The 259,076-nt window shown below is 44.6% G+C and overlaps 1 protein-coding gene and 1 long non-coding RNA gene across 2 annotated transcripts; one reads left to right on the top strand and one right to left on the bottom strand.

Annotated features, from left to right (window-relative positions):
- Positions 1 to 10,252: 10,252 nt before the first annotated feature.
- LOC146796381 (uncharacterized) lies at positions 10,253 to 10,688 on the bottom strand. Its single transcript, XR_014969929.1, has 3 exons — positions 10,649 to 10,688; positions 10,476 to 10,548; positions 10,253 to 10,357 (listed from the first exon to the last, which is right to left on the bottom strand). It is a non-coding gene; the product is annotated as an uncharacterized LOC146796381 (long non-coding RNA).
- Positions 10,689 to 131,970: 121,282 nt separating this feature from the next.
- On the top strand, positions 131,971 to 258,218 carry COPS3 (COP9 signalosome subunit 3). Its single transcript, XM_085628928.1, has 12 exons — positions 131,971 to 132,531; positions 193,072 to 193,201; positions 202,652 to 202,764; positions 202,852 to 202,901; positions 209,904 to 209,996; positions 212,491 to 212,670; positions 225,485 to 225,625; positions 228,616 to 228,789; positions 233,666 to 233,752; positions 252,206 to 252,319; positions 254,690 to 254,770; positions 257,916 to 258,218. Exons 1-12 carry the CDS (start codon positions 132,477 to 132,479, stop codon positions 257,967 to 257,969), a joined length of 1,272 nt encoding a protein of 423 aa, XP_085485054.1. The 5' UTR covers positions 131,971 to 132,476; the 3' UTR covers positions 257,970 to 258,218.
- The last annotated feature ends 858 nt before the right edge of the window (positions 258,219 to 259,076 follow it).

The raw sequence follows: 259,076 nt of genomic DNA, 5'->3' as shown, positions 1-259,076 counted from the left end.
CAGCCGCACAAGTGAAACATACCCTCTAATTCTTCTTTGGGCCATACCTAACCAACCCTTTCATCTTTACAATCTAACGTTCGCACCTACTTGGCAGACAAGGGAACATTAGCACCCCATCTCTACCTCACGTACATGTTTTTTTAACTAAGGCCATGTGCTATACTTTTGTGATTTAAAATAGGGTTCCCTTTTTTAAAAACTATTTCGGTACTTAAATGGAACAGAACAAGCTTTTGTAATTACTTCTTGATCCAATGCCATACCTAGACATCGCCAACTCTAAAAGTTTCACTACTTTCACTGCAAACAAACACGGTAAGTTTTTTAAATTACAGAGCTACATCTCCTATTTGTGCCGTTTTTAAGGTTGCCTAAGTACTTATCCGAATTGTGAAACAATACCTTTTAATATAATTCCTTAAACAGCTTTTTTTGCTTTGCTTTTATAATATGTTCTTTTTACAAAATGGTAGCTTATTGCTTATACATCGCGTTTGCTTATTTGTTCACCAGTAGAGCTAACAACTGGCAACGTATAGTCTTTTTACTAAAAACAAAGCTTTGTATGTATCATAATCACTTGCCTATGGACTGGATTTTAACTATACAGTTACGTTAACTAATAATCTTTTTGGGGAACGGAAACTGTAGGTAACATCTAACGCATTAAAATATATATAATACGCTTAGGTATAGTAATAGTAAAGTAGACACAAGCGTTAATGAGGCACAGAGTATTTGCAGCTACAACGTTCTAGAAGCGCGCCAGAATTAGCGCCCCTGATGCTCTTACTTATTTATTACATTAATTTAACGCAAAGCAAAAGGGAGTCTTTTACAGCCGCCTTCTCTGTATGTGCACTTTTTAGTATAATACAATCCTACGCACTACATACTCCTAATATACAAACTAGCTTTCGCGCTGTGCCTGTACATGCTACTACCATAGCTTGTATAAGCGCCAGCCTTCAACATGTTGCGGATTAAACATCGAAGTGGTGCCTTCCCTTATTTAGACATTTTGGCCCAGCAGCTACTTTAACCGCACTGCTGGCTTCTTTTATTTCTGAGGCCCATCTTCTTTCTTACAGTTCGCTAGGCTGCAGTGTAAGCTCGTACAGTTAGTGTTAATTTCTTTATATACAGGAATAAAATACTGCATGCATTTAAAATAGTGACTACACTTACAGGCTCATATACATCATTGTTTCACACACACACGCTACTTTGAAGAGCACTTTGCATTACTTTTTAATTTGCGCACAAAATGTCACTGCGCTTGCAAGTGTGAGATCGATATCACTGTAGATATAGGTGTGATATCACTATTACTGCAGATGTAAGTGTGGAATATCTATTATAGCAAATATTGGTGTGAGATTGCCATCACTGCAGATATTGGTGTGAGATCACTATTGCTGCAGATATAGGCCTGACATCACTATCACTGCAAATATAGGTGTCAAATCACAACAAGCATTGGCATAGCCAATAGCTCTCGCCTTTGGGACCTTATAAGTGTTTAGCCATGCAAAAGTTGCATAACTAAATACTTATAAGGTCCCAAAAGCGAGACCTATTGGCTATGCCAATGCTTGTTGTGGTTTGGTGTAAAAAAAGTTCAGTACTTTTTCATGTATTTCCTATTAAAAATTGGCACTCACATCCATAGTATATCTACACCGTTAAGTTCCTTAACCCATCCATGAACTAGGGTTCAGATAAACATTGATTAGAAAAGGATTTGAGCACGTAAACCACCCACACTAGTCTGATGGGTTAATAGGGCATCATTTTTTCTCTCTCCTCCCAACATTATTTGATTTGTGAACTGAATGTATGAATCATGCACTAAAAAACTTTAATGGTAGGCCCTGTCCCCATATCCGAGGACATGGCTGAAGGCTGTACATGGTAGTTTATGACGACACAGAACCAGGCACAGTGGTCATTTGGTTTTCCCAGGGGACCATGTACATTATTAAAAAACAGCTGTTAAAACACAGAAATTTGCTTACATTTGAAAACATAAACAATATCAAAATTGCAGTTAAGGAGAGGCCACTAATACACTTCTTATATCTTTAAGTGACATTAAAAATGACTTCATTGATGACATCACCAATGACATCACACATCGCCTCACGATTGACATCAATGATAATATTAGTATGGACGGCAGTGTCATCGTAAACTAAGATACAAAATAGCCTCGATAGGCATGGCAATTTTAATTTGTACAAGCTATACACAGAAGGTGAAACGTTTATTAGAGTAGACATCATTATAGCTGTATTGAATGGTCAAAGAAAGTAAAAACAGGCCCCTATAACCTGATGCTGCACAAAGGGAAAAGTAATGAAGATGTAAGAGCATACCTTGGTAATTCTGAATGATGCCTGTGTGTAGGGTGCTCCAAGCCTTCATTGGTTAAAATCTTTGCCTATGGTGAGAGCTCTCTGAAAGCTTGGGACAATCTTCAGGAAGCCTGTGCACATACGGTCTAGTATCAGCACCAGATCTTTCAAAACCTACTGCACATATCTTGCTAGTATGTCAACAGGTCTTGGCGTACTGAACAGCCTCCGGTAACAAATGCACTCCACTGCAGTAGCCCTAACAGCCTTAGAGATCTTTATGTTTGACTGCGGCCACTGAGTCCAATGCTGAACCAGTGTTTACTATCCCTTCACTATAGAGTGCTGGTCTTAACCTTAGAAAAGCTGCTCTTGTTTGCCTTTGAGCAATTGGGCATAGATATACTTTGTGCAACCACGTGTGCAAAGCTGAACCTGATGTTCACAGCCTATGCAATTGGCCTTGTACTTTGCTTGCATTTATAATGTTGTAAGAAACACTATCTTTCAGATAAGTTGAGCAAACACATTTGGTGTCTTTAAAGCAGCCACGGTGCATTTTCTATGTTATTGTTAATAATTTCATCACTGTTTATACATGGATGGAATCACGCTTTAGTTTCAATCTTTTTATTACTACACCAACAATAAAACTGTTAATATGGATATTGATTAATTCAACTATAAAAATGAAGTATCATCCTTAATAGAATCACCTGTTCTTAACTCCACATCTACCTCGACACGCAAGTATGTAGTCAGGCAGGCCCTATGACCTAGGCCTGGGATTACTGATTTATGGATCTCAGGTCAGAGGGTGCATAACGGGCAGGAAAACACTCGGACAAGAAACTCTTGATCAATTCCACAGATAGGCACAGCGACATTACAATGGTCAGAGGAGATTGCCCTAATAAAGCACACATGTCCAGAGGGCGTACGCATGCTCCAATAACACCATAAAGTTAGATATCACATGAGTTAGGAACACATAGCCAATCAGGGCCTAGCACACGTAGTGATCATTCGCTCCCTATGCCGACATCTGGACAAATTCACCACTGGACACACTGTCCATGCAGTTCAAGACCCCCCTGGAGTAACCATTGACCATTAATTTTGGGCTCTAAAGGCAGCAACCAACATTCCTCACCATATATGGTACACAACCACAAACTCAATATAAATGAAGACAGTCCTCAGACCCTGTGACTGTTCTCCCTGCCAAACTGCTTGATTAAACAAACTGTTCCTGTTTTTCCAAACACGTCTTGTCTTCTGTTTTTTAAGGAAATTTCGATTCGAGCAACAAAACAACATATAAGCAATAACTCTCAAATAAAGGCTATGTAGCAAAAACCAACATACCTCATATTGATTTACGATCAGTAAAGCTCTAAAACAATAACTGAAAAAATGGCACCTATGCCCCACCCTCCTAACAACATGGAATGTGACACACTGGTAGAGGGTACTGAGATTATAAAATGTACCAATACTTAAAACATACAAGTATCCAAGAAAAATCAAACACAGGTTTGTTTGGTGAATCTCCGCCGCACAGTACTGAATCCATACTGTAACACTTCTTTCACAAATTTATATGACCAAGTTTTCTGCAAATTAATTTGATCACTAGTCTTGTTCACAATTTATACCCATGTAGTACGATTTTTTCAGTGTTCTTGTTTCTTGCCTTTTGAGCAAATCGTTCAATTTTGTGATTCACACACACCAAGAAACACCCAAAGACCTCAGTTTCAAGAATGACAGCGATTTGAAGACATTTCACTGCCTGGGGAATCTAAATTGCTGCAATTGTCCACTATGCACTTCATGGACCAGGGCCAATCAGCATTGGAAAAATCACTCACAATATTTGGCGCAGGATCTGGCTGTAGACCAGATCCTGCAGACAACCCTCCCTGCGCACAGTCAAATGCCATGCAAAGTGTTTGTTGAACAAACCACAGCCTATTGGGCAGAGCCCCTGGCCAGGTTCTTTGACTTTGCACAACATACGTTGGTCACAAACTAAGGGTTGTATGGTTGCCACTGGCTAGTTAGGGTTAGGATAGTGTTTCCATAGGAAATGCATTTTTTGTTTTGCTAATAACTTGGGCCACGTTTAACAAATCTCCACAAAACTTTCCCATAAAGTGCTACTTTTTGACTAGTTGCAAAAACAACAGTTGATGGACAGAATGCAGCACAATGTCATACATTCACCCCAGTACAGAGATCTGGGCCTAAATCCATAGTTTTTTTGCTCACCATGCCCTTCCAGTTTGAACCCAGCCAAATGCAAATCAGTCTTCACCCTGTGCTTCATGGGTACAGTCCAGCCCGAACTGCCAAGCCAGGTCCTCCCTGGACTGGAAACAAGCATTCTAGGACCGGTTTCGGGGTTTCACCCCTCTTTAGCCCCTGTCCATTGGCTTGGCCACATGCTGTGCCCGGGAGCCCATCCCTGTAACACAGTGGCTTCTGTGCTCATACCGATGTGGGCAGACAAATCTGTGCTTGGTACTGCTTGGCAGGAGCATTTTCAAAACTACTACCACACAGGAGCAAACACAAAGCTGCTCCCAGCTGGTGGGAATGTTCAAAATGCTCCCGCCAGCTGGGAGCAGCCTGGAGAGCTGTTACTCTGTCTCCATTGATGCAGACAAAGAAACCAATCAAAATATTGCTCCGGCCTAGAGGAAGCAGCATAAGTAGCTGCTCCATGCGGGCAGGAGCAGTGCTTGCTTCGGCTGCATGCAGAAAGCCAGCTGGGGCCTTGGGTCTCCCATGCACGGCCCTCCAATGATGCGATACATTCTTTACCATACAGGCTATCCCCCAATATATTACCAGTCCTGAAGAAGACCCGTGGAGAAGTTTTCCACAAACACTTTTAACATAAGGGTCGAAATGTCAACATACTGAACAAGACATCCCGTACCAACATTTCACATAGTGATGCCTAACGTCAAGGCTACATGTGCTAAATAATGGGCCGAGTTACTGCGGATGCTTAGTGAAGATTCCTTTCCCTTTTTTTTCCCCCACTGTGTACTGTAAATGCTCAGTGTTAATTCTTGTGTATTGCACAGCACATGCTTATGTATGTAAATGTTTTTGTATGGTTTTCTGCTTGTTTACACTTGAACATATAATGTGAGACACAGTATATGACAAATAATATATCGGCCACTTTCTGGAGTTTATTTTGTCAGTCTCAGCTTGTCCGTTTGCATGTATGGTATGGTAACGATATACTATTGATTGGTCTCTCCTACTGATCAGGACCAACACAAATACTAAAGAAATTATGTCTTGCTCGACAGAACCAACCATTATTTTAAACTGTCAAAGGCGGTGGGCACCGTGGCGTTGGCTGCTTGCAGGGGGGTTGGCCACAGGGCCTGGCCCTGCAGCTAACCCTTACAGTACACACAGAGGGGGTTGTATTTATGTATGGTAATTAAATAATGCTTTACGTTAAAATAAAGAGAAATTCCCTGAAAAACCAAAGGTTAAAGTAACATTATAGTTAGGTGAAATGTTCAGTAACAACGTAACGTTTTAAACTCTAAAAACCTCTGAAATTCACCAGTTATAATTACAGTTATCTAAAGTAACTATAAGTGCCCACACTCGCCATGCACTTCTAATTACGTCACATATTACATCATTGATGACATCTTCTATGACATCATTGATAATATCACCTTATCATTTGGAGTGAAATTATTGAAGAAAAAACTTGGCCCCCCAACCTTTAAAAAAAAAAGGACCTTGGGGATGGGGTCTCCAAGGCCTAATAAGACTCAGGAGGTGCGCCACATAGCCCTCCTGCACTTGAAAAAACATAAGGCCCTGTGGCTAACCCCACACCGTGCACGGTCTATAGCCGTGAGCGGCAGGGGTTGGCTTTACGTGTGGTAATAAAAGATTACATTTAAAAAAAATGGAAATTCACAGAAGAAAACAATGGTTAAAGTAATGGTATAGTTAGCTGTGATAAATAAAATCTGTTTTTGTTTAAAGAACAACCTTAGAAATCCACTGAAAAAATTCAAAGGTTAAAAGTAACGTTAAAGTTCAGTGAATATCTCAGTGGCAACATTAACATTTTTCGAACTAAAAACACATACAAATTCACCAGTTATAGTTAGTAGAGCTAACTATAACTTGCACCCCCGCCATGCACTGCTTATGACCTCACATATTACATCACTCATGACATGTTCTATGACATCACTCATGAAATCTCAAATGGCATCACTGATGACATCATCCAAGTTTCTTTTGTACACATTGCTCTATTAACAGGTATAGCATTAAAGCTATGAAAGTAAGTGCAAAATAGCTCAGAATAATATGAAACATCATTACTGCTATCATACATTTAACCCCCATAGGTAAAACATGCTTGTGTTATGTGCAACATTGGCCCTATACCATTCACTTCATGGGTAGCCGAGTTCATGTTGACTGTGAACCACAGATGAAAGGGTAACCTATCCTGCACACGGTGTTCAATCTGTATACAACTGTTCAGAGAAAACCAAGTTCCAACAGATACTAAACCCCTGTTGCATAACTAATGTCCTACTATGGACAGTCTTTACCTGTATCAAACCCCTGACAGTCACGGAACCTACATTGAGAAATTAAGTGGATATAAGTAGAAATGTAGGTACTGTTAACACTGTTTACTCTATGGAGAGAGTTTACTCTGTACCACACTGTTTGTACAGTGTAATTCCCATGAGAAAGAGTATTAAAAAGTATCTACTTAGAACAGTGTACACTCTATGCAAAATATTTCCAAAGTGCGACTTAAAATAACCTGCAGCCTTCATACTGTGGTGAAAACTTTAGATAGCCCATCTTCTGAAGCAAAACAAGAACATTTACATTGATTATTACCTGGTGCACATGGTCTTCTATGTTAAGTAGAAAGTGTCATGCTGAGACGATTCTGTCTAATAACTCAAGGCTACTTACAATGCTTAGTATGTAGTACGTAGAATCTTTGCCCTGATGGAAACCTTTTCTGCAGTACCAAAAAACAAGTGTGGAACATAATGAACACAAGTCATCAACTGTTAGCTGCACACAGAGTTACACTTCAATACATGATTTATAATATGTTTAATACTTCCACACACCTATGGTGAATTAGGAGCACATGCGTTTTGTAAACACTTACATCGATTAGCTGGACACAGGCTGTAGATAATTAGGTACAAAAGTAATATGGTAGTTACCCGCCACTATGTAATCTATAAAAGCAAACTAACACACTCATTGAATGAGGTCATCAGTGATGTCATCAATGATGTCATTTGAGATGTCGTCAGTGATGTCATAAATGATGTCATAGAACATGTCATGGGTGATGTAATATGTGAGGTCTAAGCTGTGCATGGTGGGAGCGCAAGTTAGTTAGCTCTGCTAACTATAACTGGTGAAGGGGCGTGGCCAGCAGCCAATGGAGCACGAGCCTTACTCGAGAGGCTCCGAGAGGCCAATCCCTAATCAGTGCCATCCTGTGGACAGCGATACAGCTGGGGGACCCATCCACCCCCGCAACCTCCAGTGCACTAGGGACCGAGGCGGCAGATCTTTCGGGTCGCGTTGGGCAAATAAGCCTAGTTTTGACCAAATACGGCGGAGCGCAGCTGGGACCCATATGGCGCTGACCCAGAAGCGAATTGCTCTGGAGAAACCTGGCCCCTGAACTGTGTGGCCTGGAGTCTATGCAGAAGGGGATCGATACGAAGGAACAGATAGGAGGAGCGGATAACCTAGTGACCGATCTCCGGATGGGACCCCGATGAACATCTGCAAGCTTGGGGTGGTGCAGTGAGTTGCGGGGTCGCGCCCCAGTGGAGGAAGCAGAGCCGGCAGGGAAGGCGAGAGCAGTGAGCCAAGAGAGAAGATCAGGAGACAGCGGGCGGTGAGCAACTGCCGGACCGGGTCGCCCCGGGGCCTTGATAGTGGCAAGGGAAGTGAAGTTGGGTGATCGAGAGGCCCCGAGGAGCAGTCCAGCAGCAGACTGAGATACGTGACTCACGGACCCCCCCCCCCCCCCCCGCCACCCGAAGAAGCACCGAAACGAAGGGGGGCCTTGGGTGCAGCGACCCGGTCAAACGGCCGAGATACTCTGACACCCTGCATGCAGCAGATATGGAGAGGAGGCATGGCAGAGAGGGCCTAGCTAACCCCAGAGATCAGCACGAGGAGGCATGAGCTGCGACGCTGGGGGTTAGATACCAGACTGAAGAGCCTCTCATCAAGAGGGAAGAGCAGAGATGGAGGGGAGATACCTGGGGCCCCAGGGGCCCGGCGAGGCTGCAACGGCAAGACAAAAAGACGGAAGCACACACACCCTGGGGGACGGCCACTGAGGGATCAGGGCGCTACAGAGAAGACACTGGGGCTACCAAAGACCCAAGAGAAAGAGCCAGAGGTTGTAGCAGACGTAACCAGAATGGAGTAGAACAGCTAGAGGTAGCTGGGAGACTAAAGGACCCAAAACGAGCCTGGCGAGAGGCGCCTTCCTGACGGGGCTGAGCTTCACCACCCAGGACAGGGGGAGAAGAGCACCAGGAGGGGGCCAACAGAACTTTTGGAGCCATAACATAGCTAGGGCGCAATTGCAGGTAGCGGCACCGGCACCGAGGCAGAGGTGATGGAAAATGGCTGATATATCATAGGGCCTCAAATCTGGACAAACAAAGTTAGCACAGTTGAAAGGCCTGAAACAATAAGAGATCACGCTCACTCCCCAGACTAGGGGGGAATTAAGAAACATCAATCCAGGAAGCTGCGTTTGGATCCGCTGGAGAGGCGCTGGGAGCGTGGTGGACCATCAGGGGAGCAAACTTTAAGCGGGCGAACACGACCACCACCAACGAGAGCCCTTAAAGATAAGAAGGGAGCAGACTGACCAGACAGAGGTCTCCGGGGCATTTACTGGCTTGCTGAGCCAGGAGGAAAGATGGGGAAAACTAGCAGGAGGAGGGAGGTGGACCCCCGGCATCAAATCTAACGGACTCGGAGGACAATGCAGAGCAGGCCCCTTCCAATGCACCATGGGAGGATGCGCTGACGGCGCCAACGCTCCAAGGCATATTACAGGCCATAACAGCATCGAGACAGGCCGTGGAGAATAAACTACACACTGTTAGGGAGGAAACTGACCTTTTACGAGCTGATCACTGCCAATTAGCGGAGAGAGTGACGACGACAGAAATGGAATTTGAGGACCTGAAGCCAACTGTGAACGCAACCACAGATCTGTGGAGTTAAACAAAAACAATTGGTTCTGTTGGGGTTACAAGTACTTAGAAGTACTCAAGGAGCAGAAAGCTTACTTGTAGAACATGTCAATGATTTAAGGAAAAGAAAAGAAAAGAAAAAAGTATTTTCAAAACACACACAGAGATGTAAGAATTAAATGCTGTATTAACAATCAAATGTCAACTATGCAAGGCTGTCGCAATTTACAAATTCAATTGCAAAAGAAGATAGGTGACTGAAGTGAAAAAAGTGACATGTGGTGGTTGGTGACGTAGACAGTACACTATATACAAGATAATTACGTCTGTAATTGGGAAGGGAGAAGAATGTCTGTTTGTCTTTATAATTGTTGCACATATGCTACTAGATCAATGGGTAATCTAAACTGTGATCATGAGCGTTGTGCAGACATGTGTTGCGTCGACGTTTCGACCCGAATAGTTGCGCGATTATGTGGAAAGCGTCAAGATGGGTCTTCTTCAGGACAGGAGAGGGGGGTATGCAGCCTAATTAAAGAGCTCCATCAGGTGTGTGTTATGTGACAGAATAAATATATGTGTTATTTATGTGCATAAGGGCAAGAGACAAGCTTACCCAGAATGTAGAGTCTTTATTCTGTCTACAGTTGCAAAGGACTTCTCTTTCAGAAGGTGGCTTAAGGGTTAAAAGCTTTCAGTTCTCCTCCGAATGGTAGGAGCCTAAGGGAGAGTGATAATGACTAAATTTAGTTACCTTTTTAAATACTCTGACAATTTCATAATTTTTAAATATATCTGCTAGGTTAATCAGTCAATTAGCTGCGTGTATAAAACATACCTTAAAGGTATCCTTTGTAGGAGACATCCACCCGTCGGTTGGATTCTCTTGAAATTGCCATCCAAGTGATTTACTGTGGAAAATGAAAGGCAACGGCGCGTCAATTACTGTACTTATCAGAGCCTTAGAACGCGAAAACGCGCTGTCTGGAGTGTTACCAGGCAATAGCTCACCGTGATCTGGCAGGGAAGAAGGCGTCCGGTCGGCACTCGCTTCGGTTGAAGAATAAGGCCGGAGCGCGAAGCAGTTGATTTAAAAGGCTTTCAGTAACGTAAGCAAGACGTGCACGTTAGGTCGTGTCAGACTCAACTAAAATGACGTGGCAACCGCGATGTAATGTTCAGGGATCAGCTCAAAAGTGCAATTTGAATGCGCGAAAAGTGCAGAACATTTTTTTTAAAAACATCCTATTTTAACAAAGTGATTATACTTGTCAGGTTAATTCCTGATACGTGATGTGCAGCAGATTCAATATCGCTGTCCAGAGATCAATATCAAAGTACATGTCAAAAACAATAAAAAAGTACAGTACCTTTGTGAAATGTTCTCGTGAGTTACATATCGATTTTGGGATGTAGTCCTTGTTTTAAACAGAGCTGTGTAAGGTTAAATCATGAAACGTCAATTGGCATGTTTGTTAAATGCAAAACTCCAGTACATTTCTGTGTCCCGGTTGTAAATTTCAGTGGGAAACAGTCTTCATATTTAACAAAGCGGTAGCATGTTTAGGAAGGGCACAAAAGACACACATATGTGATGGCAGTCAACTGCTTAGACATGCATGTTTATATAATTACGTACATTTATAAACCGCTAAAATGACGAATAAATATAAGACATGGTATATTATGAGCATCTTTTCGCTGACAGTGATGACACTTAGGGAACAGATGGTTACATGGTTAAATCACATTAAACCAAACTTAATAACAAGGGTTCAAATGAACCCTTTTCCACAATGGTGCAAAAGCGTGTGAAGTTCAGAAAGTAGTGGTATGATGTATCAAGGTCAGTATCCCTCTGATTACAAAGTGTCAGCTACTATGTGGTAAAAAGTGGCCAGTGTATATCGCCGTGCAGATTGAGGTCATACACAGGCGCGCAACACCCATTGGACTCAAAGGGCTTCAGCCCCCCCCCCCCCCCGTCGTGTGTGGCAGCCCGGGCTGAGACAGCTTCCCGGCGCGCACACAGCCGCACCCGAGCACTTCACAGGTCTTTAAAAGACCATTTGCATGTTAATGAGGCCTTGCTGTTGTTTCACCCCTTCTAAGAGCCCCTGCAGCTCCACTCTGCCTATTGCTTAAAGTTCAGCCCCCCCCGAAATTTTTGCTCAGCCCCCCCCGAAATTTGGCTCTAGTTGCGCCTCTGGTCATACATATGACTAAATGTGGTCCTGGAAATTAAAGTCTGACCACTTGTTTGTATGTTTCTTCAAGTTCATTTAATCCTGTGTTGACTGAGTCAAAATGTAGCAATGTGAGTATACTGCCTCCTCTAGGGTGAAGAGTGGCTTTCTCCAACACCCACCATTGTATGTCATCCGCGGTGTGGTTGTTTGTAGAGAAATGTTCCACTAGAGGAGCACCATGGACCTTGCAGCGGATTCTACTGCGGTGTTGGAGAATCCTTGACTTGACCTTTTGAGTGGTTTGGCCCACGTAGATCCTATCACAGGGGCATTGTATGGCATAGATGACGTTATGACTGTTGCAATTAGTATGCTGCCTCAGATGATGTGTTTTTCCCATGTGTTGAAATGATGAGCCAATCCGTGCAAACTCACAGGCTGTGCAGTTACTGCATTTAAAATGACCAATTAATGGTGGTAGATTGAGTTGTTGTCTGATGTCCAGTGGTTTCTCCATTTCAAGATAAGAACTTACAACATAATCTTTGATGATTTTGGCTCTCTTAAAGGCAAATAGAGGTTTTTCTTGGATTCCAATCTCACTGCTTACCAGGTTCCAATATTTCAATAGTACTTTTTTTGATTTCGTGTATACGGGTGTTAAACGTGGTCACACAGACCAACTTCTCAATGTCTTCCGCTCTAGGTTGTATCTCGGGGAGGGTCTCTCTCGGGCGATACCAAGCCCTTTTTCTGGAACGGTTTAGCAGGCCTTTGGGATAACCCCGGTCTCTCAATTTAGTGATCAGAATATCTGTCTCTTTGTAGAAGTCACTTCTTTTGGAGCAGTTCCGTTGTAGTCTTAAAGATTGTCCATATGGAAAACTATCTCTAAGACTCCTTGGATGGTGTGAGTCATACTTCAGTGTGGTATTGCGCTCAGTTGGTTTTCTGTATAGTGTGGTAAAGAGTTTTCCGTTTTCGTTCTGTAATGTAATGTCCAAGAAGCTGATGGCCTCATTGTTGTAGGACATGGTGAATTGTATATCCGGAGGGCGTTCGTTTAACCATGTTTTGAATTCTATTAGGCTCTGTTCTGTGCCTGTCCACAGCATTAGCACATCATCAATATAGCGCTTCCATATTGATATGTTGTTCAGAAAGGGGTTGGTGAGGTCATAGAGGTAGGTGTCCTCGAGTCATCCATGTAAAGGTTAGCTAGGCTCGGAGCGAATCCTGCCCCCATGGCCAGGCCTTTGCACTGCAGGTAGTAGGTGTTTTGAAATATAAAGTAGTTCTTTTTCATGGCTATTTGTAATAACCCATTTCTAGTTTTACTAAACATTGCTGTGTGACACGTGCTAACGCTGACCTAAAAAATCTGATGACGAGCTGAACCAGGACCGCGTTCTTTGGCTTTTTTTGTGGAGACTTGCTTTGAGGATTGACAATGCAATCCTGGTCGTTCCCTTACACAGAAACAGCAGAGTTGTATTCTAGTTCATGTGTTCCTAAATTTGTTTGTTTTTAGGGAGTCAGACCAATGTGCTATTTCAGCTGCTCGTCAACAAGGAGAACTGAACTGCTTACACTGAAGCCGACCAGAAAATCCCATGTATTTCCTTGTGTATGATAAGCAACGTATACGATGTGCATGACTTATGACACGCCTGTTGAGTGCCATTTCCTCCCTTTTGTGAGCAGGTGCCTCTGATGAGGCCAGAGGAGCATAACCTGATAGGTGGTTGAAGGGTTGAATACCAGATCTGGCAGAACCACAATAGGCTTCTCATGGCCAAACCACAAGTTCACAAAAATAAATCTAGCACTTTGAAAAGACTAGAGTGCTAAAAATGATATAATTCACAGAAAAACCAATCCAGCAGCGGAGTATTCTCTTACAGACCACTTCTTGTCCCTACATGATATTTATATTCAAATTGTTTTGGTTTTCCCGATTACAATTGGATACAGCACCAGTGCTGTTCTTTCTTAAAGATAGATCTTTACAACCTGATGCTTCTATCTGCCAAGTAGATATTAACTCTTGAGAGATAGACCCCCTATGAGGATCCTCTTCCAAGCACTAAACTGGCTCCCAACAGAGCGTAAGAAACACTTTGCTGCTTCTCGGTGAACACTGCTCTACTGTTCTTCTCGATGGGCCACCACTTGCTGTCTGGAAAGGAATTAATACTTTTAGAGTTTTACAAGCTCATAGGGACAGGCCAAACGCCACTACAGAATGGTCATCCTCAGACCAGAAAAAAAGCTTAGTAGCCTCCATTTATGTGGGAGCTTTGATAAAAAATGCTGTTCATTCCATATATTTGCCCACAGGGATCACAGGTGTGCCCGGGTTCTAGCAGTAAGCTTAGGACACTTACATTTATGTCCTCAAATATTTAGAACGCACCTTGCCTATCGCCATTCTATATGAACTGAAAACAGAAGACTGGTCTACGGTTGTAGGTTTTATGAAGCCGCCGAGGCTTTGGTCGAATATGCTTGAACCCCCTCTGATGTGCACAAAGCCAGCCCTCTTTGGCCTTGCAGTCTTCAGAATTGAGGTACCATGAGTTAGCAGTCTAAGGAAGCAGGCAGAGCATGAGCTCCATGTGTTACACCTTTCTTTTTCTGCATCATGAGCTGAGATAATTAGTTTGTTGTTTTGTATCGCCCATTGGGGCTGTGAAAAGACTTGGTATGCTAAACTACACCTCCAAAGCTTGTGTAGAACATTGTAGGTTAAATACTGTGCCATAGTGCTGCTCTCTGGGCTTCTATTGTATATTCCACTCGTTACCTTGGATCCTGTGAACTTCTAGATTCACATCAAGATGTCTGCCCAGATTTTCTTACTCTGCATGGTCAACGACACAGTTATAGTCCAGACTATATAATCTAGGTAGATTCTGCCTACTAGTTTCTTGTTCAGTCTCTTGTTTATTAAAAACACTCTGATATCACTTTGCACTTACAATCAGAACCTCTACCCATCTCCCTAAAGACTCCGACTGTGCAAGGTGCATATCTTCCATTATGACTTACGTTCTATGCAGCTTATCGTTTTCCAAACCCTGAGATAGTGAAGATGACCACTGGCACCAGCACCCGGTGACGGGCGTAGACATACATGCCCGACACTAACTTATCTTCATGGAGAAGTGTAAAGAAGGTCTCCTCCACTCACCCCAATGTAGGAGTAGGCTCACTGGAGTCTGCAGCAGCCTAACCTTCAGTAGTGCACGCGGAAGAGAACCTCTTGCTAGCGTCTTTTGCTTTCTTCCTTCTTCCTCCTTCCCATACACCATCTGGTCATTCATATGAAATAATTGTATGTGATGGCCCTGCCCCATACACATTACTCCACCCACCCCATCATCCCATTGTATTCCCCATCGCTTCACTGGTTCATCTACTTATTTTGACAAAGGTATGTGTTTTTATTTATCTTCCTCCACTTCCACATTCAGTCATATGCTAAAAATATTCTCAAAAATGTTTATTTAGCTTTAACATGAAAACAAGTTTCGTAGCTGGCATATGCGCCTAATTACACACAATTCAGGCTTAGAAGTGGAGAAGACTTCAATTCATAGAACATATAAAAAATGTCAGCCATGGTTCTAGGTCCATCACATATCTTTAATAAGCAATAAGGAGGCTATCGTTTGAGTCGGAGGCAGCAGTTTCACTAATGTCGCAGTGGGGAGCTTGGTCAGTGGTAAAAGGGTTAGTGAGGGACATGTACAGCTTACCAGCACCTTAGTAGACTAGAGAGGAAGGGAGAGAAACTGGGAGACAGGAGAGAGAGAAACACGAGGTAGTGCCGGGCTCCCCAGCTCTGGGGAACATTCTAGAAGTGCATCCCTTGTATTATTTGATACACTATTGTTAGAAATGGAGGTCTCTAGTTGGCAAAGGTAGGTACCTTTGTCCAAATAGGGATCATTGCTTCTAGTCAGGGTAAGGGGGATACACACTTTAGATAACCCATGCTCACCCCTTTGGTAGTTTGGCACGAGCAGACAGACGTATCCCGAAGGCAATGTGTAAAGTAGTTGTACCAACACATACAGTAACACAGTAAAAACACCACAAATGGACACCACACCGGCTTAGAAAAATAAAGTATCTTAATCTAAACTTAACAAGACCAAAACGATAAAGATCCAAATATGCAAATATTAAGAAAAATGACTTTCAAAAGGATATTGCAAAAATTAAGTTTGTAGAAACAAATAGCACCAACTGAGGCTATTGCAACTTTGTGACAGCAATAAATCCAAAGTATGACGCAGACCGCAAAGAGCTCTGCGGCAGGCACGGAGAAACACAGACTCCAAACAAACAGTACCTTGGAAACAAAGTCTGTGATGATGCACGGCGTCGAGGAAGTGAGGCGTCGGTGCAGATGTCGAGGCCGGCTCCCGGGACCCCACGGGGGAGGCGACGTGTCTTCTCCAGGACAGGGTAAGACGGTTGCGTTGGCGGTGAGGCATCGATTCTGGGACAATGCAAAGCCAGCGAGTTCGTGGAGTCACCCTCAGCGGTTACCGGCGCCGCAATAACAGGATGCAGGCGCTGGCGATGACGGAGTCGGTGCGAGCGCTAGCGTCAGGCACGGCTGATAACTACAGGCATCGGCAGGCATCGTAGCTGCGGTGCATGCCGGGCAGTGCGTAGTTCACTTCACGAGCGGTTGCCCGGGCCTCGGTGCAAGTTGCGGCATCGGAAACAGGTTTTCTTACTTCTCTTAGGGTTCTTCCAGCTCCCAACAGCAGGACAACATCCAGAGGCCCAACACACTTACAGGCACCTCTTGTCAGGTCAGAACTCCCAGCAAGGAAGTTCAGGGGAGCTGGGGGTGAAGTCTTTGTGTCCCTGAGACTTCAAAACAGGAGGCAAGCTCTACTCAAGCCCTTGGAGACTTTCCTCAAGCAGGGTACACAGCACACAGCAAGGACCTTCTTCTTTCCTTGGCAGAAATAGCAACTGCAGGCCAACCCCAGACACACAGCAAGGGCAGTATTTCTCCTCAGTTTCTCGAGCCCGTCTCCTTGGCAAAGGTTCCTCTTGATTCCAGAAGTAGACTAAAGTCTGGGGTTTTGGGTCTGATACTTATACCCCAAAATGTATTTGTTCTCTTTGTTTGGGGGGCTCTGAGCCCAGTTCCACCAGTTTTGCCTTCACTGGTGCAGCATGACCACAGGAGGTGGAGACAGCATTGTGCAAGGGAGACAGGCTCCATTCAGTTGCAAGGTAAATCTCCTCCCACCACTCTATATGCAGCCAGGGTCTATTCAGCTCAGGGTCATCCAGGAAGGGCCAGGCACACCTCAACCCCCCCAGAGGCTGTCTACAGGGAATGCACATCCTCTGTCTCTGTCACACTGAAACCAGACCGTCAATCCACAAACAGGGAGAGGCACACAGGATGGTTGAACAAGAAAATTCAAACACACAATTTAAAAACCATCTTTACCAAAACATGTGTTATTAAATCCTGAGTTCAGGGATACCAAATTCCATTTTTCTATCTTATTGCTTTGGGAAGATATGCTTGTAAAATGTTACAAAGCATTCCCCATTCTGTCCTATGGGGCAAGATAGCCTTTCAATAGTGAAAAACAAAATTGGCAGTATTTCGCTATCAGGACATGTTACACACACCAGTACGTCGTACCTTTCACATACACTGCACCCTTCCCAGGGGGGTACCTTGGGCCTACCATAGGGGTGTCCGATGTGTAAGAAAAGGGAAGGGTAGGGCCTGGCCAAGTCGTCATGGCAGTTCACAAACTGCGCACAGGCATCGCGGTGGCAAGCCTGAGACTTCTTTTCAGGGCTATTCATGTGGGTGGCACAATCAGTGCTGCAAGCCCATTAGCAGCATTTGATTTACCAGCCCTAGCTCACTCAGTGCTCTTTACTATGGACCTACTGGTAAAACAAAAATGCCAATCGGGGAGAACTAATCAGGCCTTTGCACTGCAGGTAGTAGGTGTTTTGAAATATAAAGTAGTTCTTTTTCATGGCTATTTGTAATAACCCATTTCTAGTTTTACTAAACATTGCTGTGTGACACGTGCTAACGCTGACCTAAAAAATCTGATGACGAGCTGAACCAGGACCGCGTTCTTTGGCTTTTTTTGTGGAGACTTGCTTTGAGGATTGACAATGCAATCCTGGTCGTTCCCTTACACAGAAACAGCAGAGTTGTATTCTAGTTCATGTGTTCCTAAATTTGTTTGTTTTTAGGGAGTCAGACCAATGTGCTATTTCAGCTGCTCGTCAACAAGGAGAACTGAACTGCTTACACTGAAGCCGACCAGAAAATCCCATGTATTTCCTTGTGTATGATAAGCAACGTATACGATGTGCATGACTTATGACACGCCTGTTGAGTGCCATTTCCTCCCTTTTGTGAGCAGGTGCCTCTGATGAGGCCAGAGGAGCATAACCTGATAGGTGGTTGAAGGGTTGAATACCAGATCTGGCAGAACCACAATAGGCTTCTCATGGCCAAACCACAAGTTCACAAAAATAAATCTAGCACTTTGAAAAGACTAGAGTGCTAAAAATGATATAATTCACAGAAAAACCAATCCAGCAGCGGAGTATTCTCTTACAGACCACTTCTTGTCCCTACATGATATTTATATTCAAATTGTTTTGGTTTTCCCGATTACAATTGGATACAGCACCAGTGCTGTTCTTTCTTAAAGATAGATCTTTACAACCTGATGCTTCTATCTGCCAAGTAGATATTAACTCTTGAGAGATAGACCCCCTATGAGGATCCTCTTCCAAGCACTAAACTGGCTCCCAACAGAGCGTAAGAAACACTTTGCTGCTTCTCGGTGAACACTGCTCTACTGTTCTTCTCGATGGGCCACCACTTGCTGTCTGGAAAGGAATTAATACTTTTAGAGTTTTACAAGCTCATAGGGACAGGCCAAACGCCACTACAGAATGGTCATCCTCAGACCAGAAAAAAAGCTTAGTAGCCTCCATTTATGTGGGAGCTTTGATAAAAAATGCTGTTCATTCCATATATTTGCCCACAGGGATCACAGGTGTGCCCGGGTTCTAGCAGTAAGCTTAGGACACTTACATTTATGTCCTCAAATATTTAGAACGCACCTTGCCTATCGCCATTCTATATGAACTGAAAACAGAAGACTGGTCTACGGTTGTAGGTTTTATGAAGCCGCCGAGGCTTTGGTCGAATATGCTTGAACCCCATCTGATGTGCACAAAGCCAGCCCTCTTTGGCCTTGCAGTCTTCAGAATTGAGGTACCATGAGTTAGCAGTCTAAGGAAGCAGGCAGAGCATGAGCTCCATGTGTTACACCTTTCTTTTTCTGCATCATGAGCTGAGATAATTAGTTTGTTGTTTTGTATCGCCCATTGGGGCTGTGAAAAGACTTGGTATGCTAAACTACACCTCCAAAGCTTGTGTAGAACATTGTAGGTTAAATACTGTGCCATAGTGCTGCTCTCTGGGCTTCTATTGTATATTCCACTCGTTACCTTGGATCCTGTGAACTTCTAGATTCACATCAAGATGTCTGCCCAGATTTTCTTACTCTGCATGGTCAACGACACAGTTATAGTCCAGACTATATAATCTAGGTAGATTCTGCCTACTAGTTTCTTGTTCAGTCTCTTGTTTATTAAAAACACTCTGATATCACTTTGCACTTACAATCAGAACCTCTACCCATCTCCCTAAAGACTCCGACTGTGCAAGGTGCATATCTTCCATTATGACTTACGTTCTATGCAGCTTATCGTTTTCCAAACCCTGAGATAGTGAAGATGACCACTGGCACCAGCACCCGGTGACGGGCGTAGACATACATGCCCGACACTAACTTATCTTCATGGAGAAGTGTAAAGAAGGTCTCCTCCACTCACCCCAATGTAGGAGTAGGCTCACTGGAGTCTGCAGCAGCCTAACCTTCAGTAGTGCACGCGGAAGAGAACCTCTTGCTAGCGTCTTTTGCTTTCTTCCTTCTTCCTCCTTCCCATACACCATCTGGTCATTCATATGAAATAATTGTATGTGATGGCCCTGCCCCATACACATTACTCCACCCACCCCATCATCCCATTGTATTCCCCATCGCTTCACTGGTTCATCTACTTATTTTGACAAAGGTATGTGTTTTTATTTATCTTCCTCCACTTCCACATTCAGTCATATGCTAAAAATATTCTCAAAAATGTTTATTTAGCTTTAACATGAAAACAAGTTTCGTAGCTGGCATATGCGCCTAATTACACACAATTCAGGCTTAGAAGTGGAGAAGACTTCAATTCATAGAACATATAAAAAATGTCAGCCATGGTTCTAGGTCCATCACATATCTTTAATAAGCAATAAGGAGGCTATCGTTTGAGTCGGAGGCAGCAGTTTCACTAATGTCGCAGTGGGGAGCTTGGTCAGTGGTAAAAGGGTTAGTGAGGGACATGTACAGCTTACCAGCACCTTAGTAGACTAGAGAGGAAGGGAGAGAAACTGGGAGACAGGAGAGAGAGAAACACGAGGTAGTGCCAGGCTCCCCAGCTCTGGGGAACATTCTAGAAGTGCATCCCTTGTATTATTTGATACACTATTGTTAGAAATGGAGGTCTCTAGTTGGCAAAGGTAGGTACCTTTGTCCAAATAGGGATCATTGCTTCTAGTCAGGGTAAGGGGGATACACACTTTAGATAACCCATGCTCACCCCTTTGGTAGTTTGGCACGAGCAGACAGACGTATCCCGAAGGCAATGTGTAAAGTAGTTGTACCAACACATACAGTAACACAGTAAAAACACCACAAATGGACACCACACCGGCTTAGAAAAATAAAGTATCTTAATCTAAACTTAACAAGACCAAAACGATAAAGATCCAAATATGCAAATATTAAGAAAAATGACTTTCAAAAGGATATTGCAAAAATTAAGTTTGTAGAAACAAATAGCACCAACTGAGGCTATTGCAACTTTGTGACAGCAATAAATCCAAAGTATGACGCAGACCGCAAAGAGCTCTGCGGCAGGCACGGAGAAACACAGACTCCAAACAAACAGTACCTTGGAAACAAAGTCTGTGATGATGCACGGCGTCGAGGAAGTGAGGCGTCGGTGCAGATGTCGAGGCCGGCTCCCGGGACCCCACGGGGGAGGCGACGTGTCTTCTCCAGGACAGGGTAAGACGGTTGCGTTGGCGGTGAGGCATCGATTCTGGGACAATGCAAAGCCAGCGAGTTCGTGGAGTCACCCTCAGCGGTTACCGGCGCCGCAATAACAGGATGCAGGCGCTGGCGATGACGGAGTCGGTGCGAGCGCTAGCGTCAGGCACGGCTGATAACTACAGGCATCGGCAGGCATCGTAGCTGCGGTGCATGCCGGGCAGTGCGTAGTTCACTTCACGAGCGGTTGCCCGGGCCTCGGTGCAAGTTGCGGCATCGGAAACAGGTTTTCTTACTTCTCTTAGGGTTCTTCCAGCTCCCAACAGCAGGACAACATCCAGAGGCCCAACACACTTACAGGCACCTCTTGTCAGGTCAGAACTCCCAGCAAGGAAGTTCAGGGGAGCTGGGGGTGAAGTCTTTGTGTCCCTGAGACTTCAAAACAGGAGGCAAGCTCTACTCAAGCCCTTGGAGACTTTCCTCAAGCAGGGTACACAGCACACAGCAAGGACCTTCTTCTTTCCTTGGCAGAAATAGCAACTGCAGGCCAACCCCAGACACACAGCAAGGGCAGTATTTCTCCTCAGTTTCTCGAGCCCGTCTCCTTGGCAAAGGTTCCTCTTGATTCCAGAAGTAGACTAAAGTCTGGGGTTTTGGGTCTGATACTTATACCCCAAAATGTATTTGTTCTCTTTGTTTGGGGGGCTCTGAGCCCAGTTCCACCAGTTTTGCCTTCACTGGTGCAGCATGACCACAGGAGGTGGAGACAGCATTGTGCAAGGGAGACAGGCTCCATTCAGTTGCAAGGTAAATCTCCTCCCACCACTCTATATGCAGCCAGGGTCTATTCAGCTCAGGGTCATCCAGGAAGGGTCAGGCACACCTCAACCCCCCCAGAGGCTGTCTACAGGGAATGCACATCCTCTGTCTCTGTCACACTGAAACCAGACCGTCAATCCACAAACAGGGAGAGGCACACAGGATGGTTGAACAAGAAAATTCAAACACACAATTTAAAAACCATCTTTACCAAAACATGTGTTATTAAATCCTGAGTTCAGGGATACCAAATTCCATTTTTCTATCTTATTGCTTTGGGAAGATATGCTTGTAAAATGTTACAAAGCATTCCCCATTCTGTCCTATGGGGCAAGATAGCCTTTCAATAGTGAAAAACAAAATTGGCAGTATTTCGCTATCAGGACATGTTACACACACCAGTACGTCGTACCTTTCACATACACTGCACCCTTCCCAGGGGGGTACCTTGGGCCTACCATAGGGGTGTCCGATGTGTAAGAAAAGGGAAGGGTAGGGCCTGGCCAAGTCGTCATGGCAGTTCACAAACTGCGCACAGGCATCGCGGTGGCAAGCCTGAGACTTCTTTTCAGGGCTATTCATGTGGGTGGCACAATCAGTGCTGCAAGCCCATTAGCAGCATTTGATTTACCAGCCCTAGCTCACTCAGTGCTCTTTACTATGGACCTACTGGTAAAACAAAAATGCCAATCGGGGAGAACTAATCAGGCCTTTGCACTGCAGGTAGTAGGTGTTTTGAAATATAAAGTAGTTCTTTTTCATGGCTATTTGTAATAACCCATTTCTAGTTTTACTAAACATTGCTGTGTGACACGTGCTAACGCTGACCTAAAAAATCTGATGACGAGCTGAACCAGGACCGCGTTCTTTGGCTTTTTTTGTGGAGACTTGCTTTGAGGATTGACAATGCAATCCTGGTCGTTCCCTTACACAGAAACAGCAGAGTTGTATTCTAGTTCATGTGTTCCTAAATTTGTTTGTTTTTAGGGAGTCAGACCAATGTGCTATTTCAGCTGCTCGTCAACAAGGAGAACTGAACTGCTTACACTGAAGCCGACCAGAAAATCCCATGTATTTCCTTGTGTATGATAAGCAACGTATACGATGTGCATGACTTATGACACGCCTGTTGAGTGCCATTTCCTCCCTTTTGTGAGCAGGTGCCTCTGATGAGGCCAGAGGAGCATAACCTGATAGGTGGTTGAAGGGTTGAATACCAGATCTGGCAGAACCACAATAGGCTTCTCATGGCCAAACCACAAGTTCACAAAAATAAATCTAGCACTTTGAAAAGACTAGAGTGCTAAAAATGATATAATTCACAGAAAAACCAATCCAGCAGCGGAGTATTCTCTTACAGACCACTTCTTGTCCCTACATGATATTTATATTCAAATTGTTTTGGTTTTCCCGATTACAATTGGATACAGCACCAGTGCTGTTCTTTCTTAAAGATAGATCTTTACAACCTGATGCTTCTATCTGCCAAGTAGATATTAACTCTTGAGAGATAGACCCCCTATGAGGATCCTCTTCCAAGCACTAAACTGGCTCCCAACAGAGCGTAAGAAACACTTTGCTGCTTCTCGGTGAACACTGCTCTACTGTTCTTCTCGATGGGCCACCACTTGCTGTCTGGAAAGGAATTAATACTTTTAGAGTTTTACAAGCTCATAGGGACAGGCCAAACGCCACTACAGAATGGTCATCCTCAGACCAGAAAAAAAGCTTAGTAGCCTCCATTTATGTGGGAGCTTTGATAAAAAATGCTGTTCATTCCATATATTTGCCCACAGGGATCACAGGTGTGCCCGGGTTCTAGCAGTAAGCTTAGGACACTTACATTTATGTCCTCAAATATTTAGAACGCACCTTGCCTATCGCCATTCTATATGAACTGAAAACAGAAGACTGGTCTACGGTTGTAGGTTTTATGAAGCCGCCGAGGCTTTGGTCGAATATGCTTGAACCCCATCTGATGTGCACAAAGCCAGCCCTCTTTGGCCTTGCAGTCTTCAGAATTGAGGTACCATGAGTTAGCAGTCTAAGGAAGCAGGCAGAGCATGAGCTCCATGTGTTACACCTTTCTTTTTCTGCATCATGAGCTGAGATAATTAGTTTGTTGTTTTGTATCGCCCATTGGGGCTGTGAAAAGACTTGGTATGCTAAACTACACCTCCAAAGCTTGTGTAGAACATTGTAGGTTAAATACTGTGCCATAGTGCTGCTCTCTGGGCTTCTATTGTATATTCCACTCGTTACCTTGGATCCTGTGAACTTCTAGATTCACATCAAGATGTCTGCCCAGATTTTCTTACTCTGCATGGTCAACGACACAGTTATAGTCCAGACTATATAATCTAGGTAGATTCTGCCTACTAGTTTCTTGTTCAGTCTCTTGTTTATTAAAAACACTCTGATATCACTTTGCACTTACAATCAGAACCTCTACCCATCTCCCTAAAGACTCCGACTGTGCAAGGTGCATATCTTCCATTATGACTTACGTTCTATGCAGCTTATCGTTTTCCAAACCCTGAGATAGTGAAGATGACCACTGGCACCAGCACCCGGTGACGGGCGTAGACATACATGCCCGACACTAACTTATCTTCATGGAGAAGTGTAAAGAAGGTCTCCTCCACTCACCCCAATGTAGGAGTAGGCTCACTGGAGTCTGCAGCAGCCTAACCTTCAGTAGTGCACGCGGAAGAGAACCTCTTGCTAGCGTCTTTTGCTTTCTTCCTTCTTCCTCCTTCCCATACACCATCTGGTCATTCATATGAAATAATTGTATGTGATGGCCCTGCCCCATACACATTACTCCACCCACCCCATCATCCCATTGTATTCCCCATCGCTTCACTGGTTCATCTACTTATTTTGACAAAGGTATGTGTTTTTATTTATCTTCCTCCACTTCCACATTCAGTCATATGCTAAAAATATTCTCAAAAATGTTTATTTAGCTTTAACATGAAAACAAGTTTCGTAGCTGGCATATGCGCCTAATTACACACAATTCAGGCTTAGAAGTGGAGAAGACTTCAATTCATAGAACATATAAAAAATGTCAGCCATGGTTCTAGGTCCATCACATATCTTTAATAAGCAATAAGGAGGCTATCGTTTGAGTCGGAGGCAGCAGTTTCACTAATGTCGCAGTGGGGAGCTTGGTCAGTGGTAAAAGGGTTAGTGAGGGACATGTACAGCTTACCAGCACCTTAGTAGACTAGAGAGGAAGGGAGAGAAACTGGGAGACAGGAGAGAGAGAAACACGAGGTAGTGCCAGGCTCCCCAGCTCTGGGGAACATTCTAGAAGTGCATCCCTTGTATTATTTGATACACTATTGTTAGAAATGGAGGTCTCTAGTTGGCAAAGGTAGGTACCTTTGTCCAAATAGGGATCATTGCTTCTAGTCAGGGTAAGGGGGATACACACTTTAGATAACCCATGCTCACCCCTTTGGTAGTTTGGCACGAGCAGACAGACGTATCCCGAAGGCAATGTGTAAAGTAGTTGTACCAACACATACAGTAACACAGTAAAAACACCACAAATGGACACCACACCGGCTTAGAAAAATAAAGTATCTTAATCTAAACTTAACAAGACCAAAACGATAAAGATCCAAATATGCAAATATTAAGAAAAATGACTTTCAAAAGGATATTGCAAAAATTAAGTTTGTAGAAACAAATAGCACCAACTGAGGCTATTGCAACTTTGTGACAGCAATAAATCCAAAGTATGACGCAGACCGCAAAGAGCTCTGCGGCAGGCACGGAGAAACACAGACTCCAAACAAACAGTACCTTGGAAACAAAGTCTGTGATGATGCACGGCGTCGAGGAAGTGAGGCGTCGGTGCAGATGTCGAGGCCGGCTCCCGGGACCCCACGGGGGAGGCGACGTGTCTTCTCCAGGACAGGGTAAGACGGTTGCGTTGGCGGTGAGGCATCGATTCTGGGACAATGCAAAGCCAGCGAGTTCGTGGAGTCACCCTCAGCGGTTACCGGCGCCGCAATAACAGGATGCAGGCGCTGGCGATGACGGAGTCGGTGCGAGCGCTAGCGTCAGGCACGGCTGATAACTACAGGCATCGGCAGGCATCGTAGCTGCGGTGCATGCCGGGCAGTGCGTAGTTCACTTCACGAGCGGTTGCCCGGGCCTCGGTGCAAGTTGCGGCATCGGAAACAGGTTTTCTTACTTCTCTTAGGGTTCTTCCAGCTCCCAACAGCAGGACAACATCCAGAGGCCCAACACACTTACAGGCACCTCTTGTCAGGTCAGAACTCCCAGCAAGGAAGTTCAGGGGAGCTGGGGGTGAAGTCTTTGTGTCCCTGAGACTTCAAAACAGGAGGCAAGCTCTACTCAAGCCCTTGGAGACTTTCCTCAAGCAGGGTACACAGCACACAGCAAGGACCTTCTTCTTTCCTTGGCAGAAATAGCAACTGCAGGCCAACCCCAGACACACAGCAAGGGCAGTATTTCTCCTCAGTTTCTCGAGCCCGTCTCCTTGGCAAAGGTTCCTCTTGATTCCAGAAGTAGACTAAAGTCTGGGGTTTTGGGTCTGATACTTATACCCCAAAATGTATTTGTTCTCTTTGTTTGGGGGGCTCTGAGCCCAGTTCCACCAGTTTTGCCTTCACTGGTGCAGCATGACCACAGGAGGTGGAGACAGCATTGTGCAAGGGAGACAGGCTCCATTCAGTTGCAAGGTAAATCTCCTCCCACCACTCTATATGCAGCCAGGGTCTATTCAGCTCAGGGTCATCCAGGAAGGGTCAGGCACACCTCAACCCCCCCAGAGGCTGTCTACAGGGAATGCACATCCTCTGTCTCTGTCACACTGAAACCAGACCGTCAATCCACAAACAGGGAGAGGCACACAGGATGGTTGAACAAGAAAATTCAAACACACAATTTAAAAACCATCTTTACCAAAACATGTGTTATTAAATCCTGAGTTCAGGGATACCAAATTCCATTTTTCTATCTTATTGCTTTGGGAAGATATGCTTGTAAAATGTTACAAAGCATTCCCCATTCTGTCCTATGGGGCAAGATAGCCTTTCAATAGTGAAAAACAAAATTGGCAGTATTTCGCTATCAGGACATGTTACACACACCAGTACGTCGTACCTTTCACATACACTGCACCCTTCCCAGGGGGGTACCTTGGGCCTACCATAGGGGTGTCCGATGTGTAAGAAAAGGGAAGGGTAGGGCCTGGCCAAGTCGTCATGGCAGTTCACAAACTGCGCACAGGCATCGCGGTGGCAAGCCTGAGACTTCTTTTCAGGGCTATTCATGTGGGTGGCACAATCAGTGCTGCAAGCCCATTAGCAGCATTTGATTTACCAGCCCTAGCTCACTCAGTGCTCTTTACTATGGACCTACTGGTAAAACAAAAATGCCAATCGGGGAGAACTAATCAGGCCTTTGCACTGCAGGTAGTAGGTGTTTTGAAATATAAAGTAGTTCTTTTTCATGGCTATTTGTAATAACCCATTTCTAGTTTTACTAAACATTGCTGTGTGACACGTGCTAACGCTGACCTAAAAAATCTGATGACGAGCTGAACCAGGACCGCGTTCTTTGGCTTTTTTTGTGGAGACTTGCTTTGAGGATTGACAATGCAATCCTGGTCGTTCCCTTACACAGAAACAGCAGAGTTGTATTCTAGTTCATGTGTTCCTAAATTTGTTTGTTTTTAGGGAGTCAGACCAATGTGCTATTTCAGCTGCTCGTCAACAAGGAGAACTGAACTGCTTACACTGAAGCCGACCAGAAAATCCCATGTATTTCCTTGTGTATGATAAGCAACGTATACGATGTGCATGACTTATGACACGCCTGTTGAGTGCCATTTCCTCCCTTTTGTGAGCAGGTGCCTCTGATGAGGCCAGAGGAGCATAACCTGATAGGTGGTTGAAGGGTTGAATACCAGATCTGGCAGAACCACAATAGGCTTCTCATGGCCAAACCACAAGTTCACAAAAATAAATCTAGCACTTTGAAAAGACTAGAGTGCTAAAAATGATATAATTCACAGAAAAACCAATCCAGCAGCGGAGTATTCTCTTACAGACCACTTCTTGTCCCTACATGATATTTATATTCAAATTGTTTTGGTTTTCCCGATTACAATTGGATACAGCACCAGTGCTGTTCTTTCTTAAAGATAGATCTTTACAACCTGATGCTTCTATCTGCCAAGTAGATATTAACTCTTGAGAGATAGACCCCCTATGAGGATCCTCTTCCAAGCACTAAACTGGCTCCCAACAGAGCGTAAGAAACACTTTGCTGCTTCTCGGTGAACACTGCTCTACTGTTCTTCTCGATGGGCCACCACTTGCTGTCTGGAAAGGAATTAATACTTTTAGAGTTTTACAAGCTCATAGGGACAGGCCAAACGCCACTACAGAATGGTCATCCTCAGACCAGAAAAAAAGCTTAGTAGCCTCCATTTATGTGGGAGCTTTGATAAAAAATGCTGTTCATTCCATATATTTGCCCACAGGGATCACAGGTGTGCCCGGGTTCTAGCAGTAAGCTTAGGACACTTACATTTATGTCCTCAAATATTTAGAACGCACCTTGCCTATCGCCATTCTATATGAACTGAAAACAGAAGACTGGTCTACGGTTGTAGGTTTTATGAAGCCGCCGAGGCTTTGGTCGAATATGCTTGAACCCCATCTGATGTGCACAAAGCCAGCCCTCTTTGGCCTTGCAGTCTTCAGAATTGAGGTACCATGAGTTAGCAGTCTAAGGAAGCAGGCAGAGCATGAGCTCCATGTGTTACACCTTTCTTTTTCTGCATCATGAGCTGAGATAATTAGTTTGTTGTTTTGTATCGCCCATTGGGGCTGTGAAAAGACTTGGTATGCTAAACTACACCTCCAAAGCTTGTGTAGAACATTGTAGGTTAAATACTGTGCCATAGTGCTGCTCTCTGGGCTTCTATTGTATATTCCACTCGTTACCTTGGATCCTGTGAACTTCTAGATTCACATCAAGATGTCTGCCCAGATTTTCTTACTCTGCATGGTCAACGACACAGTTATAGTCCAGACTATATAATCTAGGTAGATTCTGCCTACTAGTTTCTTGTTCAGTCTCTTGTTTATTAAAAACACTCTGATATCACTTTGCACTTACAATCAGAACCTCTACCCATCTCCCTAAAGACTCCGACTGTGCAAGGTGCATATCTTCCATTATGACTTACGTTCTATGCAGCTTATCGTTTTCCAAACCCTGAGATAGTGAAGATGACCACTGGCACCAGCACCCGGTGACGGGCGTAGACATACATGCCCGACACTAACTTATCTTCATGGAGAAGTGTAAAGAAGGTCTCCTCCACTCACCCCAATGTAGGAGTAGGCTCACTGGAGTCTGCAGCAGCCTAACCTTCAGTAGTGCACGCGGAAGAGAACCTCTTGCTAGCGTCTTTTGCTTTCTTCCTTCTTCCTCCTTCCCATACACCATCTGGTCATTCATATGAAATAATTGTATGTGATGGCCCTGCCCCATACACATTACTCCACCCACCCCATCATCCCATTGTATTCCCCATCGCTTCACTGGTTCATCTACTTATTTTGACAAAGGTATGTGTTTTTATTTATCTTCCTCCACTTCCACATTCAGTCATATGCTAAAAATATTCTCAAAAATGTTTATTTAGCTTTAACATGAAAACAAGTTTCGTAGCTGGCATATGCGCCTAATTACACACAATTCAGGCTTAGAAGTGGAGAAGACTTCAATTCATAGAACATATAAAAAATGTCAGCCATGGTTCTAGGTCCATCACATATCTTTAATAAGCAATAAGGAGGCTATCGTTTGAGTCGGAGGCAGCAGTTTCACTAATGTCGCAGTGGGGAGCTTGGTCAGTGGTAAAAGGGTTAGTGAGGGACATGTACAGCTTACCAGCACCTTAGTAGACTAGAGAGGAAGGGAGAGAAACTGGGAGACAGGAGAGAGAGAAACACGAGGTAGTGCCAGGCTCCCCAGCTCTGGGGAACATTCTAGAAGTGCATCCCTTGTATTATTTGATACACTATTGTTAGAAATGGAGGTCTCTAGTTGGCAAAGGTAGGTACCTTTGTCCAAATAGGGATCATTGCTTCTAGTCAGGGTAAGGGGGATACACACTTTAGATAACCCATGCTCACCCCTTTGGTAGTTTGGCACGAGCAGACAGACGTATCCCGAAGGCAATGTGTAAAGTAGTTGTACCAACACATACAGTAACACAGTAAAAACACCACAAATGGACACCACACCGGCTTAGAAAAATAAAGTATCTTAATCTAAACTTAACAAGACCAAAACGATAAAGATCCAAATATGCAAATATTAAGAAAAATGACTTTCAAAAGGATATTGCAAAAATTAAGTTTGTAGAAACAAATAGCACCAACTGAGGCTATTGCAACTTTGTGACAGCAATAAATCCAAAGTATGACGCAGACCGCAAAGAGCTCTGCGGCAGGCACGGAGAAACACAGACTCCAAACAAACAGTACCTTGGAAACAAAGTCTGTGATGATGCACGGCGTCGAGGAAGTGAGGCGTCGGTGCAGATGTCGAGGCCGGCTCCCGGGACCCCACGGGGGAGGCGACGTGTCTTCTCCAGGACAGGGTAAGACGGTTGCGTTGGCGGTGAGGCATCGATTCTGGGACAATGCAAAGCCAGCGAGTTCGTGGAGTCACCCTCAGCGGTTACCGGCGCCGCAATAACAGGATGCAGGCGCTGGCGATGACGGAGTCGGTGCGAGCGCTAGCGTCAGGCACGGCTGATAACTACAGGCATCGGCAGGCATCGTAGCTGCGGTGCATGCCGGGCAGTGCGTAGTTCACTTCACGAGCGGTTGCCCGGGCCTCGGTGCAAGTTGCGGCATCGGAAACAGGTTTTCTTACTTCTCTTAGGGTTCTTCCAGCTCCCAACAGCAGGACAACATCCAGAGGCCCAACACACTTACAGGCACCTCTTGTCAGGTCAGAACTCCCAGCAAGGAAGTTCAGGGGAGCTGGGGGTGAAGTCTTTGTGTCCCTGAGACTTCAAAACAGGAGGCAAGCTCTACTCAAGCCCTTGGAGACTTTCCTCAAGCAGGGTACACAGCACACAGCAAGGACCTTCTTCTTTCCTTGGCAGAAATAGCAACTGCAGGCCAACCCCAGACACACAGCAAGGGCAGTATTTCTCCTCAGTTTCTCGAGCCCGTCTCCTTGGCAAAGGTTCCTCTTGATTCCAGAAGTAGACTAAAGTCTGGGGTTTTGGGTCTGATACTTATACCCCAAAATGTATTTGTTCTCTTTGTTTGGGGGGCTCTGAGCCCAGTTCCACCAGTTTTGCCTTCACTGGTGCAGCATGACCACAGGAGGTGGAGACAGCATTGTGCAAGGGAGACAGGCTCCATTCAGTTGCAAGGTAAATCTCCTCCCACCACTCTATATGCAGCCAGGGTCTATTCAGCTCAGGGTCATCCAGGAAGGGTCAGGCACACCTCAACCCCCCCAGAGGCTGTCTACAGGGAATGCACATCCTCTGTCTCTGTCACACTGAAACCAGACCGTCAATCCACAAACAGGGAGAGGCACACAGGATGGTTGAACAAGAAAATTCAAACACACAATTTAAAAACCATCTTTACCAAAACATGTGTTATTAAATCCTGAGTTCAGGGATACCAAATTCCATTTTTCTATCTTATTGCTTTGGGAAGATATGCTTGTAAAATGTTACAAAGCATTCCCCATTCTGTCCTATGGGGCAAGATAGCCTTTCAATAGTGAAAAACAAAATTGGCAGTATTTCGCTATCAGGACATGTTACACACACCAGTACGTCGTACCTTTCACATACACTGCACCCTTCCCAGGGGGGTACCTTGGGCCTACCATAGGGGTGTCCGATGTGTAAGAAAAGGGAAGGGTAGGGCCTGGCCAAGTCGTCATGGCAGTTCACAAACTGCGCACAGGCATCGCGGTGGCAAGCCTGAGACTTCTTTTCAGGGCTATTCATGTGGGTGGCACAATCAGTGCTGCAAGCCCATTAGCAGCATTTGATTTACCAGCCCTAGCTCACTCAGTGCTCTTTACTATGGACCTACTGGTAAAACAAAAATGCCAATCGGGGAGAACTAATCACATTATCAATTTACACAGGGAGCACTTGCACTTTGACACTGATCAGCAGTGTGTCTGTGTGCGCATCTGTGTGCGTGTGAGTGTGCTGTATCCTTGCCACGTACCTGCACTCGGCTCGCTCAGTTGTTCCAGAGTCCTGTGAGCGTTCGCCTCGTCTACCAGGAGGGTGCCTGCTCCTGTGTGCCTGCAGGCAGCATCTGCCTGCCTGCCCTGGACCACCCTGTGTATTAATGATCATGCTAGCTATATAGTAGGTAACGGTGTGTCCACAGTGTTCGTAGGTGGGTCTGTAATATTGTGGCATGTGGGTCTACAGTGATGTCATTTTGCTTCTCCTCACTCGGGGTCTCTAATATTTACCATAGCTGTCATGCAGCTTTCTACAACTGAAATTTCAGTTGGAAGTGAATGGGGGAGTGACACAAGGTCACATCTTGTGACATTATCACTCCATAACAACCAGTCTGCTGACATCCTGAGTGAGGAAATGAAAGCCAGAGCACACTAATCCATTTTAATGGGCAGTAAGTCACAAAATTGGCTTCTTAATGTGAAAACAGCACATGTGGTTCGACAGCCCCTGGGGCGCATGCGCAGAACGGGCTCTTTCACTTCTGCAGGGTGTAGATGGCACTTTCCTCTTCAAACAAGCATTTACAATGCAATAGGTCTCGCATTTGCTAGAGTTAAGCTATTGGCATTCTAAATGACAATGCCTTTTATTTATTTGTTTTAAAAACCAACACATAAATAAAAGGCATTGTCATTTACAATGCCAATAGCTCAAAGTCTCGCAAATGCGAGACCTATTGCATTGCAAATGCTTGTTATCAACGGGCAGAAGTGTCTCTCACTGGGCCGGCCCATTAATGTATTCAGATTGAGCAGGGACAGGGGGCCTGAGCAGAAGTGGCCTCACTCGTTTTCAGGTGTGTTTCACCTGCGTGAACTAATCGGTGTATTTTTTCTTTATCTATGTAAAGTGAAGAAAACATGCCTCTGTCAGAGACCCCCCTTCTTTTTTATAAAACTTCGCCGAAGGAGTGTTTTGCGGAAAGGCAATATGCGAATGTGGGCGACTTTTTTGTGTGTGCCCGGGCCGATTTTTAATTCTAATAAACCCTGGCTGTGCACCGGGACAGAAAAGCACAACCGAAGGCGAGGGTCCAGAGCCAGTTCCAGGCAGAGGAGCATGGCTGTAAGTCACACAGCAGTGGGGAACAGCTGCAGTTGCTTGTTCCTGGCACCGGAGGGCAGTCTATACCATATAATTTCACAACATACCTTGAATAACACCCAACCTCACAGTAGTATTTCTAACCTTTATACAAAACTTAATAAACAGAAAATATATTTATATACATATATCACTATCGTCAACTATTCATACATAAAGCCAGACAGGAACTTTCACGAGCCTCCAAAATACCAACACTGTAAAAATGGACGCCTCAGTCACTATCTAAAACAGGAATGAGTATGAATGAAGGCATGTTGTGAAATTGTATCTGGATGATGTTGTGTATAAAGAAAACATGTTTTATTGGAATTGTGACTTGGGTGTGAGTAAGGTCCGTTAATTATGTCGGTGGTGAAAAATGAATATGAGGACAAATCATAACTCTGGTATTGCTCACCTATTTAGTTGTTAGGGTATAACATCTGGAAATCTATGAGACAACCTGAACACCGGATTAACTTTAATTTTTGAGACGCTATAGGTCTCTCTCTCCTCTCTCTCTCTCTCTCGCTCTCTCTATATATATATAATCAACCCAAATATGCCCTTGCAATAGAGACGCACTCCTCCAGCCGGTGATTTATCACAAACCTTTTATTTCAGAACAGGCATTTTCATTCCAAATTCTTTCATCCCCCAGCCTGACGCGTTTCAGAGCTTCATGCTCTTTCTTCAGAGGCTTTTTTGACTGCAAGCAGTGATTTGGCTCCCACAGTTCCCTGCGTTGTCAACTTTTATTGGCCTCCGGTGTGCCTGCTTTGATGCTTCATACTGATGCATGCCGGAACTTGTGGTTTAGCTCAAAATTAATTATTAACCTCCAATGGTTTTCGTGCAGTTCAAAACAATTCAAGGATCATTAAAAACCCTCCAGTGGGCTTCAGAAAGAAAAGTCCTGTTCTATAATTAGAAACCAGCTGCGTCAATCAAGTTTCCCTAAACAGTTCAGGAAAATCAGACCCTTTTCAAATCCGAAGGGTGGTGCGTTTCTCTCACGGCTGGGCTCGCCGTGTATTCATTCAACCCAAAGATGCCCTTGCAATAGAGACGCACTCCTCCAGCCGGTGATTTATCACAAACCTTTTATTTCAGAACAGGCATTTTCATTCCAAAACTGAAGTACTAGAAAAGCTGCTCAGCCAATCAGAGACCCAAAGAAACAGACAAAATGGTTTGCGTTACTACATTTAACACCAGGAGCAATGAAATAAAAGGAATTGTGAAGAAATATTGGAATCTGGTTGCCAGCGAAATACAGACTACACAGAACCCTATCTTCGCCTTTAAGAGGGGGAAAAACATCAAAGATACGGTGGTCAGTGCATACTTTGAAGAACCTAAATCAGCTGACCTTAGAAGTCATTTGGGTCTTCCTCCAATAACCGGACATCAGAAATGTGGACAGTGCAAGGCTTGTGACCTATGTCATGTGGGCACCTCATTTGAACATGCCAATAAAACATATACACTTCCACACTTTACAAATTGCAATAGTACCAACGTTATATATGCCATCCGATGTCCTTGTGGTTTTATATACGTTGGACAAACCACCCAGAAAGCGAAAGTGAGGATCCTGCAGCACATGAGCAGGATAAGATGTAAGGTACAAGGGGCACCTTTAGTTGATCACTACACGACACACCAGCATGCCCCAAATAACCTCACATGGTGGGTGCTAGAGAGGATCATTCCTAGCGCAAGAGGAGGTTCAGTTACAAGGAGTATGAACTATAAAGAGTGTAGATGGATACATCTGCTTGACTCGATATATCATGGGTTAAATGAGATGGAGGAAACAACAAGACAGATGGGACAATTATAATCGTACCCATTTGTTCTTGCTGACTGCAGACAATGTGAGATCAATTGTATGAATTCTCTTTTTCATGTTATCTATTGTATCCTACCTGTTAGATATAATGACACTTTCCATAAGATATGAGCTCAAAGTTATGAAGTGTGTCTTAGTGTAATCCTTGTCAACGGATACAGAACACGTTTAATAATGTGAAGTAGTCTTTGACTACAGCGATGTACGAATTTGGCAGTACAGAATGATGCACTAAATGTCTTGCCTGAGGCGAGTCTATCGAAACTGAAAAGGGTCTATTTAGATACCAAATGCCATAGATCTAGATGAGGCCAAAAATGGTTGATGTTTTACAATGTCATGGCTGTTCCATAATATTGGAAACGCTGAATGTAATGTAACTGTGGATTTATCATTACCGTATTGTTTCAACATTTGAATCTGATGGGATTCTCTTAAATGTATGTGTTAATATGTGTTAGTTCCCATTGTTAAAATAACACGATATAATGTCGAAACCATAAGACATGCAATCAACAAGTGAGGTAGATTATATCGATGTATACATTAAATCACATTAGATTACTGGATGCTTTTAAGGAGACTTTCCCGCTGTACCAAGTAATGAGTCTTGACAAAAGATATTGACAGTTAATGTCCCTCATCTTTGGAAATGCGCTCGATTGATGCGTATATATTTAAGAGATTGAAACCGCTTTGCCTTCCATGCTCGGCGGTCCATATCGCGTTGACAAGCAGCGATTAACATAGGAAGACGTGTTTGGACGTCGTTGCTTAGCAACACCTAATTGACACATAGACGCATGCGCATCAGGATGTAAACTATGATGGTTACGTTCGGCCTTTCAACGACCATATGGCATTCCACGTTGACAGGCAACGATTACAAGACGTGTTTGGACGTCGTTGTGTAGCAACGCGTAACTGACGCATAGACACATGCGCATTGGATATATATGCTAGTTCATTTCGAACGCGTCTCTCCATAGACTCGGACGACCTGGGACTTTTGCATGCCGTTCTTTGTGATACTCGGACTAAGGTAACCATAGGATGTGGAACTCTGCTCTACATTACCTGTGATATACTGAAATAGCGTGTATTTCATTTTAAATTTCTTGTTTAACAGATCGAGTATAACAGCAGTTTGAGTGACGTTATATCGCCTCAACCGAGCCTTAAGAGGTGAGCATTTTGGCCACTTCTTTCACGGACACTATTTTAATTGAATTTGTCACATACAGACAAAATAATTGGATATAAATACGACTAATTATACCATTTATATCCTTAATTTAATGGGTTTTAGATTGGATCGCCCTGGACCATTCTTTTCCTAAGAATTAGTAGACATAGAGACATCTTCGTGACTGAGCAATAATCACGACGCCCAATATCGAGGTGAGCTGTAATTGCCACTAGAGTCATTTAAATGTAAATAGTGTAACTTTCATGAACACAACGAGTACTAGTCATGATTCTGTTCTACTCGTTCATAGATACACTCGATCCTAATAATAAATCATTAACTGCGGAAAGGATTGAAAACCCCGCCTATACTATAGGTGAGTGTGACACCACCTTAATTAATTGTGAGTGGTAGTCTTCCCGTGACACATCTGATTTGAGTTAATTTACTCTTCACAGGCCAGCATCACGTTGCTTTTGTCCTGATGAAGACCCGCACCGACTTGCTAGTAGTGCATTTAACAGGGTTGAAACGTCGACAATTTTCCCCGGACCAGCAATTAGAGTCTGCTTAAACTACTGAATTGTCTCAGTTCGCAAGACTACTTTAAATCTTTTGTTCGCTGGCCAATAATAACTGACACCTTTTTAAATTACACTGTATTTGTCTTGCACTCTATTCACTGAGCACTAAGATTCACTTTTGTCACTATTGTTATGATTTTGTATTGTGATGGCCTTTGCAAATAATCGTTGGAGGTAAAATGTATAAATGAATGAATTTATATAAAAACTGAAATATTTGGTTTTTGTTCCTCGTGTCACCTTTGACTCACTCAGAATTTTGCTGTGTATTTAGTAAGATATGGTTTTACCCGACAGAACCATTGTGTTTTTGACATAAGTTTGCCCAGGTTCTGAGGGATACTGGGTTACCCCATTGGTTGCTAAAATCAGGCGTAGAGTACCACAGCAGACCTTCCACCCTCGATCCCCCGAAAATACTCGTGTAGCACATCGTTGGCTGGCTTACCTGCAGGGACATTGATGAGGACGAGTGGTGCTCTTTGGAGCGCATTAGAGCCCTTCTCGTTTATCGGCCTTTCCTGGTTTCGGGCGGAGACGTTAATCGGCCCGCCAGTACAGGAAGCATCAGGGACGTGTCGCTCAGTGTTGGCAGCGTAACTTCGGTGTGAGTGGCGTCCCGGCCCCAGGACTTCTCCTATCATTGCGCTGTACTCTGCATGCCTGTGCAGGTCTGGCTACGGTTGCCAGTGGTGAACTTGTCCGGAGGGCACGCACATGAAACTCATTTGACGGATGTGATGTTGAAATTGGAGGATTTGAAAAATCGCCAGAGAAGGAATAATCTCCGATTTCTTGGGATTAAAGAAGGCCTGGAAGGGGATGACATTCGCTCTTTCATGCTGGACCTTCTTAAAGAATCCTTCTCAGAGCTCACGGGGTGGGATTGGGAACGGGAAATTCAGAGGGTCCACAGGTTTCCTTTTGTCCGTCATAAAATGCTTAGTCGAGATTTAGATCAGCCGAGGGTCATCTTTGTCTTTTTTGGTAATTTCTCGCTTAGGCAGGCCATTTTCGAGAAAGCTCGTCTTGAGGCCAAAAGGCAGTATAAGGGGGTGTCTTTTTTCATTCGCCCAGATTTCTGCTATTTAACTGTGGAGCGCAGATGCCGATTACGACAGTTAATCAAACCGTATCAAGATGCTGGCTTTGAGGCGTTTTTGTTGGCCAGGCAAAAAACTATTGTGAAAGGGTCTGTAAAATTCTTTACCTCTGAAATACAGGATAGAGAGTATTTGGAGCAAGCTCAGGGTGAGAAGAGAAAAGTATAATTAGTTTGCTAAGCAGGGCTAGTTGAAAATTCTACTGGAAAGCTACATCTGTTATGTAGATGTAACACTTTAAAAATTGATTTATGTCAGGCCTTTCTTGGAGTTTTTTTTTTAATCTCTTCTCGGCCATCTGAGCATAAAGTGGAGATACTCTTTTCTGGGGGACCTTCCTTTTCTGCCCCTAGGCTTTAGTACGGACAATCCGGATGGAACTGTGGTTTATTAGGGTGTGCTGGGGGGTTTGGGGTGGAGGTGTCACGGTGCCTCTTGCTTTTTTATCACACAGACCTGGTGGGTCTGGCTGCTTTCAAGGGTGGGGGGGAGAGAGAGGATGGGTTGGAGGGGTTGGTGGGGGGTCTGGGTTGTGGGGTTTTGTGGTGAAAAATTTGAATGCAAAATGCAGCGAAATAATTTTTTTTTTATTATTTGATTTTCGGGAAGAATTAAGAATTAAAAAACAATGTTTGTATAAGATTCAAACAGAGAGTTTCTATAGACATTATAGGATTTATGTTAATATGAGGGGAGGAAATGCGGCTGAAAAAGATGACTCAATGTATCATGGCTAAGGTGCGCATTGCCACTATAAATATTTGTGGTCTTAACAACGGGGCTAAAAGAAGAAGGATCCAAGAGGATCTTACATTTTTATAAGCAGATCTGCTCTGTCTTCAGGAGACTCACATAGCCCGCGATGATCATAATTTACTTGATACTTTAGGCTTTAAGTTTGTCGCCTACACAACTCAAGACGTGAGGACTAAGGGGGTGGCCATCTAAATGAAAGGTAGTGCTACTATGTGCGTGAGAAAGGCAGAGGACAAATATGGCAGATGGATAATTCTGGAGCTTAGAGGAGGGACAGGTACCTTTACTTTATGTTCAGTATACGCCCCGGTATTAGATTACCCTGGTGTATTGAACTTCTTAGCTACTGAGCTACCCTCCTGTCCGGCACAATATTTAATCTGTGGGGACTTAAACATTAACGGATCCAGAGCAGCTTCAGAGAGGGATGAGGTATCAAGTAAGTGGCGTAAACCTCAATCGTCCAGGGCAATGAAAAATCTGCTAACGGATGTTGGCTTTGTCGATGTGTGGCCTAGCCTGATGGGTAAGGAGCCAGGATATACTTATTACTCTGCCCCTCATCGCAAGTTTGCCAGGCTTGATTATTTTTTAACATCACCACCCCTCCTTAAGGAAGCTCGTGTGGAGCTATTTCCTAGAGTAATGTTGGATCACAACCCCCTAGTTTTTGAATTTTCTCTAGTTGGATTAAGAAGGGAATATAAGAGATGGACTTTTGAAAGAGCACTTCTCTCCGACCAGGAGTATGTTAATCATATGAAAGGGTGGATTAGGGAATTCTTTAGTAGTAATAAGGTTAGTGCCTTCCCAGGAATGATCTGGGATGCTTTTAAGGCGTCAGTGAGAGGCGAAACCCTGCAATTTAGTTTGATTAAACAAAAAAAAAGCGCAGGACAAATTAAAAGATTTTATAAAAAATTATGGGCACGCTGGAGGAGGAGGATTGGAGAGAGGCCTTGGCGGCCCCACGGGGAGCAGCCATAGCGATGCACCTTCGCCTCATCCAGTTTAAATACTTGCACAGGGTCTATTTTAGCCGGGTTCGACTGTAGCGGGCGGGATTGATTGCCTCCCCGGAGTGTCTTCGATTTGGTCGGGAGCAGGGCACGTTTATACATACTGTCTGGCAGTGTCTATCCCTCGACCGGTTTTGATGAGGGGTGTTTTCCTACCTCTCTGAGGTCTTGGGGTGGGAGCTCCCGCGTACGCTACGGCTAGCCCTGCTCCACGTCATGGAGGGAATAGGGGGTAATGTCTACAAACGACATCTCATGCAACTGGGCCCCACATTGGCGAAACTTGATATCGCCAAGGCGTGGAAGACTCCGCAGGCCCCCTCGGTGGCCGCATGGAAGAATGGTTTGGACTTTTGTATGGGGCTAGAACAGCCCATTTTTGTAGCTAGGGGATGCCCACGCAAGCATTACAAAATATGGAAACGATGGGCGGATTACCGGGGTCTGTGGCTGGAGCCACCAGTTGGTGTGGAGGTTCATCCATTGGGGTAATTTCTGGGGCATGTGGGTCTGTGCAGGTGCAGGGTGGGGGTGGGAACGGGGGGTGTGTGTAATCATGCTACGACTCTTCTGTTCTGTATAAAGGTTGTGGACAGGACTCTGCGGACGCTGTAAGACTTCAGGGGGGGCGAGAGAGGGGTGGTGTTGGGGGGGTTTTAGTATCATTTTGTATACTTTCGTTATGCATTTTGTTGTCACTTATAAAATTCGATTGCTCCCGTGGTAATATATGGTTTGATTCTGCAGTTGTCTCTGGGGTGCACAGCCCTGCAATGTATGCGCAATTTGACAAATAAAATATGTTTTAAAAAAAAAAAAATGGCTGGCAAGTATCTTGCCAAGAGGCAACAATGCTATGAATACAGCGAGAATGCTGGCCGATTATTAGGAATTAGGGCTAGGCAATAGGTGGAGACAGGGCATATAAGGCAGGTAAGGAATATGTAGGGAGAAGTAGTATCTGATGCAGCGGATATTAGGGATGCTTTTAGGGAGTATTATGAGGAATTATATACAGCCCTCAGCTGAAGAGGGTTTTATATACATGATGAATTGCCTGAATTTGTTTCAAATGTGAGGGTTTCCCAGGAGGAGGCTCTCTTATTGGGTGCTGATATTTCTCAGGAAGAGCTTCATATGGCTCTTCAAGCTCTCCCTTCAGATAAAGCCACAGTTACTGATTGTATACCACTAGAATTATATAAAACTTTTTTTTAGTGAGACCTGTAAAGAAATTATGGGATTATTTACGGAGGTTAGAAATGGGGTTGCACCACCGGATTCATGGGGCACCGCTAACATTATTATCTTTTTAAAGAAAGGTAAAGACCCTATTAACTTGGGTTCCTATAGGCCAATAACACTTTTAAATAGTGATACCAAGTTATATTCGAAGATATTTGCCACTTGACTTAATAAAGTAATGCAGCAGTTGGTAACAGCTTGGCAACATGGTTTTATTCAGGGGAGGGGGACGGCCGATCATGTCAGATGTGTAATCTCACTTTTTGATACCTCGGAGGCCCTTATGAAACCTATAGGGGTTGCCTTCTTAGACACCAAGAAGGCCTTCGATCGGGTGTCATGGAGCTATCTGTGGAGGTGTTTGGAAGCTAACGGCCTAGGAGATCTGTTTATTAGAGCTATACAGGTTTTGTATACTAAACCTACAGCCCGTTTGCAGATTATAGGAGAAGAGTACGGGGCATTCTCAATAGGCAGGGGAACCAGGCAGGGATGTCCTTCCTCTCCCCTGTTATTTGTGTTATACATAGACCCTTTTCTTAGATGTTTGGATGCCTCCCCGGACATTCCTCCATTAAGGTTACAGGGGTGGCATACGAAGTTATTGGCTTATGCCGACAACGTTGCAATAATTTCCTCTGACCCTGATAGAGCGATGACCGCAGTAGAAGTTGTGGCTGAAAACTTTGGCATGCAATCGGTTTTGCTTTGAATAGAGCAAAACCTCAGATTTTAATGAATAGATTTACTTTTGCTTCTGATAGTAGGATTGTGGAGGAAGCAACATATCTAGGCATACTTATTAGGGCAAAGGTGGAAGATATTGTTGATATAAATCTTACTCCTAAAATGGGGAAAATTTAGAATGATATGTGGCAATGGGACAATCTAAAGCTGTCTATAATTGGTAGATGTAATTTAATTGAATTACAATTCTGCCAAAACTACTATATATATTCTGCACGATCCCTCTCGAAATACATAATGATTGGTTTAGGAAAATTGAGAGGGAGGTTGCCAGATTCATCTGGTCTTATAAGCGGACTCGAAGATCCAATGCATTTTTATCTCTTCCAAGGGACAGGGGTGGTCTTGGGTTACCGAACTTTAAAGTATACTACCTTGCCGCAGCTCTACAATATTATTGGCCTCTTTTAGGAATCAGTACAAGGAAAGTAAGCGATCCTAGTTTTGTACCGTCAATTTTTGAGAATCGAATTGGCTCACGGGCCAATGGCTGCCTGTTAAAAATCTATGAACCAAATTACTTTAAAAAAACTCGGTTTAAGACTATAATAGCTGCGTTTCATAACTGAGCGGGGGTTCGGAAAAAACTTGGGCTTGGTAGGTTTAGCAGATACACCCCTTTGATTGACAATGATCAGCTCCCTAAGGTCCTGCAAGATGAGTGCAAGGCAAGGTGGGAAAAAGGTGGCTTTTACAGGATAGGGGATCTTTTGATGGGGGACTACATTGCATCTTTTGAGGTAGTTAGGACTAGATTTAACATTGGTCATCATGATTTTTAAAAAATTTTACAAATATGGGACTTCCTTCTTTAAAAAGCTGGGGATACAGCGGGTTTTGCACCTGTGCCTCTGATTGAGGTATTGATCAGTGCCTCTGGCTCTTCAATTTCACAACTGTATAGTTGTTTGTTGGGAGGGGTCACTGATGATCTTGAAATGGCAAGGCAGGCTAGGTGTCCCTGACTCTTGTTTTGTGAAATCAATGGAGATGGGCAACTCTGTATTATGTTCTGCCAATTTGCGGGCACTACATTTCAAAACTCTGTTTGATTTGTATATTACGCCCGCTAAAATTGTTAAGTGGGGTGGAGTGGAAGGGACTCACTGGGACATGCATCAACAATGCCATTTGCGATTCCTTATTAGCGAAAAATAAGGATTCGCTAATAAGGAATAGAAAAAGGCTATGCATGTAGAAATCGCTTAAAAAATAGCGATTTCTAAACATTCCTTAATTGCGACTCGCAAATTGCGAGTCGAAATTAAGGAATGCCTCCCCATTCATTCCTAAGGGCCTAGAGGCCCATAGGAATGAATGGGAAGACATTCTCAATTTGCGATTCTCAATTAGAGAATCGCAAATTGAGAATGCAATTTCAAGGGTGCCAGGGTGTCAATAGGACACCCTAATGCACCCCTGAAATCTGCATATGAGTACATCTTGCAAGGGCAAGGGCATGTGTGTGTGTAAAATGGAACTTTGAAAAATGCGCTTTAGTGCATTTTTCAAAGTTTTTGCAAATTACCATGAAGTTAAACTTCATGGTAATTTGCTCCCCCTATTAGCGAAATCGCTAGTTTTTTACTTTAATGCATTGCATTTAAGGAATCTCAATTTGCGATTCCTTAAATGCAATGGCAATTTAAGTAATCGCAATTTAGAGATTACTTAGATTGCGATTTTTGCATTTGGGATGATGCATCCCAAATGCAAAAATACCGGTCGCAAAGGGGAAGATTCTGAGAATCTGCCCGTTTGCGACTGGTTTTCACTTTGATGCATGTGGGCCTCAGTGCTTTAGGTGTAAGACATATGGTGTGGACTTGGTTAATATCTTCTCTACTTGCCCTAGTTTAGAACCAATTGACCGATAAATATTTGACTTTTCGCTGCATGTATTGAAGGAGGATGTTTCGCTTTCACCTCAGATCATATTACTAGGGGTAACCGAACATGATGGGAAATCTGGAGAAGAGCTTGTATTTATAGCAATGTCAGTTCTCAGACTATGCGTTGCTTCAGCCTGTTTAGATCCTGCTTCCCCGACTCTTCAGCAGTGGAAAGGCTGCTTTCTGCTCATATTTAATCTGGAAAAAGCACTCTATGACCGAAGAGGCAAAAAAGGGAGAATTAAAGGGAAGAAGATCTGGGGGTCCTTAACTGCTTGGGCTAATGTACTTGCCCAATATGATTCATTTGAATGCTGTGATTAATAATGCAGCTGGCTGGGGGCATGGCCTGCAGCCAAGGAAGATGGCCGCACACTAAGAGAGCTGCGCTAGCAGACCGCAGCAAATCACCCTAAATCCGGCATCATCCGTTATAATAAGGATACCTACCAGCTCGTATTATTGAGGAGTAGTGGCGGGCAGCAGTCGGCGTTGTCCAGAGCCGACCGCGAGAGTCCTGCAGCTGTTGTTTGGTGACCGGGACAGTGCATCCTGCAGTGGGGAAATGGCGCCCACCGCCTCGGAGCGCCGTTCCTGAGTGAGCGAGACTGGTGGCGCGGACAGAATTGCCATGCCGCTGTGGAGTGCCGAGAACGGCAGTCGGCCCAGGTGAAAGTGGAGCGTTGGCGCTCCTTGGCGGCGATCATCAGGAGCGGAGTGAACGTGTCGGCTGTCGCTTGATCGGACTGGCCGAGATTTCTGCGGGGAGAAAATGGCACCCGCCGCTGCGGAGCTCCACTGACTGCACAGACCGCGATCGGCAGCGGAGGCCGGTAAGCTGTGAGCGGGCAGCTGCGGAGCGGTACACCTGACGAATTGGAGTGCCATTGACGGGGGGGCTGAGGCTTGCCCTGAGGAGAGCCCCGTGGGCGCGAGACAATGGCTGTCCTGGTGGTGGCGGCCTGCCGAAGGACGGGGGCTTGCTGGCGCGCCTGAGGCCTGGGGCTCGTAGAAACAGTGAAGAGCCAGGGGCAACAGGGATAGGAGCGCCAGGTCTGGCCTATTGGATCTGAGTGTCACGACCGCCGTCGTTCTTGGAGATTCGAGTGATGCACAAGGGTTCCACCTCCCGACGTCTCCGGCTCTGGTTATGGTAACACAGAGTACCAGAACAGTCAGGCGAGGGAAAAGGAAGAGGATGGGTACCGCAGGGATTGGGAGTTCTGAAAGGAAAGGAAGAGAGAAAACAAAAGAAGATAAACCACAACAACAACCTACTCTCATTAGGTCTCACTAAATGTACTGTGGCACCTCAAACACACTGTTACATGCACAGCGTTACAACACAAACTGAGAGGACACTCCCCCTCTAATTCCAACCTTCTATTCAGTCTCTTCTCCCTCTACTGTCCCCGGTTTGCCCTTCGCCTATGTACAAAAACCCACTCAAGCGAATCCCTCCGTGATGCTCGATGGCCCCTTTCCCTATTAAGTACTCTAACACAAATGTCTTGAACATATTTCCAGAAGACGCTTAATCAGAAAATGAAAGAGAGCGCTAGAGGCACCAATGTTGAGCTCTCCTTCTTCCCTGCATACTGCGAGCATAAAGAACCAAAGTCTCGTATTTCCTATTACTACCGCTCCTACTTTTATGACCAACGATGGATAAGGAAATGTCTCGCAAACCCCCACGCCTAATGCGCTTACTTGCTAGTAGTTGAACAGCCTCCTTCTCGCTCTCGCTCTGGGGATACCTGAATCCAAGCGCTCCAAGGCGGCGCCCTCGCAGTCCGGTGGACAAAACGTTCTCCCCGAACTTTACGATTATCCTGAGGTCTTGGAACACGGCGACGCTTACAGCAGCGTCCCGCGTGGGAGTTCCGGGAGGTCGGAACCAAACAATCCTAAGCCGGGTGTCTCTCGGCGGTTTTCTCAGCACGGCAACGAACCCGCTCCCCTCCGATGCAGCAGATGCGAACACTTGCGCCTTCCTCGCTCGGTGACGGGCGTCGAAACCAACGTGCTCCACAATCCAGTATTACGCGCCTCGATTGGCTCCTGAGTCGCGTATTTACTCTGTTTTGGCCCCGCCTTCGTACAGCCGAGGATTCTGGTCGTTGTAGTTTTCTGACGGCTGTACGTCCGGTAGGCGCTCTTGATCAGCGCCTGACAGTATGCCCGCCTTCCATGCGCCTCCTAGGACCAGGCTTGGCCGGGAAGCGGGCGTGAAACGAACGCACCGCCTCCGGGGCGTGAACATCCGAGGCCAGTACCCAGGAGTCCTCCTCTGCCGAATAGCCCTTCCAGGCCAGAAGGTACCACAGGCCCCCTCTCCGGTACCTGGAATCCAACACCTTCCTTACTTCATACTCCACCTGGCCGTCGCGGAGTATCGGCGGGACCGCCCTCCTCCTAGCCCCGACCGCCGGCTTCAACAAGCCGCAATGGAACACCGGATGGATGCGCAATGACGCGGGCAAGGCCAATTTATACGCCACTGAGCCCACACGACGAACCACGGGATACGGACCTATGAACCGAGGATGGAAGATACTGCGTAGCTTGAACCGGAGGTATTTCGTAGACAGCCACACTCGGTCTCCGGGTTGATACGAAGGCCCGTCCTGCCTGTGGCGGTCCGCCCAGGCCTTGTAGACGCCCTTGGCTCGCTCCAGAGTTGACTTGAGGCGCTCATGGAGTTTACCCAGCTTTTGCAAATGGGCCGCCAGTGCGGGCTGCTCCCAGATTTCCGCGGGGAAGGCCAACGGCAGAACCTTGGCATGATAACCATAGTTCGCCCGGAAGGGTGCTTCTTTGATAGAACAATGCCACGCATTGTTATACGATAGTTCCGCCAGCCAAAGCAGCGACACCCACGATGTGCTGGCTTCCTTGGAGTAGCAACGGAGATAGGTTTTGAGTGTTTGGTTAAGACGCTCGGTCTGGCCATCCGTCTGCGGGTGGAAGCTGGTGGACGTAGCCACCTCCACTTGTAGCGCCTTAAACCATGCCTTCCAGAACTGTGCGATAAACTGTGGGCCTCTGTCTGACACGATCACTCTCGGGAATCCATGCAGGCGTACCACGTGCGACAACAACAGTTGAGCTGTTTGACTGGCCGAGGGAAGGTTCTTGCATGGTACGAAATGACCCATTTTTGTGAGGCTATCCACAACGACCATGATCGCATTGCATCCCTGGTCCATCGGCAGCCCCACCACGAACTCCATGCTGATGTTTTGCCAGGGCCCAGCGGGAGTCGGCATCGGTACCAACTTGCCTTTAGCTTTCGAGCGGTCTCCCTTGGCTTGGGCGCACACGTCGCACTATTGTATCCCTCTTCTAACGTCCTCTTTCATGTGTTCCCACCAAAAGTGTCGTTGTAGAAGCTGAAGAGTCTTAGCGCACCTGGGATGACCCACCAGCAGCGACTCATGACACCACACGAAAGCCTGGCGCTGGAGCGCCACTGACGGCACAAACAAACAGTCGTGAAAAAACGGCAATCCACCTTTCATACGCCGGTCCACTCCCTGTTCTTCCCAGTGAAGCCACTGCTCTATGGTATAGTGTGTTCGAACTGAGTTCAGAAACGTGTCCGCCCTGATCACACATATCACTTTCTCCGGGGCGATGATCGACTCAGTGACTTCCCTGTGAGGCAATTGCTCTCCGCCTTGCCGGGATAGTGAATCAGCTTTCTTGTTTTCCGACCCTGGACGAAAGGTGATGACAAAGTCATATCCTGCAAACAACAGCATCCAGCGCATCTGTCTTTGCGTAAGGTGTCTGGCCGTCTTTAGGTATTGTAAATTCCTGTGGTCGGTATAAACTGTTACCGGATGTTGGGCTCCCCACAGATAATGTATCCATTCCTGAAACGCCTTTCGGACTGCGAGCAACTCCTTTTCCGCAATCGTGTAGTTTGCTTCAGCCGGGGTCAATTTCCTAGAGAGGAAGGCTATGGGATGCAGTTGTCCTGACTGTGCCTCACGCTGCGAGAGTACAGCTCCCACCGCAATGTCGGAAGCGTCAGCTTCCACTATGAAAGGAGCGTCGGAGCGGGGATGCTGCAGGATCGGGGCTGTAGTGAATGCTTGTTTTAACTCACTGAACGCCTGCATCGCTTCTTGAGTCCATGTAAATGGGTGTCCTTTTCTTAGCAAACGAGTAAGAGGAGAGACAAGTTGTGAGAAGTGAGAGATAAATCTCCTGTAATAATTCGAGAATCCCAGAAAACATTGGACGTCTCTCACTGTCTTTGGGATGGGCCACTCCTGTACTGCCAACACTTTCCTCTCAGCCATACTCAAACCTGCACGACTTAGGACCACTCCCAGGAATTCCACCCTCTCTACATCAAATTCGCACTTGCACAACTTGCAAAACAAATTGTTCTTCCTCAGCTTCTGTAGGATTTGTGACACGTGTGTGTGGTGTGCGCTAGAATCTTTGGAGTAGATTAGGATATCGTCAATGTATACCACAGTGGTTTTATCTATATACTCCTTGAGCACATCATCTAGAAAGTATTGGAACGCCGCCGGGGCGTTACACAGGCCAAACGGCATTACCCTATACTCGAAAAGGCCATATCGCGTTTTGAACGCCGTCTTCCACTCATCTCCCTCTCTTATCCGAACAAGGTGATAGGCCCCTCTCAAGTCCAGTCGCGTGTAAATGGTTGCCTCCTTCACCTGGTCCAGCAAGACAGGGATGAGTGGAAGAGGGTATCTGTTCCGCACCGTGTTTTTATTTAAAACGCGATAATCGATGCATGTTCTCAAGTCGCCATTAGCCTTTTTGATAAAGAACAGGGGCGAAGCGGCAGGAGAACGGGAAGGCCTGATGAACCCTATGTCTACATAGTGGTCCAAATAGTGTCGCAGATGTTCTGTCTCCGGTTCAGACAAGGCATACACTCGACAAGAAGGCATAAGTGCCCCCGGGATCAAGTCTATCTGACAATCATACTCCCGGTGAGGGGGCAAGATTTCCGCCTTACTCTCGCTGAATACATCCGTATACTCGTCATAGGCTGCGGGGAGGACCGTTTCTTTCTCTGCCGCAGTGAGAATGTGATACCCTTGGGTGAGTGCCAGAAGGTGGGTTCTGTGAGCGTTGGCGCACTCCCTTTGGCAAAACTTGGTGTCAAATCCCACCGTTTTCCTTTTCCAATCTATTGTGGGATTATGGGTTGTTAACCAAGGCATGCCCAATATCAACTCATACTGGGGGGCCTCAATTATGTTGAAGGCTACCTCTTCCACATGATCCCACAGCGGTCCAGGTTTGGTCAGTGTCAACGGCTCCGTGACTTCCGTGATGGGTCCTGATACCAGAGGTTTCCCATCAACGGCCCATACCTTTTCTGGACTATTTCTCGGAAAACGCCTTAACCCAAGCCGCTTCACCAACCCATTATTCACAAAATTCCCGGTGGCCCCGGAATCAATCATCACTCTGACCTCATGTTCTGCTGGTCCCACTTATAAATGCATGATTAATACAACGTGGGATTCCGATGCTACCGAGTCTATGATCGCCAAAGATGGCAGCTGTAGCGTACGGGTCTTGCCTCCCTCTTCCGCAGTCATAGGTTCAGGGAGGGATGCCGGCAACGTGGTCACTGCCAATTTCTTCACCCCTGCATACCCTCCTTTTTTGGGTTTTACGGGACAATCCCTCACGTAGTGCCCTTTCTTTCCGCAGTACATGCATAAACCTGCACTCCTGCGGCTTTCTCTTTCGGCCCTAGACAAAGGGGCCCGGATCGCACCCACCTCCTTGGGCTCTGCCTGACCCTCCGAAGAGGCCCCGGGGTTTCTTGACCCTCTCTCGGTTTTATCAACATGGGCATACACCCGCTCCCCCTTACGTTCGGATAATCTATGGTCTAGTCTCAACGTGAGATTCATCAAATCCGTGTAAGTTGAGGGCTGAGGATCAATTTGGGCCAATACATCTTTCATGTCGTCTCTTAAACCCTGATAATAGAGGGACATCCTTTTCTCCTCTGGCCATGCTGTTTCAGCAACGAGACGGTTGAATTGAGTCAGATACGACACCAGGTCCTGTTTCCCCTGTCGAAGCTCCAACAGTTCTCGGTCCGCCGAGAAGGTGGTGGCCCTTCGATCAAACACCCGCTCGAACTCAGTTCGAAAGGCATTCCAGTCTGACAGTAAGGGATCGTCATAGTTGACCAAGGGCACTGCCCAATTGGCAGCGTCCCCTGTCATATACGAAATTGCAAAAGCCACCCTCGAATGGTTAGAAGGAAAGGAAGCGGGTTTGCATGAAAAGTGCAGGGCTATTTGTGTCAGAAAGGTTTGGATCTTGTGGGGATCCCCAGAAAACCTCTCTGGGCTAGCCAGAGGTATGGGAGACGACACATTCACCTGTATAGGGGACGAAGACTGCGTAGCATCAAAGGGATTCCTACCCTGACGATCCACCCTGTCTCTTAGAGCGGCCGTCTCTGCCTTTGATGCGGCCAATTCCTGTTGTACCAACAGGAGAGCCTGCAACACGTCGTCTAATGAGGCCATGTTTGTGTGTCACTCGAATCCCAAGAATATTCATTCGTGGGCGCGTAATTCTGTCACGACCGCCGTCGTTCCTGGAGATTCGAGTGATGCACAAGGGTTCCACCTCCCGACGTCTCCGGCTCTGGTTATGGTAACACAGAGTACCAGAACAGTCAGGCGAGGGAAAAGGAAGAGGATGGGTACCGCAGGGATTGGGAGTTCTGAAAGGAAAGGAAGAGAGAAAACAAAAGAAGATAAACCACAACAACAACCTACTCTCATTAGGTCTCACTAAATGTACTGTGGCACCTCAAACACACTGTTACATGCACAGCGTTACAACACAAACTGAGAGGACACTCCCCCTCTAATTCCAACCTTCTATTCAGTCTCTTCTCCCTCTACTGTCCCCGGTTTGCCCTTCGCCTATGTACAAAAACCCACTCAAGCGAATCCCTCCGTGATGCTCGATGGCCCCTTTCCCTATTAAGTACTCTAACACAAATGTCTTGAACAGATTTCCAGAAGACGCTTAATCAGAAAATGAAAGAGAGCGCTAGAGGCACCAATGTTGAGCTCTCCTTCCCTGCATACTGCGAGCATAAAGAACCAAAGTCTCGTATTTCCTATTCCTACCGCTCCTACTTTTATGACCAACGTTGGATAAGGAAATGTCTCGCAAACCCTCACGCCTAATGCGCTTACTTGCCAGTAGTTGAACAGCCTCCTTCTCGCTCTCGCTCTGGGGATACCTGAATCCAAGCGCTCCAAGGCGGCGCCCTCGCAGTCCGGTGGACAAAACGTTCTCCCCGAACTTTACGATTATCCTGAGGTCTTGGAACGCGGCGACGCTTACAGCAGCGTCCCGCGTGGGAGTTCCGGGAGGTCGGAACCAAACAATCCTAAGCCGGGTGTCTCTCGGCGGTTTTCTCAGCACGGCAACGAACCCGCTCCCCTCTGATGCAGCAGACGCGAACACTTGCGCCTTCCTCGCTCGGTGACGGGCGTCGAAACCAACGTGTTCCACAATCCAGTATTACGTGCCTCGATTGGCTCCTGAGTCGCATATATACTCTGTTTTGGCCCCGCCTTCGTACAGCCGAGGATTCTGGTCGTTGTAGTTCTCTGACGGCTGTACGTCCGGTAGGCGCTCTTGATCAGCGCCTGACACTGAGGCCCGACGGCGAGTGGTATCGGCTGGGAATGCGGCCAGACGGGGGCAGAGAGTGACAATAGTGACAGCGGGGCCCGGAGTGACGGGCCCAGTCGTGGCCTTGGCGCCCTCAGATCCGGTGAGTGTGAGGCCGGTTGTGATCGCCCATAGCCTGGGGTGAGTTGGGCACGGGAGGCGCCCCCCAGTATTGGATCCGTGTTGCCTTGAGCCCTATCCTGGTCGAGGGCACGCCCTGAGAGAGCAGTGGGGTTGTGCCGGGCGCCCCTGGAGTATCACAGAGAGAGCTGGGGCCTGTCCAATGGGCGTCACTGGGTCCCTATAGGCCCCATATTGGACTGGACTGAAATTGCGCCCAGGGGCACGGTGCAGGGCAGCATTGCCACTGGCGGATTGGATCAGAGAAGGAGCTCCGCTAGCGGTGTACACTGGGGTGCCGGGGGGCCCCAGAAGTGACTGGGCCGGACGGGCCATTCTGTCTGAGGAAAGTGAGAGCGATGCCCTGGACGCATCTAGGCCGGCGCTGCGGGCGGCTTGGACATTGCTTGACCTAGGGGCCTGTCGCAAGACTGGGGGTCTCCTCCTGACCTGGGAGCCTGACGCAGCCGGGGCTCCGGCCACATGACAAGAGGTTAGTGCAAACTCTGGGCGGCGGGGGAGTCCGGGCAGCCCGGACGTCTAGTGGACCGCCTCGACTGCTCCGGCGGGGCTTCAGTCATGGGTCGCAACAGGCTGACAGCGCAAACCCAAACAAATCAAATAAACAAGTACACCGTCGCAATGGGCAGAGAGGATGGCCATCATGGAGCGAGTCAGCACAGCGGGGCGGAGGATGACGGACCTGACCCATTGCTCAGAGACATCATGTTGGCAATAAAGGACATGCATGGCACTATGGAGCCCAAGTTGGACTCAGTCACGGAAGAGGTCAACTTGCTCCGCGCAGACTTCCGAAAGATGTCAGAAAAAGTGGCGGAGGCGGAGAGTGGAATTGGAAGTTTGCAGACCAAAATGAAAAGGCTGGAGGAGCCTGCCTCACTTACCAAAAATCAAACGAACATTGTGGCTCGTCTGGAGGATCAAGAAGGTCGGGCATGACACAATAACCTCCGCATCGTGGGGGTCCCGGAGGGTTTGGAGGGCCCGTCCGTAGACTGCTTCGTGGAGGACCTGATCCTCAATCATCTAAAGCCGACACGTCTCTCCAACTTCTTCTCAGTGGAAAGGGCCCACCGTGCGTTGGAGGGAGGCCCAAGCCTGGGGCACGCCCGTGCACCATTATTGCCCGGATCCTGAACTATAGGGATCGCGATGCCATCCTGCAGGCATCGCGAGTGTCCAGAGATCTGCAGTTGGAGAACGCCACCATTCGTTTCTTCCCAGACTTCACGCTGCACGTTCAACGGCTGCGCAGATCCTTTGAGGGGGTCAAGAGAGCCCTTCGTGACCATGGTATGAAATATATGATGCAATACCCGGCGCGACTCAAAATCATGGACGGCGAAAAGGCATATTTCTTTGATTCTTCGGCAGAGGCGAATGATTGGATGGAGGGCTGGCGAACCGTGGGATCGCCAGAGTGGTCCGCGACGCTCAGCTACTAATCGCATCTGCCAAGAAGTCCAAAATAAACGCACGCCGCCATGAGAAACCCAAGAGAGCGAGCAGACTCCAATAAAGTGACTATAGTAGCTGTGGGTTGCACGGGGTGCTTGCTTAGTGAAGAGTGGGGGTTGCCATGCTCCCTGGGTCTGGGTATTTCCTCTGGTGCTGGGCGGGTCGCTCTGAGGCAGTGAACTTGTTTATTGTTTAAAGTTGCAAGGTTGAGGCCTAATAGCTTTCACCTATGCCGGCAGGAGGGTTTTGCATCCAGGGTCGGGAGGGGGGTGGGCCTCAGGTGGAGAGGTGGGGTCCTTTGAGTTGTTCCGACATTGAGGTGTGCACTCCGGCAATCCAGTATGACTTTTTCTGCGGACTGCAGGTTCACGTTCTCTCGTTTGGTTGACACAGGGAAGATGGGGCGACAGGCACTCTGTGAGTTTTATTGGTGGGTGGTTGCGTGCCCACTTAGCAGGGAGGGGGGTTTGTTTTGGGGAGGGGAGGCTGGGTTTGAGGGGAAGTTTATGTTTAGCTCATGGCGGCTCACATTTAAATTCATGGTTGGGGCATCAGGGGGGCAGGCAAGGGATGAGGATAGATCCGAGGTACCGTGGGACCTTGTATGGGAATGGGTGATCAGGCGCAGATAAGGATCTGGACGTGGAACGTCAATGGTTTGGGCAATAAGATCAAGAGGACACTGGTGCTACAGCACGTGCAGCGCCACTCCCCAGACGTAGTGCTCCTCCAGGAGACGCATCTTCAGGGGAACAGGTGCAAGGCCTTAGACCGTTTTAGATACAGGATGGTGGCTCACTCGGGGTTCACGTCAGGATTCAGGGGAGTGGGGAATCTTGTCCGAAATACCCTGCCCGTAGTCATCACTGGCACATGGTCGGAGGACTCAGGGTGTATGGCATCGGTGGCAGCAAGATGGGAGGGGCGGCTAATAGTTCTTAGCTCGTGTTACATTCCACCTGGCCTACATGCCTCGACGTTTAAAAAGCTGGGTTCACACTTAACGGTCCTCCCCCAGAGAACGCTTGTGCTGGGGGAGACACAAACGCGGTCATGGATGCCGACTGCGATCGCTCAGGGGTGAGACTGGGTAATAGGGGGGAAATGTGCCGTAGGGGCTTCGTTACAGCAATGGGTCTTAGTGAGATTTGGCGCTCGCATCACCCCTCCCAAAGGCACTACACATTCTATTCAGCCAGTCATGGATCGTTTTCCAGATTAGATCACATTTTCACGCGGGAGGACCAGCTGGGGGATTTTGCGGAACCCTGCATTATGGCCCGGGGAATCTTGGACCACTCCCCGGTGGGTGTAGTCCTCAGGGGGGCAACAACCGTCAGGGCGGCCTTCCCTAGGCTAGATCCATGGCGCCTTAGGGATGACTCCATAACGGGCAAGTTAAGGGAATGTTCTCAACACTACTTTGCTGAGAACCGGGGCTCGGTTGACTCCCAGCTATCTTTGTGGGAAGCGTATAAAATGGTCCTGAGGGGCCAGGCCCAAGCGCTGATTGGGGCCCAGAAGAAGGAGGAATCGCTGCAGATTCGGCAATTGAAAAAGGAAATTGAGGATATGGAGCGAAGGGCCTGCGTGACTTCCTCGCCGAACCTAGCCCACACTCTAGCCCTCAAGCAGAAGGAACTTCGGTCGCTGGCTGAGGGCGAGGCCCGAGCCTACTCCCTTGCCACGCAGCGCCGGATTTACGACGCGGGAGACAAGAGCATGAAATTGCTGGTGTGGCTCGAACGCCGAGATAGGGAGGGATCCTGTGTGGCGGAAGTGAGGGATGGGTCGGGGTCCTTGGCGACTACCGGCATTGCCATAGCGGAGGCCTTTGCGTCATACTACGAGGGGGTATACTCCCCGGTCTGCACCAGGACTGAGCTGGACTGCGAGGAGTTCCTGCGCGACTTCATGCTTCCCACACTGTCTCAGGAACAAACAGACCGTCTGGAGTCCGATCTTACGGTGGCGGAGCTCGGTGAAGCCCTCAACTCCCTTCAGGCAGGGAAAGCGCAGGGTCCCAACGGGCTCCCTGTGGAACTATATAAGAGACAAGCTAGCATGATCATTGACCCCCTACGGAGGTCCTTGCCTCTCTACCGAATTGGGCGTGCTGCGCTGTTCAAAATGTTGGCACTGCCGAGGCTCCTGTACGTCTTGAAAAATACACCGTACCCGGTCACGAGCGGGGTGTTTAGGCATATATCTCAGTCTGTGCAAACGTTGCTATGGGAGGGTGGAAGCCCGAGGATAGCGATGCGAAAGCTCACGAGAGGAGTGTACGACCGGGGGCTGCCCTCCCGGACGTCCAGTTGTACTACTGGGCCTCCCAACTGAAAGTGGTCAATGACTGGGTCAATGCGCCGGGTTCAGAACCTGCTTATCGAGTGAATAGGTATGCTATGCCGGAAGGTAAATGCGAGCCACTCCTTTACTCGCAACGGTTGCGTGGGGACCAGCCCTCGCACACAGGGGTGGTACTCCAATGCTGGCGGGAAGGTTTGTAGGCTTCAAGGGCTGGAAATTAATTGGGATTGAATACCTGGGTGACGTATGGAAAAGAGATGCCCCTAGATCCTTCGAATATCTCAAACAAGAATACCAATTGCACGACTACCAGCATTTTCATTACCTTCACCTTATGCACGCCCTGCGCTCCCACATACGCCCCGACACTTCCATTCCAGAATATTCTCCCATGGAGGACAGGCTCCTTCTTGTGTGATTACAACATTGTACTGTTGCGATTGTACCATGCATGGGAGTTACCCGCTATGCATTGCGAATTTGGTTGTATACTGAATGAGAACATGAGCAAAGTTAATAAAAAGACGTTTAAAAAAAAATAATGCTGCTGGCTGCTGTATTTCAGGATATACTTGTGGCACATAGTCCCGGCCTGTTATTCTTCATTTTTCATCTATATTGTAATTGAAATGATATTGCTCTCTGTTCCAATTCTGGTTTACACCATATTTTAATTTTGAGATTGTGTCTGCTAGCCGTCATTGATTTATGAATTTCATTAGTTATATATTATAGAAATATTGGCTTTATGAATTGTATTTATGTATATAAAGACTTATGCTGCTTTTGCATTTTTTCTTCTTCTGTTTATGAATCATATAAAAAATAAAAAATAAATTTAAAAAAAGGAAAAAAGGGAAATAATATTGCCGGTGAGATCACATGCCACATTACCCTTAATACTATGATAGAGACAGCTGTGAACATTTTAACATTATTTATTGGTTTTAATATAAGTTATTTAATTGCATTCTGTTTGAGGTGTTGTTACTTATTGGTCTCAATACTTGTGAGGTCACAAGAATTGCTGTTGTGTGAGTTATGAATTGTGGTCCTAATTCATAACTTTCTAATTTTAGTGGTATTTTCTCAGTATATTTTGGATCTATAACTCCACTTTAACCTTGGGGTTTGCAGTGAATTTCTGAAGCACTTTAAACTTACGTTTAGATGTTATAACCAAAGCCAACCATAACTTCATTTTAGCCTTTGATTTTTTTATTGAATTATTTATTTTTTATTATTTACCAACAGTTTTCCAACCTGCTGGAGGAGGCCATCCCCAACTGCTCATGGTGGAAGGCAGTGCACAGTGGGATTTTGGTGTAAGGCCTGTACCCCATCCACCATTGGAGCTAATCCCCACTGTGCACAGCCCTGGGTTGGCAGCAGGACCCTGCCTTCAGGCAGGCCCTGTACCCAAAACGCCACATGTGGCCAAACCCTGCTGTGTATGGGCAAGCCCCGTGCCCACACCTGCAGGCTTCCAAACCCCGCTGCAAGCCAGGCTCTGTATCCAATCCATCTCTGGTGGCCAACCACCCACTACACACAACCAAATCTTATATGCAGCAGGGGGTGTATTTATTTATTAATTTTATTTATAAAGCTTTGTATGGCGCGAACATGATCCTAGAGGGTATCAGAGCGCTTCACATTACAGAGTAGGTAGGGGACAGTTGTAGGAAAAGACATTAGTTACATATATGGGAATAGCATGGTAAAGCTGGAGTTCACAGTTGAACAACAATATAGTGGTCAATCAGGGCATCGGAATAAAGGGCAGGGTTGGACACAGGAACCAACTTATTGGCTAGGCCATGTTCGAAACCGGCAATAGGCGGACAATACCCTTCGTCCACTAACTCTGATCTTTAGTAAGCATGGCGTGTTTATTTACACGTCCACACAAACAAAGTGCACTGTAGTATCTTTTCAGCCAGACATGTACATGTTCAGCAAGTCGTGAAGTTTTGTTTTCTTTAAATTCTTTGAGGGCTTCAACCAAGTAAATTTACAAGCATTTCCTGACTGCTTTCCCAATGTTCACACAGCGCTGTGTGTTTTATTAATACATTTGCTGCATTTGAATATTCGACCGGCTGTGAAAATGGGGCTGTCCTCTGTTGCTTCTCATTTAAGATGCGTTGTCATAGTTCCTACAAACCCTTGCAATGCCATAAGACCCTGTGTCAAGACTTCCTCTCTGAAGTCTGTTTCATTATCTTCATTAATCAGGCGGCCTGATTCATAGGGTTTGTGCAGCTTGCAGCCAAGGCTGCTGAGCCATCTCTCACATTTACAGATATTAGGACCTGCTGCAGTAAAACACTGCACTCTGAGGAGCAACAAGATCAAAGAGGCCCACAAGCACTGGTTCCAAAGTGATGATTGCCTTGGGCCCATGTTAAGAAGTCCTGAGCGTGCAAACGTTTTTGTTAGTGTAGTAAGATCCATTATTGTATTTGCCCTTGTTTGCATTACATGAGCGTAAGAAAATGGCAACAAACGTTTGCGTATGTTACACTTTAGAATAACCACACTCAGGTGATGTGCGAGTTTGCATTCAAAAGTAAAAAAAAACATACTGACTCCATTGTGTGATCCGAAAGTAGTTCTGAGTGTAAGTCACTGAAAGACTTGTTGTAGTAGAATATGCACTTGAAGCCCCGCCCACTCCCCACCCATATTTTTTCATTCGCTTGTATCATTGTCCTTCATAAGTACTAGCTTCTGATTCATCAACAGGCATGTTAGTCCCGCCTTAGAACCGTCTTCTCTTTATTTGTAACCTCCCATGGCGACAGTCCCTTTTACTTCTGCTGTTGCACGGTATGTGTTATTTAGTCTGGAAGCACTATTTTATTTATTGAGTTTCTCTTACTGCAGGCACGACGTGCGCTGCTTCAGCTCGTTTTGAAAGCAGCGGGCACGGCGCCTCCTTTCATATTACTAACTTTAATCACCCATAATGGAATTTCTTTTAATTTACAGTAGTAACGCCACCGCTTGACCAGGAAACCAAGCAAAATGGCGGCAGCACAGCTCCCCCAACTTTACTTCACATTTCCGCTTTTATATTCACAACACAGGTGCCGCGCTTTAGGTTGCACCACAGCACCCGCTTTTGTACTCCCTGCTTCTTTTAATGCCATTTCTGTGGGCGTGTTTTCTTTGAATATTGTCAGAGCTGGGTGTAAATTGCATTAGCTGTCCTCTCAACTCTCCGTTAATGAGGTGCCAAGGCGGCGGTGTCTGCCCATTGATTGCCTGCCTCGCACCCTGGCAATTAGCGGCAGGCGCCGTGTCCCTGCAGCGAGATGGCAGGGGTAGTCGCCCATTACACCCACACTTCTCTGGCACTTGAAGCCCTCCCTTACTTCCAACCCAGCCAGGCAATTAATAACCCGCTATTTTTATTTTCTTGATTTTTTAAATCAAATTAACTTGAATTGTTTTTTTTTTTTCAATGGGGGCTGGGGTATGCGCATGCGAAGTTGCTACTCTCTTCTTCCCAGAAAATGAGAACGCTCAGTTAGCGCCCAGTGTGAAGCGAGCAGCCTCTTGACGCTGTGCACTTAGGGACACTGCAGGTTTCGGACTGGCACTGTGTCATAATGTTGTGATAAGTAATGCTGTGCTGGTGCCTCTCACTTCGTTCCGGTCCATTCATTCATCTTTGCACCATTTAAGCTTTGCTTTTCTCTTTCATGCGGTGTTAAAAAGGGTGGAGGGGGATTCCCGCCTGAGGAAAAGGTGCATGACTGTTGAAACAAAATTTCATCTGCAAGGGGGTGGGTAGTCAAGGCTTCAGGAGGCAGCACTGAGGCAGCTGCCTACCAGCAGCATGCAAACTTTCGAACTGCAGCATTGCACTGTGTCATTTCTATAGCATGTCATACCTCTTATCAGGTCCCAGAAGCGCCTTGCAGAAGAGAGATCAGGGTTTTATTTCTAAAAAAAAGCTGGTAGCTGTGCAATCAAGACTTGGTGGTGGCGCGCATGTGATGCCCACAGAGTTCTCCAAGCTTGACGCAGTAGCGTTTGATCATGCATTTTACACATTTATGGTGGAAAGCAAAGAGGTGTGAGTTTAGCAGCGCAAGTAGCATATATCACCCAGTTAGGGCTGTACCCTTAGAGTTAGGCGAGTATTAAATTATAAGAAGAGACAGGACAGGACATTATATCACTTCTGATATACAAGTTATTCTGGATAGATCTTGTTTTCTATGGGAGTTTATTCAATAGTGTGCATGTCTGTATGTTATGTTATGTTATGTTAAAATGATTTCTATAGCGCTCTGTTACCCAGAGGTGTCCTGGCGCTGTGCACTACCCACCTGAGATTAACCAGTGATTATACTGAAAGAGGAGATTATATGAATAGCCACGTTTTCAATTCTTTCCTAAAAGGAAAAAGCTCTGTGATGTTTCTAAGCTGGAAAGGCAAACCATTCCATGCCTTAGCAGCACAATGGCAAAAACTCCTACCTCCCCAATTTGCTTTATTATGGCGGGGGAGGGTAACTAGTTTAGCCTGAGCCGAGCGTAGATCTCTTCCGGGGACATACCACTGAAAGGCATGTTTCAGAAAATCAGGACCAGCTCCACTGAGTGCCTTAAAGACAATACACAGTGCTTTGAACTGAATTCGTTGTTTGACGGGCAGCCAGTGGACTGTCCTGAGACCCAACCTTACAGAGACAAATCTAGGTGTCACTGTGATTAGCCTGGCTGCTGCATTCTGCACGATCTGGAGTCTGACCAGGTGTCTCTCCTGGATGTTAATATAGAGACTGTTACAGTAGTCCAGTCGAGACAGAATGAGTGCTGTGACTACTGTCTTCAGGCTGTCTTCAGGGAGGAGGAGTTTGATTTTCCTAAGGGTTCTTAGAATGAAAAAGCAGGAGGAAACAACCCTGCTAATTTGATCACCGAAGGAAAGTTTTGAGTCAATAATTACTCCCAAATTCTTAGCCCGAGCCACAGGTGCTGGGGGTGAGCCCATTGCTGTTGGCCACCAATCTGGAGTCCAGAGGTTAACGAGATTCCCAAAGACAATCACCTCTGTTTTGTCAGCATTAAGCTTTAAGCAGTTAGCTGCCATCCAGGCTGAAATCTCCTGCATACAGTTATGGCAACTGGATCCAATCTCAGCCCCAGACCCCTTTTTAATAGACAACACAATTTGTGTGTCGTCCGCATATGAAGTCAACTGGAATCCAAATGATCTAATCAGGACGGCCAGCGGGAACCTGATCGAATGTCAAGTAAAAGTTTAAAAACATCAGGTAAGTTTAGTGAAGAAAAACGATCTAGTATTGGAGTGTGCTTGTTACCATCAAATGGTTGTGTTGAAGCGGCCTCCGTGGCATCAGTGGGTGTGAAGGAAAAGGAGAAGATCTTTTCTACCTTTTGTAGGAAAAAAGCGGCCAGAGTCTCACACAATTCTGGACTACGTTCAGTTTTGGGGCTAGCGGGAGTAGTGAGTCTGGAAATTGTGGTAAACAGGACCTTTGATGAGGGTCCTGCCTTCCTAATTTGATCTCCAAGATATGTTTTCTTTGTTTCAAAAAGCAATTTTTTATATTTGGAGAGACATCATTTATAGATCTCTTTCTCATAAATATCATACCTTTTCCTCCACTTACGCTCAAGCTTTTTACATTCAAGTTTCTGTTTTTTTAGAGTTTCAGAATACCAAGGGGCAGATGGCACTGTCCGTTTAAGGATAAATTGTTTGCCTGGCGCTAGTTTCCAACAGGCAGAATCTATCCATTCCGTATAAAAGTTTGTATCTAACTCGACATTAAATGATGGAGCAGGCCGTGAAACTTTCAGCAAATTCATGAGCTATACTACCTCAAATGCAGGTTTTATGAACTGTAAAACTTATCAACAGGAGGACCAGGGTCGGACTGGCCGTGGCGGGCACCGGGAATTCTCCTGGTGGGCCGTAAGGGTGGGGGCTGGTTTTGGACCGGTGGCGACCGTTTTTAGGTCAAGCCTGGGCAGCGCATGCGCTGCTCTGCGAGACATGCTGTATTCGAGAATAGACATGAAGCTCCGCCCACTCTCCACCCACATTTTTCATTGGCTTGTGTCATTGTCCTTTGTAAAGGCTGGCTTCTGATTTGTTAATAGACTTGTTAATCTCTCCTTAGTACCGCCTTGTCTTCATTTGTAACCTCCCATGAGGGCTGGCCCTTTTACTTCTGTTGTTACACGGTATGTCTTATTTAGTCTGTAAACACTATTTTCTTTAATAAGTTTCTCTTACTGCAGGCACAACATGCTTTCCTGCAAAACTCAGCTTGCCATGCATGCTTTGTCTTTCCAAGCATCCCGGGACAATGGTGGCCGCTTCTTTAAAATGAAATAGGTCAGGCATTTACAAGAGTTTGAGCTATTGGCATTATAAATCACAATGCCATTTATTTATGTGTTAATTATCAAAACAGATAAATAAAAGAAATTGTCATTTACAATGCCAGTAGCTTAAACTCTTGCAAATGTGAGACCTATTACATATCAAATGCTTGTCTCTTTTTATTGTGATGACCTATATTGAAAGAATTATTTCCCATGGGCATTGCAGGAGTCTCCCAGAGGCCTCTCCTTCTACTTCCAAGCATATATCTCCAACTAAAACAAAAGCAAAATATGTGGATAGTCCACTATGTTCCTTCAAATATTCAAAGAAAACATATAGAATGTTATTTCCATTTTCACCTTGAAATTGGGTTTGTCATCTAAAAAAGACAGACGTTTTTGAAAGATATTCAATGTTCACATTAGTTATTCAATTATTTAAGGATATTTAGAAGTATAAACCTAGTCCTGGATGCTTTACACAGAGCATGAAATATGTTCGACTACTTTGCCTACCAACATATCATGATCCACACAGATGCGCACATAACTTGTTCACACAACTTCACACACCAAAACACACAAAATTACTCTAACACACCACTGCACACAACACTACACTAACACATATCAAATGTTTACACATACTGTAAAGCAAGCACTATAATACAAACCAGTACATTATTACAATTCATGCACCACTACATGCTCACACATGAAGCAGTCTCACACACTCACAAACACACTCTGACGGATGCTTTCAGTCTAGAGATCCTTATGCACTTATTGTTCTGCGAATGTGAAGGAAGTTTGCCCTGCCGTTGCATATCCAGTATGTGTTACCATGGGAAGGGGTTCACTGATGCAACCTGACTAAGGTGTATGTGGGTCTGTGTGCATGTTGGGGGGGCATTGCCCTTCTACTGCTGCCACAATCATGTACTGTTCTTTTTGTTAAGGAATCTTGTACTACTGCTGGCCAAGGTGTATACGTGTCATGTTTATTTAACACTTGGTAAAAACGAAAGTTTGAGGTTATCCAGGAAGTATAATTTCATATGGATTCCATATATTGCCTTTTGTAGCGCTAAGCATATGTTTGCTGGAGTGGGCATAAGACAGATTAATTCCAGTGACTTTGTTTTTTTTCATCATGATGTTTTTTTTGTTAAGAATAGAAACTGTTCCAGCTGGGATAATGCCGATGGCCGTCCCTGAATTCCCCCATATACTAGAGGGTGATATTCCTCGGAACAAGAACGATGGAGTTGGGGCATTAGCGGATATACTATTGGCCTTAAAGGAAGATATTGGAAGAAGATTTTCAATCTCTGAGACTAACCAAGCTGATATTAAATCCTCCTGTGAGGTCCTGGCGCAAAAGATTGAAGAGGTGTCCAAAAGGACCGATATTTTGGAGGGGGAGATTCCTAAATTAAGAGAGGCCGTACACAGCTCTACTGTCGAAATGGATAAATTAGCCCTCCAAAATAGAGAATTAAAGGATAATATCGAACGTCTCGAGAACCATGCCAGGAAGAACAACCTAAAAATGTTAAATGTCCCGGAGGACATGGAGGGAAGCGATATAAAAGAGTTTGTGATTGCACTCCTAAAAGGAACAATCCTTAAGGATGTTCCGGATCTAAATCTATCTTCTGATATTCAACGAGTTCATCGTGATCCTTACAGAAGGAATCCCACAAGGTCCAAACCGAGGAAAATCTTGGTGAACTTTCTCACATATACATCAAAAGAGAAAATTCTATCTCTTGCGCTGAAAGCAGGCCCTGTGAAGTGCAGCTCGTACTCCAGACCATTCTCCTACATCATCAGGTCTGACATTTCCCATATTACAGCCGCTAAACAATGGGAGTTAGGCAAAAGGATGACAACCTTAAATGCTCTTGGCGCTAAGGTTCAACTAAGATTCCCAGCCCTTCTACGAATAATGTGGAATAATCAAATGTATAATCTGCAGCAGATTGAGGAAGTTGACAACCTCATCGGGAAAATTAGAAGTGAAAAAGAGGGAGAGACTACCTTGTAATATCTGTTAACATTCTATTATACCCATAATTTTCTAGTGTTGACATATCACTGAAGGGTCCAGGAAATTAATATTTTTTTGTATTTTCCCTATCTACGTATAATGTCAGGGGGGTCTCGCACCAAGAGCGTATGCCCAGGGTAGTAAGGTAGGGGCATCGGGGCAGGATAGGGTTATAGGTGTAGGGGGGTGGAGGGGTGGGGAGCACAGTGGGGTTGCAAAGGGAAAAAATTCAAAAAAATATCCTCATTCTCAAAGAAACATGATTAATGTAGTACTAAGAAAGCAGTATATGAATTATCTGATTAAAAGTCTATTTAAAAGTCGGATTAAGGGGTAGATGCAATGAATAGATCTATTAAATTTATTTAGGCTTAGATTGGTAATGAAATATCTCGAACAAACAACAGCCCAGATTTTCCTCCTCCAGGAGTCTCATTTGAGCCTACTGGAGAGTAGGATCTTTTTTCGTAAATTCCATTGGGTCGAGTCATTCTACCCGTCTGAGCAAGTAGGCCATACCAAAGGGGTGGCTATCTTAATTAGAAAAGGTACTGGAGTGGGTTTTAAATCAATCTCCTCAGATCAGTCGGGCAGATGGATTACCGCACAGATTGAAATCGAGGGGAGAGAGTTATCTATAGCATCATTTTACAGACCAAATCTTGATGATCCAGCTTATATGTATAAACTACAGGCTAAGCTAACAGAAACCAACTCCCCAATTATTATAGGAGGTGATTTTAATGTTCTTCTTAACCCTAACAGAGATAGGTCCAATAATAGCCACTATGTTGGAAACCCCAATATTCGCCGTGGGATGATTAATATGATGCACGAGCTTGGTTTAGCCGATGTGTGGAGGGTAAAACATGGAGATAAGACAGGGTTTACCTTTCACAGTAAGAAATACGGTCATTCTTCAAGAATTGACTATCTCTTAGCTGATAGGTCTATCATGGAGAATATTCTTGATATCTCGATCCTCCCTTCCATTCTCTCCGACCACGCTCCTATATTCTTCTCTTTTTTTATATTCAGGGGGAAGGAGAACCCCCAATCCTAGATGGACACTAAAACGGGCAATGCTCTCTAACACTGATATAATCAATACACTTAAAGCCTCCACAGTAGACTACTTCCGACTTAATCTAGGCTCCACCTCTCTGGAATTTGTTTGGGATGCTTTTAAAGCAAACTTACGAGGCCAACTCCATAGTTTGATCTGTTCAAAAAACAGAGAAGAATTATCAATCTTTAAAAGTTTGGAAGATCATATAAGTAAATTGGAAGCTGAAAGGTTAAATAACCCCCAGTACCCACAAGGAAAAATGATACAAGTTAATAAAGATCTTGAATATCTACAACAGGTCTATAGAGGAAAATTAGAGGCAAAAATCAAGGCACAGTGGTCTGTCCAAAATATGCAGCATTTTGAATATGGTGAAAAAGCGGGGGCTATTTTAGCCTGGAAAGCAAGGGCAGACCGAGCTAAAAATAACATCAATTAATTAATAATTGACGAGAGTGGAGAGAGTTCAGGAAAATGGGAGGACATGCAGAGATGTCTTGTATCCTTGTTTTCAGATCTATATAGAGAGGAGACTATACCAAACTCAGATAATATTCAAAAGTGGTTGCAACTTAAAGAATTACCTATCTTAACTGAAAGCAGCCGTCTTACTATAGATGCCCCTATAACAGAGCCAGAAGTAAAACTATATATTAGCAAGGTCAAGCGCAATAAAGCCGCTGGGACAGATGCCCTCCCGGGTGAAATATATAAAATATTACTGAACGAACTACTCTCGGGGATGTGCGGACTATTCAACTCAATATACTGCCCAAATGGTAGAGTCCCAAACTCATGGAAAGAGGCCACGATCGTGCTCGTCCTAAAACCCGGGAAAGATCCCCGAAAAGTAGATTCATATAGACCGATCTCCCTCCTTAATGCTGATTATAAGATCTTTATGAGTATTTTGGCAGGGAGATTGGTCAAGGTAATTCCATTCTTGATAAATGGGGACCAAAAAGGTTTCATCCCCGGCAGATATATTCAAGATCAGACTTTGCAGTTAATTGGTAGCATTGATCTAGCAATAGCAAGGTTGGAGCCCTTGGCTGTCGCTGCATTTGATGCAGCCAAAGCCTTTGATCGCGTCTGCTGGATCTTCCTATGGGAACTTCTGAAAATAATGGGCCTGGGCTTAACTTTTATCCACACCTTGTCCAACTGCTATCAGGGAGCCTCTGCTACAATCTTGCTAAATGGCCTGTTAACATCCAGCTTTGTAATAACTAGGGGTACAAGGCAGGGATGTCCTATTTCACCCCTGCTATTCGACCTGTATATAGAACCGCTGGCCCAGGCCATAAGACTAGACGAGGTAATTATCCCCTTTACTGTTAATCTATATAGAAGTAAGATAGCCCTATATGCTGATGACCTGCTGGTTTATACCAGTAACCCAAATGAGGCCCTTCCTAGAGTAGATTTAATTATGGAGGAGTTTGGAGCTCTTTCAGGTTATCTCTCCAACTCCTCAAAAACGGAGGTGATGTGCTGGAACATCGAGAATTGGACAGGCCGTACCAGTAAGGAATTCAGATATCTCGGGGTTACTATAGTGGAAAGTATAGAAGATATCCCTAAGATTAACTTGAAAAAAGTGATAAATGAGATCGAACATCTATTTTTAAGATGGAAAAACCTGCCCTTAACCATCTATGGAAGGGTTAACCTGATAAAAATGGTAATTTTGCCAAAGATAACCTATCTATTCAGTACCATTCCCCTTGGTTTCTCAGATAGTGATATCAGTAAAATCCAAGGAAAAATTGGCAGTTTCATTTGGTCAAATAAATCATCAAGAATTTCCTGGAAGAAGTTAAGGCGGAAACTCTTGAAGGGAGGTTTGGCTCTTCCTGATCTTCTTTGGTATGCCCAATCGTTCCAATTCAAAAATTATCGGGCATTACTTACCTCTCCGGGTGATACTAGTTGGGGGATGATTTTGAAAGAAATGGCTATTCTTGAGGGAGGAGGAGGGGGCTTCCTATATAAGTTTGGGGCCCCAAGATATTTCAAAAAGGTACGGTTAAAGGTATTAAAAACAGCCTTAAATGGATGGTATAAGATCAGGAGACTGTGGGGGATTCGTTATTATTCAGAGTTTGCCCCTATTTGGGACTCCCCTGGGCTTCCTGCCTGTCTGAAAGATTGCTTGGCGAAACCTATAAAGGATGCTGGCCTTACGATCTGGTCTGATCTTATTTCCTCAAAAGGCGTTCATCCATGGGAGGTGTTAAAGCCCCGAATTGGCAGCTTATTTTCAAGATTCAAATATCTCCAATTGGTCTCCTGGTTTAATGCAGAGAAAGATCATATAGGCGGAAATTGGGAAATAGAGTCTCTTTTTCAAAATACAAATCTCATCAAAAAAGAGGCAGGCCATTGGTATAAATCACTGGTGGAAACCGATTTGGCCAAGTCTCCCCCACTGCAGTCGGTTTAGAACCTATCCGTATTGGACAGTGTGGCTGTAGAACTATATGAATCTTCTCTGCTTACATTGTATAAACTAATTAAACCTGTTTCATTAAAAAAGAACCATTTCTATGTTATCAACCGACTATATTACACCCCCAAGAAAATAGCCAAGTTCGCTCCATATGTATCTGCAAAATGCCCAAGGTGTGAATTTGCCCCGGCTGATGATCTACATATTTTTTTTGATTGTGGGAAATTAAGGTCCTTCTGGCAACAAGTGGAATATGCGCTTTATGCTATCTTTAAAGTTAAGATCATCCTGAACCTTCCGTTAGTAATTTTTGGCATTAGCAATGAACTGTCGGACTGGATGTCAGTAATGCAAAAAGGCCTGTTTATGTACTTAATACTTATTGCCAGAAGAGAGATATGTAGATTATGGAAAGATCCAGCACCCCCACTGTATGAAAAATGGCTGAGAGCCTCCTTTAGTGCTGCCCGATTAGATCTGGGACACTTGGATGGTATGGAAACCAGCATTTGGTCACCACTCTTAAGCTGGGGCAGAGACTTGAGATTGATTTAGTACACCCAGGTCCTATGATTACACCTAGCTTCAAAAGAAGTTGGCCTGGGCAGGCCTATAGCTAATGCAAAATGCAGACGCCAGTGGGAGTTCAGGATATTGGTTGGCTTACTGCTTCTCATTGCAGGTGCTATATGGTGAGATGAGGACAAAAAAGAAAAAAGAAAAAAAGAATAGAACATAGGGGCCAATTAAGATGTATGTGGAAACATTCTGCCTGACACCGTCTCGGGATCATGACAGACGGACTTGCGGTCGGCAGTTCTGCCCGACCGATAACGATGCGACTGAACACTGTGTCGGTCAGAGTCCCATTGTTCCCTATGGGAGCCTGTGTTCCGCCCGAGAACACAGACTCCTATGGGGAAATGGGGTGTGTGCACAAAACCCTGCACCCTGTCTAGGGCACCCCATTGTGCCTGTCACACAGTGCAGGGTTTTTACAGGGGGTCCCTTAGGTACTCCCTCGGCACCCAACGGGAGGCAGCAGGATGAAGGGGGCCCTGCTAGGTGCCCCCAAAGTCTCTTTCCGACAGCCTTTTCGTGTCGGACAGGCCGACTCGGAAAGGCTGTTGGAAATCAACATCGTAATCGGTCGATCGGAAATGCTGTCCATAGAGGTACACGATGAATACTCTAAGAGCCAGTCGGAACCGATTCGGAACGCCCGACCGGTTGATGTTCCTACCGTGAACATCATAAACGGTTGGAACTTAAATCGATCGAGTCAGTCGGAAGGGTTCCGACGCAGTCGAGGAGATTCTGACTGTCAGGAGGAGGCTTTCCGTCTGACATCGGAATCGACCCCGATAGTGTGTACATCTTAAAAGGTGGCATATTCAATCTATTGCTAAAATACTTTTAAATCTAACACTCAATTTGACATTTAGATCAGCTGCCTCATGACATATAATGTATGCATGTGTCATTGCATGCGTTGACGTATGAGCTATGCCATTACAGTGGACTAGCATATTGATGCATATGTGTCACCACACTTGTGAATGTATACGTAATGACCACAGGCCATGGTACCATCCCAACTCTTAAGTAATGACACATGCGTGCACATGCATTTCACTTTTTTTCGCTGCTGATCAGCAATAGCATTTTTTGCAGCAGCAGCAGCAGCAAAAATCATTGGCAAAGCCAATAGGATTCTTTTGTGAAGGCAAAAGGTGAGACCTATTGGCTTTGCTAATGCTTGTTTAGTCAGATGAGCTGTTGCAATGCTCTCTGGCATACTGGCACCATGGGGAATTCTTCAGCACCAAACAGTGTGGCAATGAAGAAAGGGGAGGCTGGCAGGTTAAGGAGAAGTGGGCAGGCAATGTATAGTGTAAAGGTTGGAACAATGGTCACTGACTAAGAACACGTGATACAGAGGCGGCAGTGAGACAAGCTGTGGGCTTAGAATAACCTTTCTCCTTTTCCTGCCAGTCATAAGCCAACTGACCTGCAGACATGTGACTGAAGGGAAATAAACTGGGGAATTAAAAACAGCACTTCCTCAGGTTCCTGTGGGTGATGACCCCGCTGAGTACTTTCCAAGGGGGAAACTAAGAGGTATTGATGAAACAAGGCATCGTCCCAGCTGATTGAGGTGAACATTACATCTGTGGAGGAGGTGATGAACTTCAAGGGATGTGTGGTGAAGAGTAAACAAGATATGAGGTATCTGGATAAGCAAGTTTCTATGTTGGAAACAGAGAGGAGGGACACCAAAAACATTCTGAATAATGCCCCTGATTTCTTCTCTATGTGAAGCCCTCACTGGCGTTTTCCTCCCTTTGGAATGGGATGTTATTCTGCTCTTTTAGAATGGTGTGAGTGTTAATGAGTTATTTCAATAAACTGAGGTGCTAATTGAACCTGTGTGCAATGCTATCCTGTTTTTATCTTCTGTGGTCTTAGTAATAACTGCAGAGCCTCAAACATCCCTCACTGTTCATATTCTGGGAAGTACTGTAGCTAAAGAGGTTTCGGCATCAACAGGAAACAGGATGGAATGTATGACGTTACAACGCAAACATTTACAACGCATGCCTTTACAACACAGTTTTTACATCGCAACATCCATTACAATGCATGATTTTACATTGCATGCCATCACAACGCATTTTTAGAAACTACATTTACAACGCATTCCATTACAACGCATGCCATTACAACGCATATTACTTTTAAGGCAACAGGAGGGTAAGTGTTGGATAGCGTAGGGGTAAAAATTACTATTCCCACTCCAGTGAGTGCAACAGTAGGGTAAGCGTTGGATAGTGTAGGGGTAAAAATTACTATTCCCACTCCAGTGAGTGCAACAGTAGGGTAAGCGTTGGATAGTGTAGGGGTAAAAATTACTATTCCCACTCCAGTGAGTGCAACAGTAGGGTAAGCGTTGGATAGTGTAGGGGTAAAAATTACTATTCTAACTCCAGTGAATGCAACAGGAGGGTAAGCGTTGGATAGTGTAGAGGCAAAAATTACTATTCCCACTCCAGTGAGTGCAACAGTAGGGTAAGTGTTGGATAGTGTAGGGGTAAAATATTTCCCATTACTTACCTTTTATTGCGTTGTAATGTCATGCGTTCTAGTGACATGCGTTGTAATGACATGCCTTGTAGTGACATGCGATGTAGTGGCTGCGTTGTAATAGCATGCGATGTAAAGGATGTTGTGTTGTAATGAATGCGTTGTAAAGGTAGAGCGATGTAATGACTGCGTTGTAAAGGTTGTTTCCTAACAGGACATGGTCATGACCTAGGAGCTCTCTTGGGAACAGCTTTGTGTCTATGTAATTAGTGAATAGCCACTGATAAATTTTACAAATGCGACCTTTTTAAAAGGAATTCGGAGTGTTCCAGTCCAGTGTTCTCTGACATTCAAACAATTGTCTCAGATGTTAAGGCTCAATTTCTGCAGAGTGATGTGGTGCTACATACGAAACTCCAAGCACCTATAACTCACAATGTACATATCAGGATACAGTGGGATTCATCTACACAGTGGGCCCGATTCACAAAGGGACTTACGACATGGAAAGCTCTTGTGGCATAAACTCCGCATTGGGGTGGAATCGCTGTACGGCGCATTGCAGAGAGTGCGCCGTACGGAGATTCCGCCCCAGTGCGGAGACTCCTAATTCGTAACTTTACGAGTCGTAAATCCCTTTGTGAATCGAGCTCAGTATATCTCAGCAAATCACCTAGATATGCTAGGTAGATAAGGATAAAAAAAAAAAAAAAAGCTTGCCATCCTTGTTCTCTTCTAACATCCCAGGTGCAATTCCCAATTTTAGGAGGAGGAGAAGGAAGAATAATGGGAGGCCATCGTCTTCCTCACAAATGTATGCAGTTAACTGAGCATGTCCTTGGGCAAGGAGACAGCCGAACTGATTAGTTCTGAGCAGGGAGCACAAAAGAAACTTCTTTTCCGCTTAAGCAGCTTTATTGGAGGGGCACGGAAGCCCATCGTGGTGGCGTGGAGTTTGTAGAATCAATAGCCAGACAGCACCTGTAACCGCACGGAGTAATGCAAAAAATATACAAGCGCTTCACGTGGTTTTATTTTTCACGCAACATGCTGACAGTTTCGGGCACTGCATGCTTCGATTTATACTGCGGAGAAAATCCAATTCACAAAATCTCTATAAGCTGGGGGGCGGAGGGGTCTGCCTAAAGAAATGCCTCTGAATCCCATACTTTTTTTGGCCCAGCTCGACGGATCTGCATGAAACGCACCATGCTGAACTCACAGTGGATGAACTTTTTTCCCGAACGTTTTGTGCAGATTCATTAAACCACAGCAAAAATCAATTTTTGTTGGAAACTCTGACCTAACCCTAACTACACATGCACCATCTCCACCTGTAGAATATATATTCACAACAAAAAAACAAAGGTTGCACATCAGTTATAGTTAGGAAAACTTTATTTAGGTTTGGTATAGAAACTCAAATTAAGCTCCACAAACATTAGATGTCAAACTTATAAATCACAGCGATATTAATCAGCAGCGGTTCCTCCATGGGAACAGAGGAGCGCTGCCCCCCTCCCCACACGGCTGCAGAAAGCTGGAAAAATAAAATGGTAATAAAAGGATTTTATCACCATTTTATTTTTCTAGTTTTCTGCCAAAAAGAGAGGGCCAGTACGTCATTGCTGCTGACTGGCAGCAATGACGAGTGGTCCCTTCAGTATGAATTGAGCATGTCGGTTTGGCCGGCTACCTTGCTACGGCCAAACTGACATGCGTAATTCAACCTGTCCAACCCATTCGGCTGCTGTGTTGGAGAGCAGGCACAGGCCTTCCGTGCTCTTTGGAGTGCTGAAGCAGCCTGCTCCAGCCAATCCAGACACTTCTCTCATGCAGCATGAGAGCAGTGTCTGGATTGGCTAAGGAACTGCGCGACCTCGCGCTGGAAGAGTTTGGAGCCGGCCCGAAGGTGGGGGGGAATTGGAAATAAAAAAAAATTAAAAACTTACCTCGAGGTTGGGTCCCCCCGTCTTCTCTGCTCCTGCTCTCCTGCTCTCCTGCCCCCAACAGGAACAGGAACAGGAAGCCAGGCTCCCTCCCCTAAGCTGAGTGCCGTGACACGGCGCCCAGCCAGGGGCTGGAGGAGTGGGCATGTTCTCCATGCAGGCTGTAATGCAGCCTGCATGGAGAACAGGGAAGAATAGGGAAGTGCGTATGACTAGTTTGGTTAGCCCGAGAGGACCGACCAAACAGTCACTGCGCACTCAGGAGTGGGCAAACCACTGTTCCCTGCCCTACTCGGAGAGCAGGGCAGCCCCGCCCACCCTCCTACCGCAATGCAGCAGGACACGAAACATAAAATGAAAATAACTCTAAGGTATTGTTATTTTATGTTTCTCACTGCTTATTTATTTTTTATTTATAAAGTTTTGTATAGCGCGAACAAGACCCCGAAGGGTATCAGAGCGCTTCACATAATGGAAGGGAAGAACATAGTAAAAAGGGGAAATTGCAGAGGGGGTAACAGAGAATAAAATAATAAACAATAGCAATGTACCAGGATGAGAACAAACATTACTTAGTAGGGTATGACAGACAACCCTGAGCATTACAGTTGTTAGGCCAAAAAAAGTGTAATTAGGAGTCATTTAGAAAGCAGACGAACCATGGCCATTTAAGGCAAAAACTTGTTCATTAGAATTATTTTTACTGCATGTTTGAAAGCAGCCATGTAGGGGATTCTGCGGATTTCCGGTGGAAGTGAGTTCCAGATCTTCAGTGCTGAGCCAGAGAAAGCTCAGAGTGTCGTTCTCTTTTTGCGAAAGGTCTGAGGTTTCAATAGAAGAGAATTTGCACTTCTTGATGGTCTACCCTCTCCTGATAGTTCTAGTTTTTGAGCCAGGTAACCAGGGGTTTTGAAATGGAGGGCTTTGTGCGTCAAATAAGCAATCTTTAGTTGTATTCTTGCTTCCTAGGGAACCAATTTAGAGATCTTAGGGCTGAGGATATGTGTTTTCTTTTTGTACCAGTAATCAGTCTGGCAGCGGCATTCAAGGAAGCTCTGAGTGGGGCCAAGGTATATTTGGGGAGCCCACAGAGCATAGCGCTACCATAGTCTAGCCTCGGCAGGACAAGTGCTTGAACCACCTGCTTTGAAGTCCTCTTGACGAAGGAATGGTTTTAGATTTGTAAGAATCCTCATTTGGTGGTTAGCACCCTTGCACATCTTACTAATATGATTCTACATGTTCAAGTGCGAGTCCAAGGTGATTCCGAGAGATTTAGCTGAATCAATGATATGAGGGGAGCAGTTGAAGGCAGTGAGGTGTTTCATCAAGAGGTCTATCTTGGGGGTGTGATTAGGAGGAGTTATGGAAAGGAATTCTGATTTGGCGGTGTTGAGCAGGAGGTGGTTCTCAGTTAGGCAGTTTTTCATCCGCTTACATATAAAAAAGAATGTTCATGGAGTTTAGAGCATTCGCTAACGGTTCCAGGAAAATATTAAAGAGTATGGGAGAAAGGGCAGACCCTTGAGGGACCCCCATGGAGACTGTAAAAGGCTGGGACAGGGACTGATTCACCTTGACTCATTGGGATCTATTGTGAAGGAAGGACGACAACCATTGGAATATCAGACCGGAAAGGCCCATCCTGTGTTCCAGAATGGCTAAGAGGTCATCGTGATTAACCATGTCGAATGCTGAGGAAAGGTCAAGGAGGATTAGGAGGCAGGATTCATTATGGTCTAACATTTTTAAAATGTCATCCATAATGTAAGTGAGCGCCGATTCAGTGCTATGACCGCTCCAAAAACCACATTGAAGTTGATCCAAGAGATTAAAATTCTCAATGTGCGTGCAGAGTTGCGATTGCACGCATTTTTCTAGGGAGCTTAGCCAGAGTGGGGATGTTGGAGATGGGACGTAAGTTGTTGAGATCAGTTCTGTCTACATCAGGTTTTTTAAGAATGGATGAAACCTGAGCTGCTTTTAGACATTCGGGGCTCTTGTCTTGAGATAAAGAAGAGTTGACAAACTTCGTCCAAAGGGGGATGAAGGCATCCTTGATTTCTTTGAAGACAGACGGTGGCAACGGGTTGCTGAAGTGATTAGAAGGGTTGATGCTAAGAAGGGTTTTGTAGATGTCATTTTCACTGAGGGGAGTGGAGGAGCCCCGAGTGGCCTTGTTCTTGGGGCTAATACTAAGAGGCTTTAGTCTCTCAGAGAGGGCAGGATTAACCGCACTCTCATATGATGTAAGAAGGGCCTTCTTAGATTCAATGTCAATACTGATGAGTTTAGTTTTCTCCATAAAGAAAACAGCCAGATCGTTGCATGAAGGAGAGTTGTCTCCTGAGTCAGAGTGGTTGGGTGCTTTCGCTGATTGTTGTTTGACTATTTCAAAAAGTTTCTTAGGGCGATTTGAGGCTTGAATAAGTTGGGCTCTAAAGTAATCAGCCTTAGTAGTCTTGATTTTTTTTTTATTGTAGTAGCTCCTAACCGATCTAAGGACCTTTAGATGATCCATGGAAGGTTTTGATCTCCATAAACATTCAGCTGCCCTTAAATTGCGGCGTTCAGAGTTTAGGTTGTCGTTAAAACCAGGGTTTGGAGATTGTGGAGGAGGCATTTTCTTTGTTGTAAAGGTGCTATTTAACCCATGATACCAGAGATAGTGGAGTTATAGAAGTCAGTGAGATCATGTACATCAGTCATGTCATCTTGGGTAGACAAGGCATATTTACATTAGATTGCTAGACATTCCGTGTTAATATTCCTGAGGTCTCTTTTCCACTGTTTAATTTTTATCAGTTGATCTCTTTTCCGTATCACCTCCCTGTTAATAAAGAAGAAGATGCTGTAATGGTTTGACCAATCACATGGGGTAATGTCCTCCAATGTGATGGTATTACCTTTTGAAATGATGAGGTCCAGAATTTCTCCTTTGTTGTGAGTTGGCCGGTCACAGAATTCGGTAAGGTCCAGATCAGATAAGAATGAGTTTAGGCAGATCACCGCTTGGTCAGTAGGATTAGACCAGTAAAGGTTGAAATCACTGAGGTAGATTTGGAATACTGAGGTGTCGTCATTGGAAGAGATGGTTTCCGTTAGTTGTTCAATGAAGAGGAAGTTATCGCCAGGAGGGTGGTAGAAAGTATGAAGTTTGCAAACCGGGAGGTGATTACTAGATATGTTGAGGCAAAGGTATTCAACTGCGGATGAGGTGAAGGTCTCCATGTGGGAAACAGATAGTGTGTTCCAGTGTATACAAGCTAGTCCACCGCCCTGCTTCTTAGATCTGTCTAGACGGATTATGTCATGACTAGGAGGCACTAAGAGGTCTAAGATAGCGGTGGAGAAAGGATTTAGCCATGTTTCCGTGAGGATGATGATACCTAGCACATTGTTTTGGATCAGGTCGAAGATATCTGAGGCATGTTTGCTTGCTGATCTACAATTGAGAATTGCACATTTCAGACGTATAGGCGTGTGTAATGTAGGAGTCTGAGTGATGTTCACTTACTTGAGGTTGTCTCTATTGACGACTCTGCGGTTGTTAAAGGGTTCCCTGTGTGGGTTGGCGTGAATGGTTTGAATTTGGGCCATAGGGATCTTCTCAGTGTCTAGAGAGATAGAGTAAGAGAGGAGTAGATCATCGATTTCCCTGGTCACAACTTAGCTCGACCATCATTCTTCTAGGGTGGGGTTAGGGAGGGATAAGGTTTTAGAGATAAGGTGCGAGGAGTGCTGGTCAAGGAAATGGGTGCGCTGGCGGGGACTGTGGGCAGCTTTCTTAGGGAAATAAGAGAACTGAGCAAGGGTAGATGGTCAAGTGAGAGGGCTATCAGTTCATGGAATTCATGAGAGAGAAGGTTCACTAGGAGTGATAACTTGTCCAGACGCTCAGCCAGGCCTGAGTGTTGGTTCAGGGATAGAAACTGAGGGGAGGGATCCGGTGGAGAGGAGGGACCTCGAGGGATCTCTGGATGAAGTGAGGTGGGAATGCGAAGGTTCCGGGGCGGGGCTGTGTCCTTAAAATCTTGCAGAAACCCTGCTCGATTGGAAGGAGTGGCAGGGGAGGGAAGGAGGGTGGAGGGCCAGTTGTGTTGTGTAATGGAGATGCTCATAGGGAGGTTGAGTGTGTAAGGATAAGTCGATACCATTGAGGGCGGCCTTTTGTGCTCCGTCGGTAGAGAAGGCGTAGATAGTGAGGCCCAGGATGGGAGATCATTGGCAGAGAGAAGAGGGAGTATGTCTTGAGAGGGCATCCCGATTAGGGAAACGCCCAGAATCGGGCTTGCTATCGGCAAGATGGGTGGAACATTAAGGCCGCCATCCAGTTGTGTTGATGGTTGATTGGAGTGCGAGACTACTACAGAGGATTGAGTCTCCCCAAAATCCGCAACGGGGTGAAAGGAATTATGAGAACTTGAAGTATCCCCTGAAGTGGAGGGAAGTGAGCTGGAAAGGTCCAATGAATTAGAAGGGTGTGTAAAGGAATCAGAGGAGTTAGTAGACACAGCTTTCTTGAGGGTACGGAAAATATAGTCCATCTTGGCTAAATTGGACTTAGAGGCTTGTATGAGATGATACCATTATTGTAGAGAGTGATGGTGGCATTAGCTTTGAGGAAAGGTGATGGTGAAGTTATTAATTTGAGACCATGTGGGGTTTTCCTTTATTCGAAGCATAGAATAAAGGACATTCCGCCAGCATGCCCGTTTTCTGGTATAGAAAATGATGTCATTAGAAAGAATCCCCTTTTTTGCATCAGATGTAGATCTAGCATATTAATATTTCAGGTCTAGATTTGAGTAAGTGATGTTTGTGCTTTTTAGCCACATAAACCGCTTAAAAGGAGTCGGGCGACGCTCCTCCGCCATAGCAGAGGAGCCACCCCTGGGAATAGCATAAATCGCGTAAGTGGAATAGTGTAGAGTTGTGAGCAGTACAGTTTAGGGGCGTCCACTAAACTGGCGTACACAAAAGTGTAACGTGTAATATAATACAGTGGGGAACAGTATAATAGCATAAAGTATAGTGGTGTACAGTCCTGCTGGGTAGAGTAGAGTGAAGTATAGTACAGTGGATTAGAGTTTACTGTAGTGTTGTTTATTGTAGTGTTGTAAAGTGTAGTAGCATACTGTAAATACCGCACATTGTAGTGGCTTAAAGTGGAGTGTGTAAATTAACAGAAATGTAGCATTAAAGTGTGTCTAAAGATCGATTTTTTTGCCAAACTATATACCATAATATGTAAATGCTATGGGGGTCCCAAACAGTGGTAAAAGCATGTTGCTTAATCTATTTAAAGGTGTATATTGCAAAATCAGTCATTCGGATATGGTTTAAACTTAGCAGGATTAGATATTATGGTGCGCAGATGCTTTTATACGGCAGTGCAGGTAATAGTGTAACTGTTTTAGAACTTTTAATGTATTTAAGGTTTTTGAGATCAGTTTATGCGGTAAATTTGCAAAATATGGGTGTATTTCGCTGTACTACCACGGTAGATAGTGATGCCAAATCATTAACTGATTGGCTAATGATTGCCTTTACAAAAGTTCAAGTCCAGCATGTTGTTTTTAAGTACACCTTCAAATGTAGGTGAGTAATTGGTTTAGTTTGCCCTACTTATTAATACTTTACTAAAGTGGTAATAGGTTTTGCATAATATTTATAAGTGTCTTTATAACTTTTTGTATAAATAGGGAGTTGCGCGGTACTACAACGGTACCATTTTTGTAGCATCCTATGGGGAACAGAGTTTTATTTTATGTAGCGCTGTAAGTTATAGTAATTAATGCACTACTCTGTACCCTTTTTTCAACATCTTTAAATATGTTAAAATTGGAAAATGCAATTTAGCACACATTCTGCCACATGCATCAACGTAGGCTTTTGAGATTCCTTAATTGCGATTATTAAGGAATCGCAATTAAGGAATTGTAAAAGCCTATGCATGTAGGAATCGCTATAAAAATAGCGATTCCTACACATTCCTTAATTGCGACTCGCAAATTGCGAGTCGCAATTAAGGAATGCTGTCCCATTCATTCCTATGGGCCTCCAGGCCCATAGGAATGAATTGGAGATTGCATGAGCAATTTGCGAGTACCAGTAGGTACTCGCAAATTGCTCATGCAATTTCAAGGGTGCAAGGGTGTCAAAATGACACCCTTTTGCACCCCTGAAATTGATCTGTGCAAATATGTTGCACACACACATGCCTTAAGGGCATGTGTGTGCGCAACATTAAACTTTGAAAAATGCACTTTTGTGCATTTTTCAAAGTTTTTGCAAATTACCATGAAGTTCAACTTCATGGTAATTTGCTCCCCCTATTAGCGAAATCGATAATTATTTTTACTTTAATGCATTGCATTTAAGGAATCTCAATTTGGGATTCCTTAAATGCAATCGCAATTTAAGTAATCGCAATTTAGAGATTCCTTAAATTGCGATTTTTGCATTTGGGATGATGCGTCCCAAATGCAAAAATACCGGTCGCAAAGGGGCAGATTCTGAGAATCTGCCCGTTTGCGACCGGCTTCTCCTTTGATGCGTGTGCCTGTATATTTACTAAATATAGCGTCATAGTGTTTTTTCTAAATTAAAATCTATTTTTATATATTTGTTTGGGTACTGCGGTACTCTGTAAAAAAAAAATATATATATATATATATATATAAACCTATAAAAAAAATTCCCTCTCTGTTACCACTTTAATAAAGTGGTAATAGGTATTAAAAAAAATACCATACCTAATACTTACCTGCATTACAAGGTGTAACACAGAACACAGGGAAACTCGTGGTGAAAACAAGCTGACTGACTTTAACTTTGGTAAAGGCAGTCATTTGTCAATCAGCAATGACTTATCATCACTATGTACCTCAGGAGTACCGCGTTACTACTGCACCACACATATAGTTTAAAAAAAAACCTTAAAACATATTAAAAACTTATCGCAGTACCCCACAGCATCATGTGCGCATCATAATATATAATCCTTCTAAATTTCATCAAAGTCCGACTGATTTTTTTCGCGTTAAGCGAAATGCAAAAGCCTAAGTAAAATGCATTAGCTTTTACGCCTGTTTTGTGACACCCCCCCCCCCCTTTTTTCTTTGAACTCCCTTGACCAAACGCTGCAAAACTTTCAATACTCCAAGAATGAAAATGGGGGCAGTAGGTCTGGAAAGTTTCGTGGACATTCGTCAGACGGGTGCAAAGTTACAACATAGTTATTTTATGACACCAGTTATAATTACTGGAGATAACAATAACTGGTGAATTTCCGTGTTTTTCCTCATTTAAAATTATGTTTTAACAGACATTGATTTTTTTTCAGTGAACATATATATTAGATTTAAATATAGATATATACACACATTCATATATGTGTGTGTAAGTATACATATATATTTACTAAACCATGGTTAAAAGATATGGTTATGGCCCAAACCCAGTAAACCAATGAAATTGTCGAGTTATGGTTAACAACGCATGCAGAATAGGCCATAGCTCATGCCGCCAGCCATATTAGTCTCTTGATAGCTCTTTTCCTTGTTTCAGTACCTTTGGAAAATTGTTGTTTTGAAGACGGTGCAAGGCTGTGTGCAGCAGGAGTTGATCAACATCTGCTTCGCAAAGCCATCGGCTGTGCACAGCAGAGGCTGTCCGTTGGGCCTGGTTCTTAGTCAACCATGTGCCCAACCCTGCAAGAGGTCAAGTGTTGGCCAATAGAGCTTTGGCTTTAGCCTGGCTTTTTTTGGATTCGCAGATCCTTGTTTGGAATTGCCAATGTAGAGTGAGCATCATGTCTGGGTACTGCAAACATTTCTTACCCATGTCACCTTTTTGGAAGATTGCAGTTACAAATCCATTTCATTTCTGCACCTCTGCAAAAACATTATGCTTGGATCAGAGAACATTTTCAGGATCCCCAAATTCTATAATGCCGATTGGGGTAAGCTGTACCTCTCTTTTTACAGCAGACACTGGTCAGCATTTTTGATGTCAGAGATTCACAAATTCTTTAAAAAGTACAGCAGATCCCATAACAAATAACTTTTTTTAATATTTACTGCATAGAAGATCCATTGGGTGTACCCCTCTATTCCCTGGAATGCATGGTATGCCTACCCTGTCCTCTTACACAACGTTTTACTTTTTTTCTGGACACAGGGACATTTCCCTGCATACTGAAAGGACACCACAAAATAAATGTTTCTCTTGCAGCAGCCAATCTGATCACTTTGATTTGCGGTACCAATTCTGGAACTGCGGATCTGAAAGGGACGATGGGAGAAGAGGCATCCTCATCCCATGAGAATTTGTTGAGAAATTCTGGATCCACAGAGCATCCATGAACCCCACATGTAATACTACAATGTTAACCTTTTCAAGCACAACTGGAAACTATGTTTTAACACTAATATCTCAAAAACTACTGAATGAATTTACACCTAACAAACAACATCACACTTTGTGATTAACATTCTACTTTCGTGCCAAGTGCAGAGTAAATTCAATTTGCGGTTTGGACTGTAGGCAAAAGTGCAATTTCCTATGGGAGCTAAAATGATAAAATACAGCTTTTTTTCACTTGCTTACCTTTTCACCCCTGCACAGATCTGCATGAAAATTTGCATGCTGCCCCTTATGACTATGTCAACTGAATGCTAAATTTGGTGCAAATCCATCCACCTGGACAAAAGGAAAAAAGTACATGCAATTTAAAACATGCTTGTTTAGTGGAAGTGTGGCTGAATCATAACATTCACACATGTATTTCAAAAGTGCAAAAGCCAAACATGTAAAAGTATCTTCCAAATGTAAAATTGTCATCCGTGGCCTTTAGCTGAATATGAGTATGGAAAGTCTACAAGAATCCACGTACTGCAGAGAAGGTGGGTCCACTCCTTTTCCTGTAATAAAGAACAGAACAGAAGATAAGAAGATAATAGATAATCTTAGTTGCCAATTTCGAGACCAGCAGAATCTTAGAACCAGAAACGCCGATTCTTGTCCATAAAGAGCTTGGTGAGAAATACTCACAATCACTACTCTTTGTGAAGTTAAATCTCTATTTCTTTTCTGGGTTTCCTAGAAATGGCTTGTCATTCTTCTCATTGGTTCCTTACTCCAGAATGATATGTTAACACCAAACCAGGAGGGCTCGAGAAATTCAGATAGGAAAAAACTCAAATTTCCAGAGGAAAAACAGAGTAGACTAAACCCTCTTGAAGTTCAGGCAAGCGGATGAAGACAGGCAACAGGAACAGCAGACGTAGCAAAAAAAGAGGTAGCAGAAGGAAGTAGATAGAGAGCCAACATGGAGAGTCATTGCTATGCACTCAATCACCTTCTAAAACTAGTTAAATAGGAAGACGATGGGGGGAGAAATCACAGGAAAGATCATCGCATTGTTGACTTGTGAAGGTTTCACAGAACTACCAACCTGGAATGGCTGTGACACACTAGGCATACTATTACAAAGAATTTCAGCAATCAATCTCCCAGAATCAGGTCAAACCATCAGCAGATATTGAGAATCACACATATGTAGAACCACTGAATGCTCTGAAAAAGTGCATCTGTTGTAAGCACATTCACTCAAAGAAAAGTAGTCTGTGTCCAGCACCTGCAGGTTAGGGAAAGAATGCTTCATATCATATCGATAACACCAGAAAGTGCCCTGCCAACTCCAGGAACAAACACCTCCCCACCACGGGTGCCTCTGAAATAAACATAAGAAGTGACAAGAGCAGAGACATGTGGGTTTGCGTTCCCATATCTCTCCAGCCATAACCACGCAGCATTTTTGCAGATTAAAAAGCATGTTTAATGGACGCCTCTCAAAGTATATACACAAGCTACAAATAATTAGAGAGTCCACGCTGATGCTCGTATTCTTAGTTGGTCTTTAATCTTGAAATGCTCAGACTTCAATACAGCCAAAGCGTTTCGCCCAAGCATGGGCTTCTTCAGGGCAAGGTAAGAAAGCCAATAAAGCGCTTATGAGCAGGTTAGGTGTAGGTGTAGGTTATTTGTACCTTGTGTATATACTGTAAAGAAAACGACAACGTATTGTCTCTCATACCCCTGTGAATGTAAATATAATCTATGGTCATTTGGCAGCTGGCCATCTGAGGTGGACAATACTCTAACTACCATTGAGTGACATGTCTAGGCAGTGCAGTCATCTATAACCCAGCTGCTCTCTTCCTTGTCTTAAAACGCCTCTCAAAGTGTTTAATGCGGTTAAAGCTACACCTTTCAGACAGCACTTCAAGTGGGATACCTCAACTAGGACACTAAGATTTTCCATCATGTGACCACAACCCTTCGGAGTCCTGCATTTTCTTCAGCTGCAACAGTTCTTTCAATTTCTCTGCAGTTAGCTCTACTCCTAGAAGTGAACATTCTAAAGCTCAGAATAGATCTAAAAATCTGGCTCTCCCAACAACTTGCCATAGCTTGTTAGCCCCTCAGTTTATCAGGTTTGTTATATCTGGGTTCTGCTTCATCACTATTCCTGTCTTCACAGTGGCACTATGCCCTTTGAGTGAAAGAGGTATACTCTATAAACATAAGAGGTGTGGCGCCGCGGCCAGGGCAACGGACTCCGGAATCTGGGGATCACGGTTTGATCCCCGGTGCCGGCGGCAGATTAGCCCAGCACCATGTGACTCTGGGCAATAGCTTGCTTAATCTTCCCGACGGCCCCCAGCGCCTAGAGACCCTTGCAGGTGATTGTTCGCGCTTTACAAATGTGGATTATTATTATTATTATAACCTAGTTTAAACTAACCTCTGACCAGGTCTCAGCACCACTAGTTGAAGGTCACAGGGCAGCGATGAAGGCCAAAGGCACATGGGCCATCACATTGTGTTCAAGAGAACTTAAGCCAGTGGAAGTTCTACTCAGAGCAAGTGCAGATGAAGTGACCGTACATAGGTACATGGGCTCTCACACAAGGAATGAATAACTCTCAGTGTACAGGTCCCAGGTTGAGCTGAGAAGCATCTCAGCTCTGAGCAGTCATCATCTGACCAATCTTCTCATGGCAATACTCTGGATCGTTGTGCTTGGTTCTGGTCTACACACTGAGCACTCAATCTCCTTTCTCTACCCTATGCCACAGCAAAATAGTCTACTTCTCAGTGATTGAGTATATATATATTTTTTTTCAGAGTTTTATATAGCGCAAACTTTGACCCAAAAGTATCAGAGTGCTTTACATGAGCACAAGTTGCGTTACAGACGGACACATTCCTGTTTTGTTAGGCACAGGGAAATTAAGTGATTTGTCCAGAATCACAGGATGTTAAGGTTCCCTGCCAAGACATGAACCCGGTTCCCCAGCTTCAAGGTCGACCGCTCTGACAGTTAGGCCACATCCTACCCATGCAAATACGATCACCAAAGTTTCTGCCTCTCATCCAAGTCTTCCTCTACAAGGTTGTGTAGAGATCTTTCAAGGATATGGTGAACAGTGGATAAACCAAAGAGGTAAGCATAAATTCAGTACAGTGATCATAGAACTTCGGCCAATGTACCACTCAGATTCAATGTTGGTCCAAAACCTTTAGGGAGAGCCATTCATATAGGGCATTTTAATCTTGTGTGCCATAGCTCTGAGGCAACCAGCTACCTCGCAAAATCCCACTCTTAGCTTGTGGATTAGAAAACTCCATAAGGTACTCACAAAAAGAGGCACTGTTCCCGGGTGAATCGGGTCAAGGAGCGACCAGGATCCACATGCGAAACCTGCCCGGTCCAGACGCTGGACCGGGCAGGTTTCCAGTGCCGTCACCTGAGCAACCCCCCTAGAAGGTGTGGGCATCCTACGCCATTAGACTCATGGAGTAACCCTAACTCCTCTGCTAGGTCAGTTTCAAAGGGGGCATAACCTACTCCTTTTTTCACACACTACTTGTGTAGGAGATATTTACCTTCCCCCCCCCCTTCTGATCAGCGAGAGGGCTAATACTACCCTACCCGCTGTATTTAGTTTGTGCACTTTTCACATTTCACCATCACCTCTGGTCCTGATGAAACGCCAAGGATCACCTTGACCACCCAAGGTGTGAAACACGTCGACCATTTTTTAAGTTATCCAGACACATTACGTCTCGACAGATAACTATCAACCTACGGGCTTTTTAATATACCAAGGATATTTCTTTATTAAATGACCATTTGTTTGGTATCCCTTAGGTATTTTTAACTCACCTTGCACACACTACCTTGCACTGACTACTCTGGTACTCCCCTCCCACATACCCGCATGCACCCATCGGCAGTTCTCTAAAAGATCTCCGCCAAAGAGACCCTTCGGGGGACCCGTAGGGCATTGCACCGCCGGCCCGACGAGGAGCAAACGCCCGATGATGAAGCATGACATCCTTCGGGGTGTGTGAGGGCAACAAGAGACAATATTGTGTCTCCCCTGCCATCCAAAGTACCTAATCCCTGACCTAATCTCCTCTATCCCTTCATTTTCGCATGTGGATCCTGGTCGCTCCTTGACCCGATTCACCCGGGAACAGTGCCTCTTTTTGTGAGTACCTTATCGAATTTTTGGAGCATAGGCACTGGACCATTATCAAGCTCCTGGTCCCCCCCTCTTTTTTTGACATATTAGAAAACTCCATCACATCTTGCTGCTAGGTCTGGGCTTCTTCACTAGTACAGAACACTGCATGAAGGAGGTGGGCGGGCACCCTGTCACCTTGTCCAAGGTGTGCAGATTGGTCAGAGTCTTTCTTCAAGTGTTGCTCCTCTTATACCTGTTGGAGCTGTCTTGGTCCAGAGGGAGTGAACAAAAAAGAATCTACCTGCTCCATTCAAGAACAATTTATTTCAATACAGACAAATGCACTTAGACTTACAATGGCGGTTGTAGGGAGGGAAGAAGGAAAGGAGCAGTGCAAAGAGATAAGCAGGGAAAAGAGAAATGGCAACCTTGTCTACCACTAAACACCACGTAAAGCCTTAAAACTTTAGAGTCTTCCCCAACATGTGTACCCAAACACTCATGTACCCTTTATACTTGTGTTGAAGAGTGAGGATGCCATGTTGTCATTATGAAAACAGTTTGTATGTACCACATTGATCCAGCAGGTTCAAACTTGTCATTCCCTTACCAGATAGGGACATTCATAAGGGTCATGCCACCAGGTTAACCAAACATTGTAGTGACGTTGGGTGTCTTCATGAGTCTTTTGTGCAGTGATCAAAGCCATGGTGTCAGGTGTTTAATGCTGGACAGGGATTCCTCAGAGTACTGTAGGTGGCCCATATGGGAGCTTTTGTGGGTTGCTTTTAAGTGTGAATATTCATGAGGCCATCCCTGCTACAGCAAGGCTATTGGAGACCTATAGAGAAATCTTTGCGTTTTTAGGAAAATACTTCAAAGCTTGTAAAACCAGACTCCTTGATCTTCAGGGTTAATCAGCATGTGGCTGCTGGCCAGTTGCCTCAATCATGCAATAAAATTGGCTATTTGCTTTGCATCTGCTCCACTTTGCATACTAATAATCTTTTATAGCCTACACTAGCCTGAAATATTGTGGTTACAATAGTCTTAACAGGCAAATCTGAATGCCAGTAGACTATAGGCCACTGAGCAAGCGGTGGGTGATCCAGCCCTTTTGAGGGAGTTTTTGAGATTCACATCACCCCCTCACCCATGCTAGCAGTTATGCATTTCTATTTAATTTCATTAAAAACACATACATTTGTGCACTGATTTGACTTCACCAGGTAAAGAATTGTATAAAAAAAAAAAAAGAAGGAATTTATCGAGTGGCTAAGTAGCAGGCATTGTGAAACCAGCATTTAAAACTAGGTCTCTCATCTACACTACATTGCATGATCTAATGGGCATGACCTACAAAGTCCCTGGTCGCAAAGAATACACTGTGTTTGCACAGTGACTGGAGTTTATTTAGAACTGTTATTGATGTAGGGATCCTTCTCAGTGAAAAAAGGACTTTTGGTAGTATTCGCCGAAGCATACCCTACTAACATGAAATGAGAATGGATTATGTCTGTGAATGCTACTCAAAGGGCTGGGAATGCAGTTATGGAGGCCTGTGAGAGACAAAAGACCTTCATCAAACCACTCCAAATCTCAAAATGTCATGAATAGGGCAGCAGGCTCTGAAACCCAACACACTACTGTTGGACCTGGCTGGCCCTTTTTGCAGGGTTATTCCCAAACTTTTTGCCTTCCTCCGCCTGTTTTTCTGACCTTCTTTTTGTTGGCTTTGGGACTCTGGGTACTTTACCACTGCTATAGCAGTGCTAAAATGCATGTGCTCTCTCCTCTAAACATGGTATGATTGGTTAAACCTGTTTGGCATATTTGATTTACTTGTAAGTCCCTTGGTAAAGTGGCATTCCATATACCCAGGGCCTGTAAATTAAATGCTACTACTGGACCTGCAGCACTGTTTGTGCAACCCACAGAAGTAGCCTTTCAAACATGTCTCAGGCCTGCCACCGCAGGGCCTGTGTGCGCAGTTTACTGTCACATTAACTTGCCAGTTAAAACTACTTGTCAAGAGTTAAACTCCCCTTTTATTACACATAGGTCACCCCTACGATAGGGCCAAGGTAGCCCTATGGACGGGGTGCTGTGTAGGTAAAAGGTAGGATATGTGCCTTTATGTGTGGCACGTCTTGGTAGTGACAAACAGCCTATTTTGTTTCTCACTGCTGTGAGGCCCACTCATCTCATATGCTAGTATTATGAATTCCCTTATATACTTTTAAGTGGTAACTCCGGATCAGAAAGGAGTGGCTTTGCAATGTTTGGTATGTTTAGAATAGTAGTGATAAATCCTACTTACTGGTGTAGTTGGATTTTACATTACTATTTAATGCCACTTTTAGAAAGTGCAAAAAGAACAGTTGATGGACAGAATACAGGACAATGCCATACATTCACCCCAGTACAGAGATCTGGGCCTAAATCCATCGTTTTTTTGCTCACCATGCCATTCCAGTTTGAACCCAGCCACATGCAAATCAGTCTTGACCCTGTGCCTCATGGGAACAGTCCAGCCCAAACTGCCAAGCCAGGTCTGCCACTTTGCATCTTGCCTTATGTGCTGGCCTGCTGCCTGCCTACTTGCTTTTGTGCCCTACCATTGGGCTCCAAGGGCTTGCTGGCTTGCTCCCTGTCCTTGCAATCTCAGGGCCATAAAAGATTGCACATTAGCACCTCTGCCATGCTACACTTTCTCTTTGGAGTCTGGCAGCAGTGTGCTAATTAAGGAGCTGTGAGTGACTGCTCCTTGTTCTGCGTCGTCCCTTTCCAAGTCGACGTGGGGAGCGCCTCGCATACAAATCAGCATGTTGCTGATCAACGTGTGGCTCGAGGAGCACTGCGTGTCCCTCAGGACCCAGCACCCATTGTGGGGAGAACAAGAGCTACAACACCAGGAATCAACGTGTCCTTTTTAAGTCTCGGCTAGCGAAGGCTGCGCTTGCGCAGTCTCGCTCGCGAGATTTAATGACTTGGAGTAGTGGGGCTTGAACCCGCCCCTCTTCTCTCCTCTTCTCCATTTGCTGTCCTCTTAAATGCTTGGCAGTCATTGGAGAAGAGCTTTGTCTCTCCAAACAAGCCCCGTCTCTTTCGGATTCGTGGGCGTGTTTTTTCCATTCTTTCTCTCCTCTGGAATGTAAACATTCCAGCCAATGGCAAGAGGAGAGAAAGAAAAACACGCCCCCGAATCCAAAAACGCCGCTGCGTTTCTCCGAGGCATTTCTGCTTGACCTCGGAGAAAGGCGGTGGTGTCTCCGTATGTTCTTGCTACCTGGATTGCTGGAGTGAACCCCCGTGACATTTTCTGCACCTATTCATTTTGGGGAACTAACCTTGAACTGTCCCTCCTTCAACTGTCTGGTAGCAGTGCTGTGGATGCTTAAACTACCGCTGTCCATTTGTGAAACACGGCAACAACTTTTTCACCCCAAGAGGCACCAGAGTGGGTCTGTCAGTCATTAGTTTTGCTGGACCTCTCACACATCTCTCTTCCTAGAAGAAAATGTTCGGAAAACGATATTTTCCAGAGACGCTTACTGCTCTGGTCGGCCGTCCAATCGGAATCAGCGCTAATACTCAGCGCCGCGATTGCCCGATGCAGACGTACCGAAGGCTACAAAAAGAACGGCGCGAAAATCCGCAAGGGTTGCATATTCTGTCTGTTTGACCGACCAATAAACGCGGAGGACCTTAACGCTGTAAGAGAGCGGGTAACGATTGTGGGCAGGGCTAACAGGTGTTGAGGGGGTAACATAGGTGAATGAATTCAGGAGCCGTGGATTTGGGAGGGTCAAGTTTTACGACCTAAAGCCAGTCCCGTGTGATAGGGTGCAGGGTACTGGCGATACAATATTTGCAGTCCAGGGGATGCTGTAAACGAGAACCCCAGACGGTTTATGGGTTAGAACGCGGGGAAGGTTGGGGACTAATGATGTTGTAGTACATGTCACAGGTTATTGTCGCTTGTCGGACACCTTTGGAGTGAGGCCCACTGCTCCGTCACATGAATTGCCTTCCTATAGCTCTGTCCAGGAGTAAAACGCGACTTTGCAAGCCACACATAGTTTTCAGCCCCAAGTCTTCAAGAGGGGCGGGTCCCTTCGTGCCCTGGACCGGCAGTAGTTAAAAGCTGGCGCGAAACGTGGCCTATGTTCTGCCTTTAGCTTTACAGAGAAAACCTGTATCAGTTTCTGAAAAATGGCTGTACAGTCCACTAAGACAACCCATGTCAGTGAGGGCTCATGTTTATATTTTGTTTAACTTAATTTATTTTCCCAAGTGTTGCTTTTTCGCGTTTTTTTATTTATTTCTCTTTTCACGCAGCAATTACACTCTAATATTATTTAGTATACTTTTTATTTATTTTATTTAATGCGATTTTATATAGCGCGAACATTACCCGACGGTGTCAGAGCACTTTACAGCGCTATATAATGCTAACTGGGTGGGCTTTAGGTGTCAGTCGTATAGGCTATATACTACTGTGACCCAGGTTGTTGATGGGTGTGTAATGCCGCGTTTGAGATCTCTGAAGCAAAGCGAAGTTCGATTTTCTCTCAATGCCGGTCAGTGGGGCCTAACGGTGTTCAGAATACAAGCTCTTGGTCCTAGGCCACTCTGCAGCTCGCACAGTGCAATGGTCTTCAAGTGCCAATTGCAAATGAGATTGTAAGCCGAAGTGGGTAAAGGAGGTACACAGCTGTCTATCCATTTACAGTGGATAAGTAAATGGAAACGTACTGCTTACAGCCAAATGGGTGCTTAGTGTGTGTATTGGGAGGGTGAAGAGGCGATGCAAGGAAGTGCATGCAGGAATGAACGAAAATGATGAAGAGGAAAGAGGAGGTGTGAAATGTGCAGATGGAGGATTTCAGAAAGATATGGGGAGAAAAGGAATGCATCTCAGAGAGGCTACAGAGGCAAAAACAGGAGAGATTTCAATATTCCTCCGGTCTCTGCCCTGTCAACAGACCTTAGTCATCTTTAATCCATACTTTTAGAATTGAAACCTTTTCAACTCGAATTATTTACAACAAAGTAAATTGTTCATTTGACTGATTCTGTGAACAAGCATTGGCAAAACCAATAGGTCTGACTTATTTTAGATGCGTGTATTATTGTGATATATATTTTGTTAGAGTATCGGAAAACTCAGGAGTCCAATTCACAAAGCTTCCGCAGTCATAGCAGGATCTCCGACCTAGTGGCGGGATCTCCATCATGAGAATCACCAGTGCGGGTATCCTGCAAGGGCTGCAGAGGATCCGAGTCAGGGCCCTCTGAGCGGCACCAAAATGCTGATAGGATGAATTGTATTCCTTTAAGGCCACACTCTTTATTACATATGCTTTCCTCTTGGATAGCATTCCTAAGATATATTTGTTCGGTGATGCCCCTTCTAGAACCCCCCTTCACTTTTTAAGCCTTTCCAAAGCTCCACTCACTGGATGGGTGAAATGGGGTAAATGTACCCCTTGCCCTCTCCTAGAGACATTTATAAAGGTTCCAGATGAAGGCTGAGAGCGATACACAACACACACCCTGAAGTCTTCTTTGCTAAAGTACAATTCAGAAGACTTGCATTTCTTAGGTTTGTGTGACTACCTCCTGCTGTCTCCATTCAGGTTTTTAGATGTGCTTCTTTATGCTTGTCCTTTTTTCTCCCATTATAAATTCATGTGGCCATGATTTACAGGAAATACCTGGCCTGTGGAAGACCACCTCACGCAGGAGACTCGGAAACGAGAGCTGTGGCGATGGTGGGGCCGATTCCATGCTTGGGTAGGCTTCAGGTTAATGTCTCATTCGAAAGTGTGTATTGGGTAATGCAGGAGAAGTTGTGATTCTGCAGTGCTTTCCACATGATTAAGGATTTATCGCACTAGCCACATCTGCAGCATAACTTTCAGATTTTAACAAAAATGTTTCTATATCAAAAATTTGTTTTTGCATTACGTAGATGGAAAGTTACTAAAAATATATTTACATGCAGTGGAGGAGTGGGTGTGTTTGCGAAGGTTAAGTGTTCACCTTTCTATTGCGGATAGTTGTGTTCGGGTGTTAAGCTGCTACTAAGGGGGTCAAGCATTTGGTTAGACAGCCGTGTTCTGTGTTAAAATGGAAAAAATTTTGCCAAATACAGTCACAGAAAATTTAGCATAATGTGCATTCTCTTGCTTCATGTCAGTCAAACCTGTAGCATAATTTGATCATCTATGTTGTGTACTTCAGTGGCCCTGCTGACATGTTAAGTAAGCCCTTCTGTCCCGTTATCCCCACACGAATGCACATAAAATTTACCCACCCAGGAATTCCCAGTAAATTGGGTGTTTTCTCTTATATTCCTTCCCTCTCGCATTTACTTATTCAGTGTCCTTAGAACTGCAGGTTATACTGCATAATCTGACATTTCCTAGTGCCTACTGAGTTCTGCTAGATTTCTCAATAACTATAGTTGTCTATGGTCCGTCAATAGCTGAAGTACTTGGTTACGTGAGTTGTGTGTGAGTTGTGTGTGAGCTGTGTGCGAGTTGTGTGTGAGTTGTGTGTGAGTTGCGTGTGAGTTGCGTGTGAGTTGGTGAAGGCTGTCAGACCGCCTTAGGTCTCAAATCAATTTGGAAGTCAAACAATCTACCAGCCATCACTTAGGGTCTTCCGTGGAGGGCAAATAAACCGCAAAATGCCCAGAGAGCAGGTGCACAAATCCTGCAGTTAGCAGTTTGGGAGCACTCCCGGGTTGTGACATTTGTGACATGTGACGTGTGCCTACCGTTGGGGTGCGTGTCTGTGCATATGCAGGTTTGTGTATACACGAAAAATCTCCAAAGAGAGAATTATCGCGCGTTTTACCAAAAAAAGAGGGGGCATATTATCAAGCATTCGGATGTAGTCATCGGATTCATGGCTGCTCAATCCGACGCATAAAAGCCGAGTGATTTCACAAATGCCCGCCACTGCCTGCCAGTTGTACATTTTGAACTCAGACTGCATATTGGCATCAGATGTTTGCTACCAAATCGAAACCATATGTCTTCGGACAAATACACATTCGGGTCTTGGGCAGTTCCAAAATGGGCTCTTTCTGCACATTTTTAGTTCAAGGGAGTGTCCATACTAATTTGAGAGTGATTAAGCTATTGGAATTGTAAATAACAATGCAGTTTCTTTAACCCCTTCGACGCGCATGACGGAACGGTTCCGTCATGCACGTCGGTTGCGCTGTGCGCATGACGGAACCGTTCCGTCATGGCCCCGCCCGCGCACGGAACCTTCAGCGTGGCGCGGAAATCCGCGCCGCGCTGAAGGGGTTAAATGTTTTAAAAACAAAAACATAAACAAAAATAATGTCATGAGCAATGCCAATAGCTCTAACTTTAACAATACCGAGACCGTTGCATTGTAAATGCTTGTTCTCCATTGCCTCAAGACTCCCCAGCAGTATGTGCCGATTCAGGAGCCGCATTCCACTCTCGACATACTGCCAAGGCAACGAGGGGGCTCCAGTCGACGTCTATATGTGTTAGCCCCACCCCAGGGATCGTCTGGAGTTGCCAACGCGGGCCCTGCTTCCGAGGCCTCTCCTATGGGCCTTGAGTTGTGTCCCCCATTTTTGCTTACATAATACCAAATTTGAGGGCAGTGTTTGTTTTTCTGCACTGTAGGGTGGAACCTCAGTGGACGACTCCCGGAACAGTATAGAGCTGCCAGTCGAGACCGAATGGCTTGAGGACTAGAGCCCACACCCGCAATTACTGTAAATTACATAAGAGAAGTGAAGGCATGGCTGGCAAAGTCTTCTTATGTGATTCCTATTGTTGGAGTTTCACCGCAATTACTGTATAAAGTGGTATAGGAGTGCAGGTGCCCTGTGCCCTATGTGTCCATTGCAATTTGTGTGGCTTACCCTAACACTTTTCCCCGCAATTGCACTAATAGGGCCATAAGGACTACCATATTAACAAATGCATTTAAAGTGATATCTATGCAATGTTTAGCCCTAACGTGATACGTTAAAACTGCATTCCTTAGGAAGTACTTATGTGTTACCTGCATTCGGGGTTATATCGTTTTAAGTATTTATGATTCATGTCACTTTGGTCTTGGTTTATGCACAACATAGTATCTATTTTTCAATAAGCCTATGTGGAGTCTCTTTTGTGGTGCATTTATTGTGCTGCTGTGTGAGTGTGTCGCACAAATACTTTGCACATTGCCTCTTATGATAAGTCTGCCTGCTCTGCGCCAAGCTACCAGAGGGTGAGCACAGGTTATCTTTGGTGTGTAACTGACTTGCCCTGACTAGAGTGGTGGTTTCTGCCTGGCTTAGGTGCATACACTAGACAACCAGAAACCCCATTTCTAACAACTACTTCGGGAACTATGACAGAACAAGAGGATGATATCTAGAAAAGAAATAGAGCTAAGATATAGACCACATGGTTAATCAAATTCAAATACAGCACACAAAGCACAGGAAAAACATAAACAACTGAAAGACAATCAAGCATGTTTGAAATCCCAGCAATTAAAATATTGCCGTATGACTGGGCCTCAATAGTCCTGGCCCCAAATTTAAGACAGTGGTAACCAGAGATGTATTTTCTCATTGTACAAAAGCAGAGTGCCAAAGTATCTGAAAGGCTTTTCAGATAACTTCCGAAAATCGATACCCCATCACATTCTCAAAAACATTTGGGGAGAGGATGTAGCCTTACGGCTAGAGCGGTCGACCACGAAGCTGAGGAACAGGGTTTGAGTCTCGGCAACGATGCTAAAACATCCTGTGATCTGGGCAGATCACTTAATCTCCCCATGCCTAATAAAAATGAATATGTCCTTCTGTAACAAAACTGGTGCTCGTGTAAAGCGCTGTAATACCCGATTTCCCGGGTCTAGTTCGCGCTTTATATAACTTAAAAAAGAAACACAAAAAAAACATTTGCTACGCTTAGTACTCACTTTGAACTTCCTGAACACTGGGTCAACCTAGATTATGAGAGATATCTGAGCAGAATGCAGAAGGAAAAAGGAATAATAAGATGCTTTCTACTCATGTTTAAGGGAATTTGCAGGCATCTACACAAGGGATAACATTGGACTCAGATCTGCTTATTGGGACTCTAGTGCTGTCAGCTGTTAATGATCTCCAACTGTGACATTTGGAATCGTTTAGTAATCATATCTTTCGGCCACAGGATTTCCATGTACACATCTTTAGCACATGATTCTCAAGGTAACCTGTGTGAGAATTCTAAGGCTTACTCAAGGTGGTGGAGTGGTGTTTGGCATTAAAAACACAGTAGAACAAGCCATTAACACTTAATAGCCCATTGTCCAGGGGATGATTTACTATATCAAGGAAAATTATTGTAATATGTATAAGGGGGATAAGGTATAAATAAATTGATGATCAACCAAGAAAAAACTGTCTTTGGCAACTTCACAGCCAGAGACACAACTCCACACATAATTAAATTGCTTACAAATTAAGCCCTCTGAGAACATTTAACATGGAAGGCTATGCTAATGATAACCAACAAATGATCAACAAATGAGAGAGATTTTGAGACTTCCTACAGAGTCCACAGTACATGGACCAAAGCTCACAATCCTTACAAAAGGGTTGCATAAACCAAAACTATAGCACCAACTTTCAGTTTTGCAATAATGCACTTCAGAGACTCACATTTTACAAGATACTTTGCAAATTGGAAATCCCAAAGGACATTAAAACTTTACCATTGCCTCTGGGCCACTGACCAATGGATGACATAGAGCCACCTCAAGCTGAATGCCTTGAAATCTGAGATAGTCACCTGTTGCAACTGAAAAACTTACAATCCTCTTTCTATGCCAGGTCTAATGACCTAGGACAACCTCCAACAATATTTAAGGAGGTAAAACACCTGGGAATTACAATGGACAACAAACTATGAATAAATCCACAAGTGGATAAGTGTGAGGATTCGGGTGTATTATATGATGTGGTTGTGCGACCTCACCGTGTAATACACTCACAAAATCATCTTGGGTCCAGTCAGGCTCATTTGTAAAACCTCTTGCACAACCCTGGGTAGCAGGGCTTCAAGCAGCAAGGCTTAAACAAAGGAACTAGTGTAAAGCATTTAGAAGCACCAAACAGAACAAGAAAGTCGCACAATGTAGGAAGCGTGCTCCGTATATACTATACCATAGTAAGGTATAGTGTGCACAGAGTCTAGTGGTTCCCCAGAGGTATAGCTGAGGCTAAATTAGGAAGTACTAATAGCTCTCTTTGTGGTAGTGTTGGTGAGCAGTTAGGCTTATTCAGTGGGTGTATTAAGCATTTATTATATTCACTCACTCAAGACTGATGTCACACTCTCAGAGACAGAATCCAGACCAATTAGGTAAGTATAAAAAAGGTATACTTATGTTTGACTTTCTAGTACCAAGCAGATCTTGGTACAGGTAGGTAAAATATACTTTCAATCCTAGAACATTTCAAGAAGTGCAATTGGGAATGGATTTTCAATCATTACAGGTTTGTATTGGTTCAAAAAGCAGTTTAAATTACACAGTTATTACTTTTGGAATACTTTTGGATTACATTGACTACTCGGGTTGGTTTGCCTAAATACCACGCAGGAGATCTCACAATACAAGGTAAGTAAGACTTTGTAAGATTTAAGAAACAGTTACTTTTCTTCAGAATATATTTGGAACTAAAACTCGTAGCATTAGTTCCTATGGGAGAAAAAAGGTTATCGGTTTTACAGGTAAGTATTGGACTTACAAGTGTGAGTTTTGGGGGTTAGGACCAAGGTTCCCAAGGTCTAGGTAGGCACTCAAACTGCACCACCAGCAGCACTGGGGCGACCTGGTGTAGAGTGCAGGGGCCCAATGTTAGGCAATGAGGCTAAGAGGGGCTTTCGGTCGGGGACTGCTTTCCAGCAGGCCACTCGGGTGTGGGAGCAAAGCTCCTGGGGTTAATGTCAGCACTGCAGGGGCCAACAATCAGCACAGGAGCTGCACCACCAGTGGCACAGAAGTGGCTGGGTGCAGTGTGACAAGGAGATGGTGGGGACCCTATGAATTCCAATGGGGACCTTCAGTTTGGAAAAGATGCTGCAGGCTCAAGTAGGGAGACTTCCTGGAGGTGACCACCGGCTGGAGAGGTAAGTTGGGTTTTAGGGGGATGCCTGGATACTATTGGTTGGCCACCCAAGGCCGTGGGGCATCGCATGCAGGGGTGCCTTTCGACGTCGGGTTTCTTTACCAGCTCCGATCGCGGTTCGGCTTGAGGGAGGTCAGGGATCACTGGATCCCAGGTCAGGATCTCTGGGGAGACCTCCTCATTGTGTTGGGCAACTCAAACTCGGGCCTTGGGCGTCGGGTGCAGAGTGGTGAAAAATCGCGGAGCCGCCTATGGGTGAGTCTTTGCTTGATCAAATCCGGTGCTCACAGAAGATAGAGTCTTAAAGATGGATGCAGGGCCGGTCATCCAAACTCTGTGGGCTGCTGAATTCGCCAGGGTTCTCGCTATATGCCGGGTGAAGGCGGGACAGGCTGGTAGGGCTGGGGACAAAGCAGTAGGTGTCCTCTTATTCCTTGGTCAGCACAGCTCTTCGGTTCTTCTTCTTTCTCCCTTGAATCTGAGGAAAGTTTCAGGGTTGCCCCAAAATACTAAATTTGGGGACGTTAAAAGGGGTGTACAGGTCGGGACCAATGGGTCCCTTCCTTGGGGTGGGTACACCCCCTATTACGCCACCCTCCAGTGGGAGGGGGGCATGAGCCTCTGCCTAATTGGCTGGTTCCCCTCATCTTCAAGATGGAGGGGACTGAGATGTGTGCTTCGCTTCGGCAAAGATGGGCACACCTCTCCTTCTAGCTTGGTTTTCCCGCCAATTCTTCCGCTCAAAATAGGAAGCAGAACCGGTGGGAGCCAGTTGCTGTGGGCAGCAACAGGCAAGGACAGCTTACAGTGGTGCCAGGCCTTTGAAGCTTCCCCTTTGTGGACCCAGCCCATCCTGGGGGATGAGGCATGACACCTCTGCCCAGGATGGGCTTTGTTTCTGGACCCAGAGAGCAGCAGGCTCTCTACACAGGGGTCCAGAAACCTGTCTGGTGGTGGCAAATGGCGGGCAGCCTTTCAGGGACCACACCAGGGCAGGTCGTTGTTCAGGGGGCATCTCTAAGATTCTCTCTGATTGCACTTTACATTAAATCTCACACTGGCATCAGTGTGGGTTTAATGTGCTGAGAGGTTTGCTACCAAACTTCTCAGGTTTTAGTAAAGCCATTATGGAGCTGTGGAGTTTGTAATGACCAACTCCCAGACCACATACTCTTTATGACTTTACTACACTTATAATGTCTAAGAATGGAGTTAGACACTGTAGGGGTACAGGGCTCATGCTCACCTGAGGGCTAGTGCACTCTGGTAGAGGGGTGACTTACCTAGGGCTCAGGCAGTGGGTTGCAGACATGGCATACAGGGATGTGTGCCATGTCGACTCTTCACTTTTCTCTGCACCAAAACACGCAGCCTGCCATGGCAGTGTGTGGGTGCTAAGGTACATGGTCTCTAAGGGTGGTAAAATAGGTGCTGCAGCCCTTAGAGTCCGTCCCTGGTCACAATGTCCCTGGTACCAATGGTACCTTTTACAAGAGGCCTACCTGTTGCCAGAGATGTACCGATTGTGGGTACAAAGGTACAGTTTTGGGGAAAGAACACAGGCCCTGGGAAACCGAATTGCAAGGACCCAGGGCACTTCAAGTCAAGTTGCATCAGATGCCTGGCATAAAGTGGGTAGTAAGCATTCAAAAAGGGGCACTTTCCTACACACAGCATGAAAAAAATTCAACACCAATTTATAAAAATAGATTATATTTTTACGAATTTTTAAACACCAAGATGAGCAAAATTCACCAGAAGGTTCCGTAGATATAGATTTTTCTAGAAAACGTGAATCTCAGCTTTTTAGTCCCATGTACAAACAAGCAGTGTTAACCATAAAGTTCGGAAACATTTGAAATGTTTGGAAGAGTTCTGTTTGGCTACTCCCACCCAGATTGGGCGACCAATTACAACAGGGAGAAGGTCAAGGAGGCCAATAAGGAATATTTTGTCAGTTTCATGGTCACTAGAGCAGTCTTAAGTGCTGTTACACACTTTACATCACAACCACCATGGACTTCAAGGGAGTGATTGTGATGCTGATGATTCAGGATGCTGAAAGATGCTCTGGATGCTGTGCTCTAGACAGTTGTCTCCTTGTGGTTATTCCTCAATCCACAGGTAAGCTGAAGTGGCTTTGGCCACAGGGGTTGTTGTCCCTCAAAGTCCCCTTTGGACCAGTAGAAGTCCAGCAACAGCTAGGCTACTGATCTTCCGTCACAGCTGGTCCAGTGGTTTTCTTTTGTAAGGGCTAGTGTCTATCTTTGGTGGCCAACGCACACTCTTGGGACTGTCCCGGGTCTGGCAGGTGCAACTTTTGAGTCCTCAGGGGAGGTCTTCTTGCTGCATGTCAGTGGCAATTCCTTGTGGGTGACTATTGACTAGCCAGGACGGGCTACTTCAGCTTTTGTGCCCTGGTGCTGGAACAGGGGGTCAGCCAACTGAACCTTGGAGTTCACCTTTTCGGTCTGGGACTCTGGAGCGACTTACCAAGAGCCAGGCATCACAGGGGTAGTCCTCTCTTCACTAACCCAAGGAGCAGCATGTGCAGTCAGCGGCTGGTGATGCCTCTTTTTGCCAGGTCCTGGGGTCAACAGGCCAGTCCTTTTTTTGTTCTTTCTGCAGCCCAGACGTTATCTGAGGTTCAGGGTGCCAGGGGTGGCCTACTTATGCCCAGTAAGTGCCCTGGGGGAATAAAGCGGTCACTAGCCAATCGGCTCCCAAGATCCCTCCCGCCTTTTGACGACTTGCAGCTGTTTGCGGCATTTAGCAATCCCAAACTGAACTACTCTGCCCACTCTCAAGATGTCTGAACCCTTTCTTGGTTGTCAGGAGATTGGTAGCCCACCCTGGAGCTGTGGCAACAGGTGGGCTACACGCCCACAGAAGAAATGGTTTGATAACTGGTTTCCTCTCTCTGTTCCCACTGCTATCCCATTTACCTGAACAAAGGAGCAGCCCTTCTCGAGTGTGGTCGCCATTTACCCAACAAAGGCAGCTTCTCCTTTGAAGCTCACCTTTTGGGCCAACACCCTTTGTGGCTTCCTGCAAAGAGGAGGTAACATTGCCCTCTGTGGCAAACCTCTATTGTTCCTATGCCTTGGAGTCATTTACACTATTCCCCAGGAGGGCAGAAGGCTGTTTGGCGGCCAGCAACTGCAAAAGACCACCAGGAGAACTGGGCAACAGAGCTGTAGCTTTCTAAAAGTTGATTTTCTTAAAAGTGATATTAAATTTAACTTGCACCCCAAGTCAGTTTAATGCAACATTTAACTTGGTGCCTTGAAGCACCCATTTTAGTATTCCCATTCAGAACTTAGCAGGATTGAGATGTCAGTCTGTAACTTTGTACAATGACTTTACCAAAAGCCAAGCATAGTCCTGTCTTCACTAACCCAAGAAGCAGCAGGTAGACGGTCCCCTCTCATCAGCAGTGGTGTCGTGACCTAGACAGTGCTATTGTTGCGGAAAAGGCAGTATTTATCCATTGAGGGTTTCCCCAGAAATGGATGCAAGTGTGGGGTAAATGGAACACGTTTCGGGGGAACATATGTGCCCCTCCACCCGAAGATTCTGTCCGGATCTGAGTGACTGATAAACTTAGATAACGCTTTACATGGGAGGATTTTTATGTAATGCACAGACGGATCTTATGGAAGAGATGTTGAAGCGAGAGTACTTATACTCTGTTCACATTGTGGCACTACCTTGTATATTATATGAACGAAACACTGTAAGCGATGGTAATCAGCTGTACTTGATGCACATAACATGAAATTTTTTTTAAAAAAGAAGCAGCAGGTGCAGTCAGCCTGAAACTCTGTATTAGCCAATGGGGCTACAACCTCTTCCACAGTAGATATATGATTTGGAAGCCTTACTCTTAGGCCATATTAAAGTTCATGTCCCATTTAATAATATACTACTCACTGCTGTAGGGCACGGCATGGGCGTCATATATTGTTAAGGGAAATGGTTGATTTGCCCCTGGTTTAAATGGCAAAGTCAAACTAGTAGTTTAAGTCAGTAGTGGCAGGCTGAGAACTGTTTTGTGCCTTGTCACACGCATGGTGGCAGTAAAAAAAAACAGCAGCATCAGTCCAAAACTTTGGGGTGATCATGCAAAAAAGAGGCATTTCTTACAATAAGGTAGCCAAATCAAGGCTTCTTAAGATGAAAATATAGAGATGCCTCTTCCCGCACCTAGAATTCTCACACAAGCTTCAAGTTACCATCTCGCTTGTCGTAGCAAAACTGGACTATGCTAATGGTCTGAATGACAGCTCACCTTTGTCAACTATGAAAAGACAACAAATAATTCAGAACACTGCAGCTAGACTCCTACATGTGAAGCCACTAGTACACATCTCTCCTGCCTTACGGGTGCTACACTGTTTGTCAATTGCAAGAAGATCCTCATTCATACTGCTTTGTATCACACACAAAGCAATACATTATTGTGATACATTTTTATAATAACATTTTTGATAAAACAAGAAATAGGGCTATTAAACATTTAGAAGAAGACTTGGACCACTTCAAGGAGATTATGTATTAATTTGGGCGGGTAATTTTAATTGTGAAAAATGTGATATTGAAGTGGGAGAACCATGTGGATAATGTGACCATTTTGGTGATCATACGCCCCATTTCCCACATTATTCTTATGGGGAAGCGATTAATAATGCAGTTGATAAATAGAACATAGTTGTTATGGATCCTATCATCCCTGTTGGAGAGACAACCACACAAACATATCCATGGGCTAGGTCATCTTCGAACATTGATAATTTTATCGTGTCTGCAAATTGTAGGGATCTGGTAGATAACCTTTTGATCCACGTGCGTCTCCTTAGCGACCATTACCCACTGATAATGACCTTGAGGCTTATTCTGACACGCCAGGAAAGGGGGAAGGCAGTGGACACAAACATTAAGACTCAAGGTAACAATGGAGTCTCCATAAGGTGGTCAGGTGTAGATCCCAACTCCTGTATGGAAAATCTAAAGGGGTAAAAGCAGAGAGATTTAGACATATGTTTGGATAGCTCCGCTATAAATTCGGCAATTATAACTGCATTTTGCAAAATCACTACTGAAATAGCAGGAGACCTAACCTCTAAGAGGAAAAAGAATGTCTGTGATTTTAACCCCAGATGGTTTAACCAGGAGTGCTCAAGGTTAAACGGGGAACTAAAAACAGCTTTGAAAGTAAAACCAAGAGACAGAGCTAGGATTACATCCTTGAGGAAATCTTATAAAAATACTCTGAAAGAAAGAAAATCGGAGATCCGTGAGTAGGCCTGGAAAACACTAATACAGGCCGCCGAGACACGGGATGCAGCCCTTTTTTGGAAAACGATCGATCATTCCTTTTTTAAGGAGAATACTGGAGTGAAAATGGATATTGTCGTCCCTCCAGAAGACTGGATATTGCATTTCGAGAGTATTCTTAATCCCAATGCTGTCAAAGCAACTAAGGAAAATAATGGAAATTATATACTAGCGGAGCCTGTAAAATTATCCCCAATAATGTCAGAGGAAAACCCAACTGCCTTACAAAAAAGTGCTAATGGCAAAGCCGCAGGACCTGATGGGGTACCCATCGATGTTTTTAAATATAACACTGATTTTTGGATCCCAATTTTATTAAATGTTTTTAATGCCACATTAGGGGGAGTGCTGCCTGTATCCTGGGTGGAAATTGTAATTGTACCAATTTTTAAAAAGGCGGACAGAGGGAAGGCCAATTTCTACCATCCCATATCCCTTCTCGACTCCTCCTCCAAACTGATGGGGCGAATAATGTTAGGGAGGTAAGAAATTGGGCCACTGAGAATAACATCTTACCAGAGGCCCAATATGGTTTTAGAAGGGGTATTGGGACGGTGGAACAATGTGTAAATCTGGAGCTATTGATAGGGAAGTACACATTAGCCAAGAAAGGGGTTTTACATCGTTGTTGACCTCACCAGCGCCTTCAATCTCGTGAATCATGCCAAATTATGGCAGACATTGAAAGGGCTAGGTGATCCTATTGATATAATTATATATGTATCCCAGATTTACAATTTTTTAACTTCTAGAGTACGGTTTGGTGCATTAGGGGAATGCACCCTGGACTTCAGAGTAATGCGTGGAATTCGACAAGGCTGCGTTTTAGCGCCCCTTTTATTTTTCCTATATATTAATAATGTAGACACTTTTTTACAAAACCAAGCCGCTGATGCCCCAAAAGTTAAAGTACGCCCCAACCCCGTACTTTTTTTTGCAGACGACGCTGTCCTGTTATCAAGGACAGCGAACGGTCTGCAATGCCTAATAGATAACTTCGCCCTGTATATGTCCTGAAAAGATCTTCAATTAGATCTTTAAAGAACTTTTGTTATGAAATGCGGGAGCAATAGACTGAAGAATAGACAACACCACAGGGAGGGGTAGTCATAAATAGAGTTTTAACTTTTTCATACTTGGGTCTGGTTTTTAATAGTGGCGGCATTTGGAACACACACTTAGAATCTTGTAACTTAAATTCTTTAAGGTCCACTGAAGGTATTTATAGATTTTCTGCAAAAATAGGTAATAAACCCATACGGGAAATTCTCGCCCTATATCGAAGTAAGTGTGTTACAGGTGTTTGTTATGGGGCTGCCATATGGGGGACAGCCAATACTGCTTCCCTACAAATCCAAGAAAATAAATTCCTGAAAAGACTGTTGGCAATCCCTAGTACTACAGCGAATTATATAGTACACAAATAATTATCTTTACCATACTTAAGTGATTTAATAAATATGTCAGGGATCACTTTTTGGCAAGGGATATGGGCCAAAGATGAGACCAAATTGTAGTGTTCTAGGTTGTAAGAGGGAGATGATGTAATGTTCTAGAGTGGGCTTAGGTCACTTGTCTATGTCATACTGTGTTGGCATATTCTAATGTGGAATGTACTTGAGGGAGAATGTTACTCCTTGAACGCTGTGTCAGTTATTCTTGGATGTTGAAGGATGGGGTCTCTTGGATTCTTTCTACATTAAAGAACCTGCAACAGATCACCTTTTCATTTCTACTTTATTTCTGATCTTCAATACCTCATTTTGGCGACGAGTGGAAATCGACAAGAGACCCCAACTCACCCATAATCGTCATCTCTTCGGATCTCAGGCTTTTCTTTTGTTCCAGTTCAAGTTCAGGCTCAGTTTTCACCGAGCTTGCTCCGCCGCTTTTCATCGCATTGCCGCTGTTTTCCTTCGATCTTTTGAAGGCGTCTGGCATGTTTCTGTTCTGCTGATCCCTGTTGGAAAGCGCCTGTTCTCCGTTGGAAACTGTGGCTCTTCACCGCTTCTCTGTGTCTCCTCGCAGATCTGGCCCGCTGGCTGGTGAAGGTCTCGCTGTCCCGACGCCTCATTTCAAATTTTGCAAGTCTTCCGAAATAAGCGCTGGGCATTTGCCGTCTTCGAGGGGTTGCCTAGCAACCTCCCGCGTCTTGGGCCCAGTCTGTTGCCTCGCATTGACTTTCTCACGTTTCTGTACGCTCCACGTCATCGGAAACTCTCCCAGTCAAAAGACATCTACTGCGCAGTCTCCGCTGCGTTGCCTGGCAACTCCTCAGCGTTAGGTACAAGGTTTGTTTTACTGCGTTCTGAGTACGAGCTGACTTGTGGATTATCCAAGAACTCCTAAGGTATTGTGGAGCGATTCTGTTACGTTGACAACGCTGATCTGCACAGCTTTACTGTTTTCTCAGCAGATCATTTCTGGTGTTTTAAACTGTTTCGTGATGTTTTTTTTTCTTTGGCCTACGCTAATCAAGTAATTCGGTTACGTTGACAACGCTGATCTGCACAGCTTTACTGTTTTCTCAGCAGATCATTTCTTAGGTTTAATACTGTTTCCTGACAGTTATCTGCACTGTATCTTTTTCAATTGCTTTATCAACGCTGATCTGCACAGCTTTATTGTTTTTACTGCAGTATAGGTTCACGACCTTTTTAGTTGTGTATGAAAGAGAGGTTGGGTTGCCCTAATATTTTATTGTATCTTTTCTTGGGTTATTTGCTCCTTGTTATTTCTGCTAGCAGCCATGCAAAATGTTACTGCTCCTCCTTTCTTTCTATCTTCTCCTGGGGATCCAACCATTCCTTGGATTAAATGGAAAAAAGTTTTTGCAAATTACGCCAGGGTTTGTGGCACTTCTCTGAGTGCTGAGAGGAAGTCAGCTCTATTTCTACATTGCCTGGGCTCTGAGGGCCAAGAAATTTTTGAACACCTTCCTGATCTACCTGATGCAGACTCCCTCAATGAGTATGAAATCTGCATTAAGAAAATGGATTTACATTATCTACCAAAAATGAGCATGGTTTTAGAAAGATATCATTTTGGTAAGAGGGTTCAAAGGCATGATGAGACTGTGGAACAATATGTTACATCGTTGCGCAAACTAGCTTCCACTTGCTCGTTTGCTGGTAGCTTGGAGGAAAGACTTAGAGACCAACTCATGTTGGGTTCCTCGATTGAGAAGGCGAAAGATGCACTTTGGCAGAAAGACAATCCACCGCTGGAAGATGTTATCACTACTTTGAAAATGCACGAACACTCTAAAGCTTGTTCTGAAGCCATAAAAAAGGGGTCGGTCTCTGAAAAAAGTGCTGACACGGATGTCAAAGAGATCAACATAAAACCTAATGTGAATTCTGATAGTTTGGTTAAGTCTTCGGTACAATCTGGACAAAGTTCTTCTAAAATTTTACGTCAGAACTGGAATCCAAAATTCTCAGTAAAGTGCTTTAGGTGTGGAAATTCAGGACATGTGGCTAACTTTAAAGACTGTCCTGGCTGGAAAGCTACATGTTCTATTTGTAAAAGAAAAGGACATTTTTCTAAATGTTGTAGGTCTAGCAAGAATACAAAAAAGGTGAATGAGGTAGACATCTATGAGCAAGATGAGGGCGATCTGATTGTATCACAAATTTACAGTCAGTCAGCAGATGGTCCTATAGAGAAGGTTTTGGTTAATGACAATCAGGTGGATATGTTGTTTGATTCCGGGGCCAAGATCACTTTGGTACCAAATATTTTCTATGAAAAATACTTAATCAACAAAGTGAAGCTTTTTAAGCCTGATATTATTCCTAGAGGTTATGGTGGTCAGGTCATAAGCCTGTTGGGATATTTTATGGGAACAATAGATTACAAAGGGAGGATCACAGCTGGGAAGATTTATGTCTCAATGAAAGGGGACTCATTAATCAGTTGGTCACACCAACGTGATCTTGGGGTTTATTTAGATCCCAACGAATCTCCTTCGGTGTGTTTGAGGGATCTTTCCACTGTTGCTTCCATCTCTGATAACAGTGTATGGATAAGTAAGTTCCCTAAAGTGTTCGAAAAAAAACTAGGGTGTCTTAAAAAGTACGTGCACCTGATTAAACTAAAAAAAGATTCTATTCCAGTGGTGGCTAAGGTCAGGAATGTTCCTTTATTGGTAAGAGATAAAATGAAAGAGGAATTGAAAAAGTTGTTGGATAGTGAGGTCATTCAAGAAATTGAAGCCACAGAGTGGGTTTCTCCGGTAGTTATGGCCCAAAAGGCCAACGGAGAGGCCAGGTTATGTATTGATTTGAGAGAACTGAATAAAGCGGTAGTTGTAGATCATTACCCTCTTCCGAACATCACCGAAATGTTGTCATCGTTAGGTGAAGCCACACACTTTTCTACACTAGATTTATCTTCGGCCTACCATCAGGTCAGACTCCATCCCTCGTGCCAAGATTTGACTGCTTTCATCACGCCATTTGGCACTTTCAAATTCCTTAGAATGCCCTTTGGCTTAATATCGGCTGCATCGGTATTTCAAAGGGTGATGGAAAATGCTTTACGGGGTGTTAGTGGGGTCAAAATCTATCAGGATGACATCCTTGTGTACGGGTCCAGTTTGGGAGAACACAATGAAAGGGTAAATCAAGTTCTCTCTAGGTTGGAAGATTCTGGTCTCACTCTCAGGTTGGATAAGTGCAAATTTGATGTGAAGCAGATTGAGTACCTGGGTCATATGATTTCTGGCTCAGGAATTAAGCCAAAACCGTCTTTGGTAGAGGCCATTTGTAAGTTGAATTATCCTGCAAGTAGAGATGAACTCACAAAGTTTTTAGGGATGGCAGAGTTCTATAATAAGTTTGTTCCTGGGTTTGCTCAAAATACAGAAAAGATCAAGGCCTTATTAAAGAAAGGTTGTGAATTCAAGTGGGATGAATCTTGTAGTTCTGAGTTTGACTTGATTAAGGATCATCTGAAAAAAGCTCCTAATCTTTCAAGTTTTGATCCAACTAAGGATTCATATGTTATGACTGATGCCAGCTCCAAAGGACTGGGTGCTGTGTTACTACAGTCCGGTGATGGAGGGGACAATACCATTCTGTTTATATCAAGGCCTCTCAGAGGGGCTGAGTGCAATTACTCGGTCGTTGAGAAAGAGGCTCTAGCCGTGTACTGGGCGATTCGTAAACTGCGAAAATTTTTGTGGGGTAAAGGGTTTGTTGTTGTCTCAGACCACAAACCGTTGAAGGAAGTTTTCGGGAAAAAAGGGATTGACCGTGTGTCACATAGGATAAGGAGATGGGTCGTTGCATTGCAAGAATTTGAATTTGTTGTCCAGTACTTGCCTGGTGCTAACAATATTCTTGCTGACTGTTTGTCAAGACTTGGTGGGACCACTATTTCGGATGAAGGTGATGATGAGGAAGATTATTTTCTGGGTGAAGCTTCTGGTGGAGAATGGAGTGTGTGTCTGGTCACCCAGGGGGTGGTCACTGAGGATGAATGGAATGCTGTGTTGAGAGATGATGCTGTTCTTCAGCGTGTTGTTTGTTTTGTTCGTGATGGGTGGTGTGAGAAGCATGTGTGTGATGAAGAGATTAAGGGTTTTTGGAATGTCAGAGACGAGTTGTCGTTTTCTAATGGGCTCCTCTTTAGAGGAAGTAGACTGGTTGTTCCTAGTGCTGTACGCCAAAAATTGGTTGAGAATGCTCATTCCAGTCACATGGGCATTGCAAAGACGAAAGAAAGACTGAGGGAAGCTTATTGGTGGCCTGCAATGGACACTATGATTGAAAGATTGGTGCGCTCGTGTCCTCAGTGTGCGGGTAGTGACAAGGTTCTCAAATGTAGGACTCAACCCATGGTTATCAGAAAGCAAGCAGATGGTCCCTGGACTGATATAGCTGTAGACATTCTCGGACCGGTTAAGGTGAAGTCTCGAGATCAGTATGTTTTGGTCTGCGTGGACATGTTTTCCAGGTGGCCAGTCATCAAAATTGTAAACAGTGTTGATTCTGCTGCAGTCATCAACTTTCTTGATGGTCTTTTTGCTGGTGAAGGGTTGCCAGCATCTGTGCTAACGGACAATGGAGTGCAGTTTGTGTCTAGCATGGTGGAGGAATTTTTCCGTGAAAGAGGGATTTCGCATAAAAGGGCTGCATTGTATCACCCTGAATGCAATGGTGTGGTTGAGAGGTTTGTGAGGGTGCTCAAGGAAGCTATGCAGTTGGCATTAGTGTCGGAATATGACTGGGAGGAAGCTGTTGTTAAAAAGGTTTACGAGTATAGAGTCACACCCCATTCCTCTACTGGTGTTTCCCCTTTTACTCTGTTTAGAGGAAGGGTCCCCAGCACGCAGGTGAATCCCCTTTGGGTTACTTCAAGAAGGTTGGAACTGGGTGGTCCTATTGACAAAACTGAAGGTTGGAGGGATCGTGAAATGGATAAAATGGTTAAGAGAAAGGAGTTGTATGACAATAAGAAGAGTGTTAAGAGAACGGTTATTCAGGTGGGTGATTGGGTCAGGGTAAAGCTACCTGAAAGGAGGTTCGGGAAGTCAAAATTTGGTCAACCAATTAAAGTAATAAAACTTCTAGGTAATGCTGTCAGAACTCAAGATCATAGAGTGTGGAATCTTAACAGGGTCGCAAAATGTCCTTCCAAATGTGTAGAGGGAGATGGGTCTCAAGCTGTACCTGTTCCCTCCATTTCTTCTCAAGCTGTACCTGTTCCCTCCATTTCTTCTCAACCTGAATCGTCGAGACCTATCAGGTTGAGGAGAATTCCTCAAAGATTTCAAGATTGAGGCTTATTGTTTGTCACAGTGTGGTTTTTATTCTTTTGTTTTTATTTTTATTTGTTCTTTGGGTTTGATGCTTTGGAAAAGAGGGAGGTGATGTAGTGTTCTAGGTTGTAAGAGGGAGATGATGTAATGTTCTAGAGTGGGCTTAGGTCACTTGTCTATGTCATACTGTGTTGGCATATTCTAATGTGGAATGTACTTGAGGGAGAATGTTACTCCTTGAACGCTGTGTCAGTTATTCTTGGATGTTGAAGGATGGGGTCTCTTGGATTCTTTCTACATTAAAGAACCTGCAACAGATCACCTTTTCATTTCTACTTTATTTCTGATCTTCAATACCTCACAAATGTACAAGGGATTTAATCCTGGACTGCCTGGCCCTCGACCACAGCACAAAAATACCCTGGTTAGAGCACATTTATACCCTTTTAACATGCTGTAAAGTAGACACTGATAGAAAGAAACCTGCATCTATCCAGGACTAAAACAAAAGTGACCTGAATTTAAGATGTATGAATGCTAGGAAATGCGTAAGGGAGGTTGAAGTTAGCCAAAAACACAGTGTTGTCTCTTAGTGCAAATGCCTATCTGTAAGAGGCACACTAATATATTTAACGCAGGTAAGAAATATTCAACACAGATTCTATTTAACAAGGCTTAGGTTTGGCATACTTCACTATATTATAGCATTCCCCAAAACGGAAAAGTGGTGTCATAAACTCCCAAATTTCCCTTGTGAGGGAAAGTCCCCCCATTCCACGCTGCATTTTATACTCTTTTGTAGCTTTTATAGGGATATCCGAAAATCAGTTTTAAAACCTCTATTTTTATCTAATATGCTTTTTCATTATAAACATGCTTTTATTTTGGTATGTGGTCTGGAAAATGAGAAAATTATGAACGCTGTCATCTTGTTTATATTATTGGCAATAAGAAGAAAGATTTATTCACATTTGGATGCACTGTTATATGAAAAGCCAGACGAGTGTATGTAGTTACATCATGTATCGTTTATTAGGACATACAATAGAAGTATGCACTTTATGTATCCATTCCATTCATTAGTCTTTATTATCGATGTATTTCATCATAAAAGACAGTTACAATACAAAGAAAAAATAAAACAGAATACATGATAATAACAAATCCAGGAAAACACACTAAAAAATAATCATATTGTCATATTTCGTTAACCTAATGCCTCTTGTTTCTAATGTACCAAACCCAAGCCAAAAATTTAGCAACAGCAATAGCAGCAAATTCACTAGGGTCAAAACGCAAAATTTCAAGTGCTTCTGACCCTTGTCTTGGTCCCAAGGTACGACATATTGGTTTGAGCCATATAGCTCGGGGTGCAGCATAGGCGGGGCAGACAAAAAAGATATGACCAACAGAATCAACACAGTCAGTACACCTTTTACAAGAATCACAGGAAACACCCTTCCATTTTTTTGTAAAAGAATTGGTCGGAAGAGTGCCCACTCTAAATTGATGGTAGAGTTTCCTGTCTCGAGGTCTAGTGATGATATCCCAGTAGGCTTCAAGATGAGGGATTTTTTTTTTAACTAAAAACCTGCCTGTCAGAGACTCTGCAGAAGCTGAGATTAGCTATTTTTGCTGCACCATTGTCCAATAAAGGCCCTTAAAATCTTTCTTGGAGGGAAAGGGGTTGTTGGCCGGGTCGGTCCAGAGAATACCCAAACCCATGGAATCCAGGAGTTGTTTAGTCTGTCTAAACCAAGGGATGTTACCAGCCCCCAAGATGGATCGAACGTCAAGAAATGCCTTGGCATAGAGGCCTAACTCGGGGACTGTCCATAATCGCCTCCAGAAGGCCAATGGCTTGAACCTAGCAATGTCATCAAAAGAGTGACAGCCAAGATCCAACAGGAGCGGTTTTACTGGGGTAGAACAAGGAAGGCCCGTAAGCATTCTGAGAAATTTATGTTGTGCCTTAACCAGGGGAGAAAGATCGGCAAAACCCCAAAGTTCGGCGCCGTAAAGGATCGCCGAGTTTATCCTAACATTAAAGATTTTAATGGGGGGGCCTATCATTCTCGACTGGGATTGCTTATGTTCTTTAACTAGGCAACCAGAAAGCTGGGCAAATTTAAGAGCTAGAACATCAATTTGCGGCCTCCAATCCAGCTTGTTTTCAAATACTACCCCCAAATAGGTCATGACATTAGTTCGTTCGAGCAGGACGTTGTCCATGGAGACATGGCCCTTCACACCTCTCCCTTTGTTGAAAACCATATATTTGGTTTTGGACACATTAACAGACAGGTCAAAATCAGAGCAAAAGTTGGTAAAAACGTTCAGAGCCACCTGTAATCCAGACAAAGTCTGGGAAAGGAGTAGGGTGTCATCGGCAAACATAAGGAGTGGAATTTATGTATCTATATGATACAGGTCACCTTGCTTATTCTGTACTGTGATTTACCGGGATATATAATAGCACTTTGCATATTTATATGACACAGGTCATCTTGCTTAATTGCCCTATGTATCATGCAAATGTGTACTGTATTTGATGTATTGATTGAGCATGAAGTTTTGCTGTTTTTGAATTTGATTGTATATTCGTAATTTCAAAAATTGTAACTGTTCCCTCTGTTTAGAATGCTTTTCTGGTGGTATGTTTTGCACCAAATAAAGCTTGTTTGATTTGATTAATTTGAGTCTGGCAGCCGTATTAAGGGAGGCTCTTAGAGGATCTGCTGTAGACCTGGGTAGGCCGCAAAGAAGTGCACTCCCATATTCTAGCCTAGGGATTACTAGGGTATGTACTGCCAATTTGAAGTCATTAGGGGGAGGAAGGGTTTTAATTTCCTCAGGATGCTTTTTTGTAGGTTCGCCGCTTTGGTGGCGGCACCGATATGTCTCTGCGTATTAAGGTTCTTGTTGAGTTTTATTCCCAGAGATCTTGCTGAGTCGATAACTTGGGGCCAGCAGTTAAGAGCGATTAGCTGTTTCAGCCATTCCTCAATTTGGGTGACTGGTTCGGTGGAATGATTAGAAGGAATTCCATCTTGAGGGTGTTTAGTTTGAGGTGGTTTTCTGCAACCAAGGATTGGGGTCTTGTAGAGCTGAGTTAAGAAATCTGATGTCTTCAGGGGAGGAGACTCTTAGGTACAGTTGGGTATCGTACGCATACATATGATAATGAATGTTGGGTGAGCTCAGAATTTTGGGAAGAGGATCCATGAACAGGTTAAAGATAGAGGGTGAAAGGAAGGAGCCCTGTGGGACTCCTAGAGTGACAGTAATGGACTTAGCTAGAGACTGGTTGACCTTGAACCTTTGACTTCTGCTTTGGAGAAATGAGGTGAAGCAGTTTAGGACAGATCCTGATAAGCCCGTTCTATGTCTCAAGAAATAAATTGTTGTGTTTAACCGTATTGAATGCCGAAGATAGGTCAAGAAGGATTAGGAGGCAAGATTAATTTTGGTCCAGAATTTTCAGCACACCATCCACTATGTGAGTCATAGCTGATTTGATACTGCGCCCTGGGCGGAAGTCAGATTGGAAATGGTCCAGAAGGCAGAATTATTCGATGTGGTTGCAGAATTGGATGTGTACACATTTTTCCAGGTGCTTCACCAGCGTTGGAATGTTAGAGATCGAGCAGAAATTGTCTAGATCCGTGCAGTCTGCTGAAGGTTTTTTAGGATGGGGTACACCTGCCCCGACTTTAGGCATTCCAGGATAATGCCTCGAAGTAGAGAGGCATTAACAATCTTGGTCCATAATGGCAGTGTTGATGATTTGATCTCATTGAAGAAGTTGGAGGGCAGAGGCCTCTTGAAGATGGAGGTACAGTAACACTGGACACAATATTTTAGGAAAAAAAATAAGAGATCATTTAGTTGACAGCAACAAATTTAAAAGTAGATTGCGATTAAGATTACCACCCGGCCAGATTCATAGCGGCCTGACCGGCATTTTAAATCCTCCGACTGGTACACAAATTTGAAAAATCACCTAAAGCAGATATTCTTTACCTAACTCATACACACTTTAAACAGTAAATGTAAGAAGAAAACACTTTAAATGTGTTTTACAGTTGCCCTAATGACCTTTGACGGATGATTAAAGTAAACAAAGACTGTAAGGCCATGTTAAAAATGAATATGGATAATTTCATCTAAAGTTCTAGTAACGAATTATGCCCAGGCCTTTGTAGAATGTTAAAACATGAAAAGATGGCCAGAATTTTCCTCTGGTAAGGTGGCAACCCCAACTGTCATCGACAAATGAATTCAAGAGGTTAATCTTCAGGAAACATTGGATAAAGATTCATAAGGATTTGGAAAATCTCCCAGCAAGACCACTTGTGTCAGCCAGAAATTATTTGCAATAGCATCTAGGAGAATTTATAAACACATTTGTGTAACAGATTATTGCCAATTCTATATTGTTCATAAGAGACCCAACAGACTTTCTGAATAAATTGTCTGAAGTATAAGTGAAAGATATTTTGCTTTGCACATTGGTTGTGACCTCTTAATATACATTGATTCTCCATGAAGAAGGCACAAGTGTAGTAGAATTTTTCTTTTGAGATCTGCAATTGATGATGCTATTCATGTGGTACCACACTACACTAGTTATGTTTAAGCTTTGATAACATACTTTCTACAACTATCTGGAACCTCCATAGGAATGTGCCCAGATCCAACATTTGGAAATATTTTTAAGATGAACTTTGAAGAGGACCAAATCCTCACACAAATTGTAAAGTTACAATTTAGTGATGGATGTAGGTTTTGTAGATTACATTTTTCTTATCTGGAAAGGCACAAAATATGTTTTAAATGTTCCACAGGAGGTAAAGCAATAAATCATCAATAGCTCATATATTCAGATGTACTCCTCTTTTGGTCTAAAATATTCAATATTTATTTATTGAGTCTTCATCAAGAGTAAAACTGGTTGGATGGATTTTCAACAGAACAGCCTGCCAATACGTTTTCGGGGAGCACCCCTTCATCAAGGCTGAATACTAACAAATAGAGAACAATTAAAAAATAATAACATGCCAGTATGCCCTTATACATTACTACATGCTCATCCCACCCATGGCAAAAACAAAACAAATATAATAGCTCAGCACTAGTAGTCATACTTAATCATTTCCCATTATTGTATAACAACCCAGGATTCCTATATTTCAATCAGTTTCGAAGTCTTCAATCTTCAATCTGCTCAATTTTCTTTCAGTGAAAACATCAGCAAATCGAGTTCATTGTACATTAATTAACATTGCCATTTGTCTCAGTATAAACTTGCTTGGTCAGAAAGCACTTCACCCAACCATACTTATAGACACATAGTCACCCGCTAAAGGAAATATGAAATGTCATCAAAATTATATCTAACCTCTCCCGGTATCGAACTTGGTTAGAGTTCCATCATGTCCAGTCTGTAGACCTATTGTGTTATGTGTAACTCTGCTCACAGTCTAACAATCATCAATCTGCTACGTTTTATTTCAGTGAAAATATTGGCAAATCGAGTTCAATGTACTTTCATTAAATCTGCCATTAATCTCAGTATCAAGTCTTATTGTCAGAAAGCACATGGCTCCTGTATTGGGCTTAAAAACTCATAATTACTCAACCATACTCCAAAACACATAGTCACCCGCTGAAGGAAATGGACATTTCATTACGTCACAATTCACAGAATTGTCTGTTCCTCCAAAATATATGAGTTTTTATTAATCTTGTTTCTGCACACAATCCCTACTCAGGAGTATATTTATAGGTAAGTCAGAGTGAAAAGATTTCGGGGTGAGTTGGTTATAATTATTTAACAATTAATTTGTGAAGGAATTCTTGTATCTAGTTCATTAGTTCATTAATGATTTCACTATATGTCATACTTGTAGTTTTGACATATTCAATCTAAAAACAAAAGTAATTATCTTTAACAGCAGAAACAAAATTAGACTGGCGAGCTGAGCAATTCACAATGTTTCTGCTTGTGAAACTTTTTCACTTATGCAGATGAGGCATGTAAACATTGCACTTAATCTTCCTTCAAACATAGGCATGTCCCATATTTCCATACAAAAAACATGGCTGCTATCCTGGTTTGCTGTGACAAACATTTATGAATAGGTCGGGCTGCTGTATTTGTAACTTTAGATGTATATTTTGTAGGGGGGTGAAATACCAGGTTTAACTAATTTCCCAAATGTTTACTGGCATTGAAATGAAAATAACAGCCGTGTCAGTGTAATATGGACCTACCCAGGCCCCTTAAGGTCTGTGAAGGGAACCCCAAGACAGCCACCTCCATTTTGTGAGCCACAGCTTCCCTGTGCCCAACATCCCAGTGAACAAAAGACCAGAAGGTGGTAAGAAGACAGACTTTGTGCTGTTTATTCCAGAAACTTTAAAAAGTGTTCTTTTCTATCTGTGACTGTTTAAATTTACCTGTTGCTTTATGGGCTTTGTAGTTTAAAATCTGCTGTTTTACTTGCCTGTGGCTGCTTAAATTTTCCTACTAATTTTCCCCTATACTGTGCTAAGATAAGTGTGAAAGAAATCCACCCCCAGTTCCCTTTTGGTCTTAGCAACGGAAAAAAGTCAAAATACACCTCAGGGACTAAGCAGAGTGTGCTCAGAAACTTCTGAAATCTGCTCTTAGGGTTTAACTTTAAACTGTGTTGGGAAGTGTACGTAGCACGCGTTTATAGCTAGGAGAGTGAGTTGTTCAAGTGTGGGAAAAACAGTATTGTTAGTGGTTTAGATTTGGCCCTTACCTTCAGAGGTTGCAGAAATTTGAACAGGAACTCAAGTGTGTGGATTGAGCCTGTCTGTCCAGCAGCCTGAGCTTAAGGCTGTATGCCCCTTATATAAGTTCCCTACTAGTTGTTACATCTGTGCTGTGATTGGCTCGCTCCTGTATCTGGTGTTTCTATTGGGCGTCGGGCTTAGGGTTAGGGTTCTTATAGGCTGATAGGTCTTGTGTTCTGATTGGTCCCTGGGGTTAGGGTTGCTATTGGACTTAGGGCTTAGGGTTTGATTTCTGATTGGCTGCTAGGACTAGGGCTATGATTGGTTGCAAGAGTTTGGTCTCCTATTGATCCTGGTTAGGGCTAGGGTTCCCATAGGTTGAAGGAGTCACCTGATCACTAGGGCTATTTAAGGTCAGGGCTCAGGTTGTCTCAGCCCGGACGTTGAGGCTAAAGGTGGAGAGGCTAAGGGCAGTTGCCCATTTAGGCCTGGTCGGGCCTAGAGCCAGAGATGCTGCCCTTTGTTCCATTTACCAACTCCTACCTTAACCTATCCACAAACACACTCACAGCAAATGCACTCCACACATTTACTACAAACAAACCCTACGCACATTTCAATGTCTCAACGCCCACTACAAAATCTCACAAACCACACCTATACACCCTTCTACCCAAACTACCACACAATGGCACCTTCACTCACACACAAAACAGCACTCTACCCTATACTACTAACCAATGCACTCATTGCCAACACAACCCAAATCCACACCATACGTAACTATATCCAATCCTGACACACACTCCCCTCTCATACAAAGCACCAGCCCTACCCTTGAATTACTCATAACAAACCCCTTTCTGTCACCACAAAACCGATACTCAACCATCCATCTTTTCATTCACCAACACCCTTCTCCTCCTCTGTTTACGAAACAAACACAGCCCTTACACTCCACTCCACCACACATATTGCCTCTTCCAGCAATCAAATCTAACATACTCTACTAACTCTTGTCCATAGCCTCTCACACACCACATACACTCTTTTCCAAAACACAGCACCTTGCCCCTTACCTTGCAGCTTCCACTCGCCAACAATACTTTACATAAAAATACTTCTCAGAAAACAAATACATCATCATCTCCTCTAACTACTTCTCAAAACATAACATACATACCAGCACAACAACATCTCACGCACACACTATCGCATAATACTTTCCATCACAAACCAGAAACATACACTCACTCCCAACCTCCTGACTATACAACTATTAAACACCCTAAACAACTCTACTGCCAAGCTTTCTCTCCACCCTCACATCTAACCTATATACAGCAACACAACAACTCTCTTTTAACAGCCTCTCATCCATTGAACAATTTAGAACCTTACAACATGACCCACATGCTGCACCACCAGCCTAACTCATACACCTTCCATCCTAAACAGCCTCACATCCTTACCTTTTCACTGACGCACAACCTGACTAACTCTTCATAACTGAATCATGGTTGGGAGATGACATGGCTCCAGTGTTGCATGAAGCCTTACCTCTAGGCTATCAAACTATCACACAAATTTGTATGGGCAAAAGACGAGGTGGCCTAGCTGTTGTGTTCAAGCAAACATGTTATGTTATGTTATGTTATGTTATACAGGTATTTTGTATAGCGTACGGCTACTCGAAAGAGTGTCCCGACGCTTTGAATTGCACACTAATCTCAAAACACAACAGGGAAAAAGAACAGAAACAGAAACAGAGGAAACCAGATAGGACCTGAAACTAAGAAGTGAAAAGCCAAGTTTTAAGCCCCTTCCTAAAGGCCAACAAGTTAGAGGTGCTGCGCAGGGACACAGGCAATTTGTTCCACAGCTGAGGCGCTAATAGTTTAAAGGAGCGGCCACCGATGCGAGCTCTCTTCACGCGGGGCACTACAGCAAGAAACAAGGCTTCAGACCTAAGCGATCTGGCAGGACGGTAAAATGACAGCCTTTTCTGAAGATATTTTGCTCCAGAAGTGTGCAAGGCTTTGTGTGCCAGGGTGAGAGTTTTAAAAACTATCCGCTTCCGGACAGGAAGCCAATGCAAAGCCTCCAGAAGGCCCGAGGCTCTGGCACGGCGAGATAGTCCAAAAATAGCACGTGCTGCCGAATTCTGAACGACCTGTAAACGTTGGAGCAGGTATTCCGGCAGGCCAAGATAGAGAACGTTGGAATAGTCTATTCTCGAGCCTATCATTGCCTGCACCGTGATCTTCCTGTGTTCCTCCGATAACAAGGGAAGGAACTTGCGGAGCATCCGGAGTAGGCCAAACATTAAATATCACTTAAGCGGACATGGTCGACATACAAGGCTGTGAAGTTCTCTTCACTTGATTCAACCCTACACCGTCTTCCTCATGTAACTTCCTACTCCTTTACAAACCTCCACCTAACAATACAACATTCTCAGACACACTTCTAGACACAGTTTCAAACTTGAGGACACTACATTTCAACCTATGCATTCTTGGTGAACTAAACATTTGGTTTGACTAAATATGCCCCATCCAAAAATAATCATCCCTGGCCTAGACGCACTGAACATACATAAGATCGTCCACAAACCCACACACATCGCTGGACACATCCTAGATGTCATTTTTACAAATCCAGAAATTGTTATCTTTCAAACAATTACTCCAGTCACATGGTGAGACCACCATTTGCTTGCTTTCCAACATAAAACACAACAAAGAAAGACACCTAAAACCACCTTACATGCAACCCTGCCAATTACCACGCATCGGGCATTAGACTAACACATTTTAGGTGTGATGTCCGCATCACCGTCTTAAAATGCATTGTCACGCATTTGCAGCACCCTGACCACCCATGCGAGGAGCGCTGGGCAAAGAGCTACATTCAAGCAGGCAACGCCACGCGGCTTGAGTGCCCTCTGTGCTGCCTGCCTGCTGTCTGTAATACACTGCAGCACACCTTTTTAATAAAATATTTCAATTACAAATGTACCGTGACACCAGTCAACACAGAGGTGTTTACTTTTTGGTGCTGCAGGCCCAATACCACGTGGTCTCATTTAGATTCGCCGTGTGGTGTTAATAAATGCAATGGGGACCCGGCGTTTAGTGGATCCGGGGGTGGCGACTTGCCTGGTGTTTTCTGGCAAAGCGCCACCCATTATATGACTGTGATGGCGTCTGATTGGAGCTTGAGGCGGCATGTCTGGTTTTCCTTACAGCACCTGTGTCAGCCAGAGTGGCGCACAGTGTGATTTACACGCGACCTCTGTGCTGACTAATGCTGCAGATGAGGACACGCTCTGGCTTTCAGGCAAAATTCCGGGTCTGCTGGGCATCCACGGTCCAGTTGGCAGTGGGAGGCCTGAAATACCTGGGGGTGTTTCTATCGGACGTACCGGCAATTTCCTGGGAGAGGAACCTAGTCCCAGTATGGGAGCATGTCCGGGCAGATATTAAATCCTGGTCGCGCATGCCTTTGACATTGTATGGCAGATCAGCAATATTCAAGATGGTGGCGCTTCCTCGACTGCTCTATCAGCTCCAGAATCACCTGTACTCGATCCAGCCCAGATGGTTCCGGCTGGTGAAATCTGTGCTTGAGCAATTTCTGTGGGAGGGGGGAAAGGTGCGTGTAGCCTTGCAAACTTGCTTTCTATCCACCTTCTGTGGAGGACTCGCGTCCTCTGATATACTCTCGTACTACCAAGCCTCACATCTCTTGGTTCTTAACGAGTGGTGGCATGGGGACGGGGGGACCTGGCATATGCGCTGAAGCGTCAGCTTATGGGGCCTCATACGCTGCATACAATTCTTCACTCGGCGCCGCTGCGAGGCACATTGCCGTCCGTCACACGGGTGGTATTTATGATTTGGAGGCAGGCGCTATGACGCATGGGGTGGTGGAATACCCTGACTCGGTAGACTCCTCTTTGGAACAATGGATGCTTGCCCCAATTGGCAGCCATGCGGGGCTTCCGGGGATGGGACGATATCGGTGTTTCGACTCTGGGAGATGTTATGAGGGGCACAACACTCAAGTCTTTCCAAGATCTGCAGAGGGATTTTTGCATGCCACAGATACAATTCTATCGATACTTACAATTTTCAGTATTTTTTATATGCTTTTGTTATGCCATATACGAAAGTCAATTGCCTTCTTGGTCCTATCTGGCTTGATTCTGCAGATGCCTCTGGTGTGCAGAGCCCTGCGATAACTGTGCAATTTGACAAATAAAATATGTTTTTAGAAAAAACAAAAAAAAATCCGGGTCTGCTGGATGCCATTGAGTAAACACAACTGAAATCACTTTCTGTCCTCTATGTTTGTTAAGGCTCAGACACACTTTTGTTTGGTGTTGGCGAGCACTGCGCCACTCATGGAAGTTCTCGAATTACGAGTAGGAAAATTAGTCTCCCCTCCCCCTGACTGTCCACCATTTGCATGTTTTCGTTTGCTTCTGTGCTATCACACAAAGCCATGACGTGCTGCTTAGCGTGACACTGATCTGACTTTGTGTGGATTCCTATGGTTTTGCACAATGTGCCTTTTACGCCCACGTTCATTAACTATTGAGATTGCACTCTTGTGAACTTCTAGCGCAAAACTCCTTTTGAATGTGAAGAGTGATCATCTGCACAGCTGTTAGTGCTGCCCCCCATTGCGCATGAGACAGCACTACTAAAGTAAACCTGGCCCAGAGAGTCATGCATGAATCTTGGAAATATCTCTCACAAGCACAGGACAGAGTCATAGGACCACACACAACAGCATTGCCTCCCCACTCACCGGTGGGGCACTCGTTGCTGCACACAGATTGCAGGGTCTCTACATCAGCACAGTTCTTTCCCAACAACGGATGCTGTTGCTGTCCAGTCATACCCATAGGGGCAGTGGGCACCTCCCTTCTCCAGGACCAGACGCTATAAGTAGCTGCTCTTATTTCCTTTACGAGCTCTAGCTCTACGTTGCTGTGTTGCCTTACACAGACACCCCTTTGCTCTTCGAGGAAATGAACCTGAAAGCATCTGTCAGTGAAAACAGAAAGCAATTCTTTTCCCAATGATGATAACTAGTTTTACAGGTTGCGTAGCCAAGTTCTGATATTTATGATTCCATCATCTTCATTGCTTGATTTTACTCACGAGAAAGTGTCACTCATAGTCGTTGAAATGTCACTCATAATTACACTGAAATTATAAAAAATGTCACACATAGCAATCTGAAACCTTGGCAGCTATGTGCATGCATCCACATATCGACCGTGGAACAAATTAAATTTTGAACACTTAGAAACACAACTAACATCCAATAAATATCTAGTCAGATAAATTCTGTTAAAAAAACGATACGAGTGGCAACAGGAAGCTTTTGATATCCTAATACCACTAAGAACAAACCAACAGAATGAAAGAACACAGGCACCTTGGAGAAATACATAGATAAAAAGCAAATTACAAATCTCTCTGACTCATCTCAAACCCCAATCTACTACTCTCTCAAATAATCTACTCTATTTCTTACCCTATACCTCACTCAATATATTCTCTAACACGATTCTATGACTCATCCCAAACCCACTTCTACTACTATGATCCCCAAAAGAACTCTTCCCTCCTCAACCACTCTTGCATCATCTCAACCTCTTTTCCTATCCACATCTCCCAAACAAGCCTCTCTAAACCCTTCCTTCTGACTCTTCTCCCTCCCCTCTACTCAGCCTAAACATCCTCCTGCTGCTATGATCTCCAAATTAACACTTTCTAGACCCTTCTTTCTTTTATCCCTCCACTATCCTTTTCAATCCAACTAACAGACTCACATGTCCACCGCTCAAATCAATGTAATATTTCCCTATACTAATTCACCACTAATCCTGTTTGGGTTCAGGAGTAGTGTGCCACTCCCCGAAAAGCGATTGACGCCTCATCAGGTGTACCAAACGCTACATAAATGCTAACCCTTCCCTCTCCTATCCCTCCACTATCCTTTTTCAATCCAAATCACATGCTCACATGTCCTACGCTCAAATTAATTTTCATATTTCCCTATACTAATTCACCAATAATCCTTTTTGGGTTCCGGAGTAGCGTACTACTTGGTGAAAAGGGCTTTGACGCCTCGTCAGGAGTAGTAAGCACTATACAAATGCAATTACAATTAAAAGCTTGCAAACAGACAATAATTTTCAATTCTATTTAGGACACAGAGGCGAGGATTATGCTTCTCTTTTCTTTACTTACTTTACAGCAGCCAATCATAATAAAGTTTTAACAAAACTACATTTCACATGAATGACATGTATCACACGACCAACCATAGAGCCACTGTCCATATAAACCCCTCAAAGCATCTCAGTGTCCTCTTTCTTTGTTCAAAATCCAGTAGAAACAGTTGAGTCAGTTCAAATACCACATAACTTGTAAAACATTCAAACATGAACTCTGCCATGGTAGGCCAAAACTTCTCCTCAGATCCATTACATGATACCCAACAGGGGTTTGGCTTGAAACGTCAAGCAACCGGATGCAAATAACCTTCAACTATTTTCTGGCCGTCCTCAGAGGGCCCACACCTCACCAAACAAGGTTTGCATAGACCACGAACATCCACTCCATAAACGATTATTTGCCTTCCTCACCTGGGGAGGCAAAGGAGATACTGTAACACTGGTCTCGTCACCCATGTCACAAATCAATAACATTACCCAAAAGGGGGAGGGGGAATACATAAGGAATTAGATCTATTACCTCAATGAACTGTATACATCTTAATATGGGTGGGATAATCCTCGCCTCTGTGTCCTTAATAGAATAGAAAATTCTTGTCATGACTGTTTGTAAAATTTTTATTCTATATCGGGACTGGAGGCTCCAAATATGCTTGTTTAAAGCCTAGCTACCACCACAGAAGCCACATCAACAATAGGTTTGTAATAAAATGTTTTGAAAGTAGACTCTGTTGACCAGTCATCTGATTTCATGATGTCAGTGATGCTGACGCGCAAAGCAAAGGATTTGGAAGCCATGGCTCCTCGTGCCAAATGAGGTTCAAATATGGACACATCAATTCCCGCTTCCCTCATAAGTCATCGCACCCATCTTGCCAGAGTGGCCGGAGTCACAGGCCAAAAGGGTTTCTGCAAAGTTATCAATAGTTGTCCTTTCATATCTGTATGAAAATCAACAGTACTCACCCCATACGCTTTTAAACATTGTACCACACAAAGTTTGGGATTTTCAGGGAAGGCCTGGTAAGAAACTGAGGCCGTATTGCATTTGGTCCGCCTGCAAATGGAGAATGTAACTCCATCAGGGGAAAAACTGCATCCCGCCAAATCTAAAGCGCAGACATCTGAAACGCTTATTCAAGAAACGAGACAGAGTAACATCGTCAATTTTGCAGACATTTGTTTCCTCGACAGATATTTATTGGCTGCCCATGATTTCCAAAAACGTAGGACAACGAATACGTCCCATAATGTTGAGTACTTTGGACATGGGGGCCGGACCATGCGGATGCCCCTAAGAAGTTTGCATACTATGGGGTGCTCTCCCACCAGCTTGCCATCCTCCGGATCTTGGCCTGGCGAAATGGCTGATTGGAAATGATTGACCGTCCTGTCAGCCATACCTGCAGAGGTGAGTGAAGACAGAAAATTGATTACCAGAGTGTAATGTGCTCTAACGGGATTGACATCCCGTTCACAGCACCAGCCACACCATTCTTTCCAGGCAGAAGAGTAGCGTTTGTGGGTTTTGGCCAACAAAGCTTCACTAATGAATTTGTTCACTTCTCGTGAAAGCCCAGGGACACTCCATCTGTCCCGGAAACCCGCCAAGACACTAGGAAGAAATGACCTAATAATATCATTGGATGAGGATAGCCCCCGGATCCAGAATGAGATTCCAACGGAATGGTAGAAGGATCAAGGATGCGCAAGACAGTTCCAGAAGGACTGGGAACCATGCTTGTGCTCTCCAAAGAGGCGTTGTCAACACTAATTCCGCTCGTTGGCGACGTAATTGCCCCAGTACCTTGGGAATCCTCAAGAAGGGGGGAAGCTCAAAACACAGATTGGAATTCCAGCGCCTCCGGGTCCGGACACCAACTGAAGAAGTTTGAGACTTGCCGGTTGAGGCGGGATGCAAACAAGTCTATCTGACATGGGTCCCAGAGATGATTCAATGCATGGAAAACTCTGGGGTAAAGTTTCCAATCGCTAAAGTCCCAGAGATGCCGGGACTGCCAATCCGCCACCGGGTTGTTGCGTTCCGGTAGATACTCCACCACTACCGATATCCGGTGTTGAAGGCAAAAATGCCAAAAATCCTTGGCAATCTCCGCCAACACCTGAGATCTTGTTTCCCCCAGCTTGTTCACATAGCAAATCGCTGAGACATTGTCCATATGGAGTAAAATGCAAAAATCCGTCTTCATTGGCGAGAGACTACGGATTGCAAAAGAGCCTGCCAGCAGCTCCAGACAATTGATGTGCAAGGTCAGTTCGTCTTGGGACCACCTGCCCCCTGTGGAGATTGGTCCTCACCTGGCTCCCCAGTCCCACCGGCTGGCATCCGACTCAATCACAATCTCTGGAGTGGAGCTAAAGATGGCCCTGCCGTTCCAGGCCTCCATGTGATCCAACCACCACGACATCTCCGACCTCGCCTCCTCCGAGAGGAGAATTTGTTCTGCATAAACGAGGCCTTTCTGGAGATGCTTAATCTTGAGTCTCTGGAGTGCTCGGTAGTACAGAGGGCCTGGAAAAAATTGCCTTTACCGAGGAAACCAGTTGGCCCACCACTCTGGCTACAGATCGTAAAGACACAGTCTGTCTGCTCAAAATCAAACTCAACTCTCTCTTGATGGTCCTGACCTTCTGTACTGGTAGAATCAGTTGGCAACTGCAAGAGTCTATCTGGAACCCTAGAAATTCAATCACTTGAGACGGTATCAGAATCGATTTCTGAGGGTTCATAATGAATCCCAAGTTCTGAAGGAGAGTGATTGACCACTCGAGATGAGTGACCACCAGCTGAGGACAATGTGAAATGATAATTATGTCAATACATTTCATTTTATGTACCCCTAGGGTGGGACTATCAAGAATAATTTATTAACAGACAACACTGATATTATAAACAAAAAGACAATCAACTTGAAAAACGTTAGTGTATTTGAAAAAATCCTATATTTTTAGATAATGACATAACAGGACATGTATCAAACCTACACAACAAACATAAGTGATTATCTACAATATTGACATAAAAAAGGGATAGACAGTGATTGTACACATATCAACAATACAAACTTTACAAAGAAAGCACAGTACATGGAACATCAATTTTTCATTTGATAGGGTTGTATAAACAGTAACAAAAACCCTAGGTAGACCTCCTTTATTGTATGGGTCTGGTCGGGCACCAACGCTTTATTGTGAACGTCGTGTGTATAATCACTGTCTATCCCTTTTTTATGTCACTATTGTAGATAATCACTTATGTTTGTTGTGTAGGTTTGATACGTGTCCTGTTATGTCATTATCTAAAAATATATTATTTTTTCATATGCACTAAAGGAACCTTCATCGTCCTCTTGGAAATTTTCAGGGGTCGTTGCCTCCACAGAGGCGCTATAATCGTGGTCTGAATTCAGGGTGGAAGCCAACCTGGCAAAATGTGCTGCATGGGGACCCTTGGCAGTCTTCCCACGGGCCCTGGCACACAATGCAGGGGTAGGCAGCCAACCCTGCTGTTCAGCGTAGCCACATACATGACGTTTTAAGGGTTCAAGGTCCGTACAAAGGCTCGGTTGACAGAATGCTGCAGCCCCACGTCCAATGCATTCACTAGGTCCTGCTCCAGGGACCTGAGGGTTCCTTGTAGATAATCCTCGTCGTAATACCCTGCCATATTATGAATCTCTGCAATGCAGGAGAAGTGCCCAGAGGAAAGACCAGGGACCAACACTTTCCGACAAGGGTGGGAACACCCTGAATCAGGAGCAATCCTGGGTGTTTAGAGATAACCCCAGACAAGTCAGTTCACAGCATGACTGAATCCAATAAATATATATCAATATAGGATGGAGGGAGGGCTTGCCTGTTACTCTAGGCAGTGCCTTTACAGAATTCTCCAACCCTGCTGAAATCTATAAATGTAGGGCGTCAGGTGAGAGCAGCCATGAGGGTCTAGGGCAAACAGAGCAGTTATACGCAGCTCCCTGCGTTCTATTCAACCCTTCCGACTGTGAAAGGCATAAAAATGTCCGCAGTGCATGCACAATGCTGACCCTGCATTGGCATGAAAAGAGGACCGTGCGTCAGGCAGATGCGCGGCCTCGCTCTCTTCTCCTGCACCACTTGTATGGAGATGCGGGTGCTGAGCTCACCGTCGGGATGCAAAGCCCTCCCCACACACAGCAACAACCACGCCTACTGTGCGCTGCTTTCCTTCACGCGTGCCGCGCCAATGATAAATGTTTAAGCAAAGTTCACAAATATGCATGCACAATGAGGCGAGTCACGCTAATAACTCAGCCAAATACGATCAATAAAATAGACCATTAACCATTTAAGGCAAATATAAGGCAAATTTTAGATGTACTTAATTGGCTGCGAAGCAGCAAAGAAAGAGGACACTGAGATGCTGTGAGGGGTTTATACAGGACAGTGGCTCTATGGTTGGTCACGTGATATGTCATGCATGGGAAATGTAGTTTTGTTAAAAACTTTATTGTGATTGGCTGCTGTAAAAGTAAGTAAAGAAAAGAGAAGCATAATCGGAGCCTCCGGTCCTGACATAGAATTACAATTCTATGTCAGGACCGGAGGCTCTGATTATGCTTCTCTATTCTTTACCACTTTATTTTTCAGCAGCCAATCACAATAAACGTTGAAAAAACACTACATATCCCATGATACTCTATAATCATGTGACCAACGATAGAGTAGGTGCCCTATATAACACCTTTCTCACATAAACGTATCCTCTTTCTTTGCTGCTTCACAGCCAGTTAAGTGCACTTCACCTTTATTATCTTTTTAGCGTTGTTATGTAATACCTTTATAGCGTTGTTGTTTAATGCTGTTCTTTATGGGATTGCTTAACTTTATGCAAATGTATGGTATTTTAAAATCTTCTGTGGTGTTGATTCGGCGCGAACATTCCGAGTTAATTTTGCATGGGGCTGCGTTGCGTGACTGGAAGGGAGCGATTAGCCTCCCAGCGGGGCGCTTGCTGGCCCCGCTTGACTGGAGTTTGGGAGCCAGGCCGCACGTCTGCCTGACGCATGGTCTTCTTTTATTACTACTGTCACACGCTGGGCAGCCCTGCGCATACACAGCAGCCATTTTAAATGCCTCAAGTGCTGAGAGGCTTAAACTTAACGGGTGCGGAGACACATATAGACTGCTCCTGGTCCCTGGCCCGCGTGATTACTCCCTGCTGACGCCCTGTTGCTAGAGCTGGCTCAGGGTTGGAAAACTATGACACAGGCTTGGCCAATAGCAGTGAAAGCAGGCACCCGCTCCACACTTATATTCTGATACATTATCCTTTCCTGCTTTGGGGTATATATTAAATGCTCCCGGTGTATTAACCTTAAGTGGGGCTGGTTTGCCTATATCTTCCACCTGGGACCGTGTTTCTCTGCTTTGCAGCACCAAGTATAATGGCAGAATATTACGAGGAAGATTTTTATTACGATGACCCTACTGAGTCATTGGAGCAAGACCGGGTTCAGGCCCTAGATATGGGGGTACAATACTCAGTAGACAAGGTACTGGTTAAAGCAATCAGGCCCCTAAAACGTTACCTCTGTGGCTACACAGAGCAACAAGGGTGGTTGCCAACCCCTCCGGTGAAGGCCAAGTCCAGTAGCAAGTCCCCCAAGGGCCTCCACGCTGCGGACTTTGCGAGACTGGCTGATGTACTGACCTCTGAACACACATATAGCATCCCTAGTGAACCATCAGTATTAAACCCCTTACAGGGGAAATTCCCAAAGGACCGGAAAAAGGGGATTGACAGGGCCTGGCCATCCTGCCAAGACAAGCTACTGGATATGTCTGGGCCTCTGACGAAAATCGTGGAGTTAGGATTCCGTATAAAGAAATCAGCCATGGCCATTGATCTTGACGAGCTCATAGGGTGGGCACAATGTGCAGTCTGTCATTTGGGCAATGTTAACTGTGCCATATCCAGTGAGAGATGAAGGTCCATTCTGCTGAAGCTGGACCCCAAGCTCACTGAGCTAGCATCCTCGGGCAGGTCCATTGTGCAGGGGTTGCTGTTCGGCCAGTCTTTTTTGAAGGAGCTCTCAAGGTTTGTTGCTACCTTCAGAAACCTAGGCAAAGCGCAGGGATCCCTTCGTACGGTGCTCAGATCAGTTTTTGGCAGGGCCAGACGATTTAGAGGGCGTCAGTTCGGTTGTGGGTACCAGCAGGGGCCCTTAGAGGGGTTATTATCAACAACAGCGTGGAGGGTATCAGGACCCAAACAACCGCACCTTCTACCCCTCCCGCAGGGTCAACCGAAACCGCATCAAGAAGGGTCGATATAGAGGATCCCAAGGAGCCATTCAGGATTAGGTAACACCAGGTGAGACTGATTCTGCATACAGAAGTGGGGTTGGGGAGCATGATTCAGTTTTTCCTGCAGGCTTGGCCAGCAATCACGCAGGATGCTTGGGTCCTAGAGACTGTGCAGGGCTACAAACTAGAACTGTACTGCTCTGCCAGACAGCTGTTCCCCCCACACACAATGTTTTTTTCTCATCACGAGCAAGATTTTATCTCCTCCGAGGTTCAGGCCCTCCTATAAAAAGGGGCATTGGTAAGTACAGACCCTTATCCTCATGGGTTTCTCAGTTGTGTCTTCCTCGTGGAGAAGAAAGAGGGCGGCTCACGACTGGTACTAAATCTAAAGGAATTCAACGGCTGGGTGGTATACCGACACTTCAAGATGGAGGGCAACGATCTGTTGCGGGATCTTCTCTGACAGGGAGATTGGATGTTCTGGCTGGATCTGAAGGATGCGTATCTTTCCGTCCCCATTTTCCTGCCCCACCGACGCTTTCTGCAGTTTATGTGGCAAGACGTTTGCTACGAATACAAAGTGCTGCCCTGTGGTCTGTCCTCCGCTCCGTGGTTCTTCACAAAGCTCCTACGCCTGGAAGTAGAGCCGTTGAGGGCTCAGGGTGTCCGGCTAATTGTTTACCTGGACGACATCATCATTGTGGCGCAATGACCTTGTCTAGTGGTCACTCACCTGGAATGGTCGATCTCCCTGCTCCAGGAATTGGGTTTCATTGTGAACGCACAGAAATTGGTTCTGACCCCAGCCCAAAGCATAGAGTTTCTGGGGTTTCAGATAGATTCCCTCGAATGCCACCTAATTCTTCCACCTCAGAAGGTTAAAAATAAGACGGAGTTGAGATGGATTCTGAGCAGGCTGTATCATTGCGATCGATTGCCCGGGTAGTGGGGTTGCTAGCCTCATTGATACAAGTTATTTTTCCTGGCCCCCTTTACTATCGTGCGCTGTAGAGACTTGAGATTCGGCATCTCCGGAAAGGCCTCAGCTATGCCGAACAGATTTTCCTCTCAGAGGAAGCGAGGTCAGAGATGTTGTGGTGGTTGGATCACATAGAGGCCTGGAATGACAGAGCGATCTTTGGCTCAACTCCGGAAATTGTGATTGAGTCAAATGCCAGCCGGTGGGGTTGGGGAGCCAGGTGCAGCCTAGTTTCCACAGGGGGCGCTGGTCTCAAGGCAAACTCTCTCTACACATCAATTATTTGAAGCCCCTGGCGGACTCCTTTGCCATTCGCAGTCTCTCGCCGGTGAAAATGTTTTGCTGCATCCTGCTGCGCATGGACAATGTCTCAGCGGTTTGCAATGTGAACAAGCTAGTGGGGACGAAATCTCACATTCTGGCGGAGATTGCGAAAGACTTTTGGCACTTTTGCCTTCAGCATCGGATCTCAGTGGTGGCACAATATCTTCCAGGGAGGGTGGTGGCCCGTTCAGTTTGGGTCACCGTCGAGTTGCACAGCCTTAATTCACACAGGTATTCAAGTAATACACTTTCACCATAGTATTTCACAATTTGTTTCCATTTTTATTTCAAGGTTTATCCAATTTATCCTTCACGTCAAAGGCACGAAATTCAATAGTCTTATGCATTTAAATAGATTCAGAATTGCCCATCCAGGCCTATTTTTGAACAGTGACAAATTTCGGGTTCTCCAAATCATCCCAATAACATCACCCAATGCATTTCGGTTTTTTTTAACCTTCGTCAGGGGTCTCTGTAGTTAAAGAGAATATACATCAGCCTCAACATTTACAGCCAAATCCAGTGAAAAGTAATGACACAAGTGTTCTCCCAAGACCATACCAGCACATCAAAAGTAATTTAAACCCATGTCAGACCAAATTGTAAATTATGCTTCCCCTTATGTGCACCTCATTTCATCAAAAGAAAACCCCAATTTTATCCCGCTCATCTACAATGTTCGATGTGACACCTACTGAATATTAATATATGTGAATTATCCTGTCCAAAAGAATACCTAACCACCCTCAGTTCCCACTACCTTCCTTGTTCAACACCCTTGTGCCTACCTGTTATCTTGCCAACAAACACCATTCCCATGCGCCATTCGGCGTGTGTTTCCCAACTGCATTTAAAGAAGCCCAAACTTTCCCCAGGTCTTCTGTTTTTGTCACAATATCTTCCAGGCCAGAGCAACACGGTGGAGGATTGGCAGTCCCGACATCTGAAGGATTTCAGTGACTGGAGACTCCATCCAATAGTTTTCCATGGATTGAATTGTCTCTGGAGTCCTTGCAAGATAGACCTGTTTGCCTCACGTCTGAATCGGCAGATCCCAGCCTTTTTCAGTTGGTACCCAGACACAGAAGCCCTGGCCATAGATGCCTTTCTTCAAGACTGGGCTCCCAAGCTGTGTTATGCATTTCTCCTGTTCTTGATGATTCCCAGAGTGTTAGCACAAGTGCGTCGTCAACAAGCGGAACTAGTGTTAGTAACGCCCTTTTGGAGAGCATAAGCCTGGTTCTCAGTTCTCCTGGAATTGACTTGTGCCTGCCCAATCCTGATTCCCTTACGTTGGAATCTCCTTCTGGATCCAGGGGGACTTCCACATCCATTGATCTTGTCACACCATCTGTTCCCAGTGGTTTGGAGGGTTTCCGGGACAGATGGAGTGTCCCAGGTCTTTCGCGAGAGGCTAATAAATTCATCAATCAGGCCTGGTCCGTAAACACCCACAAACTGTATTTCTCTGCTTGGAAACATTGGGGTAGCCATGAACTGGATGCTGATCCTGTTGGAGCACATTACTCTTTGGGGATTAATTTTCTGTCTTCCCTCACCTCGGCAGGAATGGCATACAGAACGATTAATAACTTTAGATTGGCCGTTTCAGCAGGACCAGCTCCAGTGGATGGTAACCCAATAGGGGAGCATCCTATAGTGTGCAAGCATGAGGGGCATCCGTATGGTTCGTCCGCCTTATCCTACGTACTTGATATTGTGGGATGTGTCCATTGTCCTACGACTCTTTGAGTCGTGACCGAGCAATGTGTCTGTCGCTGAAGCAGCTGTCAGCCAAGCTTACCATGCTGCTTTGTCTTGTTTCATTTAAGAGATTATCTGACATCCATGCATTGGATTTGGCAGGGCGCACCTTTTCCCCTGAAGGGGTCACTTTTGCCATTTCTAGACGGACCAAATGCAATACTGATTCAGTTTCTTATCCTGCATTTCCGGATAATCCTAAACTGTGAGTGGTATAATGTTTGAAGGCGTACGAGGTGAGTAATGCAGAGTTTCGTTCTGACATGAAAGGGCAATTGTTGATCACCTTGCAGAAACCCTTTTGCACCGTGATCCCTGGCTATGCTAGCAAGATGGGTACGTTGGCTTACGAGCGAAGCAGGCATTGATGTGTCCATGTTTGGGGCCCATTCAGCACATGGTGCAATGGCTTCAAAATCTTTTGCCTTGTGTTCTACTCTCTCTGATATTTTGAAAACGGCCGACTGGTCGGCAGAGTCTACGTTTAAAATCTTCTATTGTAAACCCATTGTTGATGTAGCTTCTGTGGTGGTGCCTAATCTTCAAACAAGCATAATCGGAGCCTCTGGTCCTGACATAGAATTCAAAGTTTGCAAACATTTGTGACAAGAATTTTTAATTCTATTAAGGACATGAGACGAGGATTATCCCACCCAATTTATAATGTGTTGTACAGCTATTATGTATGTATGTATGTATGTGTCTTGTAAAGCGCACTGCTGCCCTGAGGTGTCCTGGCGCTGTAGACCGCTGGGGAACCCGTCCTGGCTATCCCTGTGAGATGGTCCCTCCAGGGTATCTCCAAGGTGAAACCAGGCATCCCCGGCGAATATGTAATGGATCTGTTTCCTAATGTTCCCTCCCTAATTTGAATGCCCTGGTTTTGAGACATGTTGGTGAAATCAATTTTACGGCTTGCTTTTGCCTTTTTCAGGTTCTAATGGTAAATGAACGCTGGAGTGGCAGAGCTTCCTGGGCTATGGCCACCTGGTTTGGTGAAGACATGGTTCTCCATGGAGAGGTCAGATCGACTTCCGGATGTTCTTGTGTTCCCTCCTGTTGGTCGGAATTATGAAGCAGACTCACGTTGAGTCTTACCTTGACTGTACCTGAGAAAGGGCTTCCTGTTGTTACAGGATCCTGATTCTGGATGTTTCTGGCGTTGGATAATTTTTAATTGCACTAACTGTGTCACTGAGATCTTTACAAAGAAAGAGGATCCGTTTATGTGAGAAAGGTGTTATATAGGGCACGTACTCATGGTCGGTCATGTGATTATAGAGTATCATGGGATATGTAGTATTTTTTCAAAGTTTACTATGACTGGCTACTGAAAAATAAAGTGGTAAAGAATAGAGAAGCATAATCGGAGTCCCCGTGTCTTTAATAGAATTGAAAATTCTTGTCACAAATGTTTGCAAATTTTGAATTCTAGAGGGCCACTTGGCTTGGTGCAGGAACTACTGCTAAAATGCTTTTTCTCTAATCAACTTTTGAAGCAAGCACTGTAGTCTATCTTCCATTTCAATGCTGACTTCAATCAATGGGAGAGGGTGAGGTGTTAAGGCCAGCGCTGCCGTCTTTGAGACCGGGGAACCGGTTGGGTTCGACTATCGACCATGGCTCAAAATCCTATGATTCCAAATTACTAAACTTACCCTTGCGTAAAAAAAGTGAATGTGAAATTGTGTAATGTAAGTGCTCATGAGATGGGCCTCAATACCTTCAGGTAGAGATCGCGATATCTAAAATTACAACAACAAGAAAATCTTCCAATCGGTCCTCATCGGCTTCCGTGGGTCAGCTAGTCAACTCCCTTCACACAGACACAGCGCATGCGCAGTGAGGAAGGTTTTCACGCTTACCCAACGGCTGAAGCTTCGTGACTGCTGCCGCCGAGAGCTGAGCTCTCTCAGCGAAACTGGTGTGGCTCCCCTAACTCCTCTTCCCCCACTGGCTCCGGCAGCCAGTGGATCCCTTACCCCCTCAACAGGATAGAGAGCGAGGAGGAGGTGGTGGCTGCGAAGATGGCGTCTGCCCTGGAGCAGTTCGTGAATAGCGTACGGCAGTTATCTTCTCAAGGTAAAAGAAGAACTCCTTTCCCTATCCTTGTGCGCGACCCTTTCTGCATTCCTTTCCTTGTGTGCGCGTGAAGGAGTAAGATAACCTGGTCTGTTCGAGAGACCCAGGCAGCTAGAATACATGCTGCGCATGCCTTTCAACATGTTGTCCTGTTTCGCGGCCATTCCACAGTCAGGCGAAATGTCATTGCTATATAAATGTTTTGCAGACGAGCATGCCTGCTTGTTACATTTTGATGTGGTATTGACATTTCGCCTGACTCCAACATGGTTGCTTCATAGGACAAGACCCCGCCCATTCACGCTCTTAGGGGTTTCTGTGTTTGAGCTGTTGACAGTAAGCTTTGGCCAGGCCACCCTACTCTCTTGTTAACCACAGATTGCTGTAGTGATTGATAGCCGTAGTTTGTTTTTGATTGCCGATAGACAGACGTGTTCGTTTTATGGGTGGAATAGCCCTGGTCGGCATGTCTACGTCACAAAACATATACAAATCTTCAATAGTCAGATTTGTTTTTATTGTTGCCCAAACGTTTGCAGTGTTGGGGTGAATGGTCTTTTTGGTTAGGCAACTTACCCCATATAATTTATTATATTGATGTTTATATACCGTTTCCCTACATACGTCTTGCGAGGTCTAAAGTGTACCTGAGGTGAAACAGGAATCTTCGCTGTGTCATTTACATACTGCTTGCTTCGCCTTATGAGGCCGGGGTGTGTTCCGTTTTGTGCTAAATTACTGTTTTCCCCTCTTGGATGCAAGGGTGTTGTTTGTAGTTTAACCTAAATAGGACATGTTGGGGGAGCTTTGCAGGCGTTGTGTAAGTATGGTGCACCTAATGCATAGCGCATAATCATGGCTAGTTGCACAGTGTGCACCTTTACGCAGCTATATAGTTACCTTCCTTATTTATTTTAATAGACTGATCTGCATGATGGGTAGAGACTGCCATAGTTTTTCATTTGTGGGGTTCACCAGGGTAAGAATTTAATGGAATCCATCCAGGGGTGTCAGTGGAACAACCTTACCAGGACAGTGTTAAGCTACTAGGGCGAACCACATGCGTCCACACTATGGCAACATTGGAGGCGTTGTTAAACAATCGGGCAGTGCTATAGGGAGTCCGCCCAGGAAAAAACAACGACCAACTCCATTGGGAGCAGTGTCAAGCAACAGATAGTAATGCATGAAGTCCATCGGGGAGAGAAACAACCATATTTGAGGCACTGTTAAGTAACCAGGGAGAACTACATTGGTTCCGACAAGGAGCAGCAGTGAACCAAAACCATTTTATCGACTATTAAGACACAGAAACTACCATATAGAGCCTACGTAAGAGCTACACATGAATACATCGGGAAGATGTGCTGGTTATATGATTGCTTAACTTTTTGTTTTAATTTGGTTTTTTTAACACACATTATTGGGTTTTTCCATGTATACAATCACATATCTTGTATCATTGCCAATACACAATTTTACTCATGCGGCCCATATTTCAAGCATTCCAGTTTTCTGCCTGGTCATACGGATGCCCGTCCTCTATTACAGTGTACTCAGCCCTATATCTCCAAACTTTTGCTTTATGCGTGTTTACTTCCTTCAGGGGCTATACTCTGCAAGTGAGCTGTGCTTATACCCATTTACCACAATACAACTCCCCTAGGATGCTTAACTTTGGTTTAAAGCCCACATGGGAGCATTAGAGCGCGATGTAAGTTACTGACAGGCATTGCAGTCTATTGGGTCCTCCAGTAGTAAGTCTACACAAGTGGGCGTTAGGAGACGCAGACCATTTTCTCACTATCCATTGATTGATGCTCTTATGAGTCAGATGGGGTGTGGAATAGGAGGGAGGCGGCACAGGTCAAGCCAGAATATATAATGTAATCTCTTAAATTTGTCTTCCTGTTGACTGACAGTTACTCCAAAAGTGTGTGTGGTGAAGGAAGTATTACTTGAAGGATACTGGGCTTCAGCTACCATAGGGTATAAACTGGCTCTCTTGCTGCCTGGACCTTCTGCTACACAGACCTTTGCCTTTTGGAATTCTGTACTGGGCTGTTGTTTAGTTTGCTGCCCCACTGCTCGCCGGACCCGCTTCGCGGGTCCCGCATTGCAGAGGAAGTCGGCGGGGGACTTGTGCTTGTGCAGTGGCTGTGACGACTGGGGAGTCTTGGGGCATCGCTGCAGGGCTGCGAGCGTCTCTGCAGGGACTCCATCTCCCAGGAGTCCCTGCCTGGCCAATCTGCATCACCTGGTCCGCTCTCCCGGCTAGCCCCGCCCCCTGCGCACAGGTCGTTGTTAAAGAGCTTTCCTACCCCTACATTTGCGGGACCTCTTGCTGCCTGGACCTTCTGCTACACAGACCTTTGCCTTTTGGAATTCTGTACTGGGCTGTTGTTTAGTTTGCTGCCCCACTGCTCGCCGGACCCGCTTCGCGGGTCCCGCATCGCAGAGGAAGTCGGCGGGGGACTTGTGCTTGTGCAGTGGCTGTGACGACTGGGGAGTCTTGGGGCATCGCTGCAGGGCTGCGAGTGTCTCTGCAGGGACTCCATCTCCCCGGAGTCCCTGCCTGGCCAATCTGCATCACCTGGCCCGCTCTCCCGGCTAGCCCCGCCGTCTGCGCGTCACATACTTTCTATATTAGTGGCGTCTGCTTCCGCTGCGCGGGAGCGTCCCGGGAGAAGGGCGGGACCGTCTGTGGCCGGGTTGGCCCACCCCCCTCGATCTGTTTTGTTGTGTTTGTACCATAGCCTCATTTTGTCTATAGGGTGGTATTGTGGATTTTTGCTGGTTTTGTTAGTATTTTACCATCCTTGGGTGTTTTAGCCCCCCTATAAAACATGCCCTTACGTTCAGGGAAAGAACGTTCTGTGAATTTGCAGACATCTAGTGGGGTGGTATCTGGCCCTCTAGATGCCTTTCTAATTAGAGCAACGGGCATTTTGGAAAAGGAGATAGCCTTTGCGGAGAAACGGCTTTCTCTAGATCTTATTACTGGGAAACGCTCATCTCTAGGTCGCATTGCCTTAGCGCCAAGCCCCCAAGCACCCTCTATGAGCGCCACCCAGTTATCGGTTCTCGTTCTGGTGGATGTTCATCCCGTGGTGGAGGGGGAGTTTTTGAATTCATCAGTTAGCAACTCCCACACCAATATTTCGCCTGGTAGTGGGGGAGGGGATAGTGTGCTATCAGCAAGCCCAGCCTTACTGGACTCTACTACGGGGACTCACAGATGAACATACCTGGAAAGAGAAAGAGAAGGAAGGGCCGCCAGAGGGGGGGTGCAACAAAAAAAATCCCGAAGTAAATAGTACACTTCAGCCCACCAGTGCTCCGGAAACTATTACCTGTCATCAGTCCCCTATGATCATAAGCAATTCTCCTGTTTCCCCCTATGAATCACCTAGGAACTTGGCTACCAGTTCCAGTAACAATTGTAAAGATGATGGCCTTATAAGCAAAATAGAAATATTATTAAAAACACTTATGCTTCCACTATTAGAGCGCACTAGACATATGAACTCGAAACTGGACGCTCTTGAGAACCTGGTTAATGGTAATATGGGCATGTTAAACAAGCTAATAAATGCACAAAAGGTATCATCCACTTTATCTGATATTCTAAACCCCCAAGGAGCCGTAGGTACTATCAAGCAGTCCCTTCCAGCTACTGCTAAACAATCTAATACCCGAACTGTTTTAACGAACTTTGCAGGCGTGGCCCCTAGGGGAGGGAGCTCAAATACTAATATAACATCTAATAGCAAAGCAGGTGTTGCTGCACAAGTCTTGCCCACCACGAAGGTTAGCTCCTGTCAGACTGTAGACAGGCAACCCACTAACCTGTCACTCCGAATGCAGGAACGATGGATGATGCCAGATAACCCTGTCCCCCACCACGGAAACGCCCCCGAGGTTCCGAACACCCCTCAAGGAACGACTCCGCCCGGGGGAAAGGGATAAAAAGGGACAAATGAAAGAAGAAAAGGTGCAGCTACTAAGTCCCACTCCAGGATGGGGCGGATGAAGCGACCCTCAGTAGGTGTCGGGATCCCCTGCCAGCTAGCCCCGTGTTCCCTGCAGAGAAAGAAGCACAGTCACTCAAAAGACCTTATTCGGCAAGCATGGGTAATGACACATACACAAGTCTACTAGGTGGCAGGTCGCTTACGGGACAGGCAACTGCAGTCAACCCAGGTCTTAGACTCTTGCTCACTGGGGATGAATGTAGACACCTTAGAGACCAAACAGCTTATCATAGACACTTGTCCTGACTATGCTTACAGCAGCACGCCATTCTCTATGTTAGCATCAAATGAAAGAAAGCACTTAGCTGAAGAATGGCTGTCACGGAGTTCTCTGACACTGTGTCCTTGAAGAACGCTCTCCGTAGTCCAAAAGGCAACCCAGCGCCTTCACCAAAGCACAATGCCTCCGTGTCCAGCCTCGGAGAAAGAAAATGAAAGAAAAACGGGTCACGGGATCCGAGCCTTTCAAGCGGCTCGCCGACGAGCCGTTGCTCGTGAAGGAAGATAACGTTTCCGGTTCTCGGGGAGCACCACAGAGGACTCGCACCCGTAGACCGGGAAAGGAACAGCGTTCACTGTGCGCTTCAGCACAGTACGCGAGGGCTGCGCGGTAGCAGCAGCGGGTTTGGGTCCCTCGCGCGGTTCCGTGCGTTCAGAATGGCAGTCGGCAAAGTCCAGTGACGCCCATTCTCGGAGCGCGCCTCGGCACTTCAGGGAAAGTTCAGCCGCTCCAATTGCAAAGAATCGTTCGTTAGCCTGGAAACGGAGATGAGCTGTGCCTTAGGGGAATGCTCGGGAGCTTTGATTGACAAGCACCGTTCAAGGGGGAGGGAGGTGCTTATGTACACTTTCGATGCCTGTGTTACGTGAATGGCCGCTTGGCCTTATGGGAGATGTAGTCCGGATAAGGGCAGCATTCATACGGACACTCATACTTGTCTATTCCCCCCACTACCTATGCCGAAACGTGACAGCTCCAAACCTACCACATTGCCCAAACCAAGCACCTCCAAATCCACTGCTGCTGCCCCTGCTTTGAATTCAAGGGGTGGTCCCAAGTCGATCTCACATACTAAGTCAAGCAATAGAGTACAGGGGAGTCATCATAACAATCAAACTAATCCCGCTGTGGCCCCACAGAAGCTTAACAAACAGGGTCCCCCTTGCACTGATTTACCCCCTGAGGCCACTCCTTATACAATTGTTTTAACAGGCGTCTCAACCCTAAGGGAAGATACAACTGAATCCTATGGAGATCTTAAAAACAAGGTGGTCCTTTGGTTAAATAAAAACAGACCCCTTCCCCTGGCACAGAAATATTGAGTGTGAGGAGAGCACACTGGGTGGGGCACTGTCCGAAGGACCTGGAGGGGGATTGCATTGTGATAAATTTCAGGGAACCTTGGGTGGTGGACCATATACGTAGGGATGCTAGATTTGGGAGGATGGGCGATGTGCAGTCTTTAGGCCTCAGTTATTTTTATCCCAAAAGAAACACCGTGCCCTTTTTCAACCCCCTAATGTCCAGAAGAAATGTTGGGAGTGTACCGGTTGTTAGGCTTCCATACTCGCCTTTTCTCCCCCAATTACACAACCGTTTCGAACCACTCTCTGGCCTGGAGGGTATTGAGTGACTTAGTCCCGAACCTGTCAGAGGGAGTCATTGTAGCATCCCCACTATTGGGGTTGCATGCCTATCCAGTGAGGGTGATGGGCTTTATGAGCCGGTCAAGGTCCCCGAGCGAGTGCTAGGGGGTAGTTCATCGGTTGGTTTTCCACCACCCGAGGGTGGGGAGACAGTATCAGCGCATGGGGACATGAATCGAGCTGCTCCAACCATGCTGGACTCTTCACTTAAAATAGCCTCATGGAATATCGCTGGCCTGAAGGGACGAATTGGCTCAGAAGACTGGACAGATTTCATAGACAACTATGATATCTTATTATTTCAAGAGAGTTGGGCCCCTGAACCGATATTTCGGGAAGGCTTTCTTAATTTTTTTTAAACCAGCAATCAAGGGTACTAAGGGTAGAGCTTCCGGGGGCCTGGTAATCTGGGTTAAGCAGTCCATTAGTTATAGACCAGTGGAAATTTTGGTTAATAACCCCGATCTTCTGGGAATTAAGTTAATCAAGGAGAAACATCGGGAAATCATTGTTATTAATATATACGCTCGAGGACAACCCGGTGGGCGATGTCCGGTCATCTTAGAGGAACTGGATTCTTACCTTGAACTTATTGGGAGGGATACATTAATACTTATTGGGGGGGATCTAAACTGTACTTTCGAACCCCTGTTAAGCGATGATGAGGATTTGGGGTCTGAGGAGGATGCTGTGTGGAATATCCCATCCCTGTCATTAAATAATATCAAAAAGGCCACAGAAGCGGCTCTGCATTGGGCAGGGCTGTGTTTGGAGTGGGGTCGGAGAGCGGCTAATGGTCGCACGATATCTGACCAGGCTAGTAAATCCACATTTGATAATGGGGTTAGCCAAAGTAGAATTGATTACATTCTGGTTAAAATAGAGTACTGGTCTCTCTTGGAAGACATGGCTGTCATTGACTGTCCCAAGAGTAAGCATAACCCCTTGTCCTTAAGTATAAAGCTCCCTGATGGACTTGTTAGATCCCCTGTAGCCTCGTGCATCACTGCCGAGGCTATTCTAACCAATGATAGAAGAAGGGTTAAATGGAGCAGGGTTGTGGAGGACCCCACCCTGCTTAACGGCATATCATTGGAAGTATCATCTACCTTGAATGCCATAGCGAACCTATCTCCGAAAGAGGGTGTTATCCACCGGATTAGTGATTTGCACGAGCAGTGTTTTATTAAACTCAAGGCCCTCCTTACCTTACCACCTAAGCTAGGGAAACTAAAAACTCCCAGTTCTAGTAGAAAATGGTGTAATAAAAAATGCGGGGAAGCTCATAGTGGGCTAATAAAAGCCATCAAGTCTAGGGTGACCACTGATATTAAAATGGCTCGCCAACGGTATAAAAAGGTCCAGTGGGAGGCAAAGAGGGAGTGGGACGAAGCCCACTGGACAAACTTGCTTGAGGCTTGCCTTTCGTCTAACCAGACTAAGTTTTGGGAAGTCGTGAAATGGGGCAGGAACCCCGACTCCCAAACCCCTGCAAATCATGTACCTGTAGAAGCATGGGTGGACTTTTATTCAACCCAGTTTAGGGACCCAGACTATAAACCTCTTATTGACCCGGGGATCTGCGTGCCTTTGCCCCCCCCTGTCATCCCCTGGTGTTTACAAATGATGACTTCAAGACTGCACTTTGTTCGGTTCAAGCGGGAAAAGCCCCTGGGATGGATTGCATCCCGGCAGACTTACTTAAGATCGACCCCCACCTTTGGGTTCCCTACGTTACTCAGCTTGCAAATGCCATTGCTAAGGGGGCTAGGATCCCTGAGTCCTGGAAGGGGGCGGAAATTCTTCCTATATTTAAAAAGGGGGACCGTTCGGCTCCCGGAAACTACCGCCCCATCAGTCTCATTGACTCCCTCCAAAAAATTGTTGCCAGGATGGTCCTCGCCAGGGTTCAGGGGTGGATGGAGTCGGAGAGAAAACTTTCTCCGATGCAGGCTGGCTTTAGATCAGGTACCAGCACCATTGACCAGGTCTTCAGATTTATTCTGATATACTGGAAGGTGGTGCTGTTGGGCGGCGGGTCTATCTACGCCGCCTTTGTGGACCTAAATTCCGCCTTCGATCTGGTGCCCAGGGCTAAATTGTGGGCTGTTCTGGGCACCTTAGGAATGCCACAAGAACTCCTTGAACTCCTGGTAAGATTACACGTGGGCAATTTTGCTAAGGTGAGGTGGGGAGGTCAAGGGCAGGTGACGGATAGCTTCCCCGTAACACGGGGTGTCCGCCAGGGGTGCGTTTTAGCACCTACCCTCTTTTTACTGCTTATTAACCAGGTGGTGAAGTTCTTTGCAGACACTCCTACTGATGCACCGACCCTGGGTGGGACTAAATTTCCCTTGCTCATCTTTGCAGATGACACTTTAATCCTATCAAAGACGCGTAAGGGCCTCCAAACGGCCCTAAACAGATTTGAGGATTTTTGTAAATTAAACGATCTGCAAATAAATGTGAGCAAGACTAAATTTATGGTTCTAACAAAAAATCACCCCATAAAGAGTTGTGTAAGCATGAATGGTGTGGGTCTGGAACAGGTGGAGGTTATGACTTATTTAGGAGTAACTCTAGACTCTCGGCTACGTTGGAAGCCCCAGGTTGATGTTCTTCGCTTTAAATTTGCACGCCTCACGGGCTGTTTGATCCAGGAGCAAAAAATGTCTCTTACCAAAAGAGTAATACCGGCACTTAAGATCTATGACACAAAAATTAGTTCAGCTATACTGTATGGGGCTGACCTGTGTTTTTTTTTTTGGACCTATCCCCTTTGGTAACAGTCCAAAACAAATTTTTGCGTAATTTGGTAGGACTACCCCAATCAAACCTCTCTGGTTGGACATGGGTTGTAAGTCTATCAAAGAGATGGCACGATATCGGTTGGTTGCGTTGTGGAGACGGATTTGGATATCGCCGGATCTAAGTCTCTTTGCTACTGAACTTGCGGAAGTAAGATCTATCCTGGGTTCTAGCAACATCCCTTGGTTCCGTGAAGTGAAAAAAATCCTGGATGAAATGGGTCTTATCCAACTGTGGGATTCCCCGGGGAGTTCTGTTTTCCCTTCCAAGCAAGCCTTCAAGTCACTGTACTGGGCATCAGTTAGACATCAATCCGTTGTGTGTTCCGATGGCGCTTCCCTTTCTGGCAGATTTTTGGTGCATAAATTAGATCCCTCTCTGGAGAATTACTGGGATGTTATCACCAAGGGTCTGGACAAAAAATTATACCACCAGTTTAGAGTAGGTTGTTTGCCAGTAAGGTCTTTTTCCCAAAAATGGGCTGGTAGTTCGAATGAGTACTGCCCCTGGTGTAACGATCAACAGGAGAGTGTGGGCCACTTCTTCTTTGCTTGTCCCGCTTATCATGCCCCAAGGTACAAATGGATTAGGCCCATCTTCCAACGGATGAACATCAGTAGATGCATGGAGGCATTGTGGGCCTTAAGAACTAACACCTCAGAATTGGTTGTAATTGGGGTAGCAAAGTACCTAGGGTGGGCTTGGGTTATTAGAGCCAGACATTCTTAATTATCCTGGTTTTTCAATTTTAACATTGGGTTTTACTCCACTTTATACTGCGTCTTGAAATACTGTTTAATTCTTTCTTAAATTGTGCATTGCTATGCACTAATATGGTGTTTTAAATAATTTGCTTGTATGATTGATTGATCTTAATATCTTTTTATGTAATTGTCTTTTATGATATAACAATCGAAATAAAGACGTATGAAACTTGATCTGGCTCACTTAATAAGTCAGCATTTTTTTTGTGGGGAAATTAAGTGATGTGATTACCAGTTAAGTGTTAAATGAGGCCCTTTAGAACGGTGACATAATTTCTAAGAGCACTCTATCTCTAACCTTGATACTCCAGGGAATGTGCAGAGATCAAAATTTAAAGGGAACTAAAATTACCTCATTGTAGACCAAGTCATTGATTTATTTGGGTCACATGAAGGTAACTTAAAGCAGGGAATCTATTCACCCCATGTAGTCTCTTAAAGTAGTGTAAAATTAAAAAATATTGTATATCAGCAGAATGTGAATTTCCCTAGCTAGAGTGAAAAGAAGTTTAATTCTATCATGTATAAGGAGATGAGGATTATTTTGGCTTTTCAACTTTCTTTTCTACTGATGTACAAGGAGCTGAGGATTGTTTGCTTTTTAACTTTCTTTTTTACTGATGGCAATCAGCTTCACAAATGTTATGAAAAAAACATGTCTGGGTATGTCCTAGTAAAAATACTTAATCACTGATTTCTTTCAGTTCACTTTCTGTATTAGATCCATCCTTCCATCCATCCCTCTTTTTTCAATCTAGTTGTTTTTTTTGCACAACCAGTGCCAGAAAAACTCTAAATTGCCCGCTTTGTTGAAGCAGACGTGTGTATACTTAAATTCCAAACCTACAAGATCAAATATTGTAATAATTCATTTGCAGGGCTTCAAAGCTGTATTTAATAACTAGGTTATAGCATTAAAATATCAAATTGGCTAGAAGAGAACCTTAACTTGCTATATATTTTTCATATGGTTAATGCAGCATTACTAAACATTTTTGCTGTGGTTAGCGCAGCATGTGCAGATTAGCAAATCAATTTTCACCTCAGATAGGATGTAACTCTTGCTTCTTTGTCATTATTAGAATTGAAACTGTCCTAAACCTAAGTAAATCCATGATCTGTCTGGACAGGAACTGCATGATATGCTTGTTTACAGTAACTCTCCGCATATATGAAGTTTTGTAAAAATAAGTTTACAATAAAATCTCTTGAATGTCAATGTCCACAATTAATATTCTTCCGTAGGATATCTCCCAGATTATACCCTTGTGGGAAAGCTTTGAAGGCCATTTTCCCCCTCAGCGAATTAAGACTTATATTAAAAGGTATCTAACCTGATGAGCTGTATAATACACTGAATCCATCTGGCCTGCACGAGGAAGTACTTTTGTTTCTTGTGGAAAAAGATGTTTGTGGTAAAGATCAATAACTGTCGCGCTGACTGGGGTCTAACTACACTTCATATGCTTTCATCCCCTGAACCATACAAAGATTTGGATGGGCCAGAGAATTTGGACGGAGTATTGGACTTGGTGCTCCTGGAGATTTTGAATATTAGCCCTGCTAATAAAAGTAATGTTGGCCCTTGGCCCTAGTTTGAGCGTCTGATACCAGTGCTGCTCTGTCGCATTCTCAACATGTGAGTAAATTCTATTAGGTAAAACAGAGAACTCAAGGGGAGAGCTGAGCAAGAGGTTTGGCTTCGGTCTAAAGGCCAAAGCAGAAGTCGAGTTGACAAATAAAGTTAAACGACCCTTGAAAAGAATAATTTCCTCCAGAAAGAGGGAGCCACAGTCCCCTCCAGGCACACCACTGACTGTTTTAAAAAGGTCCAGAGCTTCCCTGTGGAGCCCAGCAGGAAGTAACCCTATATATAATATACTTTAAGCCCATGACTTCTAACATCTCAACATTAGAAGAAGGTAGACTTCTATGGGAGAAAAAGCATATGTTGCATTCAGTTATTTTCAGTCTGTTTCTGGGAGTCTCCTTCGGGACTTGGGTTATAGGGGACCAAGGTCCAAAGTACCACCATCAGTTACTTGTTACCTTCCCTGGGGCGTCTGGGTGCAGAGGTGCTGGTTGGGTTGGTAGTTGTGCGCACTACGCCAGTGGAAAGAAAAGGGGGAGGGACCTAGAAACAGGCTGCAGAGGGGCACTGAGGACAAGTCCGGGAGCTCCCAACAAGGGGCTTGGGTTACAAGGGTCCTGGGAACAAAGGGGTACAGCTGGTTTGCCGGTACTCTCGCTGGAGCACTCGGGTGCAGAGTGGAAAGGTGGGCTGGGCTTAGTGCATCAGAGTGCCTTGCGGTTGAGGGTGCAAAATCGGGACAGCTGGGCCACCCTGGAGGTGAGTCTCTGTGGTGCTGACGTCCCTTATCAGCTTCTCGGTGTAGTGGGAGCCCAGATTGGACTCCCACGGGCTCTGTTTGCTGCAAGGGTTCTGGTACCCCAGGTATTGGTCCTGTGTGGCTCTGGTCGGTCCTGGTGTCCTCTCACTCGGTGCATCTTAGTGGAAACTAAATTTAAAAGGCTGCCACCTACGCATATTCAGGGGTTAAAATAGATGCAAATGGCACATTTGCATCCCAGAAATAGGTGGTCAAGGGAAAAGCGCAGGCTATCAACTATGTATTTTCATCATTGATGAGATCCATCAGAGGTCATAACCTGAAACCCATGGGAGCAGTAATGAAAGCTAAATTGATACTAACCCTCGCGTACAGATCAGAGATAATGCTACGTGCTGAGGCTGCTCTACTTGATAAATTATTGATAAGATCCTTCAAACAAACCTTCTGGCTACCCAGATTGGCCTCACCTGCGCAACTTCGGCTGGAATTTTCATTAACAAAACAGTCACTTGCCAGATCGGCGGCATTTGTAAAGCTCTGTTACAAACTGCGTGCAGCTACCGATAACACCTTGGCTAATCGAGTTTGGTCTGAAATCAATCTACAACAGGGGAATAGCGCTTACCAGAAATATCTTGAACAGCATTGGGATGCTAGAACTGAACTCTAAAATATACGGGCAAGTCTTCAAGAAAACGTTAATAAGTGCAAAGTTTAACTGCAGATAAGGAATCGTTGTCCAAACGTCACCATGGGCGGCTGTTGCTGAAATAGTATTCAATCTTCAGAGAATCACCACTTCTTACAGCACCTCATCATCGGAACAGCACCTCAATATCGGAAGGTTAAACAGTCATTCCTGGCTCTTAGTCTTGGTGAGATAAAAGCATTAGATTTCCTGCCAAAATGGAGGAAAGGCGGCCTAGGCGAAGACCAGAACTGCCGACTTTGGCATCAGGGGATCGAGACCCTGCTGCACGTCATATGTATCTGTCCAGTAATGGTCAATCAGCGAAGGAGCCGCTTAAGAAGAGAGTTCATTAATGGGCAATTAGGTCCTGCAGGACCGCACTGGTGGAGTCGCTGGACCCAAGAAATACAATGTTGAACATTTGATTAGTGCAGTTCCTGGCGATCTTTAAAGACCTGATTGGTGCATAGGTCGGGTGCTGGGTGAATCTGAGGGGGGTGAGGCTGTGAAGAGAATTGATAAGCTCCTAGTAGGTTCTAGGGCCTGTTGGTAAGGGTTGCCAGAGAAATTGACATACGGTTCTGCCAACCCCGTCAAGTTATATAAATAATTGTGAGCGGGTAAATGGACATGCAAGGACGGGCTGCTAGGGAAAGTGACAACAGCTGCTCCCTATCCCATCATGCTATGGCAATAAATGCCTAACGAGCAGTTACTTTTTGCACATTGGCACTTTACCCGCTCTGTAGACCTGCACATGGACACATTAACTGCACATAGTCTTGGACACTGGCACTTTATCAGTAGAATTACAACTGACTGCATAGAAAAGCACTAATACTTTACCTGCACCGTAGACTTGCACATGGGCACTGTAACCGCATAGTCTTGCACACTGGCACTTTATGGGTAGAATTACAACTGGCCACATAGTAAAGAACATACACGCTAACTAATCGGGGGGGGGGGAAAGCCAGTTTATGACCAATCAGCTTTAGAGCTGTAGGAAGGTGCTGTGGTGTGTCTGTTCACTTGACCGCCTTTTATCATTTGTATGCTAGTATTTTTACTCTTTAATTCATGAAGGGCAGCAAATAATGGGAATGTTTCCTATTAAAGGTGAAATGATTGCAGCTGCAGTAAATATTTTGTATTGTGTGGTTTTAGTCATGTTTATGGTTTTACTTGACTAATAAACTGTCTTATTCATTCACTCGGTGGGGAGACAGATCTGACTTTCAGGAGCACAGGTACCTTTTCCTAGGGGGCTGCTGCATCGGGCTGGCCAGGGGGCGGCAACTTGCTGAACCGAACTTTGCTTCTTTGGTGCCTACGGACTTCAGTTGAGTTTCTCCTCTACTCCAAGGGAGATTACTGGCACTTTGCAAAGGGCTGGCAATCTCCAGGGGTTCTTGGAAGATGTTTAGCTTCAAGACAAGTAGATGGTCACGATTGGCGAGACTATTGTAGGCAGCAGGGTTTGGCACCAAAAGTCCAAGGCAGACTTCAGTTCTCGCTTTTCTCGTAGCTCTTCTTTGTCCTCTTCTTCTAGATCCGTCGAATCTGAGTTCCTGATGTCAGTGGTGCCACCTAAATACTATCTTTAGGGGCGTTAAGGGGAGTATCGGCTAGTAGCCGATGGACTACTTACCGTTAGGGTACCTACACTCCATATGACCACTTCCTGTGGGAACTGGACACAACCCTGACCATCTAATTCTGCCAAAACCAAGATGGTGGAATCCTAAAATTTGTATTCACATCGGGTATCCCACCTTAGGGGTGGAACTAGCCTGAGGGAGAACACTCCGCCTTACTAGCTAATTTTCCTGCCTCTCTTGGTGCCAAAGGGCCAGGGCAGAGGGTGGGATTTCCCCTGTCTGGGGGACCCTTGGGTCACATATCAAAGGCAGCAGATGCCTGTGAAGCCTCTTGCCTTGATATACTGATCACTTAGCCATCCTGCTTGGAGGAGGAGTCACCTCCGGCCGGAGCAGGCATTTTCTGCCCTCGGAGAGCACTAGCGCACGCCTGCTGGAGGGTCAGAAACCAGTCTGTGGTTGCAGATTCGTCTACACCAGTCATCCAGTGCACTGGTAGATGGTAGGTTTTCAGAGGGCACCTCTAAGGTGCCCTCTGGGTGCATGTATTAATATTACATCACTGGAAGCAGTGTGGATTTATTAATACAAGATGTTTAATACCAAACCGCTCTAGTTTCAGTGAGGCCACATGTAGCCACGTAAATACCAGTGTCCAACACGTGCTCAAAATATCTTCCCTATTCACTTGTAATATCTAAGAATAGACTTGGACATCACAGGGGCATATCTGCTCATGCAGATGTATCCATACATGTAGTATAGTACACCCTGCCTTAGGGCTGTAAGGCCTGTAGTAGGGGTGGCTTAGCTATACTGCATGCAGTGTCTGCAGGCACGGCACACAGGAGGTGTGCCATGTTGTGTCTTCACTTTTCTCTGCACCATGGCATGCAGCCTGCAATGGCAGTTTGCATGTTGTTACTGGAGGGCCCCTTAGGGTGGCACCATACATGCTGCAGCCCTTAAGAGATCTTCTTTAGCCTCCTAGCCCTAGGTGCCATGGGTACAATTATCTAGGGACTCAAATGGGTTACAAAAGGTTTTGCCAATTGGGGGACCAATTGTGCAGTTTTAGAGAACAATCTGTCACTGTGCACTTCTGTCAAAATTGCATCACATACAGGGCAAAAAGGTGCACTTTCCTACACAACCCCCACCCCAAACAAAAGAGAATGAGACTAACTTTTCCCAAGAGAGTCTTTATCATCTAAGTGGAAAAACCTGGAAAGGCCATCTGCATTGGCATGGTCAGTCCCAGGACTGTGCTCCACTTTGAAGTCTATACCCTGTAGGGAGGTGGACCACCTCAACAGTTTGAGGTTTTCACATTTCATTTGTATCAGCCACCTGAGAGGCCTGTAGTCTGTTTCGACAAGGAAGTGAGTACCAAACAGGTATGGTCTCAGCTTCTTCAGGGACCAAACCACAGAAAAGCTTCCCTCTTAATGGCACTCTTAACGCTGCTCTCTTGGAAGTAACCTGCTAATGAAAGCAACAGGCTGGTCATGGCCATCATCATTGGTCTGGGAAAGGACCGCGTTTTCTAACTAGGCTACTGGTTTCCAGGTGGCAAAGCCGGGGATGTAGCCATTAGGGCATATGTCCTCCTTTGTCTAAAGCTTTTAGCTACATACAGCAACATGCATTATTTGTAATGTCCCCTGTTAGTGCAGATCCTAAACACTACGGCCCTCTCTTCCGATCATTTCTTCCCCCTCATTAATCTATCTAAATCAGTCAAGTAGCAACTCAAGCAACGGCCTGCAAACTATGTATTGTCACAGTTCTGTAACCGATCAAAACCTGGCTGTTTGCTTTCATCTAGCTTCACCTTCCTGGTCTCGGGTCCGCCAGCGCTTGGATGCCCTGTTGCTGGGACAGCCATGCGCTATACAAATCCACCTAACATAACATAAGTTATTATGGGTTTTGCATACAAACAAGTTACACTGCCTATTTATCTCTGCAAATATTATTTTGCTGCGGTGCTCTAACTAAATTAGAAAGAAGGGACAGCGGTGTCGAAATCTCGGTACCTTTAACCAAAACAAACTCCCAGAATAAAAAAATACTCCTGTTGTGCTCGCCAACCCCTCTGCTGCAACAATGGGATCTGAGAGAAGTGATAAACAGAGTGGAAGAGAGAATCAGTAGCTGAAAAGGGAAAAACAAAGGCTAAGCCCATTTCAGTCTAGGAGTTCTAGAGAACTTTAGGCCGAGTTAGAGCCATATGTCTTGCTCAAGCCTTTATTGGTTTGCCCATGTATAAATACTACTTAAACATCAGAGCTCTACATATCTACAACAAGGGCAATGTAATACCCAGGCGAAGGAGATAGACTGGCCGGTTTCTCCAGCGGTTCACTTGCTACAGAAATGTGATCCTCTGAAACAGTTGACATAATCATGTTTGCCTTTCGATGGGGTTTTCCTCCTTTTATCAACTGTGATTAATTGAAATGGCCACCATATCTGAATCGGCAAGATAAAAAAAATGATTCTGCACACCAGCCAATTCCTTCTGTGTTGAACAATATCTCTTGATTCTAATGAACATGGCTGCCTGCACATCTCTGCCTGTTTTGAAAGTACAGGGACTTGCTGTTGTCTTCAGAAATACTCCAGGCAACCAACCTACAGAGAACCTGCATCGATGATGATGAAAACAAGCCACGGTCATGTAGAACACCATTTTGCTCAAAGTAATTGGAACACCACAAGGTTCAGCATTCAGTGACCATGTTTGCTTCTCTTCACAAGTACTGAAGTCTGTGGTCGAAGGTACTAAACTATTGTTGGGTTCTCTAGGATTCTGGAGCTCCTATCTTTGAGCTCATTTGTATATCTTACCACTGAGTATTTGTCCATGTCTGTAGGATACAGTGTTGGACTCAGTCCTTAGGTGTGCCTTTGCCCACCAGCAGCTCTAAACACCTGATGTATAACTCACCATAGGACCATTTCCCTTTTCTTTGTGATATCCCCACTACAAGCTCGTTAGGTTAGCCTGCTGGCATCTGATTCTATTAACCAGGCCAAGTTTAACAAAAATGATCAGTTAATAAAGCTTGTGTGCACCCTATCCATGCATTGTACGGTGTGCAGTTCATGGTGCGCGCTAGCTATTAAACCTATCCGTTCATTGCTCTGCAGGGGCGAGGGAGACTAGTCATCAAATTGTCTCATCACGTTACTATATCTCACAGAAGCTTCACACTAGACTGATACAATCCCAAACATTAGAGTGATGGTGCCAGGCATGTAGTTCAGTGTCGGGCAAAGGAATTAACTAGGCTGCGCTGTTTCCAATGCCAATCCAGCTCTTTAGACCCCTGCAATCAGCTCCATCTTGCAGATTTGAGAAGCTTTATGCACTGGACCTCGAGCAGCATCGGTGCAGCAAATTGGGCCATCCATGATGCAATACACTGCCTATCCCTGGTAACATGCTGGCCTTGGCAAAAGGATGCTAGTTCTTGGCACTTATGGGCATCATTGGGGTAATGCTGATTGCCTACCAAGGCTGATCACTGAGTAACAGTAGTGTGGGGGTGCGACTGAGAGGTAGGCAGACCACAAGGCAATTTGCTAAGGCAGAGGCTCCCGTATTTATTATGAAATTCCAACACAGATGGACGTAAAGTATTAGGCCAATGATAATAGTCCTGGCATCGTTGTCCTCCGGGAAGGAAACCTCCTCCTCTTTAATGATGTCGGGCTGGGCGTCTCTCGCTGTCAGGGTTGAGGTAAGGGGGAAAGACAAAAACAAAACAAAAGGCACTGGTTAGTGCTTGGGGCCAACCACTCCAAAAAACAAAGGAGTGAAAGACCCGTGCTGGAATCACAGGGCGGCGGGTGAGGGTTATACGGGAGCGGAAAGGAAAAACACCGTCACCGGAGAAGGCGGGAATCGGGTTGACAGTCCTATGCCGGCTTGGATTTTACTGGTGCCTACGGTAGGATTGTTGTGTGCCTTCCCCAACTACCCGACAGGTTTCCAAGCTCCCACCCCGCTCCCGAGCCCCCGTACCTGAGCACGCACCTGTTCAAGCCACGACCCTCCTGGGCCGCGGCTGGGCGCTGCGTCCTCCGGTTGGCCTCTCGGCTCTTCCAGCGAAGGTTCGGTGTCTCTGATCGTCAGCTCCGGGATCTTCGGCGTCTGCATACATGGCTTCCACCTCTCTGCTTCCTCCTTCCGGGTTCCGCCCTCTTCTTCGAGCCGCCTCTCCTTATCAGGCTCGTAGTACTGTACCTCCGCCTCCCAAGGGGATGGATCGTCGAAGCATGAACCAGGTTTAAAGGGCCATTCGCCGCGTTCCTCCTGCTGCACTACAATGTGGTCTAGGGTGTCTGTGGACTGAAATGGAGAGAGAGTGGAGGAGTCAAGGGGGCCCCGGTACGAAGCCATGGCAAGACGGGGGGAGGTCCGACAAGTAGTAATCTATTTTTAATGATTATTTATTAGACTTTTCCCAGTACCCCAGCCTGTACAGGTCTCAGATCTAAGATTAGGAGCAAACCCAATTCAACTGAAAAATGTTGACATTTCTTGCAATCTGTGACATTTATTTGCACGTGTTCTTCTCCTTCATTCCAGAACCAAGATCTAAGCGACCGGAATACCTGCTAATTTTCTGGTTGTTGAGGGTGAGGGTAGTGAGAACAGAATTGTACAATTATCACAATGTTACATTCCTTCAAGTGCATATTTCGAGAACAATGGCACAAGTTCTCAAAATAATTCAACACAAATTATATTATATCAAAAACCATATACTTTGTGACCCAATTCATCTGCAACCCTTACATCTTCCTTGTCCTCCCAAGCCACAGGTAGATCAGAAGTACACCAAAAATGTCTACTCACAACTGCATCATCCCTTTTGGAATCCAACACAACCTTCGCCTCCGCTAGGACACTCCCTCTTATCTGATCGAACACCTCTCTTCACTAACACCGCATTCCTCTTACTCTACCATCCTCCATCTCCCACCTTCACTGACCCCTTCGATACTCTTATCACTATCATATACTAATATAATTTAGACAAACCTTTCTTAATTTTACCAGGATGTCTGACTTTCACAATGTCATAAGGCTCTAATATCATTTGTTTGGCACACAGTTTAGAATCTTAATACACCCTACTCTTCCCCTGTTTCATTAGCACCCTCTGCTTAACCAGGTCCATATCTATGCATTCACTTGCCATCTTGTCAATATCCATCCGAGTATAATACTAGACCACAATTTTCGACCTTGCATCAGCTGGAAAGGTGATATTCCAATTGTCGTATGAGGTGTTGTGGTAGTTCCATACCCTCTCGCGAATAGTAGCTTCAGTATTCTGCTTTGGTTGCACAGCTAGTTGCAAACACACTTTGAACTTTCCATTTGCCCCTGAACCAAACTATTTGACTGGGGACTATATAATGAAACGGTGATATGTGAAATGCCTAAAGACTTAAATGTGCTGCACACCATCATCCGATACTGTCCAGTTAGGCCATCCTCCAATAATGAATACTGACTTCAGAAAAATCAACCACTGACTTCGAATAAGCCCAGTCAACAAATTTATAAAATACCCACATGAATGATAGTCAGTAAGAACAATTAAGAACTTCACACCATCAATGGAAACCGAAGTAGGATCCATAAAAGCTATTGCAACTTTCTCCCATGGCAAGACCAGAAATTCCGCCGGCGATAAATTTGTGTTTATCACCACACAGTGTCTGTCAGCATTTTGATGTGTAGAACATAACACTTAAATGTCCGTAAAAACATCCATGCTAGGCCACCAATAATACAACTTTGAATTTTTTCTTCATAGATGTCAACCCTAGGCAACCAGCGTGTGCTAACCACACCACCCATTCTTACACCTGTTGGAGGTACCACCATGTCCCCCTTCAACACCAACTCGATCGAAATGCTTAAATCATCCTTGATTTTACTTTGTTCTTCCTGTAACTTGCTCTCCTCTGGCCAACCATTGCAAATTAAATCTTTTACGTGCTTCCAACTCTCATCATCCAATTCTTCATTCCACCATTCTTCTTTGCTCACAACCCCCTCACTGTGTTTGAACATGTCCACGAAACCAACAAGGCTCTTGTTTTGCCACGAGTCAGCCTCCTCTCCTGAATCAACAACAGGAAAAGATGACAAAAAATCTGATCTGGCATTCTTTTAAGTTTAATAAGAGCTTTATTAAAATGAAATACAAATGTACAGAATTACCTATTACTTGTAGTGGAACATCAGGCTATGAAATAGAATATTGACAAGAAAGACAAAATAAAAATACATCAAGAAAATTGTACAATAAGCGAATTAAGATAATCTGCACTTATATCATATTTTTTTGTATTTTATATTTGAAGGAAGAAAAAAGAAAAGAGGACAAGAGAGAAAGAAAAAAGAATAAAACAATATGAATTACATATCTATACATGTATCATATAATAAATCTTGTATCATATCCTATTCTGTACAGCAACATGAATCCATATAACAACGTATCATAACATTACAAGGGCAAGATGACTATGATATTAAAAAAGAAGGGAAAAAACAATCATTGGGGATGAAAAACCATCGTAAAATCCTTAGAGTTTAGACTTTTTATTTAAATAACCAATAAGCGGTGACCAAAAGAGGTCTTTATTTATCATTTGTACTATAGATGTATCTTATGCTGTATTGAGCCTATGATGGGAACAAAGATGATTCCACTAACTAGTAACATTTATATTCTTGTCATTCTTCCAATTTGATGTAATGACTTGAAATGCAATAGCAAGTGACAGATCCAGAAATGTTCCTAGTTTAGAGCGTGCTGGCCCGGAGTGTGAGAAACTTCCCAGAAAAATACCTTTGATATCAAAAGGGAAAATAATAGAACAAATAGTAGAGATAATTTTACAAACCTGCAGCCAGAAAGCAGTGGCTGGCGGGCAGTGAAAAAGCATATGTAAATATGTGCCGGAGGGGGTTTTACAAGACTAATATATATTTGAAAGATTTGGATTATATTTTTGCAAAGAAACAGGGGTAATAACCTATTATAAAAGTAATAAAGGGTTTGTGTAGTGCTGGCATTAGGATAGGTGTAGTGTATTTTACTCCAAATTGAACCCCAAACTCTTAACGATAAGGAATGTTGAAGATCAGATTCCCACAATGTATAATTTTAGACTTGGGACGGGAAGGGGTAATGTGTGTGTGTGTATATGTGTGTGTGTGTGTGTGTGTGTGTATATATTGCTTTAAGTGATGTCAAGTGCAATTGGAACAGGATACGAAGAACTTATGTGAGATTGAGACTGAGGGAGTGTGGAGGTAGCTTGCGAAAGATCATTTTTAAGAGACTCATATTTAATAGCATAAGTGGAACGAAGAGCAAATTTGGTTTAAATTGCGGAAAAAGGAAGAGGAATCCTGTCACACAGCAGTTGTTTTATTTGAATGATACCTTTCAGAACCCATGGCTTCCAAAAAATAGTTTGGTTCGAAATTTTGAGAGACTTATTATGGCATTTATAGGACTCCAGAAATTCTTGTACAGGGGTTAAGGTCCTTGTGAGAATATGAGAAGATACCAAATTAGAATATTTGACAGGTGGAGCAGAGAAGGCTCGAGGAGGTTTAGAAAAATAGGGTAAAAAAGGAAAAGGCGATACAAGTGACTCCTCCAGTCTGCCCCAAATACTATTAGGTGAAGAATCAGTATCCCTCATGCATGATAAGACCTGTTTTAAAACAAAGGCATTATGGTATTGCTGAAAATTTGGAAAACCTACGCCCCAACCTCCCCCCCCCCCCCCCCCCCACCCCCAATTCTTTGGGTTCACAGAGAGATGTCAGAGATGCTCACTTTTTTGCCATTCCACAAAAAGTTAGTAATTAATTTATTCAGTAACCTTTAAAAATGGTATAGGTAATTTAATAGGCAACATGGACAGGTAGAAATTAATAACAGGCAAAAACATCATCTTTATAGTGGCCAACCTTCCCCCACCAAGACAAATACAGTGGGGACCATTTCTCCATCATTTGAAGGATCTTGTGATGAACATCCTCTAAATTAATCTGAACTGTCTTTGCCGTAGAAGTAGAATATTTAATTCCCGAACACGATGATGAAAGATTAGTGAAAGCCGGGATTGATGTTTCCGGTTCAGACACATAAAAGAATCCCATCATCAGCGTACATTGAGAACTTAATCTTAGTACCTTTATGTCGAAAGCCATGAAATGATGAGGAATGTTGTAATGTGTGCAAAAAGGGATCTAGGTATAAAATAAAAAGCAAAGGGGATAGAGGGCAACCCCTCCGGGGAAATATGAAGACTCAGAACCATTTAAAAAAAAAAAAAAAAGACTTAATCAGGGAGGAATATAGTATATCTATAAATTTGAGGAAGCCAAACCATTTTAGAGCCCTCATCATAAACTTCCAATTGACGCGATCAAAAGCCTTTTCGGCGTCCAAAGTTAGGGCAGCCATAGGTGTATTGTCTGAAGAAGCCATATATAGAATGTCCAGGAACAAACTAGAATTGTCAGTCATGTGTCTACCCTTTTAAAAAAAATATCTTTTTATTGAACACGCTCATCAGACCATACAATAACATTTTCCAAAGCATGCACATTGAAGACTTGTTTACATAAATAAGGATTACATGGGACAGGGTAGGGAGGATACATAGTGCAATTGTGACCACGTCAATGTTGAGAAAGCCTCTCACTCTGGTCGACTTGAGCCCCCGTGGCTGCAGTTGGGCTCTACAGTGACCCTTTGCCATGGCGCCCACACATTTTCCCATTTTTTTTTTTTAAACACCTCCTGCTTTTATATACTATTTCCTCTGCTCTTTGGCACCAGTCCATGTCCTTCTCCCAATCCGTAACCAAAGGGGTGTGCGTCACCCCCCCAGCCCCTCGCAATATTGCGCTTCGCGACACCCGCTGTCAACGTAAGCCAGATGGTGACATATTTGGGCCAAACTGTCTCTCCCTCAATTAAGAAGCAGGAGCCACTTTGCGTCGAGTGGTACGTCGGTACCCACTACTCTGGTCATTAACTCCGTAACCCTACGCCAGAACTCCTTTATCCTAGGGCATTCCCACAACACATGGATGAAAGTGCTCTCACCCTGGCAGTCTCGCATGCACTGCGGGACACCACCGATTTAGCCCAGTTTATGGAATACCCCGAGTAGCTCCCAAAGGGTTCAAACAAATGAAGGACTCTGGCAATAGAATGGTACGGCCTCGCGAGGTACAACAGGATGTCATCAGCATATAGCGATATGCGATCTTCCCAACCACCCGGCGCCCCAATACCCCATATCATAGGATCCCTCCTAATCCAATGAGCCAACGGTTCCAACGCCAAAGCAAATAACAAGGGAGATAAAGGGCACCCTTGTCTCGTGCCCCACTACAACAGTAATTGCTGAGAAAGCACCCCATTGACTCGCACTTGGGCCATTGGCTCATGATAAAGAAGGCTCACCCACTTGCAAAAGTTGGGGCCAAATCCCAGCTTCGCCAGCACGGCAAACAAGTTTGGCCATTCAATACTGTCGAAGGCCATGGATGCATCAAGTGCCATGAGCGCTGTTTGCGGACCCAAAGGGTCCCAAGTCGTGTGTCACACTCCATACAACCTCCGCAGGTTGTGCCGGGTACTCCTATGGGGCATAAAGCCCGATTAATACCTGTGGACTATGTTGGTGATAATCGGAAGCAACCTATTTGTTAGGGTCTTAGCCAGGATTTTGACCTCAACATTGAGGAGGGAGATCGGCCTGTACAAGCTGCACCACTCCGGGGGCCTCCCCGGTTTGTGTATCACCACGATAGTGGCCACTCTCTGATCGACTGGTAGCGGGCCCTCTTTCTGCGCTTCCTGAAGCATACTACGAAGTGGTGGCACTATTCGGGATGTCAGGCCCTTGAATAACTCCACCGGCAGCCCATTAGGGCCCACCGCGTTGCCTACCTTCAAGGCTCCCAATGACAGTTGGTCCTCCGTGATCTCGGCCTCTAACGCAGTCTTGCCTTCCTCTGACACTACAGGCAAAGAGAAGTCCTAGAGGAATTCCGCACACTCGCTTGATAGATCTTGTGCTGACTGGTGAGTAAACCCCCTCGTAGTATGAGGCAAACGCTTCTGCCACTTCGACCCTGGCTTCATGTGTATACCCTTGACAAATACAGTCTGCTCGAATCCAACCATATCGGGAATTAGAGGAGAGATCCTAATTGATAAGATTTTGGCAAAAAGCTTGCAATCTAGATTAATAAGGGAAATGGGTCTATAATTAGCGCATAAGGAAGGGTCTTTATTCTTTTCAGGTATCAAACAAATCATAGCCTCCCAAAAAGTCCCCTTAGCTTCATTTTGCGAAAAAAGGACAGATATAAAGTAAGTAAATGAGGGAGTAGAATATGCGAAAAGCAGGAGTAGAATTCAAGAGAAAAACCGTCTGGACCCGGTGTTTTATCTGTGGGTAGTTCATGAAGAGCAAATTTTAATTCAGAAATTGAAATAGGCTCTTCCAGGAAAGAAAGATCCTGCATCTGTTGTTGCCTTGGTGGGAGAGAGCGAAAATAGGAATCTAGTGCCCCATCAGTAAGGAAATGGTCTGGTGTGTAAAGATTTGTATAGAAATCAGTAAAGCACTTCAAAACGTCATTATTTTTAACATGAGGACATCCTTTTTCACCCATAATCTTTAATATTTTAGACTTTTGAGATTTAACTTTCAGGTAGTTGACAAGTAATATTTGCCTGCCTTATTTCGTCCACCCAAAAATTTGGAATACATTTCTAGCAATGTTCCGACAGACTCCACAGTTGACCTTTTATTAAACTCAAATTTAGTATTAAGCGTTGTAACACAATATCATTCTTTGTGGTGAAATATTAATATTCCAATTGCTTGATAGACTGAAGCAGTAAGAAGGATTCTTTATTAGCTTTTTTCTTTTTAGCCAAAACAAAATTAATTATATGCCCTAGGGCGGAAGCTTTGAAAGCATCCCAAACAATATGAAATGGAATATCCGGTGTGATATTATGTAGAAAAAATATTCTATAAAACATTCAAAATTCTGTACAAAATTCTTCTCCTTCAATAGGGTATTATTAAAGTGCCATCTGCTAGGTTTAGAAATCTCCGGCAGTAAATCCAAATCTTTTTATAACCGGTGCATGATCTGAAATTAATATTGACCCATTTTCAGTATGTGTAAGAGTAGCCACTAGAATGGGTGAAAAATAATCAATTCTTGATTGGGATTTATGTGTTGGCGAGAAAAAGGTATACTCCAATGTATCCGGAGAGTATAATCTCCAGGCATCCACTAATCCTCTGGAGTTAATAAACCTTGTAAATGTTTTCTGCATTTTATTAGGAACATACTTAACGTGAGACTTTCTATCTAAAAAAGGGTCAACAATCGGATTAAGATCCCCCACCAACAATTACATTTGCATTTGAACAGGAGCGTAAAATAACTGACATTTGTTCCCGAAATTGTACATGTATACCGGTGAGACCATAAATGTTCAATATAGAAATAGGTGTGTGGTGAATAGTAGCATGTGTTAGAACCCATCAACCCTCCACATCTTTCTTCTTGCTCAGTTACCAGGGGAAGGGATTTGTGTGCAGGAAGGTGGAATCTGACTGCATGGTCGCCCCCACTTTTTTCCTGGTGTTTTGCTGGTTTTCGACTTAGTTTGGCTGGGATCCTGCTATACAGGACCCCAGCCTATCTGCTTTCCCTTTTAAATTGATTGCATGTACTTTAGGTACACTCCAGATTGGATTCTGGGGTACCCCCATGAGTCCCTAGTGTGTGGTATACTATGTACCCAGGGCATAGGTACCCCCTGATGCCTACCAGGGGCTGCAGCATGTATTGTGCCACCCCTGGGAAGCCATTTAAAATGACACAACAGGTATGCTACAGCAGCCTGTGTAAGGTGGTGTATGCAACCCTTACTGAGATATAGGTTCCCTATATCTCTCCATATCACTGCACATATAAACCTATCAGTCACCCCTATGGCAGGCCTTATCAATCCTGAAGGCAGGGTGCTGGGGTTTATGTGAGAGATTGCCCATGCATGAGCAGAACCCCTCTGCAGCCTTTGGAACCTTTATTCCGGGGTTGTGTGTGATGCAGCCAAACCATATACTCTTAAGTGCATTATAACCTTGCGGTAAATGCTAACTTTGGAATGGCTGCAAGGAAACATGTCGTGTTTGATGTCAAACACCTTGGAATCCTATCTCCACACCAGTAACTGGCGTGAGGGAGAAACATGGCACCACCGGTATACCCGGTACCAGCTTAACAGAGCCCTGACATCACAAAATGGATGCTGCCAGCCACAGACGCGAGTCTGCCCTCCTACTGCTGGACGAAACTCTGGCAGGGGAGACTGGACAATAGGTTTCCTGTCACAGGGAGGTATGACCACCTTCCAGACAGGCTTTAGTGTATTGGGGCTGGGTGGGTGCACTCCAAGAGTGCTTTGAAGTCTACACTGGGGGCACACTTGGTTTCCCTGTGCATAGTCCAGCTCAAACCAGTTGCAGGGGCTGCCAGCCCCTGCTCTGGCGCGAAACTGGACAAAGGATATGGGTGTAGCCACCCCTCTATCCTGACCGCCCACAGGTGGGTCCCCAGAGTTTGTCCCACCCCTTCCTTGGGTATAAAGTAGGAACCCCTGACTGCAGGACTTTAGATTTACCTGGACTAAACTCTGCTACAGAATCCCAGAACTTCTTCTATCTACACAACTTTGGATGATCGAAGAATCTCCCTTGGAGTAAAGGAGTTACTCCCCTGCTTGGCAGGCTCCAAAGACGCATCTGTCTGGTTTGCTTCTCCGAAGCTCCTGAGGACTCCGAAGAATAGTACAACACAGGAGGTGGGTTCCCGTGGTCTCTGAGGTCGATCTGTGTGCTCAGCAACTCTGAGGCCTGTATCCCTCGTGGAGACCGTGCAACCCGAACCCCAGGATACCACGACCATTTGCAGAAGCATCAGCTTTGAGGCGACCTCGGAGGCTGCGCTTTGGATTACTTGTAGCCCTGACCCGGATCAGCAATTCCACCGAAGATTGTCGACCTACACTCCACGAATGTTCCGTGAGCTGGCCCTTTGTGTTTTCTCTCGAAATCCCTTTGCGATCCCTTGTCCGTCGACTTGTAGGTGAGAAGGGTACTTTAACTTTCAACGGGCTTACCTGGTTGCTCCAAACGTGCCCTGACTCTTCATCGCTTGGGGAGTCAACAGGACCTTGCTGGTCCACACTGGTCCACACTGAAGCCTTTATACTCTAACCGCGTGGGTTGCCGTAGCCAAGGCTTGTTGGTCTCCAATCTGGAAACCGACCCCCCCTCCAAGCCCCCCCCCCCCCCACCCCCCCACCCCTCCTTCATGAAACAGCTCGCATGCGGACTATGGTCATCGTCGACATCTCCTGGTCCCCGTGGCAGTGGAGTCGAACTTCACCTCTTCGCACCTGAAACACCCGACATCGGTGGGAATTCGCCTATCGTGCCCCTGGTCACTGGCAAGTGACCCAGACTCTGTCCCCTCTGCTTTCAGGTTCTTCACATCTTCGATCCAGGCTTGGATCACACCTGACACTTCTCCTTCCCACGACAGCAGCACTTTGCAGCACATCGCCATTGAAAACGACGATTCCCGACACCATTTGACACCTATGCACCCGGCTTCCCTGGGTGAGATAACACGAGTACTCCGGTGCTTCAGTGAGTGCTGGCCGTAGAACCCTCCAAGTCTGAATGGGTTTGCTCAAAGTCCTCGTCTAAGTGTCCTTAAACTTTAAAATTCCAACCGCGACTTTCCCATAGAATTGTGCGGAGCTAGCGGCTGTGTTCTCACACTGCATACGTCCCCCGTGGGTCCCCTGTATCACTACCTTGGGTGGTTCTTTGGGGTCCCAGCGATTCTACGTGCTCTAGGCACTGTGTCTTGTCAAGTCATGGTTCTTTTACCACTTTCTTAATATATGGTTTGGTCTCCCCCTGGGGCCCATTGTACATTATGCTAGTTATTGTCATTTTAGAACTGTAATATCGTTTGCCTTGCTCTCTAACCTCATAAAGAGTTTAGTAGAGAGTGTTTAGTAATAGATACATTATATATATATATATATATATATATATATATATATATATATATATATATATATATATATATATATATATATATAGATATATATATATATATATCTATCTATCTCTTGTGGTGTTCTCCTTTCATTTGGTCATTCAGGAGGTTATAATCTGGTAAACCAAGCTGCTTTACATTCCTTTGAGATTTACCCTGAAGGCTTCTCTCCATAGCTACCACTAGGATAGCTTTCAATAAAGGTTGTCTTAAACCTAATCATCAGTAAGGGTTGTTTGGACTGGTGCAAGGTGCCCACTAGAACTAGTGGACAGCATATACCAGGCCAACTTCTCACATTGTGTACCAGAATAATGACCCTGTTTTTATGGTCCAGGGCTGGAGAACAAAAAATTTGACCAACCCAATTCTTACGCAATGAGTTTTAGTCCTTATTGAGTATGTGCGTTTCCTGTAATAAAGCTATATTACATTTAGGCCGAGCTAAATGGGTCAAAATTCGCCGTTTTTTGATGGGGTTACGTAAGCCCTTGATGTTCCAAGAAATAACCTTAGGGGAAGTTTACCATTGTAATACTTTAACATATATACTGAACCAATGTATCCAAATGAGGAAACCAGAACAGCAAACCTTCTGAATACATATAACACAAAAGATGATTTCACCATCCTAATCAATGAAGAACTATAAGAAATACTGAGACCAGAAAAAAGGATGAAGAGGGAGAAAGAAAAGGAGGAGGACAAAATGAAAACAAGGAAAGGAACAGTAACTCTGATAGAGACAATAGAGATGACGAAAAGCTAAGAAGCTTTAGTTATGAAGAAGATGAAACACATCAAATGTGAAAGGAATATGATGGAGGGGTAGAAAAACGCAAAACCAAGACGGATAATAGGCAAAAATCCATTTAGATTGACTAACAACAAGAACGAAGACAATCAATATAGAGAAAAAAAGGAACAGGGAATATGAAAAGAGCTAAACACATTGCAACAAATCTTGTGACTAGGGTTAATAAGACAACCGTACAAGTAAATCAATCCTATAAGTACATAAAACATAAATGATCATTAAAAACAACTTACCACGCCGTTAAGCGACGGTGCATGGGTGATCACACTTTGCATACGAGTCTTTACTCTGCCCCGTTGAGACGCTCCTTACCGTCTGCCACGCAGATTGTCTTTCAGATCTGGAGGCAGGCGCTACGGAAGATTGGTTGGTGGAACAGACTGACTCGGGATACCCCACTTTGGCATAATGGCCGCTTTCCACATCTAGCGTCTCTACCTGGATTCCACGACTGGGACAATATCGGGATCTCCACCTTGGGAGACGTCATGCGGGGTCCGGTTTTAAAATCCTTCCAGGGTATCTAGAAAGACTTTCAGATGCCGAAAACCCAATTTTTTAAAGTATTTACAGTTCAGACATGCTATCTTCCCCAGCCTGGAGGGTTTGGAATCGCTGCCGGAATTCAGCCTGACGGAAGCCAAGGTATTTATGGGGGACCTCCTTGACCATAAGATCTCCAAAATCTACCAGTCCCTAGATACACACGGTTCCCCTTCGCTACAGCACTTAAGGGGGGCCTGGGAGGGGGATGTGGGTCAGATGGAAGAGGAAGATTGGATAGCGACTCGGGCATCTCTGCAAGGGGCAGCAATCGCGATGAGCCTACGGCACATTCAATTCAAGTACCTCCATCGAGTATTATACCAGGGTCAGGCTCTGGAGGGCGGGTTTAGTCGCCTCCCCGATGTGTCTCTGATGCGACCATGAGGATGGGACTCTGTTGCATACAGTCTGGCATTGCACTGCATTAGCAAAATTCTGGAAGGGGGTGCTGGCTTGTCTCTCTGAAGTACTGGGATGGGAGCTCCCCAACTCGCCGAAGCTGGTTCTCCTGCATGTGATGGAAGGGATTGGGGGCACTATCTACAAGCGTCATCTTATGCTCCTGGGCTTTACTTTGGCAAAGAGGGACATAGCTAGGGCCTGGAAGGCAGCAGTTGCTCCCTCGGTCTCTGCATGGAAAAACAGCTTAGACTTTTGTATGGGCCTAGAGATCCCAGTATTTGAGGCCAGGGGGTGTCCCCGGAAGCACTACAAGATCTGGAGGCACTTTGCTGACAATCGGGGACTGGAGCTTGAGCCGCCATGGGGGGACTGGAGCCGAGACCCAGTGTCACCTCCATATCTCCTGCTGTTAGTTTCTCCTGCTCTGTTTTTATTTGTGATCTGTCTGCAGCTCCTTGGCAGGACACTTGTTTTGTGGATGATGGTGTCTTATATTGTACAGTGGCAGTCTGTGTCAGTGATGTGTTGCTCTGGAATAGATGACGGTGCGCTGGGGGGAGTTGTTGTTTTGAGGGTTTGATTTTATTTGATTTGCCTTTCATTTTCTCCTGAAATTTCATGAAAAATGGTCAAACTCAATTTCTGTATCTTACATGCGGCAGTTGTCTCTGGAGCACAGAGATCTGCGTCATGTGATGTTTTGACAAATAAAATCTGTTTAAAAAAAAAAACTTACCAAACATGAGGATTGTACTGAAACAGTAGGTCTGGTAAGGAAGGTATTTGGGAGGCAACACATCAAGGGGATTCAGACCAAACAAACAACTGCAAAGAGGATTCGATATAAAGCAAGGTTAAACAAATAGACCGATTTAACAAAAGGCAACAAGCAAACAAAAAAACATACACCATCAACAGTTAAGTATGCTGATAATAATGACGGCATGCTCAATTGCTTGAAATAAGATTTATGTTTGATTCAATATTAGTTCAGAAACAGGGGTCAAAGCATATGACAAGTGAAGCAACACCAAGACAAGGAGCTCAGACTTTTCCAAGATCCATTGCTTCACCCTTGTGCTGGAGAATTTATTTCTTCAAATCTTCTGTACGGTCGAATGAAAAAGTTTGGTCTTTATATGTGACTTTAAAGAAGCATGGCTGCACAAGGCCATATCTTGCATTCATAGATTGTAGGGTTGGCCGAAAGGTTAAAACACCTTCTGACGAGCAGCAGTTGCACGTGCCACATCTTGGGAAATAAAGACCCAATGACCGGACCATAGCATTTTTTTTTCTTTGCTTAGCCGCTGACAACACCTACAGCAGCTCAGTATATTTTAGAAAGAGAACAATTATTCCTCTAGGGCGGTCGTAACTCAAAGCAGTGACAGATTTGGGGCCAATACGATGAGCACGTTGTAGATTGAGATGTGTTACTTCCTTAAGGCCCACCAGCTTGGGAATGTGTACTCTAAGGAAGGCAAGCAAGTCTGACCCCTCTGATCCTTTCGGAATGCCATAAATTCCGAGAATATTATGCCTATGCCAATTTTCTAAACTTCTGTCTGTTGTTTCAAAAGCGCTATCTCTTTAGTCATACCATCAACGTTAGTCTCCATGACGAAGGGTTTCAAATGCTTGATCTCCTCCATAAGGTCTTCCAGAGTCAAAGGTAAAGGAGACTTTGTAGGGGAAGCAGTATCTTTCTTTTGCCTTTTGATAGGAGCATTTGAGTCTTTGCGAGCAGTCGGCATGACTGTAGATGAGGTAGCAGCCTTCAGACAAGAAGGGGAAGAGGACTCCATATGCGGACGCAAAAAAGGAAAGAAAAAAAACATTAAAAATAGAGGGTGTGAAAAAGAATCCAATGCCACAGACAAGGAAATATCTGAAATAAGTACGCTATTGAAAATGTCAAGTATGGTACCAAATAACTGAAGGCTGAGGAAGAGAATTTATTGTGGAAGTGATGGGCGTCAAAAATAAACCAAACTATCAGCCCACCTCTCGGCAAACAAATAATGCAAAAAAATAGAGGAGAATCAACAGGAGAGGAACCCTCCGTAAATTGCTGCCAGAACTATATCCTTGGAAGCATTTATAATGTAAAAACAAGAGCATATTATGTATGTGACATATCAGCCTTCCTTTAAATGTCACTGTCAAAACCAGCAAATTGGCAGTTTAAAAGCAGTTCCTGAAACCTTGCTGAGAAAAGCTGTAATTCCAGGAAATTATGCTGACCGGAATTAAAAACTATGCCATGAGTATGTTCTACAACTGGCACGTCAGCTAACGGTCAAGTGTCACTGTAGAATGGTAAATGAATATATAAAAATTTGATTTCCAAGGCTTCCCTGCTTCTATTTGATATTGGGAGCCATAAATACCTCAGCGCGACCTATCTCAGCGCGCTCCGCAGAAGACAAAATGGCGGCCGCAACCACCAATTCCGAGGTGAGCGACGCGAGGGAGCAACAACTAGCATACTAGTATTCCCCGTGCCTCTCTCACCTTAAAGAAAGAACCCCCTGCTCAGAAACACAACAGCAGCAATAATTTCAACTGCATGCTCATTAACTGCAGATTGGCCACCAAACGTTCAACAGTTCTAGCTGCAGTCATCCTAAATCATAACATTGACATTGCATTCATCACAGAAACTTGGCTAAATGACTCCTCTTATCCGGTCCTTGACCTGCTAGTCCCTCCTGGCTTCTTCATTATCAAGAAAGACGGAGAGAAGCGCCACGGCAGAGGCATTGTCATTATCCACAAGAACAACATGAACATGGCAGAAACAGACACCTTTACTTACCCAATATTTGAACTTCTTAGCTCAAACTTTATGTTGAAGAATAATAAAACTAAGAAATGTCAGCTCCTTTACCACCCACCTGGCCACTCGCCCTCCTTTGGTGAACACCTGATATTGTACTGCTCACTCTCCAACAACAATAACCTAATCCTTGGAGACTTCAATCTATACTGGAATGATGAGAAAGACTCTTATACACTCCCTAAATTAACTCTTACTCAGCAAAGATCTTATTGAGCACTGCAAAGGCCAGAGGCCCAACCCTAGATACCATCATAGCCCCCAACGCAGCGGTCAGTATTGAGAACATCCTTCCAGTTGACTGGTCAGATCACCACACCATCCTGTTCCAGGTTTGATTATTTTCCCATCATACACTATAGGAAAAAATGTCAGAGAGGTGCAAATCATTTTTCATAAACCAAGACCCACACCAACAATTTGACACCAAAGTGATAGGTGAATCTGTGTCCACCGTTACCTGCACATCCTTTCCACCAATTTTGATCATACAAAATGGATCGTTCATGCCATCCTTAACTCCAGGTTTCAAAGACAAAACAACTTTGCATTTCTCCGTTCTTCATGCACTACAGTAACCTGCTCTTGCCCTCCTTTATATACTCTGGCAAAGTGACCCAATTTCTTGCATTTCACACACTGTTTACCCAACTCTGTGCATGAGTTTGAACTGATAATGTGCCCTTTTGCACCACACTTGTTACAGGTGGTATCATTTTTAGGGACACTCTTAAGTTGTGCACTTTTAAAGTGCCACAGCCCCAACGCGTTCACTCCCATTACGCTGTTCCCTTACCCATAGTCTGTCTCTTCCAGTATGGGATCCTTGCTGCACAACAAACACTCCTGTTTTTCTTATGATAGCAAAAACCAAGAACCTGATCACATGTACATACAGCTGTCACTATTCTTAAAGTAACTACATATTCATCCTACACCTCTTGTGCGAGTTGCCTTGTGTAAAAAATCTATGCCTTTCCAGGACCACACTAGGTTTTTCCGAAAACTGTTCTTCCAAACGATTCACAGTTGCAAAGTTCTCCTTCCGTCTTCCAAAATTGCACGCAACAGGCATGATCTCGGGGAGCTGTTCAAACAACTTTAGTATCCGTTTGCCCAGACAGTTCTAAAGCAAAGCAACCATCCTCTTGACAGAGTAACCCTCTCCAGCAAGGGCCACTAGGTAGTTCTCAAAAGAACGTAGCCAGAACTTCAGGACATGCTGGGTTTCCAAGGAGCTGGAAGAAAGTCACTAGGCAAGTTTGTGTTTTTCATCCTGCACCAGCTGTCAGCAGCAGGTAAAGTCAATTCAGTTCACCTTTTAACAACAGAACTTGAAATAACAAGCATTTGCAATGCTATAGGTCTTGCATTTATGAGAGTTTGAGCTAATGGCATAGTAAATGACAATGCCTTTTATTTATGTGTTGTTTTTAAAATATAACAATAAAAGGCATTGTCATTTACAATGCCAGTAGCTTAAACTCTCGCAAATGCGAAACCTATTGCATTGCAAATGCGTTCGGTGCACATGCTGTAAAGATGAATAAAAAAAGAAAAGCGTTAGAGAGCGTATCCTGCCATAGTGCTCCAATGCCGAAATTAAAGCCTACTGAGTAACAACATACGTAATGGGGTGTCGACATGGGAGGTTACAAAATGAGACCAGGCGGTACTAAGGAGGGACTACCAATGAACAGCCACAGTTTACTGTGGACAATGACACAAGCCAATGAAACATGTGGGTGGATCTTCAAGTCCCTACTTGAATACAGCATGCCTCGCAGAGCAGCACATGAGCTTCCCAGGCTCGGCCAGAAAAATGTCCAAGGACTGCAGAAATAGCCACAAAAATTCTACACCAGGAAATAATCTAAAAACAACTGATAGGTTTCTGGGTTTTTTTCCTCTCAAAAAATTGAAATGGCAAATATATCCATATTTTACTTCTTCAGTTATCCTAACAGATGCCAGGTTATTCATTTAAATTGTTCTTGTTGGTAGCCCTGTAAAATACTTGGAGTATCTGGCACAGTCCCGATAATAGGCTTTCCTGTTGCTCAGTGCACAGTGACAAAGCTTGAGTAGCTGCGAATCCCATCGTATTCTTATTTTCCTCGGAAGATCTTTCATTAATGGCTCCTCACTGCCCTCCAGCGGCCTGATCACGGAGAAAGGGTGTGCTGCCAATTTCAACCTAGGAGCTAAAAAATTGAACTAAGCAAGCGGGGTCTGAGACAAGCCAATCGCAACTACAAGCGCGAGACACCAGAACACTCCAAAATCTGCTGACCGTGAGGAAAATACACAGAAAAAACGTTAGGGACCTTAAAAGGCAACAGGAAGACTCCCAATGGTTGCACATTTTCAGTCTGTTAACTCCAAGCTGAATTTTGGCCATATATCAATAGGTTATCTGGGCACTACCACGACCGGCGCAATGGGGTTGCCAGTCACACATGGATTAACCATGTGGACTCATGGTACTGAAGATCTTCTGATAATTTCCTGCCACACCACCAACGACCCTTTACAAGCATTAGCAAATTTAACGACAATCACTGAAGAAACAACTTAAACTTTGGATGTGACAATCGTGTGGCATTAATACTAAAGAACATCAGAAGGGACGGGGCGCTGGGACCCAAGGCCTACCTGGATACCTTTTTAAAGAAGACTGTGAATTTTGGGGAACTATATTCACCCTGTTATACCAGTTCTGCATGGCTAACTCAATGATCCCCGAAACCTGGAAAGGTTCCCTGTTACAACCAATTCACAAAAAAAAGTGATACCGGAGAACCAACCAACTATAGGCTGATAGCCCTTCTGGATATTGAGGCAAAGAGATTTGCAAGCCTCTTCTTGCAAGATCTGCAAAACTGGGCCCACGACAATGAAATCCTACCAGTTTATCAATCTGGCTTTAGGACAGGAGCACATCTTAGCCCTCACATATCCGGTAGAACAGTCTACCCTGGAAAAACAGCACCCGCTTTTCGTATGCTTCGTAGACTATTCTGCGGCATTCGACTGTGATAACTAGAATCTGCTTCGGCAGAAACTACAAAACTGGGGGATCCCAACCATACTGCTGAAAGCCATCATTGCCCTCTAACCGGGAACCTGGGTACCGGCGACATTATCCATGAATACAGCAACAAAATAAATCTACACGGATCGAGGGCTGAAACAAGGCTGTGTACTGGCGCCCCTGCTTTTTAATTTATACACTGCAGACCTTGGCAAAACAATATCAAAAGCCAACTTGTTGGCTCCTAAAATTGGATCGACTATACTGTTCGTAATGCAGTATGCAGACGACATGGTGCTAATGGATCATACGAAGACTGGTATGTAAAGAGCACTGGATGCATTAAGCATCTATAACCATGAAAATGATTTAACAGCAAACGCAGGCAAAACAAAGGGAGTAATTTTAGGGATGTATGCTAATAAACCCAAACATCAATGGAGAATGGGCAATTTGAAAATAGCAACAACTACTAAATACAATTTATCTTGGGGTTTGGATCATGAGCAATGGGAAGCCCACAGCACACACCGCATCCATAGAATCAAAAGCTAAGGCAGTGACATACCCCCTATACAAACTGAACTCCAACTCAACCCGTCCGAAAGGTCATACGAGCCAAGTTACTTCCTTCAATTACATATGGCCAACTAGTATTTCCTGCGTTATTAATTAACACCACGGAGTTTGCCAACTGCCGAGCATTCAAACAGATCTTTCAGATACGGGTTAAACAAACAATCCTATGAACATTGGGCATAGATTGTTTGGTACTATCAAGGGTCCCGCGCAGCACCGACAAATACAATGAAAGCAATTTTAAAGGAAAGTTTCGTGACAGGTAAAAATTCCTGGGCCAATGGCCTTCTTACTGCCTGCACCGAACTGCACATTGACCTGTCCAACTGGCAGGATTTTATCCACCAACCTGGAATTTTAAAATCCGTTTTAAAGAAACAAGTTAGACTAAGGAAGACGACATGAAGGCGATAGAGTCCTCCACTAGTAATATCGGGCTCTTAGCTAGATCCTTCCAGGATAAATTAAGACGGCCATACCTTGACTCAGCCTTGAATAAAACAATTTTAAAGCAAATTTTGTCAGTCAGACTCCTGGTACTGCCAATAAAAATTATAAATACTTGTTGGAAAACATTAGACGGGGTCACCACCTGCAGACTGTTACCAGTACGAGGAATCTATGGCTCACTTGGTTTGCATCTGCTGCCAATTGAATCGTGCATGTCGCACTTTATTGAAACCTCGTTTTTTAAAATACGGTACTCGTACCTGCACAGATGCAATGACAGTTCTCCTCAATTTGTAGATTCCAATGGAACTGGCCAGACTAGCGAAATTTGCACACCAGCTGAAAGAACATATAAGTAAAGACTCAGCCAAGGAATAGAGGCCGAACACAGCTTTAAATTAGTGAATATACATCTAATTTTATTTGTCTCTAAGTGTCGCGCGTTGTGATTATCAGACTTGCTAAATGAAATGATATAATTAAGTTTTATCATGATCGAAGAAGGGGCGTGGATGGAGACATCTCGCCCAGTCTTTTGTAACAATTTTAATTAATTGAAACAATAAGTAGTAGTAAATAGCTTTATTCGATAAAAACATATCATAACAGCATTTTTCACATTTTTTAAAAAGAAACATTTTTAACAACAATCATCAACACAAAAACATTTCATATCCGGAACAGCATGTTTGGTAGGGGGGGTCGTTCACTGGATTAACAGTTTTCTTGCTGTTCTTAGACGCCAAGCCCAACCCAAAAATTTTGCCATACAAGTGGAAAAGAAGGGTCTAGCATCTGTACGTAAAATACGCAGGGCTTCCAAGTGAGAACGAGTTCCCAGACACCTGCAAAGGGGCTTCAACCACCTACGTCTCGGGGCTACATAGACACTACATTCGAACAACATGTGGGACACAGACTCTACCCTTAGATCACAAAAGGGGCAATAGGGTACAGTTTGAGCGGGCGGTTTCCAAGTGGACATGAACTCACATAATGGAAGCACCCCCACCCTAAACTTAATGTACAGTGCTCTGTCCCATGAGCTCTGAATGGTGTCTAGATAAGGTTCCCTTAACGGTGACTCTTTGACCGACAGAAACAGAACTACAGATTTACAATGATTTGTACTTCGGGCCCTCTCATTGTCTACCCATGCCCAATAAACCTTCTTTAGCTGTTGTTTCGGGGGTGCAGATTTATTGGCCCAAGCCTCTCCTAGGCCTAATTTGTAGAGCAGCTTTTTTACCTCCCTAAGCCAGATGATCTTATGTGAACCCGGTAATGACAAAATGTCATTCAAAGCTTCTGCATAGCTTCTTAATTCCTGCACATTCCAGATTCTGGACCATAACAAAAGTGGGCGTAGTTTCGCTTGGTCGCAGATTGCCCGGGTACCTGCATCTAGCAGCAATGGGATTGTTGGCGTGCTGTGGGGCAAACCCATTAGGTCTTTATGGAAGTTGTTCTCAAGGTGGGCCAGAGTGTCAACTCTATGAGTGCCCCACAGCTCAGCACCGTAAAGTGCCGCGCTTACAACCCTAGCCCTATAGATATCTAGGGGAGCCCCAATAGGTTTTGATGATGAGGCTCGCTGTTCCTTGAGCAACGCACCTGCCACCCTTTTGTGAGTAAGGAAGATTTTTTGGTGGTGTGCCTTCCAGCTCATGGTGTCACTGATGCGTATACCCAGGTAGTCAAATTCTTTGACGCGATCAAGTGGGACAGAATCTAGGACCGGGGGATAGACGGATTTTTTGGGCGGGTTAAGGACTAAAAACTTAGTTTTGCCTATGTTTATGGCCAAACCCCTTCCTTCACAGAAGGTTTGAAAGCTGGAAAGCAACGATTGGATGCCCATTGGTGATTTTGAAATTAGGAGGGTATCGTCCGCGAACAAGAGCGTTGGGATGTTCCTTCCAGCCAGGGTGGGTGCATCTGATGGTTGTTGTAGAAGTTGCTCCACCACTCCGTTAATATAAAGAGAAAACAGAGTGGGGGCAAGCACACACCCCTGGCGAACGCCTCTGTCCACGGGGATACGAGATGTTTTCTCTCCCTGTGCACCCCATCTAATTTGGGCGAAATTCCTATCGTGAAATTTTACGAGCAGCGACAGCAAATAGGGAGGGAGGCCTAACCCATCGAGGACGTTCCATAAAAGCGCGCGTGGTACCAGGTCGAAGGCAGTCCGCAAGTCAATGAAGACTAAATACAGACTGCCCCCTCCCAGCACCACCACTTTCCAATAGATCATTAGAAGGCGGAACGTCTGCTCGATTGTGCCTGTTCCTGTTCTGAAGCCCGCTTGAAGATCTGACAGGATGTGGTTTCCATCTGCCCACTCGATGATCCTGCCCAATACCACCTTCCCTGCTACCTTTTGAGAAGAGTCCAATAAACTAATTGGACGGTAGTTCGCTGGGTCGTCCCTAGAACCTTTTTTAAAAATAGGTACGACCTCAGCACCCCTCCATGAGTCAGGAAAGACTCCACCCAACATAACTTCATTCAAAAGCGAGGCAATTAATCTACTCCAAAAGGATGGGTAATTCTTGATTAGGTCTCCTGGGATTCCGTCAGGACCCGCTGCTTTGTTCGAGACAATACATTGGATTGCTCTCTCTACTTCTAAGCTGGTGAATAGGCCATCATAGCACGGGAGGTTGATTGTAGAATTAGGCAATAAACCCGTGGGTGGGCAAGCTAGCTGGGGGGGGGGCCTGGAGGAGCGGAGTACAGTTGTGAAAAGTGGTCGAACCATACGCCCCCAGTAATGTTACAAGTTAGCTGCTGGTCAATGGGCTTTTCCCTAGATCTTAATAGGTCCCAGAACCTCTTGGCGTCCTTCCTAGTGCTAGCCTCTACTAAATCTCCCCAAAAGTTGAAATCATAAACCTGTTTAGCTTCAAATATGGTTTTTTTGTAAAATTTTCTAGCAGCCCTAATAGCAACTGCGTCTTTGGACTTTAATGTCACAACAAGTTCCTTCTTAGCTTCACGACATTTTGCAGTATACCACTTGTCTGACTGTTTAGGCAAGGTTTTCGAGGGACCCCTACGAGTGGTTTGGGGAACAATAAATAAGTCACTCAGTGCCAATACAGTCTCAGTGAATAGAGGTAAGATCTTGTTATCGGTTAAACTTAAAGTGTTCATCCGGGGCTCCACCTCTTCCAAAATAGTCCCGGCTTGGGCCATCCTTGTGTCATCGGCTAAGACTTTTGCCCACTTTAAGCGCCTGCTGCAGTTTGCGGGGACTAATTCGTGGGAGGATTTCCACTTATGACCGGGTGGGCCTTGACTTCCAGCCTGCCAAGGAGATGAAATAGATAGCGATAAGGGGTTGTGGTCGCTATCACCCGACACTATAACCTCCATATCTAGGTGATGTTGCCAGAGGTTGTAATTAAGCATGATATAATCAATCCTAGACGTATGGTCTTGCCTGTTATAAGTGTGAGCACCCATATGGTCAGATTTGGATCGGCCATTTGTCGGTCGCAAATTATGCTCCATACAGAGGGCATTGATCTCTATTGCGTTTTGCGACCATTTGAGAATCGGGTCAAGATTCAAAATAGGAATACCTCTCCTGGTGTCCTCCTCAAAAGTGTCCAAGATATCTTCGCTGGCCAGGGGCTCAAAACAGCAGTTGAGATCGCCTGCAAGCATTATATGGGAGTCCGCATTGCAGGCAGCCAGGTTGCGGTTTAGGCCTGTGGGAGGTAGATGGGATACACCGCCTTTGGCACCCCTCAGGTAGATGTTGAAGACTTCCATACTTCTTCCCCCTTTGTGTGTTATTGTTAGCCACTGGAGATCTGATGATTGGGTGTTTCTTTCTTTTACCCTGAAGCCCAGAGCAATACTAATCCATATAATAAGGCCGCCTGACGGGCGACCTTTGGATCCTTGTTCCTGGACTGCGGGGATAAAAAAGGTGGAGAATCCCACTCGGTGTCTTGGCTCCAAACACCAGGTTTCCTGAAAGAGACAGATGTGAAAGGGTTCCAGAAAGTCGTTCCATTCGGGGATGTCAAAGTTACGACCAAGACCAGCCACATTCCAAGATAGAATTTTTAAGACAGAGTCAGCTTTTGGAGAGACCTTGATGGGGTCAATAGGCATAGGCATAGGAGAAACAGTCGCACCCACAAGTTTTGGAGACCTCACAAGTGGCTCGATTTGCTGGAGATTGGAGGTCGCATAGGGGGCAAGGCAGGTAGAATCCGACTGTTCAAGAGAAGTAGATGCAGGGGGGGTCATGCAGAGCAAGTTTGACCAATCTTCCCTGCTACAATTTACTGTTATGTCCAATGACAATGTCACCCCATCAACCCTTGCATTGTTGGATCGTCCTACTCGGCTTATTACAGGCTCAGGGGCAGGACAATCAATGGAATGATGCCTTTGCGAAGTTAAGAATTCCCTTCGGGGTTGTTTGGGTGATTGCACAGGGAGTCAATCCACCTCCTCTAAGCCACCAAATCTATTATAAGTAGAGAGACCATTCCAATGTAGGAGGGTCTCCCGGTGGCACCGGGACCTATTCGGCCGTTGGTGGTGTTGGACCAATGACCAATTATCCCCCTGGTTACAGTTAGGTCGGGGAGGATAAAAAAAGGATAGTGGTTTGGGTTTGACTAAGGAGTCATCATTACTGGGCCAACTACAGATGTGGTGCGCCGTGTGTGGGTCTACGAAGGTCACTACTATGCAGTCCCCCGGACTGGATTTCAGCGTTGGCTTTACCCAGGGGGTTCTGCGAACCATCAGTACGCGGCTTCTTCTACCATTGGGGATTGGTCTGTTGACATTTAACCAGTGCATTATTTTATTTTTCAGCGACCAGTGATTTTCAAATTGGCCATTACCTATCATGGGAACACCCGTCAAAACAACCACATAGTCGTTTGCCTCTGGGGGAAGGTCAATATAGCCACCTCTAAAATTATCTTTGACTGGGGAAACCTGGGTTTCACTGGGAATCGGTCTATTTAGTGTTTCGTGTTTGGGATATTGCAGGTTACGTGTGGGGCCTCGTGGGGGAGCCTTTGGTTTAACGCGAGCTTGCTCCACCGTAACTGTCCTTGGTTTGGGTACAGGTTTTATTGTTGGTGGTACTGAAGAGGAAGCTAGATTGGTTTGGGGTGCGGTAGGTTGTGGCGTTGAGTCAGCTGCAATAATGCCCTGGTTTTCCAGACTTTTCAACCCAAGAGTGGCCAGAGCAATAATGCTCTTCTCCATTTCTAGCAAGTTATTTTCTATCCTTGATAGTCTTAGGTCTAGAGGTGACAAAAGTTTTTTAAGTGTGTCCCAAACCACCTCTATAAATTCTTTATTATTATTGGTTAACCCGTCTACTTCGGGGTCCACACCTGCTGGGGTATTAAGGAGGGGAATAGATGGATTTTTTCCCTGCCCCTCACTACATGACTGGGTATTAGGGGTATTCTCTACTCCAGCATTGGATGCTGCGATGTTTGTCATTGGCAGATCTTTTGGAACAGCAATTTTCGCTATCTTGCGGAAATAAGCTGAGCGAGAATTGCGTTTCCTCTTCGGTTGTTTGCCACTGGGGATATTATTAGACAGGTTCGGGAGAGATACAATGGGGACAGGGATGTGCACACTAAGAGGTGTCGATGGGGTTTCCTCATCCTTACTTCCTGAGGCAAGTTGGGGAATAGCCGGGGTCAGTGAATGGTGAACATCTACCTGAGTGACTATACAATGTGGGCGGGCTGGGCGCTCAGGGGTGACAGAAGTGGCTATGTGGCCTAGGGAGGATTTCTTGGAAAGTGCAATTACTTGGGACACTCTTCTGGCGGCATCTAGTTCTAGCGAGACCCGGGATTGGAGCTTGGATATCTCTTCGTCTATGGCTATGTTGGTGCGGGTTATAAAGTCATCCATGGGGCCACTGATTTGTGACCCACGTTTAGAAGACTTGCTACGGGTTACCCTTGGATCCATAGCGCTAAAGCACTGTGACAAAGGTAGGTCTTTTTCCCCTCAGTTATTGATTTAGCTTCCAAAAATATCAATGTATACAACAAAGACCTGTTCACACTGTGAACCGATATTTCATACATCCGTACTGATGGCCATAAACGTTAGACCCTCATTTATAGCTTGCGATTCTGTCGTCTGAGCTATTCTACGGTGTGGTTCATTAAAAGGAAGAAAAAGACAATATGCCTACGAGGTATGTCAAAATGACTATCTATGTATAATAACCTTATGTCTCCCGCACCCAAAATATGGTGAAAAAGGAGTGAAAAGGAGTGTTGGTGCCTCACGGTAGCGCCACCAAAGAGGGTTAAGCAGGATGGTACTCGCCTGCTACCTCAATTTCTCATCATCAGCTACCAACACTCCAACAGCAAGAAATTGTGCATGATGCTGGTGATAAACTAAATAGGTGCTAGGGTGTGTGTTTAAGAAAGATAAGAAAGGAGAAGCTGTGCTAGAATGTGTGCACCGTCTCAAAAAACCCCTAAGTGATATATATTAATATCAGTAAAAGAGCTAAATCACACTGGCTTGCGTACTTTATTCTAAGCTGCGTGATAGCTCGTATGTTAAAATGCCGACATGTTTCGTTACCATTGGACAACACTCACGGTAACTTCTTCAGGGCGTGGGGTCTGTTCATTTATCCCTGCACCTCTATTTGTCGTTTAAAAACAATTCTGTGGGAGACAAAAGAGAATATACACACACACCACAACATGACTGGGTTGGTAACCTGTTAAAAATAGGGCAATTGTTCTATATATAGTCTTGAGGAACCCCCCATATGGCATATATTTACCAGGATGTAGCCCAACCTGGGCATACCTTTACCCTTGGGACCTTGCGGCTCTGTGTGCGCGTTCAAGGCACCACTTGTTCCACTCCAAACGTGAGTCTGTAATGTATAATACATAATGAGAAATGTAAGCTAGCTCCCGTTTTTATATCTCATTCGTGGGTAATACGGGTGTGTCCCCCTCCCGTCTCAGGTGATGCCTCCACATCTCGGAAAATCATTATTAATCGGTGCCTCACTTTTAACATCCCCCTTTAAAAATAGTTCCCCTCCAAACGGACAACCTTCTCCACACTACCTCGTTGTATTCCAAACTCAGTGTATTCAAATCTCCACTCGTTAGCCTGTCTCGAGTCCAATTCCCCAAGACTCACACTGTCTGTCCACACTCACCGTGCAACTGTTCGTAACTGGCGTTTACTCAGCCCAGGAACAACACGATCGTTCCACGGCGCTGTTTAAAAGCGTATTCGCGCGTACCATGTGACTATACTACGCTAACGAGGGAGCTCGAAAATGAAAACGGAGCGCCATTTTGGAATGGGCACATAAAAGCTAGGCTCGCCCTGAGAATATACATTATTGTTAGTTTACTCAATATTATACCTGCCTAGCCATTCCATTGCACCAGTTGAGTGTCGTCTACTCAGTCTACCTTTCGTCCCATCAAGATGCAATGCTCGATGTGGTATAAAAAGGGAGACTCAGTGTGATGCAGAAAGTACCATGTGACTATACTACACTATCGAGGGAGCTCGATGATGAAAGCAGAGCGCCATTTTGGAATGGGCAAATAAAAGCTAGGCTCGCCGTGAGGATGTACATTATTGTTAGTTTACTCAATATTGTACCCGCCTAGCCATTCCATTGCACGAGTTAAGTATCATCTACTCAGTCTACTATTCGTCTCATCAAGATGCAATGCTCGATGTGGTATAAAAAGGGGAGACTCAGTGTGATACAGAAAGTGGGGTGGCAACCTAGAGAGATTCAGTCATGAATGGGCTTTTCCCTATGTTGAAGATCAGTATTACCAGCAACCACCACCTCCCCAATCCACGTTTCAACCTCGGGGACGGGGAGGTCGTCAACAGGGCAGGAGGACACCTAACAATTGGACGTTTGATAATACAAGTAGCGAAGATGATGAAACTGGTGCCCAAACAACAACTTCTAATCCCAGGGTCAGGTTCAATCCTCAAGAGAGATCCAATGAGGATCTAGGAGCTATGTTTAGGGTTTTTTTAGGTCAACAAACACTCAACACGGGAGACCAGAGGGGGAACAACTACAGAGGCCGGGGACGGGGCCGGGCTCGGCAGAACCCGAACTCAACCTGGCAGGCCTTCTCCCCCAGGATTACCCGCAGCAGAGGCAGAACACCCCTGTAATTGCTAAGGTCAACAACATTGTGGTGAATCTCTCTCATTATCCCCTTACAGAGGCGGAATCCGCTATACTTAACAAGGGGTTGGGATTTGTCCCTACCCCTCGCCATGATGGGTTCCAACTCCGGGCGGAACTGTACGGGCTAATGAGGAAGATAAAACTTAAAAGTTTTTTGCCGGGAAGGAAAAGGAGGACACATCCAATTTTTGCACAAATTTGCGGCGTCCTTCTCAGTTTTGCCCCCCTGGTAATACAACAGGCCCAGAAACCGTGGTGTTTGAACAAAAGATCCTACAAGAGATTGGTAAAATTGAACAAAGCATGCAGACTGTGGATTATAGCAATATGAGCTCTAGAGACTGGCAGGCATTGACAAGCCTACAAAACAACCAAACAATTACCATCAAGCCAGCCGACAAAGGCGGGGCGGTCGTAGTGATGGACACACTTGACTACGACACAGAGGTGGCTAGGCTTTTGGGGAACCGCTGCAATTACAGACCTCTAGCGCGGGACCCAACCAATGACTTGCAGACGACCATTATCCAGTTGGTAACCGAGGCTAAAGAAAAGAAATGGGTTACGTATAGGGAAGCCGAATTCCTGATTAACACAAAACCGAGGATGCCGGCATTCTATATCGTACCCAAAATTCATAAGAAACAACAGCCTCCGCCCGGACGACCGATTGTCTCCGGTATCCAGTCGCTACTAGAACCTCTATCCCAGTTTGCAGACTTTTTTCTTAGGGAATGTGTCATCACCCAACCCTCATATGTCCAGGACACCACGGACGTATTGAGAATTCTGGAGAATGTCTCTTACAACCCAACAAACCAATTTCTAGTCACCATCGACATAGAGTCGCTGTATACCAGCATCCCTCAGGAGGCCACGCTGGTGGCAGCGGCGCGCGCCCTGAGGGACTCTGAATGGTTTTATGACTGCCCCCAAACCTTTGTCCTTCAATGCATAGAAATTGCATTGACCCAAAACTTCTTCTCATGTAAAGATCAGATATATCTCCAAGTGTCGGGGACTTCGATGGGGGCTACATTCGCCCCCAGTCTGGCCTGCATTTATGTGGGCCAGTTCGAAGCCTATCACATCGATACAGACACTAATCTCTTCCAGAGGAACATTGTCCTCTGGAAGAGATATATAGATGATATACTTTGTATATGGGAGGGGACCGAGGAAGAATTAAATGACTTCCTTGCTTGGCTCAATGGTTTGGATGAGTGCTTAAAGTTCACCTGGGAAATAAGTAAAACCAGAGCAGTCTATTTGGATTTAGACATCCTAGCTGAGGGCGACAGGTTGGTGACCACGGTCCACCATAAACCAACGGACAAAAATTCTCTTTTACATTACAGCTCCTATCACCCGAGGGCCCTTCGGGACAACTTACCTGTGGGACAGTTTCTAAGATATCGCCGAAACTGTTCCACCACACAGGAATACTCCGCACAATCAAACATCTTGGCTATTAAGCTACAGGACCGAGCTTACCCAAGGAAGGTCATACGACAGGCAAAAAAACGAGCATATAACACCCCCCGTGCAGCCCTGTTGGAAAAGACCAAAAAGGAGAAAGGAGAATGTATCCCAGTGGTCACTACCTTTGGACCACTTTCCACGAAAATCAGGCAAATCATCCGGAGGCACTGGCATCTCCTTAGTACCACCAATATGCAGATGCCCCCTCCTCGTTTCGCATTCAAAAGGTCTGCAAACATTCGGGACCGGCTGGTCCACACCAGACCCAAAACTAGTCCACGTGAAACCAATATCCCTTCCGGGCATTACCCATGTGGTAATTGCTCCGTGTGCGTATTTACATCACCAACCAAAAGTGTTACTCTTAAAAACAACAAGACTTGGTTTCTAAATAAATTTAGCAACTGTAACACCTCGCATGTAATATACAGATTGACATGCCCCTGTGAGCTTCACTACATCGGCCTTACCACCAGGAAGGTAAAAACAAGAATACAGGAACATCTGAGCACGCTTCGTGCAGGAAAACTGAGCACCAAACTGGTGCAACATTTTCAAACGCAAAAACATACTGCGCAAGAAGTGCGCTGGGTAGTCCTTGAAAGAGTCACAGGGGATCAATACAGTATTGAATCTAGATTGAGCAACAGGGAAGCACGGTGGATTTATCAAGAGGGAGTGGACCAGAATGGATTAAATGACCTCATAGAATGGAGTAAGGTGATTGCATGATCTTTCACTAGAACTTATGGTCATAGAGGTTATACCAGCAGTGCAAGGAGTATACATGCAACACATGGCATTAATGAGTCACTGGTGCCAGTAACGCAATTCTAGTATACTCAAACCTTGACCACTGATCGTTGTGACCTATCACTTGACACTGTAGCTTCTGTACATTTTATCCTTATCTGTGAGGATATTACATTTGTATATACACCTACAGGAGTAACCTAGGAAATACATCACTTTGGATACTCGGCAAAGTAAGCATGCCAATATATGCAGACAGACACAATAAGACATTCCCCATTGCAAAATGGCCACCCCACTTTCTGTATCACACTGAGTCTCCCCTTTTTATACCACATCGAGCATTGCATCTTGATGGGACGAATAGTAGACTGAGTAGATGATACTTAACTCGTGCAATGGAATGGCTAGGCGGGTACAATATTGAGTAAACTAACAATAATGTACATCCTCACGGCGAGCCTAGCTTTTATTTGCCCATTCCAAAATGGCGCTCTGCTTTCATCATCGAGCTCCCTCGATAGTGTAGTATAGTCACATGGTACTTTCTGCATCACACTGAGTCTCCCTTTTTATACCACATCGAGCATTGCATCTTGATGGGACGAAAGGTAGACTGAGTAGACGACACTCAACTGGTGCAATGGAATGGCTAGGCAGGTATAATATTGAGTAAACTAACAATAATGTATATTCTCAGGGCGAGCCTAGCTTTTATGTGCCCATTCCAAAATGGCGCTCCGTTTTCATTTTCGAGCTCCCTCGTTAGCGTAGTATAGTCACATGGTACGCGCGAATACGCTTTTAAACAGCGCCGTGGAACGATCGTGTTGTTCCTGGGCTGAGTAAACGCCAGTTACGAACAGTTGCACGGTTAGTGTGGACAGACAGTGTGAGTCTTGGGGAATTGGACTCGAGACAGGCTAACGAGTGGAGATTTGAATACACTGAGTTTGGAATACAACGAGGTAGTGTGGAGAAGGTTGTCCGTTTGGAGGGGAACTATTTTTAAAGGGGGATGTTAAAAGTGAGGCACCGATTAATAATGATTTTCCGAGATGTGGAGGCATCACCTGAGACGGGAGGGGGACACACCCGTATTACCCACGAATGAGATATAAAAACGGGAGCTAGCTTACATTTCTCATTATGTATTATACATTACAGACTCACGTTTGGAGTGGAACAAGTGGTGCCTTGAACGCGCACACAGAGCCGCAAGGTCCCAAGGGTAAAGGTATGCCCAGGTTGGGCTACATCCTGGTAAATATATGCCATATGGGGGGTTCCTCAAGACTATATATAGAACAATTGCCCTATTTTTAACAGGTTACCAACCCAGTCATGTTGTGGTGTGTGTGTATATTCTCTTTTGTCTCCCACAGAATTGTTTTTAAACGACAAATAGAGGTGCAGGGATAAATGAACAGACCCCACGCCCTGAAGAAGTTACCGTGAGTGTTGTCCAATGGTAACGAAACATGTCGGCATTTTAACATACGAGCTATCACGCAGCTTAGAATAAAGTACGCAAGCCAGTGTGATTTAGCTCTTTTACTGATATTAATATATATCACTTAGGGGTTTTTTGAGACGGTGCACACATTCTAGCACAGCTTCTCCTTTCTTATCTTTCTTAAACACACACCCTAGCACCTATTTAGTTTATCACCAGCATCATGCACAATTTCTTGCTGTTGGAGTGTTGGTAGCTGATGATGAGAAATTGAGGTAGCAGGCGAGTACCATCCTGCTTAACCCTCTTTGGTGGCGCTACCGTGAGGCACCAACACTCCTTTTCACTCCTTTTTCACCATATTTTGGGTGCGGGAGACATAAGGTTATTATACATAGATAGTCATTTTGACATACCTCGTAGGCATATTGTCTTTTTCTTCCTTTTAATGAACCACACCGTAGAATAGCTCAGACGACAGAATCGCAAGCTATAAATGAGGGTCTAACGTTTATGGCCATCAGTACGGATGTATGAAATATCGGTTCACAGTGTGAACAGGTCTTTGTTGTATACAATGTATTGAGTGGGGGATGACCTGTTCTCTGCCCCTTTAGCTCCTTTCTGTAGACTGGTCTTGAGAACGGCAGCTTAGCCTTGAGAGCTTTTTAAGAATATTTTCATTTTGCACACGAGGCACAGCACAGCACTTCATAACCCGGTTGGTCGCCTGTAGATAGTCTTTTTGTAGACAACTGGACACCCTTCCCTTTCTCCTTTCTCTCCCTCCACCAGTACTCACGTCATCACGGTGTGAGATGGATAAGTTTTGTCTAGCTTTCACTGACGAACACATTGCATCTATATTATCAGGCCCTTCCCTCCTGCCCAATGCACCCCTTGATGGGACAACTACAGCTAGGGAAGAATGGGATAAACTGTCGAACACTAGAAAACGACAAGTAAGAATTGCACTCCATGGAGCGCTCATGACGGAATACCTTAGAGCAGGAGCAGCACCAGCCAGTCTCCTAGTGCGTATTGAGCCTAAGATCTTTTTAGAAGACAAGAGATTCCGGGTGGACTGGAGCTATATAGCAAACAAGTGCACCCGGGACTGGCTTGTCTTGATAATTAACACAGCTAAGCGACTCAGTGATGAACTCCTTAAAGAAATCTTGGAGATAGAGGAAACCCTAAAAGCGGATACCACCATCACTGACACGAAGGAACAACTAGCTAGAATCCAAAATGACCTTGGGGAATATCAGGCATATATGGTCAATCAAAAGATTAAAGGCTTAAAGCGCAACCTAGAGGGATTCAGTCATGAATGGGCTTTTCCCTATGTTGAAGATCAGTATTACCAGCAACCACCACCTCCCCAATCCACGTTTCAACCTCGGGGACGGGGAGGTCGTCAACAGGGCAGGAGGACACCTAACAATTGGACGTTTGATAATACAAGTAGCGAAGATGATGAAACTGGTGCCCAAACAACAACTTCTAATCCCAGGGTCAGGTTCAATCCTCAAGAGAGATCCAATGAGGATCTAGGAGCTATGTTTAGGGTTTTTTTAGGTCAACAAACACTCAACACGGGAGACCAGAGGGGGAACAACTACAGAGGCCGGGGACGGGGCCGGGCTCGGCAGAACCCGAACTCAACCTGGCAGGCCTTCTCCCCCAGGATTACCCGCAGCAGAGGCAGAACACCCCTGTAATTGCTAAGGTCAACAACATTGTGGTGAATCTCTCTCATTATCCCCTTACAGAGGCGGAATCCGCTATACTTAACAAGGGGTTGGGATTTGTCCCTACCCCTCGCCATGATGGGTTCCAACTCCGGGCGGAACTGTACGGGCTAATGAGGAAGATAAAACTTAAAAGTTTTTTGCCGGGAAGGAAAAGGAGGACACATCCAATTTTTGCACAAATTTGCGGCGTCCTTCTCAGTTTTGCCCCCCTGGTAATACAACAGGCCCAGAAACCGTGGTGTTTGAACAAAAGATCCTACAAGAGATTGGTAAAATTGAACAAAGCATGCAGACTGTGGATTATAGCAATATGAGCTCTAGAGACTGGCAGGCATTGACAAGCCTACAAAACAACCAAACAATTACCATCAAGCCAGCCGACAAAGGCGGGGCGGTCGTAGTGATGGACACACTTGACTACGACACAGAGGTGGCTAGGCTTTTGGGGAACCGCTGCAATTACAGACCTCTAGCGCGGGACCCAACCAATGACTTGCAGACGACCATTATCCAGTTGGTAACCGAGGCTAAAGAAAAGAAATGGGTTACGTATAGGGAAGCCGAATTCCTGATTAACACAAAACCGAGGATGCCGGCATTCTATATCGTACCCAAAATTCATAAGAAACAACAGCCTCCGCCCGGACGACCGATTGTCTCCGGTATCCAGTCGCTACTAGAACCTCTATCCCAGTTTGCAGACTTTTTTCTTAGGGAATGTGTCATCACCCAACCCTCATATGTCCAGGACACCACGGACGTATTGAGAATTCTGGAGAATGTCTCTTACAACCCAACAAACCAATTTCTAGTCACCATCGACATAGAGTCGCTGTATACCAGCATCCCTCAGGAGGCCACGCTGGTGGCAGCGGCGCGCGCCCTGAGGGACTCTGAATGGTTTTATGACTGCCCCCAAACCTTTGTCCTTCAATGCATAGAAATTGCATTGACCCAAAACTTCTTCTCATGTAAAGATCAGATATATCTCCAAGTGTCGGGGACTTCGATGGGGGCTACATTCGCCCCCAGTCTGGCCTGCATTTATGTGGGCCAGTTCGAAGCCTATCACATCGATACAGACACTAATCTCTTCCAGAGGAACATTGTCCTCTGGAAGAGATATATAGATGATATACTTTGTATATGGGAGGGGACCGAGGAAGAATTAAATGACTTCCTTGCTTGGCTCAATGGTTTGGATGAGTGCTTAAAGTTCACCTGGGAAATAAGTAAAACCAGAGCAGTCTATTTGGATTTAGACATCCTAGCTGAGGGCGACAGGTTGGTGACCACGGTCCACCATAAACCAACGGACAAAAATTCTCTTTTACATTACAGCTCCTATCACCCGAGGGCCCTTCGGGACAACTTACCTGTGGGACAGTTTCTAAGATATCGCCGAAACTGTTCCACCACACAGGAATACTCCGCACAATCAAACATCTTGGCTATTAAGCTACAGGACCGAGCTTACCCAAGGAAGGTCATACGACAGGCAAAAAAACGAGCATATAACACCCCCCGTGCAGCCCTGTTGGAAAAGACCAAAAAGGAGAAAGGAGAATGTATCCCAGTGGTCACTACCTTTGGACCACTTTCCACGAAAATCAGGCAAATCATCCGGAGGCACTGGCATCTCCTTAGTACCACCAATATGCAGATGCCCCCTCCTCGTTTCGCATTCAAAAGGTCTGCAAACATTCGGGACCGGCTGGTCCACACCAGACCCAAAACTAGTCCACGTGAAACCAATATCCCTTCCGGGCATTACCCATGTGGTAATTGCTCCGTGTGCGTATTTACATCACCAACCAAAAGTGTTACTCTTAAAAACAACAAGACTTGGTTTCTAAATAAATTTAGCAACTGTAACACCTCGCATGTAATATACAGATTGACATGCCCCTGTGAGCTTCACTACATCGGCCTTACCACCAGGAAGGTAAAAACAAGAATACAGGAACATCTGAGCACGCTTCGTGCAGGAAAACTGAGCACCAAACTGGTGCAACATTTTCAAACGCAAAAACATACTGCGCAAGAAGTGCGCTGGGTAGTCCTTGAAAGAGTCACAGGGGATCAATACAGTATTGAATCTAGATTGAGCAACAGGGAAGCACGGTGGATTTATCAAGAGGGAGTGGACCAGAATGGATTAAATGACCTCATAGAATGGAGTAAGGTGATTGCATGATCTTTCACTAGAACTTATGGTCATAGAGGTTATACCAGCAGTGCAAGGAGTATACATGCAACACATGGCATTAATGAGTCACTGGTGCCAGTAACGCAATTCTAGTATACTCAAACCTTGACCACTGATCGTTGTGACCTATCACTTGACACTGTAGCTTCTGTACATTTTATCCTTATCTGTGAGGATATTACATTTGTATATACACCTACAGGAGTAACCTAGGAAATACATCACTTTGGATACTCGGCAAAGTAAGCATGCCAATATATGCAGACAGACACAATAAGACATTCCCCATTGCAAAATGGCCACCCCACTTTCTGTATCACACTGAGTCTCCCCTTTTTATACCACATCGAGCATTGCATCTTGATGGGACGAATAGTAGACTGAGTAGATGATACTTAACTCGTGCAATGGAATGGCTAGGCGGGTACAATATTGAGTAAACTAACAATAATGTACATCCTCACGGCGAGCCTAGCTTTTATTTGCCCATTCCAAAATGGCGCTCTGCTTTCATCGAGCTCCCTCGATAGTGTAGTATAGTCACATGGTACTTTCTGCATCACACTGAGTCTCCCTTTTTATACCACATCGAGCATTGCATCTTGATGGGACGAAAGGTAGACTGAGTAGACGACACTCAACTGGTGCAATGGAATGGCTAGGCAGGTATAATATTGAGTAAACTAACAATAATGTATATTCTCAGGGCGAGCCTAGCTTTTATGTGCCCATTCCAAAATGGCGCTCCGTTTTCATTTTCGAGCTCCCTCGTTAGCGTAGTATAGTCACATGGTACGCGCGAATACGCTTTTAAACAGCGCCGTGGAACGATCGTGTTGTTCCTGGGCTGAGTAAACGCCAGTTACGAACAGTTGCACGGTGAGTGTGGACAGACAGTGTGAGTCTTGGGGAATTGGACTCGAGACAGGCTAACGAGTGGAGATTTGAATACACTGAGTTTGGAATACAACGAGGTAGTGTGGAGAAGGTTGTCCGTTTGGAGGGGAACTATTTTTAAAGGGGGATGTTAAAAGTGAGGCACCGATTAATAATGATTTTCCGAGATGTGGAGGCATCACCTGAGACGGGAGGGGGACACACCCGTATTACCCACGAATGAGATATAAAAACGGGAGCTAGCTTACATTTCTCATTATGTATTATACATTACAGACTCACGTTTGGAGTGGAACAAGTGGTGCCTTGAACGCGCACACAGAGCCGCAAGGTCCCAAGGGTAAAGGTATGCCCAGGTTGGGCTACATCCTGGTAAATATATGCCATATGGGGGGTTCCTCAAGACTATATATAGAACAATTGCCCTATTTTTAACAGGTTACCAACCCAGTCATGTTGTGGTGTGTGTGTATATTCTCTTTTGTCTCCCACAGAATTGTTTTTAAACGACAAATAGAGGTGCAGGGATAAATGAACAGACCCCACGCCCTGAAGAAGTTACCGTGAGTGTTGTCCAATGGTAACGAAACATGTCGGCATTTTAACATACGAGCTATCACGCAGCTTAGAATAAAGTACGCAAGCCAGTGTGATTTAGCTCTTTTACTGATATTAATATATATCACTTAGGGGTTTTTTGAGACGGTGCACACATTCTAGCACAGCTTCTCCTTTCTTATCTTTCTTAAACACACACCCTAGCACCTATTTAGTTTATCACCAGCATCATGCACAATTTCTTGCTGTTGGAGTGTTGGTAGCTGATGATGAGAAATTGAGGTAGCAGGCGAGTACCATCCTGCTTAACCCTCTTTGGTGGCGCTACCGTGAGGCACCAACACTCCTTTTCACTCCTTTTTCACCATATTTTGGGTGCGGGAGACATAAGGTTATTATACATAGATAGTCATTTTGACATACCTCGTAGGCATATTGTCTTTTTCTTCCTTTTAATGAACCACACCGTAGAATAGCTCAGACGACAGAATCGCAAGCTATAAATGAGGGTCTAACGTTTATGGCCATCAGTACGGATGTATGAAATATCGGTTCACAGTGTGAACAGGTCTTTGTTGTATACAATGTATTGAGTGGGGGATGACCTGTTCTCTGCCCCTTTAGCTCCTTTCTGTAGACTGGTCCAAAAATATCAAGCCAAAAGGGGTGGGCCAGTCCAGTCCTCTCAGTCCTCGAACGGCCTCAAACGGCCCGCTCTTTGCCCGCTCTTTGCCCGCTCTTTGCCCGGTCTTTGCCCGGTCTTTGCCCGGTCTTAGCCCCGGACGCTCCCGCGCGCTCCCGCGCAGCGTCACTCTCCGATATTTATGGGCCAAAGACCAATGGGGTGTGTTGTAAGAAGTTGGGGGCGGGGCGTTCAGGGAGAGCGGGGCCAGGTGACTCAGCCTCCGGGACCGGGACTCCTGGGAAGGTGAGTCCCGGTTCGCGCTCGCAGCCCTGAAGCCTCACACGCCCCCACAGAGCAGCCAGGCAGGAGACCACAAGCAGGCGGTGAAGGTGAGGAGATTCCGCAGCGGGACCCGCGAAGCGGGTTCCGCAAGTCGTGGGTTTAAGCAGCCCTTACACACAAGCAGCGCCGGCCAGGTCCAACAAACAGCGTCCCACGAGGAAAGGGTCCAGGTGCCTTTTAAGTTGTAAGAAGTTGGGGGCGGGGCGTTCAGGGAGAGCGGGGCCAGGTGACTCAGCCTCCGGGACCGGGACTCCTGGGAAGGTGAGTCCCGGTTCGCGCTCGCAGCCCTGAAGCCTCACACGCCCCCACAGAGCAGCCAGGCAGGAGACCACAAGCAGGCGGTGAAGGTGAGGAGATTCCGCAGCGGGACCCGCGAAGCGGGTTCCGCAAGTCGTGGGTTTAAGCTGCCCTTACACACAAGCAGCGCCGGCCAGGTCCAACAAACAGCGTCCCACGAGGAAAGGGTCCAGGTACCTTTTAAGTTGTAAGAAGTTGGGGGCGGGGCGTTCAGGGAGAGCGGGGCCAGGTGACTCAGCCTCCGGGACCGGGACTCCTGGGAAGGTGAGTCCCGGTTCGCGCTCGCAGCCCTGAAGCCTCACACGCCCCCACAGAGCAGCCAGGCAGGAGACCACAAGCAGGCGGTGAAGGTGAGGAGATTCCGCAGCGGGACCCGCGAAGCGGGTTCCGCAAGTCGTGGGTTTAAGCAGCCCTTACACACAAGCAGCGCCGGCCAGGTCCAACAAACAGCGTCCCACGAGGAAAGGGTCCAGGTGCCTTTTAAGTTGTAAGAAGTTGGGGGCGGGGCGTTCAGGGAGAGCGGGGCCAGGTGACTCAGCCTCCGGGACCGGGACTCCTGGGAAGGTGAGTCCCGGTTCGCGCTCGCAGCCCTGAAGCCTCACACGCCCCCACAGAGCAGCCAGGCAGGAAACCACAAGCAGGCGGTGAAGGTGAGGAGATTCCGCAGCGGGACCCGCGAAGCGGGTTCCGCAAGTCGTGGGTTTAAGCAGCCCTTACACACAAGCAGCGCCGGCCAGGTCCAACAAACAGCGTCGAAACAATAAATAAATTCACTCATTCATTCAGTGGCCTTTCACTGCTGTGCAGCCCCCAGAAAGTACCTTACACATGCTTCTCAGAGTGTACACTGCTCCTCCCATGAAACATGCTGTCTAAGCGATGCACTATGTGCTACTCCTACACCTGGAAGCAGCACAGATCACTTAAATAAAATTCTGCAGTGTCCTCTTTGAAATGGAATGTTTCATTTCACTGCCCTTTTGTCTTCTTCCATCAGGCCCATGGCAGATGACAGACTTTTCTGGACTGTCAGCACCCTATTGAGTCCAGTAGCATAGGTTGAGGCTGACCTGCAGGACTTGAGCAGCAGACACAAAATGACCAAACGTCTGCCCAGTGATACCACGCTCTCTGCAGCTGTCGAGAGTACAGACTCCTTACCAGGCTTCAGTACTAGTCGACATGAGCTGTGTTCGTATCGCTATCTTCTAGCTACAGTGCTATGAGGAACTTTTCTGTACCTAAACTGCCTGAGTAGCTTCAGGCTTATTGGAAAAGTATGAAGCTTAAGAGCCTGAGGTTGTTTTCCTGACCTTTTCCGGCTACTGCCTGGCTTCATTCATCAGAACCCAGTAGAATCATAATAATGGAGCCTTTTTGCACTAATGTTCCTGGAGGCCAGCATGCATAGAACAATAAATAACTCGCAGCTGGGTTTATGCCATAGAGGAGCGGTATGTAGAACCTCAGAAGGCTTGCACATATCATGTATTCGCTGGCTGACTCTCCTGCACCTGCGGTGCTGGACTTGGAACAGGCGTTTGATATGGTTGGATGGCGGTACATGTTGGCTGTCCTGCAGACAATCTGGTTCGAACCAACTACCTTAAATGGGTGCAGCTTCTTCATGCAGACCCGTTAGCGAGAGTGCAAATCCGGAGCATAGTATCTGAGGCTTGGCCCCCTGGGTAGGAGGACCAGACAGGGATGCACGCTTTCTCCGGTGCTGTTTGTGCTAACGGTGGAACCACTGGTGTGCAGGCTGCAGAATAGCCTGCAGCCCTTGGGCATAGAAGTAAATGGCAGGCTGCGTACAGGGCTCCTTTAGGCGAATGAAGTGCTGGTGTAGCTTAGCAACCCTGACGAAGCAGCACCGCTGCTTCTTCAGAAGCTTGACGAGTTTGCGTGTGTGTTCCGACTTCATATGAATTCGGAATAAGACCCTTATTCCCGTTGGGGATGGCTGCCTCACAGGGGCCGGTCTGTTCTGGGAAGTAGCAACGTTTACACCCCTTCGAGTGTGGATATCGAGACCCAGCGACACTATGAGCTCCAAGTGAGGGCGCTGCTGAAAGGCCTTAAACACACTGTAGCTTTTTGGGTAATACTACCCTGGTCTCTTATGGGTCGGATTGCAGTGGCTAAAATGGTGGTGTTTCCTGGAAGCCTATCTGTGCTGGAGAATACATGTGCTCGAACCTAACTGGGAGTGTAAACCGCTGGCTTCTGTGTAGGGACCCCATTTTGCGAGCTCTTTCCAACGGGTAGGGGCGTACTGCGGGACATCCCATACCTGTATGGCAGGTGGCAGAGACCTGGCCTAAGGTAGTCTGTTAAACTCTTAAGGGAGCGCCCTTCTCAGAGCACCTACCGCTGTGGGAACTGCACCCTTTTTCTGCCCTGTTGACGAAAATGACTTATGCCAGGTGGCATGAAGGTGGCTGCGAGTCCGTGAGGGACCTATACTATAATGATAGGTTTGTTACCTTCGAGCAGGAACAGTTTAGAGTGGGAAAAGGCCATTTTTTGCAATGCGCGTCGCTGGCCCATATGGCCCAGCAGCTCTGGACTACTTTTCCTTACAAGCTGCGGGAACATAAGTTTCTTCAACAGCTGCTGGACCTTGCGTAATGTCCTAAACTGATTACACACATACACAGGGCCCTACTGGAGGACAAAGGATACACAATTGAGACGGCCAAGGTCCGCTGGGACGACATGTACTCGGACGAATTGATAACACAGGTCAGGACAAACGCATGTACAGAGGACAAGCTGGGATGCCTAAACACGAGATGTAAATTGAACCTATTCACTTATCTAAACAAGATGTACTTCACTCCCCACAGACTGATGCTTGACTCAAGCAAGTAGGTTGTCAGCGGAAGGTGTGGAGCACTGACGACTGACTCTCCCGCATGACATGGGACTGCCCCGTGGTAGCTAGCTTCTGGGAAACTGTGGTAGGTGAAGTGTCAACGTATAATTGCAACACAGCTAGAACAGACAGTTAAAATGGCCCTGCTGGGTATCTTGAAGAAACATAAGCGGGGGAAGATGCGCAGGCGAGTGGTGACACTTGGACTAGTAGGCCTCGAAAAAATCATTAACACGTTACAAGACCTGCAGGTCTACTCGATCTAACTGTAATGTACTTGACCCGGAAACTAGTCTCAAATTGTGTGATTCTAGGCAAATATTTTTTTTAAAGAGCCGCCTTTTCCTTCATTATCACGAGTGCGCATTCAAATATGAAAGTTTTTTGCATTTCTGCTGTACAAAAAAACCTTTTTTGTTTGATTTAATGTACTAAACCTTTGCTCCATATATAATAAGAATCTAGGTCACATATCGGGTACACATGACCCCTGATGTGCGTCTTAGTGCATTAATACCATTGTCACCAGGGCAGGGGCAAGAATTTTTCTCATGTGATGTGTAAAAACTCACGTTTAATAAGTAGATTACTAAAACATTATGTGGTTGCTCACTGTCATTTACAGACAGCACATTTTCTATTGAAATGGCTACAAACATTTGCACTAAAATGCAGTTTTACTGATAAGCCTATAAACAATAACCTTTGAAAATTGGGTTTCAGCAAAAATGATTATCATTTGCACATCACCAAGTAAAATGTGTTCTGATTGTTTTCATCCTATTAAAATCTTGTTTTCCATCAGTTAAAAACAAATGTGATTTCATACCTAATGACCAAATATATTTTGAAATGTTTGTACAGTTCACTTGGATATTTAAATGCTGTGTGTTAGGAAAATAAACTGACATCCTACAGCCTTTTGTTTCACACTTTGTACAGCACGATTTTCAGACAGTTCACTGTACAAAATCCTCTACTTTTCTTTCTCTAACTCCAGAGTTAATTGTACAAGACATAAACTGACTTTTGGCCTCTGTCTCTTAACTCAGAGCAAATGTAACAAGATGATAATATTTAGAGGCATCTTTACTGCTCATTCACTTTGTGAGTGAACAGAACACCTGTTCTTTGTCAGCTCTCCAGAATGGGCCAGTAGGCCCTAAAATATCTCCCCCTGATAAAATCTGACTCGCCACAGCGAGTGGCTAATTAAATTTCTCGAGGCCTGCTAGTGTTAACCAATGTATTGGTTGGCTTCTTTTTGCGATCTCCACAGTCCCCACAAATTGTGCAGAAAAAAAGACCTACTTGAGTAGGCCGTAGGAGGAACTGACTGAATGGACGTTGATGACTGGTAGACTCGTGAACCAGCGGGAAGATGGATCTCCCGGGCAACCCAATGGGAATTGTTGTAATTAGGCAGGATGTAGAACAGGGGATAGAGTCTCAGGAACATTTTAGCACATCGATTTTAATACAAAAGATAAGATGGCGGGCGTAGTTCTGCTCTCGTGTTTTGACCAGGAGACCCAGGTTGATGGCACTCCAGTAGTTGGTTTGAGACATTACCAAAATTTGCTCTGGTGTAATCTAATGGGTTGTGAGTAGCAGAGAGATAATGCTTTGTAATTGGTGCATGAAAATTACTTTGATACTGTTTATCAGGCGCTTGAAAGATACGTATGCTTTCAGTGTGACACAGGATGGAAATAGAAAGACATAACCTAGTACGGTGTGCTCAGTCTTTGCTCCATTTAGGCAGAGCCAGTTCTGTTAGTTTCAGCTGTGAATGTGTATTAGTCAGTCTGCAACAACTGTAGCTCCAAGTTCAATCTTATGGTTTGAGATAGGACTACACTTTGTGTACCTCATATGTGGTTAGATATGTTCAGGTAAGAGTAATGGCAGTTTGACATGTGGAGTAGTCTGTTGGTAACAAGAGGAAGCATGCAAGTGCCATATTCGCTATGAGCACCGACCTGAAGAGATGAAGTAGCACCTTGTGATTATAAGTGTTGGGTAACTGCTTCAGAGAAATCAAGCAAAAGAAGGGTGCAGACATGACATTGTTCCCTTACGGACAGTAGTTCTCGTTCTATGTACCTTGTCAGGGGATTACACTTTACAGATATGTGCTTGGGTGGCTATTGGCCTACCATTAATGGGTGCTTTATTTGAGGTTAATTTAGAACGTTGTTTATTATAAATTGAGGGGACTTGCTATAACTTATATTATGTTTGTTTTGTTTTCTAGGTCAAATGACCCAGCTATGTGAGTTAATCAATAAGAGTGGGGAGCTACTAGCAAAAAATCTGTCTCACCTGGATACAGTGCTTGGGGCTCTTGATGTACAAGAACACTCCCTGGGAGTCCTGGCTGTTTTGTAAGTACTACGTTTATATTTAACGCTGTTGGGTTGGAGGAGGGTTAGGTGTACCACAGTTGACCAGTTGGAGCTTTTTCTTGTCGCATTTTAATCCTGAAAATACAGTTTGCATTTTGTTCCGGTACCCGAAGATTGGATTCAGCTGATCCATGTTGTCACTGCTAAAAGGAAGTGTCCCTGCTCTGTAGTCTTTTGCACCATCAAGTTGAGCCATGGCCCCCTCTGGCACAGCTGTCATGCCACTGTTGCTTTCAAGGATCCACCTAGACTCTTCTGGGTTCTGGGCTTTTGGACCCATTGTGTGAGGAGGTAGATTCCATCGCCTTCCTAGGTGAGCACCCCAGACAATGGTCTCCTGCCATTCCAGAGACGCACTATTGAGTTGGGTACTGCTGTTACAATGGCAGGCCTTGAAAAATCATATTAATGTTACTAGACCCGCTGGCCTAGTAACTGGAGTAATCCTAACTTTGATGTACTTGACCCATAAACTGGGTCTCATTACGTCGTCACAGGCAAATATTTTATTTTGCAGAGGTACCTTTTTCTTCATTATCACATATAAAAGCACCTTCCAAATGGGAGTTCAACATTTCTACTTTACAAAAAAAAAATTCTATTTGGTTTGATTTAATGGATTAAATGTTTTCTCCGTGCCTAACAAGAATCTAGCCCACATATAGGGAGGTACACATGACCCCTTACTTGCCTCTTAGTTCACTAATAGCATTGCCATCAGGGCAGGGGCAGGAATGTTTCTCAGTTAATCTTTAAAAACTCACTTTTAATAATAATTATATTAATAAAGCATGAGGTGGTAGTGCACTATCCTTTACAGACAGCACATTTCCCATCGAATGGGCCGAAAACTTTCCCACTAACATGCAGTTTTACTTATAAAACTATATGGTATATAAACATCTGTGGAAATTGGCTTCCACCAAAAATATTTATCATGTGCATATCATCAAGTATAGTGTTTTGGTTTGGTTTCATCCTATTAAAATATTTTTTCATCGCACAGAATTACAAAACAAGGGCTTTCATAACTATTGAAATGTATTTTCAAATGTCTGTACAGTTCATGTTTTAGCCATTTAATTGTGTGTTAGAATAAATCATGACATCCTTCAGGGACACCAGCAGCAGTTGCTCTTGTCTCCTCACTACTTTTTACTGGATGTGCTGCCCCAAAACCACCTTTACTTCTTCTCTATCCACCACCAGCTTGCAGTAGTGAGACTCTCGCACTTCACCAATTGGGAGATGGTTACGACAGATCTCGAGTGCTCCAGTTTCTCAGCAAGGGCTTCAATCTCTTCTTTCTTTCCTCTCCCCACAGTCCACCCTCATTCCGAAAGGAAGTGCTCACCACCACATTCCTCAGTCTTGTGGGCGGATGTTCTTGTTCTGTTAAAGTGCCCATAGAAGGGGTGCCCTTGGAGGAGAGAAGCACATGATTTTAATCCCTATACTTCCTGGTCAGCAAGAAGGGTAGGATCTTTGACCCATTTTGGATATAAGTTTCTAAACCTCTTCATCCTGCCGGACAGTTTCAAAATGTAACCTCTTAACCAAGTTTCCCACAATGCAGTGATATCAATGGTACCTCAGGATCCCCAGAACATCTTTTTCCATCTACCAATCCTCCCTACTTGCAGCCTCTACCTCGGATTCAAAGTGGGGGTCTCAGCTCTACCAATTTGAGGCACTACCATTTGATCTTAAGACTGCTCAGCCACAGCTTACCATTGCTGCAGCCTCCTTGTCTGACTGGGGTGCTAATGTCAGGGGACAGAACTGCTCAAAGCCTTTTGTCCATGTCCGAAAGATAACTGCACATCAGTGTGCTAGAGTTGGGGGCAGTCTGACTTGCCCTGAAGGCATATGTCCCTTCCATTTCAGGCAACGTTATTCAAATCCTTTCTGATAAAACTACAGTCCATTAATTCAACAGGCCAAGCTGTATGGGTTCTTGGGCCCTGTGTTGGGAGGCTTTGCGAGAGTGGTTGTGTGCTCTGCAGCATTTTTCTCTCCACTGCCTATCTAGCGGGCACCCTCTGTGACATGATGGATGCATTGAGTCACCTCTCTGGATTATGATTGGGAACGTCATCCGAAAGTGACAGGCATCATCGTCTCAAGATTACGTCCATGGCTGAACTCTTTGCCACAGCTCTGACTAGCAAGTTTTCTCTGTTCTGTGCTCTTCACCTCCATCTGAATGTTTCCCTGTGCAACACCTTCAGGTTCAGTTGGTCTTAGGTTCTGCTCTTCACATCCCCTCTAATTCCTCTGCCATCGAAGGTCCTGCAGAAGGTGCGTGAAGATGGCTCTCAACCGATTCTTCTCTCACCCAGATTAGGCGGTGAGAGTTTGGTATGCTGTTGTACTCTGTATTGGATCCCCTCTTCCTCTTTCACACAGAATAGATCTGCTGTCAGAGCATGATGATCAAGTTCTTCACCCCATTCCTCTTAGATGTTTGGTTTGCATGCGTGGAGGTTGAGCGGTGTAATATACGTTTTGCTACCCAAAGTAATGGCTGACAACCTGACTGCCTGTAAACCTGCTATCAGTCTGTGTGGGCTGCAGGTCTAAATTGGTTTCTTAATGTGATGCAGAGGAAATTAAACTTCTTTGTGCTTTGTTTTTCTGCCGATGTTCTATTCTTTGCACTTTTGCTTGCTGAACAATGCTTAGCAGTTGCACTATCAACCGTCTTTATTCAGATCCTCCTTAGTGTTGTGTTTTCTGAAAATCTGTTATTTGTGTACTTCCCATGCCCTTTATTCAGCAGGTGGGTTCTAATGTGATGTATAACCTTTCTCTAGGCTTTGCAGTTCAAATGAATACACAGTTACTCAGGTAGTCTACTTAATACGAAGACTGTGTACTTAGGTGCAATAGCTTTACCTGCATGGCTAGGGAATTGCAGGCCCCATCGTCTGGCCACCATTCACAGCTTTATACCAAAACAAACTTATTTTTTTCACCTGCCCACAATTTGTTGTCAAAAATTGTATCGGTCTTCCATTTAGGCCATTGTGTCACTCTTCCATCCTTCTTTCCTCACTTACCCTTTCAAGGAAGAATAAACATTACCCAGACTGGACCAGACGCTCCTGTCTTTTACTAAATTAACTGTACCAGACAAGATACAGTGGACTATTGGCACTTTATGGACTTCACTGGAACCAAAAAAAGGCAAAGGGGTGTCCAAGTGTTTTATTTGATGTTGGGTTATCCTCTGCAAAATGATCTGTTATGCCTTGGCCAAGAAACGTTCTCTGGCTGTCATTGTGCTCCACAAAGACTATTGGCATCCTCACTGCTTCTCACAGGAGCATCCCTGTGGCTGATATTCCCAGGACAGCTACTCGGTGGTCTTTGAATACTTTTGCAAATCACTACTGCTTTACAGCCTTGGCATGCAATGAGGGATATGTTTCCAGAGCTGTGCTGCATGACTTACTTTATTAATTAGCACTATTTACACCCACCTTTATTGTGAAGTCGTGGGATGGAGCAATTATGGCTGGTAAGGTGGCAAATATGTGGGAAGTAGCAACCATCAGAAAAAAGTTACTTGCATTCAGTGAAAATATTTCCTGTGGGTAGAATATATTCCCACATATTCTTTACCACAACCCTTCCTCTTATGGGTGAGTCCTGTTTTAAAATAAGATCCCTTGGTATGCACTAAAATATAAATTGTGGTGGCTGTTAAGCTATCTGTTTCTCTCCACACGCTTTGGTTGGGGACAGCAAAAATGCAAGCTAATGGTGCCAGTGTGTCAAAAGGAGCCACGTATAGGCCAATGTCGCGTCCAGGGCGGACGCAGTAGTGGTGCCACGTGGTGATACTGGGGAACTGTTCCTTGGCAAAAGTGTTTTCTTAGACCCAGTCTTTCGTTTGCAAGGGGCGTAGTATCTTCTGGAAGATATAGTATTAACCAGAAATATCCATTCCAAAGGACGTATATTTTACTGTGTGGCATAATACACCTGCTTATGGCACACACCGGTATTGTATTAAAGGGTGTGGGTATTAAGCATAGACGTTTATTGACCTTCAACCGATAAACTCATGAAACAGCCCATCAGGATTTCAGCCTCTTGATTCTGTGTAGCTTTAAAGACACATTTTAAAGGGACTAAATTCTTCTCTTAACCTGTACAGCGACACCATCTTCTGACACATGCGTTTTATTTGAGAAAAGGAGAGGAAATAAAGGTGAAGGACAACAAATTTGGGAAATTGTTTGATGGGGAAATTCCAAAGGAAACAAAGAAGTAACAAATGAGGAGTAAGTGATTAAGATAACATTGAATAAAACAAAGCAAAAAATAGGCTGGAGAGGAAGATGAAAAAAGATTTGATCGTGAGAAAAGGGAGGCGGCAAGGGAAGAAGGCAAGTGGAGAAGACTAAAACATACAAATTAAGAATGCAATGGAAGGAAAGGATGTAGCAAAGGTGGAGATGAAGGAATTGATGAAGGAGTTGATATGATAGGAGGATTAAGGAGAGGGATGATATGGCATAGTGACTACATGACTAGTTTTTACACTGGATTCTAATATTTGCTTCTCAGCCTGACCATTGTGTGCTCTTATCACTTTGAATAATATTCAAAATGTTTGGAGCGCACATACATAAGTGAAGAACTACGTGAACAAAAAGATTTGCCATTACGACCAGTCAGCATTAGCAGAATGATTTGGAAATGCAAGTAGTGAGTCAGTACACATTGTTAATTGTAGGGGTGGGGAAGTGAGCATTCTGTGGAGAGGGAGAAGTAGAAGGTTTTAAGCTTGCAAAATGTGATGAGTGTATATATATATATATAAATATATATATATATATATATTCACTGAAAAAACCATAGGTTTCACACATGTTATAGTTAGCGGAAATTTTACTGATAAAAAACCAATGAAATTGCCCCGTTATAGTTAGTGCTGGCAACTATAACTCGTCCGACCGCAATCCTCTGCTGATGCTAATACTGTATTTAGACACTTATTTGCCCATGTCTTCTTCCATACATTTTTAGCTATACATATATTACAAATATTTTTTTTTCATAAAGACACATATGTCATCAGCAGAAGATTGCGGTCGCGTGAGTTATAGTTGCCAGCACTAACTATAACGGGGCAATTTCATTGTTTTTTTATCAGTAAAATTTCCGTTAACTATAACATGTGTGAAACCTATGGTTTTTTCAGTGAATTTGCAAGGTTTTTTAAATGCTAATTCCTAACTATAACGTGTGTGAAACCTATGGTTTTTTCAGTGAATTTGTACGGTTTTTTAAATGCTAAGTGACTTTACGCCATTCGTGGCGTGCGCGCCCACTTAACGCAGTTCGTTCCGTGCGCGCACGGTGCGCTTCGCGCACCGCGCACCCACTTTACGCAGTTAGTGCCGTGCCCACGTTACGCTAGATGGGCCATGTACGCACGATGCGCTTCGCGCACCGTGCGCACATGGAGGACATATTATGCGCTTCCTTGTGATAGGTAATCTTTTGAAATTTTTTGGGAAATTTCTGTGCTCTGATAAGCCATGCACAAATGGGGGCCTTCGGGCACCATTTGCACAAGGGGTGGAGAAAGTGTGGATAGTGTTTTTTTTATTTTTATTTTTTTACCGTACGCTTACGGTAAGCGTACGGTAAGCGTACCCCGCGAAATTGCCGAAAAAAAAATAATGCCGTTTTTGCTCTTGGGGGATGTTTGGGGACTCCCTCAACATGACTATGTGAGAGGGAGTTGTCAAAACATCCCCGTAACATGTTTTTGGCCATCATGTTTGATACATAACACTCAGTGCGGTAGACAAAATGGCGGACGCCGCTTCCTGGTTTCTGCCGATTCGAATGTTTACTAAGATCTAAGAGCCAATCAGAATCGCGCTCGCGCACGCCACCGTACGCTTACCGTAAGCGTACGGTAAGCGTACCGTAAGCGGGCTCAGATATATATATTGATTTAAAGGCTATTTTCTCAGAATCTACTGAACAGATTTACACCAAACCTACAAAAGGCACTTCCTTGACCTAGGGACTACCTCTCTGCCAAATTTCTAGTAATTCTGTTCAGCCGTTCGGGCTGTAGCTGTGTCTAAAGGTCCTATGGAAAAATGCATGGGAAAAACGCGTTTTGGGACCCCCCTTTTATCTCAGCCCCCGCTTGACGAATCCCCCCGAGACTTTCAGGGTAGGAGCGGAGCGTAGCGCCCCACCTATTTTGAGAAATTCGCGAGGATTCGTCGACCGGCGCCAAAGTTATTCAAAATAGAATGTTGAGGTTTTCCTATGGAAACGTGGTCCTAACTATAACTACCTACTGGCGACCGCCAGTAGGTAATATATATATATATATATATATATATATATATATATATATATATATATATATATATATATATATATATATATATATATATTCTACTGGCGGTCGCCAGTTTATAGTTAGGACCCTGTTTCCATAGGAAATCCGCAACATTCTATTTGGAATAACTTTGGCGCCGGTCGATGAATCCTCGCGAAATTTTCAAAATAGGTGGGGCGCTATGCTCCGCTCCTACCCTGAAAGTCGCGGGGGCTGAGAAAAAAGGGGGGTCCCAAAACGCGTTTTTCCCATGCATTTTTATATATATATAGTGCACACCCATAATTCATGAAAGTGTGGAATGAGGAAGAGGCAAGTGATCATGTTTTGTGTGTGGATAAATACAAATGTGGCTTTGCACATTTTTTGTATGCATACTCTAGTAGATCGTCTTCAATGTGTACGAACCCACTAAAGTGTGCATTATGGACGGAGATTGTTGCTGTAAATCTTACTACATACATTTCAATATGTGCTCTTCTTGGATTTTGTGCATCAGCAAAAACTATATGGAACTATTTGCTGATATTACATGTAGGTCTACAATTTGCATATTTATGTACATTTTGTGAACCTGGTTCTTTATGTTCATGCCAGATTCTGGGGTGCTTAGTTACAGGTTGAGTAAGTAGTAAGGACAAAATAAAAAAAAAGTTATTTACTAAGAAATTAACTGTAAATAGGCTGAAACTTAACTTTTCTTTTGTGTAAGTTTTTGTTATTTTGCATGCTTAAATTTTACTCTGTGCAAATCGGGAGATAACAACGATCATTAAACTGTAAAAGTTAAAGCATGCTACAAATGTTTTACAATGTGTAGGGAACTGGGCTTTTGTTGCGCCCTCCGAGTCCTCTGGCGTCTGGACAGGCGTAAAAATGAGCTATGAATGAGGTGTGTTGCACTGCCAGGCTGGACACACCTCTAGGGTGACTGAGTCTGACGTGAACACGTCTTTAGAAATTGCCACCATATTGTGTGTGGTGGAATTGGGAATTGTGGGACAGGGACATGCCTACTTCCCACAGGAAGTGGTCATCTAGGGGATGTAGTGACCCAGGGGTAAGTAGCCCATTGGCACTGCCCCTCACTACCCTTAACACCCCTAAATTGAGTGTATAGGGGCCCCCCTGAAACCAGATCTTCAAATTTCATTGGACACAAAAGGAGTGCAAGAAGACTGCTGAACCAGGGAAGCGAGGTGCATGGCTGACTTGGCACCAAGACCGCCGGACAGTCTACTGCACCCAACCTTCATGGAGCAACTGATTCGTCCTGCCGCTGTGCAGACCTTTAGAAACCCAGTGCTCGGCAAATTGCCAAAGGAGTTCCCTTGCAGTAAAACTTCACGGACAGAGACCCAAATTAAGAGTGGCCCAGCTGTCCCGTTTGCCCCTCTTTTGCAAAACAAAGACCGAGACGTGAGTCCAAGGGAGGTGAAGGTGCTGACTGGGTCTCAAGACCTACAAGAGCTAATCCCACACTTTGGTTTGCCCAGACTAGACTTCCAGTCGCCACCTGCAGCCTCTTTCTGCATGCCCCCTCCAACCGCGAGAAACTCCAGCATCGGATCTGACGCCAAGACACCACTGCACCTGAGCCCCACAGCCTGAGGAGAAGTGGACCACGGGTGTCACTGTGTGCCCGAGGATCTCAAGGGTCGAGCCCCCTTGTAGGTTCATCCGGACTTATCCCCTAGTCCCAACTTGCAGCCTCTTTGTAACTGGGCTATACGCCCATTGAAGTGCATGGGACACCCAACACCGTGACACGCCTGTGCACCTGCACGCCCTAGAGTTCCCCGAGGTGACCTGTTGGTGTGGCCTAGACCTTGCCCCATATTCACCTGAAAGTCCAAAAGAACAGTCCTGTAAGTCGCAGACAAGTATCAAAAACGACACATTTCCCCCCCCCCACCATAGGACAACGTTACTGATCCAGATAATGTAGTGTTCATTTATGAAAACTGTGAAGAAAGTACGTCCCTGATTTTGATTATCTTGGTATCTAAATTTATATAAAAGAATGTGTTATTTTTTTGTGTGTGTGTGTGTGTTTTGTTGTGTTATATATAAATGCTTAGCACTACCCTCTGATCAGTCTAACTGCTCACCCACACTACCACAAAAGAGCATTTGAGGTGTCATTTGTTCCTCTGTATTTCCCTTGGGATTTGCCTAGACTCTTTGCACGGTATACCTTATATTGGTATACCATATAAAGAGCTAGCTTACTACACAGTTTAACCTCCAGTCCCAGTAAGTCTCCTCTCTAGTCAAACAACCTTCAATTTCAGGCCAAGCCAACCACCCCTACATTCCCTTATTACATGGCATAGTAATACTGTCCGCATTCTGAGGCACATAAATGCTGATACAGGTTATGTTGGCTAAATCTGGTTGCTGTCTTGCTTCCAGGCAGTACCCTGGTTTTTCAGAGTCTCATGGCTGCATTCTAAAGCCGCAAGGCAGTAGCAGCCATCAGACACTTTTGTGGCAATCCTCCTCTAAGATGAGTTACAAAATCTTTGGCAGTATTTGCTTTCAATCCCTTTTTAATATTCATATAAAATATTTTCATTGGGAGGGGATTGTGTTACGGAACAGGTGCCTGCTTTAAGGGCTACCTCTCTTGCATTTGTTTTTTGTTTAAGGCTCTCCTTCTTGCTGCTGTTCTAAGTTGTAAGATTAAAGTGTGAAGTTATATTTGATTCAATCATTCACAAACCAGACACAAGCTGAGCAGGACTCTGGTCCAGTACTGACTGTGCTGGGGTTGAATTTTCTCTGACGCCTTATTTTTTTATTTATTTTTTTGCCTTGACACTTCATATGCCTTTGACACATTTAAATCAATTTCTTTGTCACTGAATATGGCACAATGCAGTGATTGGATAAGAGTTTTGGGAAGGACAAGCCTTTTTCCAGTGAGTGCAAATGCACAGGGTTGCCTTCTGATGTAATGAATGCGTGTACAGTATATTATCTTTCTAGTGTAATCACTTTAAGGTACAAATGCATGGATTCTGTTTGTCTCTTTACACCCGTAGGTTTGTGAAGTTTTCTATGCCAAGTGTCCCTGACTTTGAGACGTTATTCTCGCAGGTCCAGATTTTTATCAGCACTTGTAACGGCGAGCACATTAGATACGCCACAGACACTTGTAAGTGATATTTCAATACACACTACATGGTATTTATCTGTGTCTTTTATCCAGTTTCGTTTTAATGCTTTGAATGTTTACTTTTAGTTGCTGGCCTTTGTCATCAGCTAACAAATGCTCTGTTGGAACGAAAACAGGTAAGAAACCAATCATTCCTTCAAAATTGTACAGTAGAAATTAAAGCAAGTGCTAAAAGCCTGTTTCCTTTCAAGGGGATTGAAATATTTTACATACATCTAAACTACTTTCCCATATAGTGAAAGGACTTTGTATTACTCCTTTTAAATCTTTAAATGGACCATTAGAGTTTTCCTAAAGTCACCAGCACTTCAAAGTAGTAATGCTTGTATGATTTTTTTTTATTTTTTTATTTTTTTTATTTTTTTTTTTTAAATTTTCGTGTCAGCAGTTTTAAAATAAAGCTTGCAAACAGGGTGATATGCATCTTAGGTTAAGCTGGAGTCTTAAAACTGTGGTTTACATTGGCTCTTATGGACGTGGCTTAACCTTGTCAGATGTGCAAGCTGTGTTATTATGAAGCGTACTGGCTCCATAGGTGCTGACCGTCCCCACAGTACGGGTTTACATGCACTTGTTGGAGATTGAAGATGGGTTTTCTTGAATGTCAGTGGTTGGAGTGCGAAAGATGGCTGGAAATACATAGAAATTATCAGAGTTGAAAGAGAAGCAATCTTCGAGCATGAGTATAATATTTAGCATGCTGTCTTGGGGTGTTATGGAGGGGAATTTACCAGGCCACAGTAAGGCTTGAGTAGAGGGCCACTGAAAATTGAGTTAAAAATCTTTGCATCAAATGCAGAGGCACATGTCAGAAGGCAGAGCACGAAAATATCCCATAGCGTCGATAGAAAAGTGATCAACTACCAATAATCAATGGATTCCTTAGAGCTGGAGGGTGCTTCTTATTTTTTTTTCCCCCCTCAACCTCTCCTTTGTAGAATCAAAAATATATTTTTTGAGCTTCACTTGGAAGAGTCAAACACTATCAATAAGTAGTCTTACCGTTTGGACCAAGGTCTGCCAAAACACACCTTTTCCATTTGATTACGTGGTAGAGGCTCATTTTAAGAATATTTAGTACCTGTGTTTAGAAGAATGAATCAAGGGATGGGGTTTTGAAGCCTGACTTTGCAAACGTTCTCAGATTTTCACACAACCAAGTCCTCTTTTGTACTGCTGCAGAATATTCATCGCTAATTTTTGCTCCATTCCATTGTAGCCAGCTTGGGAGGTTTTTTGGATAACTGTAGCAAAAGTTAATCAAACTAATGAGAGACTAACTTCTGTTCAATAGAAATGTCTTATCAGCCCAATTTTCCTCCCACAGCTTATCTGTTGTGGGCTTTAGGAGTCCTGCATTTTTATAGTGCCTTGTGCTCAGGCACCCAGGCTATCCCTGCTCAGATGTTTCTGTGGTCACTTGACAAATAAGGGGATGAGAGGATAGTTTTAAAGTTGATTCCTAGAACTTTCCATTCTCTTTTGATGGTGCCAGAAGAAAAACGGAGACCTATTTTCAAGAATCAACCACCTGTCAGTGGTAGCAGATGGGTCCCCTGATCAGTTGGATAACCTTACCACTACATGTATCTGATTGCAAAAGTCATGTAGCAGTTTATCTCTGAGGTGTGGACAATATGGAAGTATTAATTAAGGAGTTTTGCAGAATGAATCTTTTTGGGTATCAGCCATCTGGTGGTTGGGTCCGGAAAGTCTCCTGGAAATCTCTGTTTCTTTCTTTTTGTTACAATCCTCTCCCATTTGGGTTTAAACCCTTCTTGGTCTGATGTCGGATGCATGCCCCGGAAATCCCTCAATGCAGTCGCCATCTTCAGATTTTTTTTTTCTCCTGCTGTTGGGTCTGGAAGCCTAGGGGAGAGCTTCGGATTTGAGAAAGGCATAAGGAATTGCAAGAAGAAAAACTTTCTTTTCACTGAGTATCACATTTGAGGGAACAGGATTGGCGACGACTGATAGGACGTAGAACACCAGAAAAACCCAGAGAAAACACTGAAGATCACAGTGACACTCGGGTGAGAGACCGATTCAAAAAGACTGTGTGGTCAGAGAATGAGAAAGGGACATGGTGCATATCCCCTTTAGATTCTGCCCCGAATGCCACCACAGGTACGCACAGAAGGACACTCGAGGACTGCCTCCATTAGGACCACAGCCCAAAGGTGTGTGCAGAGTTCTTACCCAAGGCCATCAGGGCAAAATGGAAACAGAGGTGGGCTCACTATACAATGATGTCACCACAGAGGAAACCAGAGTCCTTTAAAAGACCTGGGCCTGTCGAGCGATGAGGAAGACATACTGTAGGCGGACGAGGCCCAAGCGGAAGAACCAGAGGGAAGAACACAGACAAAAGGTAACTCCTCAGAGCCGAAACTCAGTCAAGCAGAGGACCTCTGATGCAAAGAAACCAGCAACAACACTGAAATCAATGCCAGAGGGCAGAGTGAAGCCCAAGGAGCCACAAAGGTCAAATGCAAGGGACACTGATGGAGGCAAACCATTGACACCTGCTTCCAGCTCAAGAGAGGATTAAAGGCATGGGATGGAGATGGCGAAAGGCAGCTGGATGCCATCTGCGAAGACTGGATCCTCAGCGGCACAGAAAAAAACACTCTGCATTGATGCTGAAACACCGAGGCACCCAACCTAGATGTCGAAACATTCCTCGGCATCAACACTGAAACAAGAGGGAGCTTGGTGAAGAAAGAAAATCGCTTGATGTAGAGGGAAAAAGAAGGCGCCTCAAAGCCCTAATTAAGAGGGAGTTTGACAACTCCCTTCAGGGTTGTCTTGCTAGGGATGATTCACAGATCGGCTTCACTTATCAAAATGCCTACACTGGAGTGCCATGTGATCCAGGCCGAAGGATAGATCCTACCCCACAACATACAGTTCGTCATTAAAATCTTTCACTAGTCTTTAGATGTGTCTTAAAAGATGTTAAAAAGCCTTACATCCGGTTTTAGAAAATAATTCATTGATCTAAAAATAGCTCTTGCGGTATTTTAGGTAGAAGAGGTCCATCAACCCTTTGTGTCAGCGAGACGCTTTATTTTCATTTAGTTTATGTTCTGCAACACTTAATTTATAATTCTCTCCCATAATGGTATACTTGGCAGCCATCACAGCTTACAGATTGTTGTTGGCCCACAAATATGCTGTTTTATATTTGACATATTTGTTATGTTATGTTAACCGGATTTGTAGAGCGCACAGCTGCCCCAGCAAAGGGGCGTCCCGGCGCTGAATTGGACAAGAGACCGGAACACAAGCAAAAACCAAAGGACACGACCATGACAGCTCTAAGAATCCAGGGGAAAAAGGAAGGTTTTAACCGCCTTCCTAAAAACCAGAAGTTCATCAATAGCACGAATATGGACAGGAAGAGAGTTCCAGAGCTTAGCAGCAAGCACGCTAAAAGAGTGGCCACCGGCCCTAGCCCTCTTAAAGCACGGGACTGTAACCAGGTGAAGCCCTGAAGATCTTAAAGACCGCGGGGGTACATACGGCGAGATAAAATGCTCCAGAATCTGAGGGGAGGAGTGCTTCAGAATTTTAAACGAAAGGCAAAGAGACTTAATCCTCTGAGCAACAGGGAGCCAGTGAAGTTTATAGATGGTTTTTTTGGCCGAACAAAATCTCGGCAAGCCAACCAGAGCCCTGGCGGCAGCGTTTTGAACGCGTTGAAGTCTAGAAAGTTCGGCCAGATTAGCTCCGAGCAAAAGGGAACTCGCGTAATCCAACCTAGACAAAATAGTAGCTTGTACAATAAGCTGTCTGGTTGGGGCATCAAAGAATTTAAAAATAGGTCTGAGCCTACGAAGAGTCTCGAAGCACATGGCAGCGGTTTTCTTAGTATGAGAGATGAAACTAAGTTTAGAGTCCAACCAAATCCCTAGGTTTTTAACCTCGGTGGCAGGAAGAGGAGTAGGGCCAAGCTCGGATGGCCACCAATGATCACCCCAAAGATGACTCTGCCTGCCAACAATGAGCACCTCGTTTTTTTTTGCGTTCAGTTGCAAGAAATTATCTGTCATCCAACGGGCCACTGAACTAATTCCCTCACGGAACTTAGTAGCCTCAAGGTCGGAAGCCCCACTTATTGCAACCGCCAGCTGCGTGTCGTCAGCATAGGACACCATAGTCGGGTTACAACGCTTGGTGACAGCAGCCAGCGGCTGCACATAGAGATTGAAAAGTGTGGGGCTGAGAGCCGACCCCTGTGGAACACCCTGTGTGATAGAATAGGGTTTAGATTGGAAGGGAGGGGTGACGACCCTAAATGTGCGGCCGGATAAGAACGATCGAAACCATTCAAGTGCCACGTGATCGACACCAGCCTCACCCAAACGCTGTAATAAAATTGCGTGGGAGACAGTGTCGAACGCGGCACTAAGATCTAGAAGCACTAGTGCCGCCGTTTGACCAGAATCCACCAGAGTTCGCAGGTGATCGACCATTGAGAGTAGCGCGGTCTTGGTGCTATGGCCAGGTCGAAAACCATTCTGAGAAGGATCTAAAATATTGGCAGAATGGAGGTGGTTAGATAGAATAGTATTGACGTGGGCCTCAGTCAGTTTTGCCACCCAAGGAAGAAGGGATATGGCACGATAGTTCTCAAATTTTAGTGGATCCAGAGCAGGTTTTTTTAAAATGGGCATCACCTGAGCTTGTTTCCAACTGTTAGGAACAGAGCCTGACGTCAGAGATAGCTTGACAAGGTCACATAAAGGAGGGAAACAGAGTGACGCAGATTCTCTGAATTGGGCAGGTCGTAGAGGATCCATAGGAGAACCTGATTTAACTTTCACCGCAATTTTATTAAATTCCTCCATCGAAAGTTCAGGAAAAGAGCGCAATAACCTAGTTGTCTTCGGGCCGGATTCCAGCTTCTCCAAAGATGCAGATGAGCCAGGAAAAGAACAATAAATGGCCTCCACCTTTTCCACAAAAAAGGCGGCCAGGCCCTCACAGTGCGAAGCAGAGCAGATCTCAGCGACTGGGGCTCTACTGGCTGTAAGATCCTTAAGCACCTTAAATATTAATTTAGTGGGATTGGTGCTGATATTAAATTCACGAGAAAAGTAAGCGGCCCGAGCTTTACAGACCGCTCTATGATATTTTTTTTATCCTGGCAAGATACAACAATTTCCTATCAGGCAAATATGACTTACGCCAGGCTCTTTCAGCTTGTTTACACGATTTTCTTAAGAGCCAAAGCGAGTCATCATACCAGGGACTGGGTTCAGCGCGACGGTGCTTACTCTCAGTAATTGGGATCAGGCAGTCTAAGGCTCCAGTCAGCCAGCTGCAGAAGAGATCATAGCCCGACTCAGCATCGGAAAAGGGGCCCGGAGGATATAAACCAAGAAGCCGATGAAAATCGGCTAGCTTCAGTTTTTTCCATGGGCGTCTGAAAAACACAGGCGCGATTGCTCTGGGAGGAGAGTCCTCAATCGTAAGGTGCAGCTCTATGAGATGGTGATCAGTCCAGGCCATAGGCCTGGGAGGCAGCACTTTAGCCGTAGTTAGGTTGGTAAAAATAGGGTCTAAAATGTGCCCACCAACATGAGTGCGATGATTAACCAACTGAGGTAGCTGGAGAGCCTCCAAATCGGCAAGAATGCTACTTGCTGCAGGAGAAAGGGGAGTATCAAAATGAAGATTTAAATCGTCGATAATGCTAAAGTTAGCAGCCCTTAAAGCTAGTGCGCTGACAACTTCAGGAAGAGCTAATCTAAAGGCAGCATCCGGGCCCGGAGGCCGATAGATAAGTAGTCCAGAGAAGGTAAAATGCGGACTGACAGAAATACGAAAATGGGCACTTTGCCAGCTATGTCCAAGGCCGTCCATATACATGAGTAGCAGGATTTGATAGCGGCCGCAATACCACCACCTCTCGAGTTACGATTGTGTAAATATCACATACTCGGGGGGAAGAGCCAGATTGACCGCTACCAAAGCTTCCTCATGCAGCCATGTCTCTGACATAAAAAGAATGTCAGGAGCTTCCTCCGTAAGCAGAGTATGAACATCCAGATGATGTTTGACCAACGACCTCACATTGAGATGACAGACCTTAAAATCATAGGGGGCCTGAAATTTTACCTGCGGTGGAACGAGACAATCTGAGCACTCTAAGGGGGCTATCCTATAAGCAGAAATAGAAGCGGGAGATATAAGTCTAAAAGCACACTCCGGGCACTGAAAAGGGCCGGAGAGAGGGTGTAGCGGTGCCTGAGTACAGGGCGAAGAATCGCGATAACTGAGCAGCTCAATTCTAGAATACATTCGTACTGGAGGGTCCTAAGACAACACAGAGGGAAACGGGCTACAGAGCCCTGCCTAAGCCCTGACTCGGCGCTGACGAGCGCAGACGGGCAGGACTCTGGCGCGACTCAGGCGCAGGGAAGGCGCCCCGCTGCGCGTCACCGCTGCGCGCTTGAGGGACTGGCTTAAGTAGGGTGGCCGCGTATAAGCAGCACCGCTAGAACGCTCAAGATGGCGCCCAAAAAGCGTCACCACCACTCCCAACATGGCAGCCGATTCTCCCCGATTTCCAAACCCCCAGGACAGGACCCGCTAAAACAGCGGTGCAACGACAAATTAAAGTGCAGGTGAGAGGGCAACCCCCCACAGACCAAAACAGGGGAAAACAAATGAAAATGAACACAAATACAAAACGCGGGAGATTTAAAATATTTATGTTGCCAAATCCATTTTAAGTGTTATTGATTCATGCCCACAGCAGCTAATACTTTTTCACTCATTTTTTGTTGAACCGATTGGTTACACTGAAGACAAAGGTTTTTGGTGGAGTCTAAGAATTTTCTGTAAGTGTGAAAGCCCAAGCTTACATCGCAAATCACCCCTTTTTTGTGATTGTTAAAAAGCAGTTTTCTGTGAGAAACTGCACTGCCATGTAAAGCTACTTTTAGAATCAATATTTTAGGAGTTGATAGTTGTCGGTTTTGTTCATTTCAGATTCTCTTGTAAGACCCTGTGCCGTTAACAATCAATGAGTGTTGTGTTTGTGTTGTACCTGTCAACAAAAGACACCATGTTCTGCTATTTTGTCTGAAAGATGTCCTTTTTGACAGCCCCTGCGTGGAATCGGCATTCTCAGGCAAGCCATCGACAAGATGCAGATGAACACAAACCAGTTAACCTCAATACATGCAGATCTCTGCCAGGTGAGAAGCCATTTTTCATATTTCATTGATATTCGTTGAATTGGAAAGAGGGGTACATTTAAAGGAATGAAATGTGTGGAAGTTTTCCATTTGAAAATTACTTTTTAATTCTAAAAAGCAAATCCAATAATTTTTCATATTTACAAATTCCTTTTTTGATATTCTGTCGTTGGTTAAATATTTTCATGTATGATTGTACAGTTCTTCTTTTGATAGTATTTAAAAACAGTTCTTAAAACATCCTTGATTTAACTGGCTTAACATTACCTCTAGTAATGCTTCCCCGCTGCAGATCCCAGTTCTGGTAACTTCATTAGTCTGGTGGAATGCTGGTCTTGAGATTATTTGTTTCATAGAGACATTAGACAGGAGCTGAGTGACACTAGTGCAATTTACTAATTCTACTTTAAACGATATCTCACTAGGAGGGAGTGCACAAATTACCAACGTGGATGCTGGCTTAACCGCTTCAGAAATATGCTGTCCAAACTGGATGCGTGTTGCATGCACACATGTTGGAAGTGGATCTTGCTGTTTCTGCTGAGATTTGTGGTGTGATTTTTATTATTCTTATTATTATTTTTTTCGTACACGCCAGAAACTGAAATCTGTCTAAATGTGCTAATAAAATGTATACTAATATTTAAGTGACTGTAAAATTGTTGCAAAACTTCTACAAACAAGTCATTATATTGACCATCTCTCGGAAAATATTTTGTCACTGCTTTAATGTTAACAATGCATGCAGAGGCAGTTGCATTGTTCCATTATGAAGTGTTCATTAATATTCATGAACATTATTTCTGCATATGCACATCATCATGAAACACTTCTGAATCGATGGAGATATTTTGCAGTTAACCTTAAGAATAACCGTTGTGTTCAAACAAAATGAATTTTATTGCACAATTTTCTTTTTTTAAACTCTTCTACCATTCTGTTTAAAAACAAAAACACAAAAAAACACAGTATTTCATCATGCCTTCTCAATCGTACTCGTTCAGTTTGCGTTTTATCTTTTATTCAATATCTTTTTTAATATTTTCTTTTTCCTTCTATATTTTCCCCTTCTTCATGAGAACAGTCAAATGGAATTCTGGATGGGTTATTGCAACCACTTTCAAAAGCTGGTTGATTAACTGCAAAAATGATTGAAAGAATTGACTTGAAGGCATAAATAACTGCTGAAGAAACAAGATTGAATTGAGTAGTTGTTAACAAGAGGGAGCAACTCGTAGTCTGTATCAGTGTAGCCTAGTCCAGAACATTGTATTTTGATTCTCCAGCCAGTTAAGTAGGTTGTCATGAAAGTAATCTTCTCTGGATCTAAGGAGTTATAGGTCACTTATGAGACTTTATGCTCTCACTACTCCATGACATCATACTAGTTCAACAGAATGCAGCACAATAATAGCTGCTCACCTTTCTTTAGAATTCTCTAGTTATCTTCAGTGCGCAGTCTGTTTGATGACCTAAAGACCTTCAGAGATATGAGAAGGCTGGCAGTGAAACTAAACATTCTTTTTTCTGGTCCATTCGAAGAGGCAGAGCGGCAGCAGTGTGAACTTTGGAAGACCACAATCTCTAGGTTCTTCTTGATTTTCTGTTTTTTTCCCCCCTTCATTTTACCATGCATGTAGAGCAAATCAACAGAGACCAAAGCAGAAAAGTAAACTGAGACTCTAGACATAGATCCGTTTCTAGAGAAGGATTCTGATTCTCTTATTGTGTCTGCAGTACAGTAAAAAAAAAAACTGGCAGATTTTACTATCGCAGATCAGAATGAGACACTTCTTGAGCTTGTGTAAGTAAGAGGTTTGATTTCATACAAGACTATCATGTCAGCCAGTGATTCTGGGGTTTGCCTACAGCCTACCAGAACACCCTAATGATTTTACCTTAAATCGTTTGAACCGGCAATGGCAGTCTATGTGGAATTTGTGTGTGGGTTCCTTAGGGTGGCATAAGATATGCTGTAGCCCTTGGGGACCTTCTTTAGTACCCATGCCCTAGGTACAGAGGGTACCTTTTTCTAGGGACTTACAGGCGTACTAAAGTCCTTTCCCAATTGTGTTACAATTAGACATCACCTTGTTTTAAAGGAAAGAACACTGGCATTGAGTTATGGTTAGCAAGCCTTAGTGCACTGTCGGCATTAAAAATCAGCATCCAGTAGCTAATAAGGGGACAACAAGTGGGGGGGGGGGGGTACTGCACCAAAAACCCAGTTTCCTACACTAGATGTCGCAATACAACATAATTATCGCCCCTTCCACGAAATAAGGAATGTAGGTTTATAAACCCGAGTAGCAAAGAGAGCTTGGTGCTGTATGGGTGTGTTTTTGATGTTTGTGCAGACCTGTTACATTTTTTATTTTTGCTGTGTCATGGTTCTCTTGTTCTGTGTAGTCTCTGAAGAGAATAACTCTGAAATGAAATTTTACAATTTGAGTTCACACCATTATGTCTTTTGCTCCCCTCTATTTCCTTATAGCTTTGCTTGTTGGCAAAATGTTTCAAACCTGCCCTTGCATATCTAGATGTCGACATGATGGACATTTGTAAAGAAAATGGGGCTTTCGACGCTAAGCACTTTTTATGTTATTACTACTATGGAGGAATGATTTACACAGGTCTGAAGAACTTTGAAAGAGCGCTATACTTTTATGAACAGGTAAGAGACCTACTAATTGCACTCATTTAAAGCAAATTTTGGCCGTTTTTTTTAAATGCACAAATAGAAACCTTTTACTCTGCTTCCGGCTTTTACCTGGTTCTGATAGTGAAGACAAGCACCTTTTGAGACCAAGTATAGTGAGTGAGAAATGATACTTGCTCACCTGAGGCAAAAAATAGTTTAATTTGTACTTGATTGTATTATGTTTGTAGATATTTGTGGGATAATTTTATTTTCCCCTGATGGCTGCATTTCATTTCTCCTTGGAATTCATGTTAGTACTTTGTCCACATTAGCAGAATAGTTAAGGTGGAAGAGATGAGCACACTTCTTTACTACGTGGACACTTACGATCTCTGAATTCCTTGCTACTTATCCGTTTAGCTTCCCATTAGTAAGGAAATGTGTGAAAAAGGAGCAATAGTTGACCTATAGACCCAGGCACTAGCAAAGATCAGGACAAGTTCATTTCCATCCTCCTGGTGGATAAAATCTCAGCAAATTAATGTGTGTTGTGTTTTTTTGTTGTTTTTAATAGCAAAAGCTGGCCTAGCCTTTAACAGGAGCAAATGGGGCAACTACGGCCACTTTCTCATCTAAGGCAGCCATAAGGCAGCCATATGTTCAAGTTCAGTCTTGTGCTCCGGCAAGGGCTTATTTAAGAGCTGCTTTACACTCCTTTGCCACCAGTTTCTGCTCTTCGAGTGCCTGCTTTCTCTCCCCAAATTCCATGCTATGCATCCAGGTCAGCTGTATTAATATTTTGAGCTCATACGCTACTTCCTGTTTATGGTGTAGGTGAGGGGCTCTTTCTGGCAGAGCTATGGTTCATATCCCTTTGGTTTCTTGTACATCTTCAGATCGTGCATGTCTTTCCACTAGATGAGCTTCGTTGCGTATTCTCAATGCAGTTTCAAATTGTTCCATTTGCTTTGCTGTAATGGAATATTCTTCAACACCAAAATTGCATCTCTAATTTGGTCAAAGCAATCCAGGTTGCCAGATCAACTTTGCTTTATAAGTAAAAAAAGGCACAAAACATTTTTATCAGTTAAAATAAACTCATTCCAAATTTGGAGGCAGTAGTATGGTAAGGGATGTTTAGTCCCTGACCCCCTGATTGTAATGTATTGATGGGCCAGGTCAGAATCTCAGCTCTGCACACCACCTTGTAGGAAGCCCTGGTGCCTAGTTCCCAGTCAGGCAGGCACAGTTTCCATAAAACCATCTGTTGGAAGCCGGCTCTGTATATACTATACCAAAGTAAGGCATAATGTGCACAGAGTCCAGTGAATCATCTGAGGCTTTACAGAGATTAATGTCGATAATCCCTTACTCTCTCTTATGGTAGTGTGATTGAGCATTTAGGCTTATCAGAGGTCTGTGTTAAGCATTTGGAGTACACACGCGGGCAAGAAATGGTTACACACACTCGGAGACTGAACCAAGACCAATTGTTTGTACAAAAATATTACTTTTATTTTAGAACCAAGAGAAACTCTGTTGCAGGAAAGTACCAGTTTTCAAACCTCAATACTTTTTTCAGTTACAGTGTGAATGTGTTTGCTAAGGCAATATAAATACTTTAGTTGCAGTGAAAATACTCTGTGGTGTCAATCCAGAATAGCGGTAACTTGAAAATGTGAAAGATAGACACTTAGTGCAATATCAAGAAATGCAATCCCATGGGAGGATAATAGTTATGCACATTTACAGGGATGTACTTGACTTACACATCCAGTCTTCTGGGGTTTGGACCAACACTGGGCAAGGGTCAGATCAAGGCAGGTACTCACCACCAGCGGTACTGGGGCAGCCGGGTGCAGAAGTCACTGGGCCCAATGTTAGTCAATTTTATTTATTTATTTGTAAAGTTTTATAAAGCGCGACTAAGACCCGGACGGGTATCAGAGCGCTGTACAAAGAGGAAAATTAACGTTGACGTGAAGATACATAAAAGTAAAATACAAACCTAGACTGGTGCATGTTCAGGGAGAAGTCGGTCTATGTTGCGAGTGGGTGCCCCGGTAAATGGGGAAAGGTATGGGGGCATGGAATCACTATAGAGGGGATATCTGCACTCCACCTACTTACTCCCAGACGGATACTGAAACTCTGGAAACCCCTTGAATTCTCTCATATTGTAATTGTGACCTGATATATGATGTTGATGTTTGGAAATACGGAATTATGATGTAGCTTTCCCAGGATTTTGTGATGGTGAGTTATGTCGAAACTGTTCAATAAAAAGAAGTATTAAAAAAAAAAAAAAAGTAAAATACAAAAGGCAACGTAAGAGGAACCTGAGTCATAAAGGAACATGTGGGTGCTCGGGGAAGACGAGGTAGCAGGTGATCAAATAGGAAAGCCCTACTAGACGAGGCCAAGCAGTTTTAGCAGCACACTACGTCCAATGAACGAGAAAATACATTTCAAATTCAAAGTAAAAAAAGAAAACGATTGTCATGTACCTATTTCAAAACATAAAGATTGTCAAGCATATACATTTCAATACACAAAGTAAAAGTGATTGTCCAGCACTAGGGGGAAGTGACAGTCCCAAGACATAGAAGCTATTGCTGCTGAAGTTCTTCGAAAAGTAGCCATTTAACCTGTTTCTTGAATGAAGCAGTTGAGGGGTTGGCTCTGATCTCCTTTGGTAGGGCATTGCAGATTCTTTGGGCCAGCCCTGAGAAGGTGCGATTGTAGGTTCTTTTTTTGTTGAATTTAGGTGGTTTCAGGAGTAAGATATTGGAGCTTCTTGCGTTTCGACTGGAACCAGAGAGCTCCAGTTTCTTTGCCAGGTAAGCTTGGCTATTGAAGTGTATAGCTTTGTGTCAGACAGGCTATCTTGAAGCGGATCCTTGCTTCAATGGGAAGCCAGTTAAGTTGAATTAAGTCGGGTGTAGTATGATCATGCTTTCTGGAGCCTGTGATTAGTCTGGCAGAGGCGTTCAGAGTAGTTCTTAGTGGAACTAACCTAGATTTAAGAAGCCCAGCTTAGGGTCACCACGTCAATGGAGCCTGGGGGCAGCCACAGAGGTGCTGGTTGCAGGTAGATATCTGAAATTTCAGGGCATAGGCCCCAGGGGTTTAGTAAGAACAGGGGGGGGGGGGGGGGCAGAGGGAAGCACCGACTGTACACCACCAGCGGACCAGGGGCTGCCAAGTGCAGGGTGCCAATCCGCGTCAGGCGTCCAAAGCAAGTGAATGGGGATCTCGGTCACACAAAGGCTGGACCAGGAGGCTGGATGGAGGAGACTAACAGCTAGGAAGGTAAGTAGAGGTGTCTGTGGATGTCTGGGCACCATCGGCTTGGCTCCCCAGAGCTGAAGGGCTCAAGGGTGCAGGGGTGCCTTTGAGCATTGGAACTTCAACAGAGCCAGTTTCGGTGAGGGGGACCCTTCAAGATGAGGCTGCAAGCACCTTCATCGAGTCTAGGAGAGGTCAGTCACCGATGGTTTTTAGGTCATCCAGAGTCCTGGGAGAGGGTTTCTTGTGGACAGTACCACTGTCTTCGGGAGATCTGGTGGTCTTTGTTGAAGAACAGGTAGTCTTCCTCTGGTTTCTGGAATTCGCTGGCTGCAGGACAGGCGTCATCTTTGCAGAGTCTTTAAGCGGGAGACAGGCCAGTAGGCCTGGGACCAATACAGTAGTCATCTGCAGGTTTTGCTGCACTGCATCGTTTTTGTCCTTCTTAAGTCGCAGAAATCTGAGGATCAAGGTTCAGGGGATATCCCTAAATACTGCATTTAGGGGTGTTACTGGTATGGGCAGGTAGGAGCCAATCGGCTACTTATCTTTAGGGTGACTACAGCATCCCATAACCTGATTGCCTAAAATCCTTCCATCCATCATGAAGGATTTCCTAAAAAAAAAAAAGGGGGGGGGGGGTCACTTCAGCTCGGACCACATTTGGGGTCGTCCTATATGAAAAGGGACACACCTTTCCTGACTACTAATTTTCCCGCCGATCTTGCCACCAAAAGTGGGGCTTGGTCAAGGGGGCAGGCATCTCCACTAGCCTGGAGAGGCCCTGGGTAGCATAACAAAGGGCAGGAAGTCTTTGAGGCTCACCGCCCTGAATGCTGTTCCTGCTTGGGGGTAGGTGAGAAGCACCTCCACCCCAAGCAGGCTTTGTTCCTGACCCACGAGAGCACAAGGTCTCCCACCTTTGGGAGGTCAAACATTTCTGAGTGTGTCAGGTTTGTGCCGATCAGTCAGCTGTACACTAGGGAGTTGGTTGTTTTTCAGAGGGCATCTCTAAGAGTGAGTGCATTTCGTAATAAACCTAGCCCTGGTAATGACAAACTCCCAGCCCATGTACTCAGTATGGCTTCACTGCACTTTCAATGTCTAAGAATGGACTTTGACACTGTAGGGGCATATTGCTCATGCTGCGATGCCCTTGCCTTTTGTGTAGTGTACCCTGCGTCAGGCTGTGAAGCCTGCTAGAGGGGTGACTTACCTATGCAGCAGACAGTGTTTGTGGGCATTGCACACAGGGATGTGTGCCATGTCGACTCTTCAGTTTTAGCTGCACCAAAACACATTCTGTAATGCCAGTGTGTATGTGTTTGGTGAGGGATCTCTAAGGGTGGCACAATACATGCTGCAGCCCTTAGAGATCCTCTCTGGTCACAAGGCCCTTGGTACCAGGGCTTTCCTTTTACAAGAGACTTATATGTGGTGTAGAGGTGTGCCAGTTGTGGAGACAAAGGTGCAGTTTTGGGAAAGACTACAGGCCCTGGGAACCTGATTAGCAGGGCCCGGTGCACATTCAGTCAAAGTCCATCAGACTTCAGGCAAAAAGTGGGGGGTAACGGTGCAAAAAGTGGCACTTTCCTACACCGTCCCCACACCTTAATAACACAGAACCAAGGCAGAAGATTCTGGCGTCCTAGTACCCACATGCTGGGTCTCCAGCAAGTGTCGAAGACTGCGTGCCCATTTCATTGAGATTTTGTGCCGGAGAATGTGGATTGTTAGAGGGTGAAGAAGAATACTTCCTTCCAGAGCTGACATTTTAATTCATGCCCGGTACCTGTGGTTGGACCCTCACAAGGTCTGAAACATGTGCTTCTCATCTCCTGTGAATCTTGCTTCACCTTCCCCTTCAAAAGACCCTACAGTACTGAATAGTGAGGGTTGGGGCCCACTGTGATGCTCTAATAGTCGTCCACCGATACTCCCAACATGTTCTTTGGCGAACAGGACCCCTTTGGCGCTGAAGAATGTAAGGACACTGGCTCTTTCGGCCAAAGCCCACCTCCTCCAATGCTTCTGAGTCAGAGGATGAAGAGTAAGGTCTGTTGGCACCCAAGACCTGTGGTCCTTGAATGAAGACCACGCCCCATGTCTTCAGTATGCCCGGCTCTGATCTTGAAGCCTCAAAAGCGATCCCACACCAAGGCAGCGCACCGCTCCTGATATTGTGGTATCAAGCCCTGTGCATGAAAGACCTCCAGAGCTTCTGTCACCCTCGGACTCCGGTTGGCACTTCGAGAAGGCTTCAGATCCGAAGGAGGACCTGTACAAGGGCATCGACCCCTCTCAGCCCTTGAACCCGAACATGGTCCAAAGACGCCTACCAGCCTCTGCATTACTCCAAGCTGACACTGAAGGTACCATTGAAGCCAGATTCTGAAAGACCTGTCGAATCTGAGGATTCAGAAAAGGCCATCCTTCAGAGGATCCAGGAGGAGCTTGACACCAGACAGAGCTACCTCTTCATTCATCCTGTCACCAGGAACATTTTGGCTAAACCATCTCTGCTTACCTAGCAGGTACAGCTTTGCAAGAGGAGGAAACGTCATTGGAGGCCAAAGAGAGTCCGAGACAGGAGCAGTAGTCCTCTCCTGCGTACATTCAGTCATCACTGCCTCCACTGCCACGTACTTCAGCCCTACCGCTGCCTCCACCAAAGTCACCTGAGGGATCCCCACTGTTCTTTTCACATTCAGGCAAGCCCTTTGGTTCTGCTGATCTCTGACCTGCCCTTTCAGACACAGCCTACAGATGACCCCTCGATCACTATCCTGATAACATCACCTACCACGAGGGCCTGCAACAGGCCACCGCCTTCCACAAGGTGGACATTTGTGTCCATCACACAAAAGAGGGCTTTCTCTAAATTTGAGCAGTGTGCGCAATTCCTGTCCATGCTCAAGGACATGCTTAAATCTAAATGGTTAAAGACCTTGTAAAGGTGAGGGTAGTAACACCCAGGGTCTGTCTGCATTTCGGGTTCATGCTGTCTGGAAAAGGGCCTCTTCTCTCCAGCAATTACAGGCTCCAGTGGAAATGCAGGAGTGGTAAACTTCTTCCGGGGGAGTTCAGGAAAGGGGTGAAGTAAGGTAGATGGTGTCTGGGTGTAAAATAATCTGTAACACTAACATTCGATGTTCCCTTGATGCCACAGACAGCCTCTTTAGGAGGCAATAGCAGCATCCTTCTTGGATGTCCTGCCTTGTTCTATAGCCTGGATTTTAAATCGGACGTCTAACAACATTTCAACAACCTCCCAGTTGATGGGAAATCACTCCGGTTGATTATGTGTTTGAAAAGATCAAGGACACTAACATTGCAAATTCCATAGGTGCCATGCAAACTCCAGCTTCTAGGGACTCTTTTCATAGGCAATAGCCAGGAGTAGCTAAAGCCTCCTCCCCTGACCTGCCACAGTCTTATCAGAGTCAACAAGTCTTCCCACCAGCAGGCGGTCAGGGCGTTACAGGGGCAAAAACAAGGGTAGAAGGGAGTAGAGGCACCCCTGGGGGGAATAAATGAGCTGCCAGCTCCAAACACTGACTTTCCTCGCCCACAACTCCACTCTCACATGTCACCTGAGGGAGGGAGGGAGGGAAGGAAGGAGGATTACGCGATTTTCTCTTCCATGCCTAGAAGTCTTCACAACCCCTCCCAAGATCTCACCAGTGAACATCATTGTCTTCTAGACGAAGAAGTGAAAACGATCCTCTACAAGGGTGTGATGGGAAGTGTATCCCCTCAGTCCCGGGGAAAGGAGCTTACTCTGTTAACATTCTCATTCTCAAAAAGAGGGCAGTATGGGACCTCATGCCCCTTAACAACCACATCCTGTGAGAACATTTTCACTCAACATCCCTGCAGGAAGTCATTCCTCTGCTCAAACAGGGTGACTACATGACCTCATTGGATGCCTACTTTCACATACCCATCCACCACGCCCATCAGTGCTACCTTGGCTTTGTGGTAAGTGCACCACACTACTGTTTCAAATTGCTTCCTTTCAAAGTTACAACTGCTACAAGGGTGTTTTCAAAGTGCCTGGCGATGGTTGCCTCTCGCCTAAGAAGGGGCAGCACTGCCTAGCCTACACTCAATCCGCAATCTCCCTGCTCCACAGTCTGGGATTCACCATTAATGCCTCCAAGTCCTACCTCTAATCCCCAACAGGTCCAGTCTGTCCTGGGGTCTGTCCTAAACACAGATACATTCAAAGCCTGCACCAACCAGCAGTTGGTGTTCGCATTTCAGCAGCAGTTGCCTCTTTTTCAGCCCAGTGGTCAACTTAGTCAGGACCATAATACACCACTTCAGGAAGATGGCATAATGCATCGCTCTTGTGCCCATGTCCGGTTCCACATGTGCCTGTTGCAGGAGTGCCTCTTGGCGCAGTGGACACATGCATATTTTCACCGAGAAGATCTATTATTGCTAAAGCAAGTGTCCATCATTTCCTGCAGTGGTGTTACAGCAACTATCTGTTGCAGGGTAGGCCTTTCTCAGAATGGATCCCGCAAGTGACAATTATCATGGATGCCTCTCACTGGCTGGGAAGCGCATCTAGATGTTACTATACTGGCCATATGCCTAGCTCTCTGAGCCTTCTTTCACGTCATTCAGGGCAAAGTAATCCTCAACAAGGCAGATAATGACTGCCATTTATTACCTCCAGAAGGAAGACTGCATGGCATGCACTTTCTCCCGCTGTTGGTACTAATGCAAAAGTGCTGGCACTGGACCATCCCCCACTGCATACACCTTTTGGGGGGAGTAACTTCTGGATGTAGACAAAAACTTTGAAAACTTGCTCAGCTGGATGCATCAACAAGTCCATGAGTGGGAACCCCACTCATGTCCTACTCACTTTTAGTGTCATGGTGCCCACAGATAGACCTGTTCACCACCTCCAGAAACAAAAAATGCCCACAATTCGATCCAAGTAACCACACCACAGTCCATTAAAAATGCTGCAGGGATGAACTGGTCAAGGATATTTGCCTCTGCTTTTCTCCTCCTCCTCCTCCTCCTACTACTACTACTTCTGTATGTGGTAAAGAAGATTCTGCAAACGTCACCTTTTCACTCCTCATTGCTCCCACGTGGGCCAGGCAGCCCTTGGTACTCAGCATTCCTCAAGATTTCCATCAGTCCCAACAGGAAGCTCCTGTAGAGGCTGGACCTTCTCTCACAGAACCAAGACAAAATTGGGCACCCAGACCGCTCAACCTAGCTATCTGTCACCTGGGGTCTTAGAGTGTGGCTATCTTCATCTCCAGCTGGAGTGCACGATGATCCTGTGGGAAACTTGCAGACCTACTACAGGGGCCTGTTGTGCTGCAAAGTGGATAGGGTTTGTCCGCTATTGCATCCCCAAGCAACTGGGCCCTCTAAAGCCTATGGTTCAAGACATAATTTTTTATCTCTTGCACCTGGAGAAGTTAGTCCTTGCCTACACTTCTATATGGCTACACTTAGCCACTATTGCCCCCTACATGCAAAACTGAGAACATTCTTTCTTATTTAGGATTCTTGTAATCGAAGCATTGTTGAAGAGCCTATAGAATCCTACCTCTCAGGGTGACCCTGTCCCTGCATGGAACTCTAATGTGCTCACCAGGATCATGGGTTCCCCCTTTGAACCCCTGTTCACTTGCCCTTAATAGTTCCTCTCATGAAAGGTGGTTTTCCATGTGGCCTTAACTTCCCTCAGATGCATCAGTGAGCTGCAGGCACTTGCACGCAAAAGCCTTTCTTTCAGGTTCAGAGACAAGGTTGTTCTCATAACTAACCCCAAGATTGTCCCCTTGGTTTTATCCACTTTCCATCTCAGACTATAGATCGACAGATTCTGTATTGGAGAGAGCCCTGATTTTTGGTGGGGCGTCAAAGTCCAAGCAATAAATAAAGATGCTGCTAAATTCTGCACATTAAAGATCAAGGTTAAAAGCCAGGTTAGAGGCTGCAGGCTCTGGCTGGAATGCCAGTGGCATTGAACCAACAGGGGGGTTCACTTCTAGCAATGCTCTGAGACGTAGGGACACCTAGAGTCATCTTCTCCACGGCCCCGGGGGCAACCGATGCAGAGGTGACTAGGCATCAGGTTTTCTCACCGGGAGCAGTCTAGGGGACATGCATGCAGAGGTTGCAGGCAGGTTGGAAAGTCCACGAGGGGTGAAACCACGATGGACTGGAGATCTGAGGGAGCTTGTTGACACCGCTGGCCCACTTCAACTCGGGCCAGGTTTTTTCAGTTCCAGAGGCCTTAGTCCATGCTTTGGAGGTTATGCAGGAGAACAAGTCTGCTGTTCACAGGAGGTCTTGGGTTTTTATCAAAAGCAGGCAGTCCTCCCAAGGTTCTTGAGTCAACAGCTGCAGGACGAGTCTACTTTGGCACAGTTTCTGATGAGGGGTGCAGACAGGCTGGCCGAATTGGTACCGGGTCAGCTGCTTCTCTCCTCTGCTTTTGTGCCTCTTCGGTGTTCTCTTTCTTCTTAGGTTGTCTGGATGTGCTTCTCTGGTGCCAGAGGCTCCCCTAAATACTGAATTTAGGGGAGTGTAGGGTAGAAGCCAATGGACTACTGATTCTTGGGGTCACTAAGCCACCTATATGACCACTTTCTGTGGGAAGTGGGCATAACTCTGTCCCAGAATTCCTAAGTATGCCATCACACCTCACAGTAGCCCACCTTAGGGGTGGTCTTAGCCTGGAGGCTGCACACCTACCTGACTAGCTCATTTTCCCACCCATCCAGGTGCCAAGGGGACCCTGGACAAAAGGGTTGGCTTCCTCTCCTTTGAGGGCGAGCCAGATTTGCATTTCAAAGGCAGCAGCACTTTGAGACTTGCCGCCTAAGGAAGGTTAATCAGCAGGTCATCCTGTTGGAGGGGGTGTTGCACCCTCTTCCCAGACAGACTTTTGTTCTGGGTCTACTGAGAGCAAAGGCTCTCACCCTAGGAGGTCAGAACAGTTCTCCGGTGGCAGGCTGACAGAAAACTGTTAGCAAGCACACCAGAAGCTGATAGATTTTCAGGGGGCACCTCTAAGGTGCCTTCTGGGTGCATGTATTGGTAAATCCATCACTGGAATCAGTGTGAGTTTATCAATACGAGATGTCTGATACCACCCTTCCCTATTTTCAGTGAAGCCATCATGTAGCTGGGGAACTCGTTATTCACCAGTGCCCAGCGCATGGTTTAAAATGTTTTGCTGGTAACTTGTATTGGCAGTAATAGGACTGAGCAGCATGGGGCATATCTGCTCATGCAGGTATGCCCTCACATGTAATATTCAGCTCCCTGCCTTAGTGCTGTCAGGCCTACTGTAGGAGTGACTTACAAATATTACATGCAGTGTTAGGGACATGGCACACAGGAATGTGACGCATGTCGTGTTTTCACTTTTGTCTGCACCAAGACACACAGCCTGCAATGGCAGTTTTGCATGTGCTTGATGAGGGGTCCCTTAGGGTGGCACAATTTGTACTGTAGCCCTTAGGGACCCTCGTTAGTACCTCAGGCTCTAGGTACCATGGTAACATTTACTAGGGGCTTACAGAAGGTGGTTCCAAAAAGTTTGGGCAGCACTACCCTAAATGTTAAATATGGCCACATGTACTGTATTGAAAGAACAAAATCCTTTTGCAAGTCTGACCAGCTCTCTACCTTTTCAAATTCCAGAAGGGCCATCCCTTCTCAAAGGCTGGCATAACTAAGTGGGGAGTCAAGGGCATTTAGACCTCCTAACATATAAAGCTAACAAGACCCTGCCACTAACCCCAAACTACCACCTTCCAGGGGCACACTCCACCCTCAAAGGTGCAACCATGGCCTTTTTGGGTAATATCCTGCTCACTAGCTGAAGTGAGGATATCCTGCCCCCTCCAGCAGACTATGGGTTACATAAACGTCTAGTTTGATCTCTTCTCTTATAACTTCTTTGACACTGCTCAGTACACATGGAGCACCATGCGACGTTCAACCGCCACTCCAAACCTACTCACCGATGTGCGAAAAACAATCTAACAGAGTTGCTACCCATGCACATTGTCCATTAAAGGCAGAGTCACTGTGCATCCCATGTCTCGAAAGACTTTGAAACCTAAAATAGAACCTACAAACTTCTGAGCCCAACACTAGAAGGCAGGAGTATGCAGAGCATGTGAATTTAGAGCAAATGCACACTGCTAAAAGATGTTTACAGGTTAACCTTTTCCTTCTCACTGTTTTAGCATCTGAGCTTTGCTAGTACTTTTTGACTCCTTGTAGCATAGGATTAATCCTGCACATACCTCTTTTATTTCTCCGGGCTTCCTAAGGTGTTGCTATCACCCCTGTTTTTCCGCTTTCCTCCAATCCAACGTAAGATTTCAGAACCCTTTGAGGTCCTGCAAATGGAATCAGCCTTTCTGCAGCCCTTTCTTGCAAAGAATTGGCAAGTTGCAGGCCTTCAGGTGTGAAACTCGATATAATGAACTTACATGCTATAAAGCAAACTCGTGCAATTTGAAACCAGACAGTGCTTTCTCAGTGTGGAGTATCAAAATACCAGTAGTACCCGTTAGAGAAAAATTATGGGAACCATGTGAAAAGCCAATTTTCTACAGTGAAACTCTGTCTTCCTACTTTTTTGGTGTTGTACCCAACTTGATTGGCAATAAAAGCAGATGTAGGTTTCTTTTCTAAGGCCAATACTCATCTCACCCTGGCTAGTCTAAACTAGTTTGACTGGATAATCTGTTGTCAAAAGCCTATACAATCAGGCCAGCAACGGGACATAATATTTCTCTAGAGTTTGAGGATTCTACGAACATTGCAGACCCTCTGATGGCTGTATAGACCTTCTGGTGACTCTTTATACTTCTTTCACAATCCACTAGTAAGAAGTACAGCACACAAATCACCTATTTTGTGATTGTTTTGATACCAAGTAGGCCTGCCGGTGAACTGAAAAAATCCACTGGACCAGGACTTACTTTGTGGTAGTCCTTCCTAGTTCTGATTAGACCAACGCCTGGGTGAAAAACTGCCTGGTAAGGAAGGAAGGAAGAACTGGCCGGCCTGCCTGTCAGGGAACTGGACTGCATTTGCCAGACGTATCCCTGGGAAGGGTTGTTCGAGTTCGAGCTATGGTTTCAACTGACTGCTTTGGCAGAGGGTGATGGTTCTTGTGCTCACTGCTTTCGCACAAACACCCCAAATGTATCTCCCCTCCAAGGTGTTGTGATGCAGGATATAAGAGTTGCCCTTGCCCCTTACAGACTCAACAGGCAGAATCAAAGCTACCTACCTTCTTTCCACACCATATTTACACATTGGCCAAAGGCGTACACCAGGGATCCCTTGACATCTGTGTAATCCCACAATAATGGACAGGCTCTGCACAGTAGCATTAAGAAATCTAGTAATTGGTGATCATATACTGCATAAAATGTTACATTGCACTTGTTGTGCCCCCTGTTTTCTTAAGCTTTCTTGTGTTCTTTTTCATGAGGATATTTTAAAGAATGTACTAACACTGTATTTTTGTTTGTTTTGTTTCATTCAGGCAATAACAACACCAGCCATGGCAGTCAGTCATATCATGCTGGAATCGTATAAAAAGTATATACTAGTCTCTTTGATATTACATGGCAAAGTTCAGCAGCTGCCGAAATACACCTCACAGATAGTAGGTCGATTCATTAAGGTGAGCAGAGAGCGTATCTATATATCTTATGTGTGTTTATTTTGTTTGTGTAGTGCACACTATATAACATCATTACTTATAGGTGTCTTGATTAATAAACATTAAAAATGTATTAAGACAAGATGTTTGATCCCAAACACCAGAAGTTTCAATAAAGCCATCATGTAGCAGAGAAACTCATAATTACCAGTGCCTTCCCTGTCACTTGCACCATCTAGTAATTGCACTAGACAGCACAGGGGCATAGCTGATAATGCAGATATGCCCTCACATGTAATATAATGCACTCTGGGTTAGGGCTACAAGGCCTGCTGTAGGGGCGACTTGCATATATTACATGCAGTGACTTCGGCATGGCAATCTGTGAGTTTGCCATGGGTTTTCATTCATGGTTTGCCCCATGACCCGCAGTCTGCAATGCCAGGCTTATGCAGTTTGTATGAGGGTCCCTTAGGGTGGCATAATACATGCTGCAGCTCTTAGGAAACACTCTGTGGTACCCATGCCCTAGTAACAGGGGTACCATTTACTAGAGACTTACAGGGGTGCCACAGTGTGTGCCAATTGTGTGAAAATTAGACCATTTTACCTTATTTTGGGGAAAGAGCACTGGCACTGGGGCCTGGTTAGTAAGGACCCAGTGCACATCAGAAGAAAAAAATCAGTACCAGTGGCAAAAAGTGGGGGTGACTATGACAATAAGGGGCACTTTTCTACAATTTTGCATATTTATCTTCCTATCTTCCCAAGATGGGCATCACACAGGTTGTCTCTTATAGTTCTCTGTTAGATGTAGGCTCCTTAGGCATCTGTTGTCTTCTAACAAGATGCATACAGCTTCCTGTAATTGAAACCTATACAAGCAGAGTAGCTTAACTTCTATTACATTGTCACTAAAATCACATATGTGGACATATAGAATATACATCCATTTCTCACTCATGATCATATTCTTCAGTCTAAATGGACTGTCCAGACCTTATTTCCACTGACTTCTTTTCTGTCTTCCAAAAAGATATCTTACTAAAATTATGTTTCATCACTCAAACATATCTTGCTTGGACAAAGAAAACATTATGCACTTTTTTCTCAAACTTCTAGCAAAGTCAGAGCAAAAAAGAACCGCAGTCTCCACATCTGTTGGCAAGTTCTTTAAATGCTTCTGGATAAGTACCAGAAGGATTCTGCCGACTCAGCTATAGTACCAAAGAGAAGAAAAGTGAAAGGCCTCCAGGGAAGCCTCCGCTTCCATTGTTGCTGTGCCTTACTACACTGACTTTCTTTAGAGGGAGGTCAGAGAGGATCACAATGTTGCAAAGTGAAAGTGTTATGTGGTATGGCAGGGGTGTCTTACCATATAATAATAGCACAATACACAAAGATGGACCCTGGGTACTCCTGTTTTACACCATGTCTAATTCCTGGTAGAGTGTAAAAGCGCAGACCGGCTACTTGGAGGAACATGTGTTAAGTATTTCACATCACCAACATGGACCATAAGTAATTGACATGACCCAAGAGAAATTGGACCACAATTTATAAAACTAAACCTGATTTTTATAAATTTTTAGACACCAAAACCAAATTCGATACCTACAGGATAACCAGGGTTATCAATTTTAAAGGAGTAAATAAATCAGTACTTTAACAGTGTAAGACATTAACGTTGCAGTCAATGGGAAAAACACGTACGTTAGAAAGTGCCTCTTCTGACATGGTTGGCCTCCACTTTTTGCCTGGAAAATGGTGTGGTTTCGATTGAAAGTGCACAGGGTCTCTGCCAAGCAGGTTCCTTGTGCCAGAGCTCCTTCCCTAAAACTGTACCACGATTGGCAACTTCAGACCCACCTGTAAGTCCCTAGTAAATGATTCCCTGGTCTGGACTGGAGAGGGTCCCCTAGAGACCCCTTACCAAGACCATGATAACTGCCACTGCAGCCTGCACGACTTGGTGCAGGCAAAAACGATCAGGTCGACATGACACACTGCCTGTGTGCCATATGAAAGCAGCACTGCTCTAGCAGGCCTTACACACCCTAAGGCAGTGTGTACTATAGCTCAGGTGTGAGTATATCTGCATGAGCAGATAAACCCCTACAATATTTAAGTCTATTCTTGATATTGTAAAGGCCAGGAAAGCCATAGCCACTACATTGGCTGGAAACTCGACAACTCGAGTTCCCCAGCACTATGATGGCTTCCCTGTTTGGTACCAACATTCCTGTAAATAAACCCACACTGATGCCAGTGTTGAATTTATTAAAACATGTACTCGGAGGGCACCTGAAGGGTGCCCCCTGAAAACCTACTAACCCTGGTGTGGTCTTTGACTGGCTTTAGGCAGCCTGCCACCACCAGACATGTTTCTGGACCCCTGAGTCTCTGATGTCAGAAACAAAGCCTGTTCTGGGTGGAAGTGTCACACCTCCTGCCCCAGGATGAGCACAGTGCCCGAGAGGGAAGCTTCAAAGGCCTTTCCACCTTTGTAATGCAACTCCAGCCTCTGCTGCTAGCAGCAGATGGTAGCCCCCAGTTCAAACTCCCACTTTTGGCAGGAGACCCTACGGGGAAAAATTGGTGTGAAAAGGAGGGGAGCCACCCCCCGCCCCCCCACCTTCCCCAGCTCCACCCCTCATGAGCTGGAGGCGAAGTTAAGCACATTTTTTAGTGCCTACCATCTTGAATATACTGAGCAAAGACCAGCATGTGATGGGGAGTTGCACATGGAAAGTTGGAGGGCAAGGATGTGCCATTGTAATAGGAAAAGCCCAGTTACTGGTAGATGACACCTTTAAATATTTTATTGTACTAAATGATTTTTGTGAACTTTCTCAATTCTGATTTAAAGTTCTATCTTCTGTGTGGTGTTTGATATGTATTACCCTACGGAAATGCTTTGGAGTGGAGAGTCATGTAGAATAAAATACATATTGTCTTTTGAAAGCTCTACAACGTGCCTCACTGTCAATGTCTTTACATTTTCTGTGCAGCCCTTGAGCAATGCTTACCATGAATTAGCACAAGTTTATGCAACCAACAATCCTGCAGAGCTCCGAATTCTAGTAAATAAGCACAGTGAGACATTTACCAGGGAGAACAACATGGGATTGGTGAAACAGTGCTTGTCATCTCTTTATAAAAAGAATATTCAGAGGCTAACAAAGGTAAGGTGGTTTGTTGTTTTTCTTTGTTATTCTACGTTTGTATTATTAACAACCATTGATGCATATTGACGTTCACTGATCTTTGAAGTTAAAGGCCTCACAGGTGATGTGGGTTCATCAATCTGGCTTCTGATTTCATAGTCAACTGTTGATAATTTGTAGACTTGAACCATTAACGAGTTCACCTTTTGTTACTCTTTTGGTTCTCCTCTTTCAACAATGGTTGTGAATGGCCTGCATCACAGTTAGGATGGAAGATGAGCCCCTGACTTCCAGCATGAATATGCCTGCACTGTGTGCTGCATTGGCCCTATCCATTACCAGTTTACGCAACTCACTTCCATTTTTTCCCCTCTGGTCAGCTGAAAATCAGTAAAAGAGCACACCCCTTTTGTTCTACCTTCAGTGCGCTTTTAATTTTGTCCCATTTGCAGCCTTTCCATTAGTGAAAGGGCATTTTCTTTCCAAACATCTTTTTTTGATTGACAAAATAAGTCTTGTCTCTCCAGTGGATGGCAATAAAGACTGGTTTCAAGCGATGCAAAAAGTTCAATAGTATCTTCCTAGCCTCTGATAATCACAAGATTGGCATATCTTCATTTGGGAACTTGTTGTACATTTCTTTCTTTGCTGGAATCCCTCCCGGGTGAGGAATGCCACCCTCCATTCCAGAGTTCTTCTACCACCTTTTCAGTATGGAAATCCTCAACGTGCACATACTTGAAAATACCAATTAGGGGTTTAGCACACAGTCAGATGACTTGGGGCCCGCATATTATTTCGGTTCAGCGGGTGATGTACTCTAGCCTAAGACTTGCAGCAAACAGATGTGCAACATTCTGGTGTAGATTTTGCCGCCTAAACTACCAGAATTTCTAGGGAAGTCGAAAGCCCTGTGCCAAATCCCTTCTGTTTTAGCTGAAGTCTCACTTCCTGCAGGGTTCTAATACTTGTATACTGAACTTTTCTGGTTCAGGTGCTGCTATTCTGGGTTGCCTGAAAAGTTTGACTTATTGGTTCCCCAAAATCGTACTGTACAGTGAAAGGGTAACCTGGATAGATTACATCTTTCCTCACATGATGGACACAGAGAATCTGCCTACCTCTATTTGCACAGGCACAGTCTGCGGCATTCCTCAAGGTTCTTCCTTCAGCCCCACCATCTTCAACACCTACATGACACCCCTAGCCAGCATCGTCAGAACCCTCGACCTCAACAGAATATCCTACACCGACACTCTGCTCATCCTCTATCTCTCAGCAGACCCCAACACCACAAAGACCAATTTCCACAACTGCATGAAGAACGTAGTCGACTGGATGAAGACCAACTGTCAATCTCAACACTGAGAGGATCGAAGTGCTGATCTTCAGCAACAACACTTCCCCTTGGTATGACACCTGGTAGCCCGCTGAACTTGAACCCACACACACCGACAGACCACACCCACAACCTTGGCATCATCCTGAACAGCAGCTCACCATGAAGCTGCAGATCAACGCAGTCTCCTCTGCCTGCTTCCACACTCTCAGTATGCTTTGAAGAATCTTCAAATGGCTCTCCAGCTGTACGAGGAAAACAGTCACCCAAGCCCTAGTCACCCGCCAGCTGGACTGCGGCAACGCACTGTATGCAGGAACCACCACCAAACTCATGAAGAGACTACAGACGATACAGAACTCGGTGGCAAGACTTATCCTCAGGCTGCCCAAACAAACCCACACCTTAGGAACCTCCACTGGCTCCTCGTCCGGCAAAGATGCCAATTCAAGATATTGACATATGCCTTCAAAGCTTTCCACAACCTAGAACCAGCATTATTCATCCACCGACCATCCAGAAACCTTCGATTCACTGCTCTTGCATAGACCTTGCATCCACTGAAGCAACTGCGGAGGCAGTTTATTCTCCTAACTCGCCTCAAAGTCCTGAAACGGCATTTGCCTCCACCTCTGGACATCACCCTCTATGGCGGACTTAAGAAAGACTTAAGACCTGGCTTTTTGACAGAGCCAACCCAGCGCCTGGATACCCTACGGGGTGATATTACCGTAAATACCGCTTGATTGATTGATAACTAATTTCTTCACCTTGGTTACCAGTTTCAGTGCCTAGGCTCTATTTTGCATGCTTATCTTCTATAGAACATAAAAGCCCTAGATTAACGGCAAAGCAGCGAGGAAAAAGTGGAGAATGAAGAGGGCAGCAGTTATAGACCTGTACCTTTTTAAGAATCTCTCAACCTGGTACCAAAGATGGTAGGGTAGTAAAAGCAGTCCCCTGGTGGTTCGTTGGTGTTGCACCCACCTATTCTGGTAGCCCTTGTGCATCTGCATGTACTCCATAACGTCTGATCCTGCCTGCTAATGGTGCCAGTGTCGGTCCCCATAACATGTCTCCATTGGTGAGCTCAAGTCGCAGTCCAGTCCATGCAGCTCATGGACATCACCTGACAAACGCCAGTGAATGCTACTGCAGCAACCACTAGATCAGGAGAGAGTTGTCCCAACATTACTTACTAGATTTCACACATTTGGCCTCTTGATGCTGTGAGCACAGTGCTACCTTTTATCCAACTCACCCACTGCCTCTTCTGGAGCTGGTAGCGCAAAGCGCTATGTGACTGCACTGACAGGTGACTGGATACGGCAGTCCTCCCCGGCCAAAGAATTGGAGGTATTGTGAGCTATTAATAAGCCCTTTTGGTGTACCCACACGTTAGCATTAAAATAATAAATGTGCTTACTTGTAAGCCTAATTGCCATCTAGAGGAATGTTCATTAATCATAAGTTCCGAGAATCATTCTGTCAATGTGTTGGATACTGGAGCTCTTTTTTCAAATATATCCCAAATCGTTTTCCTCAAGAAATGCCAATATTGGGGTAAAGTTAGAGCCTTTCTAATATGAGTAAGCCAAATACAGCTTCAATATTAAGAAATGTTCTGGTTTCTGACATGTGCAAAGCAGCCACTTGGAGGTTCTTACATACATTATCTTGATTCGGATTGCGTGGCTAATGCCCAATGAGGCCAAGCATCCTTACCTAATCCATTTGAGTAGAGTGGCTACTTTTCTCCGGACTTTCTCTGGTTTTTATGAGGAATGGACTTCCAGTTCGGTTCACTGCTTATGACTATCAATGAAAATTCCCTTGAGGTGAAGCAAACGTTACATGTAATCCTAATTCTCCTTCAGGGATTCCAATTACTATGCAACCCGTTCTTCTTGCAGAGGAGACAAAGGAAGTAGCTGCTATTCTCTTAGGATCATTGATTCCATTAAAAAGAGAAATGGTTTGTCACTAATGCGTATGATCGGATGCTGAAGTGATCTTTAGTATAGGAGCAGTGTCCATTTGGAAGCAGGGTATTGCTGCTGCCAATCTGGCCATACTGCCCTGCTTCCCTCATTTTTTCCTTTAAAAAAAAGTTTCATAAAAGGGATTTCCTACTCCTGTTCAAAAGAAATTATTTTTTATAATGCAGTGGGCTTATTTCTTTAAATAAGATGTAAAAGAAGTGTGTAATGCAACCCGCCAATGGGCAATCAAAATAATTTTTTGTTGAGCAACATTTTTTTGGTATAGTTATATTTGATAATGTACTCTTGGATCTCACACACAGACAGGAACCATTCAGTATTCGAGGATCAATGAAAATCTTGCTTATTCGAAGTGCATATCTATTTTTAAATTAGAGTTACAATAGCATTTTAGATCAGACATGAGGGCTGGAGCACTTAGTATGTCACCATGTTGATTATGTCCAATTTCAACTTCATGTATTTAAAAATAACTGTTGTAAAGCGCATGTTATTTGCTACCTACAGTGTTTGCCCGTCTCTGCCTTTCTTTTAGGAGGTTTCATTAATCTCAAGCTGCACATGAAAACCTCCACGGCTACAGTGGGCAGTCTTTCGTTTTCCCTCTCAATTTCTTTGTTCTAGAAGATTTGGGGGGCTGGTTATACTTATCATATGAGGACAGAAAATGGATGATGTATGTTTTATATTAGTGTTAAATCTGGTCTTGCTGCCACTTCGCCCTCATCTGCAACTAAACTTGTATGCTTTGTAGACTGATCCTGTAGGACAACACAGTTTTTGCTAACATAATTTGTAATTTTAACTAGATTTTACCTTTTTGTGATGTTCGTCACTATTACTAAGATAATTGAACCTTCATTTGTTGCAGAATTAAATTTGTATTTCCACCATGCAGTAGCACTACACTATTTACATGGTTACAGTGCATTATGCAATTTCCTTTGCTCCATGAAAAGAACACATTATTAACCCTATTTTGAAGAAGAAAAGAAATAAAGAATAATAACCAATGTGAGTGATAACTGCTCCTTTCCCTCCAGCTACACCTATATTGGACCCTGTACCCTTGCTTGTGAAATCTTGCTAAATAAAAGCAAGCTTTGCATGTAGTAGTCCAGGGTTGCATCAATCTGCCTTTTAGTGGTTTGAACCACATAGCCTGTTCTTCTCCTTCCTGATTGACCGCACTTGCACCCTACACCTACAGGTCGACTGGAGAGTTGCAAGCCTCCATGGCAAATGTCAGTCATACTTCTTGACAGGGCATGGAATACCTTATTCTTTATAATGAATGGTGTGCAGCATCCCTAACTGGAAATCTTAAACCTACATATGTTAATGTAGCTATGGTAAATAAACTAAATACCACACATTTAACCTGTACCACTACTGTTATATGTGACGATTGATGCAGGCCTGTATAGTAATTTATATTGTTTTCATTCATGTATCCTATGACAATTGCCAATTATTCTCCTTTGTGTGCTTACATTAATTATAATAAGAATATTACAGGGATTTTCATTGCAATCTTTGGTGTTAATTTCAGACTTTTTTGACACTGTCCTTGCAAGACATGGCAAGTAGAGTACAGTTGTCAGGAGCCCAGGAAGCCGAAAAGTATGTCCTTCACATGGTAAGAAAATATTTCATAATTTGTACGAAAGACGGTCAACTATTTGTGTTATGTTTTATGAGAGGTACCAGTAATTTTGCTACATCTTTGTTAAATTGGCATACTTGAAAGAATAATTCCACCGGGATTTAATATTTAACATGCTTAATAGAAGGAACATTCATGAGGTTTCAGGATATAAAACACAAGCACGGGCACCTTAATTAAGCTCCTTTCATTTTTCACAAGCTTACCTTCTGCCCCACAAAGTTTGGTAATTTCTAACCTTATTGGGTTGCATTTTTAACCTTTTTGAAAATATTTTAAAATATTTTTTCTCTCTGGTGCAGAATACTTTCCAGGCCCAGAGATTTTCTCTAACATTTTAAGGGTGTGATCATTGAAATTTTCCTTTTCTTGCAACACCTGGAGGGATGCAGTGGAAAGCTAGTTTTCAAAAGTCCCCTCTGTTGCTTTAAAATTGCTTAGACAGAAAGCATTAGCCTGGGTTAACTGGAAATTTTTTAAAAAAAATTTAAAAAAAAGCCTTCTGCACCTACTTCAAGACTTCAGTCCTTTCGGGTTAAGATTTTTTAGACCTTCCGAGTTCCACTTTGTGTAGCAAAAAGTATTTGCTTGTAGGCTTAGTTCTCTTTCAGGGTAGTTTTCATTAGTCATAGGCTCAATGGCCTCTTTTTCTAATGTAGACAAAAACACTTTTATTGAGAAAAGGCAATTTATTTTTGTAAACCTAGAGCCTTTCATCTAAGAGTAAGCGAGCTATCACTCCAATAAGGAGGAAAGGTCCGGTTCCTGAAATAAAGCAATTGCATCTGCTGTTCTTGAGTCAGTGATGTATGCAACTACAAAGAAGAGAAAACTCAATCTGCCTCTGCGAGGCATCAATATATCGTTTGATAAAAAAAGCTGGATTGAGAACAGTCCCTTCACTCTGACTGAATGTTTGGGTAAAACAAAAAGTTATACAAAATACCTGTGAACCACATTTTGCTCTAAATTTAACATTTTGTGGACTTTTTATGGGATTTCATAAAATGTTGTAAAAGAAAATTAACATTTCGTACACTGTGGTTTAAAACGAGCCCTTTTCTTTCAAGATATTGCAAATAAACTGTTGCAATGGAAATATTTACTTCACTCCTTCCTCACGACCTACAATCAGAGTTTAAAGTCATATTAGTGGAAGGAAGTCAAATGTGTCCTGAGAACATGAACGCATCATGTAGCGACAGGAATGCTCAGAAGACTTTGGTTAGCCATGTCTGGCTTTTATGTATACAAACCAGTTGACAAGCTTCTATAGAGAATAAAGGTAGAAACATATAAAGCAGAGTAAGTGGAGGTCTTCACATTTAAAGATCTCACTGTTCTAGAATTGATCTTTGACCTTCAGGAGACTACTAGCAGTTCATTACAGTTTACTAGTGGCATGCACATTTCTCCAGGTCCTACCCAACTAGTTGAAGGTGTAGGCACCTTTTAGAGGAACAATTTAGGCTGCTTGCAAGTTAAATCCACTAGAGATTTGTTACCAGTGCCATCTCCGAAGGATTGAGACTTCCACACTTTCTTCACAGCTGATAAGACAACAGACCAATCAGTTACAGGAACCAGTTTATAAGGGCCATCTCTCTAGCAAGTCGTCAAAATTGCAAGTCCCTGGTAACGTCCACAATGCCCATTTAATTTTTAGTTAAAGTAGCATTGTCAGTTATTTGTATCTATTAAAGTGAGCACATTGTATACCCAACACAACTTATTTTGTTTAAATTAAGGCTTAGTTTTTAAAAACCGTTCGAAACTCGAGATTGTTTAACATGTTAAGGAAAGGACATTTGAAGTGCTCTCTCAGCATTTGTTGAGACACTTAATTTTCCCATATATTTCAAATCAGTGTTTGTTTGAAACATGCATATTACTGTACTGCAGATACCTTACTTTAAGAATATCCACAGGTGCCAGATGGTATCTCAAGGTTTGTTTAGCAGTGTTCCAGTACATTGGTAGGTAGCATTGTGCTGCTCCGCGGTTAGTCTGCACCACCCCGGAAGTATAGGGCAGAGTCTAATATAAGCACAACCCTTGCAGTGCTGTTATCAGCCCCTTTCTTTTGACATCCTTTGAGGCGGATCTGGAGCTCTGCTCCAAACTTCGTCTTCCAAAGACTTCCAAAATTCTAGAACAGTGTGATAGTAAATGTTGTCCCCACTCAAAATGACCGGATCCAGTCCACGCCAAGACTGCAGGAATAGATCGGCCCAATGTGTGTTTGTGCTGCTTTGGCTCCAGCTACAACTCTTAAATGTGTGCTCTTATGCATATTCAGGAACATGAGGTGAAGCTCTTTCTTTGCCAAATGTAGGAAAGTGCCCCTTTTTGACATGGTCTTCCCCCATTTGTTGCCTGGTATGTGATGCAACTTTGACGTGCAGAGGGTTCCTGCTAACAAGGTTGCCAGTGTTCTTTCCCAAAAACAGGATACCTGTGCAATTGTTCCATAATTGGAAGACCTTTAACATCCCTGTAAGTCCCTGGTAATGGTACCCCTGGTACCTAAGGCTTGGGCACTAAAGAGCGTCCCTAAGGATTGCAGCACGTGTTGTCACCCCAAGGGGCCCACCACTAAACTCATGCAGACTGGCACTGCATGGTGCTGGAAATGGTGAGACAAAGGTGAAAACACGAAATGGCACACACTTTGTGCCCCATGTCGCCATGCAATGCATGAAATATATGCAAGTCACCCCTACAGCAGGCCTATCAACCCTAAGGCAGGGTGTGTTATATTACATGTGTGGTCATATCTGCATGAACAGATATACCCCTGTGCTGTCTAGTTCAATTACTAGATAGTGCAAGGGAGCAGGAATGCCATCTGAAGTATATATAGTGGGCAGCGGTCATTACAAGTTCCCCAATTACATGATGGCTTCACTCAAAACCTATGGTGTTTGGTATCAAACACCTTGTCATAATGAATCCATACTGATGACAGTAGTGGATTTATTAAGACATGTGCCCAGGTGGCACCTGAGAGGTGCCCCCTGAACATCTACCAGTCTCTGGTATGCTGGCTGACTGGTGTAGACCAGCCTACCACCACAGACCGATTTCTAACCCCTTGCAGGTGAGAGCCCATGTTTTCTGAGGGCAGAAGCAATGCCTGCTCTGGCCCGAGGTGTTGTCACCTCCTCCAAGCAGGATGGCTAATAAGCCTTCATAGGCCTCTTCCACTTTTGATATGCGTCCTCAGCTTTCCTCAGACAGAGGCAATTGCACCACCTGCCTAGGGCCCATTTGGCACTAGCACAGGTGGGAAAATTAGCTAGCCAAGAGCAATGTTCCCTCTAATTTTTTTCCTCTGTGTGCAGCAGTGTAAGGTCTATGTGCGCTGCAACCAAGGCTGTGTGCGCCAGCAACCAGGCGTGCGTGTGGGTGCAGCGCTAAATATCACTCCAAACTTTTGCTTAAAAAAGTGAAAAGACGGTGCATTTCCTCACATACAGATCTACGTGAATGGTGTTAAGGCAGGTTTGAAACCGTCCCAGATAGCAATTTGAAACCTTAGCAGCTATGTTGCTGTGTTTCTTTTCTTAATAGAGCTGGGCTGCGGGGTGATTGTGTGCATTTGTTCAAGTTTTCATGTTGATTTCAGCTCATGATGGGCGCTGCGATTAACATGAAAACTTTAACAAATGCTCTCTTTGAGCAGGAAAAATAAAATTATAATAACGTTATTCTAATTTTAGTTTTCGCAGTTTCAGGGCTGGGTTAGGGTAGGGCCGCATCAGGCTTTTGACTAACACATTTTAATGCTAGTGTCCGTATCCCCGCATTAAAATGCATTAGTCACGTATTCTAGCGCCCCTCTGACAATACTGCAATTGAGGCACACTGCCAATGAGGCAGCACCAGCATGCTAAAATTGTCTAACATATGAGAGCATGCAACTGCGCCTTCAAATTAAAAATGCTATGCGTCAGAGATATAATATTCATGAACAGCGCTGAGCAGGCAGGCCAGAATTTACCAGGTCAATTAGCCGTGCCCCAACCAGCCTTCCTGTGAGTCTACTTCTTTAATTTGATAGATTCCATTCCCCTGCTTTTTTATTTTAAACATGTGTCCCAGGATGGCAGAAATAGCCAAGGCCCACAGATAAGGCTCGGAGTTCGGGGCAGGTTCGGGTCGAGAAAGAAAAGGACTCTTGTCTCTTCCTTCTTGCCCAGAGAAGACCAGTACAGTGTCCACTTCTGCTCTGCCGCTGGCAAAAACACTCCCTGATATCTGAATAATTAATGTAAAAGCGTCAAGGTAACCATGTTGTTCCTGCTTACATTTCATATGCTTTACTTAAACTTGCATTCCCTATGAGTGTTTGCTTTCTCCATGATTTTGTAACTGTTTTTTTAGGCAGCATATTACTCTCGTCTAATGCGTAATTTGAATTGTCGCATCCAGGAGTTTATAGCGGACCACAATTGGGTTGTAGCTGAAGGCATTGCAAGTTTTACTCAGTGGGGCAGTATGGTGATCAGTGGAGGAGAGGATGTGGCACTATGGTCAGAGCTGCCGAGTTTGGAACTTGGGAACCAGGTTCAGCCTTCATGACCAGTCCACCGGACCACTCTCCTGAGGGAGCACATTCCCTTGCTATACCTTAGAAGACCTGGTGTCTTTGCACCATCATGCGTACCCTAACGGTGGCAACTGTGGGTTAACCGTAAAGGCCTGTCAACCACAATCCATACCGAAGTTCACCTCCAGTCTTGCAGGCAGGCCTATGAAGCAGCACACCCTAGCGTGACAGTCACTGAAGTCACAGGACCCTTGAGAAGGGTGGCTCTAGGGTGGTGCAATCGCACCGGGCGCTGACTTCGGGTGGGGTGACATGCTAGCATAAAAGTTTCAGATTATGGCGCAAAGTGGAAATCTTTTCACTTGCCGGCTATTCCCTTGTAGGATCCTTCTTGAGGAAAAGTCTTGCAACAACGTGAGTGTGTGTCCAGAAAAAAATCTCATAAGAATAAAGCTGAAGGCAGAAACACCGAAGTCCTAAGATCCAGTTGTAGAGAAGATGGAAAATAACCCACTAGTTCAGTTAACTGAAAAACTGCTCTGCGCAGCAGCCTATGGCAGTATGCAGTCAGTGTGTGTCCCGGGCCAGCCGACCGGACCGAAGTGGTAACTTAAGTTTTACTTGACAGTTACTGTAACACAGTAACACAGTAGTTAAGCAGTACGCAAGAGGTTAAATTAGTTAAAGTAACTACTATTAGCGTAACCACAGCCGCCATGCCACCATCACCATGGTCATGAATATGCCGCCCGTGGGTGACTGTGCCCTGGCGTGGTGGCCCAAGCCAAACCAACAAATGCAACTTTTTGTTTGGGTGCGTGACTCCACAATCCACCCTCAGAATCCATCAGACTGTTCAGAGAAAACACAGACCCTCAACAAACTCCTGTAAGAACACGGGGGTTTAGACAAGATGCCTGCCTGCAGTGCAGTTTGATTTCTCTGGATTGCTTCATGTGACTGACTGCCTGGAATCAACGCGTCCTCAGTTATTTTGAATAATGAGGTCATAAAAATAACTTCTCTCTCGTAACTGAAGAAAACAGATTGTGGTGTGCAATTCATCGTCGGCTGCCTCAAGCCACTTCCCCTGTGCAGACTGTGGCTGGGCTCTTAATTGCCATTCAGCCTTTAATATTGCAAATGCGCATTCAAGTTGTGTATCACTTGATGCATTTATGTAGCATATTTATAAATATATAAAAAGGTTAAAAACACGCCGGAAACGTGAATAACCGACATAGGGGCCTATGCATCAACAATGCCATTTGCGATTCCTTATTAGCGAAAAATAAGGAATCGCTAATAAGGAATAGCAAAAGGCTATGCATGTAGGAATCGCTATTCAAATAGCGATTCCTTAATATTCCTTATTACCGAATCGGTAATACCGAATCGGTAATAAGGAATACCTACCCATTCATTCCTATGGGCTTGGAGGCCCATAGGAATGAATGTAAAGCCAGTCTGTATTAGCGATTCGGTATTACCGAATCGCTAATAGCGGGAGCACTGTCAAGGGTGCCAGGGTGTCAAACGGACACCCTGTTGCACCCCTGAAAATGATATGTGCACATATGTTGCACACACACATGCTCTAAGGGCATGTGTGTGCGCAACATGAAACTTTGAAAAATGCACAAAAGTGCATTTTTCAAAGTTTTTGCAAATTACCATGCAGTTCATCTTCATGGTAATTTGCTCCCCCTATTAGCGAAATCGCTAATTTTTTAACTTTGATGCATTGCATTTAAGGAATCTCACTTTGGGATTCCTTAAATGCAATCGCTATTTAAGGAATCGGTATTTAAGGAATCCCTATTTAAAGAATCGCTATTTAAGGATTCCTTAAATAGCGATTTCTGCTTTTGGGTTGATGCATTGGGATTGGGTATTTTTTACTTAATACCGGGAGCTATTACCGAATCGGTATTTTACCGACTGGATTTTGGGTTGATGCATGAGGCTGATAGTGAACAAAGGCACAATGTGGACAGAATGTGGCCTCACGGTTATAGTGGTAGAGGTAGGAACTGGGGAACGGTGTTCGAGTCTCCGCAGGGACGCTCAAGAATGTGTGTTATTGGGCAAATCAGTCAATCTCCCTGTGCCTAACAAACATGATTGCGTGTGTATTTAATGCAGCTGGTGCTTATGTAAAGCGGTTTGATACCTCCGGGTCTAGTTAGCGGTAGATAAAACTCCACATATAATGTGAGAGTGAAGTGTAAAAGTTAAATATAGTCGTGAACAAAGGCAGAATGTGGCCTTACGGACAATTGACGAATAAAAAGCGAGCTATTCAGGAAGGTGCCTTACAATTTGCAGGGACTTTAGGCTATAGTCCAAGTTGTAGCGCTTTAAAATGCGAGCGTAATGGTTGTGTTTGATGTTACAGTATTGTGCAGAAGACAGGTGTGGTAAATAAATAAATAAAAGTATTTGTAAAATTTTGTGCAAGTTATTCCTGAAAAACATTTTGTATAAAGCTTGCCATATGATAAAAGCCGCAGCGCCTGTTTTCTTACAAATTAAGCAGTAGCAAAGCGGCTGTAGCAACAATAAGAAACTGCAACTGGCTGGGTACATGTGCATTGCAGGGGAAGTTGCCTTTGAAAGTAAAATAATCACGAGTACTGACAAAGTACATATGGCCATTGGGGGTACACATGGATGTGCGTAAAAGGCACGTCTGGAAGCGGATGTATATATGAGTTGTAAGTCACATACTATGCTGTTTATTAGGAAGGCAAACAACAAACATTTTATAAAAATCTGCCGCCTATTAAGAACCCCGGTACCTCTTTAGTGGCAAATTAAGCACTGGTGACCTGGAAGCAAATGCCGCGTCTGTAAGCTTGCTGCATTTCTTCTCATAATAGAGCGCAGCTGCAGGGTGATTGTGTGCCTCTTTTAACGTTTTCATGTTAATGGCAGCGCCCTTCATGGGCTGCAATTAACATGAAAACTTTAAAAAAGGCACACTATCACCCCGCAGCCCAGCTCTATTTAGAGAAGAAATGCAGCAAGCTTACAAACGCAGCGCGTGCTTTTAAGTGATTCTAAAAGCACACGCTGTGTTTCTGCATTTCTTTTGTTTTCTAGAGTTTGGCTGCGGGCAGATTTGTGCTTTTGTTTACAGCCGCACTCTAGAAAAGACATTTAGCAAGAGGGAGCACTTGCTAAATGCAGCGGCGGCACAAATGCTCTCGGGGATGTGCGTGCCACAGACACAGCAGTGCGCACTCCGGGTCACAGAGGTGAGCAGGCACGCAGGCGAGCAGGCACGCAGGCGTGTTCACTAACAAACTAGTTACACCCTTAGATGGACTACCTGAAGTGAAGACGAAAAGTAGAATTCCACTGTTGGAAGCTGGCGCTGCATATGGTATATTAAGTGGTTATACCGTGCATAGAGTCTAGAGATTCCTTCAGAGGTGTACAGGGCTCAATGCAAACCCAAAGTGCTCTATTTGTGGTAGTGTGGGCGAGCAGCCTTAGGCCTAACACAGAGAGTGCAAGACATTTGTTGTGCGCACAATGACCAATAAATGGCACATGACTCAAAAAGGAGATCCACTCCAATTTTATAAAAATAAGCTTTGTTCAAGATTTATTTCAAGACCAAGGTCTTCACAAAAAGGCAAGTATGTTTTTAAATCGAATTTCTTTTCAGTTTCAAAAGTGGACACTGCAATTTTCTGTCTTTGTAATGTTAACCCATCGAGTAAACCAACAATGCAGTTTTAAAGGTAAACAACCAACTTACAAATCCAGTCTTCCGGTTGCAGGGTCAGCAGAGGGCAAGGTACAGATGAGTACAAACACTGCACCACCAGCGGCACAGGGGTGACTGGGCGCAGAGGTCAAAGTTAAAGATCAGGCCCAGTGTTACCAATGTAGACTGGGGTTGCTTGAAGAGACACTGCTTGCAGGTAAGTAGATCGGTTGCAGGGCTGCAGCTTCAGAGGTTAAAACAAGCACAGGGGGCCACAAGGCAGCACCATGCATACACCACCACCAGCAGCACAGGGGTGGCTGGGTCCAAATACGGTGTTGGGTGCCTAATGCAATTCAATGGAGAAACTCGGTTTGGAAAGCAGGCTGCGGGTGACGGACTGGAGGCTGCATGACAGCAGAGGTAAGTGAGAGGTTGTAGGTCGTAGGACGCAGTCGGTCGAGCTCACCAAGGCCCTTCAGGAGCAGGGGTTTACTTTGACTTCAGGTTTTTTTACCGGAGCCAGACACGATCGGGGGGAGCCTTTGGGTCCACCTGCAGGCGTTGTTGTGGTTTCTAGGAGGGGTCAACCAATGGTGGTCATGGACTCAGGATTGCTGGGAACCTTTTCTGGATTGGTGGGCCATCTGGACATAAGCCGGAGGCACCGGGTGCAGATTGGTCGCAGATCGCGGATCCGGAGGGCAAGTTGCTCTGCTGTTGGATGACGATTAAGCCTGGGCAAAACACTACGCTACGCTCACGTAGTTTGCGAAGTTTGCGCTACTTCGCACTACGCGAATTGCACGTAGCACAGTGCAAACACGTGTAGCGTTGCGTAGTGCAGCGGTCATTTTTTGCTTGCTCGCGGTCCTCAACGTCAAGTTGGCGACCGCAAGCAAGCAAAATGACATCCCGGCAAGACTTCTTCCTCGCGATCAGCAACTTCAAGTTGGCGATCGCGAGCGTGGAAAATAAACCTCCCGGCGAGATTCTCAACGCGGGGAGGTCAGGTTTCTCATTGCGAGTGGTCGAGTATGCTCACGACCGCTCGCGATGAGAAACTACCAGTCCGCGTTGAGAAAGCTGCCGCTCGAGTAAAAATCTACTCGAGCGGCAGAAAACTACAGCTCACACTGTGCAAGATGCCGTTTTCAATGATTGCACAGTGCCGGATGCTTGTTCGCACTGTGCAAGCATTGAAAACTGCATCTTGCACAGTGCGAACATGGTACTACGCAGTTCGCGAAGTGCTACGCGTAGCTCGTGAAGTGCACTTTGCGTAGCTACGTGTAGCGCTACTTCGCGAACTACGCCCAGGGTTAATGACGATCCAATGGCAGAGCAACTTGCAGAGGAGCACTCTACAATCCTGACGTCAGAAGTCATTCTTCTGTTGTCCAAAGGTGCTAAAGAGCGGATGCCACACAATAAGGGTGGGGGCGGATGTGGTAACGGTGCTGTGCGCTCTATCTCCCCATTTCGAATGACTGATGCCTTACATCCATCTTGGAACTCTGCATGCAAAACCCCATTTTGAAGAAGAAGAAGAAGATCACAATGCTCACCTTTTGTTGGGTCCTTTCAGCTCTAAACACTGGAGCCTGGTTGCTGTCACTGGATTTGCAGTACCCCTATATCCGTATACCCATCCAGCAGTTCACCCGGCTTGATCTGCTGTTCAAGTTGGCCCAGGAACACTATAATTTTATCGTGCTCCCCTTAAGTCTTGCTTTAGGAAGATGGCTGTATTTGCTGCCCTTCTTCAAATAGGGATACGTGTATTTCCATACCTAAACATCTTGCTGCGTAAATACCTATAGACAACAGTACAAGTCTAAACATCCTGGAGGTTTTCCATCAATGATCTGAAGTTCTACATGTGTCCCACACAGAGTATTCCCTTAATTCAGGTTGTTCCAGACACCGTGGCGTTCAAGGCCTTTTTACTGCTGCAGTGAGTCCAGGATATCCTGGTTATGAATCCCATGGTTTGTGCTTAATCCTGGGTCTTGGTGAGGATGGTTCTGAGGCTTCTTTGACTCCTAGCCTCATGTATCCTCCTTATCCTGAATGCCAGATGAATTGCCAAGCCCAGCACTCGGGTTTCAATGGACTCCGCAACAACACACTCAATCCAGATCTTTAAACCCCAGGTGAGTGTGAAATGCTTCACATCCAGTTGTCCACAACACCTGTCACTAAGGAATGCCATATCAATAGACTGGTCAGGAAAATTTGTATATGCCTTTCCCCAATTCCACGGAGTAGCTGTTGTTTGACTAGGTTAGAAATCTCATACTAATACTGGTACTGGACACATGCAAACAAACACACAGTACAATAATTCTGATAGCCCTCACAATGGACCAGACAGACCTGGTTCTCAGAGCCGGTGGAAATGGCACAGGACAGAGTGAGGAGACTACTGGCTTATCAGGACATGTATTCTTGACATCACAATGGGGTCAGGTTACCACCCAGAACCTGCCATCTTCAGCCTAGCTGCATGGCTCCTGTAGACTTAAAGATTGGTTATCTAGCACTACCACAATTGTCAGTGGAAGTGCGAAGAGCAGCTAGAAGGTTGGGCACAGGATACTACCATTGTCGGATACCTTACTCACAGATGAGGGCCTTCCCTACGCCTCACTAAAAGTCCACTTGTCACCCATAGTGGCATTGCAGGAAGAAGTTTCTTCCTCAATTCCATGAATCTAGCGGTTCCTGGAAAAGGCGAGGAATTAAGCGGAAAATGGAGAAAAGCCTCACCAAGGTCGACACCCCCACCACTATTCGGGTAAAAGCAGCAGTGCTGTGGAACTCTCTTCCGATTGAGATTCGCTTGATGGAGGATCTTCTTTTGTTCCGTAAAGCTATAAAAACCTTCCTATTTTAATTTTCCCCCTTACTTGCTGCGCTCTTTCTGTTTTTCTCTGTCTCTATGTTGAGTGTTGCTATGTTTACCTTGTCATGCGCCAGGACGCCCCTTAGCTGGGGCAGCTGTGCGCACTACAAATGTTCCTAACATAACTATGGAACTTGAGTCTTATACTCACTCAGTTGATGAAACAGCCCTTTGCGCCCATAAACAAGTTGGACTCAAATATTTAACACTAAAGATGGCCTTTTCTCATCTCCGTCACATCCTTACAAAAAGTACGCAAACTATAAGCTTTTGCTACATAAGAACTTTACTTACAGACTACATGGACTGAGTGTTGATGAGAACAGACCCACAATTTCAAGAAAAAGTAATTTTGCGCTTCCATGTAAACCAAGCTATACAGGTGCCAGCTCTTTACCATAAACTAAAGTTGCAAGCAGAAGGCGCCCTTCACACACTGGATGACAGAATGGCAGTGATGTCCTACCTGCAGGAAATAAATCAGTGCAGAGGGCAGTCTGGTCTTTGTTTCGTTTGCAACAGTAAGCAAAGGATCACCTGTAACTAAAGGAATATTGCAAGATGAGTAGTGCAAACTATCCAGAAGTCCAAATATGCTACAAGGCAGCAGTGTGGGCATTAGAGGAAGAGCCATGGGTGCACACAACAAGGAAGAAAGGAATGAAATTAGCTTTCACCTCTAATATTTCAGTTAATGATATTTGAAGGGCAGCCACATGGTCCCCCTTGCATATAGTCACTAAGCAGATATACAAGCTAACAAAGAATCGAAGTATGACAACACATACTTCAACATCTATTCGCAAACGCACCCTAATTTCGACTCAACCTGCCAAAGGAACACTGCTACAAAATCTATCCACAGCATGTGAATCAAGATAAAATTCACGCTGGAAAATGAAATTTCTTACTTGTAGGAGTAGTTTTGCAGCTAGAAGCATTCTCATGATTTAGATGCTACATTCCCACCCCCCCAAGAAAGTAGGTGACTTGAAACTGGAAAGTAGGGTAAGCCGACTGTTCATAGGTAAGCCAAACCACACTTGAGGAGCCATGGGAAAAAAGATTTTGAAGATGGTGACCACATGCATAGTCTCCTTAAGTATACACCTGAAGTCATTGGAGAATGGACATACCACCAAATGGTGATCAATGACACCCATGCTCACAAAAGAGAATTTAAGAAAAGATAGACCTTTCCAGACCCAACCACTAGTTGGCGGAATAATGCACGGCATGTGAAGCCAATAAAATTCTTCCACTGCAAAACTACTCCTGCAGGTAAGTAACCATTTTTTTTTTCTGCATTTCTTTGGTGAGATTAGGCAGACATGTACTAACAGAGAACAGGCCATGTGCTGTCTGTTATTAACAGGTTTTATTTGCCCTACCCCTAGTAGGAAGCTGGCTCTCTATATAGTGTACCAAAATGAGTTGCACTTTAAAAAGGGCAACAGAGATAACCCCCAATGTTATCGTCCAATCTCCCTGATAGACGTTACAGCTAAAATCCTAGGAAGAGCAATTTTGAATCGCCTGACTGAATGGGCCGAGGATAATATCATCTCGGACGTTCAGTACGGTTTTAGGATAGGAAGGTCTACCAGTGACCAATGCTTGAACCTCTGTATGTTGGTCGCAAAGTATATTAAAACCAGCAACGAAGCCATCTATTTGGGGTTTATGGACTTGGCTGCTGCATTCGACCACGTTAATAGGAACAAGCTTTGGGCTATGATGAATCATTTGGGAATTGACCCAGGTCTAATCTGTACTCTGAGGGAACTGCACAGAGAGACCTCCGCCAGAGTACGCTACAATAAGGAAGGGGGGTTGACTGATTCTTTTAGATGCACAAGTGGTGTGAGACAGGGCTGCATACTTGCCCCTTTCTTATTCTCGTTATACATTAACAATTTAGAACAGTCCCTGACCAATTTAAAAACAGATTGCCCTAGGGTGGGGACACGCAACATCACGGTGCTGCTGTACGCAGACGATGCGGTTCTCTTGGCGCGAACCCCCACAAGCTTGCAGACTCTAATTGATGGGTTTGTCAAATTTATGGACGTGCTAGATCTGTCTGTCAATTTAAAAAAATCGTATGTAATGACGGCAGGTCACAATCCACGGACCAGCTTCCCATATAGAATTGGAAATCACACACTAGAAAGGGTGCAATCGTTCTCGTACCTAGGCTTGCTCTTTGATGAGTCACTGAAATTTGCCCCTTTGGTACAGGAAAGGTGTGGCAAATTGGTGGCCTCAACTGGTGCTATAGCGGGTTACGGGAGGAGAGTTGGCCGTTGGTGTCCGGAACAAACAATGAACCTTTATGGCTCAATGTGTTGTTCCAAAGCCATGTACGGCTCAGAAGTGTGGGGTTTTATAAATCTTGATTCACTGCAAAGGGAGGAAAAAAAATTTACGTTCAATACTGAAAGTTCCTAATAGCACCCCAGCTGTCATAGTACACAGAGAATTAGGAAGACCTTACATAGAGGATATGATAAAATTCAGACCAATTCTGGCCTGGCTCAAAACCTGGACAAACCCTGAAGCTGCGTTGAGTAGGCAGATCCTAAAAGATTGCCTTGGAAGAGATAAAAGCCTGAATATCCCATGGCTTAACTATGTAAAAACTAGCCTGGAAAATATGGGCTGCAAGGAGTTTTATTCAAACCCTTCAGTGATTACACCACAGGATAAGCTTAAACTCAAGAGAATTTTTTTGGACCAAAGATAGTCTGTTAGAACCACAGTGGAAGGGGCCAAACGATCAGTGAGTGCTTACAGCAGGCTTGAAACCACTGAAGGGATGGAACCGTATCTTTGTGTTATGTATAATGCCCAAGAAAGGTTTTTAATGTCACGTTTTAGGCTCAATCTTTTATCATATTTGTTAGCTGACCCAGCTGGTTTTAGTCATTTAATTGAGCAGAAGGGTGCCTGCGGCTGCGACAATAGGTCTCCGCAGGGCACCCTTCATTTTGTACTCCTATGTCCTTTTTATGCAATCCCAAGACGTAGATTTTTAAAGGAAATGTTAAAAAAAGGCCAGGTTTACTCGAGCCAAAGAGGCATTGACCTTCCTACAAAGGGCTAGTGACCCGTTAACACTGTGTTCTGTCATAAGTTTCTTGAAATTTGCACTAAGATTAAGGGTGACCAGAGGTTAGAACCATTTGTGAACCTGGCAGGATTCCTCACCCGCTATTTCCATTAAGCTACCAAGGTGGACTCACTGTGAATAACGAATTATTTTTATATACATAGATTCAGTCAGTGTTTCTGTATGATGATTTAATACTATTTTAACTGTATATAATGTGTACTCTTTTATGATGGTTTTTAACCACCGAATAAAGAATTTACTGACTGACTGAGTTGCACTGTGCAGAGTCCAGGTATCCCTTATAAGTGTAAAAGGGTTTGCTTTAACCATTCCAAGGTGTTCTATTTGTGGTAGTGTGGTCAAGCAGCCTTAGGTTTATCAGAGGGAAATAACCAGAAACACACTTGAACGGCGGACTATTAATCCTGCACCTCACGCCAGTCTCGATTGTAATAGATATCCTGCACAAAAAGCCCCAACTCCAGCCGTCCAGTGATTCCTCTGTGGTTCAGATCCTAATAGAAGCAAGGGGTGGGCGTGCACCAGGTAATGAAATCCAGAGAATCAGTATAAATTTTCAAAAATGTATTTTATTTCCAATTGATTCGTTCTTACGAAAAGGCAACATAACACTCAGCCAACGCGTTTCGTTCTAAAATGGAGAACTTCGTCAGGGCTTATTAAAGGCGAGTGTCCTCGCATGAAAGAGGCGCTCAAAGGTTAATGGGCGCTGTGTACGTAGTTCAAGAAGCAGAGCCTGGCTTTTGCTCATGGATCTTATGTATGGGGTTTGTGAACGTTGTACAAGGTAGGTGCTCCAGGTATTAACACTGGACGCAATGGGAAATCCCAGGGCCCAGTATCAGCCTCTCTGTAGTTAGAAAGTCTTCAGAGCCGTTGTCGTCTTCCTTGTTGTGTCTAAAAACTTACCAAAGACAAAGTTGTCTGGTCTGAAGATCTGTCCAAATGGTCCCGACCGCACCGAGTCCATAGTGCCTGGCTCCAGATCGACGAGGATGGCCCTGGGTACATATTTATCACCTATGGAAGATAGTTTTAGTAATGAACACAATTCACAGGTGTTCAGCCAACATCAAGTACCGTGGGGCCACGACTAGAGACATCGCAGCTGTAACATACCTGATGCTTCATTGTAGTACACGTTTATCCTTTCCAGCTTAAGTTCGCTGTCTCCGTGGTAGGTACCCGTGGGGTCGATGCCATGCTCATCGCTGATTACTTCCCAAAACTGTAGAAAAAAATCACCAATATTAGTATTGGGCCCTGCTTCACTGACCGCATGCACAGCGGTCACTGGAATAACGCCCATATAGTCAAAATCGAATCTCATGCCCTGCCTCTCAATTTCCAAATGTAATAATTTAGCATGCAATCAGTTGCTAGCTCACCAGTGTGAGCGAGGGCGTGTTTGACAAGGGGGGATGGGGAGTCTGGTCATAGGAAAAAAAAAGATAAAGGTGAGTGCGTATACAGGCGAGACTGCGTCCATATTGTAAAGAAACACCAACCTAGTGCTTGGAGATGGATGCGCTAGATCCCGAAATGTCCTGAAATAAGATAAACCCCTCCTCCCCCAACACAGGCCCTGAACGCCCAGGAATGACCAGTGTCGGATATTGTGGGATGGACCAAGACCTCATGCGTTATATTTTAACCCTGCACGTAGATGCATACCGAAATTTAACTCATGTCGACATGCGACCAGTCCAACTTGTCACGATGGGTCATTCGATTTTAGTGCTTCAGTTTGTAATAATTGTGCTGGCGGGGGAAATGCGGCTCAGTGATCATAATCGGTCGTATCTGGGCGGCGTTACTTCAGATGCGGGATACCATTACGAAACGCGCCTACATTACTCCACGGATCCCCGTTTATTGTAACCGGGAGAGGGGAGGGCTTCATAAGCTACTTCCCAATTCGTCTGGTGGACAGGATGTTGCAGTAGACATCCGGCATGTGACCAATGCGCAAGTAGACGAGCGTGCTAGTACCTCACGAGAAAGGAAGCCAAGAGTGTTAAAACACGTATACCCCCTCAAGACTAAAATGCCCCGTGAGTACCAAACCCATTAGCGCAATGTTCAACATGGGCTCACTCTTTCAAGGACATCGACATGGAGTTATTTTAAATTCTATTATGCTGGGGATGCATAGGAAAGCGGTCTAATTCACACAACCGTTGGCCGCCATACAGCAGAACATGCAAGCAGTTAATCCAAGAGAGCACTCCGGTGTAACACGAATCAATGTAGAAATTAGAGCCGTGATTCTGCTCTGTGCCACGAAGGCCGGCTGCGTGCAGCGCCGCTCCCTGCCTGCAGGAGAAGAGCGCGCTGTCAACGGGTGGGGACAAGAGCCTGTGCCCGGCTCTCGATTCTCTAGAGCACAAAAACGCAATAAAACGTACACATGCCATGTGTTTAGGGTCCTATGCGGTAAACCTGCAGCCATTCAGGATACTCGCTTCTGAAATCAGATCCAACCATTTCACCTCATTCAATAAGCATTGGCCGCGCGGCCGTGAAAGTAACGCGGCTGTGAAAGTAACGCGGCCGCGTGGCCGTGAAAGCAAAAGTTATTGCAGGGACACGCTCTGTGGTGGGGGAGGGGCAGAGCGAGCCATGAGGGAGGAAAGACAGATGGCGGCTGCGCGCGTGCACGCGCTCGTGGACGCAAGCTTGAGGCCAGGAAAGCCTCTGGTAGCACTTTGAAAACGCACTAACTAAATGTCTTGCAGAGCAGCGCATGCGCTGGCTCAGGCGAGACCTAAAAAGGGGCACTTTCCTATACCCCTCATTATGCCCCCATCTCCTTCAGCTCATTGCCTATAATTGTAAAGTGGACTGTTGATTTAACCCCTGAGTAGTGAGCATGGAAGCATAAATAGTTTTTCTTAACCTTTGCCAGATTCATTCACGTTCAGATTAAACTTTTAACTGCCCTTACGGCCTACTATCTCTGGAGAAAGCCTACTGTAGTATGATTTTAAATAGTTCTTTAAAATAGTTGTGGCTGAAATTGGCATCGCAGAGCATGGTTGAAAGAGACAGAGGAATTCAGTTTACTGACAAGTGAGCTTCATAAGCTTTTCTATCACTTTTGTTCCCTCTCACCATTCTCCAGCTGCTAGACTCTGCTACATGAGATAAAGCCAACATGTCTGAAAAATTCAGAAAGTTGTGGAGTTTTGACTTGTACTACTATTTACACAAGAGCAGAGGCATCTGATGCAAATACCTTCAGTAGAACTAACTGCAAGACCTGTGCCAGTTTTATTCATACTTTTGCCAACCCAGAGACAGAGGAATCTTGTGCACTCTACTATTTGTTAGTTAAGAGCTTTGTAAAGCGCAGCGAGGCGCCTTAGAGCTACTTGATAGTGCTTTACATGTCAAAGTTTGAGGTAAATGTTAAGCGATAGAATTGTAGTAAGAGTCCAATCAAATGCGAAGCATGACTCTTACCTTGTTTTTCTCGATTACTAGCACAAAGTCTAGCCTTTAGTCCAAAGTAAGTCTGAACAACTCAATTTGTAAGTTTATAAAGTGAAGGAGGTTGCATTCTGCCTTACAAGGCTGGCTGTTCCTCTTTTCCTCTTTTCTTCTTTGCTGCAACTGTCTTTTGGAAGCTTTACTATTCCTGAATACTTCAGATGAGTTTTTATTTGTTAAAAATGCTTATGAAAATTAAACACATTTGTGAAGGTGGTTTGTTCCATAAAGTAGTAGAATCAATTGTGATATTAGAATTTAACCTCCTAGTAAATAAGGTGATCCAGTTGAAATTTACAATTCGCATTTATCAGGCAAAACACAGATTGATTGATTTCAAATCCGAAGTGACATTTGTACACACTTTGCACCCTGAAAAAGTTAGTAATTCAAATCATGCCTAGTTTTTCAATGATTTTCAATAGGCAGCAAATGTAAGACTACGTTGGTGCTGAAACTGAATACATTCTAGTGCCTTAAAAATCAAATTAAGGTACATTTCATTAGCATGACTTCCTTTTTCGGAAGACTGAGGAGTGAATTTAAACAATATACTGTGATAAAATGTATGTCTTGTTACCAGCTAATCCTTATAGTTTCATATTTCTTGACCCTTGCAGATCGATGATGGTGAAATCTTCGCAAGTATTAACCAGAAGGATGGGATGGTGTGTTTTCATGACAATCCAGAGAAATATAACAATCCTGCGATGCTCCATAATATCGATCAGGAGGCAAGTACACTATATGTCTGTGTAGCTACCATTCTCTACATGGTATGAATGTTTATAGCTGCCCAGTGTTTTTTGTGTGTCTGCATGTCTTCAGTATTTCTTTAACATGCTTCCTGAAGATTACTTCAAAACGTCCAGAAGTGCTGGCAGGAAAGTGAGGGCTTGTGTAGGAGAAATCCGAGGGTGTGGGCGCAAACTAAGGATAAGGGAGCAAGAGATGGTCTTTAAGTTGGAGTGAAATATTTTGTCACAGAACCTTTTTCTGAATACAGTTTGGTCTTTAACAGTCCTGCTGTTTACACTTTATTGTGTAGTCCCTACAGGCAAGTCTGGGCCGGAAAAACCTTCTCTAAATTAATTCTTTTACTTTAAAGGTTTTAGAAACTTCTGTGCCCAAGTATGCTAATGTGGCGACAATGGATTTCCTTTTAAATTATTTATCAGAGGTTCTAATCTTCATTAATTAGTCTGCTACCCCCATGCTATGCAAAGCAACTTCAGTGTAACAGAGGAGGACTGAACTATCGTAAAAAGTGAACAGGCCCCTGCAAGTTATGGGCCTATTGTGTGTTCAACTGAACTTGTAGTAACCGATATATACATCTACAAGACTGCCCACATTAGTACAGTAAGATTTAGGGAAGGTGATGGGATTCTAATGTCCTTAATGTGTAATGCTCTTTTGATATGCTCTGTCATTTCCGATAACTCCGGATATTGTGATCCCACTGTGTACATTAGAATGCGCTGTGTGGGCTGGTGCATGCAACAAGAACTTACAGTCCAGGAGGCCAGAGGCTGCTCCACAAATATGGACAGGTTTGGGGAAAATGGCTGGGCTAATTTGCCTAAGAGAATTACCAGCTTAGAGTTTGGATGGTGATTTCAATAATTGTAATGTACTGCTTGAATGTCGTTGAATTGTACAAACGATAATTCTCCTTTTTTGTGTTCTGAGATACCGGTGTCATTTGTTCTACCTTACCACTCAATGTGGTTTAAAAAGTGCAGGGTTACATTTTCTTCTCAACAAAGGTGGTCTTAATAGCCTCAACATATTTCTTCTGTTTCCCTTTTTAAAAGGACTAATATTTGATGGGTCCTCCACGCTTATTACATTGCAGGCAGTTTTACATTTGCAATTGGCTTTTTTAAAGAAAGAACAAAATGCAGTTAACTTAGCCTGCACATAAGCATATATATGTGCAGATATTTTTTATAGCGCAAATCACCAACCGGTCTCTAAGCGCTTGCTTAGGGAACCCGTCCTGGTATTCCCCTGTGAGATAACCCAGCAGGACATCCACACGGTGAAAGCCAGGCATCCCGCCGCGAGGGGCCATTGTGGAGATTAAGCAAGCTATTGCCCAGAGTCGCAGAGTGTGAACCCATGAATCAAGTATGCACTGGAGCGAGAATTATCGAGTCCATGGACAATTTATGGACTCAAGACCCAGCAGAGCCGGGAATTGAACCCTGGTTCCGGGCTGACCTCTGCTTCCAGGTCTGCCTACTCTAACCAGTGAGCCACACTTCTCTAATAGAAGAGATGTGTATCTCTTGTCAAGTACTCTGGGGTCTGGCACATGGCAGGGCAGATTCAATGTTGATCACTTCAGTGAAGATTGCTGTGTTGGAGAACCAGGATTAAAGTATATTTTTGTAAGTTCCCCCACCCACACCAGTCAGGTGCACTGAATGTGATCTCCAGCTAACTCCAGTGTGGATACCTTTAACATGCAAGGCATTTCTTCCCCAAATTAACCCCTTCAGTGCCCATGACGAGCTGGACTCGTCATGGGCTGCGGTGGCGCTGTGCCCATGACGAGTCCAGCTCGTCATGAACTCCGCCCGCTAATGTTAAGCGCGGCACTGGGCGGGGAAAGGGGCGGGCATGCAAGGGGTTAAAGGAACGCCCCCTGAGGTAGCGGGAGATATTCTATTAACTTGGCCATCTAGGTAAAACCTACCCACATTATGGCTTTAATAAGACAACCGTGCATCAAATCTTGATAAACTATCAGTGCAGTCATTATCCTCGATTTTGTATGGGAAATGTTCCAGCTAACGAATTCTTGTTTTTATGTGTGGTAAAAAGTCTCTAGTCTCTATTGCTATTGAGTATGTACAGGTCAACTCAAATACATTATTTGTGTATGAACCATATTTTTGTGTCTCAAGGTTTGCTATTGTGTTGATATTTTACTATGTAATCCTAATACTTGTTGTTTTCTGCTGTTTTACATTTTGTTGTTATGGTATTCATGTGCCCCGATTGGTACAGTCATGCTTGATTAAAGTGCAGCACATGGGACTATGACATTGACTTGTTTTTCACTAATGGCATGTATGCTCCTTGATTCTTCTCAGATGCTGAGATGTATAGAACTTGATGAGCGGCTGAAAGCAATGGATCAGGAGATCACTGTGAACCCTCAATTTGTGCAGAAGGTAATTATTATGTGTATTTTAAGCCATGGGATGGGAGAGCTAGATTAGGACACTTTGGGTGGTGCAGGACCCTTTAGTACCAGCTTGTTACAGTTTCTAAGGTGCCTATTCTGTAGCTATTTAGGGCTGAAACAGATGTTTCAGTAAGCTACGAAGGGGCGCAAGTCTAATTCTTCATCAAGGGATCCTCATGTTATCATTTGTAGACCGGTAGAATAACTTGTGTGGGGGAGAGGATGTATTCTAACGGCTAGAGCGGTCGACCGCAAACCTAGGGAACCGGGTTCGAGTTTCGTCAGGGATGCTCAACATCCTGTGGTTCTGGGCAAATCCCTTTTCATCTCCCCGTGCCTAACAAAAAAATAAATGTGTCCATCTGTAACACAACTGGTGCTCATGTAAAGCGATCTGATGCCTTCAGGTCGAGTTTGTGCTATATAAAACACACCAAAAAAAGGTTACAAGAACAAATTTCAATTTGCTCTTTAAAGTTAGTTTTAAATTACTTTTTTTCCACAATAGTTTTGAATTACTTTTTAGCCTGTAATAGAGGCTTCACAAGGAATTAGATGTTGTTTAAATGTTCCTGCCATGAAACACTCACTCTGTCACAAAACCGGTTTTATTTTCTTCAACTGGAAAGGATTCCATAATACTCTTGTATGTTTTTTGTGAGCTTACGATTTTAGAAATACTTCTATTTCCACCATTCTTCTTTTTCTACAGGTATTTTTTCATTTATTTCCTAGAGTTTCTGCCCACTTTAAGACCTGTACCCAATCCATTATTAAGGTGAGCAATGAAAATTGCTCTTCAGGGCTTCTTTGCTTACATGAAGTCAGTATTGAAAATTGCAAGCACACTCAGGCAATGAAACTCAAAACTCCTAGAGAGACTGAGATAAGAAGACTCCAGTCTGGACTGAATGTGTTAGCATGACAGGCGTCTTCTGCTAGATCTACATTTCTGCCAGACCATAATAGTGGAAATAACAAGCTTGAGCCTTCTTTCCAGAGAACCCCCAAGCATTGATATTGAGCATGTAATAAATGATTTGTCTGACCATAATTCAGCTTCTTCAGTAGCTGAACTCCTTCGTAGGTGCTTCTCTGGGAAATTGATTAATAGTATTTAAATTAAGAAGTTGCCAGACCCATATTTGACCTGTTGGCTTTTCCGGAGACTTGTTGCTTGCCATATGAAAAGAAGGCGGCTTGGCTTCATTTCCTCTCTCACGCATCTATTATTTAGTTTCCCATTGGTTTTCAAGCACTTTTCTTGTAAAAAAAAAAAAAAACCTTGTTGGTTCATCCAGTGATGGTTTTCCAGATCTTCAGCAGTTGAATCAACCTTGGCATGGTCGCTGGGTGAGTTTTTCATGCGACAGGCTAAAATTTATTATCACAATCTAATATCCCTGAGCTTGAGAACCTGACCTCTGAAGTCCTACATTAGACACATAGACCTTCCTCCACATTTTATGTAGAAAACAAAAGTGAAGGGACTATGCAAGAGAAAATATAATGTGGAAGAGATTCCGCAACAGGAAATAGTTCTGCCTGGCTCTGCACTTTTGTAAGGTGAAGCCGAGCACATCAGGAATTTCTGAATTTGAAGAGTAGCTGTACCACCCAAAAAAAAGCTTTGAAACGTGTGGTTCAACACATTTATCAGCCCAAAAAGTGAAGGGTGGAATATTGAAATAACTTCTGGCACTGGTGATCAACTGCTCTGGGCTGCGACCCAGTCCATTGTTTTTTTTTGTCCTCCTAATCACCACAGGTCAGACCTAGGCATTTGGTCCTGCTGCAAAAGGAACAGTCAAGCCCGAACTGCCAAGCCAGGTCCTTTCCAACTGGAAAGCAAGCAACCCAAGACTGTTTCTCCTTAGATGGTGCTCTTCAGTCAGGTGCCACTTGGTTCCAGTGGCCCAATGAACATGGAACCCACACCTGAGCATACCTGTCGCACTTACGGTGTCACACTGAAGTGAACAAAAAAGTGATGGGTAGAACGCTTTTTATTAATTTCAGCCACTGCCAATTACTCTTGGCCGCATCCCAGACCATCTTTTTTTGCCTACTATGCCACCTCCGTTTAGATGCAGCATAGGCAAATTAGCTTTGGTCCTCCTCCAGTAGGAACTGTCCAGCACAGACTGCCTAGTCAGCTCCTCTCCAAAGCGGAACGTATGCAGTTGGGCATGACTCTGTCTAGAATGGCATAGTGGGTGAAAAACGATGGTCTGGAGTGTGGATCAGAGCAAACACCAGTGGCTCAGATAAATTCAAGCATTCTTCCATTCCTTTGATGTTTTTGCAGTTTCGACACATGAGGCTGAGAAAATAATATTTTCACGAATCTGATATGAATATATTAATTGTAGAGATGCCAGACTTGGTAGAGCAACTGATAAATTCAGAATTCACTTAAAGTGAAAAATTGACACATTTTTATGCAGCGCATGCATTTGTGGACCCAATGCAATCAGAATATACCCTATATGAAAGTTTCTACATTTAGTAAACCTAATACTAATTTGTATATACTAGATGGTAAATATTCCATTTGAATCCATTGGCAATGAAGTTAGAATTGGGTGTCTGTTGCTTAACGGTCCCTGAATTGAATGAAACATACTACTTCAATTAGAACATTGAAGGGAGTATGTTTAGAGTGATGTAGACTAGGTATGAAGGTTTTGAACTCGTCGTTCTCCTTAGTGCCATTTTTCATTCATCTCTACCGTACTAGATTCACCCCCTCTTTTTCAGCAGCAATCAATCTCCTTTTCAGTACTGAACAAGAGAGCAGCAGCGCCAAGACGCCGCCAGGCATTTGAGCGCTATACAAAACCAAAAATCAAATCATCACTTAATGCGACAGTGATATGTCAAATAGAAGTAGAAATTATCTTGTTGGTTGGAGGGCGGGGGTGATGACGGCAGATATTTGAGGTAAAAATGCTAATGATACGCTTGAATATATGTTTTGGCTTCATTGTTGCACAGCTAAAATACAGAGTAAAATGATTGAAATGTTAAGGTTTTAAAAATAAACTACCTGTGAATGCACAGCGCTGACCGAAACTGGAGAACCACTGTAAAATGTATGTGGCTTTTTCACTGTATATTCTTTTCCACAGAGTATGGGCTCCCAAGATGACGACTCTGGAAACAAACCGTCCAGCTATTCTTAACCACAAAACTGCACTGTGTCTCCTGGACATTTGTGGCTCATCAGGACTGGAACCCCTGCCCGAAGTCCTCCGGAGAGAAAGGAGACTCTTGCTTGGACATTTAATTAAAAATCAACAAATATTTATGAAGTCTTCGCCGTAGCTGTGTACCTTCCAAAATATTCAGCTACGACCAGAAAATAAAATACAAAAATAAAATCTGTGGTGGATTTAACTGCAGTTATTGTCATTAAATAACTTGACTTTCAATATAAGCTGCTTATTGGTATTCAAACAATGACTGTTAATTACTTTTGTCTGTTTTAGTTTTGTTTACCTCTGGATGATTAGCTAGTTCCTAAGTAATATTTGAATTGGTGGTCCGGAGTAAGAATTATGTATGAATTCTGGGCCAAATGAAACCTCCGGTCAAATACTTCAGCACACAAAGCAATAAAATTAAAGTGAAACCCCAAAAAATGCCCTGATAATGGTGCAGTCGGGATATCTTTTGAAAACTCATGTATATGATATGCAAATCCCATGATCTTTTGTTAATTTCGATTACCTTAAGGTATAATATGTGTATTAATGCCTGGGGAGAATACCTACTTGTGTTTTATGTACGTATGAGCTGATAAGTCAACATTGTCTCTTTTGAGCTCAAGTTGCTCCCACAATTTTAATCCGAATAGCTAGACGTTGATTTTACCACTACCCCTTTGTCTGTTGAGATCAGTTTCAGCAAATTGTGGTATGTTAATGGCTGCATTTTTCGGTATCAAGCACACTGTGGTTTAGACTATTTGCAAGTATTCCTACCATCACCTTAGTGTGTTTTAATGCCCCAAGTGACTATGGGAATGCCCAGGTATTTGTTCTATGCTTGCTGTGCCAATGGTACCAAGCTATGACTTTGTAACAAAGCAAACCACAGCTTGTGGTCCCTTTCGGAGGTTGCCTCAACAGGAAGTTTGGAACAGACTGTTCCCATGAGGAGCAGGGCCCAGTACTGAATTTCGTAAGGTGGGCCAGTGTCTGCAGTGGCACAGTTGGTTAAAAACAATGGATTGGAATACTTACTAGAGCGACTAACAGTGTTTTACAATATTTGCAAACATTCCCCCT

Source organism: Triturus cristatus, chromosome 10, assembly GCF_964204655.1.
Source record: "Triturus cristatus chromosome 10, aTriCri1.1, whole genome shotgun sequence".
In the NCBI taxonomy this organism is placed as follows: domain Eukaryota; kingdom Metazoa; phylum Chordata; class Amphibia; order Caudata; family Salamandridae; genus Triturus; species Triturus cristatus.
This window is presented reverse-complemented; position numbering and strand designations above follow the sequence as displayed.

Coding starts and splice junctions, on each gene's coding strand:
- COPS3 (XM_085628928.1), top strand. CDS start 132,477: ATGGCGTCTGCCCTGGAGCAGTTCGTGAATAGCGTACGGCAGTTATCT. Junction 132,532..193,071: donor ACGGCAGTTATCTTCTCAAG/GTAAAAGAAGAA, acceptor TTTGTTTTCTAG/GTCAAATGACCCAGCTATGT. Junction 254,771..257,915: donor ACCCTCAATTTGTGCAGAAG/GTAATTATTATG, acceptor TCTTTTCCACAG/AGTATGGGCTCCCAAGATGA.